Source organism: Rhinolophus sinicus, chromosome 14 (assembly GCF_057876585.1).
Source record: "Rhinolophus sinicus isolate RSI-liver-muscle chromosome 14, RSI-T2T, whole genome shotgun sequence".
NCBI classification, from domain to species: Eukaryota; Metazoa; Chordata; class Mammalia; order Chiroptera; family Rhinolophidae; genus Rhinolophus; species Rhinolophus sinicus.
Genome location: NC_142514.1, coordinates 99,289,009 through 99,525,382, shown reverse-complemented (window position 1 = coordinate 99,525,382; position 236,374 = coordinate 99,289,009). Strand labels below are relative to the sequence as shown.

Genomic DNA, 236,374 nt, shown 5'->3' with positions numbered 1-236,374 from the left:
AGACTTGAGACTTAAAAGAAATGAAAGAACTCTACAAGAACTTTCTGACTCCATCAGAAAGAGCAATATAAGAATAATGGGCATACCAGAAGGAGAAGAAAGAGAAAAGGGAACAGAGAATATATTCAAACAAATTGTCGATGAGAACTTCCCAAATTTGTGGACAGAACTGGACCCTCGAATCCAAGAAGCAAATAGAACACCTAATGACCTCAATCCCAACAGGCGTTCTCCAAGGCACATTGTATTGAAGCTGTCTAAAATTAACGACAAAGAAAGAATCCTCAAGGCAGCCAGGGAAAAGAAGACGGTAACCTACAAAGGAAAGCCCATTAGATTATCATCAGATTTTTCAGCAGAAACTCTACAAGCCAGGAGGGAGTGGAACCAAATATTTAAATTATTGAAAGAGAAATTATGAGCCAAGAATAATATATCCAGCGAAGATATCCTTTAGACATGAAGGAGGAATAAATACCTTTCCAGACATACAGAAGCTGAGGGAATTTTCTAATACACGACCTGCACTACAAGAAATACTAAAGGAAGCTATTTGACCACCATCAACAGGGACAATTTGTGGCAACAGAAACATAAAAAGGGAGAGAGTAAAGGCCTGAACCGGAATATGGGAATGGAGAAAGTAAGCGTGCTGAAGAAAATGGAATACTCTAAATATCAAACTTTATTCTGAAAAAAAAAGTTTACCCATAAACTTAAGGGTAACCACTCAAAAATAAAAAAATCCAGAACTGAAATATATACTGTAATAAAAGAAGAAACAGAGGGAAACATCATAGAATACCACCACACAGAAATAATAGACAACAACAAAAAGGCAAAGAAACAATAGAGACACAGCCCTACCAGAAAACTACATATAGAATGACAGGAAATACTCACATATCAATAAAAACCCTAAATGTAAATGGACTGAATTCACCAATAAAAAGGCACAGAGTAGCAGATTGGATAAAAAAAAACTAAACCCAACCATATGCTGTCTCCAAGAGACACATCTCAGCTACAAGGACATGCATAGACTCAAAGTGAAAGGGTGGAAATTGACACTCCAAGCAAATGGTACCCAGAGAAAAATCAGGTGTAGCCATAATGATATCAGATGAAACAGACTTCAGGGTGAAAAAGATAACAAGAGACAAAGATGGACATTTCATAATGGTGAAGGGGACTGTACAACAAGAAGACATAACAGTCATCAATATTTATACCCCCAACCAGGGAGCACCGAAATACACCAAGCAACTACTAACAGAACTAAAGGGAGAAATTGACCAAAACACAATTATATGACGGGACTCAAATACATCATTGACAGCTATGGATAGATCATCCAAACAGAAAATAAGTAACGAAATAGCCCTAAATGACACATTAGATGAAATGGACATAATTGACATTTATAGAGCACTTCATCCTAAAACATCAGACTATACATTCTTTTCCAGTGTACATGGAACATTCTCAAGGATAGACCATATATTGGGACATAAAATCAGCCTCAGCAAATATAAGAAGATTGAAATCATACCAAGCATATTCTCTGATCACAAGGCTTTGAAACTGGATACCAACTGCACAAAGAAAGCAGGAAACAACACAAATACATGGAGATTAAACAACATACTTTGAAAAGTGACCGGGGCAAAGAAGAAATTAGAGGAGAGATCAAAAGATACATAGAAACAAATGACAATGAAAATACATCCTACCAAATTTTTTTGCATGCAGCGAAAGCACTTTTAAGAGGGAAATTTATATCATTACAGGCCTATCTCAAGAAACAAGAAAAATCCCAAATAAATAACCTCATGTTACACCTTAAAGAACTAGAAAAAGAAGAACAAGTGAAACCCAAGGTCAGCAGAAAGGAAATAAAAAAAGGAAATAACAAAAATCAGAGCAGAACTAAATGAAATAGAGAACAAAAAGACAATAGAAAAAATTAATGTGACAAAGAGCTGGTTCTTTGAAAAGGTTAACAAAATTGACAACCCTTGGCTAGACTCACTAAGATAAAAAGAGAGAAGACACTAATTAACAAAATCAGAAATGAAAATGGGGAAGTTATCACAGACACCACAGAAACACAAAAGATCATCCAAGAATACTATGAAGGACTATATGCCACCAAATTCAATAACCTAGAAGAAATGGACAAGTTCTTAGAAACATATAGCCTTCCAAGGCTGAACAATGAAGAACTGGAAAATCTAAACAGACCGATCACCAGTAACGAAATTGAATCAGTCATCCAAAACCTTCCCAAAAGCAAAAGTCCGGGACCAGATGGCTTCACTAGTGAATTCTACCAAACCTTCAAAGAGGATCTAATACCAATCCTGCTCAAACTCTTCCAAAAAATTGAAGGAGAGACAGTAATCCCTAACTCATTTTATGAGGCCAACATTACCCTGATACCAAAACCTGGTAAGGACAGCACAAAAAAAGAAAACTACAGACCAATATCTCTGATGAATACCGATGCAAAAATCCTAAACAAAATTCTAGCAAATAGAATACAACAATGCATTAAAAAGATTATTCATCACAACCTAGTGGGGTTCATCCCCGGGGCACATGGATGGTTCAACATCCGCAAACCCATCAATGTGATACATCACATAAACAAAATAAAGGACAAAAATCATATGATTATATCAATTGATGCAGAAAAAGCATTTGACAAGATACAACATCCATTTATGATTAAAACACTTAATAAAATAGGTATAGAAGGAAAATAACTTAACATAATAAAGGCCATATATGACAAGCCCTCTGCTAATCTCATAATTAATGGGGAAAAACTGAAGCCCTTTGCTCTACGTTCAGTAACACGACAGGCTGTCCCCTATCACCTCTGCTTTGCAACATAGTGTTGGAAGTCCTTGCCAGAGCAATCAGGCAACAGAAGGAAATAAAAGGCATCCAAATTGGGAATGAAGAAGTTAAATTATTACTCTTTGCAGACAACATGATGCTGTATATAGAAAACCCTGAAGACTCCACCAAAAAGCTATTAGAAACAATCAACGAATACAGTAATGTGGCTGGCTACAAAATCAACGTACAAATGTCCATTGCATTCCTATATATTAACAATGAAGTCTCAGAAAAAGAAATACAAAAACAATTCCTTTTGCAATTGCAGCAAAAAGAATAAAATACCTAGGAATAAACGTAACCAAGGACGTGAAAGACCTATATGCTGAAAACTATAAGACATTTTTGAAAGAAATTGAAGAACACACAAAGAAATGGAAAGACATTCCGTGCTCATGGATTGGAAGAATCAACATAGTTAAAATGGCCATATTACCCAAAGCAATATACAGATTTAATGCAATCCCCATCAAAATCCCAATGGCATTTTTTAAAGAAATAGAACAAAAAATCATCAGATTTGTTTGGAACCACTAAAGACCCTGAATAGCCAAAGCAATCTTAAGAAAAAAAAATAATAATGGAGGTATCACACTTCCTGACTTTGGCTTGTACTACAAGGCTACAATTATCAAAACAGCATGGTATTGGCAGAAAACCAGACACATAGACCAATGGAATAGAATTGAGAACCCAGAAATAAAACCACATAAATATGGACAGATAATTTTTGACAAAGAAGCTAAAAACATACAATGGAGCAAAGACAGCCTCTTCAATAAATGGTGCTGGGAGAATTGGATAGCCACGTGCAAAAGAATGAAACTGGACTGCTATCTGTCACCATGTACCAAAATTAATTCAAAATGGATCAAAGACTTAAGCATAAGACCTGACACAATAAACTATATAGAAGAAAACATAGGTACTAAACTTATGGACCTTGGATTCAAAGAGCATTTTATGAATTTGACTCCAAAGGCAATGGAAGTAAAAGCTAAAATAAACGAATGGGACTGTATGAAACTTAAAACCTGCACAGCAAATGAAACCATTGACAAAATAAAGAGGCAACCAACTGAATGGGAGAAGATTTTTGCAAACAGCGCCTCTGATAAGGGGCTAATATCCAAAATGTACAAGGAACTCATGCAACTCAACAACAAAAAAACAAACAACCCAATTGAAAAATGGTCAGAGGACCTGCAGAGACATTTATCCAAAGAGGACATACAAATGGCAAATAGACATAGGAAAAAATGCTCAACATCACTAATCATCACAGAAATGCAAATAAAAACCACAATGCGCTATCGCCTCACCCCAGTCAGAATCGCTATCATCAACAAGACAAATAGTAACAAGTGTTGGAGAGGCTGTGGAGAAAAAGGAACCCTCATACACTGTTGGTGGGAATGCAGACTGGTGCAGCCGTTATGGAAGGCAGTGTGGAGGTTCCTCAAAAAATTACGAATAGAATTGCCATATGACCCAGCAATCCCTCTCCTGGGTATCTACCCAAAAAATCTGAAAACATTTATCCATAAAGACACGTGTATTCCAATGTTCATTGCAGCTTTGTTTACGGTGGCCAAGACATGGAAACAACCAAAATGTCCTTCGATAGATGAATGGATAAAGAAGTTGTGGTATATATACATAATGGAATACTATTCGGCGGTAAGAAAAGAAGATATAGGATCATTTCTTACAACATGGATGGATCTTGAGAGTATGATGCTAAGCGAAATAAGTCAGACAGAAAAAGCAGAGAAGCATATGATTTCACTGATATGTGGTATATAAACCAAAAACAACAAAAGGACAAGACAATCAAATGAGAAACAAAAACTCATAGACACAGACAATAGTTTAGTTGTTACCAGAGGGTAAGGGGGGTGGAGGGTGGGAGATGAGGGTAAGGGGGATCAAATATATGGTGATGGAAGGAGAACTGACTCTGGGTGGTGAACACACAACGGGATTTATAGATGATGTAATACAGAATTGTACACCTGAAATCTATGTAATTTCAGTAACAATTGTCACCCCAATAAATTAAATTAAAAAAAAAAGAGTATGATCCCTAGGAGTTCATAACCTACTAATCATGTTATCTTGGGCAAGCTCTGTGACTGCTTTGTGCCTCAGTTTTTCACTTGTAGAATGTGAGTAACAATAGAGGAACTCAGAGTTGTGAGAATTAAAAGAATTAATATATGTAAACTGCTTGGAAAATGCCTGGTATATTAATATGTATCATCTGTTACTGTGATTATTATGGTTATTGTCATTGTTATTCAAATAAATTGGTGGAGAATTCCTGTCTCCTGTTCTCCCTAGTAGCCCAGAGCTTTTCTGGGGGATGCTACATATTGACAAGGATCTGATTTGGTAGAACAAGAATTGTGCCCAAAGATATATACATTAATAAAACTTAATCCTAGGTAATGAAGCTTAAACCTAGAATCCCAATCACCTTAGGATAAAGGCCCAATAGAGTCCCCACTGGAAGAACTGGCACCTTTCTTTATTACCTCAGCCATTAGACTCCTGAAGACTTGAATACTCTGTTCTTTGGGAAATGGTTGCAGCAAGAAAAAAGTTCCATATTCAGGTACTAGAAGGAAAAAAAGTACTGCAACAAAACCAAATGGGGAAAAGGTTGAGATTTGCATACTATGCACTTAGTGAAATGGATCTTCTTGTGTTTTCTTCAGGCTATCATTACCTCTTATCTGGTCTATTTCAACCAACTTGTAACAGGTTGTCTTCTCCAATTCATCTTATACTAATTTCAGTTGAGTATTTGTATAGAAGGAATTCTCAACTTTGGTTGTACATTGGAATCACCTGGGAAGCTTTAAAAACGATTGCTACCCACACAAATTCTAATTTACTTTATCTGGGGTATGGCCTACGCATTGGGATTTTTTTTAAAGGTCCTCCAGTCATTTTATTGTGCTACCAAGATTGAGAATCACTGCCGAGATGTGCATACATATCACTGGGAACTTTATCAAAATGGAGATTCTGATTCAGTAGGTCTGGGGTTAGGGTCTGAGATTCTGTGCTTCTAACAAACTCTCGGGTGATGTAGATTTTGCTGGCTCATGCATCATACTTTGAGTAGCAAGGGTTTAGAGGACATGGTAAAATTACTCCCTTGCCAATAACATCATAGGTTTTCTGTTATCTGTATAATAAGATGACTCAGCCTAGCATCTTAGGCTGGCATCAGCTATTTAAGATCATCTAACAGTAGTGGTCAAATGTCACTAATGTCACTAATCATCTGAATGACCCCTTGGCAGGTTTTAAAAAAGAAAGATTCCTGGGCCCCACACCAGGCCTACTAAATCATAATCTTCAAGGTGCAGTCTGCACAAGGTATTTTAAATACACTTCCCAAGTGGTATACACAATAAGATTTAGGAGCCACAATATGCTTTCAATATACTTTTCCAGCTTTATTTCCTATGAATTCAACCAGCAAACATTTATTGCACCTGCTAATACCAAGTACTCAGGAAACAAAGATGAAAACAGTGTAATCCTTACTCTTGAAGGGTTGGCAAGACAGATGACCAAAATCACACAATTTACTGTCCTCTGGACCTAGCCTAAATGTTCACACCTCTGCTCGAGGTCTTCTGCTTTTATGATGGGGAGCCTTTCAGCACCCCATCATTGCTTGTGTCGATCAAACCAGATGCCTTCTTTCCCATATTTGAGTCTCTATAGTATGTTTAGTCATCTCTTCAAATTTACTTTCCTTGGTCTTAAAATAGATCCACAGAGGAGAAAGCATTTACCCAAAGTGACATAACCACAACAATAATTAATATTTATATAGTGACTTCCATGTGCCAGCCATTATTACGAACACTTTACACATGTTAAATGTCTGAAATTCTCACAAAAACCTTATGAGATAGCTATTATTACTATCCCTGTTCTATGGATGTGAAAATTGAGTCACAGAAAAGTTAGGTAATTTGACCAAATAAATACACATACTCAGTAATCAAACCAGGTTTACTCTTAAGTGTTATTATACTCTACTACCAAGTTGGTGACAGGGCTGAAAGGAGAAGAAATAACTTCTAATTTCCAGGCCTGAGCACTTTTCTGGAAATCAGTTTGTGTGCTTGTTGTACAACTTAGACTCAAGCACGAGGGCAGGGACTAGGTCTTGCATCTCCAGAGTGCCTAGTGAAGGGTGCAAGCACTTAGTAGGTGCTCAAGTACTGGTATTGGATGGGCTTTCCCATCGTGGGAGAGGTAGGGGAATGGATAATTATTGAAACGAACAAGCAAGAGCAACAGCCTGCAGGTCTCATGTCACCACTAGATCACCATCACTGCACCATCCCCACCGCCCCACCCCCGCCCCTTACTACCACATCCCCACTAGCTCTGCCTCGAGCGAAGGAAGACCCTTCACCCGCTTTCAGAACGTCCCTCGTCCAGCTCAGGCTCTGCGCTCCGTCCTCCCAGCCACCAGGTGCCCCCCGACCCCCGACTCCTGCCGTCAGAACTTCATCCTCTTCCCCTGCTCCCGCTGCTTCCTGCTCCCTGGATCCAGGCCCTGAGCTCCGGGTCCCAGGCGCCCAAAGTTCCCGTGTTTGCTCTGCCAGGTAACAGCGCGGCGCGAACCACCCAGCTACCGCGGCCAGGCTGGGCTCTGGACGCGGGTGGCACAGCCCGCCCGGGACGCTAGTGGGGAAAGACGCCGGCAGAGGGCCTGGCCACTGATGGGAGGAGCCTTCTCCTGCCTTTGGGAACCCGAGGCCTTTCCGCGCCGGGCTCGGGCGCCGGGGGATGCCGGGCGTGGCCGGCAGTCCGTAGGCCGGTCTCAGGGAGATGCGTGGCGGTGACTGCGAGGCGCCCAGGTCGCTGCTAGCCCCAGACACGCCTGCTCCCAGGCCAGGAGCCAGGTGAGCCCGCCCAAAGCTCCTTTACCCGAATCTGGGCCTGGAATGAACAGCAGGAGCCGTAAAATTCTGTGCTGGAACGGCCATGTAAATACCCTCCATTCTTTCACCCAAAAGTAAAAAGCCAAAACCCAGAGATGGAGTGACTTTCCCAAGGTCACAGAGTTGTGTCTGCCATTTACAAATGTCTGTTCTTTTATTTAAGGTTTTGTAAATGGGCTACTGTTTCCAGGGAATTAGAATTCAGGGAAGAGGACTCTAAAAATACTAATCGGCATATCCAAATGAGCTGATCAGCATTACTGGCGGGTGACCCTAGGCTTTAAAAGGAAATAATAGAGGATGGTTCTTTTTACTCTGTGTACTTTGTATTTCTGGCCTTTACTCTGAAAATTGGCCTAGATGTTTTACAAAATTGATCTCAGAACTTGACCAGATTATAGAATTTTTCTTATGTTAATTTTTAAAATTTTCAATTATAGTTGACATACAGTATTATTTTATATTAGTTTCAGGTGTACAGCATAGTAGTTTGACGTTAGTATAATTTTCAAAGTGATCCCCCTCCCATAAGTCTAGTACCCACCTGGCATCATACATAGTTATTACAATGTTATTGATTATTTATGCTATGCGGTACTGTACTTACATCCCTCTATTTTGTGACCTCCAACTTGTACTTAATCCCTTCAACTTTTTCACCCATCCCCACCCCCCAACCCCAATCTGGCAACTATCAGTTTATTCTCTGTTATCTATGAGTCTATTTCTGTTTTGTTTGTTCATTTATTTTGTTCTTTAGGTTTCACATATAAGTGAAATCATATGGTATTTCAGTCCTCATTTTTCTTTTCTCTGTCTTTTTTTTCTTTTTCTTAAAAACTGAGGCTCAAGAGGTTAAAGTGATTTGCCCATACTCTTATTGGCTAGTTAGGGGCAGAGACAGAATTGGAACCAAGATCTATGATTGATACCTACTGTTTTCTTGAATAGAAATCTGATTTCACATGAAAGCTGTACAGAACTTGACCTTCATAAAGCCCTCCCTGGATAGCATTCTTGGGAGTGACTTGTGTGTTGGTCCACAGATACTATTTCACTTGTTAGAGTAGGATTAAGCAATACTTGTAGCCATGCAGAAAATTCCTGCTGCGATGAGACAGATATCTGAAATGTTTTTCACTTTTTTCCTTGTACTTTCAACAGAGGAGCTAGTGAATATTAATAACAACATCATGGTTATTTTAGATTTTAGTCCTGTATGTCTAAATTGCCTAAGTTATAGTCCTGATATCTTTGTCACCAGTAAAAATTTCAAAGTATAGTTTTCTGACTTTGTTTAATTTTTAATTAAATAGTTACCTTAAAGATATTTTTATATCTCAATAAAAACTTTTCAATTATAACCTCAAAATCATGCTTCCTCCCTTGTCAGTCTTTGGGTTGCATTTCAGAACTGAATAGAACTAGAATTTATTATCCCTTCTAAAATACCTGTACTCTGTTAGATTCTGTATTTAGGTTTACCTCAAGTTTCGATTTTGACTGATAAAGCCGTGACCCAAATACAAACTTCAGTTGAGTTTACTATTAACTTAAAACCACATTAAACTGCCATGTGTCATATGATCTCTAGGAAAGACCACATGTGGTGGTGGTGCTTTTTCATGAGAGCTTCTTATTGGGATTTTGTAAATGTGAGCGCAGTATCTAATACATGTATTATTATATCACCACATATCATTGTCTGTCATCACTGGGATATTATTAATGCCATTTACTTATAGCAATGTGTTATACTAGACAGTCTACTAACTCTGAATGCAGTTCCTGGTTTTCAGTTTAGCTTTTACCAGTTTCTAACACGTTATCTTTAAGGAACATGGAGTCAGAAATACAGCCACACTTAAATAGAAGATTCTTGGCTATGTAGATAGCCAAGGAGGGCTTCAGTGAAGGCAATATTTTTGTACTATTCAATAGTAGAAATGAAGATTATACATAAATGGACCCAATGCTCTTTTCTTAGGTGCGTCATTTGTTTTACGGTTTCGGTCTTTTCATCATAGGATGGCATTAGCTCTGTGTCTGCAGGTGCTGTGCAGCCTGGGGGTCTGGCTCTCGCTCTACATTTCTTTCTGCCACCTGAATAAGCACCGAAGCTATGAGTGGAGCTGCCGGCTGGTTACATTCACCCATGGAGCCCTCTCTATAGGCCTCTCAGCTTATATTGGCTTCATTGATGGCCCTTGGCCTTTTACATACCCAGGTAGGTGGGAGACAGGATTTTCCCTAAGGGATTTACAATATGGGGGTAGTCTTAGAAGGATGGAACTTTTTCCACAGAATTTGTACAATATCAAAGAATACTGAAAAATAATTACCATTATAATTTGTATTGGGAGTTTTCATTCTTCATTGTTGATTCTGATATTTTATATGTCATTTGTTTCTACTTTTCATAACTGTACTTTTAAAACAAATTTTAAATGTTTTTTATAATGTAGTCCGTCAAAATGTACAAAAAAAACATAAAGCCAATATCAACATCTTCCACCCACCACTCCAAACAGACTGTATTATACATAGTTTGTGGTAACCTGCAATTTTTACTTGATTGTATATTCAGAGGACATCGTCTTCCCAAGTTTATGTATCTGTGTGTGTATATCTATATCTATAGCTATATATCTATATCTATATATCTTCCTTTTTCTTTTTAATTATTATAGAATATTGTGTTGTATGCATTCCATCGTTTATTTAACCAGTGCCTCAGTATTTGGGGCAGCTATATTCATTTTTAAGCTGCTAGATATTCAAGTGTTACTTTCTTAAAATACAAAAATTATATCCCCTTGTATAGTTTGCTGGGGCTGCTGTAACAAAATACTACAGATTGGATAGCTTAAGCAACAGAAATCTATTTTTTCACAATTCTGGAGGCTAGAAGTCCAAGATCAAGGTGTTGGCTGGTTTGGTTTCTTCTGAGGCTTTGCTCCTTTGCTTGCAGATGGCTGCCTTCTTGCTGTGTCCTCACATGGTCTTCCCTTTGTGTGTGTTTGTGTCCTCATCTCCTTGATTTATAAGGACACCAATTACATTGGATTAGGGCCCACCATAACAACCCTATTTTAACTTAGTTACCTCTTTGAAAGCCTTATCTCCAAATACTGTCATATTCTGAGGTACTGGGGGTTAGGGTTTCAACATATGAATTTTGGGGTGACACAATGCAGTCTATAAGTCCCCTAGAATAAGATTTAAAAAAAATAGCTTAGATTCTTTAAAAAAAAAATTCCTTAAGATACTGAACTTTTGAGTTTTCCCCCAAATTGTCAAATTGATATGAAAGCAACTGTTAAGCTTTGTGTTTTATGTGAAGGTTCTTAATGGAATTGGACATGCCAGATTCTTGCACCCTATGTTCTTGGACATGAGAACACATTAATTTCTGGGGTTCTTTCCAAAGTCCACTTTCAAGATGGGTTAGGGTCACCAGTGTCCAATAATCTAACCCAGTAAACTACAAAATTAATCTGATATTCAGGACAAGATAACTGAAAGTTCTGGAAACAAAACTTTAGCTGCTTAAAAAAATATAAAAGGAAAGAAAGAAACTGTAGGATTTTAATTGAAAGAACAACATAACTCAATTTTATGTTGCTGCATAGAACGAATACTGAGATCATTGCTGGTGCTCACATCACTTATTGAGATCTGATTCATCAGAACAACATTTCCTGGGGTCTATAACGTTAGTTTGATGAAGACCAAGGTTTTAGATTTTAGTCTTTCTTTGGTTGTCATTAAAAAGCATGTGCCTGCCATTGTTTTTGCTTTCAATGATTTTAAAAGGTTTGCGAGACAACAATGTAAGATGCCTGTGTAAGGCAGCATAATCCCCAGTCACTCAATTTGCTTATTTTGATTTATTTCAGGCTCACCCAATACACCTCTCCAAGTGCACATTCTGTGTCTCACCTTGGGCTACTTCATCTTCGACTTGGGTTGGTGTATCTACTTCCAGTCTGAGGGGGCCCTGATGCTGGCTCACCACACGCTGAGTATCTTGGGCATCATCGTAGCCCTGATGCTTGGAGAGTCAGGCACAGAGGTCAATGCAGTCCTCTTTGGAAGTGAGATTACTAATCCCTTGCTACAGATGCGCTGGTTTCTTCGTGAAACAGGGCACTACCACAGTTTCACTGGAGATGTGGTGGACTTCCTCTTTGTGGCTCTGTTCACTGGAGTGAGGATAGGCTTAGGAGCTCACCTCCTTTTCTGTGAAATGGTCTCACCCAAGCCCAAGTGGTTTATGAAGGCTGGGGGGATAGCCATGTATGCTGTGTCTTGGTGTTTCATGTTTAACATCTGGCACTTTGCATGGAGGAAAAGCATCAAAAAGTACCAGGCATGGAGAAGCAGGCGGAGTGAAGAGCAGCAACTAAAACATAATGGACATCTCAAAACGCACTAGCCAAGTTTTACTGCGGCTAATGGATTGAGTTAAATCATCCATGGGAACCAGGTTAGAAATATGGCTGTTATGGAATCATGCTTATATAACAAACTTCGGTTTCAAAAAGGGCTAAATTTATCAAACAGTTTTCAAGTGGAGCACATACCAGTATTATAACACTAACTTCTACAGTGGTACATAGTTGTAGAAAGGGAGACTAATCAGTGGTAGTTGTTGAGTAAGCCAGAACTGCATTCCTTTAGTTTGTGGTGATCTGGGTCCTTTTGTCCCATGGGAGGCTTGATGTTCAGTCAGCTTAGAAAAGAACTCTGAAAAAATTAATGCTATTTCCTCCTTACTCCTTTGAAAAGTGACTCTTTCAACAAACACTGTTCTGCTTTCTATGTAGCAATTTAAATAAATTCACCCCATTTACTATAAAATGAGGAACTTTTAGGAAGATACATGGCTTTGGCATTTTGAGCATTGGATCAAGGAACTAGATCTGCTTAAACAAGGGGAGGTGGAAGGATGAAAGAAGGATGGGGGTGAAACTGAGCCTCCCTATACAAACTGTACTGGGGTGTCCAAGACCACCCTTAGGTTTGGTACTTCGCCAAGAGGACTCCCAGGACTCAGCATGTAGTTGTACTCATAGGTTGTTTTTTTTTTTCTCTTTTACAGTGGAAAGATCAGCAAAAGGAAAAGGTGCGTAGGGCAGAATCCAGGGGAAACCCATTGGGATCATACAGGCTGTACTTAATTCCTGTAGCAATGATTTGTGACAATATGTGTGAAACGTCTACCAGGGAAGCTATTTAGAGACTCAGTGCCCAAGGTTTTCATTGGGGTCTGGTCATATAGGCAGCCTTTGCCAGGCATGTAGCAAAATTCCTGATTTCCAGAAGGAAAATAGGTGTTCAGCATAAACCATATTATTTGTACAGTTTAGGCAAGTAAGCCAGTCTTATCAGTTAATGGTTGGGGCCCTCCCAAAATCTGTGTTCCCAGATGCCAGACAAGGGTCAACCTTTCCAAGGACATCAGTTCAGGCCTGTTAACTCTTTTCTGCACAAAAACCATAGACCTGGGTCTTGGATGAGAGATGAATGAGGTGCGCACAGGTTTACCGAGTCTTATGTGGGTTTTGCTCTACCAGGGAAACCATGCCTGTTGTCAGGGTTTGTGCATTAATCTCCTAGGCATGAGAGGCTGTGACTAAATTCCATAGGGATTTATCATGTGGCTTCCACTGTGCTTGAAATGGCAGTTCAGGTTTCAGGTCTGCTATACATACTGCAAACTGGAACCAAAGACTAAAAGTGTGTACTGGCCTCAGGGTGATGAGGCTTTTTTCTCCCCCCCACCCCCCTTTTGGATACATACCCTTTTAGTCTTCTTACTATTTGTTTTCTCTGAAAAAAAAGTGCCACTATCTGTGGACAAAATACAAGGCCATTCTTGGAAGGAAAGAAAAATTCTTAGTGTGATACTCTCAAATCTCATCTAGGAGAAAAGCAGGAATGTAAGTTTAGAATAAGAGGTTTGGAATCAAGAATTCCTGGGTTCTTTTAAAGAATTTTGCTACTCACTTGCCAGATCATAGGGCAGTTCACTTGTTTACTCTTTGCCTGGATTAAATCCTGTTGTGAATGAATGAAATACCATTGTATATTTCACAGAGACATTATTTTAATAATGGAGGTCTTTAATGTAGGGCTTTTATGAAAAAATGAAGTATTATTTACTTATATATTATTTATTTGATTATGTTATTTAGATCAGTGGTTATGGGCCAGCAAGTGTATGGGGCTATTAAAGTTAAAGCTGAAGGTCAGTAGGAAATGTCAGTCCATTCTATGGTCACTGGTAATACTAACCTTATGAGTGGTCTTGAAAATGGGTGTCATTGGCCAGGCATGGCAGTGTGGTTGGAACCACATAAAGTTGTCATTGCTCCCAGCAAAGTAAGTTTAAAGGCATGTTAACAGTGGGTCTTTTAAAATGACTCAATATGGTTAAAGAGTTTTGGTGAACATGGAAATAATCTCACAGTAATATGTCCATCTCTTTTTTTCTATGATCAGTATCCCTAAAATGCTAGCTAGTTTCAACAAAATTGTGGTCCAAGTAGAAAATGCTGATTTTAGCAAAAGCCTAGTTAAAAAGTGTGGCTTGGCGCATGAGCTTAACAAGAAAAAGCTGGCTCTTGAATTTTGGCACAGTGCAACCTGTTCCATACTAGGCAAATGAATAGGCTTAGTTTGGTACCAATTCTTTTCTCCTTACTCTTCAGAAGTGAAGGAATTGCAAATATTGCTCTTTGGGGGTGCTCTCGTGGGACTGTATGAGGGTCTTTTGAGTTTTTAGAAACCTAAAGAATGATAAGGACAAGAGAATCCCTCATTTCAGCATTTCTTGATATTGTAGCTAATAACTATGAAGGAACCTCTCTGGGAGAAAAATGTGAAATGAAGATGACTTAGCAGTTAAGACACTGAGATTTTACATAACAAGTAAATGAAGGGCTAATTAACATCGTGGTATGTTCAGACAAAATGAAGTACTCATTTGCATTTGGGTTACTATGTAATAATGAACACTGCTCAAGAGGATTTATATTTCAATAGGATTTGTACTAAATTTTATAAAAATAAATAACTTTTTATTAACTCAGAGTCTGCCTTTATATCTTTGTTGTATTTTTGCTAAGAGGTTAAAAAAAACAAAAACCCCAGTCTTTTGGCCTGTAGAAATCTTACCCTGTGTTTATATTTATCAGTGAAATACCTCTTACTTGTTCCTTATAATCAACCATTCCTAATATTCTTTGCTTTTGGGAGAGGCAATCTACATACAATAAAAAGTGTGCCAAAGAGAGAGAAACAACTTAATTTCTTTCTTATTTTGCCCTGTTTGGGAAGTTGCCTTGAAAATGATGTTGAGTAGGCTCTATAGGACTTTCGGCTTTCTTCAGAACTGTACATCCAATGCCTAGAACAATGTTAGACACCTATTAGGTGCTCAGTAAGCATGTTGAAAGAATGGATAAAGGAATGTGAATGTGGTTTAGAATAAGCCGCCATTGGAAAACCTCAAAGAGCATGTACAGTGGATTAGGTCACCACTGTCATTTTTCTAGGTAAAGGACTAATGACCCTGAGGTGTGTGTTGTGACCCTTCTGAAGGCATACAGATGGAGGCTTTAGAATAATCTAGAGCTACCAACACCTGTAAATAAGCTTTCAGGGACATTTTTACCATTAGAGCTTTGTGGTTGAATAGAGATTTTCATCATTAAAAAACAGTTCAGGAATGAATAACGACTGGCTTAATTAAGTCCTTTGCTTACCATCTTCTGAAACTTTCCCACAACAAATGCCTTCTTTGCTCAAAGCTAGAACTTTGGATCTGTTTAACTTTGGAAAGATCTTGAAAACAGTCTGCCAAGAGGTTTTGTATGCAAGGAAGAAAAGGTGAATCAGGAAATTTCCCAGTTTGTTTTATTCCTGAAGCTCAAGTAGGGAAGCATTCTTGAAGGGAAGAGAGGAACTCATTTTTAAAATGCACAGTTGATGAGTCATTAGGTCCAATTAACTTGATACGTACACTGTAAAATTAGGATAGAGCAAAAATGATATTTAGGACGTTTAAGAAAGATATAAATTTGAGTATAACTTTTGCATTTTGGTCATTGTGTATAGATGGATGGAACTCTTTCTGGTTATATGAGGTCTGACAGTTAAGTTCCCAAACTTGTTGCAACGATGTTGCTAACCTCTTTTGGTATCAGAGGGATTATTCATTATGAATTTGTACCAACTGGATAGTTAACCAAGTTTACTATTTGGAAGTGCTGAAAAGGCCGAATGAAAAAGTTAGACGACCTGAACTTTTCACCAACAAATCATAGCTTCTGCATCACGACAATGCACCAACTCACACGGCAATATCTGTGAGGGAGTTTTTAGCCAGTAAACAAATAACTGTATTGGAACACCCTCCCTACTTACCTGATCTGGCTCCAGTGACTTCTTTCTTTACCCAGAGATAAAGGAAATATTGAAAGGAAGACATTTTGATGACATTCAGGACATCAAGGGTAATACGACGACAGTTCTGATGGCCATTCCAGAAAAAGAATTCCAAAATTGCTTTGAAAGGTGGACTAGGCACTGGCATGGGTGCATAACTTCCTAAGGGGAGTACTTCGAAGATGACTGTAGTGATATTCAGCAATGAAGTATGTAGCACTTTGTCTAGGATGAGTTCGCGCACTTAATTGTCATACCTTGTATGTAGAAAATTCGCAATTTAGTTTTCAGGATAGAATTGTCATGCCAGGGTACACCAGCAGGTGGCAATGTGTCCTGGTCTGATCATCAGGAAAGTGGCTTAGAACCCTCCTAATCTGCTTCTATTCTTTCCCAAAATAAACATTACAAAATTAGCTGTCTGTGCCCTGAACTTAAAAAAAAATAAAAAAAAATCAAGCGATAAAGAGTTTTCTTTGGCCTCTGTTTATCTTTTCCTTTTTTTACCCGTCTAACGTCAGTCTTAGCTCATACATCTATTCAGGGATAATGATCATTTCATGACCTGTTGGGGATTGACTTTTTAGAAACAGCATTGTTAAGAAGTAATTGTTTCCCCTCTCCACACCCACTGTTTACTAGATTTACATGGCCATTGATTTCCACAAAAAGGTTGAGGTCCTGTGCCCATCAGTACAGGTTTAATAGCAAAAGTCTGAAAGCATTTGGATAAAAGGATAGTCATTTCAGATGTTAGCAGGTGGAATTAAGGAATATGTTGTATGTGGTATTTAAATCACTACAATACCTAATTATGCAATCAAAAAACTAGATGGATATCTAACTCTACCCACTAGGGGAAAAATAAAAGGAATAATTTGGGGAACTCTTCAAAGAACCGTATCACTATCTACTTGATAAATATACTTTCTTTTCTACTCCCATTTCTTTCCACAGCAAGGTTAAGTCGCTGTGGAAAGCACCATGCTTTCCCAATTTGGCAAATAATGCATTTCATTTTGCCGAAGCAGAAGCAGTATTTTTACCAGGAAATCCTTACTCCAATTCCCAACCTTCTTTCTCCTCAGCCCTTCACACATCACTCACTCCTCCAACCCTCCTGGGGAAGGACGTGGGCGCCCAGGCCCTCGTCAGGAAATGAGGGCAGCTGGTGCCCCAGGTGAGCCGGCAAAGGCCAAAACCTCTTTACTGGGGTTTCCTTCGGGCACTTCGACTTCAAGTCGCTTCCAAGGGTTAAATGCACTCTGTACGTGTTACAGTAACGAGGAAAGTAAGGAGAACAAGTACATTCCCTTAAGGAATAAAAGTTTTTAGGACAAGAGGGCGGGTAATTTCCAAAGAGCCTCTCATCCTGCAATTCTCAGTACTTGGGAGAGTGCTCTTTGACGATCTCCGGTTAAAATAAAGCTAGACTCCAAAGTACAGGTCTCCAGCATTACCAGGGGCCTGGGGTCGACGGTGGGCTGGTGGGAGGGGCTCGTGGGCCGGACGATTCCCACCTCCCTCCGCACCCCGAGAACTTTTTCGCTCCCCCAAACAAGACTCCGGCGGAGGCGTCCGCGCCAGCGGGAGCCGCAGTGCAACCAAGACGCGGAGGCCCGGAGCGGCGGAGGGATCCCGGGCGAGGCGAGGCGGATCCCCAAAGTCAGAGCGGAGGAGGCCAAAAAAAGTAGGCGGGGGAGGGGATGAACTCGCTCTTACTGGACGCGGGTGAGAAGACAGAACCGGAACCGGAACCTTTGCACGCGCCGGCAACCGCCTCTTCGATTACCCACCCTTTCCCCCCGCCCCCACCGCTGCCGGAGGCCTCCACCGCCCAACGCGCGGGCTCCCGGGAGCGCCCTGGGATCTGGTGAGCTGGACCGGCTCCGCGAGTCACCGCTGCCGGCACCGCCCGCGGCTGGTGCTTCCAGGCCGGACTGGACGGGAACCTCCCGTCTCTCGCGGGAATCGCCCCCTACCGGCTCGACGGGGAAGAACCGCCGCCTCTGCAGACAGCGGAAGAGTCCGGGCCTCCGAGGGATGGGGAACAGCCCGCGGCATTGAGAGGCCAGGTTCCTGTCACTTCTGGCTGCGGGACTCTCAATCCTCCGCACTCCTGCTCGGCCTAGCTCCCAGAACCTGGTGGGGGCGGCGAGGAAGACGAGAGGGGTCTCCGGGCCCGGGGACATGGAGCCGCGAGTGCCTGGCGCGGAACGGCCCGAGACGCGGCAGAGGCTGCGGCCACAGGCGGCCGGCGGCCCCAGATAGACGAGAGGGCCCGGCTCTGCGGCGGCGGGGACTTGCAGGCCCCGGACACTTCGTAGGAGGATCCGACAGCCAGTCCCGAGCTGATCCCGCCTTACCCCTGGAGGGATTCCCGGGCCACCTTCCCTACGGCTCGCCGACTTCCCTCCGTGACGAAGTTTTCTCCCTGTGTTTTCTCTAGGATTGGTCTCTAGCTCTAGAAACTTGCCTTCTGGCAGGCTTTCTAGGTTTGTTTTGGGAGATAACTTGTTTTGCTCCAAGCCACATCCCCCTTTCTTGACCTTTTCCAGTCGGACGTGCTAGATGACTGAATGGAGTTTTGAGTTGGACTTTTTTGTCCCTTACGGAGTCGGGCCTGATACCACAGCAGTGGGGGTGGGGTGTAGGTATTACTGTAAAATGCAAGTTGGATAAAAGAAGATTTCTCGCCAAGGGCCCCAATGAGTGGCACACAGTCAACTATCACCGACAGGTTTGTATGAAGCTCCCCTTGGATTTGGCCCAACCTAGCAAGAGTCAGTGATTGCCTTTGACTAAGTGCAGTTGACAGGCAAAGGAGAGAGAGAGAGCGTTGTTTAGGAGCTTTACAATTAGTTTGGGATTGCTGCCAATTTACTTGCTTTATTGAATTTGAAAATGTAGTGTTTTTCTGGAGAGAAACTTCACTTCAGGTTCTCAGAAAAGAGGTAGGTAAAACCGTGATGTGGTTTTCTGTCTGTAGTATGGGTTAGGACTCTACTTGTCTTGGAACCAGAGGTAGGTCATTTTGGGTGAAGGTCGGTGCCCGACTTTGGCTGGGTATTGGTGCATCATCAGTTTAGCTTTACTCCTGTAGTTCTCTAGGGATTTCTGTTTGTGAACTTCACTCTGAGGCTGCTGTATGATGATATATGAACTTGATCTCTTTTAAGTATTGACGTGCATAGTGTTTATTATTTAATAATTTTCCAGAATGTTGAAGTTACCAGTAAATCACGGGCTCTTGCCAGGCGCAATATGAAGAAGCTTAAAGAAAGGGGGAGAAATCATGGGACTTGATTTTAATTATTGCATTTTCAGTATTTCATCGTGCAGAAACATATTTAAGGGATGCAAACCCGAAGCGAATCATACATATAATAGTACAAGCATGGCAGGTGGATTTGTTGAATTCTGTAAGTCCTTTGTAGTACTTACCTATTTTGCCTAGTGGTGGTTAGTGAATTGAGCTAGGCTCTTTGTGATTTAAGAGGAATTCTCTTGTTCTTAAAAATTATTCTTCTGAATTTTTAGATTAAGTGATAAAAACATATTAATTCTTTTACTACATTTTTTTCTCAATTTAGTTATGACATTGTGTCCTTGTCCCAGATTTCTGCTTGTTTTTTTGTTTGTTTTTGCTTTTTAGTCATCCTTTAAACTATTATCATTTAAAAAAAATCAAATAACTGAATTGGGGGGCAAAGAAAGCGTTTTGATGAAAAGTGCAACAATAGTGCTTCTGCAGAAAATAATTGAATTTTCTAATAAGTTTCACCTAATTGTAAGACTCATTTGTTGACTTTAAAAGGGTCAAATTCCATTATCATACCATAACAGCAACTCCAGAAACAGAACTTCCTCTTCCTGTTGATGCTCTCCAGTGTCACCTAATGTGAATGTTTACTTAAAAGATACCATTAAATATTTAAACTATTTATATTTATTTGAATATTTTAAAAAATATGTGTTGGTTTTCAGTGAAATAATTTTCAACTTTTTTTACGCTTAACATGAGTAGTAACAATGCTTATCTTGATTTTTTTCTAGTTGTCTTCATTCCTTTTCCTTTCAGGGTGTTTTGCTTCTGAGAAATCACTTTCACGGGTGTGTGGGTAATTGTTATCCGTGTTCATTCAGTTCTCTTCCACTCTGTTGAGCCTGTAAACAATATGTCTTATTAGGAACTGATGTAATGTTGGTAGTTTTCATTTTGGTAATAGGGGTGTTCAATTTTGTAGAAACAGAACTTAGGTTTGTTTGGTTTCGTGCACCAACTCATTGTGCACGAAAATCACCTACAAGCCCCCAAGTAATGACCTTTCTTCCTCATTGCATCTCAAAGATTTTCTTCCTCTTTCCATTATCTTGGAAATAAAATCTTGGGATTTGTGTCCTCTTTATAACTTGGGTGAGATATAAACATACAATAAGCATGCACTTAATGAATGCCTGTTCTTTGCCAGGCACTGTGCTTGGTTCCAAGGATTAAAAGATTAGGAATCTAAGATGAATCTGCAAATTGGTTTGGGTATTAATATCCTAGAATTGGTTCAGGTGCTGCCTGATTTTATATATTTTTTAAAAGAAAAAACAACCTTTAACAGGCACTGCTGAGACATTATGGATACCTGTTTCTTAGAAATTTACTAACAGTTTTTATTTTTTTTTAAAAATAAGAATTGTTCTTATGTGGCCGTTACCTTTTTTTAAACAGGAGAGTTGTCCCTGATTTAAGTATACAAGTATGTTGGGGTGAAATACTGTTTTAGTATTACTGCTGTGTCAGCGTGCCTTAACAAACTTGAGTAGTTCCTAGCTTCTCAGCTCTGCCTACCTCGTCCTCTTTTCTCACTAACTCCAATGTACTGTAGGTATATCTTGCTGATTCTAGAGCTGTTGGCAAATTTACAGTGTCAGTGTAGCTTTTTAAAGATCCTTTCAAGTTTGAAGTACTGTATGTGGTCTGGCTTTGTTTTGTAGAGTGTGCATATCCACCAGGCTAGCTGTATTAATTAGTTCTTTCATTGTGGTGCTTCTGACTACAGAGTCTGTCTCTCCTTAGCTGAAATCAAACTGGATCGTTTTGGGCGTTGTTGTTTTGCAGTTTGTGGCTTGTGGCCGGACACATGGCTGAACAAGATAAGAAAGTTTCATTTTTGTGTTAGGGACTTCTGGGACTGGGATGGAATTCAGCTATGTTTAGGCTCTGATTGGTCACTTTGGATACTCAGAACTCTGTTACATCCTGTTATTATTTTGCAGTTAAATTAACACATTTACTCTCTTTTCTTCCTCTTCATCTTCTACTCCCCAAACCTCCCACCCCCTTTTTAAAAGACATAGCCATCAATTTAAAACCCAAACTATGTTCATAGTAGCTATTGTTTTTATGTAGTACGTCTGAACAGCTTAAAAAAAAAAAATCTAAGCAACTTATGAATAACTTCCAGTCTCTTGCTTTGTAACTTCTGTGACCTGGAGAGTATAGTTTTCAACTTTTAGAATCAGCATTTAAAAATGGGTAGAAATATCTGATTGATGCTTTTCAGTTTGCATTGATCACCACATTCAGTCCTAAAATATATCTTAATTGTTTCCAATCTTCCAAGATGTCTTTTTTGTCCCTGAGAACTTAGGGGAATCTATGGCAATTGGAATTACTTCTGAGAAGTAGAAGAGAATGACTGGACTCAGTAAATGATTTCAGGCTAGATTCTAGAACAACGAATTTTCAGGGACAGTGTAGGTAGCATTTTGTTGCAAGGGTCTTCCTTGAAAGAAATGGACTTTTTTCTAGAACTTAACAGATTTTCTTGTTTTGATTTATACATAAACAAAGGTTTTTGATGTATTGGTATTTTCTTAGCACAGCTTTAAGCTTGTTTAAGTAAACTTTAAAAGTGAATGTGGAAATGTGTGACTTATTATGCGTATAGCCAGTAGTTAGCATTTTCATTCATGATACTTTTTCTGCCAACATTGCCATACAATGCTTTTGATTAAAAAACAAAATGAAAAACTCCTGTATGTGTGCTATTTTCAAGTTTGCTTAAATCATCTACAAGGTGAAATTATTTGTAATATTTACTTGTAAAGTCAGTCATTTGATAAATACAAAATTGAAATCGGAAATCAGTATCACAGTTGTCTTCTAGATCAGTATGAAATCCTGATTCATACAGGTATGCAAAAGTACATTCATTTATTCAGTTTTACATAAGAAAAATGCATAGTCTGAAGTAAATTTGTCGAAAAATACAGAGGTGTGGTCTTCTTGATAAGTGGCACATTTATAAGACGTTCATATTTATTCAATGGGATGAAAGAGAAGCTTTATTTGAATCAATGTAAAAATATGTTAACCTGGCAATACCGCTTAAAACTTTGGTGGTTTCCAATTGTTAAAATGTAGTATAGAACATTGAATTCACATGTAGGATTTTTTTAAAACTAAGTTTGAATTTTCAGTTTAAAAAATGAAATTTGTGGCACACATTGATGGAACCCATAAATGGTGGATTATACATATTTTTCTGTGGAGCTTTGTAATTTGAAGGAAAACAGTTGGAAAATCTTGCATAAACACATGTGGTTGCCTCTTCTAAAAGCCATTTAGAAAAGGGTATGACTTGCCTATCAAGCTGATACATACCTCACAGAAACAGCAGGATATTTTAATGGTTTTTCAGGAGGTAATTGGAGGCACTCTTTTACATTATGGTTGTCTGACAAAGTTACTAGAAACGTTTCTTGTATAATTTCTTATCTCCTAGAAATTGACCATGCCACATTTTAGGGAGCTGGGAGTTTAACTTAATGTGGCCTCAGGTGTTAAAACTTGGCTTTGATGATGTTTTAAAGTTTCATTTCCCTTTTGATAATTAAGTCTTCAAAATGGTGACATTTAAACTGAAATTTTAAAATCCTCAAAATTATAAATATTTTGTCTCCTTTTAAGTAAAATACCCTCATGTATATACTGGTGATATCCTATGGTAGTGTAATTCTTTAGCATTTACAGTGTTTTCGACTCAGCATCGGGCAGATCATCATTTACACTTTAGGCAACTCATAGAGTTTAAGTCAAGTTTATAAAACTGGAAAGAACAGACCCAAGATTTTAACCTAGATTTTCTGGCTCTCAGGTTTCCTAGTTTTTCACTTTAAATTGTTGTCTTTCTCTCTATATTGTTTTTTTCTGTCCTACTTTCCTTAAGTAACTTTCCAATCTGAGCAGGTCAGAGTGGGATATTTGCTCTTACAGGATGCTTTCTAGTACCTTATCCATTCTAATTTTAAGCATCTCTAGAGTAGATAGAGACTCATCATTTTCTCAGGAAACTGAACAAAAATGTGGTAGATCTTGTAGTCAGGAAGTTTTCCTGAGCTTTAGCTCAAAATATTAAATTGTCTTGTTTCTTTGATATATTTGCTGTACAAGGCTAAATAATGCTCTCCCCCCATTTTCTGTCTATGACTCTAAATGGTCCACCACCCTTCCCCTCCCCCAACCCTTATTCTTTCATTAACCAAGTTGTACATTTTCTGTTGATTCATTGTCTAAAAAATCATTCTTTTCATTTTAATATTTTATTAGCTTTTCCTGGGTTGCTCTCCTAATACAAAATGTTTTTTTCCTGTAGATGCTCTTCTAGTACAAAATGTTGATTCTCTGTATTTTATCTTTATCCATATTCTAGAACAACAAATTCCAAGTTTAGTTTTATTGTAATTCACAGGGTCTTCAGTTTTCTCCAAGCATAGCCCAAAATTACAAGTAAAAGGATTCTCAAGATCATTTTAATTTCCTTTTATCTTAGTTTTTAGAAAGGATGTGGGAGATGTCACAATCAAATTTATACAAACAGCATAATTACCAAATTGACTAATTAAGCAGTTATGTTATAAAAGTCTTCTTTTACAAAGTAATTCTTTCAAATATGAGTGCCCCTAATGTAACAAGTATTATCAATTATGTGACAAAAGCGTAGCAAACAGAAATAATAAGTGTCAGAGGCCATCCTTGGTTGAAAATCAATCAAAGAAAGATGAAACATCTCTGATTTTAACAAGTAAATGAAGAGATGTAATTTTAGCTTTAGAGTAAGTATCTGTTGCAGTGTGGTGAGATACATCTGGAGGTTGTTACTTTTTTTTCTTTTTGGCCGTGGTTTTTCAGTGTTACCTTAAGTTATATGACATTTTCCCCCGTTTTGTTTGTTTTACCTTATTTTTTTGTTATTCCGTTTGTTTTACCTTATTTTTTTGTTATTCCGACATATTAGTGGAAAGAAATAGACTTGCAATGCTTAGCAGTATTTTTCCAGTAAAGTGCACTACTGTTAAAATTGAAATAATATTTTACTTTCTTGCTACTGAATGTACAAGATTGTTACTAATAGACAAATACAGAAGGAAGAAGTCCGTATTTAAATTATAAAATATATAATATTATAGGAATCGTGAATTTTAGATCTATTTAATTGATACTAACTTAATTTAAAATTATTTAATTAGATGTCTTCGTAGTTTTGTATTTTGCTAGTGATTGCTTCTTTAAAGTTTAGAATTTTGGGGGACATGCCAAATTTAGGGCATTTTACTTTTTTTCAACTTAGAATATCTAGAGTACCAAGATAGCTGTAGATGAAAGGAATATGTAAAACAGCTTCTAACTTATGTTAGCTTCTAACATGGCTTCTAAGAAAAGCCCATGAAGCTAAGTGCCTAAAATAATTTTCAGCTGTTTGCTTCTGTAGAGGTACTACATACATGATGATGCTGAAGTTAAGAGGCCTTGTCGAAATTGCATAAGCATATGTTACTGACTTAATAAAAGGAGAAATACACTAAGTTTACCTTGTTGAATTAACATTCACCAGTGCATCTGACAGTTTAGATTAATACCAAAACAAAATCTTTTACTGATTTAAATGCTATATTTTGGCTTTTAAGATCATAGTCACATGACAGGTCTGGGTGACTTCCCAGTTTGAGAGATATGCAAATCTAATGGCCAGTGAAAAATTAGATTTCCTGTCTTGGGATTGTGAGTACTAATTCATGAAGAAACTGGAAATATATAAGAAAATCTGGTTTAGTTAATGCTTACAATTACCTACTTGTCACACTGCTTTTTCTTTTGATGTTGTAAAGCCTATTGTCATTTAAAGGTATTTCTCTGAGACTTCAGTTTTGGTTAAATTTTATATTAAAATGCTGATTTTATGCTCACACACAAGACATCAAAGAGGATTTTGTAGTTCTGTGGATTCAGAAAGTGTAGATTATTCTATTGTTGAAAAACTGGAGACTTCATTGGCGGAGAAATTCTGTGTGAAATTGATCATGTAATGCAGAAGGTGGCTAATCTTGCTCAGAAGAGTAACAAGTCCCCAAAATACACTTAAAAACATATAGGAAATCTTGTGAAGGTTCTTAGACATATGCTTCCATAGATTTTAGATATCTGCCTGTGTTCCAGACACAAGCTGATATGTTGTGGTTTGCCCCATACAGTTTCTGTGGTTTTCTCAGGAAGTGGTTCTTGTGGGTGAAGGTCTGATCTGTCTAGAGATTGTTGGTGGCACATGCATTGTCAGCTTATTTCCTGTTTTATTGGCTGTTTGGGCAAGATTTCAGAGCAAGTACTGCTGAAGAGGTGTTTGAATATTTTGTAGAAAGATAGATGACTATAATGTTGTATAATATATATTTCTCAGGTGATACGAGCGTTAATGTTTATAAAGTGCTTTGAGATGCTAGTCTGAAAAGTACAGATATGTTTCTAATCATATTTGCAAGATACTGCTATGTTAAAATATTGCTCAAATTTAAGTAAAATATGTTCGTGTAGTAAAGTCTTAACTCTACGGTGCTTGACTTCTATAGTCATTCAAGTGTTTAATCACTGCAAGAGTCATGGTTAGAATTTTTTCCTTTTTTCTTCTAATGTTTCTTTATAATTTTACCCTACGTAGGCTGACTTAGTAGAGTAGATACCTTGTCTGTAGTAGTACTAGTTAAACTGAGCCTTATTCACAAAACTTAACATCTAGAGCAAGCTTCTTCACCAGTTTAACAGGCATACTAAAATAATGTAATTGAGAGAATTTTCTTTGAGATCAATAGCTGTACCACCCATGTACAAAACCCTATATTTGCTTTGCTGAAACCTGAAGATGAATAAACTCATAGAATTGCATATGTCATACTCTTTTTTATGTCCCTTTAAAAAATTAACAATGAATGTTTTTGGGGAAGAGGCTTTTTTAAAGCTAAATTGTCAACTAATTTTTGAGTTCCTCAAGGGAAGCAGGATAATTCTTAATCACTTTTAAGTAATTATTATTTGCTTTATTATATTTTTATTTTTTAATACTAAAACCATAAGAAAAAGAGTAACCAAAATTACCCAGCAACCTAGATGATGATGTTCAGGTTAAGAATAATACACAAGAAAATTCAAATAATATATAATGGTATAAATAAGGTCTCTTTCTGATCTTATCCCTATCCCTACACATCCACTGGTCCTCAAACTGTCTACTCAGAGGTAACCATAGTTAAAAAAAAAATTGTACCTTCTAAAACATTCTTATAAATAGACCAGCCTATTTTAATATTCTCTGTACCTATCCCATGGTAGGTATATATCAGCTTTTGCTAGATTATGCTACCTTCAAATTTCAGTGGCTCACAAAACTGGTTTATTTCAGCTGTGGATTGGCTGCAGCATTTTTGGAATCCTGGCTGAACCAGCAGCCCCTGTTTAGGATATGCCATTATTGAGGCAGAGGGAAAGCGCAGGAAAACTAATGCAAATATGCGATGACTCTTAAAGCTTCTACTCAGTCATGGTATATGTTACATCAGCTCACACATGTCGTTGGCCAAAGTAGGTTGTATATAGTCAAGCTCATTGTCAGTGGTCCGGGGACGTATAGTCCTCCCATAAGTGGTATTGAAAGTCACATGATAATGGGTTAGGCTGTAAAATCCTCTTAAGGAAATAAAGGGAGTGAATAATTAGGAGTAATAATATAGCCTACCACGGGAAGTGCTCAATAAATGCTTGCTAAATGGGTTGTTTTAAATCTGTGAGGTTTTTTTTTTTTAATGGAATATTTCAAGCATATATAAAAGTACAGAGAATATGTATGATGAACCCCTATGTTCCCATCATAAGCTTTAGTAATTATCATTTCATGGACAATATTGGTTTATCTGTTTCCTTGCTGTACTTCTCCACTGAATTATCTTGAAGCAGTTTCTGGATATCATAATTTTACCCATAAATATTTCACTGTCTCTGAAAGGTAAGGTGTGAAAGTACGACTTCTTTTAGTAAAGTCTTACTGTCTAACACTTTGAGGTAATGGCACTATGGACTGATAGGTGTCAAGTAGGAGAGGATGTTCATGGAGTGTACCTAGAATTTGACAGCCAGCCAGAAACTTGTTTCATTTTGAGTCTTTTCAGAGGAGGCTTACAGCAGAATGTCATTTATTTTTCCAGCATCTCCTTTTCTCGTGTGTGTGAGAGTGTGTGTGTGAGTGTGTGTGTGAGTGTGTGTGTGTGTGTGTGTGTGTGTGTGAGTGTGTGTGTAGAAGCAGGTAATGAGCCTCTGGAAAAAAATAGTATTGCAACATTTGATTTGCAGGAGGTTTCATTTCTCACTGAGCCTCTTGAAATGATGCCATTTGAAAGGAATCCCAGCCCTTAATGGCTCTAAGTCTTCTGGGAGTTCCCAGTCAGTGATGTTATTGACTGGAGAAGAACATCAGAATCATTTGTGAAAATCCTGTATTCACCTATGCTATTTGCTGTGCATAGAGAGGCTCTATCAAATCTTTGAGGAGATCCCTAGGATGATATAAAAGTAAGAAAATGAGTCTGTCTAATTTTAGATTAGAAATAATTGAAACCACTTTTCAGATGCTCAGGTTAGTTCATTAAAGCCTCCATTTTGACACCAGACTTCACAGATTTTATTAGCATACAGTATAATACAGTAAGTTTATTTTCCATTTCGATGGTTATAGGGAGTAATATGCATTTCATTATGGATGTAGGAACATCAGTTTCACAGAACATTCTTTGGGGAGGAAGGTGTTACGTAATCAACAGTGGGAAGCAAATTAAACAGAATAATCCCTTCTTCAGAGATTGTAGATTGGTAGGAGACAATGAGGTGATCAAAGGGGATTTATACAGGCTGGTGAATAAATAAATTATTGTATATAACATGACAATAATTTGATAGCATGCTACAATCTAATTTTGTTTTCTTAACTGGCTTCTTTCACTGTGTATAGAGGCACTAAAATAGTCTTTCTAGATATCCGCATAGTTTTAATTTTCTTAAGTTGTGTTGTTAACCTCATTCAGAATCCATTGAAATGGACTCATTTCAGAATCCATTGAACTGCAGTAGAAAAAATGGCTGTAATTGGCTTTGTAAATAAAATTTTTACTTAATTTGAGTTTTTCTTGGCATTCAATTGATTTAGGCTTTAGTTGCTTGGAACAATTTAGGCTGTTTAAAATGTAAATAATTATTTTTCCATGGAGTGTAACTTTGTGACTTGCCGTTGTTCATGTTATTTTTCTGTTGTATCACGATTGAAAAAAATGTTCTTTTTCAGAAATAATAGTTTGTCAGAATAATATGCTTGTATTTTGTTTAGTTGCATTTGTTAATTGCACAATTTGGAGAAAGGTTTGTGGTTTCTAGTTACTCTATTTACCCAGAAGCTCTACATGATCAGAATTCTCAAGACAGTATTTAAAGGTAAATTGGGTGTGTTTCCTGGATGTGAATAGTTAAAAAAACAAAAGAAGCTTCCACCATGCACTTACTGCTTAATGGGATACAAGGTACAATTCTGTTTCCAAAAATAGGAATTAAGTAAAATATTATATGGATAAACATTAGTAATTATATTTTCACTCTCCTGGAAAAATTCATTTTGAGACTATTCTCTTTGTCAGAGATTTTTAAAAACAGCTTTTAAAGGAAAGGTTATTTCAGCTCTTAATTTTATATATTTTTATTTTTTAGCCTTTGTAAGGGAGGAGTAGTGGAAAGGAACTGAATGAGGATGATGTAAAGAAAAGAGTCTGGGTTTTGTTGTGTCAGACTTGCTCAGTTCCTTACTACCTGAGAGTCCATAGGCAGATTTACCTTTCTGAACAACAGTTTAGTTTTCGCATCTGTAAAAATGGGAATAATAATACTTACTTTGCACAGTTGTTGTGAACATTAAATGAGAATGTGTTTAAATACGTAGCACATAAGAGGTCAGTAAATTATAGTAGCTGTTATTGTTTAAACCTCAGAAATTGGTTTTCCAAAAGCTTTGATCTATGCATGTGAAATGATTTTGAATTCATATGTACTTGCTGCTGCTGTGACTGTTTTTTTCCTTGTGATAATATTCCTTAGCCTTTATATCTCAATTATAAGCTGTTTTTAGAATTAATATACATTTGGAAGTGACGCATACACTTAAGAGAGGCAGTTATTTCAATTCAGACTGTGAAACAATAGCATCTCTAGTTGCAGAATTGGTAAGATTTTCAGGATTAGCAATCAACTTTTAAATCTGCCTTCAATCACTCAGAATTTGTCCAGTTCTGTCTTACAACATTAGTTCATTTTTTAATTCACTTATTCAGTAAATATTAAATGTCTGTTCTGTGTAGGTTGTTGTGTTGGCAAAGTTATTTTGAGCTCTTGCTATCTGCTGATTTATATTTAAGAATTAAGAAATTTTCCTGTAAGAGTGATATTCATTGATTAGGGCTGAAGATTAAGGTGAGAAGTCATGTGTATTTTGGGTAAAGAGTGGTATGAAATCATAATTAATGATTAAATTTATCTTCTTTTTCAAATTAAAAGAAATGAATGTTACTTCCTATCACATACGAGTACTATTCTTTTTTGTGTTCTTTTTTCTTTTCATTATATTTTGGTGAGTTACCTAAACTGAAATGGAAAGGATGTGATGTAAGTTGAAATTTAAGAAACTTTAGATGTTTGTTGCTTTTGAATAGAAGAAATCGCATTTTGTTGATTAGGCATTGCGTTAGTCACTACTTGAAGGGGAACCTCTGTACTCATTAGCTACCTTTTTGAAGGTAGCAGTCCCTTAAACCAATTTGTGCATCCAGTGATGAATACAGTGATGCTTTGATCAGAGGAGGATTCTGGAAACTACAGTAGTTTGATTAGCAGGATAGTGCTTAAATCATGATAACTTGTTGCTCTAATATTGTGTATTTCAGAAAGGTGGCAAGATGAATGTAGCTGAAAATTATCATTTTAAAATAGATGAAACTTCATAAGATGAAGAAATTTAGAATGAGATAAAGGACTTTATATTTACCGAGTGCATACTACAGTGCTGGGCACTGTCCTAAGTACTTACTGTGCGTTATCTTTTTAAATCTCAGCTGTGTAAGTTAAATATTGTTGACCCTATTTTAAAACAGAAAAATCAAGCTTTAAAACATTCACTAACTTGCTCAAGATCACATAGTTTCTAAACAGAAGAGTTGGAATTATGACCCCAGCGCCCATTTTCTTTTGGCCTCCTGGTTTTGGGCTTGTACTGAAATTGGCTCATCTGGATTAGTCAGTTGATCTTTTGAATCATTTGAATGAAACTCAGAAAGTGGATTTTGTCTTCAACAACACTATTAAAGTGTTGTCTTCACATTTTAATTTCATACCTATATATATTTTTTCTTTCTATTCATCATTTATTTACCTATTCCCTTTTCCAGATTTCTGACAAGGGATTTTGCTTCATTTCCTCCAAAAGAATGGTTACATTGTGATTTGGTTTCTTATTCATTGCTTTAGATATGTACATATCTATGTCATTTTCTGTTATAACTATTCTAAATTTCTTACAAGTTTAAGGCCCATCTAATACAGGTTTTGTGGTTTTTGATTTTTGTTTTTTGGTGCTTTAGGCAACACAAAGCAGTAAGAAAGTGACTCAGAAATTGTTATATTGAGTATGTAAGAGGAAGGAAAGGCAACAAATGAATGATTTCAATAGTAAATGACCAGGTCTTCGTGAAATATAAGTGATTTAAGCAAATTGGATTTAATTTTTTTCTTAGCAAGAGTCTGTTTGGTTAAGTGGCAATGGGCATAGCATTTTCTTTTTAAAGATTTCTTGTTATAGTAGTGATCTTCCCTTCTTTATCATTTAGTGTATGTTTTCTACCACTTAAGAAAATAAGTAATTAAGCCTTTTATTCTAGTTCTAGATTCATCTTCTGCTCCATAAAACATTGTTGCCCTTAATCTTCATTTCTTCTTTGTAAATGATTCTTTTCTGTTACTGAAATTCTGTGGTGTGAATTATTTTAGTCTAGCCACTCTTTATGCCATAGCACTGGAAAGAAAATTTGCTTAAGAGATATTTAAGTGTGTTATTTTTTAACCTAATCCTTTTAACTATAAATTGTTTTCTTGCATTTTCTTGGTAACCCCAGAGTATCTACAACAGATGCAGGCAGATAGTTGGTTTAAAAAAGAAGCCCACAGACTAAATCTTTTATTGAATAACTACTGTTTCTAGGTAGAAAAAGACTAGAGAATTATAATTTGAGAATTTTACTAGGTTTAAGATGTGCAAAGAGGCTGCAGGCAACGAGGAAATGCCCTTTGAAGCATTTTTACGGATACAGAGTCTTTATAGCCCTTAGGGAGCTCTACAGACATCCGCTATGCTGAGTTCTGGAAAGCTACTTTTTCCCATGCTTGCAGTCTCCTTGTGGGGTAAAGTTCTGTTAATTTTGTGTAAATATTTACTATATCTCATTTTAGCTGGCATTGCTTCCTCACACTATTAGCAATAAGGAAACCTTTGCTTATTCAATTTGAAAAGTTTACTATTATTGATATGACTAGTCAGGAGAATGTTCTGTTATCTTTGAGAGTTGACGAATTTAAAAAGTCAGATTGGAAATAATGAGGAAGTCAATAACCAATTCGCATTCCATAAATAATCTGGTTATTACAGAAATATTTGCCCATGTTTGTATTTCCATATTTTAAAATGAGGTTATTGCACAAACAGTATAATTCACTTCAGTCTTGTCACATCTGACAAATGAAATTATTGTCACTTTTATATATTTATTTGTATACTAGTAGTAATTTACATTCACATTTACTATACTTTTGCAACTATTTCTTCATTTAGTAGCAATAATAAACAGCTTCCATTTACTGAGCATTATTCTAGGTACTTTACAGGAATATTTAATACATACAACAATACTGTAAGGCAGATGCTATTCCCATTTTACAGGTGAGAAAAACTTAGATTCAGAGACATTCATTGACTAGTCCAGTATTCCCCCAGCTAGTACATTTCTGGAACCAGGTCTAAAATCCGGGTCTTTTGACCTGTGGTTCATTGTATTTGCTATTGCCCACAAGTTTGGGTGGCTATCATTTCTGTGAAGTTAGAATCCAAATACAGAGTATAAAGTTGAAATTAGAAGATTCAGTCAAAAAAGGTTATTTTGTTTCTTGTCTTTTAATGTAAATTACAGAAACAATTTCTAAACTGTGTTCCAGAGAACATCCAAGGCACTTTAATAGGAATGTAATTTTTTGTTTTGCCTAATTGTCTTATGAGCCCTATTTATTATCTTAGGCACTAAAGGCAAAGGGTAGAATGTAAAACGAAATTAACATGCAACCCCTAAGCTTTTACTATTAAAAGGTCCAATTTATTATTTAAAAAATGGTCCAATGTATTTTATTAATCAAAAATGTCCAAATTTTGCAATGTCATATAATTTATCCTGGAGTTATCTATCAGTATGACTTTGAGGTCTGACTGCGACAGTGTTGCTAACCTGTTCTGATATCAGAGGGATTATTGGTTATGAATTGGTACCAGCTGGACAGTTAACCAAGTTTCCTATTTGGAAGTGCTGAAAAGGCTGCGTGAAAAAGTTAGACGACCTGAACTTTTCGCCAACAATTCATGGCTCTTGCATCACGACAATGCACCGGCTCACAGCACTGTCTGTGAGGGAGGTTTTAGCCATTAAACAAATAACTGTATTAGAACACCCTCTCTACTCACCTGATCTGGCCCCTGATTACTTATTTCTTTATGTGAAGATAAAGGAAATATTGAAAGGAAGACATTTTGATGACATTCAGGACATCAAGTGTAATACAAGGCCAGCTCTGATGGCCATTCCAGAAAGAGTTCCAAAATTACTTTAAAGGTGGACTAGGCACTGGCATCGGTGCATAGCTTCCCAAGGGGAGCACTTCAAAGGTGACCGTAGTGATATTCAGCCATGAGGTGTGTAGCACTTTTTCTAGGATGAGTTCGCGAACTTAATTGTCTGCCCTTGTAGATCTTACGTCTTGATTAGAAGGATTCTACTTTCAAATTACTGTTTTTCTCGCTTACCTCCTTCTCCTTCTCCCCCATACCTTTCTGCATGTACTCTTTGCCTTCATTGTCATCACCAGGCTTCTAAACTCTATCTGACCCCATCTAGAACCTCTGCTCTTCCTCAGCCTTTTATTTATGTCTGGTTGATTCCTTTTGCTATTCCCTGACCACATAGTAGATACCCAATACACTTCCTGGATTACTTATTATTTTTCTTTAGCCTAACAAAAAAGTTATTTTAAAGATGATACCTTTCTTTTTGTCCTTTCTCATCCTTTCTTTACCTACCTAGGAGGTGGTAACACAACCATTAATCTCTCCTTCCAAAATTCATTTATTGAGTAAAAGTTATGTAGTAGGCATGTTAACATTTTATACATATTATTTTACTTAGTTCTCACAATGACTCTTTGAGGTAATGGGTTTTATTATATAATCTCCATTTTACAGGTGAAGAAACAGAAGGTTACAAATTTTAAGTAGCATGCCTATTGAGTGGTAAAACTGGGATTTTATTTAGTCTGAGTTTTTCTGACTTCCCAGACTGTACACTCAAACATTTGCTGTACTGCTAGATATAGTCAGTATAATCAGGTACTGTTTCTGCCTTTTTAGGGACTTCTAGTCTAATAGAGGGAGACAAACATGTAGGCAGTTGAATACACAGGGTATAGTGGAGATTCAAAAGAGAAGAATCAGTACTTTCTGGATAGATTAAAACAGAGGAGATGAATATTTATTTCTGTTGCATCCTGAAAGATGGGATGTAGTTACCAGACAGGTGAGGGATAGAAGAACATTTCAGGTGGGATAGCAGTATGAACAAAGGCACAGGGGTGAGATAATTCACGTTTTCTAGGCATACGTATAGTTCAGTGTGACTAGAGCATGGAGGTTGATGATGGGCACAATAATTGGTAAAGCTGCAGTAATAAGAGCCACCAGGTTATTTTTATGTTTTTAGGGTTATGTCTTCTGGATTGTGGAGAGCCACTGAAGGCCTTTAGGTAGAGGGGTAATAAGATCAGTGTTATGTTATAGAAAGATGGTTCGGTAGCAGTGTGAATAATGGATTAGTCTTGAGAAACAGTTTTAGGAGCAGAGATACCAGTAAGGAGACAATTTTTAATAATCCAGATGAAAAATGATGAAGGCCTGAACTGAAGTTATAACAATACAGTTTGTTGTATTAATTTAAAATAGAGAAGACAAACAGAGCTATTAAGAAGATATTAAGAATACCAGTAGTATGAAAATGGCAGGTGGTGAAAGTGAAGGCCTTATTGGTCTGAGAGTTTGGTGTTGGTACCATTCACTAAGGGGAATAGTCACATGGAGGAACATGAAAGGGAGTAGGCAATGTTTAGTTTTGTTATTTCTGTTTGGTTGACTGACTAGATGAAAAACGAAGAATAGAATAGAATATATAGTGAGGGACACAGTTTAAGGTACTATACAAGGTCTGACAATTAAGTTCGCAAATCCATCCTAAAAAAATGCTGCATACCTCATTGCTGAATATCACTACGTTTACCTTCCATGTCCTCCCCTTGGGAAGCTGTGCATCAACGCCAGCGCCTGGTCCACCCTTCAGAGCAATTTTGGAACTCTTTCTGGAATGGCCATCGGAGCTGTTGTCATATTACCCCCAATGTCTTGAATATCATCAAAATGTCTTCCTTTCGATATTTCCTTTATCTTTGGGTAAAGAAAGAAGTCATTAGGGGCCAGATCAGGTGAGTAGGGAGGGTGTTCTAATAAAGTTGTTTGTTTACTGGCTAAAAACTACCTCACACACAGAGCCAGGTGAGTTGGTGCATTGTCGTGATGCAAGAGCTGTGAATTGTTGGCGAAAAGTTCAGGTTGGCCAACTTTTTCACGCAGCCTTTTCAGCACTTCCAAATAGTAAACTTGGTTAACTGTCCAGTTGGAACAAATTCATAATGAATAATTCCTCTGATATCAAAAAAGATTAACAACATTGTTTTAACTCTTGATTTGAACTGACGGAACTTTCTTTGGTTGTGGAGAATTGGCTGACTTCCATTCTGCACTTTGACACTTTGTTTCAGGGTTGTATTGGTACACCCATGTTTCATCACTAGTGGTAACATGGCCCCAAACATCGTCTTGCCTCTCCAAAAGGTCTTGGCAAACTTCGACTCCCCTTTGCTTTTGTTCATCGTAGAGGTCCTTCGTGACCATTTTTACGCACACCTTTCTCACGCAAAGATTTTCAGTTAAGATTTTCCTGTTTCTCTATTGATGTTTACTTGGTCTGCTATGCTTCTCACAACCGACGATTTTGACGCAAAATTTGACGAGTATTTGCAATGTTTTTGTCAATTCTGCTCGTTACTGGCCACCCTGATCTCTCTTCATCAGAGAAACGTACTCGCCCCTCAGAAAACCGTTTAATGCGTTTGTACACTGCCATTTTCTTCATGGCATTATCCGCATAAACTTGGACAAGCATGTCCCTGATTTCACTTCCACTCTTGCCAAGTTTAACAAGAAATTTAAAGTTAGTTCATTGCTCTAATTCAAGCTCAGACATTCTCGCAATGGCACACAAAAACACACAACTATAATGAATGCCACTCAGCAAGACACTGCCACACGTTAACAGAAACACAGCTGTGAGACACCGTTATACCAAGGTTATGAAACCTTACTGAGCTGTTTGTACAGTGCTGTCAGTGTAAGCACACAGTAGCAAGTTATTGGACTTAATTGTCAGGCCTTATATTAATTATCTATTACTGTATAATACATTATTCCAAAACAATAAATAAACTTGCACTATCCGACACAGAAGCCACGAGACATGTGACTATTTAAATTTAAATTGGTAAAATACAATTGAAAAATTAACTTCTCAGGCACATTAACCACATTTAAATGTTCAGTAGCCACATGTAGCTAGTGGCTATTGTATTGGACATTGGACATAGAACATTTAATTATTGCAGAAAGTACTTCTGGACAGTCCTGCTAAACATTTATTATCTCTTTACTGTGATCAGGAATCTGGGAGCAACTTAGCTGGGTGGTTATGGTTCAGAGTTTCTAATGAGGTTGCAGCCGACATGTCTGCTGCTAAAGCACGGGCTCCTTGCTGGAGTTGGTATGGATCCGCTTCCACGGTGACTCACATGCTGGGAAAATGAGTGCTGGTTGTTGGTCGGAGGCCTCCCTTCCTCACCTGGAAGTGAGGTGGACCTCTCCATATGGATGTTTGAGGCATCAGGCGTTACCCAGAGCAAGCGATCATAGAAAGCAAGGTAGAAGCCATACTAACTTTTGTGAGTTGACCTCAGAAGTCAAACTCATTTTTGTAATATTCTGTCTGTTATACAGATCAACTGTATTTAGTACGAGAGGGAACTACACAAAGGCATGAATTCCAGGAGGCAAGACTCACGGGGGGTTATTTTCGAGGCTGCCCAGCACAAGTACCTCTGGAATATCCAGGTGCAAATTGTCTTCATTCTAGTTGCTGAGGGTGCAGCTCGCTGTCCCATGTGGGTTTTGAACAGGCAGCCCAGTTGCCCAACTGAGGTGCTCTAACCAACTGAGCCACTCGTCCATCCCCAATATGTACTTCTTAATCCCTTCATCTTTTTCACCCATCCCCTTAATGCCCCTCCCACCTGGCAACTATCAATTTGTTATCAGTATCTGTGAGTTTATTTTTTTTAGATTCCACATATAAGTGAAATCATAGCGTCTTTTTCTGTCTGACTTATTTTACTTAGCTTAATATCCTGAGAGTTCATCCATATTGTCAAAAATGGCAAGATTTCATTCCTTTTTATGTCTGAGTAGTATTCTACTGTATGTTCCACATCTTCATTATCTATTCATGTATCAATGAACACTTAGGTTGCTTCCATATCTTAGTTAGCTATTATACATACTGAACATAGGGGTACATATAGCTTTTCAAATTAGTGTTTTGGATTTCTTCAGATAAATACCCAGAAGTGGGATTGCTGGGTCATGTGGTAGTTATAGTTTTAATTTTTTTGAGGAACCTCAATATTGTTTTCTATATGGTTACACCAATTTTCAACAGTGCATTAGGTTTCCCTTTTCTCCACATTCTCACCAACACTTGATTTATTGATGATAGCCATTCTGACAGGTATGATGTGATATACCTCATTGTGGTTTTAATTTGCATGTTCCTCATGATTGGTGATCTTAATCATATGTCTGTTGGCCATCTATGTCCTCTTTGAAGAAATGTCTATTCAGACCCTCTGCCCATTTTATTTTAATTCAAGTTTATTGGGGTGACAATTGTTAGTAAAGTTACATAGATTTCAGGTGCACCATTCTGTATTATATCATCTGTAAATCCCATTGTGTGTTCACCACCCAGAGTCAGTTCTCCTTCCATCACCATATATTTGATCCCCTTTACCCTCCTCCTTTCCCCCTTACCCTCATCTCCCACCCCTACCCCCCTTACCCTCTGGTAACCACTAAACTATTGTCTGTGTCTATGAGTTTTTCTCATTTGTTTCTCTTTTTCTTTTATTACTGTTTTTGGTTTATATACCACATATCAGTGAAATCATACGGTTCTCTGCTTTTCCTGTGTGACTTATTTCGCTTAGCATTATACTCTCAAGATCCATCCATGTTGTCACAAATTGTACTATTTCATCATTTGTTATAGCCGAATAGTATTCCATTGTGTATATATACCACAATTTCTTTATCCGTTCATCTATCGAAGGACATTTTGGTTGCTTCCATGTCTTAGCCATGGTAAATAAAGCTGCAATGAATATGGGAGCACACATGTCTTTATGTATAAATGTTTTCAGATGGTTTGGGTAGATACACAGGAGAGGGATTGCTGGGTCATATGGCAATTCTAGTCGTAATTCTTTGAGGAACCTCCACACTGCCTTCCATAATGGCTGCACCAGTCTGCATTCCCACCAACAGTGTATGAGAGTTCCTTTTTCTCCACAGCCTCTCCAACATTTGTTGTTATTTGTCTTGTTGATGATAGCCATTCTGACTGGGGTGAGGTGATATCTCATTGTGGTTTTTATTTGCATTTCTGTGATGATTAGTGATGTTGAGCATTTTTTCATATGTCTATTTGCCATTTGTATGTCCTCTTTGGAGAAATGTCTCTTCAAGTCCTCTGCCCATTTTTCAATTAGGTTGTTTGTTTTTTTGTTGTTGAGTTGCATGAGTTCCTTGTATATTCTGGATACTAGCCCCTTATCGGAGGCACTGTTTGCAAAAATCTTCTCCCATTCAGTTGGTGGCCTCTTTATTTTGTCAATGGTTTCTTTTGCTGTGCAGAAGCTTTTAAGTTTCATATAGTCCCATTCGTTTATTTTAGCTTTTACTTCCATTGCCTTTGGAGTCAAATTCATAAAATGCTCTTTGAACCCAAGGTCCACAAGTTTAGTACCTATGTTTTCTTCTATGCAGTTTATTGTGTCAGGTCTTATGCTTAAGTCTTTGATCCATTTTGAATTAACTTTGGTACATGGTGACAAATAGCAGTCCAGTTTCATTCTTTTGCACGTGGCTATCCAATTCTCCCAGCACCATTTATTGAAGAGGCTGTCTTTGCTCCATTGTATGTTTTTAGCTTCTTTGTCAAAAATTATCTGTCCATATTTATGTAGTTTTATTTCTGGGTTCTCAATTCTATTCCATTGGTCTATGTGTCTGTTTTTCTGCCAATAACATGCTGTTTTGATTATTGTAGCCCTGTAGTATAAGCTAAAGTCAGGGAGTGTGATACCTCCATTATTGTTCTTTTTTCTTAAGATTGCTTTGGCTATTCGGGGTCTTGTGGTTCCCAACAAATCTGATGATTTTTTGTTCTATTTCTTTAAAATATGCCATTGGGATTTTGATGGGGATTGCATTAAATCTGTATATTGCCTGGTAATATGGCCATTTTAACTATGTTGATTCTTCCAATACATGAGCACGGAATGTCTTTCCATTTCTTTGTGTCTTCTTCAATTTCTTTCAAAAATGTCTTATAGTTTTCAGCATATAGGTCTTTCACATCCTTGGTTAAGTTTATTCCTAGGTATTTTATTCTTTTTGCTACAATTGCAAAAGGAATTGTTTTTGTATTTCTTTTTCTGAGATTTCATTGTTAGTATATAGGAAGGCAATGGACTTTTGTGCGTTGATTTTGTAGCCGGCAACTTTACTGTATTCGTTGATTGTTTCTAATAGCTTTTTGGTGGAGTCTTTAGGGTTTTCTATATATAGCATCATGTCATCTGCAAAGAGTGATAATTTAACTTCTTCATTCCCAATTTGGATGCCTTTTATTTCTTTCTCTTGCCTGATTGCTCTGGCAAGGACTTCCAACACTATGTTGAAAAGCAGAGGTGATAGGGGACATCCCTGTCGTGTTCCTGAACGTAGAGCAAAGGGCTTCAGTTTTTCCCCATTAATTATGAGATTAGCAGAGGGCTTGTCATATATGGCCTTTATTATGTTAAGGTATTTTCCTTCTATACCCATTTTATTAAGTGTTTTAATCATAAATGGATGTTGTATCTTGTCAAATGCTTTTTCTGCATCAATTGATATAATCATATGATTTTTGTCCTTTATTTTGTTTATGTGATGTATCACATTGATGGATTTGCGTATGTTGAACCATCCTTGTGCCCCGGGGATGAACCCCACTTGGTCGTGATGAATAATCTTTTTAATGCATTGTTGTATTCTATTTGCTAGAATTTTGTTTAGGATTTTTGCATCGGTATTCATTAGAGATATTGGTCTGTAGTATTCTTTTTTTGTGCTGTCCTTACCTGGTTTTGGTATCAGGGTAATGTTGGCCTCATAAAATGAGTTAAGGAGTACTGTCTCTTCTTCAATTTTTTGGAAGAGTTTGTGCAGAATTGGTATTAGATCCTCTTTGAAGGTTTGGTAGAATTCACTAGTGAAGCCATCTGGTCCCGGACTTTTGCTTTTGGGAAGGTTTTGGATGACTGATTCAATTTCGTTACTGGTGATCGGTCTGTTTAGATTTTCCAGTTCTTCATGGTTCAGCCTTGGAAGGCTATATGTTTCTAAGAACTTGTCCATTTCTTCCAGGTTGTTGAATTTGGTGGCATATAGTCCTTCATAGTATTCTTGGATGATCCTTTGTATTTCTGTGGTGTCCGTGATAACTTCCCCTTTTACGTTTCTGATTTTGTTAATTAGTGTCTTCTCTCTTTTTATCTTAGTAAGTCTAGCCAAGGGTTTGTCAATTTTGTTAATCTTCTCAAAGAACCAGCTCTTTGTCACATTAATTTTTTCTATTGTCTTTCTGTTCTCTATTTCCTTTATTTCTGCTCTAATTTTTGTTATTTCCTTTCTTCTGCTGACCTTGGGTTTTACCTGTTCTTCTTTTTCTAGTTCTTTAAGGTGTAACATGAGGTTATTTATTTGGGAGTTTTCTTGTTTCTTGAGATAGGCCTGTAATGAGATAAATTTCCCTCTTAAAACTGCTTTTGCTGCATCCCAAAAATTTTGGTAGGATGTATTTTCATTGTCATTTGTTTCTATGTATCTTTTGATCTCTCCTCTAATTTCTTCTTTGACCCAGTCCTTCTTTAAAAGTATGTTGTTTAGTCTCCATGTATTTGTGTTTTTTCCCGCTTTCTTTTTACAGTTGATATCCAATTTCAAAGCCTTGTGATCAGAGAATATGCATGGTATGATTTCAATCTTTTTAAATTTGTTGAGTCTGATTTTATGTCCCAATATATGGTCTATCCTTGAGAATGTTCCATGTACACTAGAAAAGAATGTGTAGTCTGATGTTTTAGGATGAAGTGCTCTATAAATGTCAATTATGTCCATTTCATCTAATGTGTCATTTAGGGCTACTATTTCGTTATTTATTTTCTGTTTGGATGATCTATCCATAGCTGTCAATGATGTATTTAAGTCCCCTAGTATAATTGTGTTTTTGTCAATTTCTCCCTTTAGTTCTGTTAGTAGTTGCTTGGTGTATTTCGGTGCTCCCTGACTGGGGGCATAAATATTGATGACTGTTATGTCTTCTTGTTTTACAGTCCCCTTCACCATTATGAAATGTCCATCTTTGTCTCTTGTTATCTTTTTCACCTTGATGTCTGTTTCATCTGATATCATTATGGCTACACCTGATTTTCTCTGGGTACCATTTGCTTGGAGTGTCAATTTCCACCCTTTCACTTTGAGTCTATGCTTGTCCTTGTAGCTGAGATGTGTCTCTTGGAGACAGCATATGGTTGGGTTTAGTTTTTTGATCCAATCTGCTACTCTGTGCCTTTTTATTGGTGAGTTCAGTCCATTTACATTTAGGGTGATTATTGATATGCGAGGATTTCTTGTCATTCTATCTTTAGTTTTCTGGTAAGGCTGTGTCTCCATTGTTTCTTTGCCTTTTTGTTGTTGTCTATTATTTCTGTGTGGTGGTATTCTATGATGTTTCCCTCTGTTTCTTCTTTTATTTCAGTATATATTTCAGTTCTGGATTTTTTTTGAGTGGTTACCCTTAAGTTTATGTAAAAGTAAGTTTGATATTTAGAGTATTCCATTTTCTTCAGCACGCTTACTTTCTCCATTCCCATATTCCAGTTCAGGCCTTTACTCTCCCCCTTTTTGAGTTTTGGTTGCCACAAATTGTCCCTGTTGATGGTGGTCGAATAGCCTCCTTTAGTATTTCTTGTAGTGCAGGTCGTGTATTGGAAAATTCCCTCAGCTTATGTATGTCTGGAAAGGTCTTTATTCCTCCTTCATATCTAAAGGATATCTTTGCTGGATATATTATTCTTGGCTCATGATTTCTCTCTTTCAATAGTTTGAATATTTGGTTCCACTCCCTCCTGGCTTGTAGAGTTTCTGCTGAAAAATCTGATGATAATCTAATGGGCTTTCCTTTGTAAGTTACCGTCTTCTTTTCCCTGGCTGCCTTGAGGATTCTTTCTTTGTCGTTGATTTTAGACAGCTTCAGTACAATGTGCCTTGGAGAAGGCCTGTTGGGATTTAGGTAACTAGTTGTTCTATTTGCTTCTTGGATTCGAGGGTCCAGTTCTGTCCACAAATTTGGGAAGTTCTCATCGACGATTTGTTTGAATATATTCTCTGTTCCCTTCTCTCTTTCTTCTCCTTGTGGTATGCCCATTATTATATTGCTCTTTCTGATGGAGTCAGAAAGTTCTTGTAAAGTTCTTTCATTTCTTTTAAGTCTCAAGTCTCTTTCTTCTTCTATCTGTGTCATTTCCAAGTTTCTATCTTCGATGTCACTGATTCTTTCCTCCATCTGGTCAACTCTCCTACCTAAGCTGGTTATTTCATTCTTAATTTCTTCTATTGAGTTCTTAATCTCCAGAAATTCTATTTGGTTCTTTTTTAAAATTTCAATCTCTTTCGTAAAATGCTCATACTGTTCTTTAATTGAGTTTCTGAGTTCCTTTAACTGCCTATCTGTGTTTTCTTGTATCTCGTTGAGTTTTTTCAGAACTGCAGCCTTGAATTCTCTGTCATTTAAGTCACATATTTCTGTATCTTTAAGTGCCTTTTCTGGAGATTTTTCACTTTCTTTCTGAGCTATCTTGTTGCCTTGGTTACTCATGGCGATTACTGGTTTACTATTTCTCTTCCTAGACATCTACAGGAGTGACTTCTGCAACAAGTTGATAGGAAGAGGTCTTTCTTTTGTTTTCCAGTACTTGTTGGTAGAACGTTTTACTTTTTCTTTGACTGCAGGCTTTTTTTTTTTTTTTTTTCCTCTCTCACAAGGTAGTGCTATGTTTTCTCTGCACTATTCCAGCTTCTCACACACTGAGGGGATTCCCTGGGAGATGGGCTTCTCCTCTGTTAATAGTTCTCCTAGGTCACAGGGCGCAGTGTCCCGGTGGGTATGCGGAGAGCTTTTGATGTTCCAAAGCTCTTCCAGCTCCTGATTCAGAGCCCGTATGTTTCAGCAGTTCTGTTTACTCCTGCAGGGATCCGCCCAGATAGGTGGGGTCAGGGGCAGGGTGAGCTGTGAGAGGTGGCCCAGAGCAATGGCGGTGACCACCACCACAGCCGGTCCTGCTTCCATAGCTCTCTTCCCTTTGCCGGAACTAGTTGGGCTGTGGATTTGTGTTTGTGGGCCACAGTTCTCAAATATAGCAAATTTTCTGTTGTTTTTATCTGACACTGCTACTGTTTCGCTTCTAGCACCAGGCAGGTAGGGGCGGGGCGAGCTCTGGGAGGGGAGGGAAGGGGCGGCTAGTCTCAGTGCCTAAGGCTCCGTTCTCTGCTGGGCAGTGCGGGCTTAAACCACCGTTTTCAGCCTTTTTCCCTCAGTCTTTTCTCCGAGGTCTCTGCCGTGAGCGTTGGGTTCAGCCGTGTTATATGCTGTCCCCTCAGCCCTGTGGAGCCCTGGCGGAGCCCTAGCAGTCCGATCTCCCGCAGCTGCGGTAGTTCTGGGAAGCAGCGAGCTTGGCGCACTGAGCTAGGTCTGCGTCCTGCGCCCGCGGAGCTTCGTCTCCGCTCACTTCTCACTTTCCTCCTCCCCCCCGCTCGCGCACGCGAATCTCCCACCTGTAGGTGATTTCAGTCGGTAGTGGGCCTCTTCGTCTTGCCTGTCTGCTGTGCAGGGAGTCCTTTGTGGAGTTTTTGTTGTTCGATTCTTTGTATATTCCAGGGGAGCTTTACAGAGGCTCACCTCACTCCGCCATTTTTCCGGAAGTCTATCTCTCCATAAAGTTTAAATGATAGCCTTACTGGATAAAGCAATCTAGGTTGTAGGCCTTTGTTTTCCATCAGTTTGAGTATCTCCTGCCACTCCCTCCTGGCCTTCAATGTTTCTGCAGAAAAGTCATTTGATAGTCTTATGGGAGTTCCCTTGTATGTAACCCTCTGTCTTTCTCTTGCTGCTTTTAGGATTCTTTTTCTTTAACCTTTGCCATTTTAACTATAATGCGTGTTGGTGTGGATCTGTTTGGGTTTGTCCTGGTTGGAATTGTCTGCACTTCCTGGGCTTGTATGTTGGTTTCCTTCATCAGGTTAGCGAAGTTTTCGGACATTATTACTTCAAATATGTTCTCAATCCCTTGCTTCCTCTCTTCACCTTCTGGTATTTCTATGATGCGCATGTTCTTGCGCTTGATGTTATCCCACAGGTCTCTTAAACCATCTTCATTGTTTTTTATTCTTTTTTCTTTTTGTTGTTCTGTTTGGGTGATCTCTGCTAACTTGTCTTCTAAGTCGCTGATTCGATCCTCTGCTTCATCTAACGTGCTGTTAATTCCTTCAAGTGAGTTCTTTATTTCGGTAATTGTGTTCTTTAATTCTAATTGGTTGTTCGTTATGATTTCTACATCCTTCTTGATGTCGTCTCTAAGCACCTTAAACATTCTTATCATCAGTGTTCTGAACTCTGTCTCTGATGGGTTGGTTACCTCTGTTTCATTTGGCTCCATTTCTGGAGGTTTCTTCTGTTCTTTTATTTGGGACATGTTTCTTTGTTTCCCCATTCTGGCTGACTCTCTGTGTTTGCTTTGCTGTATTAGGTAGATGCCCTGGAGTTCTTAGTTCTTGCTGGGTTCTCATACGTAGTATGTGTCCTTTACATTTGACTTGCACTACTTCATTCTTCTCTGCATGTGCTCCAAAGGTGACTCTTGTGTTGTGTATATTGTCCTGTTAAAGAAAATCTTTAATTGCTTTTCACTTGTTAGTAGGTGGGGTTAACTCCTAGGCTGACTAGTTGTGAGACTTGGCTCTGCCCACTGCAGGGTGTTCTGCTGCGTGAGGGTTGACCACTTAAATGTGGTTTGGCCTCTATAAGCTCTTGTGCCTGTAGAGAATTCCCTCTGGGTGTGTCACTTGTAGGTCAAACCCGGTAGTACTCTGGTTTGGTCTGGAGTTGGCCTCTGGGTGTGTTGCATCTTGTGTCTCTTGGTCTTGGCCCTGGTGTAGGGCAATTTCATAACAAAGCAAATCACCAAGCACAACAACAACAACAACAAAGAAAAAATCAAATACATTCACATGTAAAAACAACCGACATCACCCTCTCAACACAGGCAAAGATATCAAAGATATAAAGACAAAACAAAACAAAACAAAGAGCAGCACCAGTCTTGGCTTAAGCCCACCAAGTAATCTCCAGGTTGTGCTCTGCTGTACCAAAGAGTCCCCTGTGTATTGTGCAGGCAGAGCCGGTCACCTGGTGCCCAGAGTGACGTTGGGACTGCAGATTTAGATGCGTGGGGCTGAGGGGTCTGGACGGTAGGTTTTACAAAGCCAGTGCAGTTTCTGCCCTTGCCTGCACATATGCATACTGAGAGTAGCACCACCAGCCCTGTGTCCAGTTCTCCCGAGTCTTAGGGCACTTCTTCCGTGTGTGTTTGGGGGGGGAGGGGGGGTGCGTGGGCGGGAGATATCTGAGCTGCTGAAAGCTGGGAGCTGCGTCTGCCGCTCACTGCTGATCCCTGGGAGTGCCTCCACAGATGTAATTGCCAGGCTCAAGGCAGACCAGAAAGGGTGGGGACTGCGGATGGAGGGGTCTTCTCTTTCCCAGCCCAGCTGTGTCACACTCTTTCCGCAGACCAGAAAAGGTGGTGGCTGCAGGCGGAGGAGTCCCCTGTCTCCTAGCCCAGCAAAACCCACACTCCTCCCAGCCTCTTCCCTGGGCCAGAGCCGCCCGCCAGTCTTCTCACAGCCGGAGCACTAAGGCTCGTCTGTAATCTGACACTACTCCTCAGTTCAGGGGCCAGTTGAAGTCTCTGGAAGGGCGGGGGTAGGATTGGAAGAGCGGGGGGTGGGGCCCAGTTATGGAGTTTGTGTCCTTTGTCCAGCCTAGGGCTTAACTTGAGGTATCAGTTGAGGTTATTGCCTCAAATGCTAGATATGCTGCCCCCTCAGCGGGAGAGATTAGCTGTGGGACACAGGGAAAGAGCCCACCTCCTGGCTTTTGTGTTCTCTGTTCCGTCCTGGGATCCCCTGCGTCTCTGCGCTGCGGATGTCAGCCGGATTTCCACCGTCGCAGATGCAGGTCGCGTCTCCACAGCCGGAAGTGCGGGCCGCATCTCCATTCTGCTCCCTTCCCTCTTCCCCTGCTCGCCCAGTTTGCCCACCTGCAAGTAATCCTTGCACGAGTCTCTTAGCTGTTCTGTGTGATGAGCAGAGAGTCCTTTGATGGGTTGTAAATGTCCCGTTAAGATCTGGAGGAGAACTCAAAAAGTGCGCCCCGCTGCCGCCATTCCTATGATGTCACTCTTCTATCCTTATGTCTTGATTACCTTAAATCTTTAAATAAGATAGAAGTCTCCAACTTTGTTGTGTGTTTTTTTTAAATTGTTTTGATGCTTTTAGATCCTTTGTATTTCCATATGAATTTTAGAAACAGAATTTCAATTTCTGTTTTTTAAAAGAACAGAAATTCTGAGTATGTTTTTGTTGATTTTGGGTATGTTTGTGTTGAATCTAGATCAAGTTAGAGAATCAGCATCTTAACAGTATGAGTCTTTTGATTCATGAACATAATCTCTCTATTTATTGAATTCTTTAATTTCTGTCAAACGATTCTATCATTTTCAGCATATGGGTTTTGCCTAGAGTTTAACTTCATCTCAATGTGTTTCTTGTGTTTTAAAGTTATCTTAAATGGTATTGCCAACTTTTAATTTGTTGCTACTATATAGAAATTCCATTGCTTTTTGTATATTGATCTTGTGTACTGTTGTCTTGAAAAATGATTAGTTCTAGTTTTTTTCTATATAGATTCCTTTGGCTTTTTTACATAGATAATCATGTTATCTGTGGTTAAAGACAATTTTACTTCTTTCTTTTCAGTCTGTAAGACTTTTTTATATTTATTTTCTTATACGTTTGGCTAACATGTTACATAGAATTTGCGAGAAGAGTCATGTAGACATCCTTGCCTTGTTCTCAATCTTAGAGGGAAAGCATTCAGTCTGTTACTATTAAGTATGGTATTTTGTGTTTGATTTTTATAGATGCTCTTTATTAGTTTAGGGAAGTTACCTTCTATCTTTTTGAGAAATTTTCTAATTAATGGTTATTGAATTTTGTAAAATGTTTCTGCATCTATTGAGATGGTTATATGGTTTTTCTTTTTCAGAGTGGTGATAATGGTGAATTATATTGAATTTTGAGTATTGAGCCAACCTTACATTCCTGGGATAAACCCTAATTAGTCATTAGGTATTCTTCCTTGTATATATTGATAAATTTGGTTTGCTAATATTTTAGCCCTAGTATCATGAGAACAGATCCTGCACTCTAAATGTTCCTCTGTGTGTCCCCTTTGTAGTCAATTACTATCCCCTCCCTATTCCCTAGTAACCACTAATCTGTTTTTTGTCTGTTTTAAATTTTGCATTTTCAGAGTATCATATGCATAGAATAATATGAATTTGGATTTTGCATCTGCCTTCTTTAACATAGCAAAATGCATTTAAGATTTATCTATATTGTTTTGTAAATTAATAGTTTATTCTTTTTAAATTGTTAAATACTATTCCATTGTATGGATGAATCGTAATTTAGTTTTTCATTCCCCTGATGAAAGACATCTTGGTTACTTCCAGTTCTTAGAAGTTATGAGTAAAGCTGCTATAAACATCCAAGGACAGGTTTTAGTGTGGACTTAGATTTTCACATCACTTTGGTAAATACCTAAAAGTGCAATTTATGGGTCATATGGTTGTTTGATAAGTTGTATCACTACTTCTCTATTAAGTACTTATAAACCATAAATATAGTACATTTGTTCTTTCATATTGCCCAAGAAGAATATTAAAGTCATTAGTCTCTAGTTAAGAAAATCTACTCATCTATCTGTCTTTTTGTTCTTTTATTTATTTATTTTTTACAAACTACATTTGCCAAATGTGTGGTTCCTTGGGACCTGATTCTTCATAAATCACTAACTGTGATTCTGAATTTATAAATGAATTCACAGAACCCTGGGCTGTAGTTTATGTGAGTAAAATGATTACTGGGTTTAAAATGAGATATATTCAGATGTTTTTTAGGGAATATGCTTTATAAAACAAATAATATGTTCTTCATCATTACTAAAATATTGACCCAGAAATTATGTGTGTGCAAATTGTCATGTTGGGTTGATGCTTCAGGAAAGGAGAGGCTAATGAATCTTCTTTATGTGGCAATGCATTTGTTAGAGAGCAGTGTTTGAGGCAAATTACTGTTTTAGCAAATTACATGGCTTCTAGGGGTTAGATTGAGTGAATATGTCTTTCTTGTCCCTCCCTTATTTTACTCTAAGTGGCAGGTATGCTAGTTAACAGAGTGCCAGACATCATGATGCCTCGGGCATAGTTAGATATGAGGGAAAATTTACAGTAATCAAACACAAACCAACAGAATAGCATGAAGAAATGTCAATCTTCCCAGCCTTTCTTACAAACTTAATTAGGGTTATTGGGGCCAAAAATGTTTTTCCTCCCATTTTTTATCTGTTTCTCCTCTGTCCTCACTTCCTGTCCCAGATTGTCTTTGAAGGGGTCATACTACCAACAAGAGGAGGCTTTTCTTGTAAGTATCAATTAATTTTATTTATTTGGCTTTAGGGAAAGGAGCATTAGCAACAACAAAATTTTAAGATTTTTGAGGCACTCCATTTATGATAGAGACACTGTTTTCATAAAAATCATACTTTATTCAGTAAGTTCTGACGAAAGTTAATATTTTGTGGCTCTATAATTGGATCATTAGCAAGTATTTTTAATTTTGTGGGCGCTGTTTGGCTTGCTTTCTTTAAAAAAAATTATTAGCTAAGTCTTGGCTTTCTTTATTATTTATGTATTTTTATGTGTAGTCTTCTAGAGCTGTGTACATGGATGCTGTTCTTTGCCGTTCCATTAGCAGTGCAGTGTCGGGCTTCAGTTGATGATAGTAGATAATTGGGGGTGGGAGGAGAGGTAGGGTTTCTTCATATCATCCCTGGTGGCCAGCAAAATCATCTGAGAAATGTCTTTCCAATGGTCTCAAATGTATATATAAAGGAAAAGCCTAAGATTGCTTTGGTGAGGATTTCATTCTCCTCTACTCCATGGAAACGAGCCTTTTGGCTTTTACTTGTCTGCTGATTTGCCCAGTGATCCAGGTAATCTATAGCAGTCTTTGTTTTCTCTGTGGTGTGTGAAATGTAGCAAAATGGTAGAAAAATAGCTTCAGTGAAAGGGGTATAGCTATGACACAGGAATAAAAATAAAAAAGGAAAAGGATATTTTTACATCATTCATTATTCTTACAATAGCTTTTAAGGTTTCTTCATGTTTTAAAAAGCCTTATTTTACCTTAACGAAGAAAATTCCTAGATTTGACAACCTGTGCTTTAATTGCTTAGCTTGAGAACAAAGGTTTTAATATCCAGCATGGCCGGGATATTTTTATTCAAAAGGAAAGGAAACAGCATCCAGTTTAGAACTGAATTAACATAACTTCTCTTGAATTTTAGCTAGGGACTTTGATTTATTATTCTGTAAATTGTGATTTAATTATCTGAAGCTTCAATATGGTTGTTTCCCTTTGATACCTAAGGGTCACTGGATAGGATATTGGGGATGGGGGCAGGGATTAATCTAATAGTGGGGGAGGGGAATGTTTTTACAGAGCAATCTTCATGATTGTTTTTTCATTTGAAAATAAATTGGAATATACAATCATTTGGAAAAGGCGACATCCATGGCATCAGACTCTCTTACCAATTTGAATTATTTTATCCTTTGTTCAGTTTTTGGTTATTTTTGCTGTTGACAGCTAAAATGCTGGTTATAAATATGAAGAAGCTGCTGGATTACTATGTGATGGCATTGGAATTGCATTCTGGTTTTTTTTTTCCATTCATATCTGTGAAACAGGAACAAAGGCATGAATGTGAAAAAGTCGATGTGGTGTAAAATGCTGTAGGATTTTTTTGTTATTTTCTAAGTTGATTTTCGTGGTGGAAGTTATTTTCTTGTGGACAGAAAGTGATAGTAAAAAGTGTGTGGTGCTATAGACTTCTCTGTTTCAAAAACGTAGACCAAAAATATTTTTAAGCATACTCAGAAGTTTTCAGTTAATGGTATTATCTCCATCTTAGTGGTATGAGTTATATAACCTTTGCAACATTTTGAAAGCTGGTTAATGAATGTTTGTTGAACATTTACATAGTGTTCAGACTTTACATATATACAAGGTTTATAGTCTAGTAGAGGATATAAAAAGTTCATGAATATGATATACCATTTTTGGTGCTAGGATACAAGTATTGGTTATATACTTATGTACTGACATGTAAAATACATAAACTACTGTATTTAACCTTCATAACAACCCAGTAACAAAATTAACATCATCCTTCTTTTATAGATGAGGAAATTTATATTTCGAGAGGTTAAATAATTTACTGTAAGTAACAATATCATAAGGTAATGAGGCCCAGGCCAAACTCCAAAATTCTTTCCGCTGTGCCCATATCAGCAGATTAAAACATTTTATCACAATTATTTGACATTACAAAGAGTGATACCAATAGAGTGAACAGGAGGTAGGGATCGTATCTCTGTCAAAAACTGAGTGATTTAACATCATTTGTAAAGTGTGAGGGTTGGACTAGGTCACTTAAAGTCATGATTCTGTTATGTGTAAGAGATTTTCATGTGTGACTTATGAAAACAAGTCTCATTACTTTGACATTTTTATTATAAATATGCTTGGTTTCCATACGTGATCCTTCATACCCTGCTTTATTGTCTCCCCACCCCTTGGTTGGGGGGATATACCTATAATGCATATGAGGATCACCTTTTAACATATTGTAGTGCACTTTTCTTTATTAAGATCATTATTTTTGTCTTCCTTTTCCCTTTCCCCCAGATGTATTGCAAGGACCTAGACTAGTGCCTGGCCACATAATATGTAGTTATAAATTTGTGAATAAATGAACGAATGAATAATAGACTTGTATAGTACATTGGTAAAATATATAAGTAACTTCATACTTTTTAATACCGTCAGGTTCTCTTGGGGCTAAAATTATTCACTGTACTGTTACAATAATCCTTTAAAGAGCATAGTGTGAGATTCTTGAAAACAAAACCTACACAATAATAAAGTTTAGGTAAGCAAACTTAAGTTTGCTGAAATTTCCCCATACAAAATTATTGATAGAATAAAACTTGGTAACCACGGGTTTACCCAATAGTCTATTTAAAACTAATTTACTAAAGATTATTATTAAATGCTTCTTCCCCATATACAAAGAAAATAATGGTAGCAAAATTCCTTTTTGGTTTATCTGTCAAATTATATATACTCTCAAATGCTAATTTACAATGGGTAGAAAATGCACAGGCCTTTACATCTTTTTTTATTTAACAGATATTTAATGAGGTATAACATATTGTTTACTAGGAGTTTTGGTTCATTAGACCATTTGGCTTTTTGAGATTTTTATCATCTTTACTGAGGTATATTTGGTATATAATAAACTGTGTATGTTGAAAGTATACAGTTTGATAGATCTTGATATATGTGTACAGGTTCAACACAATCAAGATAATAAATATATCCATCACGCCAAAACTTTCTTCTTGCCTTTTGTAATTCTACTCTCTCAACCTTACCCACATATCCCCAGGTACACACAATTAATTATTTTTGGTATTTATCCCTTTGCTTCATTGATATTGATACTGCACTCTTTTAGATCCTTATCATTTTAAAAAATCTGTGCTATTAAAATTTTCTAATTGGGTTTTCATCCCTCAGTTTTAACACCTTACCGGCCCATTTTTCCATGCTGTTTGCAAGGTGATAGTTCTAAAATACATATTGGTTCATATTACTGTCAGGCTTAAAAACTGTCAGTGTTCCTGTATTATCTCTAGCAGTGGTTCTTTGGAGGAGGAATGTTATGGACCTCTTTTTTTATTAAAATGTATTGGGGTGACAGTGGTCAAAAAAACTACATAGGTTTCAAGTGTACAGTTCTATAATACATTATCTGTATATCACATTATGTGTTCACCACCCAGAGTCAGTTCCTCTTCTATCACGATATATTTGATGTCTTTACCCTCTGCTAGTATCCCCACTCCTCCCTTACACTCTGGTAACCTCTAAACTGTATGTGTCTATGAGTTTTTATTTCTTTCTTTGTCTTGTTCCTTTGTTGCCTTCAGTTTTATGTTCCCCATATGAATGAAGTCATATGGTTCTCAACTTTGTCTGTCTGAATTATTTAAATTAGCATAATATTAAGATCCATCCATGTTGACGCAAATGGCAGTATTCCATCTTTTCTTGTGGCAGAGTAGTATTCCATTGTGTATGAGAGGTTGGACAATTAATTTCGCAAACTCATCCTAGAAAAAGTGCTACATACCTCATTGCTGAATATTACTACGGTCACCTTCGAACTACTCCCCTTGGGAAGCTATGCACCAACGCCAGCTCCTAGTCCACCCTTCAAAGCAATTTTGGAACTCTTTTTCTGGAATGGCCATCAGAGCTGTCATCGTATTGCCCTTGATGTCCCAAATGTCATCAAAATGTCTTCAGTATTTCCTTTATCTTCAGGTAAAGAAAAAAGTCATTGGGGGCCAGATCAGGTGAGTAGGGAGGGTGTTCAAATACAGTTGCTTGTTTACTGGCTAAAAACTCCCTCTTAGACAGTGCCGTGTGGACTGGTGCATTGTCATGATGCAAGAGGCATGAATTGTTGGCGAAAAGCTCAGGTTGTTTTCATCTAATGTTTTCATGCAGCCTTTTCAGCACTTCCAAATAGTAACTTTGTTCACTGTTTGTGCAGTTGGTGCAAATTCATAATGAATAATCCCTCTGATATCAAAGCAGGTTAGCAACACCCTTGCAACAAGTTCGCAAGCTTAATTGTCAGACCTCATATGTATGGGAAACCTCGAGCTCTTATCTACCCACTTTTGCTCTTCGAGGGACCTCTTTTGAACCCCTAAGATTCTATGTAGCACAGTTTAAAATCAGTGCTGTAGGGAAATATTTAATTGTATAAAATTATGTTGATATTTTATTAAGTTAAAAAATTACCAAATAATATGTCCAGTATGCTTTAATTTTGTAGGAAAATTTTTTATATATTTTTACTATATACAAATACAGAAATCTGTCTCTATCTTGAGGAAAGATGAGGGGGGGAATATTCATTAAAATGCTGGGTGTTGAGATTGTGGGAGCGTTTTGTGTTTTGTCTTTAATTTTTAAAATTTTGTACATGTGTTTCTTTGGGAATGAAGTGAAGACATTTCTTCGTATTAAAAAGTAGAGAACCACTGCTTTATAGGAAAATTTACATGTTGGGGAAGATGAAAATCTTATTTCTCAATCCATGAGAGGAGTGATCTTGAAAATGTTAGTGACATGTTTATTTTAGAATGGTTAGTAGTCTTATGTGTTAAGTATGTTAGGATAAGTCACATTTTTAGCATCTAAAGGAGAAAATAGAACTGAATGTGAGTGTATTTAAAATGAATTGAACTTTGTAGTGATTCCCAATTCCAGGATGATATAAGTGGAACGTCAAAATAATTAAAACCTCTTCCTTCCAACTTTCCAAACTTAGTGCTGTGGTTAGCCATTGTTCCTGATAAGAGTATACCCCAGCTCTAATTCCTTGCTTTTGGATCAAGAAAACTCTTGCAGAACAAAGTGCAAGGTAGCATGCATATAACTAATTTTATCACCTTTTCCCCATGAAATCAGAGATCTTTTCTCTTTGTGGTGGTTTGCAAGTTTGACGTATTCAAATTTGGCAGCAGAAAGCATAGTTTCCTGACAAACTAAATGGATAGCTAGGAAAAATTTTTAATACTTAGTGCCAGAACCAAACCATTTGTGAAGAGACATCTCTTTAGTTTAAAATTTAAAAATTCATTATTCATTATATATGCAGATAGTAAAAGTATTTCTAATGAAAAACAATTTCTTTTTCTTAAAATTTTTTAAAATTTATTTTTCAGACACAGTTGATATACAAGGTTCTATTAGTTTCAGGTATATTGTATAGTGATTAGATATTTATATACCTTACGAAGTGCTCACCCCAATAAGCCTAGTAACCATTTGCCACCATAGTTACAATATTATTGACTATATTCCCTGCATTTTCTATCCCTGTGACTATTTCTGTAGCCAGCAATTTGTACTTTTTAATCCTTTTCACTTTTTCACCTATCCTCCAACCCCCTCCCATCTGGTGATCATATGTTTGTTCCCTGCATCAGTTAATTGGTTTCTTTTGTTTGTTTATTTATTTTGTTCTTTAGATTCCACATGCAAGTGAAATCAAATGGCATTTCTCTTTCTCTGCCTGACTTATTTCACTTAGCATAATACTCTGTAGGTCCATCCGTGTTGTTGAAAATGGCAAAATTTCATTTTTTTTTTTTTAAATTGCTGAATAATATTCCATTGTCTATACATACCACGTCTCTATCCATTTGTATATCCATGGACACTTAGGTTGCTTCCATATCTTGGTTATTGTAAATAATGCTGCAGTAAACAAGGGGATGCATATATATATTTAAATTAGTGTTTTGGATTTCTTTTAATAAATACCCAGAAGTGGGATTGCTGGGTCATATTGTAGTTCTATTTTTAATTTTTGAGGAACCTTTGTGCTGTTTTCCATAGTGGCTGCACCAATTTCCAGTTCCACCAACAGTGCACGAGGGTTCCCTTTTCTCCCCTCCTAACACTTATTTTTTATTGATTTACTGATGATAGCCATTCTGACAGATGTGAGGTGATACTTCATTGTGGTTTTAATTTGCATATCCTTCATTATTAGTGATCTTTTCATGTGTCTGTTGGCCATCTGTATGTTCTCACTGGAGAAATATCTAGTAAGGTCTTCTGCCCATTTTTGAATCGGATCGTTTCCTTTTTATGGTATTAAGTTGTATGAATTCCTTCTATTTTGTATATTAACCCCCTTATCAGATACATCATTGACAAATATCAAATAAGAAAAATTAACATCATTAAAATGTTCATACTACCCAAAGCGATCTACATATTCAGTGCAATCCCTATCAAAATATCAGTGGCATTATTTACACAAAACTAGAACGTTTTGTCCATGAATTTCCTTTCATTTATTTATTCCTTCAATTTCTTTCTTTAATGTCTTTTAGTTTTCCAAGTAGAGGTCTTTGGCCTCCTTGACTAAATTTATTCCTAGGTATTTTATTCTTTTTGATACGATTATAAATGGGATTGTTTTCTTAAGTTCTCTAATAGTTCATTATTGGTATATAAAATTGCAACCGATTTCTGCAAATTAATTTTGTATCCTTCTACTTTATTATATTCATTTATTCCAATAGTTTTTTTTTTTTTTTTTTTGGTTTTTTCTTTTTTTTGGTGGCATCTGTAGGGTTCTGTCTATATAGCATTATTATTTTGTCATCTGCAAATAATGACAGATTTACTTCTTCCTAGTTTGTATGCCTTTAATTTATTTTTCTTACTTGATTGTGGCTAAAACTTCCAGTACAATTTTGAATAAAAGTGGTGAAAGTGAACATTCTTGTCTTGTTCCTGATCTTAAGGACAGTGCTGTTGGCTTTTCACCATTGAGTATGATGTTAGCTGTAGGTTTGTCATATATAGCCTTTATTATGTTGAAGTAAGTTCCCTGTAGCACACTTTGCTGAGAGTTTTCAATCATTAATGGATGTTGGATTTTGTCAAATGCTTTATCTGCATTTATCAATATGATCCTGTGGTTTTTATCCTTCATTTTTTTTAATGTAACCACTTTAATTGATTTGTGGATATTGAGCCAACCTTGCATCCCAGGAATAAATCCCACTTGATTGTGGTGTATTATCTTTTTGTACTGCTGAATTCGGTTTGGTAACATTTTGTTGAGGATTTTTGCATCTGTGTTCATCAGGGATATTGGCCTATAATTCTCTTTTTTGGTAGTGTCTCTGTCTCATCTTAATATCACAGTAATGCTAGCCTCATAAAATGAGTTTTGGGAGCCTTCCCTCCTCTTCAGTTTTTGAGAATACTTTGAGAAGGATAGGTATTAATTATTCTGTGAAAGTTAGTTGAAATCTGCCTGTGCAATTATCTGGATTTGGACTTTTGAGTGTTGAGAATTTTTTGATTACTGATGCGATTTCATTAATATTCATTGCTCTGTTCAGATTTTCTGTTTCTCTTGAGTCAGTCTTGAAAGATTGTGTATTCCTAAAAATTTATCCATTTCTTCCAGGGTGTCTAATTTGTTGGCATATAATTGTTCACAGTATTTTCTTATAATCCTTTGTATTTCTGTAGTGTCAGTTGTCACTACTTCTTAAGTTACGATTTTATTTTGGGGGGGCCCTCCATTTTTTTTCGTTATGAGTCTGACTAAAGGTTTGTCAGTTTCTTTAGGTTTTTAAGGAGTCAGATCTCAGTTCATTGATTCTTACCATTTTTTTTTTAAGACTATTTCACTTATTTTGCTGTGATCTTTATTATTTCCTTACTTCTACTTACTTTGGGCTTTGTTTGTTTTTCTTTTTCTAATTCCTATTCTTATAGTCTTTAGATTACTTATTTGAGATTTTTTTATTGTTTCTTGAACAAGAAACAAATATTACTATGAATTTCCCTTGTAGAACTGCTTTGGCTGTGTCCCATAGAGTTTGTGTTTTCATCATTTATCTCAAGGTATTTTTTGATTTCTTCCTTGATCTCATTTTTAACTCATTCTTTGTTTAGAAACATGTGCATCCATATGTTTGTGGGTTTTTCAGTTTTCCTTTTGTAATTGATTTCTAGTTTAATACCATGTGATCAAAGAAGATGATTGATGGGATTTTCCTCTTCTTAAATTTATTGGGACTTTATTGTGACCTAACATTTCTATCCTGGAAAATGTTCCATTTGCAATTGAAAAGAAAGTATATTCTGTGCTTTGGGTGTAAAGTCTGAAACCTGTCAATTAAGTCCATCATGCCTAATATGTTATTTAAAACCACAGTTTTCTTGTTGATTTTCTGTCTGGATGATGTCAATGGGGTGTTAAGGTTTTCTTACAAATGTCTTAATGCCAATCACTCCCTTTAGGTCCATTAATATTTATGTATTTTGTGGCTTCTTTGTCAGGTTCATAGATATTTACAAGAATTATATCCTTGCTGGATTGCTCCCTTTAATTATAAAATGTCCTTGTATCTTGTTACAGCTTTTGTTCTAAAACCTACTTTGTCTCATATAACAGACTTTTTTCAATGCCATTTGAATGAATTACTATTTTCCATGCTTTTCCCTTCATTTCTGTGTGCCTTTTGATCTGAAGTAGGTCTCTTGCAGGCAGCATTATGTATGGATATTCTTTTCTTATCCATTCAGCCATCCTAGGTCTTTTGATTGAAGCATTTAATCCATTTAAATTTAAGTTAGGTGAAATCAGGAACATGTTAGTCCAAGTTTATGGGAATAAGGTCATGAAGAAAATGGCAGCGTACAAATGGATTAAACGGTTTTCTGAGGGGCAAGAATGTGTCACTGATGAAGAGAGGTCAGGCCAGCCAGTAATGAGCAGAACAGACGAAAACATTGGAAATATTCATTGAATTGGGCATCAAAATTGTCAGCTGACTGTGAGGAGGATAGCAGACCAAGTAAACATTGATAGAGAATCAGTTAAGAAAATCTTAACTGAAAATCTTGACATGAGAAAGGTGTGTCCAAAAATGGTCCCGAATGAGCTCACTGATGAACAAAAGCAAAGGAGAGTCGAAGTTTGCCAAGACCTTTTGCAGAGGCAAGACCATATTTTCGGCTGTGTTATCACTGGTGATGAAACATGGGTATACCAATTTGACCCTGAAACAAAGTGTCAAAGTGCACAATGGAAGTCAGCCAATTCTCCAGGAAAAAGTAAGTTCCATCAGTCCAAATCAAGAGTGGAAACGATGTTGCTAACCTTTTTTGATATGAGAGGAATTACACCCTATGAATTTGTACCAACTGGACAGTTACCCAAGTTTACTATTTGGAAGTGCTGAAAAGGCTGCGTGAAAAAGTTAGATGAAAATGACCTCAACTTTTCACCAACAATTCATGGCTCTTGCATCAAGACAATGCAGTAGCTCATATGGCACTGTTTGTGAGGGAGGTTTTTCAGTTTTTTGTTTTTTTACTTTAATTAAAGTTTATTGGGGCAACAATTGTAAATAAAGTTACATAGATTTCAGCTGTCCAAGTCTGTAAGACATTATCTATATCTCACATTCACCACCCAGAGTCAGTTCTCTTTCCATCACTACATATTAGACCCTGTTTACATTCTTCTAGAGCCCCTCGCCCTCCTTTCCCTCTGGTAAACCTTAAACTATTGTCTATGAGTTTTTGTTCGTTCATATGTTTGTCTTGTTCCTTTGTTGTTTTCAGTTTTATATACCACATATCAGTGAAATCATATGGTTCTCTACTTTTTCTGTCTGACTTATTTCGCTTAGCATTATAATCTCAAGATCCCTCCATGTTGTCACAAATGGTACTATTTCATCTTTTCTTACCGCCGAATAGTATTCCATTGTATCTATATACCACAACTTCTTTATCCATTCATCTATCGAAGGACATTTTGGTTGTTTCCATGTATTGGCCACCGTAAACAAAGCTGCAATGAACATTGGAGCACACGTGTCTTTATCTCTAAATGTTTTCAGATTTTTTGGGTAGATACCCAGGAGAGGGATTGCTGGGTCATATGGTAATTCTATTCTTAATTTTTTGAGGAACCTCCACACTGCCTTCCATAATGGCTGCACCAATCTACATTCCCACCAACAGTGTATGAGGGTTCCTTTTTCTCCACAGCCCCTCCAACACTTGTTACTATTTGTCTTGTTAATGATAACCATTCTGACTGGGGTAAGGTGATATGTCATTGTGGTTTTGATTTGCATTTCTCTGATGATTAGTGATGTTGAGTATTTTTTCATGTCTATTTGCTCTCTTTGGAGAAATGTCTCTTCAGGTCCTCTGCCCATTTATCATTTGGATCGTTTGTTTTTTGTTGTTGAGTTGTATGCGTTCCTTGTGTATTTTGGATATTAGCCCCTTATCGGAGGTACTGTTTGCAAAAATCTTCTGCCATTCAATTGGTTGCCTCTTTATTTTGTCGATGGTTTCTTTGCTGTGCAGAAGCTTTTAAGTTTGATACAGTCCCAATCCTTTATTTTAGCTTTTACTTCCCTTGCCTTTGGAGTCAAATTCGAAAAATGCCCTTTGAACCTAAGGTCCCTAATTTTAGTACCTATGTTTTCTGCTATGCAGTTTACTGTTTCAGGTCTTATGCTTAGGTCTTTGATCCATTTTGAATTAATTTTGGTACATGGTGACAGATAGCAGTCCAGTTTCATTCGTTTGCAAGTGGCTTCCCAATTCTCCCAGCACCATTTATTGAAGAGGCTGTCTTTCCTCCATTGTATGTTTTTGGCTTCTTTGTCAAAAATTATCTGTCCATATTTATGTGGTTTTATTTCTGGGTTCTCAATTCTATTCCTTTGGATGTGTATCTGTTTTTCTGCCAATAATGTTTATCTGTTTTTCTGTTTTGATTATTGTTGTCCTGTAGTACAAGTTACGTCAGGGAGTGTGATACCTTCTGCATTCTTCTTTTTCCTTTGGATTGCTTTGACTATTTGGGGACTTTGGCGGTTCCATAAAAACTGATGATTTGTTGTTCTATTTCTTTAAAAAATGCCATTGGGATTTTGATGTGGATTGCATTAAATCTGTATATTGCTTTGGGTAATGGGGACATTTTAACTATGTTGATACTTCCAATCCATGAGCATGGAATGTCTTTCCATTTCTTTCTGTCTTTTTCAGTTTCTTTTAGAAATGTCTTATACTTTTCAGCTTATAGGTCTTTCACATCCTTTGTTAAGTTTATTGCTAGATATTTTATTTTTTGTTGTTGCAAATACAAAAGGAATTGTCTTTTTTTAAAATTTTTTTCTGAGATTTTATTTTTAGTATTTAGGAATGCAATGGGCTTTTGTATGGTGATTTTGTAACTGGCAACTTTACTGTATTTGTTTATTGTTTCTACTTGCTTTTTGGTGTAGTCTTTAGGGTTTTCTATATATAGCATCGTGTCATATACAAAGAGTGACAGTTTAACTTGTTCATTCCCAATTTGGAGGTCTCTTATTTCTTTCTCTTGCCTGATTGCTCTGGCAGGGACTTCCAACACTATGTTTAAAAGCAGAGGTGATAGGGGTCAGCCCTGTCGTGTTCCTGAATGAAGAGCCAAGGGCTTCAGTTTTTCATTGTGAATTACGATATTAGCTGAGGGGTTCTCATATTTGGGTATATTATGTTAAGGTATTTTCCTTCTATACCTGTTTTATTAAGTGTCTTAATTATAAATGGATGTTGGATCTTGTCAAATGCTTTTTCTGCATCAAATGATACAATCATACGATTTTTATCCTTTACGTATTTGATGTATCACACTGATGGATTTGCGTATGTTGAACCATCCTTGAGCCCCTGGGATGAACCCCACTTAGTTGTGATGAACAATCTTTTTAATGCATTGTTGCATTCGATTTGCTAGAGTTTTGTTTTGGATTTTTGCATCCGTATTCATCAGAGATATTGTTCTATAATTTTCTTCTTTTGTGTTTTCCTTACCAGGTTTTGGTTCAGGGTAATGTTAGCCTCATACAATGAGTTAGGAAGTATTGTCTCTTCTTCAGTTATTTGGAAGAGTTTGAGCAGGATTGGTGTTAGATCTCATTGAAGGTTTGGTAGAATTCACTAGTGAAGCCATCTGGTCCCGGACTTTTGCTTTTGGGAAGGTTTTGGATGACTGATTCAATTTCGTTACTGGTGATCAGTCTGTTGAGATTTTCCAGTTCTTCATGGTTCAGCCCAGGAAGGCTATATGTTTCTAAGAACTTGTCCATTTCTTCTAGGTTATTGAATTTGGTGGCATATAGTCCTTCATAGTATTCTTGGATGATCCTTTGTGTTTCTGTGGCATCCATAACTTCCCCTCTTTCGTTTCTGATTTTTTTTATTAGTGTCTTTTCTCTTTCTGATTTAGTGAGTCTCGCAATGGGTTTGTCAATTTCATTAATCTTCTCAAAGAACCAGCTCCTTGTCACCTTTGTTTTTTCTATTGTCTTTTTGTTCTCTATTTCATTTAATTCTGCTCTGATTTTTATTATTTCCTTTCCTCTGCTGACCTTGGGTTTCATTTATTCTACCTTTTCTAGTTCTTTAAGGTGTAACGTGAGGTTGTTTATTTGGGATTCTCCTTGTTTCTTGAATTAGGCCTGTATTGATATAAATTTCCCTCTTAAATCTGCTTTTGCTGCATCCCAAAAATTTTGGTAGGATGTATTTTCATTCTCATTTCTTTCTATGTGTCTTTTGATTACTCCTTTTATTTTTTCTTCGACCCGGTCATTCTTTAAATGTATGTTGTTTAATTTCCACATATTTGTTTTCCTGCTTTCTTTTTGCAGTTGATATCCAATTTCAAAGCCTTGTGATCAGAGAGTATGCTTGGTATGATTTCAGTCTTCTTATATTTGGTGAGGCTAGTTTTATGTCCCAATATATGGTCTATCCTTGAGAATGTTCCATGTACGCTAGACAAAAATGTATAGTTCTAGGATGAAGGGCTCTATAAATGTAAATTATGTCCATTTCATCTAATGTGTCATTTACGGCTGCTATTTATTTATTTTGTTTTTGAATGATCAATCCATAGCTGTCAATGATGCACTTAGGTCCCCTACTATAATTGTGTTTGATCAGTTTCTCCCTTTAGTTCTGTTAGTAGTTACTTGGTGTATTTCGGTGCTCCCTGATTGGGGGCATAATTATTGATGACTGTTATGTCTTCTTTTTGTATAATCCCCTTTACCATTATGAAATGTCCGTCTTTGTCTCTTGTTATCTTTTTTATCTTGAAGTCTGTTTCATCTGATATCAAGGGCTACATCTGATTTTCTCTAGATACCATTTGCTTGGAATGTCAATTTCCACCCTTTCCCTTTGTAGCTGAGATGTGTCTCTTGGAGGGAGTTCTGGTTGGGTTTCTTTTTTTGATCCAATTTGCTACTCTGTGCCTTTTTATTGGTGAATTCAGTTCATTTATATTTAGGGTGAATATTGACATGTGAGGATTTCCTTTCATTCTGTCTTTAGTTTTCTGGTAAGACTGTGTCTCCATTGTTTCTTTGCCTTTTTGTTCTTGTTTATTTCTGTGTGGCGGTATTCTATAATTTTTTCCTTGTTTCTTCTTTCATTACATTATATATTTCAGTTCTGGATTTTTTTTGAGTGGTTACCTTTAAGTTTATGTAAAAGAACGTTTGATATTTAGAGTATTCCATTTTCTTCAGCATGCCTACTTTCTGCATTCCCATATTCTGTTTCAGGCCTTTACTGTTCCCCCTTTTATGTTTTTGTTGTGACAGATTATCCCTATTTATGCTGGTTGAATAGCCTCCTTCGGTATTTCTTGTAGTGCAGGCTGTGTGTCACAAAAATCCCTCATCTTCAGTATGTCTGGAAAGGTCTTTATTCCTTCTTCAAATCTAAAGGATATCTTTGCTGGAAATATTATTCTTGGCTCATAATTTCTCTCTTTTAATAGTTTGAATATTTGATTCCATTCCCTCCTGGTTTGTAGAGTTTCTGATGAAAAATCTGATGATGATCTAATGGGTTTTCCTTTGTAGGTTTTCGTCTTCTATTTCCTGGCTGCCTTGAGGATTCTTTCTTTGTCGTTAATTTTTGACAGCTTCAGTACAATGTACCTTGGAGAAGGCCTGTTGGGGTTGAGGTAATTAGGTGTTCTATTTGCGTCTCGGATTTGAGAATCCAGTTCTTTCCACAAGTTTGGGAAGTTCTCATCGACAATTTGTTTGAATATACTCTCTGTTCCCTTCTCTCTTTCTTCTCCTGCTGGTATGTCCATTATTCTTATATTGTTCTTTCTGGTGGAGTCAGAAAGTTTTTGTAGAGTTCTTTCATTTCCTTTAAGTATCAAGTCTCTTTCTTCTTCCATCTGTGTCATTTCTAGATTTCTATCTTCGATGTCACTGATTCTTTCCTCTATCTGGTCAACTCTAGTACCTAAGCTGGCTATTTCATTCTTCATTTCTTTTGTTGAGTTCTTACTTTCCAAAATTCTATTTGGTTATTTTTTAAAATTTCAGTCTCTTTGGTAAAATGTTCATTTTGTTCTTTGATTGTGTTTCTGAGTTCATTAAACTGCCTGTCTGTGTAGTCTTGCGTCTCATTGAGATTTTTAAGAACTGCAATCTTGAGTTCTGTCATATTTCCATGTCTTTAAGTTCATTCTCTGGAGACTTTTTGTTTTCTTTCTGAGCTGTCTTCTTACGTTGGTTATTCATGGCAATTTATGATTTGTTATTTCTCTTCCTAGACATCTACAGTAGTGGGTTCTGCAACAGGTTGATTGAAAGAGGTCTTTCTTTTGTTTTCCAGTAAGTGTTGGTAGAATGTTTTATTTTTTTCTCCAACTGTAGTCTTTTATTCTCTCTGACACTGTGGTGTTATATTTTCTCTGTGGTGTTGTATTTTCTCACAACAAGGGGAGATTCCCTGGAAAGTGGACTTCTCCTCTGTGAACAGTTCGCCTGTGTCATAGCACGCCTCTTCCGTGGGGAAATGTGGAAAGCTTCTGAAGTTCCAAAGCTTCCTGCATCAATTTCAGAGCCCGTGTGTTTCAGCAGCTGTGTTTACTCCAGTACGGATCCACCTAGATAGGTGGGGATATGGGTGAGGTGGGTTGTGAGAGGTGGCCAGAGTAGTGGTGGCGACCACCACCACAGCCGGTCCTGCTTCCATAGGTCCATCCCATTTGCCGGAACTAGTTGGGCTGGGAGTCTGTGTCTGCGGACCACAGATCTCATAACTGCAAATATTCTGTTCTTTTACCTGACTGCTACTGTTCCGCTTGTAGCACTGGGATGGTAGGGATGGGGCTCGCCCTGGGAGGGTAAGGAGGGGGTAGCTAGGCTCAGTGCCAAAAGCTTCCATTCTCTGCTCAGCAGTGAGGGCTTAAACCTTCGTCTTCAGCCTTCTTCCCTCAGTCTTTGCTCCGAGGTCCCCTCTGTGAGCGTTGGGTTCAGCCGTGTTATATGCTGCCCCCTCAGCCCTGTGGGCCGTAAGCAGAGCCCTGGCAGTCCCAGTTCTTCCCTCTCCCTCAGCTGTGGTAGTTCTGGAATGCAGCACACTAAGAGCTCCAAGCTACGTCTGTGTCCTGAGCCAGTGTGTCCCCGTCTCCTCACTTCTCCCTTGTCTCCTCCCCTGCTTGTACAATTTTCCCACCTTTAGATGATTTCAGTAGTGTGCCTCTTAGTCTTTACTGTTTCCTGCACAGGGTTCCTTTGTGGAGTTATAGTTGTTCAATGTGTTGTAAATTCCAGGTAATGATTTTAATAGGTTCACCTAATGCTGCCATTTTTATGACGTCATTCCAGCTGCATTCTGGGCCCGATTCTTCTCCATACTGGCTTTTTCATGGTATTAAAATGGCTCCAGCAATTCCACGACTCAGGTACACATAAGATGTTCAACTCACCAGCGCATACCAGAGTGACAGTCTCCTTCTTCACTCCCCCACATACCTTCTTTGCAAACCTTACAGGTAGCGATATGATGATTATGCAGGCTGAGAAGTCTCACAATCTGCAGTCGGCATACAGGAGAACCAGGAAAGCCAGTGGGGTAATTCATTTTGAGTTTGAAGGGGTGAGACTGGGGGTGCCAGTGGTGTAAATCTCAGTCCGAAGGTCAGAACCAGGAGTAACTGTATTGGAGAGCAGGAGAAGATGGATATCACAGCTCGGGAACACAGGGTTGTGATGGAGTTTTTAGCCAGTAAACAAATAACTGTATTTGTTATTCACCCTCCCTGCTCACCTGATCTGGCCCCCAATGACTTTTTTCTTTTCCCGAAGATAAGGGAAATATTGAAAGGAAGATATTTTGATGACATTCAGTACATCAAGGGTAATATGATGGCAGCTCTGATACCTATTCCAAATAGAGTTCCAAAAGTGCTTTGAAGGGTGGACTGGGCATTGGTGTCAGTGCATAGCTTCCCAGCAGGAGTACTTCGAAGGTGACCGTAGTGATATTCAGCAGTTCGGTATGTAGAACTTTTTCTAGAATGAATTCATGAATGTAATTGTCAGACCTCATATGACCAATTTTGAGCCTTTAGACCTGCCTTTTGTAGCATTTGATAGTATTGAGTTTCTCTTCTTCCTTAGTCCCTAGGACAGCCCTTTCTCTTTTGTGATTTATCTTCTTAATCTCTTTCATTGGCTCTCACATCTATTTTCAATGGTTCAGAAGCTAGATCCCCTCTCCCCTGCCTTCCCCCAGAATTTAGTCCTTGATCTTTACATGCTTTTTTGAATTTTAGTGACCATTCATGGGTTGATGACTCAAATCTACAAACTCTAGTGCCTCACTTTCTTTGAGGTTGTAGCTTCCTATTTCCAGCTACCTGATTACATCTCTATCTCAGTATCAACCAGCTGGTAGGGATTTTACAAAACTGGGATTCTCTTGGTGATTTTCTTAGCTAGTGCTGAGGAAACAAGTGAAATAGCCAGGAAGGCCCTAGACATTGTTAGTTATGTATGAACATACATAATTTTTTGTTTTACTACATACTTCAAAGTGAAATTTAGTGATTAAAAAAGAAGTTCTGTGACTTAAAGTTTTTATTAGGGAAAAGTTGTTTATGTGTACTTTATGAATGTAGTAAGTAGACTATGATAAGGAAGTTATGCTCTCGGGTAGTTCTTGTTCTTCATCTTTACATTCCATTTTGTCTTTTTCTCCCCTTCTTTTCATTGCTTTGTAAGAGAAAATAGCTCAGAAAGTGTCTTACAATCAGTAGTCTGGGAACTTTGGGGCTTCTTTACCAGAATTTTCCTGGATGTTTTAGTCCCTGAGGTAAGCCTCAGTGTTTGGGGTAGGAATTTTCATAATGGCTATCAGGAGAGTGGCCAACGTGGGTAACTGCAAATATTACCCTTTGCAGAAACTCAGTTGGAAATTCTCTTCTGCTAACTCTTACTGTGTTTCCCCGAAAATAAGACCTAGCTGGACCATCAACTCTAATGCGTCTTTTTTAGTATATGTGCTGCCGAAGCGAGCACACTAATGCGTCTTTTGAAGCAAAAATTAATATAAGACCCGGTCTTATTTTAGTATAGTATAAGACCAGGTATAATATAACATAATGTAATATAATACCGAGTGTTACATAATAGAAGACCAGGTCTTATATAATATAATTTAACACAAAATCGGGTCTTATATTAATTTTTGCTACAACGGACGCATTAGAGCTCATGGTCCGGCTAGGTCTTCTTTTAGGGGAAACACAGTATATTCACCTATAAATTAAAAAAGAAAAACATATTCTCACAAGTAAGTTCGGGAACTCATCCAAGAAAAACTGCTATATATCTCACTGCTAAATATCACTACGGTCACCTTCGAGGTATTCCCCTTGGGAGGCTATGCACCAACACCAGCACCTAGTCCATCCTTCAAAGCAATTTTGGAACTCTTTTTCTGCAATGGCCATCAGAGCTGTCGTTGTATTTCCCGTGATGTCCTGAATGTCGTCAAAATGTGTTCCTTTCAGTATTTGCTTTATCTTCAGGCAAAGAAAGAAGTCATTGGGGACCAGGTCAGGTAACTAGGGAGGGTGTTCCAATACAGTTATTTGTTTACTGGCTAAAAACTCCCTCACAGACAGTGCCATATGAACTACTGCATTGTCATGATGCAAGAGCCATGAATTGTTGGCAAAAAGTTGAGGTCGTTTTCATCTAACTTTTTCACGCAACCTTTTCAGCATTTCCAAATAGTGAACTTGGTTAACTGTTTGTCCAGTTGGTATAAATTCATAGTGAATAATTCCTCTGATGTCAAAAAAAGTTAGTGACATCGTTTTGACTCTTGATTTGGATTGATGAAACTTTCTTGGTTGTGGAGAATTGACTGACTTCCATTGTGCACTTTGACACTTTGTTTCAGGGTCAAATTGGTACACCCATGTTTCATCACCAGTGATAACGTGGCCCAAAACATCATCTTGCCTCTCCGAAAGGTCTTGGCAAACTTCGACTCTCCTTTGCTTTTGTTCATCAGTGAGGTCCTTTGGGATCATTCTTGGACACACTTTTCTCATGCCAAGATTTTCAGTTAAGATTTTCCTAACTAAACGTTTCTCTATCGATGTTTACTTGGTCTGCTATGCTTCTCACAGACAGCTGACGATTTTGATGCCCAATTCAACGAATATTATTTGCAACGTTTTTGTCAGTTCTGCTTGTTACTGGTTGCCCTGACCTCTCTTCATCAGTGACACGTTCTCACCCCTTCAGAAAACCGTTTAATCCGTTTGTACACTGCCTTTTCTCCATGGCATTATCCCCGTAAACTTGGACTAACATGTCCCTGATTTCACTTCCACTCTTGCCAAGTTTAACAAGAAATTTAATGTTTGTTCGTTGCTCTTATTCAAGCTCAGACATTCTCGTGTTGGCACATGAAAACATGCAACAACAATAATGCACACCACTTAGGTAGACACTCTCCCCATGTCGACATGCACACAGCTGTGAGACTCTGATATACCAAGGTTATGAAATCTTACCGAGCTGTTTGTACAGTGCTGCCAGTGTAAGTGCACATAGTGGCAAGTTCGCAAACTTAAGGAGGTCATCAGTCCTCGTACTTATGAATTTTATTTTGGAAGATTTGGTAATCTTGTAATCCTTATATTCTCTAGAGCTGTGTTCTCTTATCCCAGAACCCGCTTTCCTGTTATTCCGAACTTTGTTGTGAGTTAAAATGCTATCAATTATTAGGGAAGTTCTTTGTTTCTTAGGCTCTTTTTGGATCAATTTTGATTTACATGGGAGTTAAAGGGAATTGTACTTAAACTTGTACTTTGGAGTGTTTTTTTTTAACGTAACTACACCCATGCCAAATAATCATTCAAGTATCTTTTTTTAAATGTGTATTTATTACTGTTTTTACTAACAGTCTTTTTTAAAAAACCCAGTTTTACTTATATTTGTGATAAACTTTGTACTTGTTGCTTAGACTAAATAACGGAACATAAAATACCACAGGTTAAGATAATTTCCAAAAAGGACAGAAATGAAAAGAGAAATGGGAGGAAATGTGAGAACATATTTTAGACTTGGATTAGCATTTTTGTATAACCTCAAATTGTTATTAAGCCTCCAGTAATATTGTTTTTAATAAAAGATAACCAGGAGTAAGTGCTGTAGTTCTTTTCACTTACAGAACCAAAACAAAACAAAAAAAAGACAAGAAAGTACCCTTTGCTTTCACTTTTGGAACATATTTTTAATAACTGATTAACTGATAGTACTCCAAGGTAACTTTTTCTAGGATCTGTTATTAAAGCTAAACAGAAAAACAGAAATAATTGAGGATCATGAGTTGATCATGATCAAAAGATAGACAGATCAATAGAGTAGTAATCAACGCCAGATATTTTCGGAGGTGAGGAGAGGTGATGGGAAAGAAGGAACTTTTTTTTGTTAGGGAAACTAAGTATAATATTTGAATGGTGAACTATTTCTCTTTGCCTTGTTACAGCACTAACCCGCCGCCTCCCCTCCCAGACCCCGAATCTGTAAAATAGAAATGATGTCTTCATGGTTGTTGTTTTTTTAGGATTAAATGAGATTATATGTGCAAACAGTTTCGAGTAGTGCTTAGCATCTAGTAAGCCCTCAATAAATTTAGCTGTTGCTATTATTATTTGGATTTTTAAAAAGAGAACCCATACTCAGGGACAGCTGATGATAAATGCACCTGCAATTTAAGATTTAAAAAAGTAATTAAGATATTAAAAATATTACCCAGCTTCTTACTCCACCTGTTTGTTGAATTGCTTTGGGAAAATTAGCATAAAATTTAAATCCCTGATTCTAGTTCAGTAGAATGAATGAATTTAATGACAGTCTTATAAGTGAAATAACTACATTTATCTGTTTTTCTTTGTTTTAGGTTTCCCCTCAAAAAACCTATAAGGTAAGTTGTTTAGTTGCACTTCACACATTTAGGTTAAATTTTAATTGGAAGCATTCCTTTGAAATTCTTGTGGATTTGATAGTTTTTGAAAACATTTATTTCAGTTTAATATTTCAAAATGTTTTACACATTTAAAATATAACAGGTGTTGCTTATTTTTTCTGGAAGATGGCATAGTTTTGATAATGTTTTTAATCTTGGCATTTGAAAAGTTTGTTCAAATTTATGCTTAAGGTCACTCCCTATGAAAATATTTAATTTTAAAATCTACTGTGACTGTTTTCTGTTTTGAATAGCTTGGGGAGTGTAAATGGATTGCCAGTTTTTTATGTGTTTTATCATCTGGAGTACTGTAATTGCCTTTAGTTAATGAATTTTGTCAAACTGGATTAGTCTTTTTTACTTGAAGACAGTAAAGGAAAAAAATCCATAGTGTTCAAATACGTGCCCATATCCATATCTCCATATTTATTAATTCCCCAGAATTAAATGCCTCTTCCTCAATACTTGTTATTCAACATCTCTTTTTTCTCTCATCTTAATTGTCATAAGTATTATTTAAAATGCTGGTAATATATCATTCTTAATTATTGTACATTAATCATTTTTAGTGACATAGTGCAGGATACCAATTTTAATCTTGGCAATTCAATTACTTAGTAATGTATGTATTATAGTTATGGTCTTATTTATTGCCCAGCCATTAGGCCATAGGAAAAATAATAATTCTAGTGTCGTTAGGGTCTGGCTAAGACTGCTGTGGCTAGAACTACAGGCATGCTTTAAGTGAGGCTTCCCTGAGATTTTCTTTTTTTAACTGCTGTCATCAGTGCTGTATTTACACAGAGATTTCGAATATGACCAAGGTAATGTAGGGTTGGGAAATGTATTTAATTACTTTTGACACTGTTTTCTTCTCTGTTAAATGGAAATAATAATGATTAACCTTTGAAAACCACTAAAAGGATTTAAGCAGTTATTTCTAAGAAAATAGACTTTAATACTAAATACTACTGTTATAATTTTTAAGCACTTTTTATAACCAAGTAAATAGACTCTATTACACATAGCATAGTCTGTTTTAAAACTTCTTGAAAAATATGAATTAGAGAAGTTTATGAGACTGCGTAAGATAAACTGATTTCTTGGTTTCTCTTTATAAGACACACTTGGGAGTTTTAAATTAAGTTTTTATTTTAATGAGTCTCGTAGTAAATATTTGATTGCTTTGATATAATTTAGGCATGGAAGTATTTTGAATCGAGAGTCACCAACAGATAAGAAGCAGAAAGTTGAACGCAGTGCGTCACATGATTTTGATCCCGCAGGTAAAACACTGTTTTTCTAAAGAATACTGACAGTAGTGAACTTCAGACTACTGTAACTTAAGCTACATAACTTCCCAAAACATCTGTTTTAGAAGTAGCTGTTCAATCTGTTTAGGACTCTCTTTCCTCTTCAGTTATATAATATAAAACTTTTGCCTTCAGGAGGAATGGAAACATTTTTAATTTTCAATACTATGAATGCATCATTGTAGAATGTATTATATTTAAAGATAGTGATGGTAATAGAAATATTCATTATATCATAATTGGATATTTTGGTAACACCAAGGACTTAGTATTAAGGCAAATCATAGGTATCAATGACATAGGTAGTATGTCATAAAATCAAGTCTATAACAACTACCAATTTCTGTAGCCATTTGAAAGTTCAGGTATGATCATGGTAAATTGAGTATTAAAATACACCTTCAAAAATTAATTATCTCATTTTAGAGTAAGCAAATGAAGAGATCCCTTTTTTCTTCAGTCAAAAACCATTCTAAATTCAGAGCTGTCTTTCAACTTCAGTAGTGTTGATCTTTCCTAGAGTTTTCATGTTAGTAGACTTCCGACTATTTATATTCTTAAATTTATACATATAGTTTGAACTCATCTTGTAAAATACAGGCTTTTGCTTTCTCCTTGTAAATTCACCCAGTATTTGATTTATAAAAATTGCTGGATAATTTTGCTTTCATCACTTGAAATTTGTATGTGGTCTTTGTGTACATACTATTTTATTCAGTCGTATGTTCCTGACAAAAGATAAAATAAGTATGCTAAGGTCCCAGATACATAAATACATATCTATTTTTAGATATTTTATTCAGAAATAAAATTTTTAATTTTTAATAGAGAGTAGGTATATTTTTTGTCTGATTAAGATGCTTCATGCTTTCGGTATTAACTGCTCTTTTATTTTGAAAAAAATATAAATATTTTTTAGGAAGGGAAGAATAGAAAGTGAATAGTTAATAATTTACGTGCATCTTAGTAGTGGGTGAAAATGAAACTACAGTCAATCAATTTAGAGGTTTTGGTGGTGGGAGTATGTAATGTGTAACTTCTGGGTATTCATTAAAAGGTAATTCTTTATTTCTGACACTTAATTTTGACATCATGGGGCACAGAGGCTTTCATTTATATGATTAGTATGATTAGTTATTGTCTTGCTAATGAGGGTCACAAGTTTCTGCCCTATGTTCATAAAAGTGTTATGGTCTTGTTAGATTGACTTATTCTGTATTGTTCATCTGTGATGTGATCATCTCCAAAGCATGAGATTATTATAGCTTTTAGCGCTTTTATCATCTCTACAATTGTTAGATGATTAGATGGTATATTTTGTAGAGTATTTATGTGTTGTTTTGTTGGAGCATATTTTTATTGTACTGTCTTTTCTTCAATAAATCTTTAAAATATGTCATTACCTGTGCTGTTCATGTTCAAGTGGTATCATCTGTGATATTCATACTTTGTGTTTGCACGATTTAACTTGATCATGATTCATTCTTTTTTCCCCCATGAATTTTTTCCCTTACATTGGTCTCCATATTTTCTATATCTCTCTCCTTTTCTCCCACTCTTGTGCAGATAGCTCCTCCAAGAAGACAAAGTCTAGTTCAGAGGAGAGTAGATCCGAGATATATGGTAAGCTAATGTAGCCAATCCAGCCTTGCACCTTCCTTCATGCTGTTTCCCTTTTTAAAAATAACTGCAGCCTTCCTCTGTCTGCTCTGCATGGCATGATCTATTGCAGGGAAGGGGAGCCTGGGGTTTTAATGTGGCTGTGATGTGGAAGCTTAAGGTTGCTAGAAACTAACTTTGTAGAGTAAGAATAGGCCACATTACCCATCTTCTCTTTCATCTTGTTTGTGTTCAGGAAAGTAATTATCTCTAATATGTTTGGGTCGGATTCCTCTAGATAACATGGTTGGGCGTTCAATTCTTGCTATCTTCTTCCCATGTCCTGTTTGCAGAGTTTGGATCATGTAGAATTTCATCAATGCTACCAGTCTTTGCCTCTAAGTAGAATGCTGGTATAATTTAATGTATTAGCAGTTTTTCTGGAATTTTTATTTTTTGTTTCTTTATTTTAACTGCTCAGTCTTCTTGAATTGCTGTTCTTGTATAATTTATCCACAATTGTAAACATACCTTAAGTGTTTTATTATTGTAACTTGAAGAGTGTGTCTGTGCCTTTCATAAGTTTTCCCCGAAGCTTATTCTGAATGGGAAATTTTCAAAATGGCACCTTTTAAAAATAATCTTTACAAAGAGCAGGTTTAACCTGAATGGTCAACTTTTGCAACACATGATTAGAACACTAATATTTCCCGATTGTGTCCTGTCATCTAAGTATAATATAAACCATATTTTTCAAGTTCATATTATTCGTTTTCCTTTGCACAGTTTTACCTTTCCTTTTTCCTTGTGTTAAAATCTAATTAGATTTTTGAAAAAAGTGAAAAAAGAAATACTGCTTGGAACTAAGAAAATAATCTCTGAAAGACTAAGAAGTTATTTCTTTCTTAGAAGATTCCAAATTTGCCCTCAAAGGAAAACCATGTCTTCTCTAATAGAGCCAAAAATCTCTCAAGTAGAAGTTGCCACAGGTGCAACTGTTTCCTAGCTTGACATATATGAAAGGGAAAAAAAGAAACTGCCCCGCCCCCTCTTAAGACATTTTGTAATTTGTATCTCCTGACACTTGAACCCATAATATTAGATACTTTTTAATATTATGAGGCCCAGTATTTGGTTATAAACCAGTTGATGCTTCTTTGCTAGATACCTACACATAGTTCTTTGCCTGGGTTTTTGTGACAAGTGCTTTTTCTATGTAGTTAAAAGTTTTTACAGTGATTTAACAGGAAATGTGTACCATGCTGAATGGCATGTCAAGTTTATGCTCTTTCTCCCAAAGTATTTGGCTCCATATAGGTAAAAAATATCTTCTGAATTTCTTGAGACTCTTTCCGTTCTATATAAAGAGCTTCCTACGGTTTATTCTCTCCTTAGGAATGGGGACACTATCTTTATAGCTCCATTCATTTCCAGTAACCTTTCCAGTATTGTATTTCATCTCCCCCACCATTTTTCTAGATCTGTGGTATGTATGCAAAAGCTCACTATATACTTAAGATGATAGGATGTTTGCTTTGGATGACAGGATGATAGGTATGTATGAAAGCTTGCTGTTTGATTTGGATGTTAATATTTCAATTATAGGAATATTAGCACTAGTGCAGAAATGCCATTGGCTTGGTAGTAATAGAAACATTTTAAGTGGTAATTAGAAGTAAGATGTAGCTTCTCTGTGTGTTTTGCATGAGAACACTTGAAATGCCTTTTTTGGAAGGAAAATGAGTCCTCAAAAAAGCACTTATCAGAGGGTTGAACAGAGCCAGCATGCTAAATTAAATCTCTTTGACATTACAAATATTTTATTACCTGTGTGAAGAGGCTTCTTCAGACTATGTAGTTAGCATGGGTAAAAAAAAAAAATCTCTAGTGAGGCAAAGAAAGCTTGGAAATACTGGAATTTGAGAGTAGAGTTATCACAATTGGTGACATTGCTTTAGTGTAAGGTCTGTCTCTTAAGAAGCCAACTTCTAACTTTTGAGATTATACATTGTCTTGGAGTAAAATTCATTAGCTGGATACTTAACACAAATGCTAGTTATTCACTTACAAATTATTTATTTAAACTTATTACCCATTTTTAGACCTCTTTTATCAGGTAGGTTTACTTTGTTCATTTTAAAAAGAAACCAAGCATTTGTTTTATATTGACTTCTTTTGTTAAGTTTCTGCCCGGTGAAGTAGGTCAATATTTATTTCATATCCCCTTGTTTTTCCCTCTGTACCTTTTTGGAGTCTGTTATTGATCATGTACAGATGTATTTTCTGATTTGCAATTTTAATGGTATACGATTTTCTATTTTTCTCAATATTGAAATGGAGGAATTTTGTGGAGTTTTTTTGTGTGTGTGTGATACAAGAGATTTAATGGGAGTTTTTTTTTTTTTTTTAAGATTTTATTGGGGAAGGGGAACAGGACTTTATTGGGGAACAGTGTGTACTTCCAGGCCTTTTTTCCAAGTCAAGTTGTCCTTTCAATCTTAGTTGTGGAGTGTGCCGTTCAGCTTCAAGTTGTTGTCCTTTCAGTCTTACTTGTGGAGGGTGCAGCTTAGCTCCAGGTCCAGTTGCCATTTTCTAGTTGCAGGGGACACAGCCCACCATCCCTTGTGGGAGTCGAACCGGCAACCTTGTGGTTGAGAGGATGCGCTCCAACCAACTGAGCCATCTGGGAGCTCAGCGGCAGCTCAGCTCAAGGTGCCATGTTCAATCTTAGTTGCAGGGGGCGCTGCCCACCATCCCTTGCGGGACTCGAGGAGTTGAACCAGCACCCTTGTGGTTGAGAGCCCACTGGCCCATGTGGGAATCGAACCGGCAGCCTTCGGCGTTAGGAGCATGGAGCTCTAACCGCCTGAGCCACTGGGCTGGCCCTTAATGGGAGTTTTTGACTAGAACACTTCTTCTAACTTCTGTCTTGGTTTCATGAAGAAATTCCAGCTGATTATATTTACATGAAAACAAGCCATGCCTTTTTGAAGCTCCTATGACAAAATATCAGAGATTTGGCTTAAACAACAGAAATTTATTTTCTCACAGTTTTGGAGGCTAGAAGTATGAGATCAGGATGCCAGCATGGTTGGGTTCTGGTGAGAGCTGTTCTGGCTAATAGATGGCCTCCTTGCTTTGTTCTCACATGATCTTTCCTTGTTGCACACCATGTAGAGAGAGAGAGAAAAGGGCACTCTGATGTCTCTTCTTATATGGACACTAATCCCTTCAGAAGATCCTACTTCATGACTTCATCTAACTATAATTACCCCCCAAAGGCACTATCTCCAAATATCACATTGTGGGTTAGGGCTCAACATAGGAATTTTGTGGGGGACACAACATTCAGTTCATAACAGAAACGAACTGTTAGTATTTGAAATATCCTAGTTTGGATACTTCAGAGTTTTTTTTGTTTGTTTGTTTGTTTTTTTAATTCATGTTTTTGTCTTATTCAAGCTCTGGTATCTGTAAAAAGAAGAGTTCTTGGTTTGATTCTTACTTTCACCAAGTTTTTATTTTCTGTTTTCTTCTTTAACATTGCAAAGAGCATTCCACAACATGAACATTCTATGTCCTTACAAATCATTCACTTATTGACCTCTTCTGGAAAGTAAACCAAAATGTCCTACTTGAAAATCTATGAACTTTTTCTCAGTTCTCACCTTCCCTCTGAACCATTTGGCAATGCTGATGCCTTTTCTTTGGTTTCTATAATGTCAACCTAGTTTTTTTCTCTTTGTAATTATTTTGTTTTTACTTGATTGCTTTTCCTCTTATAAATGTAGATGTCACAGGAGTTTCTGTCCCTGTGTATTTCTCCCTTTTTCCAGCTTTATACTTTTAACTATTTGCTGAATGCTTTCATCTAACTGTCCTTCAAATTCAGAATGACCAATACGGAATTCATTATTGTCCCCTATGGCTACAAATCAGTCTTCCTCTTGACTTTTTGGTTCTTTTAAAGGCACTTTGATTCTTCCGTTAAGGTAATCTTTTTTTTTTTTTAAATTGAGGAATATTGGGGAACAGTGTGTTTCTTCAGGACCCATCAGCTCCAAGTCGTTGTCCTTCCATCTAGTCATGGAGGGTGCTGCTCAGCTTCAAGTACAGTCGCTGTTTTCAATCTTTAGTTGCAGGGAGCGCAGCCCACCATCTGAACCAGCAACCTTGTTAAGAGCTCGCGGTCTAACCAGCTGAGCCATCCGGCGCCCCTCCGGAAGCTCAGCGGCAGCTCGTTGTCTTCAATCTAGTTGTGGAGGGTGCAGCTCACTGGCCCATGTGGGAATCGAACCGGCATCCCTGTTGTTCAGAGCTCGTGGTCTAACCAACTGTCCAGCCCCGTTAAGGTAGTCTTACTTCCTTAAAGTTATCTTTGACTTCTTCCTTTAACTGGTCGTCTCTAATTAACTATTTACAAGGTCCCATTGATTTTACCATCACATTATTTTTCATCCCTCACTCTTTGGTTCCATCCCCACTACTTTGTTCAGTTTTTCATCATTTCATTAGATAGACTCATAACTTTCTTTCACTTCAATTTCACATTGATTCACTTCATGTTTTCTATTTTTCTGTATTCTGTCACGTTAATATACTAAATTAAGAATTTGGACATTCAGTTGCTAAGAAATACAAATAGTTATTGAGATATGCCATAATTTGTTTCCAATTTATCATTCTAGCTCAGTTTACTACTATTCACCTAAATGTACCAGACTCTCCTTTAAATTTTTATTTCCCGAATATGGCCTGTATTCTTTCTTTGTTCATGCCATGCTCATTGTCTTGAAAGGTTTACCTCCTGTAACTCCTTTTTAGAATCCTCCCCATCCTTTCAGGCCCATTTCAAATACCGGCTTCTTTGTGGAGCTTTCCTAGATTTGCCCAGCTGCTTTTGTTTTCTGAACTTTGGCATCCTGCTTTGTATCTAGTTCTTTATACTTACAAATATATTCGTCTTTGCATCTCCCATAATGCTTGGCACACTGAAGGCACTCCTTGAGTTTTGAATCAGTGATTGTTGAGATTGGGATGGGTATTTTCATATAGAGAATTGATTAAATAAAATGTTGATTCATCTTAATTGGATTTTTCTTCTGAAAAAATTTAAGATAGAAGAGAATATAATTTAGAAAAGAGACTTATTGTTACTAATAGTCAAAAAAATGAAATCGGGGCGGCTGGGTGGCTCAGGCTGTTGGAACACTGTGCTCCTAATGCCGAGGTCATAGGTTCAATTCCCACATGGGCCAGGGAGCAGCATCTCCACAACTAGACTGAGAACAATGGCTTTGAATCGGAGTTGGCAGGGGGGATGGGGGGAAAAAAAAAAAAAGAATGAAATCAGCATACTTGGAAGTTAAGGCTCCTCTTGCCAGCAGCATTGTACATTTAGAATCAAGAAGCTTCTTTTGTTTTTTTAATTAATTAATTAATTAATTTTATTAGTTTCAGATGTACAAAACAATGTACTAGTTAGACATTTACACCCTTCACAGAGTGATAACCCTTCTCCCCCAATCTACTATCCCTTTGACATCATATTTAGCTATTAATCAAAGGATTATCTTAGGTCTTACTCATAAAACATGTATGTTTGGCTACAGTTTAAAAAATGAGCCCTTTTTATGAGGCTGTACGTGGTCTTTCTCCACACCCTTCCCTGAAGCTAATTCTTAAGAGATGAGACTTAGAGAAGCTTGATTGTGTAATAAAATCAAAGGTGAAGAAAGACTAATGTTCTTTCACTAAAGTAAATGCAGTGTGGAAGGTTTAGCATATTGCCTTGCATATTTAACACTCCATTTTCATTAATTTGCTATTTGGCAGTATAGTTGTTGCCTGTTTTCAGGAATGTATTATAGTGAAATTTTCTCACCTTTTTTAGAGTACCGTTTTATGACCTCTTCCCTTCTCCACTACAAAAGATTACAAAGACCTAATTTTTTTCACTTTCAAAATACAACTGTTGGTAATTATCTTTTGAGTGAAAAACAATCTCTTTTATATTGGTTTCAAATACAAAATCATTGTAACGGGGGAGAAAAGTCCTTTTTTAGAAAGAGAAAGTAAATTAAGGAAATGATAGTATTTATGTAAATTTGATAGAACATCTTTACTTAACTGATGAAATAAAGCCTGCTATCTGTTATGTTTCTAGGTGAAATATCATAATCCTTAAAAAAACAGAAAATAAAAGTGTGTTTGTAACTAGAGGACTTATTTTAGGGTAGATGGGAATCAGATTATTTTAGCCAGGGCAAAAGGTTAATGTTCTTATAGAAGTATTTCTCTACTTTGCATAGTATTCAGGGCTATGATTTTACTTAAAAAGTGATTGAATGTGATTCATTTAAAATTTATTTTATGTAAAATAAGTTCAAATTTAATTATTAAATATTCATTGAGCACCTATTATATGCCAGACACTATCTTAAGGGATAGGGATACAAAGATAATAGGAGACTATACCTGCTTTCTGGAAGTTCACAGTCTAGGACAAAAGAAAGAATTGTTATACATTTTGGTAAGTACAATAATAGAGATATACACTAGTTTACCAATACTCCATATCGACTTAAAAAATAGATAGTTGTGAAAAAATTTTCTATACGGCACTAAAAACAATGAGAATGAAGTATTACTATGACTAAATTTCAAGAAAGTTTAAACCTTATCATTATCTTCCTTGTTGAGTACTTTCTCTGCCTGTCTTCATACAAAGGATACAGCTCATATTTTTTTTTCATTTTTTAAAATTAGTTTCAGGTGTACAAAACAATGTAATAGACATTTATACCCCTGGCAAAGTGATAACAGTCCTCCCCCACCTACTACCCCTTTGACATTGTGTATAGCTATTACAGTTCCATTGACTGTATTCCTTATACTGTTCTCCACATCCCGTGACCATATATATATATAAAATTATAGTTGACATTCAGTATTATTCCGCTTCAGCTTCAGGTGTACCACACACTGGTCAGGCATTTATACCATCCATGAAGTGGTCTCCCTAATAAGACAAGTGCCCATCTGGCACCTTACAAAAGTTTTACAACATTATTGATTATATTCCCCAAACTGTCTTTCATATCCCTGTGGCAATATGTGGCTACCAATTTATGGTTTCTAATCCCTCACCTTCTCCCTCATCCCCATCCTCCTCCCCTGTAGCAACCATAAGTTTTTTCTCTATATCTCTGAGACTATTTATGATACAGCTCATATTAAAGTGATTTTTGTGACCTTATAAAAACTCATATGGAGAGAGAAACATTTGTATGATAATTATAATTAACAATATTTATACCAGATAATAAGAGATTTAGCAAAACCAACCATGGGCTATATGGTTGTAAAAACCAGAAAAAGTAAAACATTAAATTTGAAAATGGCTCCTTTGGAGTTAGGAGTCCACTTTTATCTTTCCCTTCTTTTATAACATACAGGGCCTGTTATCTGTACCATACTCTGATTCTTAATAGGACATTGTCATTGTTTCCCTGTTTGTTTCTATTGCCCTTCCCTGCCAAGATTTTAACTTCTTTGAGAGCAAAGACTTCTGGTAGTTTTATATTCTTCACATCTATAGACTACAGTGTTAAATAACTAGTAGACAGATTCAATACAAATTTGCTAAAACAAAATAGATTTTTTTTTTTTTGGTCAAAAAGGACATTTCAAAGATATGATAATTTAGTCAGTATTGATGATTTCAATGTTAAGGGTGCAATTTATCCTTTATAGTGGGTTAAAAACAGCTGCTGGTGTACAAAGAACATTACTCTCAAGAAAAACAAACGTTTTATTTGATTTTGAATGGGAAGGAATATAGTAGTAGGTCTAAACATTTGAGAGACTGGACTTCTGAATTTTGAATGGTATGACAGTTTAGTTTTCAGTTAATTATCTAAGTTTATGCAGATGGCATAAATTCATAAGACAGAATAATATTAACTTGAACTCCACAGATTCTGAACTGGCTGTATATGTAAGGTATGTTTTCATTTTGAATTGGTCTTGTTATTCTTATGTGTTAAGGTACACCAGCTTCTCAGTTTAGTAGATAGATTTAGACTAATAATAAATGGACAATATAGTGGGTTGGGGAGAAGAGAAAGATGAATGCGCTATGCACACAGCACTTCCTCCTTTGTTCCTCATCTTCTCCTTTTGTTGTAGAATTAGAAGGGAACGTTACCAGACTGAACAATTTTTAACTGGAGAAAACAGGTTTGCAGTATTTTGAGGGAATCCTAATATATTTACTCAATCCTTAGCTGTCTTTTAGGACCCTAGGCATATTTGTTAAAATTGACTGTGTGGTGGTATTTTTTTTTTTCCTCACATCACCTCCCTTTCTGAGATTCCATCCATCTCTAGACTTCTCTACTTTTCCAATTTTCATTAAATCATTAGCAATTTTTTAAAATAAGGTTCTTCTGTGCCTGAACCTATGCCGGGTCCTGAGATAAGATTATAAACAAGATCGAGCCCCAGTGCTATTAAAGCATACAATCTTATGAGAGGATAAAAGCAAATAAGAATCAAATGATACTATGGAGTAAATAGAGAATGCAGTGGGAGTCTATAAGGAAAAGCTTACAAGAGGAGATGATTTGTTTCTTGAGGCTTTCTTGTTGCTCATCTTCTAAAGTTACCTATCACAAGAAGCCCTGCTCTGTTAAGTTTTCCTTCTCTGTTCCTTCCCCATTTAAAACTAATTTGCTTGTCTGTTAAAACAAAACAATTTAGACAAAGACATAAATGAGGAGCATTTGCAAATATGTTAGGAGGTTGTTAACACAAAAGTGTTTTTAATTGATTTTTAATTGATGGCACTGATAAATGAGTAATATATTTCTGATCAGGAAAATCCAAGGGCAACCTATTCCCAATCATAATAAAATAATACTTAACATTTATGAGCCCTTAGTATTTGTCAGGCATTAAGCTAATTACTTTATGTTCGTTAAATTAAGATGAAATACACAAACATATCAAACTCTTAACCCTCAGTACTCTTTCCCCTTATTTTTTTACAAGCACCCTATTCTCTACAAGAACCTGAAAAAAAAAGTCTGCTTAAGAAGCCCAGTGGCTTAAGCACAACGAACGCCAAACTTAGAAACCTTTAATTCACTGATTTTCACCTCTTGTAAGAACTGGGAGGGATAGATAGCATATGAAAAAATGTATATTCATTTTTGCAGGTATCTTGATTTTTATTTTAAAGCCACAATATATAATTCATTTTGAAATTGTAAATAACTGTAAAAGAGGTTTATGTTTCCAAAATGGATTTTTAGAAGATTCCTGTAAAATATTTTGAGATTCTCTTATTCACGTATATATTGTATTATGTACTAGAAATTTATAAAGAATGCCTCTTTTCTTGATTTTGTGTATTCATAACCAGTCTGTTTAAAGTTTTTTCTAATTACTTGAAGGAAGCAACATTAAGCAAAGGAAAAAGGTTGAATTGTGATGGGTTATTTTTCCTCTGCCCACATTACAATTTACTGTTTTGTTAGAGTGGTGAATTCAAATGCTATTTAGTATTTAGTAGTCTCTTGAGTTGAGGGGGAACACCATTTCTTTTTCTCAGTTTCAATTATTTTATATTAGTTTCAGGTGTACAGTATAGTGGGTAGACATTTATATAATTTATACAGTGATCCCCCTGATTAGTCTAGTACCCACCTGGCACTATACATAGTTGTTGCAACATTATTGACTATATTCTCTATGCTGTACTTTACATCCCCGTGACTGTTTCTTAACTACCAATTTGTATTTCTTAATCCCTTCACCTTTTTTACCCAGTATCCCAACCTACCTCCTCTCTGGCACCATAAGTCTTTTTCTCTGTATCTGAGTGTGTTTCTGTTACTTTTTTTGTTTATTTTGTTCTTTAGATACCACATATAAGTGAGATCATATGGTGTTTGTCTTTCTCAGTCTGACTTTTTTCACTTAGCACAATATCCTCTGTGGTCCATCCACATTGCCGCAGATGGTAAGATTTCATTCTTTTTTATGGCCAAGTAATATTCCATTGTATATATGTACCGCATCTTCTTTATCCAGTTCTATTGATGAGCACTTGGGCTGCTTCCAGGTCTTGGCTATTGTAAATAGAGCTTCACTGAATATAGGGGTGCATGTGTCTTTTGGAATTAGTGTTTTGGAGTTCTTCAGATAAATACCCAGAAGTGAAATTGCTGGGTCATACGGTCGTTCTATTTTGAATTTTTTTAGGAACCTCCAAACCATTTTTCATTGTGGCTACACCAATTTGCAATCCCACCAGCAGTGTACCAGCGTTCTTATTTATCTGCATCCTCGTCAACACTTGTTGTTTGTTGATTTATTGATGATAGCCATCCTGACAAGACAAGGATGCCCACTTTCACCACCACCACAATACTTCAACGTAGTATTGGAAGTCGTAGCCACAGCAATCAGATTAAAAAAAAGAAAGAAAAGGCATCCAGATTGGAAATGAAGAAGTCATTTTCAGATGACATGATACTATATATAGAAAACCTGAAAGATTCCACCAAAAAACTATTAGAATTATAAATGAATTCAGTAAAGTAGCAGGATACAAAATTAATATGCAGAAATTGGTTGCATTTTTATACACCAATAACAAATTATCAGAAAGAGCAATCAAGAAAACAATCCCATTTACGATTGCATCCAAAAAAAAAAAAAAATAGGGGCAGATGGGTGGCTCAGTTGGTTGGAGCATGAGCTCTGGGCAACAGGGCTGCCAGTTCGATTCCCACATGAGCCAGCAAGCTGTGCCCTCTGCACCTAGAATGAAGCCAAAGAGCTGCAGCTGAGCTGCCGCTGAGCTCCCAGGCTGCCAAATGGTTCAGTTGGTTGGAGCATGTGCTCTGAACCATAAGGTTGCCCTTTTGACTCCCGCAAGAGATGGTGGGCTGCGCCCCTGCAACTACGATTGAACACAGCACCTTGAACTGAGCTGCCGCTGAGCTCCCAGGCAGCCTGATGGCTCAGTTGGTTGGAGCGTGTGCTCTCAACCACAAGGTTGCTAGTTCAACTCCCCCAAAGAATGGTGGGCTGCACCCCTGCAACTAACAACAGGCGACCAGACTTTGAGCTGAGCTGCGCCCTCCACAACTAAGATTGAAAGGACAACAACTTGACGTGGATGGAGCTGATGGGTCTTGGGAAAAACACACAGTTTCCCAATAAAAAGTCCTGGAAATACACACTGTTAACCAATAAAGTCCTGTTTCCCTTCCCCAATAAAATCTTTAAAAAAAGAAAAAGTGTTTTAAAAAAAACCACCTAGGAATAAATTTAACCATGGAGATAAAAGACCTGTACTTGGAAAACTATAAGACATTGAAGAAGATACAAATAAATGGAAGCATGTACCATGTTCATGGATAGGAAGAATTAGCATTGTTAAAATGTCCGTATATTACCCAAAGCAATCTATAGATTCAGTGCAATCCCTATCAAAATACAATGGCATTTTTTACAGAACTAGAACAAATCTTAAATGTTATATGGAACCACAAAAACACCAAATAGACCCAGCAATCTTGAGAAAGAACAAAATTGAAGGTATCAAGCTGCCTGATATCACACTATACTACAAGGCTATAGTAACCAAAATAACACATACTGGCATAAAAACAAACACATAGATCAATGGAACCAGAATAGAGAGCCCAGAAATAAACCCATACATATGTGGTCATTTAATCTATGACAAAGGAGGTAAGGACATACAGTTGGGTAAAGACAGCCGATTCAATAAATGGTGTTGGTAACACTTTTTTAAATGTTGAAAATCAACTTCTTGGAGCACAATTTACCTAAAATAGGATGCGTTCATTTTAAGTGTGCAGTTCAGTGATATTGACAATTGAATATACTCATGTAACCATTACCTTAATTAAGACATTTCCATCACCCCAGAAAGTTCCTTCATGTTTTTTTGCAGTCATTCTCCCCGCCCTGACCTTAGGCAACCACTAATCTGCTTTTTGTTACTATAGTTTAGTTTTTCTGTTTTACGTCGGAATCAAAGTGTATACTGTCTTTTCTACCTGTCATATTTTGCTTAACAATGTTTTTGTTATTCATCCATGTATGAGTAGTTCCTGCTTTTGTTTTTCTTGCTAAGTAGTATTTTACTGTAGTTGATAGAGCACCATTTGTTTATTCACTCATCTGTTGATGGAAATTTGGGTTGTTTCTAGTTTTTGGCTCTTATGAACAAGAATCTGCTATGAACATTTGTCTACCAATCTTTATGTGGACATGAGCTTTTCTCTTGGTAGTGAAATTGTTCAGTCCTATGTAACTGTACGATTAAGTTCTGACAATTAAAATCGAAAACTTCTTGCATCGATGTTGCTAAGTTGTTTTGATATCAGAGGGATTATTCATTATGAATTTGTACCAATTGGACAAACAGTTAACCATGTTTACTATTTGGAAGTGCTGAAAAGGCTGTGTGAAAAAGTTAGACGACCTGAACTTTTTGCCAACAATTCAAGGCTCCTGCATCACGACAATGCACCAGCTCACATGGCACTGTCTGTGAGGGAATTTTTAGCCAGCAAACAAATCACTGTATTGGAGCACCCTCCCTACTCACCTGAGCTGGCCCCGAGTGACTTCTTTCTTTACTCGAAGATAAAGGAAATATTGAAAGGAAGACATTTTGATGACATTCAGGACATCAAGGGTAATATGATGATAGCTCTGATGGCCATTCCAGAAAAAGAGTTCCAAAATTGCTTTGAAGGGTTGACTAGGTGCTGGTGTCGGTGCATAGCTCCCCAAGGAGAGTACTTCGAAGGTGACCATAGTGATGCTCAGCAGTGAGGTATGTAGCACTTTTTCTAGGATGAGTTTGCAAACTTAATTGTCAAGCCTCAGTATGCTCACCTTTCTAACAAGTTTCCAAATTGTTTTTCAAAGTGTACCACTTTACACTTCCACCAGCAATGTATGAACATTGCAGTTGCTCCACATCAGTGCCAACACGTGATATTTTCAGTCTTCTTTTAGCCATTCCCATTTGTGTAGGGTGGTATCTCATTGTGGTTTTAATTTGCATTTTTCGTAAGACTGCAAATGTTGAATACCTGTGCATGTCCTTATTGGCCATTGGTGTATCTTTCTTTGTGATGTGTTTATTCAAGTCTTTTGTCCCTTTTAAAATGTGTCTTCCATTTTTGAATTGTAGAGTTGTTTTATAAATAAATATATATATATATATATAATTTAGATATAAGTCGTTTATCAGATATTTATATTGTATTTTCTCCCTGTCTGTGGCTTGCCTTTTCATTTTCTTAGTTTCTTTTTGAAGAGCAGATGTTTTAAATTTTGAGTCCAATTACCAGTTTCTTTTTTATAGTTGGTGCATTTTGCATCCTAAATGATCTCTGCCTACCCTAAGGTCTTGAAGATTTTCTCCTGTGTTTTCTTATGAATAGTTTTAGCTTTATGTTTAGGTCCCTGATCTGCTTTAAGTTTGTTTTTGTGTAGGGTTATGAGTTAAAATTTAAGATTCATATTTTCCATGATGGGATCCAGTTAATCCAGTCTTTTATCTGTGGTAGGCTCACAGACTTGTGATATTTCATTAACAGCAGGAAATATATATATATATATATATATATATATATATATATATATATATACACATATCTGCAATGTTTAACATATTGTTTGATGTGTACATTAGACTTATTTAAAACATCATGGCTGTGTATTAAAATTTTTATTTTGAATAATTTTTATTTTTATTATCACTATACACATTATATATGTTATTTTGCATATTATTTATATATTGATTTTTGGTGAAATGCTTAGATTTTGCAAAGCTGAAAGTATATATTAAATCTTTGGTTAGCACAGAGTCCGGAATCTTCATAACTGATCCATAATAAAACAGCTGGATACTGATCAGGGTTGTGTTAAGGCACATGCCTATTCCTTTGATTGTGGTCCTCTTTGTCTCACCTTACCTTGACAATTTTCCTTTACTGTTAAACTAGAAGGAAAACAAATTTCTCCTGTAGGAATCAGGTCAGTATATGAAAGAGATAAAAGAATTGGTTTAGCTCACAGATTCTTTCTTTATCTTTTTTACTTTTTTCCATTCTGTTTATTTTTTCTGTGAGCCAAGGTCTTTTTTCCCTTTGAACTCTTTCCTTTTTGACTCCCTTTTTGGAGAAGAGATGTAGGTGCTCTGCAAACATCTCCTTTCTTTATATAGTCTGTTTCCTGCATATAATTTCCTGAGAATGAAATTGGATTTCTCTAGTTTACTGTGGGCGGCTTATAGCCTAATGTCCCAAAGTGTTTTAATTGGAGGGGGGAGTGTTAAACACCAGTTAGAACCGAAAACAGAGGGTGAGGGGGACTTCATATTATGAATAAATTGCATAAATGCAAATGTGCTTTCCTTTCGTCTCCTCTCTAATACTTCATCTTTTCCAGTTTATCTTAGCTATTTTTAATCTTGAAGCAATTCTAATCTACCTCTCCAGTGAGAAACCAATATATGTGACTTTTTGGTGTTCTTGTGTTTGTTTTGTTCGTGGGGTTAGTGCTGTCATTTTGTATATGGATTTCATGTGCTACCTTGTGTTTCTGCAGAAAGAATACAGTCCATTACTAATATGTAATTACTGTTTTTTTCTCTTCCTTGTCTCCTTACCCTGTGGTTCTTGTGCAGGTCTTGTTCAGCGTTGTGTGATCATCCAGAAGGATGACAATGGATTTGGGCTGACGGTCAGTGGAGACAATCCTGTCTTCGTACAGTCTGTCAAAGAAGGCAAGGCATTTTTTAAAACAGTCTTGTCACTGTTTTACAAACAGTAAGAATAGAAAAACCTAAATAATGTCTATAGACCAGAATAAAATAATAACATACACTGTGGGTTTTATGGCCTGATGTGCTAGATTTGTCTTTTATGTCATAGTTTTAGGCATGGATTTACCCCAGTTGATTTTCTTTGTACTTTATAGAAAGAAAACAGTTCTTACGTAGTTTTAGAAATCATAGGACTCTATGGTCATGATACTTTATGCATCATCACTTACAGAAGTTTGTGCAGTATTATTTCTTTATGGCACTAGAGATATTTTGGTAGAGACAGATTAATCAGAAAGGCTCAAAAATATCAATTATTTTCCCCAAACAACATCTGCTATTACTATGATTGAATGCTTCCTTTATGTTGGGTGGTGTAATTTGAGGTAGGTGTTTTTTATCCCCATTTTATAGGTGATATTAAGGCTTGGAGTAAAAAAACAAAACAAAACAAAAAAACATAAAATCAATCTAAGGTCACATAACCAGTGAGTGACAGGGGCAGCATTTGAACATAAAAGTGTCTGACTTTATAGCCCGTGTTCTTAACCACTTTGTTATGCTGCCTCGCTTTCAAGAAGATTATCAGTGAAAGCAAATTAATTACAGTTTAAGTAATTAATTTCTCTTACAGATGGAGCAGCCATGCGGGCTGGAGTACAGACAGGTGATAGAATCATCAAGGTAAGGAAAAGACTATCATAGAATTTATGGTAGAATTAAAAAACAGAGTATATTAGGCATATTTTGATTTTTTTCACTTGGAATTTTATAAAAAGCATCACATTACATATGATGGATTTGTGGATGATAAAAGCTTATTCCATTTATTTTACAATTAATATTATACTTTACTGAAAGGCATAATGAAAGGCTTGAATAAATGGAATCATATATGTTCTTGGATAGGAGAGTAACTCACTGTTGTGAGTATCATTTCTCTCCATATTAATTTGTTAGCAAGAAATTCTCATCAAAATATACTAATAGAATTGGAAGGTGTACCATTACTTGTCAAACTGATTTTTCTTCCACATGAACTTTACAAAGTTATAAGAATACCTAAAAAAAAAAAAAAAAAAAAAGTGTGTTATTTATATGGGTATGTTTGAGGTGAGATGGTGTGGATTAATTTTAAAGCAAGTCACTCTTGTCCACCTGTCAGTGGAGCACAATAGAGTCCAGAAACAGGCTTGAATTCTGATCAGTAAGGAAAGAATGGATTAGTCAGTAATTACTTTTGAGACAATTGACTAATCTGATTACTTAAAATCAAATTACTATACACTAAAAGACACCATGAACATATTCACAAGGAACAATCTGGAAAAATATATTTAAAATATATTACAGAGTATATCCTTAATTATAAAGAACACTTTTCAATTACTAAGAAAAGAATAAATAGTCAAATGGAAAAAATGGGCAAAGAATTTTATTAGGTAATTCCCCAAAGTAATTGAAATAAATAATATATTAATACAGGTATGTCCAACCTCACTGATAAAGATAAGTGAAAATATATTTGGTCATCAGAAATTTAAAGGTTGATAATACACATTAGGTATAGTTTGGGTATGGTGAAATGGCTACTCATAAGCTTGTTGGTGAGCATAAATTAGGTAAAATCTGTTTAGATGGAAATTTATAAATAGGAATCAAAAGTTATATACTCTAAGTATATAACCTTTGACCAGCAATTTTGCTTTTAGGAACATATCTAAGAAAATAAGTGTACTAGTGTGAAGTGATATGTGTACAGGGAAATTCATTTCAGCTTTATCATATTGAAAACTTGTAAACAACCTAAATATACATAAACTGAGAGCTAGAAAAAGAAATTGTATTTTATCTGCAGCTTTGAAAAAGAATAGATTAGGTCTGTATCTATAATAAAAGATATCCATAATACAATAAAAACTATTAATTTGCAGGAAAAAGCAGTTATAATGTATGTGCATATGTGTCTGTTTATGTGGTATGTATATGCTAGAACAGTGTCTCTAAGATTAAACACCATGGTTAACAGTGATCAACTCTGGTGGGCATGATGAGTATACTTTGACTTCTATTTTATACACTGATATATTTGAACTTGTAAATATTTGTATTACTTGTGTCAGAGAACAAAGAATGTGAAATCCATGTTTGATATTTTTACCTTAATTTTTTTTGTTTAGTGGAGATTCTGGATAACATTTAGCCAGTCTGAAAATCACTTTTTTTAATTAGTTTCTGGTGTACAAAGCAATGTAATAGTTAGACATTTACACCCCTCACAAAGTGATAACCTCCCCCAATCTACTACCCCTCTGACATCATCTATAGCTGTTACAATACCATTGACTGTATTCCCTATGCTATACTCCACATCCCATGACCGTACACACACACACACACACACACACACACACACACACACACACACACACTTACATACTTACATATATATGTATATATATTCTGGTTCACATTCAGTGTTACTCAACTTCAGCTTCAGGTATGTAGCTCAGTGGTCAGGCATCTACACAGTCTATGAAGTGATCTCTCTGATAAGTCCAGTGCCATCTGGCACCCTATATAATCTTTACAACATTATTGATTGTATTCCCCAAACTGTATCTCATATCCCCGTGACGATATTGTGAGTACTAATTTGTGCTTTCTAATCGCTTTACCTTCTACTCTGTCCCCAGCCTTTTACACTCTTTCTAGTAACCATCAGTTGTTGTTTTTTCCCCTGTATCTCTGAGTCTACTTCTGTTTTTTTGTTTTTTCGTTTATTCTGTTCTTTAGATAGCACATATAAGTGAGATCATCTGGTATCTGTCTTTCTCAGACTGACTTATTTCACTCAGCATAATGCTCTTTAGGTCCATCTACATTGTTGCAAATGGTAAGATTAGGTCATGATGGGAAACTAAAAGTAAGTTGAATATTACTTTGGAAATATTGCTTATTTTTTCGTCTTTTAAAAAATATATTATGATTTCGACAAATCAATGAATTTGTAATTAAAAGCAAAGAGATATTTTCTATTTGCGAGAGCCCTTCATTGTGAAGGATTTGTAAAATCTGTTTCATGGTATGTTTTGTCATCTGTCATCATGGGTGAATACATTGTAATGCCCTTTTAAATTGAGGCCTTTTTTTGTGTTCAAGTCTATGATGTTGCTCAGTATACCACATAGAACAGTGGAAAAAGTGAATATTGAACCAAATATATACATATTTTAATATATACATAGACCTGCTTAATATTACAATTGGTTATATTATGTATAGTAATTCCTGAAGTCAGTTTATCCATTGTCTCATTAGAATTTATCTGACATATACTATTTTCACTTTCTTGTAGGTGAATGGAACTTTGGTGACTCACTCAAACCATTTGGAGGTGGTGAAGCTAATTAAATGTAGGTGAATGTTACTTGTTTTAATTGTTTTCTGAAACCCTTAAATTGAAGATCAGCAAACATTTTCTGTAATAGACCAGATAGTAAATATTTAATGGGCCATATGGTTTATTACTTGACTTTGTTATTGTAGCACCAAAGCAGCCATAGACACTATGTAAATGAATGGGTGTGGCAGTGTTTCAATTAAACTTTAATTGCCAAAACAGTCTTTGGGCTAGGTTTAAGCCCCTTGGCTAGAGTCTACTTATCCCTACATTAAAGGTGAAAGTTCTTAACTAAATAACTATCTTCTGTCAATTTCATACATGTGGCTGATTATAATATTCTTGTCATTCTTGGTAATACTGAAAGCATATATTTGAAAGAAATGTATGAGTCACCTGAGAGGGAGGAGATTGAGAAATTGGACGCAATGGCCTGGATGAACTGAAATGGAACTTGAAAAATCATCTAGCATAATCACTTTTCCTTAGATAAGTAAATGATTAAATAATCTAGGGTAGTGTGACCTTCTCTTGGAAAGCTCCAGGGTTAAGAATTTATCATCTTCTGCATCAGACTATACCCAGTAAAGTAGACTTTAGAGATAGCTGTTTGTGACCAAGCAGAAACACTACAGTGTTATTTAATTCTATTTCTTGTCATTGAATGGACATCTTTAGAATAAATTCAATGAACTGAATTCCTTTTTAGACTTCTTATTATTTAAATAAAGCAATCCATGAATTCCTTTACCTTTTCATTGCAGTTTTAAATGGTCACTTTGATCATACTTCTTAATTTTAGTATATTTTAAAAGAAATGTGACGATCAAAATTAGATCCCCATACTTGAATACATTTAATATTTAATAAGATTGTAATTTATAAATTTTATGTACTACATAAACAGGAGGGTTTATGATAATATATGTATATGCCAAATAAACTAAGTGTTGCAGAGTATGAAAAGCAAGACTTTTTTAGCTTTTTAAGTTATATATTTCACTCATTCCAATATAATTATAATTTTTACTTAAAAAATTAAATCTTAGGACTAGAGCAATAGATTGCTTATCTATTAACGAGAGCCTAGCTAAAAACTTAAAGTAAGCATAAAGCACTCTGAGTATCCAAACAGATATAAATTTGAAATGCCTAAAACCTGTGTTCTATACTTACAATGTTACGGCTACCAGGACCGGAAAGAACCCAGGTGGCACTCAGAGAGATAGGAAGGTCAGCTTTATTATGCCGGCGGGCTCAGAGGGATCCTTCCCAAAATACTGAGCCCCTGGCAAGGTTTTCAGCAGGTTTTTATGAGTTGGGGACTTCCTGGAATTGGGCAAGGCATAGGTGTCTTCTGGTGATTGGCTCAGGGTGTGGCTTGGAGGGGGTTATGCGGAAGTGGGCTGGGGCTTAGGCTGGGGACTTCTCTCTTTGCTTGGGCCACCATTTTAGGTCAGTTTTTCCATCAATAATAGAGCTCTCTCAGATATTCTAGACATAATATAAGTGATCAAATTAAAGTAGTTTAAAACAACTTAAGAGAAGACGAGAAGAACTAGGAAGCTATTGGAGGCAAGCACGTGTTTAAGTAAATAAGATATGTAGATGACTTTCTTAGAAATAACATTGAAAACTCTTAAAAAGTGTATATAATAAAAATTCCCCCAAACATAGCATTGTTGATACCGGTAATTAAGTATAAAAAGAAAAAGGTTTTAGAACCTCAAACATAGTGAAATAACTGACATTGAGTTCCATGGTAGGGTTAAATTGGGGGAAAAGTGTGAAATACATGTGAAAATTCTATTGAAAAGTCTGAGAGAAAGATTTTTGTCATTTCAAGGTCAGTTATCTAAAGAAGTCCTTTATTTGGAAAGTCTCATTTCTTCTTGATGCTAGATAAATAATGAATGTCTTTTGTTGAGTCTTGCTGGTTATGGTTAATTTTTGCTTTCTATATTCCCCCCACCCCCCAATAATATACCCAGTGACTTTCTGTCTTCTCCAAATTTTTAAAATTAAAACTCACTATATTTACTGTGTCCACCACCCCCTCAGTTTTTATAGGGTATTTTCTGTCATATTTATTTTGTAAAGTTAATTTAAAAATGCATCATTATATTCCAGAAAATTAAACTCTGCCTAATTATTATATTCTTAAATTCTGATTTTTTAAAATTTGCATTTAAGAAACTAAACATAGCCATTAATAGATGGTTGATATTAACTCAGTCTTCTCTAATTAAAAAAATATTGGGGAGGTTATAAATTTTATTTGCTTTTAAGTAATATTTAATCTTATGAGTAGTACTTTGTTATCTGAAAATGGCATTGTTCTTTAGGTTCTGAGAGGCGTCACAAATTGGATTATTTTTATGTGGAGAAGTGGTTAGCAGATGATGAAACTTTCTCACATAACTAGATCTTTTAGACCTATCAAAGACTAAGTAGCGAAATGCTGTAAAAATTTTTTTTACAATTTTATTTTCCCTTCCCTCCCCTTTCTTCCATCTCTCCACCCCAAGCTGGTTCCTATGTAGCTCTCACTGTTCAGGGACGCCCACCTGGGTCGCCCCAGATTCCACTTGCCGATTCTGAAGTAGAGCCATCACTCGTTGGACACGTGTCTCCCATCATGACATCCCTTCATTCACCTGGACCATCTGGGAATATGGAGAGAATTACTAGTCCTGTGCTCATGGGGGTAAGAGTGGGAAAACATCTTTGTAAATGCTGAGTTGCGTAATGCCTTTGCTTTATATTATTAAGAGGTTTGCAGTAGATTCTAGAAAAGAACTTCCTAATATAAAAATTATATAATACAGTTGACCCTTGCACAACATGAATTTGAACTGCACAGGTCCGTCCATTATACACAGATTTTTTTTTTTAAATAAATACATACTGTACTGTAAATGTATTTTCTCTGCCTTAATAACATTTTCTTTTCTCTAGCTTACATTATTGTAAAAATACAGTATGTTATCAATAAGGCTTCCAGTCAACAGTAGACTATTCGTACTTTAAGTTTTGGGGGAGTCAAAAGTTATATGCAGATTTTTGACTGTGCATGGGGGTTAGCACCCCTAACCCCCACATTGGTCAACTGTAATTTGGAGTGATTACTGAATATTGGGATAGCAGATTTAATTGAACAAATAAACACCTACCTATACAAAACAGTTTGCCACTCATAAGATATCCTATGTTCAAGGTCCTTATTTATCTTAGAATATATACTTTATGAGGACAGGGTTTTTTTGTTTTGTTTATTGTTGAGACCCTAGTGTCTGAAATAAGTGCTTAGTACTTGGCATACTTAACAAACCTTTGTTGTTTGAGATTTAATCAAGAGTATACAAGTAATTGTAATACAAAGGCAGAATGTGACATAAGGTAAAAACTGTTAAGTTCTATAAGGACTCGAAGGAGAAAGCACATTCAGTTGTGATAAGGAAGGACTTTATGGAAAGCTATTATTTGAATTGAGCCTTGAAAAACAGGTACATTTAAGTAGTGGCAATGGAGCGGGAGGCAACCCAGGTAGAGGAAGTAGAGGTGAAGAGCCAAGAAAGCACCAAATATTTTGGGGAAGTAGCCAGGACTCTTGTTTGGCTGGTGCCTGTTAAGAATTTATGTAGTGAGAGTTGAGCTTGAAAAAAGTAAGACTATATATTTTGAAAAATCACAACTCCCAGGCTAATTTACATGTAACTACCCTGTTTCCCCAAAAATAAGACCTAGCTGGACAATCAGCTCTAATGCATCTTTTGGAGCAAAAATTAATATAAGACCCAGTATTATATTATGTATTATATTATATTAATATAATATTATATTATTATATTAGTCCTGGTCTTATAGTAAAATAAGACCGGGTCTTATATTAATTTTTGCTCCAAAAGACGCATTAGAACTGATTGTTCGGCTAGGTCTTCTTTTCGGGGAAACAGAGTAGATAGGCAGTAAGATCCATTACGTTTTTTTTTTTTTTTTTTGAGCAAAAGAGTGCTGTGATTATAACAGGATTTTAGGAAGATTAATTCGATAAAATAAAGGGTTGTGAAACAAGTGGAGACAGTGGGAAAATAAAGGGATGTGAAACAAATGGAGACAGTGGGAGATGAGGTTAGGGAGCTATGTTACTTCTATTTCAGGTAGGAAGTACTAGGAATTCATGGGGATTGATAATAAAGATCCAAAGAAGGGAAAGTATAAAATAGTATTCTTATACTTAAGGCAACTTCATTTCTCCAACTAATATCAATATTTACTGTTTTGTTCAATCTAATTTAGTAAAAGTGAAAAGGGCTGAAATTTCTCTGTAATCTTTAAGTGTCATGTCTAAAAGTCTGTCCTTGTAACTGCTGGAAATAAAGAAAATCTTAATAGGTATTGAAAATTGGAATTGGTGCCTAACCTTGTCTCATTTTCGCTGTTTATTTCAGCTTCAGTTTCCCTGTATTGCTTCTTTTTTCTTTATCTTTTTTCAGGAGGAGAACAATGTGGTTCATAACCAGAAAGTAGAAATTCTGAGAAAAATGTTACGGAAAGAACAGGAACGGCTACAGGTACTAATTTACAAAAGGGCTGCTTACATTAAAAATGTGAGTGTGCATAGTTGAGTTGGTATAATCATAATCAAGCAGTATTGTAATCAGTACTATCAGCTATTTGATTAAGAATGGACTTTTTCTATATTTTCTTGGCATAAGTAATTCTCAAAATATTTTTATAACTTTTCAGTTATTGCAGGAAGATTATAACCGAACACCTGCCCAAAGATTATTAAAAGAGATCCAAGAGACCAAGAAACACATTCCTCAACTCCAGGAACAGTTATCTAAAGCCACAGGCTCTGCTCAGGTAGCATCACCATTAAAAGTGTTGGCCAACTTTTTGCATGAATTCTGGGAATGTGTCAAAGAACGTTGCAGTTATCTTTTTTGAAGTTATTTTTCTAGTATAGACCAACATGATATCCTGTGTAGGACATTACAGAACTGATTAACTAAAAGAAATGTGGACTTCTGATTATTTGCTTATTCCTGATGTAATGTTTCTATGTTTCATAATAATTTTAAAGAATTCACTGCTTATGCTTTGATGTGACAAATTACAAAAATATATTTAGAAATACACATTTATATTTTTGAGGGTTGTTCTGTCAATGTAAAACAGAATGGCAGTTATGTTTTTAAGTTGGTATGTATGATTTTACAAATTGACAAACATTGTGCTAAGTCCACAGACAAGCATTTTATTTAGTCTGCATAACAATCCTGATATTAGATACTGTTGTTTTCCCCCATTATACATACATATTCAAAGAAATTCAGAGAGATAAATAACTTCTCTGAGATCATGTAGCTCAAAAATGATGAAACTGGAATTTTATTTATTTATTTATTGGGGTGACAATTGTTAGTAAAATTACATAGACTTCAGGTGTACAGTTCTATATTACATCATCTATAAATCCTGTTGTGTGTTCACCACCCAGAGTCAGTTCTCCGTCCATCACCATATATTTGATCCCCCTTGCCCTCATCTCCCACCCCCCACCCCCCTTACCCTCTGGTAACCACTAAACTATTGTGTCTATGAGGTTTTGTTTCTCATTTGTTTGTCTTGTTCTTTTGTTGTTTTTGGTTTATATACCACATATCAGTGAAATCATATGCTTCTCTGCTTTTTCTGTCTTGACCTATTTCACTTAACATACTCTCAAGATCCATCCATGTTGTCACAAATGTTCCTATATCATCTTTTCTTACCACTGAATAGTATTCCATGGTGTATATGTACCACAACTTCTTTATCCATTCATCTATCGAAGGACATTTTGGTTGTTTCCATGTCTTGGCCACTGTAAACAAAGCTGCAATGAACATTGGAGCACACATGCCTTTATGGATAAATGTTTTCAGATTTTTTGGGTAGATACCCAGGAGAGGGATTGCTGGGTCATGTGGTAATTCTATTCATAATTTTTGAGAAACCTCCACACTGCCTTCCATAGCGGCTGCACCAATCTGCATTCCCACCAACAGTGTATGAGGGTTCCTAGTTCTCCACAGCCTCTCCAACACTTGTTACTATTTGTCTTGTTGATGATAGCCATTCTGACTGGGGTGAGGTGATATCTCATTGAGGTTTTCCCTGGCTGCCTTGAGGATTCTTTCTTTGTCGTTGATTTTAGACAGCTTCAATACAATGTGCCTTGGAGAAGGCCTGTTGGGATTCAGGTAACTAGGTGTTCTATTTGCTTCTTGGATTCGAGGGTCCAGTCCTGTCCACAAATTTGGGAAGTTCTCATCGACAATTTGTTTGAATATATTCTCTGTTCCCTTCTCTCTTTCTTCTCCTTCTGCTATGCCCATTATTCTTATATTGCTCTTTCTGATGGAGTCAGAAAGTTCTTGTAGAGTTCTTTCATTTCTTTTAAGTCTGAAGTCTCTTACTTCTTCCATCCGTGTCATTTCCAGGTTTCTATCTTCGATGTCACTGATTCTTTCCTCCATCTGGTCAACTCTACTACCTAAGCTGAGTATTTCATTCTTAATTTCTTCTATTGTGTTCTTAATCTCCAGAAATTCTATTTGGTTCTTTTTAAAAATTTCAATCTCTTTTGTAAAATGTTCATATTGTTTGATTGTGTTTCTGAGTTCATTTAACTGCCTTTCTGTGTTTTCTTGCATCTCTTTGAGTTTTTTAAGAACTGCAATCTTGAAATCTGTGTCATTTAAGTCACATGTTTCCATATCTTTAAGTTCCTTTTCTGGAGACTTTTCACTTTCTTTCTGAGCTGTCTTGTTGCCTTGGTTATTCATGGCAATTACTGATTTATTCTCTTCCTAGACATCTACAGGAGTGGCTTCTGTAACAGGTTGATAGGAAGAGGTCTTCCTTTTTTTTCCAGTACTTCTCGGTAAAATGTTTTATTTTCTCTCCTACTACAGCCTTTTTTTCTCTCTCAAACTGTAGCGCTGTTTTCTCTGCACTATTCCAGTTTCTCACACAATGGGGGGATTCCCTGGGAGACAGGCTTCTCCTCTGTTAAGAGTTCACCTGGGTATGCAGAGAGCTTTTGAAGTTCCAAAACTCTTCCTGCACCAGATTCAGAGCCCATGTGTTTCAGCTGTTCTGTTTACTCCTTCAGGGATCCGCCCAGATAGGTGGGGACAGGGGCGGGGTGAGTTGTGAGAGGTGGCCCAGAGAAATGGCGGCGGCGACCACCACCACAGCCGGTCCTGCTTCCACAGCTCCCTCCCCTTTGCCGGAACTAGTTGGGCTGCGAATCTGTGTCTGCGGTCCACAGTTCTCAGAACAGCAAACATTCTGTTCTTTTGATCTGACACTGCTACTGTTCAGTTTCTAGCACCGGGCAGGTGGGGGCGGGGCGAGCTCTGGGAGGGGAGGGAGGGGGCGGCCAGTCTCAGTGCCTAAGGCTCCGTTCTCTGCTCGGCAGTGAGGGCCCAAACCACCGTTTTCAGCCTTCTTCCCTCAGTCTTTTCTCCGAGGTCTCTGCCGTGAGCGTTGGGTTCAGCCGTGTTATATGCTGCTAGCTCAGCCCTGTGGGCTATAAGCGGAGCCCTAGCAGTCCGAGTTCTTCCCTCTCCCGCAGCTGCAGTAGCTCCGGGAAGCAGCGAGCTCGGAGCACTGAGCTAGGTCTACGTCCTGTGCCCGCGCAGCTTCGTTTCTGCACTGCTCCCTTCCCTCCTCCCTTCCCTCCTCCCCTGCTGGTGCTATTCTCCCACCTGTAGGTGACTTCGGTTGTGGGTCTCTTCGTCTTGCCTGTCTGCTGTGCAGGGAGACCTTTATGTTGTTAGAGTTGTTCGATTAGTTGTAAATTCCAGGGGAGATTTACAGAGGCTCACCTCACGCCGCCATTTTGATGATCAACCTGGAATTTAAACCCAGTCTAATGAATTTAAAGCACATTCACATTTTTAATGACTACATTTTTATTGTAATTTTGAAATAGATTTCAACAGAATTTGCTACATAGATATAAGCATGGAGATAATTGTCTCATTAGATAAAAAACAGAACTCAGAGTTTGTATGTCAACCAGATTTTTGTTCTGTAATATTAAAATTTGGGATATAAAAAGCTCCTTTTGCTTCATGTTAAAGCAAAATGGATAAATTGCCTATGCTGTTTAAAATGAGGAATAGCCGTTTGTTTGCTGTTCTTGTTGGATTCATTAGAACTAAAAGGATTTTTTCACCTAGCCTGATCGGCTCATTTTAAAGTTAAAAAAATCGTGCTGTGGCTGTGAAAACTAGATTCTAATGACTTGCATCGGTTAAATCACTGACACAAAGCCACACAGTTGTTAGGTCTCCTGACTTACTAGTTTAGTGTTCTTTCTGTTATATGTTATTTATTTTTTTATTACTTTCAGCCCATTAACTATATGAAGGTTTGAGTATCATGCCTCAGTAATGTTGACAGTTTTATATTGTTATTATTGAGCAAGGACAACATGCTTACTCTATTCGAATAGTCGAAATGTGGTTCTTGATGCAAAAGCTTACAATATATGCTATAGCATTGTGTCCCAGTATTAGCAATTTATTGAAATTCTAAAGTGTTGGAAGGTAGTGAACCAGAAGTTATAGTGTAATAATCTTTACTAATTGGTAGGCAATATAAATGATATAATTTAACAAATTATTTTATCTTTATGCTCTTTTTGGAAGTTTTCTTTCTCTTTACTAAGTTAGCTGTCTTTAAGGTACTTGCCATTTTAGAACCAAAGAATTTGTAGTTTTATGTTTTTAACTTTTAGAGCTTTAAGCGTTCTTTTTTATATTAGTTTCAGGTGTACAGAACATTATAATTAGACATTTACACCTCTCACAAAGAGATAACCTCCAAAGTCTACTACCCTTCTGACATCGTATATAGCTGTTGCAATACCACTGACTATATTCTCTATTAAGCGTTCTTGATCACATCAAACTGGCCAACTTTTAGCAGTTTCCATTTAGATTGTGATTCAACTCTATTTCTTTATACAATCAATAATATCAATAATGAACGTGTTTTTTTAAAAGTGTTTGTGTGTTTAATCTGTTTTAGGATGGAGCTGTAGTTACATCTTCCAAGCCTTTAGGTGACACACTAACAGCCAGTGAGGTCGAAGCAGAGCCTGGTGATGAACTCTTCAGAACTGACTATGGCAGTGGAGATGCCTCTTGGCCCAGTAGTGACAGTGCAGATGTAAGTATTCTACATCTTTATCTTCTTGTGTTCTTTATAGCCACTCTCTAGATTTACTTTTAATTTATGTGACTTAGACGTGTTCTCTTATTACTTACTTTTAAATCATTGCCGTCTTTAATGTAGCAATTTGATAAGCAGAAATTCTGGATACTGTTGTGCGAGGTTGGACAATTAAGTTTGTGAACTCATCCTAGAAAAAGTGCTACATACCTCTTTGCTGAATATCACTACAGTCATCTTCTAAGTACTCCCCTTGGGAAACTATGCACTGATGTCAGCGCCTAGTCCACCCTTCAAAGCAATTTTGGAATTCTTTTTCTGAAATGGCCATCAGAGCTGTCGTCGTATTACCCTTGATGTCCTGAATGTCATCACAATGTCTTCCTTTCAATATTTCCTTTATCTTCGGGTAAAGAAAGAAGTCATTGGGGGCCAGATCAGGTGAGTAGGGAGGGTGTTCCAATACAGTTATTTGTTTACTGGCTAAAAACTCCCTCACAGACAGTTCCGTGTGAGGTGGCACATTGTCGTGATGTAAGAGCCATGAATTGTTGGACAGAAGTTCAGGTCATTTTTGTCTCACTTTTTATGCAGCCTTTTCAACACTTCCAAATAGTAAGCTTGGTTAATTGTTTGTCCAGTTGGTATAAATTCGTAATGAATAATCCCTCTGACATCAAAACAGGTTAGCAACATTGTTGCAACAAGTTCTCAAACTTAATTGTGAGACCTCGTATATGAGTTTTTAATTTTAGCGTTCACTTTTTCCCATGGACACCCATTGTCAAATGTTTCTTTTGAGGAGATGGATTTCCCAGCAGGCATGTTGTTGTAGGTAGAAGTTAATAATGCCAGTGCTTTCTTACTGGACTGAGAGGTCGAGTGTTGATATATCTTTAAGAGCATGTTATGGTATTGGCAGAAAAACAGACACACAAGCCAATGGAATAGAATTGAAAACCCAGAAATAAACCCACATCAATATAGACAGATAATTTTCGACGAAGAAGCCAAATACATACAATGAAGAAAAGAAAGCCTTTTCAATAAATGGTTCTGGAAAAATTGGAAAGCCACATGAAATAGAATGAAACTGGACTGTCATCATGTACCACAATTGACTCAAAATGGATCAAAGACCTAAACATAAGACCTGAAACAATAAAGTGCATAGAAAACATAGGTACTAAACTTACGGACCTTCGGTTAAAAGATTTAATGAATTTGACCTCAAAGGCAAGGGAAGTAAGAGCTAAAGTAAGTGAATGGGACTATATCAAACTTAAAAGCTTTTGCAGAGCAAAAACCATCAACAAAACAAAGAGGCAACGAACCAAATTGGAGAAGATATTTGCAAATATAGCCTCAGATAAGGGGCTAATGTCCAAAATATATAAGGAACTCATATAACTCAACAACAAAAAGACAAACATTCCAATTAAAAAATGGGCAGAGGAGGACAGAGACATGCGCGCACCAGAGCCAGCTGGGACTGGGGCCAACTGCCACCATCACCATTACCCTCCCACTCGTCCCTCAGCCGCTTCTCCTCGCCTTGGAGGTGAGGTTGCAGCTGCCTCTGGCCTGGTAGCGGCCTTGAGGATGTGTGGCGACCCAGAGGCTGCCGCAGAACCGAGGTCAAGGCCACCGTCCTTGTCCCCAGCGGTCCTGCCCAGTACCGGACTCGGTGACACAACTACAAAAAAGTATTTATGGAATTCTAATCAATAGAGATGGATGATGCAGTTCAAATAACTAAGGTCAGTATGGATTCCTGGTTCATTATTCTGCTTGGCTCTGATAACATGTCAATGCCAACAATGCAATCACAGTTTCACCTTCAGTAGATGTGACAAGATCTATTAAACCATGGACAATAAAAGAAGAGACTAGAACTTTAAATACTACTTCTACATAACTTTTTTCATGATACCAACATTCAGCCCAAATCTAACTCGGGGATCCACCTATGTAACCACTGTCAATTCTTCAGACTCTGACAATGGGACCACAAGAATAGCAAGCACCAATTCTGTGGTCACTACAATTTCACCAAATGGAACATGGCTTGCAGATAACCAGTTCACAGATGCCAGAACAGAACCTTAGGGAGGGTATTCTAGCACCACAGCAGCCACTGTAAAAACTTCCCCTCCTTAAGGTAATTCTGACTTGAAGGACAGAAAAGTACCTGTTACATACTAAAGATTCCAGAAAGAAAAAACCATTCCCTGTCTCATGGAAGAAACACATAAACACCAAGAATCAAAAGTCCACTCAGCTACGTGCTATTGGGTATACCACACACCGTGCTGTGAGAGAGCTTAAAAGACTCATTGTACCTGGGGTGTGGGAACAAGGCATGGAGGTAAGCTTTGGGCAGTTTACATTAATGTAATAATTGAGGAAAATGAGGATGTACCAAATCGGATAAAACAAGGAGACATGAAAGAGCAAGTCATGTGTTTGTGGAACTGTGCAGAGTTGACATGCATGAGGTAGGGAGTGGCCAGAGGTAGCCTCAGCAGAATGGGCCTGGTGGTGCATTGAGCTCAAGAGTCAGGGTGTCTCTTGGTGATGGTAAGGAAGGAAGTGACATGCTCAGATATTTGATTAGAAATATAACTCCAAAGGCCTTAGGGAAGATAGAGAGGCAGTAGAGATTAAGGTTTCTGCATTGTAATTTGGCCCAGGGCAACAGTGATTGGGTTCGTGAGGCAACCTGGTGACTTTTGCTGGTTTTAGAGCCAATAGGAAGCACTTAAAACATTACAGCTCTGCATTTGAGAGCTGATAAATACTTTTTTCAAAAAGTGTGGAGGCAAGGCAAATAAATGGGCATTAGGAATTGAGGCTAGAGGAGTATGGCGTTTACTTCACTGATTATTTTTGTAGTTGACCAAAGTGTAGCTAAGTCCTAAGGTGTTAACCTGTCTACATGTGAGCCCTTAGGATAATATGACCCTTTGTTTTTTTGGAAAGGGGGTGTAGCAAATAAACAATTGTCCCAAAACACCATTTTAGTATTTTTGAAATGCTGTTCCCTGACCTGAGTGTAGGAAGTGAAATTTTGCTGGAATGGGTTGCCAGGGGAGGCTGGGAGAGCAGGGAATGAACTGGTGTGCCTACCTTGCCTGCATCATGCAAGGCCACTTCTGCAACGTACCCAGTCCAGGACTAGCCTGAGCATGAAGAGCGGACAAGTCTGTCCAGTTCAGGAGGAGTCCCAAAAGAGTGACTTGATTCTGAGCCTATCTCCAAGTCTGAGACTTGATACAGGGAGCTGTTAAGTTCTTTGCTGTTTTTTTTAGTAGATCTGTTTCTTCTTCCCTCACAGAACCTTGGGGACATTTTCACTACCTGTATTGTCTTTAACTGTATCAAAAAACTTAATGTAATTCCAGGAGGTTAAAATCTGACTTTTATGATTGAAGACTGTTCTGGCCTGAAAGCTTGTAGTAAAGTGTTGGTACTTATGAAATCTAGAGAATAGTGTAACTTTGTGTTCTTGCTTTAGATTTATAGCTGTGTAATATGGGCAAGTTAATCTCTCTGCTCAGTTTCCTCATCCATAAAATAGGGCTAATAATGGTATCTATCTTAGGGGTGTTAGGATAAGTGAATGATACAGTATGTGAATGGTGCTTTGCTCTGTACCTGCTACATAAATGCTTAAACATTAACTGTAATAACTTTTATTAATTTCTGGGGAAAAAAATGGGCAGAGGACATGAACAGATACTTCTCCCAACAAGACATACAAATGGCCAACAGATATATGAAAAAATGTTCAACTTCACTTGCTATTAGGGAAGTGCAAATCAAAACCACAGTGAGGTATCAGCTCACACCTGTTAGAATGGCCATCAACAAGATAAATAATAACAAGTGTTGGAGAGGCTGTGGAGAAAAAGAACCCTCATATACTGTTGGTGGGAATGTGAAATGATACAGCCACTATGGAAAACAGTATGGAGGTTCCTTAAAAAATTCAGAATAGAATTACCGTATGACCCAGCAACCCCTCTCCTGGGTATCTACCCAAAAAATCTGAAAACATTTATCCGTAAAGATACATGTACTCCAATGTTCACTGCAGCTTTTTTTATGGTGGTCAAGACATGGAAACAACCAAAGTGCCCTTCAGTAGATAATTGGATAAAGAACATGTGGTACACATACTATACACAACGGAATACTGCTCTGCCATAAGAAAAAACGAAATAGTGCCATTTGTGACAACATGGATGGATCTTGAGATTATTATGTTAAGCGAAATAATTCAAACCAAAAAAGTCAAGAACCATATGATTTCACTGATATGTGGGATATAAAACTGAAAGCAGCACAGGAACAAGGAACAAGACAAGCAAATAAAGAAACAAAAACTCATAGACACAGACAATAGTTTAGTGGTTACCAGAGGGTAAGGGAGGGAGGAGGTGGTAGATGAGGGTAAACGGGATCAAATATATGGTGATGGAAGGAGAACTGACTCGGTGGTGAACACACAATATAATATATAGATGATGTATTATAGAATTGTACACTTGAAACCTATGTGTTTTGTTGACCATTGTCACTCCAATAAATTTTAATAAGAAAGATACACTATAATGCTTCCACACAGAGGCAGGCAACGTTAAAACAAACAAACAAAAAACAAGCATGTTAATATTCCATTTGTGGTCAGAGTGACTCAGTCTTGAATCACAGGTACTCTGCCATTGCAAAAAGGAAAAAACTTAGTCCTGTTAGATAGACATCAGTTAATAGCCCATGTTTAGTAGCATTTTCTTGATTAACCCAGAAATTGCCAGATGAACATGGATATTTGTTAAAAGATGAAATATTTTAAGTTGAATATGATGTAGCTCTCTCGTCCTATGAATGCTTAAAAGCTAAGTTCAGTGTTACTCAGCAATACTTGGTAAGTAGTATGCCATGATAGGAATAGTAACTTAAAAATAGATCACCCTTTTCAAAAATGAGGAGGAAAGTAGTCTAAACTAGTGTTTTTAAAACTGGTTCATGAAATCAATTTAGTGGGTTGGGACCAGCATTTTTAAAAAAAAGAATAGAATAGGAAATAAGAGTGCTTTAACTGAAGAAACTGTAAGTGTTGCTTCCTGTAACTTTTGTTGTATACATATGTGTGTCTGAGTATGTATTATATGTGCATGTGTGTGTGTACACAGACACATATGGTGATCAACAATGTGAAATTTTTATTTTATTGCAGGATGTGGTAAAACAAAATTGAAAGCAATTGGTCATTCAGGCCACCTTTTGAGGTGTTTATTAAATATTTGAATGAACAACAAAATGAGTGATTATAAAGAGTTGGGTTTTATTTTGCATGCAAAAGAGAGGCATAATCACAAACATCAGTGTGGAAAATGAAATGGAGTAAAAAGACAGGGAGAACTGTAAGAAAAGAAGACTGCTTACTTTAATAGGAACTTAACACTTAATAGGAACTTAATGTGGGTTGAATGGCTAATAAATAGTTGCCATTTAATAGCATTTACCCGCTTGCTTCAGCAGTTATACCAAATACTTTACAGATACTCTTTTTAACTCTCATAATAATCTTCAAGAAGCAATATCTCCATTTTATAGATAAAGAAACTGAATGAGACCAAATAAATAAATGGATATTTTGGTAATCCAGATGAAATATGGTACAGTGCAGACTAGGATGTTTTCTGAACATATAACAAACTAGCTGAATTCTTACATGTGTTTATCTCAAGCTAAGACAGGCTTCTTTTAGATGATGGATTTCTTATGTTTGTTTCAATTGTGCTCTATTAACATTGTAGGAACCAGTCTGTGTTTTCATCTTTTGCATCAATGCTTTTAATTTTTTTCAATTTTTCTGCTCATTTTTATAAAATAATCTCCTTGTGATGTTTGCAGTATCATTATCATTGTAAAATTCCCTTTTGTTTATCTCAAAGACAGCTTTAAAGAATACCCATGTACCTCGTTCTCAAAAGAAGAGCATACTTGATCACAAATACATCATCTAAAATTCAGAGCATCTGCCTCTGATTTTTACTTTGTAACTGATATTTTAAAATAACGTTTTGGAAAAAATTTAAACCTATTCAAAAGTAGAGAGACTAGCATAATGATCGCCTTCATGTATCTAATGGCTCAACCTTCATCAAACTTGTTTCGTTTGTACCCTCCATTCCTCACACTCTCCAAATAACTGGATTATTTTAAAGTAAAATCCAAGACGTTATTTCATTAATATGCATCTTTACGAGAAAAGAAGACTTAAAAATTTAGCCATATTACCATTATCAAATCTTTAGAATTAATATTTTAATATGCAGTTTGATTACCCTAATGGTCTTATCTTTTTTGCAGTTGGTTTATTTGAATCAGGATTTAGTCAAGGTCTTCTGCCTTTGTTTGATAAGTCTTTTAATTTATAATAGTTCCCTCTCTTTTTATTGCCTTTTTTTGTTGTTGTTAAAGAAACTGGGTCATATTCATATGTCCATTATAAGAATCTATATTTTAATTGTATTTTCATGGTGTTGTTTAACATGTACTTCAGTGTTTATTTCCTGAAAACTAATAGTGAGATCACATTAAAGTTTGAGAGTTGTTTGTCAAGAACAATTTACAGGTGGTACTGTGTATATATTCTGTTTCATCATATCAGGCGGTGAATGTCTGTCTGGGTTTTGTTTTTGTTTTTTTTGTGTGACCTTAAGTTTAAGGTGTTCATATGAAGTCATCGTGATTCCTTTATTATAAAGATCTCCAATATGCTCTTATCTTTTGTTTTCATTTTCCGTTGATGATCAAAATTCCTGCATCCACTATTCAATTAGTTGTTTTAAAATGATATTATAGTTTTGTCATTTCTTCTGTATTTATCAGATGAAATTATTTTATAAAGAATAATTTTCCTTTGTTAGTTTTCAGATTACCCTGAAATATAGCTTATATAGGAATAGTAGGATAAATGTTTGATTCTTTTCCTTTACGTGCATTTTCAGAAGAGTTGGTACCCTAACAAACTCAAAAGGTCACCAGTGTGGGGACGTATATGTACACAAGTACATGTGTGTGGTATTTTGAATTCATAGATTTTAACACACTTGCTTATTGTATTTCAGTCTTTTGCAATCATTATTCTTTTTGATGCTTATATTATCCTTTTTTTGGCCAGTAGAACCTCCTCAAAAGCCTTCTTTATTCTTTTGACATGACTCCCCAGTATCATTTTAGTTTTATCTTCTTTATCTCTTATCCAAGACCCAGAGTTACCCATTTCTCCAAGTCAGGGCTTATTTTTGAAACTACTGTTTTGTCTGTCTCATGGTATCTTGGTATATGTATAGATAGCATATATCTTGGCATTGATACAAAAATCTCTGTGCCTCATTTTCACTTGCACTGAAGAATGGCTCCCATTGCTTTGGGATATTTCTTTTTCTTTTTTTAATTAAAGTATACTGGGGTGACAATTGTTAGTAAAGTTACATAGATTTCAGGTGTACAATTCTGTATTACATCACCTGTAAATCCCATTGTGTGTTCACTACCCAGAGTCAGTTCTCCTTCCATCACCATATATTTGATCCCCCTTACCCTCTTCTCCCACCCCCCACCCCCCTTACCCTCTGGTAACCACTAAACTATTGTCTGTGTCTATGAGTTTTTGTTTCTCATTTGTTTGTCTTGTTCTTTTGTTGTTTTTGGTTTATATACCACATATCAGTGAAATCATATGGTTCTCTGCTTTTCCTGTCTGACTTGTTTCACTTAGCATTATAATCTCAAGATTCATCCATGTTGTCACAAATGGTCCTATTTCATCTATTCTAGCCGCCGAAGAGTATTCCATTTGTATATATACCACAACTTCTTTATCCATTCATCTATCGAAGGACATTTTGGTGGTTTCCATGTCTTAGCCACCGTAAACAAAGCTGCAATGAACATGGGATCACACTTGTCTTTATGTATAAATGTTTTCAGATATTTTGATAGATACCCAGGAGAGGGGTTGCTGGGTCATACGGTAATTCTATTTTTAATTTTTTGAGGAACCTCCGCACTGCCTTGCATAGCGGCTGCACCAATCTGCATTCCCACCAACAGTGTATGAGGGTTCCTTTTCCTCCACAGCCTCTCCAACACTTGTTACTATTTGTCTTGTTGATGATAGCCATTCTGACTGGGGTGAGGTGGTGTCTCATTGTGGTTTTGATTTGCATTTCTCTGTTGATTAGTGATGTTGAGCATTTTTTTATATGTCTATTTGCCATTTGTATGCCCTCTTTGGAGAAATGTCTCTTCAGGTCCTCTACCCATTTTTTAATTGGGTTGTTTGTTTTTTGGTTGTTGAGTTGCATGAGTTCCTTGTATATGTTGGATATTAGCCCCTAATCAGAGGCGCTGTTTGCGAAAATCTTCTCCCATTCAGTGTGTTGCCTCTTTATTTTGTGGATGGTTTCTTTTGTTATGCAGAAGCTTTTATGTTTGATGTAGTCCCATTCATTTATTTTAGTTTTTACTTCCCTTGCCTTTGGAGTCAAATTCATAAAATGCTCTTTGACCCAAGATCCATAAGTTTAGTACATATGTTTTCTTCTATGCAGTTTATTGTTTCAGGTCTTATGCTTAAGTCTTTGATCCATTTTGAATTAATTTTGGTACATGGTGACAGATAGCAGTCCAGTTTCATTCTTTTGCACGTGGCTTTCCAGTTCTCCCAGCACCATTTATTAAAGAGGCTGTCTTTTCCCATTGTATGTTTTTTGCTTCTTTGTCAAAAATTATCTGTCCATATTCATGTGGTTTTATTTCTGGGTTCTCAATTCTCTTCCATTGGTCTATGTGTCTGTTTTTCTGCCAATACCATGCTGTTTTGATTATTGTAGCCCTGTAGTATAAGCTAAAGTCAGGGAGTGTGATACCTCCATTATTGTTCTTTTTCTTAAGATTGCTTTGGCTGTTTGGGGTCTTTTGTGGTTCCAAACAAATCTGGTGATTTTTTTCTTCTGGTTCTATAAAAAAATGCCCTTGGGATTTTGATGCGGATTGCATTGAATCTGTATATTGCTTTGGGTAATATTGCCATTTTAACTATGTTGATTCTCCCAATCCATGAGCACGGAATGTCTTTCCATTTCTTTGTGTCTTCTTCAGTTTCTTTGAAAAATGTCTTAGAGTTTTCAGCACATAGGTCTTTCACACCCTTGGTTAAGTTTATTCCTAGGTATTTTATTCTTTTTGCTGCAATTGCAAAAGGAATTTTTTTTTTTTAATTTATTTTATTGAGATTTCATTATTAGTATATAGGAATGCAAAGGACTTTTCGACATTGACTTAGTAGCCGGCAAGTTTAGTGTATTCGTTGATTGTTTCTAATAGCTTTTTGGTGGAGTCTTTAGGGTTTTCTATATATAGCATCATGTCATCTGCAAAGAGTGATAATTTAACTTCTTCATTCCCAATTTGGATGCCTTTGATTTCTTTCTCTTGCCTGGTTGCTCTGGCAAGGACTTTCAACACTATGTTGAAAAACAGAAGAGATAGGGGACAGCTCGGTCGTGTTCCTGAACGTAGAGCAAAGGGCTTCTGTTTTTCACCGTGAATTATGATATTAGCTGAGAGTTTGTCATATATGGCCTTTATTATGTTACGGTATTTTCCTTCTATACCTGTTTTATTCAGTGTTTTAATCATAAATGGATGTTGTATCTTGTCAAATGCATTTCCTGCATCAATTGGTATAATCATATGATTTTTGTCCTTTATTTTGTTTATGTGATGTGTCACAGTGATGGATTTGCATATGTTGAACCATCCTTGTGCCCCTGGGATTGGTCGTGATGAATAATCTTTTTAATGTATTGTTGAATTCGTTTTGCAAGAATTTTGTTTAGGATTTTGTATCTGTATTCATCAGAGATATTGGTCTGTAGTTTTCTTTTTTTGTGTTATCCTTACCAGGTTTTGGTATCAGGGTAATGTTGGCCTCATAAAATTAGTTAGGGAGTATTGTGTCTTCTTCAATTTTTTGGAGTAGTTTGGGTAGAACAGGTATTAGGTTCTCTTTGAAGGTTTGGTAGAATTCACTAGTGAAGCCATCTGGTCCTGGACTTTGTCTTTTGAGAAGGTTTTGGATGACTGATTCAATTTCCTTATTGGTGATCAGTCTGTTTAGATTTTCCAATCCTTCAGATTCAGTCTAGGAAGTTTCTAAGTTGCTAAGAACTTGTCCATTTCTTCTAGGTTATTGGAATTGGTTGCATATACTCAGTCCTTCATAGTATTCTTGGATGATCGTTTGTATTTCTGTGGCATCCGCGATAACTTCCCTTTTTTCATTTCTGATTTTGTTTAATAGTGTGTTTTCTCTTTTTATCTTAGTGAGTCTAGCCAAGGGTTTGTCAATTTTGTTCATCTTTTCAAAGAACAAGCTCTTTGTCACATTAATTTTTTCTACTGTCTTTTTGTTCTCTATTTCATTTAGTTCTGCTCTGATTTTTATTATTTCCTTTCCTCTACTAACCTTGGGTTTCATTTGTTCTTTTTCTAGTTCTCTAAGGTGTGACATGAGGTGATTTATTTGGGATTTTTCTTATTTCTTGAGATAGGCCTGTAATGATATAAATGTCCCTCTTAAAACTGCTTTCACTGCATCACAAAAATTTTGGTCGGCTGTATTTTCAATCTTATTTGCTTCTATGTATCTTTTGATCTCTCCTCTTATTTTTTCTTTGATCTGGTCATTCTTTAAAAGTATGTTGTTTAATCTCCACAGATTTGAGGTTTTTCCTGCTTCTATTTTTAGTTGATATCCAGTTTCAAAGCCTTGTGATCAGAGAATATACTTGGTATTATTTCAATCTTCTTAAATTTGCTGAGGCTAGTTATATGTCCCAGTATATGATCTATTATTGAGAATGTTCCATGTACACCAGAAAAAAATGTATAGCCTGATGTTTTAGGATAGAGTGCACTATAAATATCAGTTATGTCCATTTCATCTAATGTGTCATTCAGGGCTGCTGTTTCTTTATTTTCTGATTTGATGATCTATCCATAGCTGTCAATGATGTATTTATGTCCCTTCGTATAATTGTGTTCTGGTCAATTTCTCCCTTTAGTTCTGTGAGTAGTTGCTTGGTATATTTCGGTGCTCCCTGATTGGGGGCATAAATATTGATGACTGTTATGTCTTCTTGTTGTATAGTCCCCTTTATTGTTATGAAATGTCCATCTTTGTGTCTTGTTACCTTTTTTACCCTGAAGTCTATTTCATCTGATACCAGTATGTCTATACCTAATTTTCCTTGATTATCATGTGCTTGGAGTGTCAATTTCCACCCTTTCACTTTGTGTCTATCTCGTCCTTGTAGCTGAGATATGTGTCATGGACACAGCATATGGTTGGGTTTAGTTTCTTGATCCAATCTGCTACTCTGTGCCTTTTGATTGGTGAGTTCAGTCCATTTACATTTGGAGTGATTTTTGATATGTGAGGATTTCCTATCATTCTATCTTTAGTTTTCTGGTAAAGCTGTGTCTCCATTGTTTCTTTGCTTTATGTTGTTTTCCATTATTTCTGTGTGGTGTTATTCTCTGATTTTTCCCTGTTTTTTCTTTCATTAACAGTAACAGTATATATATGTGTATCAGTTCAGGAGTTTTTTTTTTTTGAGTGGTTACCATTAAGTTTATTTAAAAGAATGTTTGATATTTAGATTATTCCATTTTCTTCAGCATACTTTCTCCATTCCTATATTCCGGTTCATGCCTTTACTCTCCCACTTTTTATGTTTTAGTTGCCACAAATTGTCCCTGTTGATGGTGGTTGAGTGGCCTCCTTTAGTATTTCTTGTAGTGCATGCCATGTATTAGAAAATTCCCTCAGTTCTGTATGTCTGGAAAGGTCTTTATTCCTCCTTTATATCTAAAGAATATCTTTGCTGGGTATATTATTCTTGGCTCATAATTTTTCTCTTTCAATAGTTTCAATATTTGGTTCAACTCCCTCCTGGCTTCTAGAGTTTCTGCTGAATAGTCAGATGATTTTTTCAATGGGCGTTACTTTGTAGGTTACCGTCTTCTTTTTCCTGGCTGCCTTGAGGATTCTTTCTTTGTCGTTGATTTTTGACAGCTTCAATACAATGTGCCTTGGAGAAGGCCTTTTGGTGTCGAGGTCATTAGATGTTCTATTTGCTTCTTGGATTCGAGGATCCAGTTTTTCCCACAAGTTTGGGAAGTTCTCATCGACTATTTGTTTGAATATACTCTTTGTACCCTTCTCCCTTTCTTCTCCTCCTGGTATTCTCATTATTCTTATATTGTTCTTTTTGATGGAGTCAGAAAGTTATTTCCTTTCTTTTAAGTCTCAAGTCTCTTTCTTCTTCCATCCGTTTCATTTCCAACTTTCTATCTTCGATGTCACTTATTCTTTCCTCCATCTGGCCAACTCTACTGTCTAAGCTAGCTAGTTCATTCTGTATGCCTTCTACTGAGTTCTTCATCTTCAGACATTCTATTTGGTTCTTTTTTAAAATTTCCATCTCTTTGGTAAAATGTTAATTGCGTTCTTTGATTGTGTTTCTGAATTCATTAAACTGCCTGTCTTTGTTTTCTTGCATCTCGTGGAGTTTTTCAGAACTGCAATCTTGAATTCTCTGTTATTTAAGTCACATATTTCCATGTCTTTAAGTTCCTTTTCTGGAGACTTTTCACTTTCTTTCTGAGCTGTCTTGTTGCCTTGGTTATTCATGGCAATTAATGATTTATTATTTCTCTTCCTAGACATCTACAAGAGTGGGTTCTGCATCAGGTTGATAGGAAGAAGTCTTTCTTTTGTTTTCTAAAATGTGTTGGTAGAATGTTTTATTTTCTCTATGACTGCAGCCTTTAATTCTCTCACACTGTAGTGTTATGTTTTCTCTGCACTTTTCCAGCTTCTTACACAATGGGGAGATTCTCTGGAAGGTGGGCTTCTTCTCTGTGTACAGTTTGCCTGGGTCATAGGGCGCCACGTCTGTGTGGGGATGAGGAGAGCTTTTGAAGTTCCAAAGCTCTTACTGCACCAGATTCAGAGCCTGTGTGTTTCAGCAGTTCTGTTTACTCCTTCAGGGATCTGCCCAGATAGGTGGGGACAGAGGTGGGGTGAGTTGCGAGAGGTGGCCCAGAGAAATGGCGGCGCCCACCACCACAGCCAGTCCTCCTTCCACAGCTCCCTCCCCTTTGCTGGAACTAGTTGGGCTGCGAACCTGTGTCTGCGGTCCACAGTTCTCAGAACTGCAAATACTCTGTTCTTTTGATCTGACATTGCTACTATTCAGCTTCTAGCACTGGGCTTGTGGGGGTCCGGTGAGTTCTGGGAGAGTAGGGAGGGGGTGGCTAGGCTCGGTGCCTAAGGCCTTCCTTCTCTGCTTGGTAGTGAGGGCTGAAACCACCGTTTTCAGCCTTCCTCCCTGAGTATTTCCTCCGAGGTCTCTGCCATGAGCATTGGGTTCAGCTGTGTTATATGCTGTCCGCTCAGCCCTGTGGGCCATAAACGGAGCCCTAGAAGTCTGAGATCTTTCCTCTCCTCAGCTGCGTTAGTTCCGGGATACAGCGAGCTCGGAGCACTGAGCTAGGTCTGCGTCCTGTGCCCGCGCGGCTCCGTCTCCACACTTTTCCCTTCCCACCTCCCCCATTCGCGCAATTTGCCCTCCTTTAGGTTATTTCTATAGTGTACCTCTTAGTCTTTCCTGTCTGCTGCACAGGGAGTTCTTTGTGCAGTTAGAGTTATTCAATTTGTTGTAAATTCCAAGGGAGATTTCAAGAGGCTCACCTCATGCCTCCGTTTTTATGACGTCAATTGCTTTGGGATATTTGTCATCCACAAGAATTGAAGTTCTTCTGCATATCATGTAGTTTATGTTTTATATTAAGTCATCACAAACATACCAAGTAAATTTTTATAAAAATTCTTGCATCAGTTTCATATAAAGTAGTGATAGAGAAATAGAAGCTTAATTTCATTCATATTAGTAGGTTAAAATGATTTTAACTTGGATAGATAGAATTGTTCGGTGCAGAAGAGTTTAGGTGAAATAAATAAAGATAAAGTTTGATTTTGACATGATGAGTTTGCGATATGTAATATGTCTGGTTTGAATTACTTGGTAGAAATTAGCCCTCAAGCCTGGAGATGAAGTAAAAGTATTCTATTGGTTTTGTATTTTTTTAGCAATGTAAAACTAAGAAGCTGAGAAAGTAAGTGATTTGCTGAAGTCAGGAAAAAGTAGCAGAGCCAGGTTTTATATGAAAGATATTTAGTAGTTTCAAATACATATATGAAATTCAGAACATTATTCTTCCATACCATTTTTTCTTATCTCCTTTTGGTAAGTCTATTGATATGAATGGAATATCTTTTTTAGAGTCCCAAGAGTGGCTTGAAAGAGATTTATCTAGAGGAAAACACGGAGAGAAATGAAGTAATTCAGGACACTGTGAGTATGAAACTCATGAAATTATAGTGCTTTCCTTATACTTGAGTGACAGATACATGATGTTGGACAATTAAGTTCGTGAACTTGTTCAAACGATATTGCTAACCTGTTTTGATGTCAGATGGATTATTCATTATGAATTTGTACCAACTGGACAAACATTTAACTAAGTTTACTATTTGGAAGTGGTGAAAAGGCTGCGTGAAAGTTAAACAACCTGAACTTTTCACCAACAATTCATGGCTCTTGCATCACAACAATGCACCAGCTCACACGGCTCTGTCCGTGAGGGAGTTTTTAGCCAGTAAATAAGTAACTGTATTGGAACACCCTCTCTACTCACCTGATCTGGCCCCCAATGACTTCTTTTTGTACCTGAAGAAAAAGGAAATATTGAAAGCAAGATATTTTGGTGACATTTAGGACATCAAGGGGTAATATGACGACAGCTCTGATGGCCACTCCAGAAAAAGATTTCCAAAATTGCTTTGAAGGGTGGACTGGGTGCTGACATTGGTGTATAGATTCCCAAGGGGAGTACTTCAAAGGTGACTGTAATGATACTCAGCAGTGAATATGGTTCCATGCGGGAATCGAATCGGCAACCCAGTTGTTCAGAGCTCGTTCTCTAACCAACTGAGTTATCTTGTCGCCCTTCCTTCTGTTCAAGGCTGAATAATACTCCATTGTATGTACAGACCACATTTTATTTATTCTTTTGTCAGTGAACTCAGCAGTGAGTATCGCTATGGTATGTAGCACTTTTTCTAGGATGAGTTTGCTAACTTAATTGTCCAGTCTCGTATCTACTATTTGTATATTCTTCAATATTTTTTAATTTCTGAGAGAAAACTTAAACTTTAAAGGAACTTAATAAGTTTTTGATAAATGGAGAGTTACTCCATAGTTAGTATTATTAGGTGATTTAATGTTTTCTTATTGGAGTAAAATATACATAAAATTTACAATTTTACTATTTTTAAATATATAGTTCATTGACATTGTTACATTCATGTTGTGCAACCATGAGAGCATTCATATCTAGAACTTTTTCATCATCCCTCAACTGAAATTCGGTACCTATTAAGCACTTACTCCCCATTATTGTCTCCCCCGAGCATCTGGCAACCACCATTCTGCTTCCTGTTTCTATGAATTTGACAGCTCTAGGAACCTCATATAAGTAGAGTCATACTTAGATTCTTATGTTCTTATGAATCATACTTATGATCTTTTGTGACCAGCCTATTTCACTTAGCATAATGTCTTCCAGGTTCTTCTATGTTGTGGCATGTGTCAGAATATCCTTCCTTTTTTTAAAATAAATTTTATTGGGGAATATTGGGAACAGTGTGTTCCTCCAGGGCCCAAAAGCTCCAACTTGTTGTCCTTTAATCTAGTTGTGGAGGTTGCAGCTCAGCTACAAGCCCAGTTGCCGTTTTCAATCTTTAGTTGCATGGGGCACAGCCCACCATCCCATGCGGGAAAATTGAACCGGCAACCTTGTTGCTGAGAGCTCGCGCTCTAACCAACTGAGCCATCCGGCTGCCCCTCCAGAAGCTCAGAGGCAGTCAGCAGCTGCTCATTGTCTTCAGTCTAGTTGTGGAGGGCGCAGCTCACTGGCCCATGTGGGAATCAAACTGGCAAACCCGTTGTTCAGAGCTCGTGCTCTAACCCACTGAGCCATCTGGCCGCCCTTCTTTCCTTTTTAAGGCTGAATAGTACTCCATTATATGTATAGATTACATTTTGTTTGTTCATTTGTCAGTGAACACTTGGATTGTTTCTATCTTTTGGCTATTGTGAATAATGCTGCTATGAACATGGCTGTGCAAATATGTATTCAAATTCTTTTAATTCTATTTGGTAAATACTCAAAAGAAGAAATGCTGAGTCTTACATATTCTTCATTGAATAGTTTTAGCATTCTAATTTTATTTTTTAATTACACTTGTATAGAATTTTATAGTAAAAGAGTTAACATCATGTTGTGATCATTGATTAGAAAAGACTTACATTGTGATGCAACATAAGGACTATTTTAAAAGCAGTAATCGCATCAGCTATAAAATCAAAAGTTGTCTGACTACTACAATAAACAAATTTCTATTGTTTCGCCTGATTTTTTTCTTACGTTATTAAAGCCTTGGGGTTTGAAAAACAAGTAGTAAAAAAGGTCGGATCAAGTCTAGGAGATGCAAATACATAGTGTTGGCACACACTTTAGGAAGAAAACCTACAGCCGCATATTATTTACTTAATTTATGATTTATTGGATCCATGTAGATAGTTTCAGCTAAAACTACTTTGCCGATGACTCCCAAATCATTATAGCCCCACTCACTTTGCTCAGCTACAGATCCTGTGTTCCAACTGCTGTCAGATTTAAGCCAAACTCATTGTGTTCTATTTCTTCCAAAATTTTTATTTATTTTAATACTCTGTGGTCTTTGATTTTAGTTTGTAGTCTTTAAACATCCCATATTTTTTACATTATACATTAATGCCCCTGCACTGCTTTATTCATGCAAAATCTAACTTTGTAAGAGAGTTGACAAGTGAATGATCCATTGCATGGAGTGAGATCTGTCATCCTACAATTTATTTTTCTAATTATTTTGTTATCTTTGTTTCTATAGCAGTGTTTTGTATGATTACTTTAATTTTTTTTTTTTTTTTGCATTATGCCAGTGATTTTCAACCTGGAGTTTTGTCCCTCAGGATATTTGGTTATGTCTGGAAATATTTTTTATTGTCATGACTGGGAGGCTGCTGCTGGCATCTAGTGGGTGTGTCACTGGAGGCTCACAGAGATGTCCAAGAGAGGACTCAACCCAGAGCCTTAGTAACTGGGTTCTTGTCTTGGTGCAAGAAAGAATTCAAGAGTAAGACAGATCCAGGAAAGTGAAAGTGATTTGTTGAAAATGAAAGTACACATTTGACAGGAAGTGCAGGCAAGCTCAGAGAACAAATCACGCTGAGGAAGTCACAGTCAGGGGTATTTATCCCTCCCAGAGCAGGAATTGGTAATGTTCCATTGTCGTGGTTCATTCATCTCCTCCCTGTGGACTGGACCCTCCATTTCCCATGTTTTCTTCCTTATTTGGTTCCTCAGGAACTGTCATGGCGTCAGGTGCATGATAGGAATCGTATAACCTATCTGTAAATGAGATTATAATGACATTATAATTAGCTAAAGGTCAGGTCCTGGTCATAGGGGTCAGCCAGGCTGGATGAAACTGGTTCTTATTTTTCTCCTGTTGCAGGTATTATAAATAGTCACTTGTTTCCAGTGAGGCACCTCTTGTACCCTGGAGAGGGATGTCAATTTCCTAAGCTGTCTATCCTGCCTCAGGTGGACAGAGGGCAAGGATGCTGCTAAACACCTTATAATGCACAGGACAGCCCCCACAACAAAGAATTACCTGGCCCAAAATATCAACAGTGCCAGAGATGAAAAACCCTGCATTGTGCACTTATGAAAAAGAATTTAAAATGAAAAAATGGGGTTCAGTGACACCTTTCATTTATGTGACATTTATAGAAATCTTTGTATTAACCTCTCTGCCAACTTGTCATTTAATTTCTACTCACAGTCTTTCTTTGTCCTGTTATCTTCACTCACTTTTTTAAAATACAACTTTTAAAAAATTTTAACTATTTATGTAAGCCAACTTTGTTTTTCTGTAACAAGGTCTAGATATGTATGAAATAATAAATGAAGTTTACATAAACTGATTAGAATCAGGTAACCCAGGGTGTAGCAAGCAAAGGGTGTTTATTATTTCCAGAGGAAATGTTCCAAGAAAAAAATACTGCTGTGGTTTGTTTTTTTTGTTTTTTTTTTTTTTTTTGCTAAAGTGTTTCATAGCCTTGAAAATTTCTTTGAAAATAAAGTACATAAAGGAAATAAATAAAAAGAAATCCCACTCATTTAGTGAACCATGTCTTTTTGATGGTTTGGCTTTATTCTTTCTCTGAATTTGATGATCAGATAATTTTTCTGTTTCTTTTCTCTGATTGTTACTAGGACACTCAATCAGTTATCGGGAGTCCCTCAACCCGTATAGCACCTCATATTATTGGAGCAGAAGATGATGATTTTGGTACTGAACATGAACAGGTGATGATATTTTTTCTGAAATACAAATCATTAGTTTTCTGAGATATTTGTTGCAAAAATTAATACTTTCTGGAGATTGACATTATATTTTGAAGAATTTGAAGCTAAATCTTAAAATTAAGATTAGTTATTTAATTTCATGGGTAATTGCCTATGTTAGCTTTAACAAATAGAAATGACTTTGCTTTTAAAACTGATATGAAGTCATTGGTTTATACCTAAGTACTTCATTTTGGAAGAGGGAGGTACTGTTGTAAAGGTTGTTTTTTCTGTTTGTTTAAATTTCAAATTCCAGTCATTTATTGATGGTATATAGAAATAGGACTGGCTTGATTCTTGTCCTTGGTCTTGCTAATAAATTCATATACTACTTCTAGGAGTGTTTCAAAATAACTTTTTGGGATTTCTACATAGACAACCATGTTGTCTATGACTAGAGACAATTTTTATTTCCTTGTATCCAATTTGTTTGTCTTTTATTTGTCATTAATTGCCTTTATTGCACTGATTAGGACTTCCAGTATGAGGTGGAATTGGATTAGTGGACAGGGTATCTTTGTCTTATTTCTAATCTTAAGGAGAAAGTATTCAGTGTTTTATCATAAAGTATGATGTTAGTTATAGGTATTTTTGTAGATACATTTTCTTATAGATTAAGGAAGTTTCCTTTTATTCCTAGATTGCTGAAAGTTTTCATCATGAATGGACGTTAAATTTTGTTAAATGATTGAGATGATTATATGTTTTTTGGGGACCTAGTCTCCTAATATGGTAGATTACATTGATATTAGCATGTTGTACCAGCTTTATAGTCCAGGGATAATTGGTCATAATGGATTTTCCTTTTTATATATTGCTAGATTCAGTTTTCTATTATTTTGCTGAGGATTTGTGTGTGTGTTAATGGGGTATATTGCATGTAGTTTTTTGTTTTGTTTTTAATTTCTTTGTCTGGTTTTGATAGTTGGGAAATGCTGGCCTCTTAGAACAAGTTAAGTGTTATCTCCTTTTATATTTTCTGAAAGAGATAGTTGAAAGAGATAGTGTAGAATTGGTATTGTGTGTTTAGATTAACTTTATTTTCATTTTAATTTATTTATATGTGAAAATTATATGGACATTTTGATTCTAGTGTGACTATTACTGTTTTCTGTGTTCAACATACTTAGAGAATATACAGGTATTCTAGGAGATGTCGTACTTAAAATCATACAACTCTATTTCCTACCACCATTTCTGCGATTAGCCTAAAAGAAAAGGAAAACAACTGTTTCATTATTAGGCAAAAGGCTTTCTATTACATTTTTAGAAGTGTTGTTAGATAATTTTCTGCATACTGATTTGTAGACATCTCAGCACCTTGATAATCATATTCTAAACTTGCATTCTCCCAAAGTGGTGCTTTTTGTAGCCTATCCCCAAGAGATTATTAATTTTCAGAGAGAGAGATTCTGTAGCCTATGTTGCTAATAAAGTCTAGTAAAATTTTTTAAATCTTGCATTTTTTTTACGGTAAATCAAAGTGAAATTTGGATCGTTATGTTTAATTGAGCTTACATTACATTTTGCATTTGTGTTGGAGTTACTGATGTATAATTATTTTTTTTTCTAGATCAATGGGCAGTGCAGCTGTTTCCAGAGCATTGAATTGCTAAAAGCTCGCCCTGCTCACTTGGCTGTTTTTTTACACCATGTAGTTTCACAGTTTGACCCTGCAACGTTGGTAATATATTTTACAATTCAACCAATTCAGAGTTCTTACATTGATCCATAAACCATAAAACCTTTCACTTCTGCAAGATAAGTGGACAGACTTCTATCAGTTTTTTTTTTTTTTTAATTATTAGTTTCAGGTGTACAAAGCCATATAATAGTTAGACATTTATACCCCTCACAAAGTGGTAACTTACTGGTAACCCTACTGCCCCCAATCTCTACTGCCCCTCTGACATCATATATAGCTATTACAGTTCCACTGACGCTTTTCCTTATGCTGTATTCCATATATATGTGTGTGTGTGTGTGTGTGTGTGTGTATATGTGTGTGTGTATATGTGTGTGTGTGTGTGTGTGTGTGTGTATATATATATAAAATTATAGTTGACGTTCATTATTATTCAGCTACAGGTGTACACTGCAATGGTCAGGCATCTACACTGTCCATGAAGTGGTCTCACTAATAAGACAAGTATCCATCAAATAATCTACAAAATCTTTACAACCTTATTGATTATATTCCCCAAACTATCTTTCGTATCCCCATGGCAATTTTGTGGTTACCGATTGTGCTTTCTAATCTCCTCACCTTCTCCCTCATCCCCACCCACTTTCCATCTAGCAATCAGTCTTCCATACATATAAGGATAGATATGAAAGATACTTAAAATATTATTAATTTATTTTTTAAAAACTTTGTTACATGGTAATAATTACATTTTTTATGGTGACTTACTGTTCCAAACATTCCTACTCTATGAAAATCTAACAGATTATATTTTTCAGGATTTTTCACTTTCTCTTTTCCATTTTTTTCTCTACTATAGCTCTGTTATCTCTACTCGGACCTTTATAAACAGACCAATTCCAAGGAGACTCGTCGCGTCTTCCTTGAGTTTCATCAATTCTTCCTGGATCGATCTGCAGTAAGTTACCAAGTTGATATTAAAATCTTAGTTCTAGTACATTGAATTATTGGCCTCCTGTGGTTTTGGTCTTTACTGTGCTTTGTGACATCTATATTATATCTCAATTGTTGATTACTTTTGGCTTATTTTTTATCATTTCTGTTTTTTAATTAAAGTTTATTGGAGTGACAGTGATAGGTTTCAACTGTACAATTCTGTATTACATCCTCTATATATCACATAGTGTGTTCACCACCTTGAGTCAATTCTCCTTCCATCACCATGTACTTGATCCTGTTTACCCTCATCTGCCACCCACCTCCCCCCTTACCCACTGGTAACCACTAAACTATTGTCTATGTCTATAAGTTTTTGTTTGTTTGTTTCTTTCTTTGTTTTGTTCCTTTGTTGCTTTCAGTTTTATATCCCACATATCAATGAAATCATATGGTTCACCACTTTTTCTGTCTGACTTATTTCACTTAACATAATACTTTCGAGATCCATCTACGTTGTCACAAATGACAGTATTTCATCTTTTCTTATGGCAGAATAGTATTCCATTGTGTTTATATACCACAACTTCTTTATCCAGTCATCTATGGAAGGACACTGGTTGTTTCCATGTTTTGGCCACTATAAATAAATCTGTAATGAATATCGGAACACATATATCTTTACGGATCAATGGTTTGAGACTTTTTTGGGTACACACCCAGGAGAGGGATTGCTGGGTCATATGGTAATTCTATTCTTAATTTTTTGAGGAACATCCACACTTCATTCCATAGCAGCTGCACCAATCTGCATTCCCACCAACAGTGTATGAGGGTTCCTTTTTCTCCACAGCCTCTCCAACACTTGTTATTATTTGTCTTGTTGATGATAGCCATTCTGACTGGGGTGAGGTTTTGATTTGCATTTCGCTGATGATTAGTGATGTTGAGCATTTTTTCATATGTCTATTGGCCATTTGTGTATCCTCTTTGGAGAAATGTCTATTCAGGTCCTCTGCCCATTTTTTAATTGGATTGTTTGTTTTTTTGTTGTTGAGTTGTGTGAGTTCCTTATATATTTTGGGTATTACCTTATCGGAGGCATTGTTTCCAAAAACCTTCCTCAATTAATTGGTTGTCTGTTTATTTTGTCAATGATTTCTTTTGCTCTGCAGAAGCTTTTTAGTTTGATATAGTCACATTCATTTATTTTAGGTTTTACTTCCTTTGAAGTCAAATTCATAAAATCTGCATTGAACCCAAGGTTCATAAGTTTAGTACCTATGTTTTCTTCTATGCAGTTTATTGTTTCAGGTCTTTAATCCATTTTGAGTTAATCTTGGTACATGTTGACAGATTGCAGTATAGTTCCATTGTTTTGCACGTGGCTTTCCAATTCTTCCATCACCAGTTACTGAAGAGGCCTTCTTTTCTCCGTTGTATGTTTTTGGCTTTGTCGAAAATTATCCATATTTATGTGGGTTTATCTGGGTTTTCAGTTGTATTCCATTGGTCTGTGTGTTTGTTTTTCTGCCAATATCATACTGTTTTGATTATTGTTGCCCTGTAGTACAAGCTGAAGTCAGGGAGTGTGATACCTCCAGCATTGTTCTTGTTTCTTAGGATTGCTTTGGCTATTCGGGGTCTTTAGTGGTTCCATACAAATCTTCATTCCCAGTTCTGATTCCTTTTATTTCTTTTGCTTGCTTGATTACTGTGATTAAGACTTCCAGTACTATGTTGAAAAGCAGTGGTGATGGGGACAGCCCTATCTTGTTCCTGAACTTAGAGCGAAGAGCTTCAGTTTTAGTTTTTCACCGTTAATTATATTAGCTGAGCATTTGTCATAAATGGCCTTTATTATGTTAAAGTTTTTTCTTTCTATATCTATTTTATTAAGTGTCTTAATTATAAATGGATGTTGAATTTTGTCAAATGCATCTATATATAATTTTCTGCGTCTATATAATTATATGATTTTTGTCCTTTATTTTGTTTATGTGGTGTCACATTGGTCGATTTGCATATGTTGATCCATCCTGTACACCTAGGATGAAACCCACTTGGTCATGATGTATAATCTTTTTACTGCATTGTTGCATTCGATTTGCTAGAATTTTGTTTAGGATTTCTGCATCTGTATTCATCAAAGATATTGGTCTGTAATTTTCTTTTTTGTGTGTTATCCTTACCAGGTTTTGGTATCAGGGTAATGTTGGCGTCAAAAAATGAGTTAGGGAGTACTGTCTCTTCCTCAATTTTTTGGAAGAGTTTGAGTAGAATTGGTATTAGATCCTCTTTGAAGGTTTGGTAGAATTCACTACTGAAGCCATCTGGTCCCGGACTTTTGCTTTTGGGAAGGTTTTGGATGACTGATTCAATTTCTTTACTGTTCATTGGTCTCGTTAGATTTTCCTGTTCTTCATGATTCAACCTAGGAAGGCTATAAGTTTCTAAGAACTTGTCCATTTCTTCCAGGTTATTGAATTTGGTAGTATAGTCCTTCATAGTATTCTTGGATGAACCTTTGTATTTCCGTGGCATCTGTGGTAACTTCCCCTCTTTCATTTCTGCTTTTGTTTGTGTCTTTTCTCTTTTTATCTTAAGTGAGTCTAGCCAAGGGTTTCTCAATTTTATTAATCCTTTTAAAGAACCAGCCTTTGTTGCATTAATTTTTTCTATTGTTTCTTTGTTGTCTATTTCATTTAGTTCTGCTCTGATTTTTATTTCCTTCCTTCTGCTAACTTTTGGTTTCATTTTGTTTTCTTTTTCTAGTTCTTTAAAGTGTAACATGAGGTAGTTTATCTGGGATTTTTCTTCTTTTTTGAGATAGGCCTGTCATGATATAAATTTCCCTCTTATTACTGCTTTCGCTGCATAACAATAATTTTGGTAGTATGTATTTTCATTCTCATTTGTTTCTATGTACCTTTTGATCTCTCCTCTTATTTCTTCTTTGACCCAGTCGTTCTTTAAAAGTATGTTATTTAATCTCCACATATTTCTGTTTTTTCCTGCTTTATTTTTTCAGTTGATATACAATTTCAAAGCCTTGTGATCAGAGAATATACTTGGTATGATTTCAGTCTTCTTAAATTGCCGAGGCTAGTTTTATGTCCCAACATGTGGTCCATCCTTTAGAATGTCCCATGTACACTAGAACTAATGTATTGTCTGATGTTCTAGGATGAAGTACTCTATAAATGTCAATTATGTCCATTTCATTTAATGTGTCATTTAGGGCCGATATTTATTTGTTTATTTTCTGTTTTGATGACCCATCCATAGCTGTCAATGATGTATTTACGTCCCCTACTATAATTGTGTTTTGGTCAATTTCTCCCTTTAGTTTTGTTAGTAGTTGCTTTGTATATTTCAATGCTCCCTCATTAAGGGCATAAATATTGATGACTGTTATGTCTTCTTGTTGTGTAGTCCCCTTTATCATCATGAAATGTCCATCTTTGTCTCTTGTTATCTTTTTTATCCTGAAGTCTGTAGGCATATGAATTCTCACAGTAGGTTTTAAGGTATATGTATATATGTTTGGATTTATACATGTGTATAATTAGGATGAGGGAGAAAAAAGAGATGCAGTGATATACATTTTTGTATTAGGACCCAATAGATAATACTTGCATAATTGAATTGTGATTGGCCTCTGGCATTTGGAGGTACAAGTTTAAAAAGTGGTGGAAAAGATCTTATTTACGTCAATGATAATAGGGTTTCATTTTGCCAATAAAATCTTAAGGTTTTCACAATGAGATATCACCTCACCCCAGTCAGAATGGCTATCATCAACAAGACAAATAGCAACAAATGTTGGAGAGGCTGTGGAGAAAAAGGAACCCTCATACACTGTTGGTGGGAATGCAGACTGGTACAGCCGTTATGGAAGGCAGTGTGGAGGTTTCTCAAAGAATTACGAATAGAATTGCCATATGACCCAGCAATCCCTCTTCTGGGTATCTACCCAAAAAATCTGAAAACATTTAGAGATAAAGACACGTGTGCTCCAATGTTCATTGCAGCTTTGTTTACGGTGGCCAAGACATGGAAACAACCAAAATGTCCTTCGATAGATGAATGGATAAAGAAGTTGTGGTATATATACACCATGGAATACTATTTGGCTGTAAGAAAAGATGATATAGGAACATTTGTGACAACATGGATGGATCTTGAGAGAGTAATGCTGAGCAAAACAAGTCAGACAGAAAAAGCAGAGAACCATGCGATTTCACTGATATGTGGTATATAAACCAAAAACAACAAAAGAACAAGACAAACAAATGAGAAACAGAAACTCATAGACACAGACAATAGTTCAGTGGTTGCCAGAGGGTAAGGGGGGCGGGGGGTGGGGGGTGGGAGATGAGGGTAAGGGGGATCGAATATATGGTGATGGAAGGAGAACTGACTCTGGGTGATGAACACACAATGGGATTTATAGATGATGTAATACAGAATTGTACACCTGAAATCTATGTAATTTTACTAACAATTGTCACCCCAATAAATTTAATTAAAAAAAAAAAAAAATCTTAAGGTTTTTAACCTGGAGTTTTATTATTGCCTAGCTATAGGGTAAAAGCGTTACCCCTTAATGCTTTGTGGATAATCATACTTCATGTCCCTAGTCCTTTCATATTTGTAGTACTCTTAGATGACTGTTCCATACCTTCTGTCTCCTAAAACCTCCATCACTTCGTCTCCTATCCTTTTTGATGACCTAGCTGTTTCTTATTTAAAGTAGTGTACAGAAAAGAACTTCTACCAGATAACATCACCTACCTTCATGTATATTGTGTTTCCTTATATTTACTCAAAAACATTATTCAAGCAAGTATCCTCCTTCTCTCCTACATCATGTTTTTTTTTTAATCATTCACATTAGCATGCAAACATTGTTAATTCTCCTATCGTAGCGCAAACACTCACAAACATTTTGGCTCTACTTCTTCCTCCTGCTCTTGCCCCATTTTCTTTGTATTCCTTTACAAAGTTGCCTACATATTGCTCAATACCTTCTCAGTGAGGCCTTTCTTTACCAACCTATTTAAAATTGAATCCCATTCACTTTGTCACCTTTCTTGTTATTTTCGTCCATGTAACTTTTATTTATTTGGTTTGTTTGTCTGTATTCCTACTCTGCTACCCTGAATGTAAGCTTCATCAGGGCAGACATTTTTCTTCTGTCTGTTGACTGCTATTTCCCCAACATCGAATAGATCCTAGAACAGAATGGTTACTCAGAATTTTATGGAATGAATTAGGGTTCTGATTTTACTGCCATTGTTTAAAATACCACACATTTTATATATTAAATAATTTGCTTCCATGAAGAAATAACATTATAGTAAAGTGTATTTGAATTTCATATTTCTTAAGAGAGCTCCATGCTCAGTTAAAACTTTATGTTTTGCTACTGATCTGTATAAGCTTATCAACATTAAAGTGTAATAACCCTGATTAATTTCCTAATTATTTTTATGCCACACGTGATAATTACTTCATATAAATACCCTCATACAAAAATGAACATTTATTTACTTATTTGCATTTGTGTTAGAAATACTTTTAGGAAAGTTGATTTGAGCCACAGTGTGGCAATTTCAGTTAGAGAAAACTTTGTAATGCATTTCCTATTCTTCAAATGAATAGTAGCGATCTCAATTTTAACAGTAATTTATTTTCAAATGTAAAATCTCAGATCTTATAGGAATTGTTTAAATTCTGAAAATATATGACTTAAGTAAATATACAATACGAAGTAACTATGAAAAAGTTAAGATATTTCCTGTAAACATGAAAAATAACTATTTTTTAAGACATTTCCCAAATTGATGGGAGGGAAAATACAACTATCTGGTAATGGGATCAGAAAGTGCAATTATTTTGGGGAAAATCCTAGCTAAGAAGAGCAAAATTATGACAGTGTCATTAATTAGTTCAGTACTAAATACTACAGATGGCTCCTAGAGTTTTAAGACTCCAACCCTTCCACATCAACATCCAATACCTTATCATTGGGTGTGTGACTATTGTGGGGGCTCTTTACATAGAAAAGTGACTGGGAATATCGTAGTCTGTAGTGGGAGTATCTCAAATACAGCAGATAAAATTCATGGTTATATATATGAGTAAATTTTTCATGTGATAGGTAGTTTAGGTTTTACCTATATTAATTCAAATAATGTATAACTGATTATATTAACGAATGATTCTAGAAAGCCAAAGCCAGTAGAAATAAGTAAAGCACAGAAGCATTTAGTTATCTAGTAAAATGATTGTAGATATTTTCTTTATAGCATGATGTTTAGGAAAAGAGCTTACTTTCAAGTTTAAATAATAGAGTGTTCCAGAGCTATGAAATTTGGATGGGTGGAACCCATTAAATGAGCTTACACATGAATATGCTTATAAAAATGGGTATCCAAGTTCTATCTCTTTACTTTATATAAGTACTTATACACATCTTGAAAAGTCCTTAGTGCTATCTCACTTTTTGTTTGCATTTTTGTTTTAGCACCTGAAAGTTTCTGTTCCTGATGAAATATCCATAGATCTTGGTAAGTTTGGAGTACCAATATCCTGGAGAATTACATCTTTGTAGCTTTGTAGCTCAGCTCATTTCTAAAGGTTTTATCTGTCATATGGTGACTAGCATGTCATCTGAATCACAACAGACAGTCTATAATACATTTAAGTGTAAATGAAATCTGAATTCTGAGATGAAATACATAAATTGAATTGAAGAACCTCTTTTTCTTACTCCAAGATAAGTTTGCACCAAATAGCACTGATATGTTGCCAGTTATAATGCACAGACTATACCTTTAGATCAAATAATTCCTTCCCTTTTCTTTTTGCAGAGAAAAGAAGGCCCGAGCTTATTCCTGAAGATCTGCATCGCCATTATATTCAAACCATGCAAGAAAGAGTCCACCCAGAAGTTCAGAGGCACTTGGAAGATTTTCGGTAAACTTGGTGATAAAGGCTCTTATGGTTATTCTGAATTAATTTTCTTTTTAGGTAGGAAAAGGTTACACATTAAATCTTTGGCTTATCATATGGTCTTTGTCACTGTTATTAAAACACAATGAACATCTAGAATCAAAGTGTTAGAGTAGTACTGAGAGTTCATATTTCCCATTCCATACGACTTCAGGATTTGAGCTCAGTACTATGTCTGTGCTAAGTGTGTTCCTTCAGGATATGTGTTCTGTTGAATGATTGTCTCTAGAATTTTTTTCCTCTGGTGTCCTAGGTGACATAGGCCCCAAAATAGTAAACTGGGACATTTTGTCTGTTGCTAGAAATTCATAGCGATGAAAACTCTGATGAAACATCTCCAAAGGGAGATCGTTTTTCTCTAGGCTGTCTCAGGAAATTTTTCTTTTTCCCTTTAGGCAGAAACGGAGCATGGGGCTGACCTTGGCTGAAAGTGAACTGACTAAACTTGATGTAGAACGAGACAAGGACCGGGTAACTTTGGAGAAGGAACGAGCATGTGCAGAACAGATTGTTGCCAAAATTGAAGAAGTGCTGTAAGTAATAGGAGTATATGTAGAAGAAATCCCCTCTCTACTGAGATGCTAATAATGCTGAAAGTACAGTCTGAATAAATTGTGTATGTGGAGGTACTTATTTTGTCATAATACTTGAGAAACCGGAATTGTTTATTTGTGATGATATTTTAAATAAAGCTTTTGAGTTTCTTTTTCTGGGTATTGGTAAAATGAGTAACTACAAAATTTATAACTGATCAAAAACAGATTGAATACTTTTTATTGGTTTCAATTCATAAGCTTTGGAAGTTTTTCTTGCTATAAAACATTTGTAGTTGATGACATGAGTATGAAAAGCATGTAGTTTCTTTGGGGATAAGACTTTTTTTTGTAATTTTATTCCATATGACAGAGATTTGGGTGGGTCCCAAAGCATTCAGCTCTGTTTTATTGTTTCATGTACATGAGTTTAATAGCAACTCTTTTATTAAACTTTAATATCTTGTTATTAAATGTTTTTGTATTTAGGGTGACTGCTCAGGCTGTAGAAGAAGATAAGAGGTAATATAACTTTTATCCTAGAATTTTAAGAAAAAAGAAAACTACTTTTTCTCCTGTCAGTCCTAAATTATGTTTTATTTCTTTAACTTAAAAGAAATAAGTGGCCTATATTTTATTTGACTAATATTCTAGTGTCTCAAGTAGAATCTTTTTCTGTTTGCAATGAATAGATAACTTCCTAATTTTTACTTGATGAATGAATTCTAAGAATTCCATCATTGAGGTTTTGGAAGTAATTTGCCATCTTTATTCTACCCACTTTCCTGTCTCAGTAGTCTTGTTTTACTTAATCCTTTCTCCTCCAGTTCGACAATACAGTATGTTATTTTCGTGTACATGAAGCATTTGGGAGTAAAAGTAAAAGAACCCCGAAATTTAGAGCACAAGCGGGGTCGGATTGGATTCCTTCCAAAAATCAAGGTAAGACTACAATGATAACAGTGTGTTCAGGTCGCTGTACTTCTTTACATTTGATTGCAGTGCTTTCCTTCTTAGTATTTACCTTTTCAGCAAATTAGTGCTAGACATACTAATAGGTATAAGATATGGTCCCTGTTCTCAAAGAACTCAGAATCTAGTGAGAAATCCAGACATTTGAACTAATTATTAGGCAATATGAAAAGTGAAAATGATTTACACAGAGGGCTATTCCCAACTATGTTGTGGCCTTATCCTTTTCTTTTATGGTACCTGTCACAGTTTGTAATTATTTGTGTTTTTGTTTAATTTTTGTTAGATCATAAAGCTCTCTGAGGGCAAAAATCTCTGTCATTGTATCCCCAGCTTTTAGCATAATGCCTTCACACATTATGAGCTTAGTAAATATTTGTTCACTGGATAAATGAATTGTTTGTTATAAAACTAGCTTTTTATTTTTCAAAATTATCAGCTCTAAAGTGTTTGAAAAGATATCTTAAGTTTGATGTGTATACAGTTCTGTTTGCCAACTTCTAGTGAGCGCTCTGTGTGTGTGTGTGTGTGTGTGTGTGTGTGTGTGTGTTTGTCTTTCATTTACATTTAACCAGTTTATTTCAAATGACCATTAGAATTGCATTTCTATGTTTGAAAGCAACAAAAGAAATCTATGTTATGTATCTCTTATCTCTTTGATTATACCTTGATACCAGCAAAGTATGAAGAAAGACAGGGAAGGCGAAGAAAAAGGGAAACGAAGAGGATTCCCCAGCATCTTGGGACCCCCAAGGAGGCCAAGCCGTCATGACAACAGTGCAAGTATGTTGAAGTTTGAAATGCTGCATTTCTACCATTCCATGCCACCTTTCATTACAGGCTCATTTAGCTAAAATGAATTGCTGGAGAAAGGTGTTCTAGACATGATTCCACTGAACTTCCAATGTGCCTTGCTTTCATTCAGTGATATTTCTGAACTAAATTCTCTCTTGTGGCTACATAATTGTCTTAAACATCTTCTTTAATGGCAGTAGAGCATTCCATCAATTATCCGTAACATAATTTATTTACCTATTATGATTTTGTTTGCATTCAAGTTCTGATTGTTAAACAAACAAACAAAAAACCACTGTGCATGGATCTTTTCACCATACTTTGTTTAATCTCTTTTAATATATATATTACTCATTCTTTCCATAATTGTACATTTCTTCACCTCTTTGTTGTTCTTTGTTTCCTCATCTTCCTCCACCCTAAGGCCTAGTGGAGAGAGATCAGCCTATAAGAGAAGGCTGCTGAAGAAATAGGGATGATGGTACTATGGGGAAGAAGCTAGGTCATGTAGTGGCCCACAACTCAGGCAGTACCACATTTGAATATATTGGCATGGTTGGCATGGCGATGGTGTTGTGATACAGTGATGCTGAATGTTCTACACAATGAGGAATTCTCCTTCAAATGCCATTAGTACCTTTGTTGAGAAACACTGAGAAAATGAAGGAAGTTTTTAGAGAAGTTGAGGAGATGTAGCATTTCACAGATGCTGACCTTGAATTCCAAGGCATACAGAAAAAGAATTTTTGGAATTTAAAAAGGAAGAACTTTAGGATTAGTAATGTACAAAGCCGTGTGAGGATGTGCAATACTATGGGGGATGTTGACCTGAGAGTTTTTAACTTCTTGTGGTGCCCGATGTGAATAGAGATAATGAGCAGGATAGGGATTAATCTGGATGGTCTCTGAGGCACATTGTGATGATGACAGTGTGAGTGTTAGGGAGAAGCGGGGAGCTTCTAAGCGCTCACAGAGCTAAAAGGCTTCTTCACTCTTACACATGAGTATAGCTCCGTATGTGTCTGTGTCTTAGCATTCCCTCTTCCCCCACCTGTCGTTGCTCCCCTCGTCTCCATTTCTCATGATTCATCTTCCTCTACTCTTCCCTCTCTCCCTTATCTTCCACCATCTCCCTCCTTTATCTTCTTTCCTCTTCCACCTTCCTCTACCTTTCTCCCTCCTTTCTGTTTCATTTTTCTATCTTTCTTCCTTCTCTTTCCTTTCCTTTTCCTTTCTTCCTCACTCTGTAATAATCAATCTTATATTTTTCTAGGGCCCAACATGTTTCAGACATTTTACCAAATCCTTTACATTATCTTTTTTTAGCTGTTTTACAGCACAAATTGTTGACCATTTCTTTCTGTTCAGTTGGCAGAGCCATGGAGCTACAGAAACAGCGCCACCCTAAGCACTTAACCACACCCTCATCTGTGAGTCCTGAACCTCAGGACTCTGCTAAGTTGCGCCAGAGTGGGTTAGCAAGTGAAGGAGCAGACATTGGATACCTGCCAGCCAATTCCATGTCCTCTATGGTTTTAGGGGCCACTCTTTCCCAGGAAGGAGGAAAAGAGAATGATATGGGTGAGCCGTAGTTCAACTTAACTATGTATCAAGGTTTTAAAACAATCACACTGAGCAATAGAGTGGCAGATTATTATAATCAAGACTGAATCCCAGTTAAATTTAGTTTTAACATTTTACTATTAAACCACTAATGACACATCTATGCTGAATGGTAACTTTAAGTTCTCATCCATTCAAAGACACTTGCTGCGCTTTCTGTTAGGCATTAGCTTCATACCAGACATCAGCATACAGTAATTATACATAGATTCTTGCCCCACGCCCCTTAGTCTCATGGAAAGAGAGTCACATACACTTACAAATTCAAATTGTGCTAAGTCCAATAGAAGAAATGTAAAGGAAGTTATTGAGGGGACTAGTCAGTTGGTAAGGGCAGATGTTGGGAGTCTAAAGAAGGCTTTAAAAATGAGAGATACTAGAGACGTTTTTTAAGTGCTAAGGGGAAACCAGTTATGAAGGAGAGGTTGAAGATGCAGGCCGATTAACTGTGTAACTAACAGAACAAAGTTTTGAGAAGGAGAGAGATAAGATGCAGAGTATACAAGGTCTGACAATTAAGTTTGCTAACTTGTCACTGCACTTAAATTGGCAGCATTGTGCAAACAGCTTGTAAGGTTTCATAACCTTGGTATATCAGTGTCTCACAGCTATGTTCGTGTTGACATGTGGCGGTGTCTTGCTGAGTGGCATTCCTTATTGTTGTTGCGTGTTTTTATGTGCTGTTGCGAGAATGTCTGAGCTTGAATTAGAGCAACGAAGAAACATTAAATTTCTTGTTAAACTTGGCAAGAGTGGAAGTGAAATCATGGACATGTTAGTCCAAGTTAATGTCATGAAGAAAACGGCAGTGTACAAATGGATTAAATGGTTTTCTGAGGGGAGGGAGCGCATCACTGTTGAAGAGAAGTCAGGGCAGCCAGTAACGAGCAGACCTAACGAAAACATTGCAAAAACTTGTTAAATTGTGCGTCAAAATAGTCTGCTGACTGTGAGAAGTAAACATCAATAGAGAAACAGGAAAATCTTAACTGATAATCTTGGCATGAGAAAGTTGTGTGCAAAAATGGTCCCGAAGGAGCTCACCAATAAACAAAAGCAAAGGAGAGTCGAAATTTGCCAAGACCTTTTGGAGAGGTAAGATGATGTTTTGGGCCATGTTATCACTGGTCATGAAACATGGGTGTAAAAATACGACCCTGAAACAAAGTGTCAAAGTGCACAATAGAAGTTCGCCAATTCTCCCCGACTGAAAAAGTTCTATCAATCCATATCAAGAGTCAAACGATGTTTTTAACCTTTTTTGATGTCAGAGGGATTATTCATTATGAATTTGTACCAACTGGACAAACAGTTAACCAAGCTTACTGTTTGGAAGTGATGAAAAGGCTGCATGAAAAAGTCAGATGAAAATGACCTGAACTTTTCGCCAACAATTCATGGCTCTTGCATCACGACAATTCACCAGCTCACCCGGCATTGTCTGTGAGGGAGTTTTAGCCAGTAAATAAATAATTGTATTGGAACACCCTCCCTATTCACCTGATCTGGCCCCCAGTGACTAATTTCTTTACCTGAAGATAAAGGAAATATTGAAAGGAAGACATTTTGATGACATTCAGGACATCAAGAGTAATGCGATGACAACTCTGATGGTCATTCCAGAAAAAGAGTTCCAAAATTGCTTTGAAGAATGGAATAGGTGCTCGCGTCAGTACATAGCTTCCCAAGGGGAGTACTTCAAAGGTGACCATAGTGATATTCAGCAATGAGGTATGTAGCACTTTTTCTAGGATGAGTTCGCAAACTTAATTGTCAGACCTCATATGTGAAAGACAAAGTTATTACCTAAGAGTGAGACTTTAATGAGAAGGACCAGGTGACCTAAACTGTAAAGGAAAACATGAAGTAGATAATTGAGAAAAGAGCTAATATTACCATATATCTTTATACTTGTTATAATGGGTTTCTTAAGCCAGTGAGCTGGGAGAATAGGTGGTTCTATTTGGAGAAGAGAATGCCTATCTATATTAGTGATTTCAGAAGCAGTTCAATTTCTGGTGATGACAAGATCAAGGATAAAGCTGTAGGAATGATCATTGAGGTGACATAGAAGAGATTCTAGAGATGTAAAAGGTAGGGAACCAAAGAGATAGGAGTTTGAATAGCCGTGTGTGTGTGTGTGTGTGTGTGTGTGTGTGTGTGTGTACACACAGACACAAATACATTCATACACATATGTACATATACATACATTTGTGTGTGTATATATACACACATATATATGTATATATATGATTTTTGAGGTCACCTTATGTGATATTAGCATGGAGAAGAAATCATTGAGCCAGCAGCCAAAGGTTCAGTGTTACTAGATGATTGTTGCAAGGAAGGAGAACATGTGATAATATCCAGAGCCTCAATGGAACAAGGGGATTGTTATAAGAAAGCATGATAATGGTATTGAGGAAGAAGGGTATCCATCTCACCTCTACCCAGAAGCATACCTCTACCCATTGCATGACAGAAACGTTAAGTCTCTCTTTGAGAGGTCTGTAGCAGAAGAGGTACTCCCCCTCCTCCCACCAGCTGTGGGATAGGGAGGTTTTTATTTAAGACAAATAAGTAGGGGTGACATTTGTAGAAAAGTCTGAAGATTTTGTTTAATACAGAATTCTGAAAATTTTGGAGTAAGTGCATGCATCGATTCATGGCTCCCATGTCTCATTGAAATAAACACATAGTAGGTAACAAACAAACACCATAAAGAGGAAGAAAGTAGAGGAAAACAAGATGTTATCAACAAATAAGAGATTTTAACAAATTTTGGGGAAATTCAAAGAGGACAAGAGTGGCTTGATGGATAAAACAACGTAAAGGAAACTGGAGCCCATAATTCATTTAAGGAGTCCAAGGTTCGAGTCAGTGCTCATTAGAACCCTGGAGAGACTTCTACTCAGAGTTGGCATATGTTACAGAGTACATGTAAAAGAAGTAAAGCTGAAAATGATGAATTAATTTAAGGTCTGTAATCAAAACAATTATGTCAGTAGCTTCTGATCGTTGCATTATAGAACATAAGCAGTCTGTCATTTATGTGCCAGAAGAAATTGACTCTACTTTTTTTAGGGACATTGAATGAATCATGTAGGGAGAGTTAAGTACTTCACAGTATTATGCCCTGGAGTTCTAACATTTGGGAGACAGTAGGCATGCCAGGGACTCACCTGCTCAGAGGGTTCCCAACCAAACGGAACTATTTCCATGTAGCAGGAAAATAAAACTAAATCATCTACCTCATCTTGAATTCTTAAATGTGAGCAGCATTACTCAATTTTGGCAAAATGTGCTTGTTAGAGTCAAGGTCTAAGATAATACATAATGCCAAGTGTACTAGTGGCATAAAAAAGAGAATACAAAATGGATAGAAAAACTGCCCCTAGCAGAAAATGGTAATTTTCATATAAACAAAAACTTCAAAAAATACCTTTTAAATTAGATCATATACTTGGGGAATATAAAGAAGTTACATGTATAAAACAAAAATAGAATGCTATGAAAAAGGAGCATTCAGAGACCATTAAAGTTTTAATATAACTACTACATGTACTATAATAACTGTTGTATTAGTTATCAGTTGTTGTGTGATAAATTACCCAAAAACTTAAAGCTTAATACAGAAAACATTTATTAGCTCTCATATTATTGGTGGGTGAGGAACTCGAGAGCTGCTTAGCTGGGCAGTTTTGGCTTAGGGTCTCTCATAAGGTTGCAGTCAAGATGTCAGCCAGTCATTTGAAAGCTTAGCTGGGCGCAGGAAACCTGCTTCCATGCTCACGCAGGTGGCTAGTGGCAGAAATGTCTGAGCTCCTTGTGCAAGCCTCAGTTCCTTACCACGTGGACTTTTCCATAGAATTGCTTGAGTGTTCCATGACATGGTAGCTGACTTTCCCCAGAGTGATCCAGAAGATTGAGCCAGAAAGAAGCCCTAATGTCTTCTATGACTTAGTCTCTGTGGATGCATACTTCAACAAGTTACAAACAAGTCACTAAATCTAGCCCACACTCAGGAGAGAAGAATTAGCCTCCACCCCTGAAAAGAGGAGTATCAAAGAATTTGTGGACATATTCTCAAACTATTATCAATGCCAATATTTAGAAAAAAAGAATAGTCCCTAAATATAAAGTCAAGCAAATACTGCAGAAAGACGTAATATGTAGAGAACCACTACAGAGGTCCGACATATTTCTCTTTCATAAAACATCAGCAGAGGAAATGGAGGAGAGACAGTTAGAGAAAAGACAGAAGAAAGTTTCCTAGAGTTGAAAAATAATACACATCTTTAGATAGAAAGAGTTCACTGGGAACCAACTACAGTGAATAATAATAAAAATAAAGGAACCATACCTAAAATATCTTTGGAAATTTCATTGTACCACAGATAAAGAAAAAGAATCCTGAAAACTTATTAGAGAGAGAAAATGGGGATGATGCTGCATCACATTTCTCATTATAACACTAGATGCTTGAATTCAAAGGAGGGATGGCTTCAACTTGCTGAAAGAAAATTAAACTTAGAATTCTGTTAGGTTAGTGCAAAAGTAATTGCAGTTTAAGAACTTAAAAATAATTGCGAAAACCGCAGTTACTTTTGCACCAACCTAATATATTCATCCAACCTATCCATCAAATGTGAAGAAAGATACAAAGATATTCCAGGTTCAGAGTTTAACTGAAATGTACCTTTTACTTGAAAATTATTTGAAGATACCACTCCAGCAAAATGAGAGAAAAATTAAGAAAGAAAATGTCATGGGATCCAGGAAACAGTTGTTCAACCCAGGAATGTGGTGAAGGGCAGTTCTAGGATGATAATTATGTTACAGGCCAAGGGAGCAGCTTTCCATACTGGAACACAAGAACATAGGGAATAAGCAAAAGGAGGGAAGGGGTTTAAGCAATTTTAAGCATATGATGTAGCAGATGAAAAAAATTGAGACTTGATAAAACTATATTACTTTGGCAGTAATAATAGGAAGACATTTAGAAATGCTAAGGTAAACAGAGTTGTTCAGAAAGTTAAGTCATGATTTTAAACATGAAGCAATCTAAAAAGTGGTATAATCTTAACACGTTGCATACGGCGGGGTTTAAATCCTCTGTGAAGTTTCTCGTGATCCGTACGCAACGTGTTAAAGTAATTCATTGATGGAGTATAATACTTTAATATAATAAACATTATGTTTCAGGTGGTCCAGGAATTGCGTCATTGGACCAGTAGAAAAGAAAATATAATCCTAACTATCATACCTTTTAACCTGGCAGAAATAATAGGCATATGTATGTTGTATATTGTGTACGACTATATATATTGTCATAATAATGTAAACACACTGTGTGGGTTTTCAGACTTTTAGAATCAGCCTATTAGGAAAAGCACAGAATATTTAATTATGGCTGCAGGTCAGAATGGAAATGGGAAAAAATCCTCTTAATGATACAGGTAAAAACGTAGTCGAAAGAAGTGAAGGTAGAGGGAAAGAAATATAACTAGAAGAAAAGATATGTACACTAAATACCTAATATGAGATGGAAGACAGTTAAGATACTAAAGAACTCCTCAATGAAACAGCACTATGGATGTTTAAACTTAGGTAATAACCAATAATCCAACTAGTAATAATAATACAATTATTAAACATTGAGAAGAAATGGGGGGAAGTGAAGGTGGGAGCACAAATAAGCAATATCCGTAGAGGAGGAAGACGTAGATATTACCTAAAGATAAATCAAGAAAAAAAAGTGTGAGGTTATTAATTTGTTGTTGGATCACCATAATAACTAAAATTTGAATGAAAAAGATTGGTGGCAAAAAAGGATAAAATGAGAGGATATTTTTTCTTAAATGCTGTTCTGAGTTGTCATGTTTTAAGTTGATTTTTAAAAATTATTTTCTTGTTTATTTTTTAGTGCATTTTAAAATTTTATATGTTAGAATTTTGGTTTTAGCTAACCCACAATTGTTTAAATATGAATGTGGCTATGGATTAGGTTGAAGCTCTTTTGGTATTAATTTTTTTTTGTAATAATAATAAAGTATTCACACTAATCAACTGTCTGACTTTTGTCTTTTCAGGATCAAAGCAAGTTGGAGAAACATCAGCATCTGGAGACTCCTTAGATGGCACACCTCGTACTTCCAATACTATATTTGATTTTCTACCTCCTCCATTAGATCAGGTGCAGGAGGAGGAATTGGAAGTAGAAAGGTAATTCAATGATAACTTAGATTTAAATTTATGACATTGCTTAAAGTTTTTTGATTGTACAGTATCCCTATATTTTGTAGCATTTTTTTTCCCCACATGTGTTTTTTTTGGGGAAGGAACTAGAGCTTATATTGGTAGTAAATATTAGATAGGTACTGAAATGTTTCTCAATTTATTTGCTATTAAATCTTACATTATCCAAAAGAATTATTTGTTAGCTACTGTAGTTTAGCCCAGTTTTGAGTATCATTAGCATAAATATCTTGATTACCATTTTGTTTTTATTTTTAACCTGATTCTTTATTCTCCATTGTTTTAGGATGACTGAGCATGGGACACCAAAGCCCTTTCGAACGTAAGTAATCCTAAAGTAGCTTTTAATAGAGACATATTTTTTTATAAGATTTTTATTAAAATAGCTAACATAAAATCTTACATTAGTTTCAGGTATACACCATAGTTATGCAACATTTATATACCTAAGGTAGTGATCACCATGATAAATCCAGCAACCATCTGACACCATACCACGCTATCACAATATTATTAACTATATTCCCTATGCTGTACATTACATCCCATGACTTATTTGTTTTATACCTGGAAATTTGAACTTCTTATTCCCCTTCACCTTTTTCCCCTCTTTTTTAATTTTTCAATTACAGTTAACATTCAGTATTATTTTATGTTAATTCCAGGCGTACAGCATATAGTGATTAGACATTTACATAATTTAAGCAGTGATCCCTCTGACTAGTCTAGTTCCCACCTGGCACTATACATAGGTGGTTATTACCATATTATTGACTATATTTCCTCTGCTTTACTTTATATCCCCATGATTGTTTTGTAACGGCTAATTTGTACATCTTAATGCCTTGGCCTTTTTCACCCTGCCCCCCAACTCCCCTCCCATCTATCTAGTACCTCCGATAAATCTAGTGCCCGTCTGACACCATACATAGTTATTACAATATTATTGACTGTATTCTTTATGCTATACCCTACATCCACATGACTACTATATGAAAACCAATTTCTCCTTCTTAACCCCTCCCTCTTTTCAACCAACTTTGGCAAGCATCAGAATGTTCTCTATATCTATGAGTTTCTTTCTGTTATGTTTGTTTATTTTGTTCTTTAGATTCCAATATGAGCAAAATCACATTGGATCTGTCTTTCTCTGTCTGACATGCTCCACTCAGCATAATACCCTCCAGGTCCACCCATGCCACTGCAGCTGGCAAGAACCCGTTCCCTTCCTTGGCCTAGCAATATTCCATTATATATATGTAACACCTCTTCTTTATCCATTCTTCCGTTGATAGACACCCAGGCTGCCTCCACATCTTGGCCATTGTAAATAATGCTGCAATGAACATACGGATGCACATGTCCCTTCAAAGTAGCATTTTGTTTTTCTTCCCTGAAGTGGGATTACTGGGTTCTTCTTTGTCTGTTGTTATAGCCATTGTTTTAAAGTCTGTTTTGTCTGATATAAGTATTCCTACCCCAGATTTTTTCATTTGTTTCCATTTTCATGAAATATCTTCATCCATTCCTTTCCTTTCGTCTGTGTGTGTCTTTCAATCTGAAGTGAGTCTCTCATAGGCTGCATATGTAAGGGTTTTGTTTTCTTATCCATTCAGCCACCCTATATTTTGATTGGAACATTTAATCCACTTACATGTAAAGTAATTGTCATAGATGTGTAGTTATTGCCATTTTATTCTTCATATTTTTGAACTTTTTTCTCCCCAAATCTTAAAGAAGTCCCTCTAATATTCCTTGTAATATTGGTTTGGTGGTGATGAACTCTTTTAGCTTTTTCTTGTGTGGGAAGCTCTTTATCTGTCCTTCAGTCTAAATGATAGCTTTGCTGGGTAGAGTAATCTTGCTTGTAGGTCCTGCTTTTCATAACTTTGAATATTTCGTGTCAATCCCTTCTGGACTGCAAAGTTTCTGTTTAGGAATAAGCTGACAGTCTTATGGGAGTTCCCTTGAAAGTAACTAACTGCTTTTGTCTTGCTGCTTTTAAAATTCACTCTTTGTCTTTAACCTTTGACATTTTAATTATGATACCTCTTGGTGTGGGCCTCTTTGGGTTCATCTTGTTTGGGACTATCTGTACTTCCTGAGCTTATGTGTCTGTTTCCTTTGCCAGGTTCGGGAAGTTTTCAGTCATTATTTTTTCAAATAGGTTTTCAATTCCTTGCTCTCTCTCCTCCTTCTAGTACCCGTATGATGCAAATGTTGATAAACTTGTTGTCCCAGAGATCCCTTAAACTATCCTCATTATTTTCTATTCTTTTTTCTTTTAGCTGTCTGATTGGGTGTTTTCTGCTACCTTGTCTTCTAAATCATCGATTTGATCTCTTTCATCACATCTCCTGTTGATTCCCTCTAATGTAGTCTTCATTTCAGTTTTTATATTCTATATTTCTGACTGAGTTTTTTTTTTTTTTAATATTTTCTATCCCCATTTTTGTGTTTCCTAGCTCTTTGTTGAAGTTTTCCCCTTATAACTAGTGTTTAGATCTCTGCATCTGGTTAATTGTGTATCTTCCTTTTGTTCTTTTTCTTGAGCTTTGTTCTGTTCTTTTATCTGGGAAATGTTTCTTTATCTCCCCATTTTGACTACCTCCCTATGTTTTTTTCTATGTATTAGGTAGGGCTGCTATGCCTCCTTAGTAGAGTGGTTTTTTAATAGTAAGTGTCCTGTGGGGCCCAGTGGTATAGTCTCCAGGGCGCCTGAGCTTGGTGAGGTGGAAGGCTGCTGGAGTCCCAGCGATTCTTCATGTGAGGCCCATGCACGGACTCTCTCATGAATTCATATAGTCCAGGCTTCAGCATAGGAGTAGCCAGTGGAAAAGTGCCAAGGACATGGGGAAGAACCAAATTAACCAGCTTTGGGGCTAGAGCTGGAGGGAAAGGGGTCAGAGCACTGCTCTCTGGGTACAAAAATGCTGCCAAGCACCACTGTTCGTTTGGTGACCCCTGCCTCCACCCAGCTAGCAGGTTCAGGTTGGCTCCAAATTTGTGGTCTCCATTAACCTAGCTAACACTGTTCTCCCTGCCCTGGTGATTCACTGAGCCCCCCTCCACCAAACTCCATGACTAGCCTGAGCCACTTCCAGTGGCTCTTCTATCAAATAGCCTGCCTCGGATCATACTACAGATTTTCCTAAAATCTCTGAAGTGCCGCCAAACCCAAAACAAGCAGAGGCTGGCCACGGCATTCCCTGTATGTCTTGTTATGCGTCCCCAAGTCCGGCACAAACAACTGTCAGTCTCAACTTTCATTGCAACTCCCTTTGGGTAGCCCAAAGTCTGGCATAAGCTGGGGCCAGCATTGGCTTGGAAATTAGCTTTAGCTAAATGGCTACAAGCCTGATACAAGTGGCAGCTGACCTCAGCTCGCATTATGGTGCCCAGCAAAGGGTCTTAAGCCTGGCACTATTGGCAGCTGGCCTCACATTGCAGCATAGCCTCTTCTAAGCGCCTCTAATTCCAGTACACATGGCAACCAACCACAGATCACTTTGTAGCTTTCACCAGCCAGCAAAAACCGGGCATTAAGAGTGGATTACCTTTTACTTGCACAAGAACCCCTCCCTAGAGGCTCCAGAAGCAGCACATACATTGACTGGATTTAGACCACACCAGACAACCACCCAAGCAGCTCCACAAATACCACACCCAAAGGTTGGACTCTGCTGCTAAAGTGACTGAGCCCTGCTAAAGTGACTCCTGCTCTGTGGAATCAGCCACTACAAAACAGTTCATCCTGTATATTATCAGTCATCCCTCATAGCCAGTTAGCCTGAGTGTCAATCCCCCCCATGACACATCAACAACAATCGAGGCTCAACCACAAGAGTAGAGCACCAACACAGGGGACACCCCTGGAGCACCCAGCTCCAGTGCCATGGGAGACTGCACAGCTAGACCTCATAGAATACCTACTACATAAGGCCACTCTGCCAAGAATGTGAGATGTAGCAGATCTACTTAATACACAGGAACAAGCACAGTGAGTCATCCAAAATGTAGAAACATGTCCCAAATGAACAACAGGACAAAACTCCAGAAAACAAACTAAAAAAATGGAGACAATCAATCTATCAGATAGAGTTCAAAACACTTGTTTAAAAAGGATGCTCAGTAAACATAGGGGAAGAATAGCTGAACCCAGTGAGAATTTCAGCAAAGAGATAGAAAAGGTGAATAAGGAGAGAGAAAAGGTGAATAAGGAGATAGAAATAGAAAACATAAAAAGAACCAGTTGGAACTAAAGAATGCAATAACTAAAATGAAGAAAACACAAGAGCAGATTAGGTGATGCAGAGGATCGAGTCAGCATTCTGGAAGACAAGGTTGCAGAAAATACCCAATTAGAACAGGAAAAATAAAAATGAAAAATAATGAGGATAGTTTAAGGAACCTCTAGGACAACAAGTGTACCAGCATTTGCATCACAGGGTTATCAGAAGGATAAGAGAGAGAACAAGGATTGAAAACCTATTTGAAGAAATAATGACTGAAAACTTCCAGAATCTGGCAAAGGAAATAGACATATAAGCCCAGGAAGTGCAGAGAGTCCCAAACAAGATGAACCCAAAGAGGCCCACACCAAGACATATCATAATTAAAATTCCAAATGTTAAAGACAAAGAGTGAATCTTAAAAGCAGCAAGACAAAAGCAGTTAGTTACTTTCAAGGGAGCTCCCATAAGACTGTCAGCTGATTTCTCAACAGAAACTTTGCAGGCCAGAAGGGATTGGCAAGAAATATTCAAAGTGATAAAATCCAAAAACCCACAACCAAGATTACTCATGAAGCTTATCATTTAGAATCAAAGAAGAGATAGTTTCCCAGACAAGAATAAGCTAAAAGACTTCATGACTACTAAACCAGCATTACAAGAAATGTTAAGGGGAATTCTTTAATTAGATAAGGAAAGATAAAAAATAGGCCTGTGAAAATATTGGAAAGAAAAAATTCTCACTGACAAAGGCAAACTCTTTGTAAAAGCAGTGAATCAACCAACTGGATTACTAGTACAAAGGTTAAAAGGCAAAAGTAGGAAGATCATGTGTAATTACAACAATTAATTAAGGGTTACACACAAACACACAAAAGAAGTGAAAAATAATGACAAAAATATAAATGTGGAGGGTGTGAGTAAAATTGTAGTGATTTTAGAATGTGTTTGAATTTGAGCAACCATCAGCCATAGCTTGGTATATATGAAGAACGTGGTAACCACAAACCAAAAATCTATAAGAGATATACAAGAAAGAAAGAGGAAGGAATCCAAACCTAACACTGTAGAGAGCCATCGACATATAAGTAAAGAGAACAAGAGAATAAGAAAGGAACAGAGAAGAACTACAAAAACAATCGGGAAATACTAAAGTTGAAATAACTGCATACCTATTGATAATTACTTTAAATGTAGCTGGCATAAATGTTCCAGTCAGAACATATAGGGTAGATTAATGGATTAGAAAATAAAAACTTGTGCATATACTGCTTACAACAGACCCACTTCAGATCTAGTGACACACAGAATGAAAGTAAAAGGATGATGCAAAGCATTTCTTGCAAGTGGAAACAAAAATATATACATACACGTGTGTGTGTATACGCATACATATGTATCTATATATACACATAGAGATACATATACATATAGCATGTAAGGACACGGTGGAAAGTTCACAAACTTAATTGTCCTACCTATATACACACACACTATCCGAGGGTGTCAAAAAAATGTATACAAGTGGATACTTTGGTCAGTGTTGCTTGGCATAATCAGAAGTGTCTGAATGTTGATCGTAACCATTTGAGTACCTCTTGTAATTGCAGAAGTCAAATGTGACTTGTATTCATCTTTTGTTATTGGCATATATTGAGTATTATAATTTTAATAGTTGTTTTTTTTTCCCTTCAAATGTGTATACATTTTTTTGGAGATAGATAGATAGATAGATAGATAGATAGATAGATAGATAGATATCTGAGAAAATAGAATGTAAAACAAGGTTGTGACAAAGAGACAAAGATGGCATTTCATAATGATACAGGGATCAATCAAACAAGAAGGGATAACTCTTATAAACATCTATACACCTAATGTAGGAGCGTCTAAATATATAAAACAAATATTGATGGACATGAAGGGAGAGATTGATAGGAAGACATAATAGTAGGGGACCTTAAAACTCCATTGACTTCAATGGATAGATCGTCCAGTCAACAAGAAAACAGTGGCCTTAAATGACACACTAGACCAGATGTATTTAATTGATATTTTTAGGACATTACAACACAAAGCAGCAGAATATACATTCCTTTCAAGTGCACATGGAACATATTCCAGGATAGACTACATGTTCTACCACAAAACAAATCTCAGTAACTTTAAGAAGGAAAGAGTATCAGTCACCTTCTCTGATCACAAGATATGAAATCAATTACAAGAAGAAAACTGAAAAACACACAACCATGTGGAGTCTAAATAACATTCTATTAAACAATTGATGTATTAACAATGACATCAAGGAAGAAATCAAGAGAAACCTTGAGACAAATGCTGATAAAAACCCAACCACCCCAAATCTGTGGAACACAGCAATAGCAGTCCTAAGGTGGATATATTCATTCATAGCAATACAGGCCTACCTCAAGAAACAAGAAAATCTCCAACAATTGTACACCTAAAAGAATTAGAAAAAGAATAGCCAACAAAACCCAGAGAATAAGGAAGGAAGTAAGAAAGATCAGAGTGGAAATAAATGAAATAGAGTCCAAAAGAAAATAAAAAAGATCAATGAAACCATGAGCTGTTTCTTTGAAAAGATAAACAAAGTTGATAAACCCTTAGCCAGACTCATCAAGAAAAAGAGAGCAGGGGCCCAAATAAATAAAACCAGAAATGAAAGAAGTGACAACTGATACTACAGAAATACAAACAATTGTAAGGAAAAACTACAGTCATATGCCAGCAAATTGGACAACCTGGAAGAAATGGATGAATTCGTAGAAACATACTATCTTCCAAGGCTGCATCAGGACGAAACAGAAAATCTGAACAGACTGATGACTAGAAATGAAATGAAATCAGTATTCAAAAAACTCCCAACAAAGAAAAGCCCTGGACCAGATAGTTTCACAGGCAAATTTTACCAAACATTCAACAAATAATGAATACTTGTTTTCTCAAACTATTCAAAAAAATTCAAGGAGGGAAGGCTCTGCAACTCATTTTATGAGGCGAGATTACCCTGATACCGAAACCAGACAAAGACATTACAACAAAAGAAAATTATAAGCCAGTATCCCTGATGGAGATAGATGTAAAACTCCTCAACAAAATATTAGCCAACTGAATTCAGCAGTACATTAAAAAGATCATACACCATAATTAAGTGGGATTCATTACTGGCATATGAAGTTGGTTCAATACCCACACATCAATTAATATGATATACCACGTATGCACAATGAAGGATAAAAATCATAATCATATCAAGAGATCCAGAAAAAGTGTTTGACAAAATCCAGCATTCATTTATGATAAAAACTCTCAGCAAAGTGCAGATAAGGGGAACATACCTCAACATGATAAAGACCATATGTGACAGACCCACAGCTAACAATGGTGAAAAGCTGAACGTTTTTTCGTTAAGGTCTAGAACAAAACAAGGATGTCCAGTTTTATCACTTTCATTCAAGATAATATTAGAAGTTGTAGCCACCAGTCAGACAACAAAAAGAAATGGAAGGCATCCCAATTGGAAAGGAAGAAGTAAAACTGTCAATATTTACAGATGACAAGATACTATATAGCGAAAATCCAAAAGAAAGAAGAAACAAATGGGACTGCATGAAACTAAAATGTTTTTGCACAGCAAAGGAAACCATCAACAAAACGAAAAGACAACCTACTGGATGGGAGAAGATATTTACCAATGATACATCTGATAAGGAGTTAATATCCAAAATTTATAAGGAAACCGTACAACTTCACACCAAAAAACAATTTGATTAAAAATGGGCAGAGGACCTGAATAAACATTTCTCCAAAGAGGGCATACAGATAGCCAACAGACATATGTAGAGATGCTCAACTTCACTAATCAACAGGTAAATGCAAATTAAAACCACAATGAGTTATCAACCTCATACCTGTGACAATGGCTATCATCAATAAAACAACAAACAAATGTTGGCGAGAATGTGGAAAAAAGGGAACCTTTGTGCACTGTTGGTGGGATTGTAAATTACTGCAGCCATTTTGGAAAATACTATGGAGGTTCCTCAAAACATTAAAAATAGAACTGTCATGTGACCCAGCAATCCCACTTTGGAGTATTTATCTGAAAAAATCCAAAACACTAATTTGAAAAGAGATGTGCACTCCTATGTTCATTGCAGTATTATTTACAAGCCAAGATATGGAAGCAACCTAAGCATCCATTGATATTTGAATTGATAAAGATCTAGAACATGTATACAATGAAATATTAGCCATAAAAAGAATGAAATCTTGCAGTTTCCGACAACATGATATTATGCTAAGTCATTCAGAGAAAGACATACGCCATATGATTTCACTTACATATGGAATCTGAAAAACAAAATAAATGAACAAACAAAACAGAAACAAACTCATAGATATGGAGAACAAATTGATGGGTGCTAGATGGGCGGGCGTTGTTTTCATGGGTGAAAACGGTGAAAGGATTACAAAGTACAAATTGGCAGTTATAAAAATTGTCACAAAAATATGAACTACAGGATAAGGGAATATAGTCAATAATATAATAACTACGTGTGTGTGGTTGTATAGGTACTAAACTTACTGGACGATTATTCGTAAGCCATAAAGGTCTAATCGCTAAGTTCTATACCTGAAACTCATATTATTGTACGTCAACTATAATTTTAAAAAAAAGAAAAGAAACCGTACACAAATATGTTGGATAGTATAAAAGAGAGTTTTTAATAAGCAGAAATCATTTAAAAGGTATTTACAGAGGTGAATATAACACATGTATTTTGTAAGGATGATGTCTTAGACTGTTTAAGCAATAATTCAGAAATTTGACTGACTCACTATAATGTATAAACTTGTACTACTGTCCACCTGATGTCCTCAAATATCATTTCTTTTTCAATAGGTTTGACAGCATAGCTTTTGGAGAAAGTCAAAGTGAGGATGAACAGTTTGAAAATGACTTAGAGACAGATCCACCCAACTGGCAACAGTTGGTTAGCAGAGAAGTGTTACTGGGACTAAAGCCTTGTGAGATCAAAAGACAGGAGGTAATTAATGGTGAGTTTAATTCATTTTTGTTGTTGTTTACATATATTGAGTTTTATTAAAGCAAAGGAAAAACCAAAAAACCCTACTCCTTGATGTTTCCTTCAAAGTTTCTGCTTACCTTTTGTTTTAAATGTGGAGGAAATTAAACTAGATAGAGGATCCTTGAACTTTCCAATTCAAAAGATGCTAATGACTGTGTGATGCTTATTGATAATTTCAAAGGAAATGGTGTTTAGCCTTTTAGATATTTGAAATTCATAGCATTATAGGTCTTAAACTTGAAAAGTCATTAAGACAACATTTGCCCAATCATTTTATTTTCAAGCTAAGTTAATTTTATGTATAGATTATATACTATTTTGCCGTGTATAATGCACTCCCACGTATAATGTGCACCCACAGTTTTGGCCCAAACTTCTTGGGAAAAAAATCTTTTAACTTTTTGTTCAAATTTTTATCTGTTTACACTTAGGTACCTGTTTTTTGTATTATAAATGAATTTTAGCATTTATATTTAAACATTATGGTAGAAGAAATTTTATGTAACAATTTCAAACCACAGGAACAGATACAAGGTACAAGAAATTGTATGTACCAGTAATATATTTATGATATTTATGCATCATAGAAGAGCTCTTGGTCACTGCAAGTTCGTCATAAGTTCAACAAAATTGATTATTATGTTGCAGGGTATTATTTTGCATACGGATATTATTATTGATTTCTAGAGTTACACTTTTAACTCATAAGCATAAATAAAATAATTAAAAACATATATATATATATACAGAATTAGTACTACCCACGTACAAGGTGTGACAATTAAGTTCGTGAACTTGCCACCCTGCACTTACATTGGCAGTCCTGTACAAACAGCTCGATAAGGTTTCATAACCTTGGTATATCAGTGTCTCACAGCTGTGTTCCTGTCAATGTGTGGCGGTGTCTTGCTGAGTGGCATTCATGGTTGTCACATGTTTTTGTGTGCCATTGCAAGAATGTTTGAGCTTGAATTAGAGCAATGAACAAACATGAACATTTAATTTCTTGTTAAACTTGGCAAGAGTGGAAGTGAAATCAGGGTCATGTTAGTCCAAGTTTGTGGGTAAAATGCCATGAAGAAATGGCAATGTAAAAATAGATTAAATGTTTTTCTGAGGGGAGAGAACACGTCACTGATGAAGAGAGGTCAGGGCAGCAAGTAACAAGCAGAACTGATGAAAACATTGTAAAAGTTCATCGAATTGTGCATCAAAATCTTCAGCTGACTGTGAGAAGCATAGCAGACCAAGTAAACATCGATAGAGATACAGTGAGGAAAATCTTAACTGAAAATCTTGGCATAAGAAAGGTGTGTGCAAAAATGGTCCCGAAGGAGTTCACTGATGAACAAAAGCAAAGGTGAGTCGAATTTTGCCAAGACCTTTTGGAGAGGCAAGACGATGTTTTGGGCTGTGTTATCACTGGTGATGAAACATGGGTGTACCTCTACGACCCTGAAACAAAGCATCAAAGTGTACAATGGAAGTCAGCCAATTCTCCACGACCAAAGAAGTTCCGTCAGTCCAACTCAAGAGTCGAAACGATGTTGCTAACAACCTTTTTTGATACCATAAAGATTATTCATTATGAATTTCTATCAACTGGACAAACAGTTAACCAAGTTCACTATCTGTAAGTGGTGAAAAGGCTGCATGAAAAAGACGAAAACAACTTGAACTTTTCTCCAATCCACATGGCTCTTGCATCACGACAATGCATCAGCTCTCCTGGCACTGTCTGTGAGGGAGTTGTTAGCCAGTAAACAAGTAACTGTATTGGAACAACCTCCATATTCACCTCATCTGGCCCCCAGTGACTTCTTTCTTTGCCTGAAGATAAAGGAAATCTTGAAAGGAAGACATTTTGATGACATTCAGGACATCAAGTGTAGTACGATGACAGCTCTGATAGCCATTCCAGAAAAAGAGTTCCAAAATTGCTTTGAAGGATGGACTAGGTGCTGGCATTGGTACATAGCTTCCCAATACCTTTGAATACCTCAAAGGTGACTGTAGTGATATTCAGCAATAAAGTATATAGCACTTTTTCTAGGATGAGTTCTCAAACTTAATTATCGGGCCTTGTATAATGTGCATCCTTATTTTTCCCTCACAAATTTGGACAAAAAAGTGCACATCATACACGGCAAAATACTGTAAATGAGAATGCAAAGTCTAAGGGTTATTACAATTAGTCAAGATCATACAGCTGATAAGTGATAGGATCCTGATCTTCCTTTATCCTAGTGTAGTGTTCTTTATTTTATCCAAGCATGTATGTGACAGATGAGACATGGATGCTTTATCCTCTGCTATCTTTAAGATGTGATTTGAATAAATATCCTTCTTACCTCAGAAGTGAGGGTTTATAGGCAAATTAGATAACCCAAAGTACTTTTATTTCTGATGAAGTCTCAATTTAAAGGCTATATGATGTTTGGGCTTACAGTTTTCTAATGTTGTAGTTTTGATTGGTGGGTACTATTTTAAAAAGATAGATGATTTTTGGAGTATACTCTTAACTTTAAATACAAAAGAGTTTTGAATGATATTTTTTCATTTGCCGGTATTAAACTCTTAGAGCCAGTAAGTAGGAGGTTTCTATGGAATCAAGAAAATGACTTCAGAGATACTACATCCTTTCTAAACTATAAATAATCATTACTTAATTTTTTTGTTATAATTCCAACTAAAGCCTATGTTTTGTGCAATGGAATTATTCTAGGTAAGTAATAGAAAACGTAGGCAACATTTTATATTTCCTCTTCTTCACCTTAGAATTGTTTTACACTGAAAGAGCTCATGTTCGAACACTGAAGGTTCTTGATCAGGTGTTCTATCAGCGAGTGTCCAGAGAAGGAATTCTGTCACCTTCAGAACTACGGAAAATTTTTTCAAACTTGGAAGATATCCTTCAACTTCACAGTAAGAGAAATTGACTCTGATCTTTCTCCCTAACATTTACAGTAGATAAAAAATTTTAAGTATGTTAAGGCGCTATAACAGTCAAATCTTGTAAATGTTAGCATTCCTGAAATTTTTTTTCTTTTTCTTTTTATTAGTGTCAGGTGTACAAAACAATGTAATAGTTAAACATTTATCATTTCTACCCCTCACAAAGTGATAACCCCCTTGCTCCAATCTACTACCCCTCTGACATCGCATAAAACTGTTACATTTCCACTGTCTCTATTCCTAATGTTGTACTCCACTTCTTGTGACTAAAATTATAGTTGACATTCATTATTATTCAGCTTCAGGTGTACAGTGCAGTGATCAGGCATCTACACCATCCCTGAAGTGGTCTCCCTGATAAGACAAGTGTCCATCGGATACCCTACAAAATTTTTACATTATTGATTACATTTCCCAAACTGACTTTCGTATCCCCGTGGCAAACTTGTGGTTTCCAACTGTGCTTTCTAATCCCCTCATCTTCTCCTTCATCCTCACCCCCTGCTCCCATCTAGCAACCCTCAGTTTTTCCTCTATGTCTCTGAGACTGTTTCTGATTAGTTCGTTCATTTATTCTTTTCTTTAGCTTCCACAAATAAGTGAGATCATATGGTATTTGTCTTTCTCTGTCTGACTTATTTCACTTAGCACAAAGGTCCATCCATATTGTTGCAAATGGTAAGATTTCATTCTTCGTTAGGGCTGCGTAATACTCCATTGTATAAATGTCCCACAGTTTCTTAATCTAGTCATTTACCAATGGGCATTTTGGTTGTTTCCATGTCTTGGCTGTTGTGTATAGTGCTGCAGTAAACATAGAAGTGCATAAATTTTTTCAAATTAGAGTTTTGGATTTCTCTGGATAGATACCTAGCAGTGGATTTGCTGGGTTATATGGTAGTTCCATTTCAGTGTTTTGAGATACCTCCATACTGATTTCCATAGTGGCTGCACCAATCTGCATTCCCACCAACAGTGCACAAGGGTTCCCTTTTCTCCACATCCTCGCCAAAACTTGTTGTTTGTTGATTTATTGATGATAGCCATTTTGACTGGGGTGAGGTGGTATTTTATTGTGGTTTTTATTTGCATTTCTCTACTGGTTAGTGAGGTTGAGCATTTTTTCATATGTCTGTTTGCCATCTATATGTCCTCTTTAGAGAAATGTCTCTTCATGTCCTCTGCCCATTTTTTAATTGGGTTGTTTGTTTTTTTGGAGTTGAGTTGAGTGATATTTTTTAATAAATTTTGGAAATTAACCCCTTATCAGATATGTCATTAACAAATGTCTTCTCCTATTCAGTAGGATCCCTTTGTGTTTTATTGATGATTTCTTTTGCTGTGAAAAACTTTTTAGTTTGACGTAATCCTGTATGTTTATTTTTTCTCTTACTTCCCCTACTCAAGGGGATATATCAGTAAAAATATACTGGGTGTTCCAGCTTCATTTTTTAGCATGCATCTGTCCAGATTTCCCAACACCACTTATAGAATAGACTGTCTTTACCCCACCGTAAATTCTTGCTTCCATTGTCGTAGATTAAATGACCACATAGGCTTGGGTTTATTTCTGGGCTCTCTATTCTGTTCCGTTGATCTATGTGTCATTTTTATGCCAGTACCTTGTTTTGATTACTGTAGCCTTGTAGTGTAATTTGATGTCAGGTATCACGATACATCACACTTTATTCTTATTCCTCAAGATTGCCAAGGCTATCCGGGGTCTTTTATGGTTCCATAGAAATCTTAGGATTATATGTTCTATTTCTGTGAAAAATGTCCTCTGTAGTTTGATAGGAATTCCGTTGAATCTGTGTATTGCCTTAGGCAGTATGGACATTTTAACGATGTTAATTCTTCCTATCCACGAGCATGGTATGTCTTTCCATCTATTTGTATCTTCTTTAATTTCTCTCTTCAGTTTCTTATACTTTTCTGAGTACAGGTCTTTTACTTCTTTGGTTAAATTTATTCCCAGGTATTTTATAGTCTTTGAAGCAATTGTAAATGGGACTGTTTTTTTAATTTCTCCTTCTGATATTTTATTATTGGTATATACAAATGCAACTGATTTCTGAATATTAATTTTGTATCCTGCTACTTTACTAAATTCATTTATCAGCTCTAATAGTTTTTTGGTGGAGTCTTTAGGTTCTCTATATATAGTATCATGTCATCTACGTATACTGACAATTTTCCTACCTCCTTAACAATTTGGATGCCTTTTATTTCTTCTTCTTGTCTGATTGCCTTGTTTATAACTTCCAGAACTATGTTGAATAGAAGTGGAGAAGGTGGGCAGCTTTGCCTTGTTCCCAATCTTAAGGGGAATGGTTTTAGCTTTTCCCCATTTAGTATGACGTTAGCTGTGCGTTTATGATATATGGCCTTTATTATGTTGAGATGTGGTCCCTTATTCCCACTTTCTTAAAGAGTTTTTATCGTAAATGGCTGCTGGATTTTATCAAATGCTTTTTCTGCATCTATTGATATGATCATATGATTTTTATTTTTCATTTTGTTAATGTGGTGTATCACATTAATTGATTTGCAGATGTGAACCACCCTTGCATACCAGGAATGCAATCCCACTTGATCATGGTGTATGATCTTTTTAATGTATTGCTGAATTCTGTTTGCTAATATTTTGTTGAGGATTTTTGCATCTATGTTCATTAGGGATATTGGGCTTTAGTTTTCTTTTTTTGTAATCTCTTTGTCTGATTTTGGGATCAGGGTGATAGTGACCTCCTAAAAGGTGTTTGGGAGCCTTTCCTCCTTCTGGATTTTTTGGAATAGCTTGAGGAGAATAGGTGGTAATTCTTTTTTAAATGGTTTGTAAAATTCACCTGTAAGGCCATCTGGTCCAGGGCTTTTGTTCGTTGGGAGTTTGTTGATTACTGGTTCAGTTTACCTGGTGGTAATTAGTCTATTCAGGTTCTCTGTTTCTTCTTGAGTGACCCTTGGATAGTTGTATGCTTCTAGAAAATTGTCCATTTCTTCCCGATTGTCTAATTTGTTGGCATATAGTTGCTAATACTAATTTCTTAAAATTTTTTGTATTTCTGTGTTGTCTGTTGTCACTTCTTCCTCTTTCATTTCTGATTTTATAAATTTGGGTCCTCTCTCTCTCTTTTTGATGATTCTGGCTAAAGGTTTGTCGATTTTGTTCATCTCGAAAAACCAGCTCTTATATTCATTGATCTTTTGTATTGTTTATTCTTTAGCTTATTCTTTTTTGGAAAGCTTTTTATCTCTCCTTCAGTTTTCAATGATAGCCTTGCTGTATTAAGCAGCCTAGGTTATAGATATTTGTTTTTCATCACTTTGAATACCTCCTGCCACTCCCTCCTGACCTGCAAAATTTCTGCAGAAAAGTCATTTGATAGTCTTATAGGAGTTCCGTTGCATGTAACCCTCTGTCTTTCTCTTGCTGCTTTTAGGATTCTCTCTTTGTCTTTAACCTTTGCCATTTTAACTATAATGTGTCTTGGCGTGGACCTGTTTGGGTTTATCCTGGTTGGAACTCTCTGTACTTCCTGGGCTTGTGTGTCAGTTTCCTTCACCAGGTTAGGGAAGTTTTCAGTCATTATTACTTCAAATATGTTCTCGATCCCTTGCTCCTTCTTTTCACCTTCTGGTATTCCTATTTTGCGTGTGTTGTTGCGCTTGATGTTATCCCACAGTTCTCTCAAACCATTTTCATTGTTGTTGTTTTTTTCTCTTTTTTCTTTTTGTTGTTCCACTTGGGTGATCTCTGCAAACTTGTTTTCTAAGTCACTGATTCGATCCTGTACTTCATCTGCCCTGCTGGCAATTACTTCAAGTGTGTTCTTTATTTCAGTAATTGTGTTCTTTAGTTCTAACTGGTTGTTCATTATAATTTCTCTATCCTTCTTTATATCGTCACTAAGCTCCTAAACATTCTTATCATCAGTGTTCTGAACTCTGTCTCTGATAGGTTGGTTACCTGTACTTCATTTGGTTCCAATTCTGGAGGTTTCTTCTGCTCTTTTATTTGGGACATATTTCTTTGTTTCCCCATTCTGGCTGACTCTCTGTGTTTGCTTCGATGTATTAGGTGGATTCCCTAAGGTTCTTTGTCTTTGCTGGGTGATCTTATATAGTATGTGTCCTTTATATTTGACTTGCACCACTTCCCTAGTCTCCTGTCCTCCAAAGGTGATCTTTGTGTTGTATATATTGTCCTGTTAAAGTTGAGCTTTAATTGCTTTTGGCTTGTCAGTAGATGAGATTGACTCTTAGGCTGACTAGTTGTGAGACTTGGCTCTGCCCACAGTGGATGATCTGCTGCATGAGGGTTGACCACTCAAATGAGGCTTGGCCTCTATGGGCTCTTGTGCCTATAGAGAATTCCCTCTGGGTGTGTCACTTGTGGGTCAAATCCGGTAATACTCTGGTTTGGTTTGGAGTTGGCCTCTGGTTGTGTTGAATCTTGTGCCTCTTCGGCTGGGCCCTTCAAGAAATCCTCCTATGAGTCTCTTAGCTGTTCTGTGTGATGAGCAGAGAGTCTTTTGATGGGTTATAGATGTTCAATTTGTGGTACATTCCGGAGGAGAACTGAAGAAGACCACCTCGTTGCCGCCATTCCTATAACATTACTCCCCTCCGTCTCTTTGGGACGGTGCGTTCTGGAGGCTGGAAGTTGAAGATCAAGGAGTTGGCAGGGTGGTTTCTCCTGAGTCCTCTCTCCTTGACTTGCAGATGGTCTCCTTCTTGCAGTGTCCTCACATGGACTTTCTTCTGTGGCAGCATTCCTGAAATTATTATGCTATATGTGAGCATATAACATAAATAAAGAAGTGATTGGTACTTTGAGTGTCGCTCCCAAACCCTGTACCAGCCTTTTATATACAAAGTGTTCACACAGGACTTAGGGTCTAATGTGTCAGTGTTGAAAACCATAAATAGTTAAAATTATCCTTAAAAACTTCCCATCAATTACAGTTTATATGTTTTTAAATATGTATATCCCATGTAATAATAATAATAATAAATGTATAAATGTATTTTGAAAATATTAATATGCAGTATATAATCCCATGATGGGGTTGTTTTCAGGAATTAAATTATTGGGGTTTTTGTGTGTTGTTTTGCTTGGAACGCTTGAGTAAATATATTAAAATTGTGCCTTATTGGCTCCTTGGTTGTATCTGTACTCATCTCGGACTTTGTAGACAACAGTATGGGTTCTTTATCGGTTACTGTTTCTCCATGACCTTTAATTTTTAATCTTTTTTTCATCAAGGATGCCATCACCACCTACCAGTACTTGCCCACCAAATTGATGCCTTTTACTTCTTTGGGGATTTTAGGTTTTACCCTCATGCATTGGCAAGTTCAGGCTTGATTATATTTATTGCCTGTGCCCATACATTTTCTGAGAGGAACGGTAGACTGAATCACCTGCACTATTTGAATTTAAGTTCTTTATGAGTATGGTTATAGACAGAGTCTTGAAGTGAAATGCGTATTTAATGTGCCTATCCTGTATGTAATGTGCTATTTTCCACATTGTTTTATGCTTTGTCACCTGTTTTTCTGATAGAGGACACAAATATCTAGATGTATAAGAATTGTGTCCAGATTTATATTTAAGGAGATTAAAAGCAGCTGTACTATTCTGGAAGTCCTTTTTTTGAAAATTTAAGTTCTTGGTACTACCAGTAACTCAGCCTGAAATGAGAATATGCTTAATTCTTTTCTCCGTTTTATTTTTACCCTGTAGTTGGGTTGAATGAGCAAATGAAGGCTGTTCGAAAAAGGAATGATACCTCTGTTATTGATCAAATTGGGGAAGATTTATTGACCTGGGTAAGGAAATTTGCTATTTTATTTTAATATTTTTATAGCTACTTGATCAGATTCAAGATTAACTAATTAATCTTTATAGACATGCAGACTCATCCATTTTACAAAGCAAATGTAAAATGAAAAGTCCAGCATATGTATTCTCTTGGTAATATCTTCTGGTAGTGCTCAAACTAAGTGCTCTTTTTCCATCAGAATAAAGATACTCGTTCTTTAGGTTTTAAAGAATATACAGTAAAATGGATCTTGATAGAAATAATTTAACTGACATAGAATTTTAGCTATGTTCTGTTGTCCAAGTATGAAAATTGTACTGTACAGCATTAGATAATTATAGATCCAGAACTACCATCACAAAAGTAGAAAAATAAAAATCACTTAATCTTATTTACATTTATAAGGAAAGAGTTCAGAGACTATAGTAGCTGTTTGTTAAATTCTGTTTATCTTTCTGTCTCTTTGTCAGTATATACCCCACAATATATACTTATGTGCTGAGCACTGTCGTAGGTGCTGGGATACAGTGGCAATCAAAACAGACATGGCACCTGCCCTAGTAAAGCTTATAATCAGTGAGAAAACTGTCATTAGTTATTTCAAGTGTGATGAGTGTTAGCAAAACGGGTTGTTATGGGAATATATAGCAGGAAGACCTAAACTAGAACATACAGAAAATCTTCCTAGGGGAAAGGGGGTTTGATTCAACTTTTAAAGAAAGTACTATAGTTAAGGTTCCTTTCACTGATGGTGAGATCATTGCCTCCGTGGAATCTACTAATCCAATAGTAGATCTCTTCTTAGCCACTTACCTCGTAGAATAGGATCAAGGAATCATAATCCAGTCTCATCTTGCATTTATTGAGCTTTCCAAAGCATTTTCTCCGTAGGCCCACTCTAGCATTGTTATTATTAAGAAGCTTTAACTTCCTTGAAAAATTCACCTTACTCTGTGGTAGTGTGATTCATTTTTTTCTTGATCTCAGTATAGCAGTGAAAGTTATAACTGAGTTCTGTTGGCTTGGCAGCACACTACCGAACTTGAAACAGAAAATTTGTAGTATGATGTGGTATAGCATCCATTTTCAAATGTGGATTATAAAGTTGTAAGTCATATGGACTTAAAATATCAATCTTGATTCCTAAGCAGTTTTATTTGCATAAATAGTGTTTAAACTGAGTCTCAAGTGAGGTTTGTCATTAATAAGGTACAGAAATGCAATTGATTCTCTTATCACACAGTCCGTTGGACTATGTAAATCTACTACATGGTAAAACAAAGTGGAGAAACATGTTAATAGAGTGGGGGAAAACAAATTTATTTTACTACATGTAAAATGAAGTGTATTCTCGACCAATATGATGTACCTATAAAAAATTGGAATGACTAACCAATGGGTTTAGTAATTATTAGGTACAAAAGGTTAATTTAGATCAAAGCTTTGGCCAGAAATGCAGAGGGTGCCAAAAAAATGTATACACATGACTTGTATTCATCTTTTGTTATTGGTATATATTGAGTATTACAATTTTAATAGTTTCTCCTTTTCTTAAAATGTATATACATTTTTGGCACCCCCAGTAGTAAAAGCAAAAATCATAAATAAACCTTTAGATTTACTCTATTTTTTAAGAGTTTTGGAGAATATTTTTCTGGTGTAGGTCCCTTAAGATTTCCTTATGGATATGTAAGCTACTTATAAAACTGCTTGAGGTTGGGAGTATTTTCTTTTGTAAACCCAGCTGCTGCTAGTAGTTGTATGGTACTTTTGACTGACTAACATTCCAAAATGCTGCCAGTCTCTTTTAATATGTTGAGTGTCATATTTATAATAGACAGAGAATACAGCATTGTAGCTACCTATTAAAATGTTGCTTTGTATGTCTCCTAGTTGAAAAAATACTCCAAATTTATCTACAAATGCACTACTAAAAGATTTTTTCACAAAATACCTTCATGTATAAACTTTTGGAAATATGGCTTTAAAGGGGAGATTATATGAAAAGTTTCTTTGTAAACCATAAGCACAATTATTATAAATATAGAGATGGTTAAAAAAATAATTTATTTGACCTATGCTTGTAAGAGTACCTGTTATGAGTGAAGCACTTGTTAGGTGTTTTAGCAGAAACTTTAAAATCATGGACTATACAAACTTAAATTTACAAATTAAAAATATTAGTAAAAAGTATAAGTTTTAGCAAAAAAGTTCATAGGCTCATGTATCATCCCCAAGAGAGTTTCAAGGCACAGATCTCTAGCCTCTGCACTGGCTAAGCAGTGATGATGTAATTTTATTGTGACTCAGAAAAGTTTTGACCTGGCCTGGGTTTCATGGTAAGAAAGCAAGCTAGATCCCAGGATTTTCTTCCTTGGGCAATAAGAGAGTAATTTCTGTGAAGGTGTTAGATACTAAGAAATGAAATTTTAATCTCAGTCTTGAAGTGTTTTATGTCTCATATTCCCCAAGTTTCCCCTTTCTATCTAATTTAGAAGTAGTATAGACTTGAAAAGGTAAGAAGTGTGGGAGGCTACGAGCAAGAAAACATTGGAATATAATCAAAAGGTCTGGATGTTTCAGGGTCAGATGTTATTAATGGAGAAACATTGATATTTCACATGTCATTTGAGAATACTCATTGGAATATTTAAAGGATTGTGGTTGTATCTCATTTTGCCTTGCCTCATTATCAGCCCAGTATCCCATTTTCTATTTGCATTCTTGGCACAGTTCAGTGGACCAGGGGAGGAGAAGTTGAAACATGCTGCTGCTACCTTTTGCAGTAACCAACCTTTTGCTCTGGAAATGATCAAATCTCGTCAGAAAAAGGATTCTCGATTCCAGACGTTTGTGCAAGTGAGTTGAGTGAGTCCTGTAAGAAGGGGGGAAAAAAGGCATTTTTAAAATCAATTATAGAATAAACTGAGGGAATTCTGACTAAGATTAAATCTTTTACTAGAATTATATCTATGTTAATATTTTCTAAAGCCATAAATTCTCTCTTAAATTACTGGAAGGTATAAAGATGATATTGGAATAGTAAAAACAAGAATATATATCATGATTAAAACACTTGACATAGAAGTCCACATTGCCATGGAGTTATTGTTCGGAAATGGCCCATGTACGCTATTAAAATAATATTGTAAAAGCATGAGAATAGGCTTATATCAAGCCCAGGGAAGAGTATAACAGCAGTCATACCTACTGAGATATATATTGGTATAGACTGAGGGTCAGTAAACTACAACCACAGGTCATATCCAGCCTCTTGCCTGTTTTTGTAAATAAAAGTTTTATTGGAGAACTATATTAGTTTCTTACTGCTGTATAGGAAATTACCACAATCATAGCAACTGAAAACAGTGCATACGTTCACTATGTCACAGTTTTTGTGGTTGAGGAGTACAGGTATAGTTTAGCTGGGTCCTCTCTTCATGATTTCTCCAAGCTGAAATCAAGGTGTCAGCTGGAGCTGCAATTCTCATTTGAGACTTGGGGGGTCATCTTTTAAGGTCACTGGTAGCAGAATTCATTTCCTTGTAAATGTACAACCGAGATTCTTGTCTCCTTGCTATAGTTGACTATGAACTGCTTTTGGTTCCTAGAAAATGCCCATATCTCTTTGCCACGTGGCCCCTATAGATGTTTACAGATGGATGTTTGCTTTCTTCCAGGACAGTAAGAATGCATCTCCCAGACAGCTTTCTTTTAAAGACTCCTCTGATTAAGTCAGACTCACCTAGGACACTCTCCTTTCTGATTAACTCAAAGTCAACTGATAGTAACCTATCATTGGAGTGATATCCCATCATATTCCAAGTTCTGTCCACACTCAAGGGAGGGGATTAGATAGGGTGGGTACACCAGAGAGTGGAAATTTTGGTGGCCATCTTAGAACTCTATCATACATAGCCATGTTCATTCATTTACGTATTATCTATGGCTGCTTTTATGCTAAAACAGCAGAGTTAAGTAGTCGTGACACAGACTATATAGCATGTAAAGCCTGAAATATTTACTCTGGCACTTGACTGAACAGCTTGCTGTCCCCTTTTATAGATGAGCGGGTATATTCAGACTGCTGATCCATTGTGCCTGCTTGGAATGGCAGCCAGCAAATTAGCTCACTTGCTTATGGTAGGAATGCCAATTATAGGAATGCCAAAAATGTAACTGGATTTTCTGAATATGTGAAAATAAATCTGTTTTATCACAAGAAAGCGATTCTTAGAGTTGCTTATGGATGTTCTCAGTCCTTGCTTAAACAGATAACAGGTCATTGGTTTAATAATAACGGCTCCCCTCCCGTTATGTGGTTAAAAGAGAAAGCAGAAGTATGGTGTGGCAATGTTATGTCTTGGCATGTTTAAGTGTTGATTTAATAACCAGAACTGTGATGCTGTGGAGACTTACATGACGAGTTATATGGTACATATTAGGTATAATCCTAATAATAATTACAAATTCATTTGTTTCACTTTTAGGATGCTGAGAGTAATCCACTGTGTCGTCGTTTGCAGCTGAAGGATATCATTCCCACCCAAATGCAGAGGCTTACTAAGTACCCTCTTCTATTGGATAATATTGCCAAATACACAGGTATAGCATTTTCACTTAAATTAAAAAGCTTAGGAACAAAAAAACAAAAGCCATGTTCTGCTAAATAATCTCTCACAGCATCTGATGCCTGGAGACTTACAAATAGTATAGTGAAATTTTCTAGTAAGATTCAATCTAGTCTTCTTCAAGATATTTGATTTGATGTACTCCATTAATAGGTCTAGCACAGAGATGGCAATCTATGGATCATGGGCCAAATCTAGCTAATCACCTATTTTTCTCAAGTGTATTAGAACATGGTCATGCTCATTTGTTGACATATTCTCTCTGACTGCTTTTTGCACTGCAGCCACAGTTCAGTAGTTGTGACAAATACCATTTGGCCTATAAAGTGTGAAATGTTTATTATCTGGCCATGTACAAAAAAAGTTTACTAATTCTTCCTCTATCTAGCATATATCATGTTTCCTTTGAAGAGGCTTATACTGGATTGAAGAGATGTTTTATATATATATATATATATATATATATATATATATATATATACACACACACACACACACACACACACACACACACACACACATATATGTTTTATTTATACATGTTATTTATTTATTTATTTATTTATTTCAACTGTCCTGTTTTAAAACATGTAGTAAATCTAAATTTCTCAATTGAGCTTTAGGCTCAATTAATAATTTAGTTCTCATTAGTTTTCATTAATAATTCTTTGCAATCAAACTCCTGTTTCTCATGCCTGAGAATTTGAAAACACTCATACACATAAATTTTTATATCTGTTCATTATAACTGGACTATGTTTGGAGGATTGTAATTTTGAATATTCTGATTTTGGTATTTTTTTACTCTGTAGACCTCAGTGTAACCTCACCACATTTTGGTGAATTTCATCTTCTTTTAATGGTACAAATGTTCTCATCTATTTTCTTTCTTTAAATATAATTTCAAATTCAAAGAAACTTATTTTGGAGTTATTTTGAATTGTGTTACCATTCAAAAAATATTGCTTAGCAGGTGCACTGGAGGCTGTGCACTGGAGCCTACTATAATCACGTAGGCTGTGCACTATGAAATTCTAGGGAGGAAAGTGCCCCATTTATATTGCTTACAATGTGAATGAGAATATAGTGGGCCTGATACTTGGTGTAAAGCATCTGTCCTTGAGTTTAGGGTTCTATACTATGGTTTCTTTTTAAATATTAGTATTTATGTTTTAAAGCACTGTCATCGAAGTTTCACCTGTCCCAAGACTACCTGAATTGAGATTCTGCCATAGGTTTTAGCCTGGTATAAAAATATTCAAGGTCTGAGTGTATTTTTGTAACTGTTCAAATAAAATGATATCTCGTATATATTATATATACATATTTGATGTTTATATATTTATATTTTCTGATTTCCTCCATTTTACATTTTATATTTCTCCCCCTTATTTAGAGTGGCCATTGGAAAGGGAGAAGGTGAAGAAAGCTGCAGATCACTGTCGTCAGATCTTAAATTATGTAAATCAGGCTGTCAAAGAGGCAGAAAACAAGCAGGTAAGAAGGGAAAAGCAAGAAGATACAGGATGACATAGTGAGAATATTAAATTAGCATTACCTGGAATCTGTGAAATAATAATTGAAACTATCATTACATAATTGAAGGGAGGGACATTTAACTATTCCTATAGTAAGTAGGTTCATATCAGTTTGTGATAGAACATCAGAGTTGTCTTTGACCTTTTTGAGCATCTCTAACTGCTTGTTTGCTCATTCATTCATCTATTCATTCAACAAATATTTATACAGCATCTACTGTATGCCAAGTGTAGGGTATAGAGTAGTTAAAACAATGAGTACAATAATTGTCCATACTGAGCTTGTTTTCCAGCAGGATAGAAAGGAATTGAACAGAGTATAGTGCAAGTATTTTATATATCAGTTGTGATAGCTGCTGTAAAGGAGAATTTCAGGGTGCTAGGACTGTAACTAGGAGTAGGTCGCCTAGTCTGGTTTGAGGATGTTAGGTGGTCGCCTCAGAGAAAGCTTGCTTGAGGAATTGACATTTAAGTCAAGCTCTGAAGGATGCCTGGGAATGAAACAAAATAATGTGGAAGTGGGCAACCTCACAGGTAGAGGAAAATCCATGGGTGAAAAAGAAGCATGGTCTGTTTGAGGAAATGAAAGATTAGATTACTGTGGGTCATGCCTAAATGCAAAGTCATAGTGGTATGAAATGAGATACAGTAGGCTAGGGTCAAATCATACAGGGCTTTATAGACCATGTTAAAGTTTTTGTGTTTTTTCTAAGAGCAATAGGAATTCATTATAGACATTTAAGAAGGAGAAGGGCATGTTCAGATTTTTCACTTTATAAGTATCACTCATCTACTGTATGGAAAACGGGTTGCAGCAGGCAGAGAGTAGATGAAAGAGCCCCATTAGTAGTCTCTCACAGCAGTCCAGGGTAGATGGTGATGGCTTAGAGAAGTGCAAGAATTGGAAAAGTATTTAGAAGGTAAAATTGGCAGGACTTGGTGACTGATTTAGAGAAGATTTGAAGAGAGGTGATGTCAGGAATAAGTCCCGGGTCTCTGGCTTGCACATTTGGATGAACTGGATGAATGGAGAAGCCCCAGATATGTGGGAAAGATGATGAGTTCAATTTGAGATATCAAGTGAAAATATACAGTAAGCAATTGGTTACATGGATCTACCTCTAAGAGAACTGTGCTAAAGATAAAAATATAAGTCTGTGAACAGGTAGAAGCAAATTGAATCCATGGACCTGGATGTTCCATACTCTTAGGAACTGAATATGATGACAACTCTTGGTGAGGCTATAGGAAAACAGGTACTCCCAAGTGTAATGTTTGGAGTATAAAATGGTAAAACCCAAGAGGGCAATTTGACAATATTTATCTAAATTAAAAATGCACATATTCATACATCTACCCTTGGACCCATAAATTCTTTTTCCAGTGATTTACCCAGAGACTTATTTAAGAATGTTTATAACATAAACCAAATGTGGTATAATTATAAACTGGAATAATACCAGCAATAAAAAGGAATGAATCCCTGAGATAAACAAATGAATGAATCTCACAAACATTATGCTGAGCAAAAGAAACCAGACACAAAAGAGTATATACATATAATTCTATTTATATAAACTTCTAGAATAGTCTAAACTAATATACAGTGGGAAAAAGTCAGAAGAGTAGTTGTCACTGGAGATGTGGAGACAGATAATTATTTTTAAAAAGTATGAGAGTGATGTTAATATTTTATATATTGATAGGAGTTTGATTATAAGCCTATGCATTTGTAAAAACTTGTGGGAAGGTACATTTAAAATGTGTGCATTTCACTGTATATAAATTTTACTTTATAAAATGAACTGTAAACAAATGTTGAACTGTTGTTAATTATACACATGCTATAACATGTTTAGAGTGAAGTATGCTTATGTCTGTAACTTATTTTGAAGTACATTCACAATGTAAGATGGATTGATGGATAGATAGAGGGACGACTAGGTGGATAGATACACGATAAAACATACAGCAAATGTTAATTGTAGAATGTAGGTTGTGGGTATATGGGTATTTACTATACACATTCAAACTTTGTATTTGGAAATTTTGATAAACTTGGGGGAAAATATATGTACCCTTTGATCTAATATTTCTTCTTTAGCAATTTATCTTACAAATATATCTACACATGTGTACGAAAGTGTATGTTTAAGGCCATTTTATTGCGGTGTCATTTGTTATAGAAGATTTGAAGTAACATACATGTCCATCAGTAAGGTGTAGTTAAATAAATTATAGTTCATTTACAGAGTGAATACCATGCAGCCATTAAAAAATGTGACAGCTATCTCTATATGTGCTCATGTGGAACAATCTCCGAGATATAATGATGAGCCATACACATATACAGAAAAATGTGTATATGAACATATTATGTTACCATTTGAGTAAGTAATACATACATGAATACATTAGGATATGCATACACAATATGCACAAAGACAAGCATACACATATTCTGTTTGCTTAGAATTTTTCTCATAGGCTACTCAAGAAATGGGTATTTTCCAGGCAGCTGGATGGCTCAGTTGGTTAGAGCGTGAGCTCTGAACAACAGGGTTGTGGTTCGATTCCCACATGAGCCAATGAGCTGCCCCTGAGCTTCTGGAGGGGTGGCCAGATAGCTCAGTTGGTTAGAACACATGCTCTCAACAACAAAGTTGCCGGTTCATCTCCCGCAAGGGATGGTGGGCTGCGTCCCCCACAACTAAAGATTGAAAACGACGACTGGACAACGACTTGGAGCTGATGGGCCCTAGAGAAACATACTGTTCCCGAGTACTCCCCAATAAAATTTATAAAAAGAAAAAAACGAATGGGTGTTTCTTTAGAGAAATTGGGGGTTAGAAGGCAGAACAGGTTTGGAGGGAGACTTACTTTTTATTGTACGCCTTGCATTACCTTCTGAATTTTGTACCATGTACATGATTTGCATATTCAGAAAATAAATACAAGCTAGTTAGAGGCCAGTGAGTTTGAAAAGATTGTGAAAGAACAGCCAAAGAGGTAAGACGAAAACTAGGAGAGTTTTCAAAGTCAAGAGAAGGGAGTATTTTAAGAGTGAATTGTCAGTTTTGTCTAATATTGCAGAGAGCTCAATAAAATGTAGGTAAAAAATGTCCATTTGATTTAGGAACAGGGAGGTCATTGATACCAAAGTAGTAACCTTGGCTCCATCCTGTCTTAATTTTCAGCGCTTAGAAGATTATCAGCGTCGCCTTGATACCTCCAATCTGAAGTTGTCAGAGTACCCAAATGTTGAAGAGCTCAGGGTGAGAGATGGTCTAATAATAATTTAAAAAATAAAATTGACCAAAGACCAGGCAGGTAATTAACATCTCAGTGGGGAATATACATCACCTGATGGATTTCATAGAGTGTGTATATTTATGATTCTATTCTTTGTTTTAAATGTTTCTTCTGTGTGAAGATTACTTTAGTTTTTCACGAGAGGACTATGTTGTGTGAGACTGTAACTTTTGTGACAAAAATTTGCGGGAGACTAAGGAACATTATTATTAAGATTAATTTTATTGTGTTGTATAGTTTGAATAAGAGTAGGGCTATACTATGAGAACTTGCCAGATTATTCGGTAAAACAAGGTAACAACTATTTTTCCGTGAATCTCTTCAGAAGCATAAAAATTGAAACCATTACAGAAATTATAGTACAGTAGTACCTCGGTTTTCGAATGTCTCCTTTGACGAACATTTCGGTTTACAAATGCCGTAAATTTTATGGATCTATGGTATCATTAGATAGTAAAATTCATGCCATATTTGCAGTTTTAGGGGTTGATTTTAAAGGTCTGGAATGGATTAGTCCATTTTGCATTGCTTTCTATGGGGAAACTGTGCCTCGGTTTTCGAACATTTCAAAACTCGAACGGTCTTCGAAAACCGAGCTACCACTGTAAAATATTGTTGTCACTTCTTGTACATGAGGCTTTCCTATTAAGTAACTGATTACGATTTTAAACCTTTCTTGTACTGTTTCACTAGGTGATTATTTTGGCTGATGTATTTGGTAGCTATTAAAATAGACTTTTATGTGATGTATAACAGATTATCAAAAAGCATGCTACTGTGCGTAGCCCTGTCCAGAGAATGAGGTTTTTCTAGAACTAGTTATACTAAAAGATGATTCTCTTACTAAGTTATTAATATTTAGAGCAAGCCTGAGTACTACCTGGATTTTTCATAAGTGCTATTGTTTAGAAGTTTCTTTGGAACTAGAGCCTGGAACTCAGGTCTCTTACAAATAAGCTATGCATTATCCTCATCAAGTTATTTATACAACAATGGGTTGAGATACTAGTAGCTGAAGGTTCACAATTTTATTTTCATAAGCTATTATCATCTATTAGAGTTAGATTTAGAAGACAGTACTCCTGAATGTTTTTCAAGATACCTTTTCATTTTCAGAAAATGTTATGCAGCTTACTTTAACATGGTCCTTATTCCATTTTCAGTAGTTGACAGGTATCAATAATAAAAGTGAATAAGAATTTCTTTAAAGGAGACTATATGGAATATTCTTACTAAGTAAGTGCTTGAAAATAATTTGTATATAATTCCTTTTGTTTTGGCAGAATTTGGATTTAACAAAAAGGAAGATGATTCATGAAGGACCATTGGTTTGGAAGGTGAATAGAGATAAAACTATTGGTAAGTCTAATGTCTGTTAATTTGGGGGCAAGTGGAGAAAGGAAAAGAATAGGAAAGTTTCTTAGAAGAAGAGATAACACTCATAATTTTCAATTACAGCAGATACAGTACTACTTTGTGTTATTTATGCATTTACAGAAGATATGCTTATGTGATTTTGTTATATGTGAAGTTTGTTAAATATTTATTTAGGGATGAAGCAGAAAATTCTCTCACAATTTAGTCCTATCCCCATCACACTTGTGTTCGAATGAGTCTAAGCTTTCTTTAGACTATTACATCTAAAACTATCTGTGGTGAGGAACCATTGGTTTTTATTTCTTCTTATTCAGAGATTCACACTTCATTGTAATACAATTTACAATTTATTTAAAATGACAATAACAAGCAACTTTTTCATTATGTTTAATTAAATTTAAAATTTTTTTCATTTAATGTTGAAATTCAATATTTATATTAGTTTCAGGTGTACAACATAGTAGTAAAACATTTATATAATTTACGATATGCTCCATCAATTACTCTAGTACCCAGCTAGTACTATACATAGTTATTACAATATTATTGACTATATTCCGGATGCTGTACTTTACATCCCCGTGACTATTTTGTAACTACCAAGTTGTACTTCTTAATTCCTTCACCTTTTTCACCTAATTCCCCCAATCCCCCTCCCACACGACAACTATCAGTTTGTGCTCTGTATCTGTGAGTCTCTTTTTGTTTTGTTTGTTCATTTTGTTCTTTAGATTCCACAATTAAGTGAGATCATATGGTATTTGTCTTTCTCTGAGTTATTTCACTTAGCATAATACCCTCTAAGTCCACCCATGTTGTCACAAATGGTACGATTTAATTATTTTTTCTGGCTGAGTAGTATTAAATTGTATATATGTGTGTACCACTTCTTTATCCAACCATCTACTGATGGGCACTTAGGTTGCTTCCATATCTTGACTATTGTAAATAATGCTGCAGTGAACATAGGGTTGATATGTTTTTTGAGTTAGTGTTTTGGATTTCTTTGGAGAAATACCCAGATATGGAATTGCTGGGTCATATGGTAGTGCTATTTTAAATTTTTTGAAGAACCTCCATACTGTTTTCCATAGTAGCTACACGAATTTGCAATTCCACCAACAGTGCACAAGGGTTCCCTTTCTTTTCTCCACGTTGTCACCAGCACTTGTTTGTTGATGATAGCCATTCTTACAGGTTTGAGTTGATAATCTCATTGTGATTTTAATTTGCATTTCTCTGATGATGAGTGATGTTGAGCATCTTTTCATATGTCTGTTGGCATATATGTCATCTATATGTCCTCTTTGAGAAATGTCTAGTTAGGTCCTCTGACCAGGTTTATTTGGATTTTATTTTTGTTTTGACTTGTATGAGTTCTCTATAAATTTTAGATATTAACACCTTATCAGATATATTTTTTGGTGACTATCTCCTCCCATTCAGTAGGTTGTCTTTTCATTTTGTTCATGGTTTCCTTTGCTTTGCAAAAACTTTTTAGTTTGCTGTAGTCTCATTTGTTTTTTTTCTCCTGTTGTTTCCCTTACCCGAGAAGATATATCAAAATAAGTATTACTAAGAGCAGTGCGAGAGAGTTTGTTGCCTGTGTTTTCTTCTAGGAGTTTTATGGTTTCTGGTCTTCTACTTAAGTCCTTAATCCATTTTGAGTTTTCTTGTATATGGTATAAGAAGATGGTCTAGTCTCATTTTATTGCATGTATCTGTCGAGTTTTCCCAATACCATTTATTGAATAGATTGTTTACCCCATCGTATAGTCTTGCCTCTTTTGTCATTGATTAACCAGATAGGATTGGGTTTCTTTCTGGGTTTTCTATTCTGTTCCATTGATTTATGTGTCTATTTTTATGTCAGTATCATTGCTGTTTTGATTACTACAGCCTAGTAGTACAGTTTGATATCAGGTAGCATAATACCTCCAACTTTGTTCTTCTTTCTCAAGATTGCTTTGGCTATTCGGGGTCTTTGTAGTTCCATATAAATTTTAGTTCTGTGAAAAATGCAATTGATATTTTGATACGGTTACATTTAATCCATAGATTGCTTTGGGTAGGATGAACATTTTAACGATGTTAATCTTTCCTATCTATGAGCACTTATTTTTATTTTCTTCCATTTCTTTCTTCAGTGTCTTATACTTTTCCTAGTACAGGTCTTTTACATCCTTGGTTAAATTTATTCCTAGCTATTTATTTATTTTTTGATGCAATTGTAAATGGGATGGTTTTCTTAATTTCTTTTTCTTATGGGTGTACAACATTTCCACCAATATTAATTTTGCATCCAGCTACTTTACTGAGTTCATTAGTTCTGATAGTTTCTTTGGCAGAATCCTTAGGGTTCTCGGTATGTAGTATCATGTCATCTGCAAATAATGACAATTTTTTCTTTCCTATTTGGATGCCTTTTATGTCTTTTTCTTGTCTGATTGCTGTGGCTAGGACTTCCAATACTATGTTGAATGAAAGTGGGCATCCCTATCTTGTTCCTGCTCTTAAGGGAAACGCTTTCAGTTTTTCCCCTTGGAGTATGGTGTTAGCTGTGAGTTTGTGGTATATGACCTTTATTACGTTGAGGTATGTTCTCTCTATTCCCACTTTGCTGAGGGTTTTTATCATAAATGGATGCTGGGTTTTTTGAACACTTTTTCTGCATCTATTGATATGATCATGTGATTTTTGTCCTTTATTTTGTTTAAGTGGTGTATCATGTTAATTGACTTGTGGATATTGAGCCAACCTTGCCTCCCAGGAATAATTCCCACTTGATTGTGGTGTATGATCTTTTTAATGTATTGCTGAATTCTGTTTGCTAATATTTTGTTGAGGACTTTTGCATCTATGTCCATCAGGGATATTGGCCTATAATTTTCTTTTGTTGTAATGTCTTTGTCTGGTTTTGGAGTCAGGGTAATAGTGGCCTCGTAAAGTGAACTGGGAGCCCTTCCTCCTCTTGAATTTTTTGGAATATTATGAGAGGGATGAGTGTTAATTCTTCTTTGACTGTTTGGTAAAATTCACCTGTGAATCCTTCTGGTCCAGGAATTTTGTTTGCTGGGAGTTTTTTGATTACTGATTAGTTTCTGTTTGTAGTGATCGGTCTTTTCTGATTTTTTGTTTCTTGTTGATTCAGTCTTGGAAGATTGTATGTTTCTAGAACTCATCCATTGCTTCCAGACTGTCCAGTTTGTTGGCATGTAATTGTTCATAGTTTTCTCTTATAATCCTTCGAATTTATGTTGTGTCAGTTGTCACTTCTCTGCTTGCATTTCTTCTCGTGTGTCCTTCACTTCAGTTATTGTATTCTTCACTTATGACTGGTTCTTTTTTTTTTTTTTTTAATGGTTTCTGTGTCCTTTATTATGCTTACTATCTATTTGTTGAAGTTCTCACTAAGTTCCCTGAGCATTCTGAAAACCAGTGTTTTGAACTCTGTGTCTGGTCTAATGCTTGCCTCCATTTCATTTAGTTCCTTCTGTGTAGTTTCATTCTTTTCTTTCAGTTGGGACATGTTTCTTTGTCTCCTCATTCGGGCTGCCTCTCTTTGTTTCTATGTAGATCTGCTATGTCTCCCACTCTTGGGAGGATGGCCTTCTGTAGTAGGTGCCCTGTGGGGCCCAGTGGCGCAGTCTCCCTGAGCACCTGAGCCACGTGCTCCAGTAGTAGCCCTTATGTGGGTTATGTGTGCCCACCTGTTGCAGTTGAACGTGGAATACTGTTGGCATGTCTTTGGGTGGGATTGGCCCTCAGGCTGACTGGTTGTGAGGATTGGCCATGAACACAGCATAAGAGCTGCTGTACATGGCCTGACCCTGCAGACAGACATTTGCCCCTCTGGGCTCTGATGCCTGCCAAGACCACCCTTCGTGTGTGACTCTTGTGGGGCTGAAGGGAGTTGGTTCTGGGGCCTCTTTGGAGGGGCTTCCATGCCAGACAATGTCAGTTGCTGTTTGTGACTGGCCCGGGGCTTACCTTTTAGGAGTTACAAAGAGATCATTGGTTGGTTGCTTCCTGTGCTGAAACTGGAGGCATGTGGGAGAGACCATGCTGTGAATCGAGGCCAGCCGCTCCAGTACCGGTGATGCCTGCTGGTGCCTTCAAGGGTCTCAGGCAGTATCCAAATTGGGTGAGGCAGGGTCTCTCAGTCACCATGGTGGGGCATGTGGTGCTCACCAGGTTAATGCTGATTCAGATTTGGCACAGTGGTGAGCCTGGAGCACTCAGCAAAAGGCTCAGGGCCCTCAGAGGCTAGCCATTTGCCTGTCTCGGGTCCGCGGACCTCCAAGAGTTATCCAAGAAAGACTGCAGCACAGCCCAAGTCTGGCTGCCCACTTTTGAGATTCTTGGAGGGTGTGCGAGTTGCATGTTTCAGGGTCTCAGGGAGTCACCTGGGTGGGATGAGTGATGTTCAGGCCAATGTAGATTCACATTTGGCTCTATGGATGGTGGGGCTCCACAGCAGGACAATGGGGGCCATCCCTGTGGCCCTTGCCCTGAAGCCACACAACTCAGTCTCTCCGTGTATGTCTGTGATGCCTCCCAAGCTGCCATCTCTTCCCTAGCCCAGAATCAGTGCCTGGAAATGAGAGAGTCTGTGTGGAGGCCACTGAAGAGCATTCCTGGATTCCCAGCAGCCTTTCATCTTACCCAGATGTTTGGGATCCTTGTTTTTTTCACAGCCAGTTGTTTGGGGGCTCTTCTTCCCAGCACTGGTGCTTCAACCTGCGGTGCCTGGTTTGGGGCTGGAACTCCTTGCTCCTCAGAGGGGACCCCTGGAGCTGTGATATCCTACTCCATTCTCAATCACCACACGTAGGTGTGGGGTCATCCTATTTTGCATGTTCTGTACCTCCTTCCACTCTCGATGTGGCTTCTTCTTTATATCCTTAGTTGTCGTCTGTTCAGCTAATCTTCAGATGTTTGTCCTGGTTGTTTGTTTTATAATTTAGTTGTAATTTTAATTGGGTCATAGGAAGAGGCAAGCCCAGCATTTACCTACTTTGTCATCTTCACTAGAACTCCCCAATTTCTGAAATTTACTGTGTTAAAAGCAACTTTCTCTGTCGAATTGTTATGAGGTGTATAAAACACATCTCAGTTTCTGTACTAATCATCTTTCCTATATTTTTGTTTCTAGATCTATACACATTGCTGCTGGAGGATATTCTTGTATTGTTACAAAAGCAGGATGATAGACTGGTGTTAAGGTGTCATAGTAAGATTCTGGCATCTACTGCTGATAGCAAACACACATTTAGCCCTGTCATTAAGTTAAATACAGTATTGGTTCGACAAGTGGCAACAGGTGAATATGTCTTCTGAATGATGCTAACCTCCAGGTTTATTGTAAAGTTACATAAGCTAATTCAGCGTTGTTTAAGTAGCACAAGTGGTATAAAGTTTTGTTCTTTTTATATTCTTAAACAAATTAAATTGCATTCATTTAGTGCTTACATATTGAATTAAGAGTTTATACTCCAAATTTAGTATGACTCACTGAGTAATTTTCTGCATTTGAAAATTTTCTGCATATTATTTTGATCTTTATTCCATGTTCAAATTATTGATAGACACCAATGAAGATAGTGAATTGAGAGGTAATCCCAATGAAACAGCTTTCATTAGAATGGTATAGTTTTTGATTTGGTGGAAAACAAAAAGCAAAAACTAAAGAGGTGGGTGTTGTTTGTGTTTTTGAAAGCAGTTTAAGTTAGCAAATTGTATATTAATTGGACTAACAATGAGGTACCTTTTAAAACCTGTTAGTTCCATGATGGCAGGATTAATTTATGATCTTTTTAACACCCACTGAATATTATTAACTAACTGTTTAACTAAAGGGCAATTCAAAAAAAATTCAAAAGAGTCATATCATAGTGTTTAGTTCAGTAATTTAGATATTTGGCAGCTTCTTGTTTCTAATAAACTGCTGTGGAATCAGTGCTAGTTTTTATAATCTTTATTTTATTGAAGTATAATAAAATAAAGTATAACACACAATATGTTTCAAAAATTTTAAGTGTATAGCTTGGTGAAGTTTTACCAAGTGAACACGTTTACAAAGTGAACACATGTAACCTTTACCTAGATTAACATGCAGAATAATCCCAGGACCCTAGAAATGGCCTCCATAGATCATATTGTGAGAGTAATTTTTGTCTTGTCTTTTCCAGATAACAAAGCTTTATTTGTCATCTCCATGTCAGACAATGGAGCCCAAATTTATGAACTGGTGGCACAGACAGTTTCTGAAAAGACTGTGTATGTATTAGATATAGCTACCTTGCTCTAATATTTTAATGTCCTGAATATAATCTTTCACATACTTAACTTTGTTTCTGTAATAGAATTTTGAAAACCAAAAACAAGCACTTTCTCTATATTCTTTTAGATATATTCTTCTAAGAACTTGTTCCTATTTAGACTGATGTCTCTCAATTTGATGCTGTTGTAATGAAAGTACCTTTTATAAAGGATTCAAAAAGGATCAAGTAAAATTTTTTAATGGGTAGTAAATCCATTATGATGTTAGGCTTTTCTTTAAGGCATAGAGTTTTTATAATCTCTACTTAATAATTTTTGCCAAAACAAAGATATTCTCTGGCAAGTAGAGCTTTTTATTTGTTGGTTTTGTGTGTTTTGGATTCTGGTTTGTTTTTATTTTGCCTTTACTTTTGCTTTCTCAGTGTATTTAAAGGACATTTCTTTTTCCTTTCCCTTTTGTATTTCGGATTCTTTTCGAACTTCCATAGCTGGCAGGACCTAATCTGTCGGATGGCTGCATCAGTGAAGGAGCAATCCACGAAGCCTATTCCATTGCCACAGTCACCACCTTGCGAGTGAGTGTGCCTTTGTGTTTTGGTCAGAAAAGGAATGGTTAATTCTTACATTTTGTTGCAATGATATTTAGTCACCTCATGAAGTTAAAGATCATTTTCTTCCTTCTATAGAGGAGACAATGATGAAGAAGAACCTCCAAAATTAAAAGTGGAACATCATGGCATTTCAGTCACTGGTTTGCAGAGTCCAGGTAAACTGATGTTAAGTTTACCTGGAAGAATTTAGTCTATATATTACTTATTGAATGCAGAGAAACTTTAAGTCTTTTGGTTTATGCAGTTTCTGTCATTAACTATTCATTGTAACAGACTTTGTTTATGAGCCTTAACATGCTCTAAGTGTATTTTACTTAACAGATGATCTCTGTAGTTCATGTGGTTGTTTTTTCCAAGTGTTTCCTGAATGCTTCTGGTTAAAAGTTAAAAGTTTTGTTTAAAATATATTCTGCTTTTTCTGTTCCATTGGACAGACAAAGATTTGGGGTTAGAGTCTCCCTTAATGTCATCAAAACATCAATCTCATTCCCTGGGTACCTCTGGGAAATCAGAGGTAGATGATCTCTTTGTGGCTGAGAGACAGTTTGCAAAGGAGCAGCGTGCAGATGGGACTCTAAAGGGAATTGGAGTAAATTATCAAAGCAAAATCCAAGATCCACACTTGCCTGTCTCAGAAGAACGGTGGGCATTGGATGCACTAAGAAATTGTAAGTTTTATTCATAAGTTAATACAGATACTTATTAAGTACCAGAGTTGTGTAATGTACTATGTAGTCATTTAGGGAGATTCCAAAGAAGAGTGAACTATGATTGACTTTTCCCTGCATGAGTTTTACAATCTAGTTGAGAAGATGATAGAAACTTTGCCCACCTTTTTAAGTTTGCAAGCAATACAGGTATGTTAAAAGTGATCTGTTTGGGGTGACCAGAGAATGAAGGCATTAAAAAATGAGATAGATGTGATTACTACCTTGAAAAATGGGTTTGTGATACTTATTTAGAAGACTACATGTCATTCAGACAAGAATAATAGTAGGACCAAAAGCACAGAGGTGGAAAACTCTGAAGGTGTTCAGACAGCAGTGGTAGTTGGCTTATTGTAGACCATGTAAGTTACAGGAGTCATGGGAGATAAGGTCGGAAAGGTAGCAGATGTACTGTTGAGCCCAACCTTAAATACCAGATTGGGTCTTCTGAACTTTAAGGATGGCACGTCACAGTCTTTTGAGGGCATTTTCAAACTACAAATTATTCTTCTAGTATTCTTGTGTATATTGTAGTATTCTCCACCAATGTCCATCTCTCTCTGTCTCTCTGTCTCTCTGTCTCTCTGTCTCTCTGTCTCTCTCACACACACACACACACACACACACACACACATTGTGTGTTTGTACACACCCCCATGATAGTGGGTGGTGCTTGCCACTGCCACTCTGTTAGCTACCCCTCTCCCTCTCCAGCCTGGTTGATAATCACTGTGTTGCAAATGGGAGTGTATCACATTTCTCAGGTGTATTTGGAGTTGGGCAAAAGGCTGAGAACCGTTGCTCTAGCTGTAGAGAACCATTTGAAGTTTTTAAGCTAGGTTATGACAAATAAAATAGATTAATTTGACTGAGAGCTGCAAAAGGCTTTAAATGGAAAGAGGTTTGGAGTTGTGCAGTTACTATTAAGCTTTTGTAGAAGCCTGGGCTTGAGGCGAAAGGGTTTGGACTAGAATGGTGTCAGAGGAGTCAACAAATACTTAAAACCATTGACTTGTTTGGATGTGGGGGCAAAGGAAAGGGGATAGTTAGAGATGATTTCAGTACTCGTGTCAGAAATAAAAGTCAAAAAGGACCACCACTGCAACACATGATTTTCTTCCTTTTTTTATTTGCCAGAGATTGTGGGCTCTGTTTTAAAACATGTTGAGCTTAAGATAATGGCAAGCCGTTTAAGAGGAAGTGACCAGCAGGAAGTTGGAGTTTAAGACTAGAACTTTGGAGAGAGGTTAGGGAGAGAGATGGATTTAAGTGATAAGCCACGAGATGTCAGAGCATCTCTCAGAAAGTGAATGTAAAACAGAAAGACAGAGGTCAAAAACTGATCTGTGTGGAGAAACAGAAGGTAGAAATTAAGCCAGAATTGAAAGTAGGGAATTGGTCAAGTTCTTTAAAACCTAATTAATTCTAAATTCTCCTGAATTAACAATCACAATGATTTCCTTTTTCAAAATTTTTATTATTTTTTTTTTTAATTACAGTTGACATTCACTAGTTTCAGGTGTACAACATAATGGTTACGCATTTATAAGTACAATTAAAATTTCTGATGGTTTGACTAACCTTGTCACAGTAACTCTATCATTGTGTGAGTGACCTCACAGCATACGCTTACCCATTCAAAATAAATTGGTTCTATTTTTAACAACCTAAGGAAGCTGTGCCATGAATAGGTCATTCATTAAAAACTAATAAATATTGTCTTTTAAAATTATACAAAATTATTATTATTTTTTATTAGTTTCAGGTGCACAAGACAAAGCAAAACTTAGACGTTTATCATTTATATCCCTCACACTGTGTGAACCCCCCTCCCCCCATCCACTATCCCTCTTATACAAAATTATTAGTATTAAATTTTATTACAAGGAAGTTTATTTTCTTCTTCACCATTTAAGGTGATTGTTTAGGTTGTTATAAATGATAAAATAAGTGTTCTGCTTGTCTAATAAAATTTGAAAAAAATAATGCCTGTGTATACAGTGTCTGTTTCTAGAAAAATAGAACTTTCAGGGTTTTTTTTGTCTAGCTTAACCCAGCTTTTCAACATCCTTTTAAGAAGTACCTTGTGGGTTTTCCAGTTATATGGAAGAAAAAATAGAGGGAGACATGGAATTGGTTATTTAGCAGTTCTAAATAGGAGTGCCTCCCCATTAATAATACCTAGTTCTTTTCAAGTCTAGTTTAATATTAAATCTTCTCTAAATGGTGCTTTATTTCGTTTTTCAAATAAAACAAAAACAATGATTATATGAAATTAATATATTGACTATATGTTACTTTAAAAGTACTTAATTTTAGAGATAATTGATAATTCCACTAATTTAGTTTTGGCATTCTGAGCATATAGTTGTAAATACGCATTTTTTTCTCCCTCCCTCCTAAATCTTTTAGTGGGTTTGTTGAAGCAGTTGCTGGTACAAAGGCTGGGTTTGATTGAGAAGATCACTCAGGAAGACTGCCCACATTTCTCAAGACATAGGACAGCCTCCCCTGGGATGCAGGCAGACAGTGGAACCCAGAACTTTGAAAGTATTGACATCTGTCATCCTGGTGAAGAACAGATGCCCTTTAGAACTGGAATTGATGTCATTTCCACTTGTTCCAGTCCACGGACTTCAACTGAATCTTACGCTCCACGGGATTCAGTGGTACTGGCATTCCAAGATAGCCAGGCAAGTAACATTTTAGTAATGGACCACATGCTTATGACCCCAGAGATTCTTCCTGCAGAGCCAGAAGGAGGTCTTGATGAGAGTGGAGAGCGCTTTTTTGATGCCCGTGAAGCACATAGTGATGATAATCCATCAGAAGGTAATGGAGCAGTTAAAAAGGAAGAGAAGGATGTTAATTTACACATCTCAGGCAAGTTCTTTCACATTTAAACTTTGATTTTAGTCATTGTTAACTGTCCTGTGTGCTGAAATGGACGTTTGGGTTTGTAAGCATTGTGTGTGAGCGTGTGTGTGTGTGTGTGTGTGTGTGTGTGTGTGTGTGTATTATTTATTCTTTCATGCACTAAATAATTATTGAATCCATGCCAGACCCCATCCTAGGTGCTGGGAGACAGAGCATTGAATAAACACATAAAAATCCACTATTCTCTTAAAGCTTAAGTGCTAGTAGTGGAAAGAGTAACCGTAAATAAGTAAACAAATAAATAGATGCCAGATAGTAAGAATTATTAGCAGGAAAAGTAAGTTAGACTAAGGGGCAGCAGAAAGTAATGGGGGCAGACAAAGTGATCAGGGAAGAGGGCCTTCGCTAAGGCAGCATTTGAGCAGAGACCCAAGGGAAGAAGCTATGTGTGGGTATCAGGAGGCAGAATAGTGCACGGGCTGTGAGGCAAGAGCAAGCTCTTTGTGGTTACGGAATACAGGGTGAGGGAGAAGATGGGAGAAGATGAGACAAGAGAGCTATTTGACAGGAGAAATGTTGGCAATATCATATAGGGACTTGTAGTTTTCATCTTTTAATTTTTAAAATGTTGACTAATGTGCAATTATTCAGAAATTAGCATGAAAGTTTGCTAAGTTTAACTGGAATCCAAAATGAGAAAATTCTGATGTGCTTAAAACTAAACGGGAATTTGGGAATTAACTGCTTTCCCCCCTCTTTAATAGCTTTTAAAGTTGTCAATATATTAACACATCTCTATTTTCTGATGTGCTGATAGCAGTACTAATCTCATCAAACTGTTCTGTCTCTATCAATAGGAAACTATTTGATCCTTGATGGCTATGAAACAGTACAGGAGAGCTCCACAGATGAGGAGGTTGCTTCCTCTCTTCCCCTGCAACCCATGACAGACCTCCGAGCCTCTGTGGACTCTACCCACCAGCAGCAACATTCTCCCCAGAATGCTCATTCTGATGGGGCAATTTCACCATTCACCCCAGAATTCCAGGCCCAGCAGCACTGGGGCATTATGGAGGATTCCTGTTTTGAGATCCAGAGTACCTCCACTTGTGCAGATTCACAAAGCCAGATCATGGAGTACATTCGTAAGATAGAGGCTGACCTTGAACACTTAAAGGTACCTCAGACTTCAGTGTTCTTAGGACTTGGTTATATGAAACACACTTAACAGAGAGGAAGTACAGAATGATAGAAATGATGATGTCAGTAAACTTGCTTATGTTCTAAATTTGTATGTTTTCATTGACCATTATCCATGAAAAGACCTGGATTTTAAAAAGCTGAGATCAGCATTGTTTATCTGGTTATAAATCGCAAGAACAGAAGAAGTTACAGCTCTATAAACTGTGTGTTTGTATGGATTTCTAAGTTTAAGAACCTGAATATATTCGGTGTGATTGGCTGGCCACAATGAGAAGATGCGAACAATAGCTGCGATAGGTGGGATTTGTGTAGTTATAAATCTAGGCTGGGAAGTGCTAAAACGTATTAAGTATCTGTTAATTATCAGATGATATTAGCAGTAGTTTTCCAGCTGCTGTGAAGATAGAAATTGGTTCCAGTGGCTCTCATAATTAAAAACCTGGGCACGAATGGTGGTTTTATAAATTGGTAATAGAAGATGTCACTGTACTAGCCTCTGTTTCAAAACTGACATATTTGGTAGTTTCCAAGAAAAGGACTTTATTTTAAAGTTTGCCATCAGTAGACATAGCTACTAGAGCCCAAATGTTTTTTTCATGACATCTTTCAGTTGGAGGCTTAGGGACAGTGTTAAAAGTGTTCTTAGCCTTTTAGCTAAAGATTGGTCTCCGTTAGTTTTTCTTTTAACTTCATATGATAGGTTTTCCCTTCTTTATTTGATTATATATTGTTGTATCCTGTGGCTGATGAGATGAGATATCCAAAAGGCCATTGTGGACAGATTGGTTTTAATATAGTTCATGCCAAATGTAGGACCATTTTAAGGGTGACTCCTAGGGGTGGGAGAATCACCTTTACCAGTTGCCCTTTCCTCTGTTTTATTTTTACATGGGAAAGTTTTAAGTTATTCATTCAAGGTAAAAACAAGTAAAAGGAATGAAATTTACTTTTCCCCCACTGACAAAATTTTAATGATGTTTATGTTGAAATTTGGAAGCATACCTATAATGTAAAAACAAAACAAAAAAAAAACCTCTTTCCTATTTTCAAAACATTTTTATGATGTTCAAATGAAAAACCTATGGGTTTTATTTTACAGAAGGTGGAGGAAAGTTACGCTCTTCTTTGCCAAAGGCTGACTGGATCAGCCCTCACAGACAAGCATTCAGGTATGTGAAAGTTGTGGATTCCAGACTCTACTAGCATCATCCTGCCTGAACAAGCAGATTGGTTGAAGTAATTTGTTATTTAAAGTGGAAACCTTATAAGATTCCTTTTCTTCTGTTTTTAAAAAACTGTTTCCAAATTTCATGCAGAAGCTCTTGTCTGCTGACTCAGCTCTTTCTTTTCTAAGAGGAACTATGGTTGTTAGTTCTCATGCCACCCCCTCTTTTCTATCTTCTTCATCTTTGCAAAACAAAAGGTAGAGTGGTGGTAAGCCTGGTAAATCCTAATTTCCCTATGAGATTTGCCAGTGCTGCTGTGACTCCTTAGTGGTAGAGGCTTGGTCTACCTCAGATCTTGCTATACTTTTGTGTCTCACTGTGACTGCAGTTAGATCTGTGTTCAATGAAACAATTTGTGTTCATTTGCTTACAGGCTCTGAGATGAGGCTGTTCTGATCCAGAAACAAAAACATAACCATGCCCACAGATTTCATAGATATTCTCTAAATGTTAATTTGTTCTTCTTAATTTGATCCCTACATATCTTTATTATTCCCAGATAAAAGTTAGAGCTACGTGTCCTGGAGGTGACTGAAGGTGGTTGGATTTTGAGCATCGGCCTTGTTAAAGCACATCCTGGCTCCAGTGTGGACGAAGAGAGAGTGTGTGACAGAGGATCTGCCTGTGAAGCCCCTGGGGTTAGCCATGTGTCAGGGGACCAGAGCAAGACTAGTTCTTCACAGTCTGGCAGCTGCACTATTCAGTGAGGGAATATCCATTCTCTCACTCTGCTCTCCTCACGATCTGAAATTCATTTTGATTCAGAACAAAAACCAAATGTGTAGAGCTTTGGGTTTAGGATATGAAATTTTACTTAGTCATAAAAAAAGAAGAAAATCGATATATTTATTTGACTTCATTCCATATTTGATAGCACATTTTAATTTTTATTTTGCCATGTTTTGTTTTAATTGACTAGTGAGAGTTTTTAGCCCTTTGTGTTTAGTACACCCAAGGATCAATTGCTCCTAAAGTAAAGAGTTTACGATGGGGTATTAGGAGGTTGGGTAGAAAGGTAAAGAGGAGAAGGAAGTGAGAAGGGGAGGGAGGAACATCTAATCTTCACTAAACTGTATCCCATATCCTCTGCTGTCTAGGAGGCTGCTTTTCTGATGGTCACCTCAAAGACATAGTATTCCTGTAGCTCCTATGTGCAGAGGGCTTGAGCTGTGTGCTATCCCAGTGGGCAGTGAGTAGGTGGGATTCCTCCCATCTGAGGCAGGCACCTCTTTTCTAGTTGGGATCAACCCCCAGTTAACAGGAATCCTCAGTGTACTAAATAGCAGGCACTTGAAAATGGGTATGTTTTCTTCTATTGTCTTCTTTTCTGTTGAGGGTTGGTATTTGGGAGGGAGATGACAGCAAATTTTATTTTCTTGACTATAAATTTGTTATTCTTGATACTGTTTCATTTTTATAATTACACATTAGACTTTGGCACTTGTGTAAAATTATTCCTGCAGATTGAGCAGGAAGTAAAAAGAAAAGAAATGGAGATGCTTCAGATGGTGGCAGGGTTGGGGTTTGCTGAGTAAGGGTGGGACGGGATCAGGTAAAAGTTTGGGAAGGTTATCTAACTGAATCACTACTGAGTTGAACAATGGCTATCATTCGCCATGGGTACTGCTGATTATAAGGCCAGTAAAACTTTAGTACCTGGAGATTTGACTCTAATTTTTGCACTGATGGTGCCAAAGGGCTCTTTGAGTTAAAAGGAGAGCCCATAGTGGAGTGGAGAAAGGTGTGGAGAAGGCAGAGCTGTTCAAACCAGCTCCAGAAGCACTTCCTCTGATTTCACTGCTGGAACTTTTTCCACACTGGTGCCTGACCTTAAAAATTGCAGACCAGAACATACACTGGATACTGCAGGCAAGGTATTGGTCACTGCCTGCTCTAGAATGAATGCTAGTATTGGCAGCACCCTACAGAGGATAAATGTTTCAGAATTGTAACTTGAGAACTCCTTCAATTTTTTTGGTTTTCTGTGGTTTTGTTTGTGCATCGAGTATATATGTTTTGAATTAGTTTTGCCAACTAAAACTAAATCGTTTGTCAAATCTTAAAATTCTGTTAATATGAAGGAGTTCATCCACTGCTCTTATCTTTCAGTAGTGCCCTCTGAACTCTGTGGGTAGTCAGCATGTAATTTTATTCTTCCTTGCAGTCGTGTGTGTGTGTGTGTGTGTGTGTGTGTGTGTGTATGTGTGTGTGTGTGTGTACAACTCGTCATAAATGGTAAGGATTCCCAGTTACTTGTACAAACACCACTACATCTTAACAAACTCAACTATGTCCAGATTCCTGTTTTTGTCTTTTCAAAAGTGATCTATGTTTTTACGTAGACTGATCAACTTGGATCGTTGGACCTCATCTGTAGAGTTATATTTTGGGTTGTAGACCAAGTATAAATTAAATCACAACGGGATTAAAAATTTTAGAAGCAGAAGCTAATATATAAGCGGAACTGGAACTTTGTGTATCTTTTAAGACAAGCAAGTAGAAACCAAAGGGTTACATTGTGCTGCTGGAAATAATGTAGTCACACTCTCAACTAAAAGAGTTTCATCTGTAGCCACTTGACACTAATACCATCAGTGGGCAGTTAATCAGGAAAAAGGTAAATATAAATAGAACTTTCATCTTAACTTCAGATACTACAGTGAAGTTACCTAATTCTCTAGCACTCACTCAGGAAGCTTTGTAGGTTAGCAGAGTTTTGGTTTCTCTTCTAGTTCAGTCAATATCTTGTCCTTAGCAACTATTTGCTTTTCTTTTCCTGAAGTTTAACCTCTACTTGGAACAATAACAGGGCTAACTGGAAAAATACTTTTACCATAGCTCTGGTAAATTTATCAAATAAATTTATATCTAGATTTTCAAACGAAGCCCCAAAATGAAGTCTAATTATGAAAACAACCCACAATTTTGAGTGTTCTTTTTTTATCTTACTCACTTAACATCTTCCCTCCTCCTTCCCAGCCTGGCCTCCCTGTTTTCCAATTTCATTTAGGCCATTATAATCACATCCATTTTATTTTAATACTATATCTGCCTTTCAGGATAATGGAATTAGATATTCATTCTGTCCTTGAGTGGAACTAGTTACCATCAAAGTCATTTTCTCAAAGTTAAGTGACAAGAAGTTGGAATCTACTTCCACACGGAAGAATCCAAAGGTAGTGGACAAAGCAACCTTCCCAGAGCAGGAGAGCTGGGATTTAGCTATTGAAGTGACCTGCCATGACCCTGTGCTCACTCCTTTGCCTAATGGCTCCTTTGCTATTAAGTGGCAGATTAATTTGGAGTATCTCCTTCCTTTTCAGTGAACAGATTTAATCAAGGCAAATTATTAAACACAGAAGTGCTATAATTTAAAATACTGATTATTGCCCTAGAAGCTTCATATTTTACATACTTTAAAATAAGCTAATTTGGACTGCTTAAGTTATTTTGGCTCTTAGATATTAAACTGTATTCTGTTACACTACATGGAAGGTATATTTCACAAGCTTTTTGGCTACCCCCAAGCCCCAGACAATTAACAACAGTTAGAAAGGATGAGTGTGTTTTAAATTTTTTTTTCTACTTTTTTTGGGGAGGGGCGGGCAGGGGGCTAATATGAGAGAGCAGAAAAGTCCTTTTTTTCTTATTTTTAAAAACTAAAGAAAATATGCTTCCTGGGTTGTCTTTTATTTACTTTTTTTTCTTTTTGGTGTTGGTAAATTTGATGTACTAAGATGGAGCTTCTATATTTCAAATGGAAAGCTGTCTTCTCTGAAGGTGGTATATGCTGTTATTTTGAGCTACTAGAGCTTTGGTCAATATTTTCTTCCCTGTATGTCACAGAAGTCACCATTGAGAACTGGGCACAGAGAACCTCAAATTAGACAGTTAGGAGACCCTCCAGTCATCTTTTTGCAGGCTGTTATTTACCCCTAGTATTACAATGTTTGTTTTGTAAATCATGTTTTTTCCCTCCCCCTTTGCAAAGTGATCTACAAAATTGTTCTTTCCTCAAGGAAAGAGTTCTTTTGCTTCATTCCTTATGTCTTCCCCAAAGGTACTGATGATCTTGATAATAAATTGGTAAGAAAAAAATGTAGTTCCTAAAAAGAAGCTCTTCCCGCCGTTTCCAGGTGCCAACAGCTATGTACTAAGCAGATGTACTGCAGAAATAGCTAAAGTGCACACTGTTGTTGTTTTTTTTAATAAGCCTCTTCCTACTAGAATATTTTGTGTACCTTGTTCACCATACAATCATGTATTCTTTAACATAGCTTACTTTTAAAAATCTGGAACTATCTTCAAAAACACTTGATTAATAATCATGTAGTTGTACTGCTCACATTTTGAAATACCTAAAAGACTTTGTGTCCAAATGTACCTTTGTAAAATAGATCTTATATGAATTAGCTGATAAGGCTGTATGTTTCTGGAACAAAATATTGGTCATCTAAAACTTTGTTTTCTGGGGTCTGGGAAAATAGAAAATGAGAGTTCAAATATTAAATATGCTAAAAGGAACCAAGTATGTGACTTTTTATTTGTATTCATGTTCATTTGTCTTATATAAGTTATATTAGAAAAGTTGAGGTGCCAAGGAGGCCTTAATTAATCTTACTGGCAGAGACTATCAAATGTCTTCCTGCTTATTTGAGCATCTTTACTAGTAAGACTAGCCAATTGATCTCTGTGATGTGTAAACTTCCATGAGAACACTAACAGCTGGGATTGCCCATCATCTGGGTCAGTTTTGTTGTTTTCTTAAAAAGCTTTATTGAGATATAATACACATTATACATTTCACTCATTTAAAATGTACAATTCAGTGATTTTTGGTATACTATTGATTTTTAAAAATTGTAGTAAAATATATATGAGGTCTGACAATTGAGTTCGTGACCTTGCCACTGTGCGCTTATATTGGCAGTACTGTACAAACACCTCAGTAAGGTTTCATAACCTTCGTATGTCAGTGTCTCACAGTTGTGTACATGTCAACATGTGGTGCTGTGTTGCTGAGTGGCGTTCATTGTTGCATGTTTTGGTTTGCCATGGTGAGACTGTCTGAGCTTGAATAGGACAATGAACAAACATTAAATTTCTTGTTAAACTTGGCAAGAGTGGAAGTGAAATCATGGACATGTTAGTACAAATTTATGGGGATAATGCCGTGGAGAAAAAGGCAGTAAAGAAATGCATTAAACGTTTTTCTGAAGGGAGAGAACGCGTCACTGATGAGGAGAGGTCAGGGTGGCCAGTAATTAGCAGAATTGATGAAAACTTTGCAAAAACTCATTAAGTCATGCATCAAAATTGTTGGCTGATTGTGAGAAACATAGCAGACCAAGTAAACATCGATAGAGAAACAGGAAAATCTTGGTATGAGAAAGGTGTGAGCAAAAATGGTCCTAAAGGAGCTCACCAATGAACAAAAGCGGAGTTGCAGTTGGCCAAGATTTTTGGAGAGGCAAGATGATGTTTTGAGCCATGCTATCACTGGTGATGAAACATGGGTGTACCAATACAATCCTGAAACAAAGTATCGAAGTGCACAATTGAAGTCAGCCAATTCTCCACAACCAAAAAAGTTCCATCAGTCCAACTGCAGAGTCAAAACTAGGGGCCGACCCGGTGGCTCAGATGGTTGGAGCTCCGTGTTCCTAACAATGAAGGCGGCCGGCTGGATTCCCACATGGGCCAGTGACCTCTCACCCACAAGGTTGCCATACCAGTTCGACTCCTTGACTCCCACAAGGGAGGGTGGGCTTTGTCCCCTACAACTAAGATTGAACACAGCACCTTGAGCTGAGCTGCCACTGAGCTCCCGGATGGTTCAGTTGTTTGGAGTGCATCCTCTCAACCCCAAGGTTGCCGGTTCGACTCCTGCAAGGGATGGTGGGCTGCACCCCCTGCAACTAACAATGGCAACTGGACCTGGAGCTGAGCTGCGCCCTCCACAGCTATGATTGAAAGAACAGCAACTTGACTTGGAAAAAATCCTGGAAGTACACACTGTTCCCCAATAAAGTCCTGTTCCCCTTACCCAATAAAATCTTAAAAAAAAAAAGTCAAAACGATGTTGCTAACCTTTTTTGATATCAGAGGGATTATTCGTTATGTGTTTGTACCAACTGGACAGTTAACCAAGTTTATTATTTGGAAGTGGTGAAAAGGCTGCATGAAAAAGTTAGATGAAAATGACCTGAACTTTTTGCCAACAATTCATGGCTCTTGCATCACGACAATGCACCAGCTCACACGGCACCGTCTGTGAGGGAGTTTTTAGCCAGTAAACAAGCAACTATATTGGAACACCCTTCGTACTCATCTGATCTGGCCCCCAATGACTTCTTTCTTTACCCTAAGAGAAAGGAAATACTGAAAGGAAGACATTTTGATGACATTCAGGACATCAAGGGTAATACCACGGGAGCTCTGATGGCCATTCCAGAAAAGAGTTCCACATTTACTTTGGAGGGTGGAGTAGGCGCTGGCATTGGTGCATAGCTTCCCAAGGGGAGTATTTCGAAGGTGACAGTAGTGATATTCAGCAATGAGGTATGTAGCACTTTTTGTAAGATGAGTTCACAAACTTAATTGGCAGACCTTTGTATAGCATAAAATTTGTCATTTTAATTATTTTTAAAGGTACAATTCAGTAGGATTAATGGAGCAGCTTTTATGGCTCATTTGAGGATAACTTTAGTTTAACGCTACACTAAGTGAAAATGTGTTTCTTACCATTTTTATCCCCAATGCTGGACTTCCTAAAGTGCCAACATTTCTATGCTTTTATGGACTTCATTTCATCTCAGAAGACTCACTGAATTCGGGGGTTTTGTATGTTGGTTTTGACAGAGAGGTGTAATTTGACTTATTCTTGGGATGACATTTTAAACTCGTAAGAACAGTTACTACACTTGATCTTAGCCAAAAGGCCAAGATGTGATCTTGGAATGATATTTTAAGTTTTTAGTCATTCAGGGGCACATTTGGCTGATAGATCTAATAAGCATAACAAAAAGTATTTTGTGTGATCTTTTAGTTTAACCTTTTAAAAATTAAGGATATTCACATGTACTTTCCAGAATTAATTGGTTTAATCTATAACTCTTAGCTATCTATGTTAATAAACATAACTGGTAGAACAAGTAAATACCTGTATCATTCCCACTTGTACCTAGATGGTCATGTTCTAGGAATGGAGAAAGTAAAACTCTGTCTTTGCATGTGAGCCGTTATTTCCACGTTTTGCTGTCCTGTTTCAAGCAAAATGACCAGTTCACCAAATGTTAATACTAACTAGAAAAATAAGACAACCTATCCTGAAGTTGCTTTTCAGTTGAATTTGATGTCTCCCTCCTATGACGAATGGCATAAAACATAGATAAATGGCTGTATATAGTTGTTTTCCATTTTTTCTGTTGTTTCAAGTATAATTCTTGTTACTAATTGAAAACACTTCCTCAATTTTAGCTGTCAGGAAGTAAGTTTGATTTGCCACCTGCCATTGCGTTACTAGTGAGTAATCATTTCCTGAGCATCAGCGGAGGCCTTTTTTAGAAATCATTTAAGGTAGGTAGAGCTCTTTTTGTATGCTAGTCTTTTCCCTTTGATTACGGTGTTTTGGGACCTACCTATAATTTAAGGCTTCCTTTACAGCATTTTATTTCAGGGGGTCCTCTTCTTTTTACATGTGACGACAAGGTTGCGGCTGCCTGAACACATTCTGATCGGTAACAATAATTAGGGTACATCTTGGTAATTTTTAAAAATTTTTTGGAGAAGTATCTGTATAGAGAATTTTTTTCTCCGTCTGTTATTATTTTAAATATTAAAGGCAGGTAGTATGATATAGTGGAGCAATTCTCAAGCTTTTTGTCTCAGGACTGCTTTGCATTCTTAAAAATTATTGAAAACGTTATGGAGGAGCTAATGTTCATATGGATTATATTTATCAATATTTATTTTAAAAATTAAAATGAGAAAATTTATTATGAGAATATTTATAAAAAGTTCTTTAAAATGATAAATCATTACAAATTTTTATGAAAATTACTATATTTTCCGCAATGAAAATATTTATTAGGAGAGTGTTTTATAGTTTTTCAAATCTCTTCAATGTCTCGCATACGACATGACGACTGGAATTTCATATCTACTTCTGTGTGCAGTCTGGGGTGACAATATTTTGGTTAAATTGTCTGAAGAAAATCCAGCTGCATATGAAATTTTACTTATTTTTTAAATCAAAGTTTACTGGGGTGACAATTGTTAATAAAGTTACATAGATTTCAGGTATACAATTCTGTATGACATTATCTATATCTCACATTGTGTGTTCACCACCCAGAGTCAGTTCTCTTGACATCACATATATTAGACCCCGTTTACCCTCTTCTACAGCCCCCCTCCTCCTTACCCTCTGGGAACCCATAAACTAATGTCTATGTCTGTGACTTTTTGTTCCTTCATTTGGTTGTCTTGTTCTTTTCTTGTTTTCAGTTTTATATACCACGTATCAGTGAAATCATATGGTTCTCTGCTTTTTCTGTCTGACTTATTTCGCTTAACATTATACTCTAAAGATCCATCCATGTTGTCACAAATGGTACTATTTCATCTTTTTACCGCCGAATAGTATTCCATTGTGTATATATACCACAGCTTCTTTATCCATTCATCTATCGAAGGACATTTTGGTTGTTTCCATGTCATGGCCACCGTAAATAAAGCTGCAATGAACATGGGATCACACTTGTCTTTATGTATAAATGTTTTCAGTTTTGGGGGTAGATACCCAGGAGAGGGATTGCTGGGTCATATGGTAATTCTATTCTTAATTTTTTAAGGAACCTCCACACTGCCTTCCATAGCTGCTGCACCAGTCTGCATTCCCACCAACAGTGTATGAGGGTTCCTTTTTCTCCACAGCCTCTCCAACATTTGTTACTATTTGTCTTGTTGATGATAGCCATTCTGACTGGGGTGAGGTGATATCTCATTGAGGTTTTTATTTGCATTTCTCTGATGCTTAGTGATGTTGAACATTTTTTCATATGTCTCTTTGCCATTTGTATGTCCTCTTTGGAGAAATGTCTCTTCAGGTCCTCTGCCCATTTTTCAACTGGGTTGTTTGTTTTGTTGTTGTTGAGTTGTATGAGTTCCTTGTATAATTTGGATATTAGCCCCTTATCAGAGGCGCTGTTTGCAAAAATCTTCTCCCGTTCAGTTTGTTGCCTCTTTATTTTGTCGATGGTTTCTTTTGCTCTTCAGAAGCTTTTTAAGTTTGTTATACTCCCATTCGTTTATTTTAGTTTTTACTTCCTTTGCCTTTGGGGTCAAATTCATAAAATGCTCTTTGAACCCAAGGTCCATAAGTTTAGTACCTATGTTTTCTTCTATGCAGTTTATTGTGTCAGGTCTTATGCTTAAGTCTTTGATCCATTTTGAATTAACTTTGGTACATGGTGACAAATAGCAGTCCAGTTTCATTCTTTTGCACGTGGCTATCCAATTCTCCCAGCACCATTTATTGAAGAGGCTGTCTTTTCTCCACTGTATGTTTTTGGCTTCTTTGTCAAAAATTATCTGTACATATTCATGTGGATTTATTTCTGGGTTCTCAATTCTATTCCATTGGTCTGTGTGTCTGTTTTGATTATTGTTACCAAGTAGTTTTGATTATTGTTGCCCTGTAGTACAAGCTAAAGTCAGGGAGTGTGGTGCCTCCAAAATTGTTCTTTTTTCTTAAGATTGCTTTGGCTGTTTGGGGTATTTTGTGGTTCCAAACATTCTAATGATTTTTTTGTTCTATTTCTTTAAAAATGTCATTTTGATTTTGAAGGGGATTGCATAAATCTAGATTTTGCTTTGGGTAATATGGCTGTTTTCCCTATGTTGATTCTTCCAATCCATGAGCATGGATGTCTTTCCATTTCTTTGTGCCTTCTTCAATTTCTTTTAAAAATGTCTGACAGTTTTCAGCATATAGGTCTTTCACATCCTTGGTTAAGTTTGTTCCTAGGTATTTTATTCTTTTTGTTGCAATTGCAAAAGGAATCTTTTATTACTATTATTATTATTATTATTATTTCTTTTTCTGAGATTCCATTGTTAGTATATAGGAATGCAATGGATTTTTGTACATTGATTTTGAAGCCAGTAACTTTACTGTATTCGTTTATTGTTTCTAATAGCTTTTTGGTGGAGTCTTTAGGGTTTTCTATATATAGCATCATGTCATCTGCAAAGAGTGATAATTTAACTTCTTCATTCCCAATTCGATGCCTTTTATTTCCTTCTCTTGCCTGATTGCTCAGGCCAGGACTTCCAAAACTGTGTTGAAAAGCAGAGGTGACAGGGAACAACCCTGTCGTGTTCCTGAACTTAGAGCAAAGGGCTTCAGTTTTTCACCCTTTATTGTGATATTACCTGAGGGTTTCTTATATGTGGCCTTTATTATGTTAAGGTATTTTCCTTCTATACCTATTCTATTAATTGTTTTAATCATAAATGGCTGTTGTGTCTTGTCAAACGCTTTTTCTGCATCAATTGATATAATCATATGTTTTTTGTCTTTTTTTCCCCTGATGTATCACATTGATGGATTTGCATATGTTGAACCATCCTTGTGCCTCTGGCATCCCAGTTAGTCGTGATGAATAATCTTTTTAATGTATTGTTGCATTCGATCTGCCAGAATTCTGTTTAGGATTTTTTCATCTCTATTCATCAGAGATACTGGTCTGTAGTTTTCTTTCTTTGTGTTATCCTTACCAGGTTTTGCTATCAGGGTAATGTTTGCCTCATAAAATGCATTAGGCAGTATTTTCTCTTCTTCAGTTTTTTGGAAGAGTTTGAGCAGTATTGGTATTAGATTCTCTTTGAAGGTTTGGTAGAATTCACTAGTGAAGCCATCTGGTCCAGGACTTTTGCTTTGGGGAAGGTTTTGGATGACTAATTCAATTTCGTTACTGGTGATCGGTCTGTTTAGATTTTCCAGTTCTTCATGGTTCAGCCTTGGAAGGCTATATGTTTCTAAGAACTTGTCCATTTCTCCTAGGTTATTGAATTTGGCGGCATATAGTCCTTCATAGTATTCTTGGATGATCCTTTGTATTTATGTGGTGTCCGTGATAACTTCCCCTTTTTCATTTCTGATTTTGTTAATCAGTGTCTTCTCTCTTTTTATCTTAGTGAGCCTAGCCAAGGGTTTCTCAGTTTTGTTAATCTTTTCAAAGAACCATCAATTTGTCATATTGTTTTTTTCTATTGTCTTTTTGTTCTCTATTTCATTTAGTTCTGCTCTGATTTTTATTACTTCCGTTCTTCTGCTGACCTTGGGTTTCATTTGTTCTTCTTTTTCTAGTTCTTTAAGGTGGAACGTGAGGTTATTTATTTGGGATTATTCTTGTTTCTTGAGATAGGCCTGTAATGATTTAAATTTCCCTCTTAAAACTGCTTTCGCTGCATCCCAAGAATTTTGGTAGGCTGTATTTTCGTTCTCATTTGTTTCTATGTTTCACTTGATCTCTCCTCTAACTTCTTCTTTGACCCAGTCGTTTTTTAAAAGTATGTTGTTTAATCTCCATGTATTTGTGTTTTTTCCTGCTTTCTTTTTGCAGTTGATACCCAATATCAAAGTCTTGTGATCAGAGAATATGCTTGGTATGATTTCAGTCTTCTTAAATTTACTGAGGCTAGTTTTATGTCCCAATATATGGTCTATCCTTGAAAATGTTCCATGTACACTAGAAAAAACACGTATATTCTGATGTTTTAGGATGAAGTGCTCTATAAATGTCAATAATGTCCATTTCATCTAATGTGTCATTTAGGGCTGCTATATCATTATTAATTTTCTGTTTGGATGATCTATCTATAGCTGTCAATGATGTATTTATGTCCCCTACTATAATTGTGTTTTGGTCAATTTCTCCCTTTAGTTCTGTTAGTAGTTGCTTGGTATATTTCGGTGCTCCCTGATAGGGGGCATAAATATTGATAATTGTTATGTCTTCTTGTTGTATAGTCCCCTTTACCATTATGAAATGTCCATCTTTGTCTCTTGTTACATTTTTCACCCTGAAATCTGTTTCATCTGATATCAGTATAGCTACACCTGATTTTCTATGGATACCATTAGCTTAGAGTGTCAATTTCCACCCTTCACTTTGAGTCTATGATTGTCCTTGTAGCTGAGATGTATCTCTTGGAGACAGCATATGGTTTGATTTAGTTTTTTGATCCAGTCTGCTACTCTGTGCCTTTTTATTGGTGAGTTCAGTATATTTACATTTAGGGTGATTATTGATATGTGAGGATTTCCTGTCATTCTATCTTTAGTTTTCTGGTAAGACTGTGTCTCCATTGTTTCTTTGCCTTTGTGTTTGCTGTTATTTTGGTTAGTGGTATTATATGATTTTTCCCTCTGTTTCTTCTTTTATTACAGTATATATTTCAGTTCTGGATTTTTTTTGAGTAGTTACCCTTAAGTTTATGTAAAAGAAAGTTTGATATTTAGAGTGTTCCATTTTCTTCAGCACGCTTACTTTCTCCATTCCCATGTTCCAGTTCAGGCCTTTCCTTTCCCCCTTTTTATGTTTTGGTTGCCACAGATTGTCCCTGTTGATGGTGGTCAAATAGCCTCCTTTAGTATTTCTTGTAGTGCAGGTCGTGTATTAGAAAATTCCCTCAGCTTCTGTATGTCTGGAAAGGTCTCTATTCCTCCTTCATAGCTAAAGGATATCTTTGCTGGGTATATTATTCTTGGCTCGTAATTTCTTTCAATAGTTTGAATATTTGGTTCCACTCCCTCGTGTTAGAGTTTCTGCTGAAAAATCTGATGATAATCTAATGGGCTTTCCTTTGTAAGTTACCGTCTTCTTTTCCCTGGCTGCCTTGAGGATTCTTTCCTTGTCGTTTATTTTAGAAAGCTTCAATACAATGTGCCTTGGAGAAGGCCTGTTGGGATTGAGGTAATTAGATGTTCTATTTGCTTCTTGCATTCGAGGATCCAGTTCTGTCCACAAGTCTGGGAAGTTCTCATCGACAATCTGTTTGAATATATTCTCTGTTCTTCTCTCTTTCTTCTCCTTTGGTATGCCCATTATTCTTATATTGCTCTTTCTGATGGAGTCAGAAAGTTCTTGTAGAGTTCTTTCATTTCTTTTAAGTCTCAAGTCTCTTTCTCCTTCTATCTGTATAATTTCCAGGTTTCTATCTTCGATGTCACTGATTCTTTCCTCCATCTGGTCAACTCTACTACCTAAGCTGATAATTTCATTCTTAATTTCTTCTACTGAGTTCTTAATCTCCTGAAATTCTATTTGGTTCTTTTTTAAGATTTCATTCTCTTTCTTTAAATGCTCATGTTGTTCTTTGATTGTGTTTCTGAGTTCATTAAACTGCCTTTCTGTGTTTTCTTTCTTCTCGTTGAGTTTTTTCAGAACTGCAATCTTGAATTCTCTATCATTTAAGTCACATATTTCCATATCTTTAAGTTACTTTTCTGGAGGCTTTTCACTTTCTTTTTGAGCTGTCTTGTTGCCTTGGTTATTCATGGCAATTACTGATTTATTATTTCTCTTCCTAGACATCTACAAGAGTGGCTTCTGCAATAGGTTGATAGGAAGTGGTCTTTCTTTTGTTTTCCAGTACTTGTTGGTAGAATGTTTCATTTTCTCTCCGACTGTAGCCTTTTTTTTCTCCCTCACACGGTCATGCTATGTTTTCTCTGCAGTATTCCAGCTTTTCACACACTGGGAGGATTCCCTGGAAGACGGGCTTCTCCTCTGTTAATAGTTCACCTGGGTCACAGGGCACAGTGTCCGTGCGGGTATGCGGATAGCTTTTGAAGTTCCAAAGCTCTTCCTGCACCAGATTCAGAGCCTGTATGTTTCAGCAGTTCTGTTTACTCCTGCAGGCTTCTGCCCAGATAGGTGGGGTCAGGGGTGGAGTGAGTTGTGAGAGGTGGTCCAGAGCAATGGTGGCGACCACCACCACAGCCGGTCCTGCTTCCATAGCTCCCCTTTGCCATAACTAGTTGGGCTGCAAATCTGTGTCTGCGGTCCACAGTTCTCAGAACAGCAAATATTCTATTCTTTTGATCTGACACTGCTACTGTTCAGCTTCTAGCACGGGGCAGGTGGGGGCGGGGCGAGCTCTGGGAGTGTAGGGAGGGGGCAGCTAGTCTCAGTGCCTAAGGCTTCCATTCTCTGCTCATCAGTGAGGGCTTAAACCACCGTTTTCAGCCTTCTTCTCTCAGGCTTTTCTCCAAGGTCTCTGCTGTGAGCGTTGGGTTTAGCCATGTTATATGCTGCCCCCTCAGCCCTGTGGGCCATAAGTGGAGCCCTAGCAGTCCGAGTTCTTACCTCTCCCACAGCTGTGGTAGTTCCGGGATGCAGCGAGCTCAGAGCACTGAGCTAGGTCTGCGCCCCGCACCCCCACGGCTCCATCTCTGCACTTCTCTCTTCCCTCCTCTTCTGCTCGTGCAATTTGCCCACCTATAGGTGAATTCAGTAGAGGGTCTCTTCGTCTTGCCTTTCTGCTGTGCAGGGAGTCCTTTGTGGAGTTATTGTTGTTTGATTAGTTGTAAATTCCAGGGGAGCTTTACAGAAGCTCACCTCATGCCGCCATTTTGTTGACGTCTCCCACCTCTGCTTTTCAATATAGTGTTGGAAGTCCTCGTAGAGAAATCAGGCAAGAGAAAGAAATAAAAGGCATCCAAATTGAGAATGAAGAACTTAAATTGTCACTCTTTGCAGATGGCATGATGCTATATATAGACAACCCTAAGACTCCACGAAAAATCTATTAGAAACAGTCAACGAATACAGTAAAGTTGCCAGCTACAAAAGTAACATGCAAAAGTCCATTGCATTCCTATATACTAACAATGAAATCTCAGAAAAAGAAATTAAAAAAAAAATTCCTTTCACAATTGCAGCAACAAAAGAATAAAACCCCTAGGAACAAACTTAACCAAGGACCTGAAAGACCTATATATTGAAAACTGTAAGACATTTTTAAAATAAATTGAAGAGGACACAAAGAAATGGAAAGATATTCCATGTTCATGGATTGGAAGAATCAACATAGTTAAAATGGCCATAGTTCCCAAAGCAATATATAGATTTAATGCAATCCCCATCAAAACTCCAATGGCATTTTTAAAAGAAATAGAATAAAAAAATCATCAGATTTGCATGGAAGCACAAAAGACTCTGAGTAGCCAAACAATCCTAAGAAAAAAGAACAATACCTGTGGTATCACACTCCCTGACTTCAGCTTGCAACACTAATCAAAACAGTGTGTTATTGGCAGAAAAACAGATACACAGACCAACAGAAGAGAATTGAGAACCCAGAAATAAACCCACATAAATATGGACAGACAATTTTTTACAAAAGAGCCAAAAACATACAATGGAAAAAAGACAGCCTCTTCAATAAATGGTGATAGGAGAATTGGATAGCCACGTGCAAAAGAATGAAACTAGACTGCTATCTGTCACTGTGAACCAAAATTAACTCAAAATGGATCAATGACCTAAACATAAAACCTGAAACAATAAACTACATAAAAGAAAGCATAGGTACTAAACTTAGGGGCTTGGGTTCAAAGAGAATTTTATGAATTTGACCTCAAAGGCAAGGGAAGTAAAAGCTAAAATAAATGAATGGGACTATATCAAACTAAAAAGCTGCACTGTGAAACAACCCATCAACAAAACAAAGAGACTAACCACCGAATGGGAGAAGATATTTGCAAACAACACGTCTCATAAAGGTCTAATATCAGAACTATATAAGGCACTCATACAACTCAACACCAAAAAAACAAACATTCCAATTAAAAAATGGGCTGAGGACCTGAACAGACATTTATCCAAAGAGGACATACAAATGGCCATTAGACACATGAAAAAATGCTCCACATCAGTAATCATGAAAGAAATGCAAATAAAAACCACAATGAGATATCACCTCACCCCAGTTAGAATGGCTGTCATCAACAAGACAAATAGTAACAAGTGTTGGAGAGGCTGTGGAGAAAAAGGAACCCTCATTCACAGCTGTGGGAATGCAGATTGTTGCAAGCGCTATGAGCAGTCTGGATGTTCCTCAGAAAATTAAGAATAGAATTATGGTATGACCCAGCAATCCCTCTCCCAGGGTCTACCCCAAAAAATCTGAGAATATTTATTTGTAAAGGTATATGTGCTCAGATGTTTAGTGCAGCTTTATTTATGGCGGCCAAAGACAAGGAAAGTACCAAAGTGTCCTTTGATAGATGATTGGATAAAGAAATGTGGTATATATACACAATGGAATGCTATTCTGCCATAAGAAAATAGTACCATTTGTGACAACATGGATGGATCTTGACATTATAATGCTCAGTGAAATAAATCAGGCAAAAAAGGTAGAGAACCCTATGATTTCATTGATATGTGGTATATAAAACTGAAAACAAGAAAGGAAGAAGACAAATAAAGGAACAAAAATTCATAGACACACAATAGTTTAGTGGTTACTGAAGTGTAAGAAGGGAGGAAGATAGTATATGAAAGTAAACAGGATCGAATGTGATGGAAGGAGAACTGACTAGGTGGTGAACACTGCATGTGATACAAAGATGATATATTACAGAATTGTACACCTAAAAATTATGTAACCTTACTAACTATTGTCACCTCAATAAACTTTTGAAAAAAGAAAAGAAGGGATGGGAGCCCCTATAAATTTCTCTTTAGAAAGAACTGTGGGCTTGACCACATAACCTGCCTGATAATTTCCTTGAGTTATTTCATCTAGTGCATTTCATGTCCCCAGCAATTGATTACTGTCACCTTCTTGGGCACGTGTATGGCCGCAAGGAGGGATAATATCTGAGACTTGAATTTTATAGGAGTGTCTCTGGTATATTTTCCAAATGTTCATACTGTTCATTATGAAGAATCAAATTCATTATCACCCTTAATCTTAAGTGTTGGGAGGAAGCTGAGGTTTACTGTCACAGATACAACTTTTCCTAAAATCTGCATTTCTTTTGAAAACACTTCTTTTTGTATTGAAGGAAAATACTGGCATTTGTATTTTTGGAATTGACAGTTTCACTTGGGTGATTTTTGACGAAGATTTCTGTCTCACAACATATTTACAATGAATCCTAGGTAGTAGTATATGTGGAGAGGAAAGTTCTACAAGTTTCATACTGAAATGTAAAGTTAGCATCCTTTGTCCACCAATCTGTTAAAAACTGTGTTGCATTTTAAGTACCTATACAGTGTTCATTCTTTATGCTGCTGTAACAAGTTACCATACAATGGCTTAAACAACACAAACGTTTTATTTTATATTTCTGTATGTCAAAAGTGGCGGTGGCTGGTGCTGATTCCATGAAGTACATTTTCACAGTATAGATCCCGACTCCGGCTCCAAAGTGACAGCAGTGTGGCCCTCGCTGCCACAGAGGTAATGTAGGCATGTGCCCACAGAACAGACTCTGCCTCGCTGCCTAAAAGACAGCAGAACTGAGGCAGTCACTCCCACTGATCTACCTTAGATCAAGTTTAATTAGAACAGACCTGTATTCCACTCCAAATTGCCATTATGGCAGCTGGTATATGATTGCCCTAAAGCAAATTCCCTCAGAACAAAGGCTGTCTCTGGCCCCGAAGCATGAGTAGTGTGGTTGCCGCTGCCACTGCTGTAAACCCAGCTCCCTTAGACAAGGAGTGGCATAAACCCCAGTGTGTCAATATCATGGTCATGGATCATGCCAAGAACCTCAACATTTGACTTGACCATGTAGGAGAATTCTTCCCTCTTGAAGCCACTGGGTGTTTTACCTCCACCCCTCACCAACACACAGGCTCGCAGAAGGGAGTGGGACTAGAATGTTTTGTACTGTTCAGCCACCTTGGAAATGGAGGGATTCAGCTCCTCCCTCAATCCCTGAATGGGCAGCAGGAGTTGAGAGAGATTGGCTGCCTCCATTTCACTTCCGGGTTCAGCAATCAGATCAACTCAGTCCTCACTCTTGATTATGAGGTGCCTGCCTCAAGTGCTTGCTTGGCAGCCCTGAGGAAGGACAAAACAGTCCACTCCAATTTAAGGGCACTGCTTTGGGTTTGGGACACTGGCTGCAGAACCAGGCTGGCTCCCCTGGGCCTGGCTGAGCTAATGGCAGAGATGGCAATGCATAGGACATGTGATTCAAGGGCAGGAAAAAACACAGCTCTCAGACTCCTCTGTGGTATTTCCTGCCTCGTGAAAAGACAGTAGGCAGTAGGAGTGGGCGTGCTGAAATCAGGACATTCAGCCTCTTCTGGCACAGCCCTTCCCCCAGCACTGTAGGCTTTAAATGGTATAGAGAATTAAAATAATTGACAGCAATAGCACACAGGCATGATAGGTACTTAGGTCTCTGCTTCATGGAAATGGTAAAAGTCCTAAAATACACTTTAATGATTCAAAAATTTATAACATATGAACATAAGTAACAATTTTAGAAAAATTAGTTTTCCCTGAAAATTAGAAGTAGAATTTGTACACTTTTTTTCTGGCTAACAGTGGAAACTTTGCAATGTCTGGCCTAGTAGGTAAGCTAGGTTCTCATATTTGCCTTTGACTTTATCTGCAGGTGTTGTATTAGTGGAACTATATAATGAAAAGCAGGCTACATGAAGATATACAATTGGAAAAGGACAGGGTATTTCAATATACTTAACAGGTAATACTTAACAAGGTGAACAAGGGATGACTTTGAGTTTCAGCGTACAACCTAAAATCATATAGATACTGACCTTAAAACAAAAAGTCCACTTGACATTTCTCCAGAAAAAACGTTTAGGAAAAAAGAATTTGCAGTCAATCCTACAGCCGCACAAAAGGAGAGCCACGATGCAAGTTCCCAGCAAAAAGTACAGGAAGTTCCTTTCTAGAAAGGAGTGTAGAGGGCTTTTGCAACCAAGGAGTTCTTTGCCATACATATAGCAGTGAGAGTCACCCTTACAGGTCCTCCATATACCAATTTTTTGAGGACTTTATTTACTTTTATATTTAATCATTTGTTATTACACAGCTAAATTCTTTTACTTTCACATTGATCTGTTTGCCCTTTAACTCGTTTCATCATGCATTTACTTACTTAGGCACATCTTCCAATTGTTGATACTTTTCATTATGAAGAATCATACTCATTAATAAAACCCTTAATCTCAACATCCATCCGTAATGTCGCAAACAGCACTATTTCATCTCTTTTTATGGCAGAATAGTATTCCATTGTGTATATGTACCACACTTCTGTACCCAATCATCTATTGAAGGGACACTTTGATTGCTTCCATGTCTTGGCCGCCATAAGTAAAGCTGCAATGAACATCAGACAAATATATCTTTACAGATAAATGGTTTCAGATTTTTGAGTAGATACCCAGGAGAAGGATTGCTGGGTCATGTGGTAATTCTATTCTTCATTTTTTGAGGAACTCCACACTGCCTGCCATAGCAGCTGCAAAAATCTGAATTCCCACCAACTGTATTAGGGTTCCTTTTTCTCCACAGCCTCTCCAACACTTGTTATTATTTGTCTTGTTGATGATAGCCATTCTAACTGGGGTGAGGTGATATCTCATTGTGGTTTTATTTGCACTTTTTTATGGATCTAGTGTGTTTATTATTTTTTTAAATAAAGTTTATTGGGGTGGCAATTGTTAGTAAAGTTACATAGATTTCAGGTGTACAATTCTGTGTTACATCATCTATAAATCCCATTGTGTGTTCACCACCCAGAGTCAGTTGTTTTTCCATCACCATATATTTGATCCCCTTTACCCTCATCTACCATCCCCCTCCCCCCTTACCCTCCGGTAACCACCAAACTATTGTGTGTGTCTATGAGTTTTTGTTTCTCATTTGTTTGTCTTGTTCTTTTGTTGTTTTTGGTCTATATGCCACATATCAGTGAAATCATACGGTTCTCTACTTTTTCTGTCTGACTTATTTCGCTCAGCATTACACTCTCAAGATCCATCTATGTTGTCACAAATGTTCCTATATCATCTTACAGCTGAATAGTATTCCATTGTGTATATATACCACAACTTCTTTATCCATTCATCTATCGAAGGACATTTTGGTTGTTGTTTCCATGTTTTGGCCACCGTAAATAAAGCTGCAATGAACATTGGAGCGTACGAGTCTTTATGGATAAATGTTTTCAGATATTTTGGGTAGATTCGCAGGAGTGGGATTGCTGGGTCATACCATAATTCTATTCTTAATTTTTTGAAGAACCTCCACACTATCTTCCATAGCGGCTGCACCAATCTGCATTCCCACCAACAGTGTATGAGGGTTTCTTTTTCTCCACAGCCTCTCCAACACTTGCTGCTATTTGTCTTGTTGATGATAGCCATTCTGACTGGGGTGAGGTGATATCTCATTGTGGTTTTGATTTGCATTTCTCTGATGATTAGTGATGTTCAGCATTTTTTCATATGTCTATTTGCCATTTGTATGTCCTTTTTGGAGAAATGTCTCTTCAGGTCGTCTGCCAATTTTTCAATTGGGTTGTTTATTTTTTTGTTGAGTTGCATGAGTTACTTGTATATTTTGGATTTTAGCCCCCTATCAGAGGCACTGTTTGTAAAAATCATCTCCCATTCATTTGGTTGCCTCTTTATTTTGATGGTTTCTTTTGCTGTGCTGAAGCTTTTAAGTTTGATATAATCCAATTCATTTGATTTAGCTTTTACTTCCCTTGCCTTTGGAGTCAAATCCATTGGTTTACTACTTGTGTTTTCTTCTATGCAGTTTATTGTTTCAGGTCTTATGCTTAAGTCTTTAATCCATTTTGAATTAACTTTGGTACATAGTGACAGATAGCAGTCCACTTTCATTCTTTTGCATGTGGCTTTCCAATTCTACCATCACCATTTATTGAAGAGGCTGTCTTTTCTCCATTGTATGTTTTTTGCTTCTTTGTCAAAAATCATCTGTCAAGATTTATGAGTTTTTATTTCTGAGTTCTCAATTCTATTCCATTGGTCTATGTGTCTGTTTTTCTGCCAATACCATGATGTTTTGATTATTGTTGCCCTGTAGTACAAGCTAAAGTCAGGGAGTGTGATACCTCCAGCATTGTTCTTTTTTCTTAAGATTGCTTTGGCTATACAGGGTCTTTTGTGGTTCCAAACAAATCTGATGATTTTTTGGTTCTATTTCTTTAAAAATGCCATGAGGATTTTGATGGGGATAGTATTAAATCTGTATATTGCTTTGGGCAATATGGCCATTTTAACTATGTTGATTCTTCCAATCCACGAGCACGGAATGTTTTTCCATTTCTTTGTGTCTTCAATTTCTTTTAAAAATGTCTTACAGTTTTCAGCATATAGGTCTTTCATAGAATAACACCATAGAGAAATAATAGACAACAACAAAAAGACAAAGAAACAATGGAGACACAGTCTTACAAGAAAACTAAAGATAGAATGATAGGCAATCCTCACATATCAATAATCACCCTAAATGTAAATGTACTGAACTCACCAATAAAAAGGCACAGAGTAGCAGATTGGATCAGAAAACTAAACCCAACCATGTGCTGTCTCCAAGAGACACATCTCAGCTACAAAGGCAAGCATCAACCCAAAGTGAAAGGGTGGAAATTGACACTCCAAGCAAATGGTAACCAGAGAAAATCAGTTGTAGCCATAATGATATCAGATGAAACAGACTTCTGTGTGAAAAAGGTAACAAGAGACAAAGATGGACATTTCATAATGGTAAAGGGGACTATACAACAAGAAGACGAAAGTCATCAATATTTATGCCCCCAATCAGGGAGCAGCGAAATATACCAAGTAATTACTAACAAAACTAAAGGGAGAAATTGACCAAAACACAATTATACTAGGGGACCTAAATACATCATTGACAGCTATGGATAGATCGTCCAAACAGGAAATAAATAATGAAATACCAGCCCTAAATGACACATTAGAGGAAATGGACATAATTGACATTTGTAGAGCACTTCATCCTAAAACATCAGACTATACATTCTTTTCTAGTGTACACGGAACATTCTCAAGAATAGACCATATATTGGGACATAAAACTAACCTCAGCAAATCTAAGAAGACTGAAATCATACCAAGCATATTATCTGATCACAAGGCTTTGAAAGTGGATATCAACTGCAAAAAGAAAGCAGAAAAAACACAAATACATGGAAATTAAACAACATGCTTTTAAAGAACGACTGGGTCAAAGAAGAAATTAGAGAAGCGATCAAAAGATACATAGAAACAAATGAGAATGAAAATAAATCCTACCAAAATTCTTGGGATGCAGCGAAAGCAGTTTTAAAGGGAAATTTATCTCATTACAGGCCTATCTCAAGAAACAAGAAAAATCCCAAATAAATAACCTCATGTTACACCTTAAAGAACCAGAAAAAGAAGAAAAAATGAGACCCAAGGTCAGCAGAAGAAAGGAAATAACAAAAATTAGAGCAGAACTAAATGAAATAGAGAACAAAAAGACAATAGAAAATATTACTGTGACAAAGAGCTGATTCTTTGAAAAGATTAACAAAATTAACAAACCCCTGGCTAGGCTTAAAAAGAGAGGAGACACTAATAAAATCAGAAATGAAAAAGGGAAAGTTATCACGGATGCCACAGAAATAAAAAGGATCATTCAAGAATACTGTGAAGGACTATATGCCTCCAAATTCAATAACCTAGATGAAATGGACAAGTACTTAGAAACATATTGCATTCCTAGGCTGAACCATGAAGAACTGGAAACTCTAAACAGACCGATCACCAGTAACGAAAACTGAATCAGTCATCCAAAACCTCCCTAAAACCAAAAGTCCGAGACCAGATGGCTTCACTAGTGAATTCTACCAAACCTTCAAAGAGGATCTAACACCAATCCTGCTCAAACTCTTCGAAAAATTGAAGAAGAGGCAGTACTCCCTAACTCATTTTATGAGGCCAACATTACCCTGAAAAGAGAACTACAGACCAATATCTCTGATGAATACAGATGCAAAAATCCTAAACAAAATTCTAGCAAATCGAATACAACAATGCATTAAAAAGATTATTCATCACGACCAAGTGGGGTTCATCCCCGGGGCACAAGAATGGTTCAACACACGCAAATCCATCAATGTGATACATCACATAAACAAAACAAAGGACAAAAATCATATGATTATATCAATTGATGCAGAAAAAGCATTTGACATGATACAGCATCCATTTATGATTAAAACACTTAATAAAATAGGTATAGAAGGAAAATACCTTAACATAATAAAAGCCATATATGACAAACCCTCAGCTATTCTCAGATTTAATGGTGAAAAACTGAAGCCCTTTGCTCTATGTTCAGGAACACGACAGGGCTCTCCCCTATCACCTCTGATTTTCAACATAGTGTTGGTAGTCCTTGCCAGAGCAATCAGGCAAGAGAAAGAAATAAAAGGCATCCAAATTGGGAATGAAGAAGTTAAATTATCACTCTTTGCAGATGACATGATGCTACATATAGAAATCCCTAAAGACCACAAAAAGCTATTAGAAACAATGAGTACTGTAAAGTTGCCAGCTACAAAATCAACATATAAAGAACTGGAATACTAACCATTGCATTCCGATATACTAACAATGAAATCTCAGAAAAAAATACAAAAAACAATTCCTTTTGCAATTACAACAAAAAGAATAAAATACCTAGGAATAAACTTAACCAAGGATGTGAAAGACCTATATGCTGAAAACTGTCAGACATTTTTAAAAGAAATTGAAGAAGGCACAAAGAAATGGAAAGACATCCATGCTCATGGATTGGAAGAATCAACATAGTTAAAATGGCCATATTATCCAAAGCAATATACATATTTAATGCAATCCGCATCAAAATCCCAAGGGTATTTTTTAAAGAAATAGAACAAAAAAAAAATCATCAGATTTGTTTGGAACCACAAAAGACCCCGAATAACCAAAGCAATCTTAAGAAAAAAGAACAATACTGGAGATACCACACTCCCTGACTTTAGCTTGTACTGAAGGGCAACCATAATCAAAACAGCATGGTATTGGCAGAAAAACAGAGACATAGACCAATGGAATAGAATTGAGAACTCAGAAATAAAACCACTTAAATATGGACAGATAATTTTTGACAAAGAAGCAAAAAAACATACAATGGAGCAAAGACAGCCTCTTCAATAAATGGTGCTGGGAGAATTGGATAGCCACGTGCAAAAGAATGAAACTGGACTGCTCTCTGTCACCATGTACCAAAATTAATTGAAAATGGATCAAAGTCTTAAGCATAAGAGCTGAAACAATAAACTGCATAGAAGAAAACATAGGTACTAAACTTATGGACCTTGGATTCAAAGTGTTTTATGAATTTGACTCCAAAGGCAAGGGAAGTAAAAGCTAAACTAAATGAATGGGTCTATATCAAACTTAAAAGCTTCTGCACAGCAAAAGAAACCGTCGACAAAATAAAGAGGCAACCAACTGAATGGGAGAATATTTTTGCAAACAGTGCCTCCGATAAAAGGTTAATACAAAAATATACAAGGAACTCATGCAACTCAACAACAAAAAAACAAACAATCCAATTGAAAAATGGGCAGAGGACCTGAAGAGACATTTCTCCAGAGGACATACAAATGGCAAATAGACATATGAAAAAATGCTCAACATCTCTAAACATCAGAGAAATGCAAATAAGATATTACCTCACAGTGAGATACCACCTCACCCCAGTCAGAATGGCTATCATCAACAAGACAAATAGTAACAAGTGTTGGAGAGGCTGTGGAGAAAAAGGAACCCTCATACACTGTTGGTGGGAATGCAGACTGGTGCAGCCGCTATGGAAGGCAGTATGGAGGTTCCTCAAAAAATTAAAAATAGAATTACCGTATGACCCAGCAAGCCCTCTCCTGGGAATCTACCCAAAATATCTGAAAACGTTTATCCGTAAAGACACGTGTGCTCCAATGTTCATTGCAGCTTTATTTTCAGTGGCCAAAACGTGGAAACAACCAAAATGTCCTTCAATAGACGAATGGATAAAGAAGTTGTGGTATATATACACCATGGAATACTATTCGGCGGTAAGAAGAGATGAAATAGGAGCACTTGTGACAACATGGATGGATCTTGAGAGTATAATGCTAAGCGAAATAAGTCAGAAAAAGCAGAGAACCATATGATTTCACTGATATGTTGTATATAAACAAAAAATAGCAACAAGACAAACAAATGAGAAACAGAAACTCAGAGACACAATAGTTTAGTGGTTACCGGAGGGTAAGGGGGATGGGGGGTGGGAGATGAGGGTAAAGGGGATCAAATATATGGTGATGGAAGGAGAACTGACTCTGGGTGGTGAACACACAGTGGGATTTATAGATGATGTAATACAGAATTGTACACCTGAAATCTTTGTAATTTTACTAACAATTGTCACCCCAGTAAACTTTCATTAAAAAAAAGAAGAAAGAAACTCCCTCTGTGTGGTGTTCAGATCACCACACATCCTTGTTCTTCCTCCTGCTTCACTGTCCACTGCTACTTGTTTGTCTTTCCTGGGTTCTCCTCCCTGCCCTATTGATATGCTCCAAATCTTGTCTTTGGACCTCTTCTCTTTGCTACAAGTACTCAGTCCCTTGTTCATCTGGTTATTGTCATGGCTTTAACTGTCATCTGATATGTGAGCAGGTCCCCATATTTATATTTCTGGCCAGATCCCTCTCCTGCCCTACCCAACAGCCCACAGATGTCTCACACTCCTGATATACCGTCCCAGACATGTCATACTTAATTTGAAGAAATCCCATTGTTCCAGTTTCCCAGGTCAAAGTCTTTAGATTCATCCTCGACTCATCTCTTTACCTCAAACTGGTCAGAGAAATAACCAGGAAATACTGTTTTCTCTGACTTTCAAAAGAATATCCAGTATCTATTTCTCGCCACCTCTACTACGTACTATGTCTGGTCCAAACCACCAGCACCCCCTGCTGGTCACTGCAAGTGGCCTCCTAACTGGTCTTGCTTTTGCCCTGGTTTGTTCCCAACACAGAACCAGAGAAATCAGTTCTTGTGGCAACTCTGTCCACCACCCTGTAAGGGTTCCCACTTCCTCAGTCAGACCCAGAGGCAAATCCCTTCAGATGGCTTCCCTCCACTACCGCTCTGACTTCCCTTCCTGCTCCTCTCCCCCTGTCTGCCTTGCTCCAGCTGCTCTGGCCACTTTGTTCTTCCTTGGACATTTTTACCTGAGGAACTTGGCTCTCTCTTACCTCTACCTATGGCTTGTGTAACCTTGTTAATTCATTCACGTCCTTCAAGTCTTTGATTCAATGTCAGCTTCTCACTGAGACTCTGCTTTGTCCCCCATTAATTACTGCAATCAGCCCTGTTCACACCCCGTCTTCCCAGTAACTGCCAGTTTTCCTTACTTTGCTGTTTTCTTCATCTCCCTAGTGGTTACTATACTATTGCTAAATGCATTCCATGCTCTATTTATATTCTGTCACCTGACTGTGAGTTTTTTGTTACTGGGGAAGTGGCATTCAGCCACCTCGGTTCTTGTCATAGGAGAGGCTTCAATCAAGAGACAGAATTTTTGCAGCATAAACAACAAAAGTTTATTTGTAAAAAAAAAAAAAAGCACACTTGGAGATGTAGAGTTGACCCAAGAGAGGGAAGCAGCCCTCTACCTTACATTGTGTGGAGGTTTTTATTTGAATTGCCTCCCCCCTTTCCCTTTTTTTTCATCTTTCTCCTTGTGAGGTGCGTGATCCTCTGGCACTTAGCAATGCATTTCTCTGATTTAGGGGCATGAGTAAACATACATCCTTTTTATTTGTGGGCTTGAGTAAACACATCCCCTTTATTTTGGGGGATACGTAAACACATTCTTAGAGGTGTGTGAAAATCTGGAATCCTGTTGGGCTAATGATGTACTAGTGACAAACAGGATGGGTTCCCCTTCTCTGACTTTTAACAACACATCTCTTTTATTTAGAAGTATGTGGCAGCCTGGAGTCCTGCTGGGCAGCTGCCAGGCGTCTTGACCCAAGTAGGAGCGGCAGCAAGTAGCTTTCTAATCGGGGCTAAAGTCCTCCTTCTCCTGCTCATTTATGTCTATCTGCCTACCCTATCATGATGAACACTAAGCAACACTCTTGAAGAAACAGTGATGGCTTTGTGAGCTCTGTGTTCACAGAGGAGATGGTTCTGCACTCAGAGAATGGAAGACAACACATGATTGTCTGAGATCTTATGTGTCTGTCTCAACTTCCTTCTTCTAGAGTATGGCTGCGGACCATGCAACTGCACACCATAGGATAATTATGCTGTCTTCACTTTGAGAATAAGTACAATAAGTAAATTAGTTAAGCATAAAACAGATCAATTTAGGTGAGAGTGTAACCAGAGGCCAAACGAGTCCAGGGCTCATGCTGCCTGTGCTGCTCAGCCAATAGATGGACACAGGAGTTGGGTCATAGAATAAGCATTTATTATCAGAGCACCTGTGTTCTGAGAAGGCAGCCAGTTAACACCTCCGAAAACTGCCTTAACATTCTCAGACCTGCTGGGGGTATTTAAGATAAAATCAGGGGACTATCACAGAGGTTGCCTGGTATCCCAGAGGTCTGTTCTCCTTTCATGGTACCCCTCTCTGTCATCATATCTCTTGTACCAGTGGTCTGGGAATAGTGTGGGAGTAACCTGGGAGAATGCTAGGTGAGAGAGTTTGTAATTAGCAAGCATCTACAAGGTGATCTTCTAAGATAAGCAGTCAGAACCGTGACAGGGCATCCTGGTGGCATTCTAAGTACAGGGAGTCCAGCTTTAAGAGTAGTTGGAATCCATTGTTTTAATTCACATGAATTTTGGAACGCTAAAAAGATATGCATCCACTAAACCACATGCCAATAAAGGGATATGGTGTTTGCAGCGTCTTCCCTGGGGAAATAACACCTGAAGTTCATATTTATGTACATATGTGCACCTCCCACAGATGAGAACTCTATCTGAGAGTGAAAAACTCAACATTATTGATGTACATTAGAGAATCACACTATCTAGGAATCACACCATGGATGCAGACTTGGTGCCCTGCAGACAGCAGCTGAGCTCTCAGGGCTTTGGGCCACAGGGAGGTGTGTGCACTGTGACCAGCAGGGTGCGCTGTGGACTGTCCTGTGGCCCCTACATAGCTCCTAAGTGAGGACCATTCACTCAAAGGAGCCTGGGCCTGGGGGTTGGGCCCAGTGCTCTCTGATGGGACTCAGCAGCTGTGTCCTCTCAGGCCTGACAGAGTCCCCTGAGCAGAGTCCTCAGACCTCCGCGTGGTCTCAGCTGATGCTTCCTCCCAGGGCTCCCAAGGGTGAAGCTGACTTCCATCCTCCCGAGCTCCAGCACCAGGGCTCGTGGAATGTCTGGGCAGTCACTGGATGGGCACACATTTGCATGGACAGTCTCTCCTCTAACAGAGGGTAGAGAAGAAGAGGAGGCCTGGGGCAGCCCACCCCACTGTGGGCTCAGGGGCTGTGTGCACCATGGCCTGCACTCCTGTCCTCCTTGTGCTCCTCTCTCACCGCACAGGTGGGACAGGCCATGGGGAATCAGGCCTTACTTCCTAATTTCAGTCTTTTCATGCTTAGTTTCCTAAGAAACTTTACCCTAGTTCCTGCCCCATGTTCCATTGTATTTTTGTTTACAGGTTCCCTCTCCCAGCTTGCGCTGGCTCAGCTGCCCTCCCTCTCTGCACGCCCGGGAGCATCAGCCAGACTCACCTGCACCCTGAGCGGTGGCTTCAGTGTTGGCAATCATGGCAAATGCTGGTACCAGTAGAAGCCTGGGAGCCCTCCCCAGTATCTCCTGTACTGCCACACACACTCGGATAAATACCAGGGCCCCAAGTTCCCCAGCTACTTCTGTGGATCCAAAGATACCTCAGCCAATGCAGGGCTTCTGCTCATCTCTGGACTCCAGCCTGAGGACGAGGCTGACTATTACTGTAATACATGGGACGGCAACTCTAACACTCACCCAGTGTTCCAGAAGCACAAGGAAGTAAAACAGAAAGCTCCTGCTCTCCAGGCCTGGTGCAGTCATCCTGCTGATAACTCTGACCAAGTCTGGCTCAGCTGTGACTTGTGTGGTCAGATCTTCTTCCAGTACCTGCTTTGCCTGGACCAGTAGTTCTGGCCATGTTACATCCTTGACTTCTGCTCTTCTTTTAGACTGATTTGTTGCTCATATATTCTCACTGCATTGATGTTTTCACAGGCAGAGTTATATAAATCTCCCAATGTCGACATTTGAAGAGGTCAAATCAGCTTGATTCAGGCCACATCCAACTCAGGGTGTAGGAGTGACTAAGATATGCTTCTAGTCTGAGCGTTTCAATCTGAATTCTGTGATACAAACCAACACTCTGGAATGAACTGTACTCTGTATACTAGCAATGAACTATCAAAATGTAAAAATAAAAACAATGTTACTTATAACAATATCAATGTAAAATATTTAAGGATAAATCTGAGAAAAAGTGAAAGTCTTATACACTAAAAAGTACAAAGCATTGCAAGGAAATTAAACGAAACTTACATAGATATAACTAGTTTGTGGGTTAAAATACCCAGTGAGGTTAATGTAATGATTTTTCCCAAATTGAATGAAAAACTCACTGAAAGGTCTTTGGGTAAAATGTCCTTGCAATGAAGAATGATGTAGGCAATTTCAGCAAAGAAATGGAAACTGTTACAAAACACCTAAATGACACAATAGACTATGAATGCTCCTTCTCTTGTTCCATGAGACCTGCCTGCACCTGCGGGAAGGGAGGGGAAAGAAGTAGATGTGAAGTCACAGGACCCAAATACAGATTAGGCGGGGACAGTGACTTTAGTCCAGGAAGAAGCAGAGACCGGGGCGGGGTGGGGGAACATGCTGTCCTGAGGGCTGATGGCCAGAGTGTGGGTACAGTGGGTCAAGGCTGCTTGCAACTGGGCGCTGATGCTGTGGTTGTCACCTGCAATGTACACCTGAGGCAACATGTTTGTGACTGTCACCCCAATGAAGGACCCAGTGACCTGCCCCTGTTGGAGGAGAATCAGAACCATAAAGACTCTGTATTGAAGAGGTCAACATGTGATTTCAGGAACTCTGCCTCTGCCTCTGTTTCCAAGGGTTCGAAATGGAACCTGCATCCATAATTTCTGGGAAGACAATCTGAAGACCTTTCCCACAAAATGGATCCCCTCCAATAGCTGCCTCACTACATCTCAGGAAGCATGGGGATGTCCTGCCCACACATGGTGTGTCGGTTGTCTCTTCCTGTGAATGTGGCTATAGTGTCAAGGCAGGCCTACTGGGGGAATCTTATATCCTTGGCATATACCTCATTGAAACTTGCATTCTTAGGGCCTTTGTAGGACCCAGGACACTGAATTCCCATCTTCCAACACCTACCTTAAGTTGTTGTACAGAACAGGACCCAGAAAGGTGCCAGAAAGACAAATAGGGTGATGTGGGTATGGAGTAGAGGAAGAGAAGGGAGGCATCTGGGCCTTAGCTCTTGGGCCTAAGGAACAGGGTTGCAGATTGTCTGCATCATGTCCTGGATTCCCAGCTTCCTCACCGCCCCTGACATGAAGCTGGTAAAGGATTCTGACACTCATGCTCCTGCCTCCCCAGTTCTGTCCCACTTCCTGTTGTGTGGACTCTGCCCTGTGCTCACATCTTGCTCTGCCGATCCAGCCTCCTTCAGGGACTGGCAATTGGGAAAGGAAGCCACTACCTACTGCCCCAGGAGAAGCAAAAACTGTGGCTAGAATGGCGTGATTCCCACCCATCAGCACCAGGCACATCTCATCAAAACTATGGACCCATTGAAATGACTACATACTCTAAAAATGTGGGCCCTCTTTATTGTCACCATGTCACTAGCAGCAGAAGTTGTTTCCAACCTGAGGGTGAAGCAGAACATCACTGACCAGCACAACCAAGGTCCCCATCCTCCTCCATGCACCAGGCCTAGGAGTCCAGCTCATTGAGCACCCAGAGCCAATGTCATCCCTCCAACAATGCCTATTTCACATAGTTTTTGTTGTTGTTGTTATTCTTTTCTTCTTAGACTGTTTCCTTATATGATCAAGTGAGGACATGAGAAATGATCTTGTTAGCTCATCTCCTTAGAGTTTTTCCACTTACACCTCACACAGAACAGCCAGGGCTGTCTTCTCAGTTCATATTCAGATTCTGGGGATCCCACACTTGCTGACTCTCTCCTTTTTGCAATTTCCCCCTCATTACCAACCTCTCTGGCAATCCCACATTTTGTGTTCTGGAACTTGAAGTGAACAAAGTCATCAAGAACCCCAAATCTCACCTCCCTCTACCTTTTAAGTCTTTTAGGTTCCAGCTTCCAGGCTGTGCTGACATATCCATCCACAGTATTAGGGTCAGGTCTCGGAAATAAAATCATCTATAGAAGAAAAAGCACCACAGAGATGAACAGTGTGGCCAGGCAACAAAAGCATACATGCAGGAGCCCTAGAAATGTGGACCTGGGAGTTCTGTCTCAGAGACATCTGAGATGGAAACTCAGCTCAGGTCTGACAAAGAATGCTTCCTTAAGGTCTTTTGGATCCTATCCTAAAGAAGCGGATCATTAGCACCAACATTCAATGACCTTGACACAATGTTCCAGACACGAGTTGGGGACTCAGCCTCCCCTTCCCCTGGGGGCCATTCACTTGCTAGTCACTTCCTGCGTCTAATGTCACATCAGGGATGACTCTGCTGTTCAATCTGCTACAAGCCCCTGAGGATCTGAAGACTTTCCAAGATTCTGTGGCTATGAAGACAGCTTAAATATTTATAATTGCATGTTCTCAGCCTGGTCACCACTCCACAGGCAGAAACATTATCCCCAGGAAACAGATTCCTTCAGGGTAATCAACGGAAGGGTCAACCGGAGGCTGATGCAAAAAAACACACACACACACACAAAAAAAAAAACACAACAAAAAACAGCTCTGGAGTTAAAAACCTGCCAGAATCTGATCAGAAGGGATCCATGTAATTTGACCTCAGGTCTTTGTCAGGAACAAAAATCTATGACTACCTTTTCCGTGTCTGTACCCAAACCCTGCCCGGTGGCCCTCTTCCTATCCTACTGAATCCAGGAGCAGTCACCATCCCTCCTGGTCTCCTGGGCATGACCCTCAGCTCTGGACAAACACGCTTCCTGTCAACTCCCTGCCCTCAGACACCAGGCTCCCTTGTAAAGACTGGCCTTCTTTCAGAGACAGGAAACCAGGGAGGCTGCTCTGAGAGTCACAGTGCTAAAGGGCAAGGACCGACAGTGATGCCTGTGGACCCACACCCTCAGGACTGTGGGAGCCCTGATTTCATGGCCGTGTCAGGGCTGAGTGCACGGCTCTTTATCCAGAGCAGGGGAAGTCTGCGACAGCTCATGAGGGCAAAGAGGAGACTACAGGTAAGGCACTGGCCTTCGGTCTGTCAGTTCCCTGGAACACTCTGGAAATGGAAGATCAAGTTTCCATAGTAAGCTCTGGGAATCAAACGTGAGAATGAGTGAAAGTAGAGGTTTATAATAAACCACAGACACATGCAAGTGGGGATCAGTCATGAGGGTGAAACAAGTGAATCAATTTCAAAACTTCTCTTGTGTGTGTGTGGCTCTTTTCTCATTGCAAAAGATTGCAACAGACAACCACACATGGGGATGATGTCATAGAAATGGCGGCATGATGTGAGCCTCTTGAAATCTCCCCTGGAATTTATAGCAAATTGAACAACTATAATTCCACAAAGGACTCCCTGCGCAGCAGACAGGCAAGACTAAGAGACATGCAACTGAAATCTAAAGATGTGCAAATTGGGCAAACGGGTGGGGGGGAGGGGAAAGTGCAGACACCGGCCAGGCTACAGCATGGGAGCACACCTAGCTCCGAGCTCCGAGCTCCTTGCATTCTGCAGCAACCACAGCCATGGGAGACAGAATAATTCGGACTGCTAGTGCTCCCCTTATGGCCCACAGTCCCTCATGAGGGATCAGCATATAACACGGCTGAACCCAGTGCTCACGGCAGAGACCTGTGAGGAAAGACTGATGGAAGAAGGGTGAACACGGCAGTTTAAGCCACCACTGCCAAGCAGAGAACGGAAGGCTTAAGCACATAGCCTGGCTGACCCCTCACAACCTCCCAGAGCTTGCCCCACTCCCACCTGCCAGTGCTAGAAGTGGAACCATAGCAGTGTCAGATCAAAAGAAAAGAATATTTGCAGTTCTGAGAACTGTGGCCCACAGACACAGACTGGCAGCCCAACTAGTTCTGGAGAAGGGAAGGGAGCTCTGGGGGCTGTGCTGGTGGTCGCTGCCATGACTCACAGCCACCTCTCACAGCACCCCCCACCCTCACCCCCACCAATCTGGGTGGATCCCTGCAAGGGTAAAGAGAACCTGTTGAAACACACAGGCCCTGAATCTGGTGCAGGAAAGAGCTTCGGAACTTCAGAAACTTTCCACATCGCCCAACATAGGTGGTACCCTGAGACCCAGACAACCTGTTCACAGAAGTGAAGCCCACCTTCCAGGGAATCCCCGCATTGTGTGAGAAGCCAGAACAGTGCAGAGAAAATACAACACTACAGCGTGAGAGAGAATTAAAGGCTGCAATTGGAAAGAAAAAACATTCTACCAACACGTACTGGAAAGCTAAGGAAAGACGTCTTCCTGCCAACCTGTTGCAGAATCCACTCCTGTAGATGCCTAAGAAGAGAAACAATAATTCATTAATAGCCATGAATAACCAAGGTAACAAGACAGCTCAGAAAGAAAATGAAAAGTCTCCAGAAAATGAACTTAAAGACATGGAAATGTGAAACTTAAATGACAGAGACTTCAAGATTGCAGTTTTGAAAAAACTCAACAAGATGCAAGAAAACACAGACAAGCAGTTTAATGAATTCCGAAACATAATCAAAGAACAAAATGAAGATTTTAGCAAAGAGATTGAAATTTTTAAAAAGAACAAAATAAAACTTCTGGAGATTAAGAACTCAATAAAAGAATGAAATAGTCAGCTTAGGTAATAGAGCTGACCAGATGGAGGAAAGAATCTGACATCAAAGACAGAAACCTGGACACCAGGAGGCGCATGTGCTGGGTGGGGTCCAGTGGCTCCACACACATGCTCTCCATTTCTCACCCAACCTTGAGCTGGGCACCGGTATTATCCCATTTCACTGGCACAGGAAACAGGCCCAGAGTGGTGAGCGTCCTGCTCAAGTTTGCGGCTAGGACTGAGCTCCACCTGGCTCCTTCAGTGCTCTGCTGCCTCGAGGTTCTGGCCCAAGGATGTCACACCAAGGGTTGGGTCAGTGACCTTGGGGTGTCCCTGTGCAGTGGGTACCATGCCTTTCTCTCCTTTACCCCCAAGTGGAGACCTTCCTCCTGCCCCATCTGTGGATGCTCTGAGCATGAAGAAAGGCTTCAGTTGCACCCGGCATGTATTTTGAAGTGTCAAGGACTGCAGGGAACAAGATACCTAAGGCTGACCCAGAGTCTGTGGCCCCTTGGACCCCTGGACTGCTGCAAGTCTGGTTATCTGGTTCTGAATTTGGCCTCTTTCAGCGCTTGCTTGTCTCCAGCTCCAGAAGTGACATGGCCTCTCTGCTCTGAACATCCTTTCTCTACTCCAGCTCAAGCTCTGTGCATCTACCTAGGCCCACCCTTCACCCCTGCGTCTTTCGATCTGGCTGTCCAGTGCTGTGGAATCTGTCTGGGAATGGGCACAGTGGCCCTGAGGCCCTGCAGGGTCAGCAGGGAATGTCTGAACAGCTGAGAGGCATTGACTCAAGATCTTCTCAGAGGAGGAAAGGGTAGTTTTTAGTTGTTTTGAATAAATTAGTAATAATGTAATTGTTAATTGAATGTCCATTGATTGCCTGCCTGAGGTTTGATTTAATCTGCCCTTCCCTCCTCAGTCTGCTTAACTAAGTTGCCTGCCTTGTCCTTGTTTTGCTTTCTCTAATGTGAATTTTCTCCCTCAACCCACCCCATCGCCCCCAACCTTGGTTTCATTTCACTGGCTTCATTCAGGATGAGCATTTTTTGTTTTGTTTTGTTTTCTGGCCTTGACCTCCCAGTGACCACTAGTTACTCCCAAGTGGATCCCCATGTCTCATTCCTCGGCGGGATTTTTCTGAAGTGTCGGAGACCCAGAAGGGAGCACCATGAACTTGAGGAGTGGGAGGACTCAGAAGTGGCTAGAGTGATGAGAGAAAGGAGAACAGTGGGGACAGAGCACCTAGTCCTTTTATAAAAGCAGGGGGAGAGGAGTGGGGAGGACTTGAAGAATATGGAAAGAAGAAGGTGGAGCTGAAATTGCTCACTTGTAAATTGCGCAGTCTTGGACAGGGATCCATCTTTACCTTCACAAGTAGCTGGTTTCAGTTTATTCATGATGGGGATGAAAATTACTCAACTGTCAGGATACACCATGTGAAAACAGGCACCATGGTAATCTGAGCTTTTCCAGGGCAGGCATCTTCTTTTTTCTGTGTCCCCATTGCCACCAAGGGAAAGCTGGAGACAGACAGGGTGGCCTCATGATTATTTCCTTAGTGAAATCCAGCCAGATCTATCCTGGCTCCTTCCTGGCTGGCTTCAGCTTCCCCTCCTTTTTGTTGTTCCCTCCACCCCTTAACTTTGTTTTGGTTCTCACAGAGAGCAGGGTCTGAGGACTGCCACTGAAGGAGCCCTCCACATTACTCCAAGTTGACAAGGGATTCAAAGTGACAAACTACCTTGATTTCCTGCCTCCAGTCTGGGGCTGGGAGGACTCTTAATGGGAGGGGAGAAGAGGGACTTCCAGGCAGGAGGATAGACCCCAGGAAGGATGCAGTCAGGATGAGAGGAAGCTGTTTTAGCTCTGAAGACTAAAGCTGGTTGAATGGCTGTCCTGGGGAGCCATCCTCACATCAGCTGGACTAGGCCTGTTTGGGAAGCTAAGCCTCCCAGTGCCTGGATGAGAGCTGAGGGCATAGGGGAAGTGGGTGGGACATGCTAAGAAGGTTGGAGGACAGGGAAACAACTGACATTACTACTGGTGACAATTATTACTGGTGGTTGCACTTGAACCCAGTGGTTCTTAATGAAGGTTCTTAATTTTGCCGCCCAGGTAGAGTCACCAAATACCATACATGTCATACAATTAAATTTGAATATCAGATAACGAATACTTTTTTAGTTTAAGTATGTATTGCCAAATCTGGCAGCCATACACCAGGGGACATTTTGCAATGTCTGGAGACAGTTTGGATTGTCACAACTGGGGTTGCTACTGGCATCTAGTGGGAAGAGGCCAGCGATGCTGCTCAACTACCTGTAGGCAGTCTGACCGGCACTATAAAGAAGTCGCCAACCTATAATGGTACTGCTGTAGAGGTTGAAAAGCCTCTGTGCTGGGCGCTGTCCCGAGTGCTCCCCAAGCATCTCCTCCTCCACTCTACAGTACAGCCCTAAGAGGGAGAGTCGTTACCTCCTTCACTTGATGGATGAGGAACCAGAAGCACGGGGACCTTACGCAGCTCCCTCTAAGGTCACAGAGGCAGCCATGGAGAAGCCGGGGTTCATATACCCCTCTGTCAGGATCTGCAGGGTGGCCTCAGGACCCAGATTCACAGAAGGCAGTGGTAAGGAGCCATGGGCTTCAGCAGAGTCCCTGGGAACATGACTTGTAGGGGAAGGAGATGAGGCAGGAAAATTCCTTTAGTTGTAGCTCATGCACGGCTGTGGACGCCAGGCTGCAGTGTTTGCTCCATCAGATAGTGGGGAGCTATAGACAATTTATGAGCTAGGAGGGTCTTCTTCGGAATTGTACTTCAGGAACTTTCAGTTGCTAGCAGGGGCCTTGATGGACCCTTTTGTCAGTTCTTAGAAGAAAATTTGCTTCCTTCTTTCCTTCCTTCCTCCTTTCTTCTCTTTCCTCTACTCTTCCTGTCCTGCCCTCTCTCCCTCCGTCCATTCCTTCCTTCCACAAATATTTATTGAGCATCTACTATGTGCCAGACATTGTTCCAGGAACTGCAGATTGAGAAGTGAACAAAGCAACATCCCTGTTTCCATGCTCTCATGAAGCATACAGTCTGGTTGGGCGACAGATAAGCAACAAACATATATTAGAAGTAACAAGTACTATGAGGGAAATAAAGGACGGGGTGGACAGTTATGGGAAGCGCTCTCTAGAGGAGGTGATCATGGATGGCTTCTCAGTTGGGGTAACATTTTAGCAGAGAGCTGAGGGAAAGGAGGGAGCTATGCAGACACCTGCAGGAAGGGTGTTCCTGATGGAGGAAATAGCATATGCAAAGGCCTTGAGTAGGGATCAGTAAATAGCCAGGAGGCCAGTGAGCTTGGAGGGAAGTGAATATGAATGGTGGAGGGAGGCTAATCATCCCTCTGGAGCTGTGGCATTTACTCTGAGCGACATGGGGACTGTGGGAGGGTTTTGAGCAAAGGGGAACATGAACTCATTTATTTTGTGGACTGCTCAGGCTGCAGGACGAGCAATAAATGTAGGTGACAAATTGGCGGGGGGTCATTAGGCAAGAGAGGAAACTTCTGTCTCATTCTTCTCTGAGCTTTCAATTCTTGGGCTGAATATCACAGTCCTCCACCCCTCATTTCCTCTCTGGGCCAGGTAGGGGTTCCAAAAATGTTTGCAGAATGAATCCAGATGTTCTGGCTGGAATATTTGGGGCTCTCTGATGCTGGCAGTATTGACTCCAACAGTTTCTTATGTGTGGTGTTTTCATGCTTAAGAGAGCAGAAATGCTCCTCATGAGTAGTGCACCTATATCCTTCAGTGCCTTTTGATGCTTTTTTCCAGGTCTCTGGCAATCTGGCTTCTGGCTTCTGGCTAATGATGGCTTGGGCTTCAGCTCCCTGGTTCCATGAGACAAGGGTGGCAGCAGGGGCCCTGGCTTTCCTGCCTGCTTAGTTGTGTCTCCTGTGCAGCTGGGTCTCCCCTGCAGTAACCTCATGAGGGGCTTCAGGACAGAGTGGTAGCATTTGTTTCTGGTTGGCAGGTAGGCAAGGGTTTTTGTAACCCAGTGGGCCCACCTGGGGCTGCAGACCCCAGGATGAGAAATGAGGACACCTGAGTCCTTGGCCCAGCACTGCCCTAAGTACCTGTGGCCTCCTAGCAGTGCCTTGTCCCTGTCTCATTCTGCTTTGTAAGTGGACAAGGTTGGGCAGCTCGAAGATTCTAAGAGCCTTGAGTCATCTAACTTGGATGGCATCACTCTCGGAGAGCCAAGTCTCTCCTGTGAATTTGCCAAGTTTGTATTTAAGACATTAAAATTCGATAGCTGATAAGTCTTTTGAGGTGCCTTCATTGCACTCAAGGAAAACAAGAGCTCAACTAAAGCCATTCTAATGGGATAAACTTTATTTTCTTTCTTTTTATTTATTTATTTTTATTTTATTTTATTTTATTTTTTTATTAGTTTCAGGTGCACAAGACAAAGCAAAACTTAGACGTTTATCATTTAGATCCCTCACACTGTGTGAACCCCCCTCCCCCCATCCACTATCCCTCTGTACGTTCCCCCAAATTAATTTTCAAACCCCCATGACCATCTTGTGGTTACCGACTATTTTTCAAAACCTCTCACCTTCCCCTTATCCCCACCCCCCCCGCCCCTCTAGCAACCCTCTGTATTTCCTCCATGTTTCCAAAACTGTCTCTGATTAGTTCATTCACTTATTCTTTTCTTTAGATTCCGCATATAAGTGAGATCATATGGTATTTGTCTTTCTCTTTCTGACTTATTTCACTTAACATAATGTTCTCTAGGTCCATCCATGTTGTTGCAAATGGTAAGATTTCTTTCTTCTTTATGGCTGCGTAATACTCCATTGTATAAATGTACCACAGTTTCTTAATCCAGTCATCTACTGACGGGCATTTCGGTTGTTTCCAGGTCTTGGCTATTGTGTATAGTGCTGCAATAAACATAGGAGTGCATAAAGATTTTTGAATTGGAGTTTTGGATTTCTCCGGATAGATACCTAGGAGTGGGATTGCTGGATCATAAGGTAGTTCCATTTTCAGATTTTTGAGATACCTCCAAACTGTTTTCCATAGTGGCTGCACCAATCGTATTCCCACCAACAGTGCACCAGCGTTCCCTTTTCTCCACATCCACGCCAGCACTTGTTGTTTGTTGATTTATTGATGATAGCCATCTTGACTGGGGTGAGGTGGTATCTCATTGTGGTTTTTATTTGCATTTCTCTGATGGTTAGTGAGGTTGAACATTTCTTCATATGTCTGTTTGCCATCTGTATGTCCTTTTTAGAAAAATGTCTCTTCATGTCCTCTGCCCATTTTTTAATTGGGTTGTTTGTTTTTTTGGAGTTGAGTTGAGTGAGTTTTTTATAAATTTGTGATATTAACCCCTTATCAGATACATCATTGGCAAATATATTTTCCCATTCAGTAGGATCCCTTTTTGTTTTATTGATGGTTTCCTTTGCTGTGAAAAAGCTTTTTAGTTTGATGTAATCCCACATGTTTATTTTTTCTCTTACTTCCCTCGCGCGAGGGGATATATCAGTAAAAATCTTACTCCGGGTAGTGTCTGTGAAGTTTCTTCCTATATTTTCTTCTAGGAATTTTATGGTTTCAGATCTTACATTTAAATCTTTAAGCCATTTTGAATTTATTTTTGTATGTGGTGTAAGGAGGTGATCCAGCTTCATCTTTTTGCATGTGTCTGTCCAAGTTTCCCAGCACATTTATTGAATAGACTGTCTTTACCCCACCGTACATTCTTGCTTCCATTGTCATAGATTAAATGGCCATATAGGCATGGATTTATTTCTGGACTCTCTCTTCTGTTCCATTGATCTATGGGTCTGTTTTTATGCCAGTACCATGCTGTTTTGATTACTGTAGCCTTGTAGTATAATTTGAAGTCAGGTATTGTTATACCTCCCACTTTTTTCTTATTTCTCAAGATTGTTGAGGATATCCGGGGTCTTTTGTTATCCTATATAAATTTTAGGATTATATGTTCTATTTCTGTGAAAAATGTCGTTGGTAGTTTGATAGGAATTGTGTTGAATATGTATATTGCCTTAGGCAGTATGGACATTTTAACTATATTAATTCTTCCTATCCATGAACATGGTATGTGTTTCCATCTATTTGTATCTTCTTTCATTTCTTTCTTCAGTGTCTTATAATTTTCTGAGTACAGATCTTTTACTTCTTTGGTTAAATTTATTCCCAGGTATTTTATAGTCTTTGGAGCAATTGTAAATGGAATTGCTTTTTTAATTTCTCCTTCTGATGTTTTATTATTGGTATATACAGATGCAACTGATTTCTGAATATTAATTTTGTATCCTGCTACTTTACTAAATTCATCTATCAGCTCTAACAGTTTCTTGGTGGAGTCTTTAGAGTTCTCTAAATATAGTATCATATCATCTGCATATAATGACAGTTTACCGATTTGGATGCCTTTTATTTCTTTTTCTTGTCTGATTGCTGTGGCTAGAACTTCCAGCACTATGTTGAATAGAAGTGGAGAAAGTGGGCAACCTTGCCTTGTTCCTGATTTTAAGGGGAATGGTTTTAACTTTTCCCCATTGAGTATGATGTTAGCTAGCTGTGGGTCTATCATATATGGCCTTTATTATGTTGAGATATGATCCCTCTATTCCCACTTTCTTAAGGGTTTTTTATCATGAATGGCTGCTGAATTTTATCAAATGCTTTTTCTGCGTCAATTGATATGATCATATGATTTTTATTTTTCATTTTGTCAATGTGGTGTATCACATTAATTGATTTGCGGATGTTGAACCACCCTTGCATACCAGGGATGAATCTCACTTGATCATGGTGTATGATCTTTTTAATGTATTGCTGAATTCTGTTCGCTAGTATTTTGTTGAGGATTTTTGCATCTATGTTCATTAGCGATATCGGCCTGTAGTTTTCTTTTTTTGTGGTGTCTTTGTCTGATTTTGGGATCAGGGTGATAGTGGCTTCATAAAAAGTGTTTGGGAGTCTTCCCTCCCTCTGGATTTTTTGGAAGAGTTTGAGGAGAATAGGTGACAGTTCTTTTTTGAACGTTCTGTAAAATTCGCCTGTAAATCCATCTGGTCCAGGGCTTTTATTTGTTGGGAGATTGTTGATTACTGATTCAATTTCCTTGGTGGTAATCAGTCGATTCAGGTTTTCTGTCTCTTCTTGAGTTAGCCTTGGAAGGTTGTATGCATCTAGGAAATTGTCCATTTCTTCCAGGTTGTCAAATTTGTTGGCATACAGTTGCTCATAGTAATTTCTTAAAAATTTTTGTATCTCTGCGGTGTCTGTTGTCACTTCTCCTCTTTCATTACTGATTTTATTAATTTGGGTCCTCTCTCTCTTTTTTTTAATGAGTCTGGCTAAAGGTTTGTCAATTTTGTTTATCTTCTCTAAGAACCAACTCTTGGATTCATTGATCTTTTGTATTGTTTTTCTGGTTTCTATTTCATTTATTTCCGCTCTGATCTTTATTATCTCCTTCCTTGTACTCCCTTTGGGCTTATTTTGTTGTTCTTTTTACAGATCCCTTAAGTGTGAAGATAAACTGTTGATAAGTGATGTTTCTTGTTTCTTTAGGTAGGCCTGCAGTGCTATGAACTTCCCTCTTAGGACTGCTTTCGCGGCATCCCATAGATTTTGGGTCGTTGTAATTTCATTTTCGTTTGTCTCGAGATATCTTTTGATTTCTTCCTTGATCTCCTGCTTGACCCATTCATTATTTAGTAACATATTATTCAGTCTCCATGAATTTATGTGTCTTCCAGTTTTTTTCTTGTAGTTCATTTCTAATTTCATAGCACTGTGGTCAGAGAAGACAATTGGTATGATTCCAATTTTCTTAAATTTATCCAGACTTGCTTTGTGGCCTAACATATGGTCTATCTTGGAGAATGTTCCATGTGCGCTTGAGAAGAACGTGTATTCTGCAGCATTGGGGTGGAATGCTCTGAAAATATCGATTAAATCCAAGTGGTCCAATGTGTCATTTAAGGCTGTTGTTTCCGTATTAATTTTCTGTCTGGAAGACCTGTCCCTTGTTGTCAGAGGTGTGTTGAAGTCCCCTACTATGATAGTGTTACTGTTGATCTCTGTCTTTATGTCAGTCAATATCTGTTTTATATATTTAGGTGCTCCTATGTTGGGTGCATAGATGTTTACTAGGGTTATGTCCTCTTGTCGGATCAATTCCTTTATTATTATATAGTGCCCATCTTTGTCTTTAAATAATTTCTTCATTTTAAAGTCTATTTTGTCAGAAATAAGTATTGCAACTCCAGCTTTTTTCTCATTTCCATTTGCATGGAATATCTTACTCCAACCCTTCACTTTCAGCCTGTGTGTGTCTTTTGATCTGAGGTGAGTCTCTTGTATACAGCATATACAAGGGTCTTGCTTTCTTATCCACTCAGCCACCCTATGTCTCTTGATTGGAGCATTTAAACCATTTACATTTAAAGTGATTATTGATAAGTACATAGTTATTGCCATTTTTAAATTTATGGTTAGATTGTTTTCATCTTTCTTCTATTTATAGAAGTCCTTTTAGTATTTCTTGCAATGCTGTCCTGGTGGTAATGAATTCCTTTAGCTTATTCTTTTCTGGGAAGCTCTTTATCTCTCCTTCAATTTTAAATGATAGCCTTGCTGGATAAAGCAATCTAGGTTGTAAGCCTTTGTTTTCCATCACTTTGAGTATCTCCTGCCACTCCCTCCTGGCCTTCAATGTTTCTGCAGAAAAGTCATTTGATAGTCTTATGGGAGTTCCCTTGTATGTAACCCTCTGTCTTTCTCTTGCTGCTTTTAGGATTCTCTCTTTGTCTTTAATCTTTGCCATTTTAACTATAATGTGTCTTGGAGTGGACCTGTTTGGGTTTATCCTGTTTGGAACTCTCTGCACTTCCTGGGCTTGTATGTTGGTTTCCTTCATCAGGTTAGGGAAGTTTTCAGACATTGTTACTTCAAATATGTTCTCGATCCCTTGCTGCCTCTCTTCACCTTCTGGTATTCCTATGATGCGCATGTTGTTGCACTTGATGTTATCCCATAGGTCTCTTAAACCATCTTCATTGTTTTTTATTCTTTTTTCTTTCTGTTGTTCTGTTTGGGTGATCTCTGCTGACTTGTCTTCTAAGTCACTGATTCGATCCTCTGCTTCATCTAACGTGCTGTTAATTCCTTCAAGTGAGTTCTTTATTTCGGTAATTGTGTTCTTTAGTTCTAACTGGTTGTTCGTTATGATTTCTACATCCTTCTTGATGTCCTCTTTAAGCTCCTTAAACATTCTTATCATCAGTATTCTGAACTCTGTCTCTGATAGTTTGGTTACCTCTGCTTCATTTAGTTCCATTTCTGGAGGTTTCTTCTGTTCTTTTATTTGGGATATGTTTCTTTGTTTCCTCATTCTGGCTGACTCTCTGTGTTTGCTTCGATGTATTAGGTAGATGCCCTGGAGTTCTTAGTTCTTGCTGGATTAGTATGTAATAAATGTCCTTTATATTTCACTTGCATTACTTCATTCTTCTCCCTTGCGTGTGCTCCAAAAGTGACTCTTGTGTTGTGTATATTGTCCTATTAAAGAAGGTCCTTAATTGCTTTTCGCTTGTGAGTAGGTGGGGTTAACTCCTAGGCTGACTAGTTGTGAGACTTGGCTCTGCCCACGCAGGGTGTTCTGCTGCGTGAGGGTTGACCGCTTAGATGTGGTTTGGCCTCTATGTGCCTGTAAAGAATCCCCTCTGGGTGTGTCACTTGTAGGTCAAACCCGGTAGTACTCTGGCTTGGTCTGGAGTTGGCCGCTGGGTATGTTGAATCTTGTGCCTCTTAAGCTGGGCCCTGGTAGGGCAATTACAGAACAAAGCAAATCACCAAACACAACAACAACAAGGAAAAAATCAAATACATTCACATGTAAAAAACAATCGACAACCCCCACTCGACACAGGCAAAGATGTCAAAGATATAAAGACAAATCAAAACAGAACAAAAAACAGCGCCAGTTGTGGCTTAAGCCCACCAAGTAATCTCTAGGTTGTTCTCTGCTGTAGCACAGAGTCCCCTGCGTATTGTGCAGGTAGAGCCGGTCACCTGGTGCCCAGAGTGACTCTGAGGCTGCAGCTTTAGATGCGTGGGGCTGAGGGTTCTGGACAGTAGTTTTTACAAAGCCAGTGCAGTTTCTGCCCTTGTCTGCACATATGCACACTGAGAGTAGCACCACCAGCCCTGTGTCCAGTTCTCCTGAGTCTTAGGGCACCTCTTCCCTGTGTGTGTGTGTGGCGGGCGGGAGATTCCTCAGCTGCTGAAAGCTGAGAGCTGCATCCGCCACTTACTGCTGATCCCTGGGAGTGCCTCCGCCGATGTAATTGCCCCACCCTAGGCAGGCCAGAAAGGGTGGGGGCTGGGGATGGAAAGAGGGGTCTTCTCTTTCCCAGCCCAGCTGTGTCACACCCCACCCGCAGGCCAGAAACAGTGGTGGCTGGGGATGGAGGAGTCTCCCGTCTCCTCTGCCAGTGCAAACCACACTCTTCTCAGCCTCCTCCCTGGGCCCGAGCCACCCGCCAGTCTTCCCAGGGCCCAAACACCAAGGCTCCTCTGTAATCTGACACTGCTCTTCAGATCAGGGGCCAGTTCAAGTCTCTGGAAGGGTGGGGGTAGGACTGGAAGAGCGGGGGGAGGGGCCCAGGTGTGGCGTTTGTGTCCTTTGTCTGGACTAAGGCCCAACTGTGGGTATCAGCTGAGGCTAATTGCCTCAAATGCTAGATATGCTGCCTCCGCAGGGGGAGAGGTCCGCTGTGGGACGCAGAGCAAAGAGTCCGTCACCTGGCTTTTGCGTTCTCTCTTTTGTCCTGGGAACCCCCGCGTCTCTGCAGCTGGGGATGTGGTTGCCCCGCCCTAGGCTGGCCAGAAAGGGTGGGGGCTGGGGATGGAAGGAGGGGTCTTCTCTTTCCCAGCCCCACTGTCTTACACTCTTCCCGCAGGCCAGAAAAGGCGGTGGCTGGGGACGGAAAACTCCCCACTCTCCCAGCCCAGCTCCTAGCCTCCTCCCTGGGCCAGAGCCGCCCTCTCCCCCTCCCGGAGCCTGGGCACCAAGGCTCCTCCGTAATCCGCCGCTGCTCCTTAGTGCAGGGGCTAGACCAAGTCTCTAGAAAGGCAGGGGTAGGGTCGGAAGAGCGGGGGGAGGCGCCCAGGCACGGAGTCTGTGTCCCTTGTCCGGCCCAAGGCCCAACTGAGGTTATTAGCTGAAGTTATTGCCTCAAATGCTGGATATGCTGCCCCTGCAGCGGGAGAAGGTCCGCCACGGGATGCAGGGCAAAGCGCCCACCTCCTGGCTTCCGCGCTCTCCTCCGTCCTGGGATATCCTGCGTATCTGTAGCTGTGGGTGTGGGCTGGATTTTCACAGGCACAGGTGCGGAGCAGATTTCCACAACCCAAGGGTGGGGGCCGAATTTCTGCCGCCACAGGTGTGGACCGCGATTCCAACCCGGGTCCCCACCGCCGCCGCAGGTGCGGCGTGTCTCCGCTCCGCTCCCTTCCTTCTTCCCCTGCTCGCCCAAATTTTTCCCACCTGCAAGTAATCCCTGCGCGAGTCTCTTCACTGTTCTGCGTGATGAGCAGAGAGTCCTTTGATGGGTTATAAGCTCCCCGTTTCTGATAAGATCGGACGGAGAACTCAAAAGGTGCGCCCCGCTGCCGCCATTCCTATGACGTCACTCCTTCTTTCTTTTTCTTAAATTAAAGTTTATTGGGGGTGACAATTGTTAGTAAAGTTACATAGATTTCAGGTGTACAATTCTGTATTACATTGTAATACAGATTTTCTTTTTTCAAACAGCATTTACTGAGCATTTTACATGGATGGCCTCATTTAATTCTCTCGCCTAAGGTCACAGAGGTTGTCAGTCGCACAGCTCTGGGTGTCTGGCTCCAGAACCCTGTTTTTTATTACTCTGGACCCCGAATCAGTGACCCACATGCAGTAACAAGCTATGCTGAAAGTGTGGAGTGGGGGAAAGGGCAACTGGACAGTCCTGAATTCAACTTGCAGCCCTGCCATTTAGCAGCTTCATGACCCTCTCTGGCTTCAGTTTCCTCATGTAGCTAACAGTGAGCACATCATCTACCACACAACAGTGCTGTTATGCCATCCCTGCCAGGCAGGCCTTCACCAGTATTTATGGAGAGACCAGGCACTGTGTTTGGCTCACCCAGTTACGACCAGGATATACTCAGTCTCAGAAGGACATGTTGCTGGCCGTTCTGGTCCAATCTGAACTTGAAGTTGCTCTCAGCATAGGATCTCGATCTCCCTGGGTCAACCCTAGGATAGGAGTGATACGGCCACAGGAGCAGTGCTCTAGACCGGGCACAGGTATTTATGGGGTCCAGAGGGACAAGCCCTTGAGTGGGAGTCCAGAGGGCTGAATCCTGACTGGCTGCATGGTCATCCTGGGTGGGAGGCTGGATCTACCCCTCTGGGTCTGGTTGTTCATTGGCTCCATGGTGGTAATCCCTCAGCCTCAAGAGATCAGAAACCATCGTGAGCCTGCTGGCCCTGCCACTTAGCCCCTAGGACCCCCTCGGTGGGGCGGCTAAGTGTGCTGAACTCCTGTGGGAAGCAGTGTGTTTGTCTTTCTTTTGGTCGTATAAGAATAAAGGCGATGAAGAGATTTTTATGCCTTTGATTTGCAAGATCTTGAAGAAATTCAGATTGTGGGTGTTCATAAAATACAGTGACAGGTCCTTGTACAGTAAGGCCCCATTGAAAAATCCGGTAACTGAAGTCCTAAGACTTCAAGATTTGGTGATACTTGGACACTGAATACATTCTTCTTAATTATTATTATTTAGTAAATTATGTTGAATTAGTAAGTTAGAATTATAGCAACTACCATTTATCAAACACTGCTCTAAGTGCTTTGCTTTATCTCCACAAAGCAGCCTTCCTAATGAGTAGGTACAAATAGCAACTCCTTTGTACTAATGAGGATAGAAGGTCAGAGAGGTTAGGAAACTGGACCAAGGTCACACAGCTCAGCAGCCGCAGAACAAGATATTTTAGCACGCTCCATCTATTTCAAGTGAGATAATCACTTTCTCAAAAAAGTAGCTAGAACAATGGGTAAATATATCAACATAAGGTGAAAAGGAAAAGGGAGACTGAAAGACGTTCAAGGGTTTGGGAAGTTTGGGGTGATGCTTGCTTCAGGTGCAGCTGTATGCAGGGATTTCAATGATGTCATTAGGACCCGGTCCCTCTCCATCTCTGTGTGCTGCCCTACTCTGTGTTGGCTTTAAGCTCTGTGTTGGCTTTAAGCTCTGTGGGGCGGTAGAGTATTGCCCAGCAGCTCTCATGGAGCAGTCTTCCAGCTTGGCATCACAACGGAAAGAGAGCTTCCCCTCCCCCAAGATACTAGCAAAAATCTTAGCATTAGGTCTCACCGGACCAGCTGGGGACATGTGCTTTTTTTGTGCTAGTCACTGTGGGATGGCATGCTCTGATTGGTCCAGCCTGGAGGGGTAAATGTGGAGTCAGTTCTATAAGAGCAAGGGAGGATCAAAGTGAAAGGACCTGACAGGGAGATGGAAACCAGGCAGGCAAGCCACAGATGTCCATCTCAAAGGAGTGAGAGTGCCTGCTTTTGGAGTTCAGCCTCTAACAGTGGAAGTGTCCACTTGTGTGTTCTGTGCCTGGCTGTGATCCCAGGTGTTTTCTGGGGACCTACTGTGTGCCAGGTATCTGCCGGATCAGAGATTTTTACTCTGGGCGTGTACAAAGCCCTGAAAATTTGCAGACCCTTTGTGCTTGCTATGTAGAGAGTATCCTCAGCAATCATCAATAACTCTAAATGGTCCACAACCCAAATATTCAAATGTGATTCAGAACCACCCTGTGAGATGCTGGGCTATACCAATCAATATAATACTGCACTATGCACAGAAATGAAATGATGCCTCCTAATTTCTAACCCAGTGAGTCCCTAATAATAAGAACCTCTAATAATAATCATAATTAGCATATATTGGAAACCTACTAGATTCCAGACCTGCACTGCCCAATGTGAGCTACTAGTCATATGTGACTACTTCCATTTAAACAAAATTAAATTAAATTAATTAAAATACAGTTCCTCAGTTGCGCTAGCCATGTTTTCAAGAGAGTTCAATAGGCACTTGGGGCTAATGATACTATATTGGATAAGACAGGGGTAGAGAATTCCCAGAAAATTCTATCATGTTGTAGACAGTGTGCTAAGTGTTTTACAGCCATTAATATATTTAATCTTAAAGAAAAATAACTGAGAGGGGTAGGTCCTAGTTATTATCCCATTTTACAGGTGAGTAGATAGAAGTAGAGGGGAAGTGAAGTAACTTGCCCAAGGTCACACTGTTTGGATGAGGTGGAGCCAGGATTCTAACCAGCCCTTAGACACAATATTCAACTGATTTTCCTCCTAAAGGTGGGTAGAGGTAGTTAGTCCATTTTCTGGTTCACCCTCTGTGCGTGTTAAGCAACCATCAGTGAATTCCATTTCTTACTTTCCTGCAAATGGAAAGTCTGGGCAGCCTTCCAGAGAATCTAGGTGCGAGAGAGAGAGAGAGAGAGAGAGAGAGAGAGAGAGAGAGAGCGAGCCTTCCTCATCCAGGAGGCCTGTGGGTCTGTGGAAGTGGAACAAGTTGCCAGGGGAGCTGCCACACATGGTGGGCAGTGCACCCAGGAGGAAGGTGAGCAGCCTCCAAGGTGTGGGCTGGGAGTGGGGCGTGGCTGGGGGATTGTCTCCATGGCTCCATTGTCTCCAGCGGTAACTGTGTGTGGGAATGTTGGCTGGAAGTACCTTTTGCCAATGTGTTCCTGGGTGAATGCTCCAGAATCAGGCACTGGGGAACCTCCTCATCAAGGGGTCTGTGAGGCACCTGTGCAGAGTGGTGACAGAAGGCCCATTTATGGGAGCCCCATTGTCAGCCCCAGAACTCCCCTCCTTCCAGGTCGTGGCAGGTGCCGGTCCTCATATTGTTAGGGCATGCCTGGCACCTATTGACAGCATGCCAGTAAACGATAAACTAGGGGTCAGGCCAGCAGTAGCCCAGTGAGAAGCATTCCCTTCTCCTATCAGCCCAAAGCCATGTTTAAGGCAGGTTAAGAGAGAGGAGCTGGAGGAGGATTTGTGTAACAGTGAAGACCGCCATGCCACTGCTTTGTCTTCGGTGTCTCTTCTCCTCCCTGCTCACTCCCATCTCAGGGATGTGACTGCAGAAGGACACTGGTGTGGCTTTGCTTTTTTACTGGTATGTGTGGAAGTGGACAGCACAGTGGAAGTGTGTGAGCGGGAAGGTTGGCCAAAGCATCCTGGAAATGCATTTGAGAGAGAGACAGTCCATGAAAGGAAGCTTTGGGTCATTTACCAGTGGTTGCTGAATTCGTCCCATGCACCAAATAACATCAGTCCCCTTCTCTGCAAAGGCCACAGAGCCCCTGGCAGGTCAGGACAGGCCAAGGGCATGGAGGGGCCCAACTAGAAAGAGGTCCGTAGCCTGTTTGCAGAGAGGTTGGGATCCCTGCTGACATCCTCCATTAGTGGCAGAGTGACAAAATGACACATATTTTTCCTTTATAATAAATTTTATTTTTTAGGGCAGTGTTAGGTTCACAGTAAAAATGAAGCAGAAGGTACAGAGATTTTCCCCTCTACCCTCTGCCCCCACATACATAGCCTCCGCCATTGTCAAGATCCTGCACCAGAGGGCTACATTTCTTATAATGGATGAACCCACACTGACACATCATTATCACCCAAAGTCCATAGTTACATTGGACATCAGTTTAGAATGGACATCAGGGTGTCCATTCTATGGGTTTTGACAAATGTGTAGTGACATATATTTCTCTGTGCCTCAGTTTCTCCATCAGTAAAATGGGAAACATTTGGGAACCTCCCTCATTAAGGTTGTGCTTAACAACAGTCTCCAGAACATAGAGAGTGCTAAAAAAAAAAAAAAAAAAAAAAAAAAAACAAAACAAAAAAAAAAAACAGAGAGAGAGAGAGAGAGAGAGAGAACAGTGGTTTTTAGCATCATAAACTCCTATGTGCTAGCCTGGCCTGGCCTTTCACAAATAGCAGCACATTTAATCCTCATCCCAACCCCACAGGGTGATAATTCCCACTTTACAGAAGAGAGAACTGAGGCACCAGCAGGGGTGCAACATGGCCGAGTTCACACAGGATATGAGTGGCCGAGCTAGGATGTAAATGCAGGCCTGTGAGGCTCCAAACTGCACCAGCCACAGCCAACACCTCTCCTACCTAATGGGGAGTGTTTCCTGGGCCAAAGCTTAGAAATTCACACAGGTTGCAAGGAGCCAGGAAGCCACATTGCCTCTGCCCCTGTTCACAGACCACCCCGAAGTCTCTCGAATCTTTTGGCATCAAAAGTGGACCAAGTTCAAGCACATGTCTTGGAGGCTGAAAGGGGAAAGATGGTTGGGTTGAATTTCAGAGGCCATCTTTGGTTGCCTGGCCCTTTACTTTGCCCACAAGTCTGGCCTGTCCCCGGGATGTGTCCCCCCGCTCTGCAGGAGTAGGCAGCAGCCTTTGTTCCTGCACCTACATAATGCAGTCTTCTGCAAAGCTCTCAGGGACCTTCTGGGGGAGGCTCTCATCCTCATTGCCTTTTTAATTTTGTCTCCTGACCTCGGGCTGTCAGCCTATTGTTTAACTTGTAGGGAGAAGTTCTAGCCCACAGCTGGGAACCAGCGGAGTTGGGGAGGGGTCCTCACTTGGTGCTACATTCCCACCTCCACCACAGATCCATGCACAGGACCAGAGGCCTGGAGCCAGAAAGCCACTGGCTCCTCACTGTAGCCGATTTACAGCCTGTGTGACCTTCTGAGAGCGGTTGCCCTTTCTGAGATTCGGGATCCACAACTAAACAGACAGTCTGCTCTGCAGAGTTTGGACTTGACACAAAGTATGTGTACAGTCAGGGTGCCAATCGGAAACAGACGGTTCCACCAAACACAGTACATTAGGTGGATTTAATGAAAGGATGCTGGGAGACCACAAGGAAGGGTGCAGCCCCCCCCAATGACTGGGGGGAGCAGGAACTGTTACCACCCCTAAGTGGACAGGGGTGGGAGGGAGAAGTTAGAAGAAGGGGCGAGCTGTGTGAGGAAGGTCTCTGGACAGGAGCTGTGACTACTATGTCCCTTCGTTAAGGATTTCAGGAGAGCAACTGGTTTTATATCCTCTCCCCTCCCTTCCCCACTCTCCCCTCTCCATTTCCTTTCCCTGAAATACTCTATTGCAATCTGAGTGTGTGCTTGAGATCGCCTGGAAGGATTGATAATCACCCCAAATATCTGATTCAGTAGGTCTGGGGTGAGGCCTGATTATTTATATTTGAAACCATTACCCAGGTGGTGGTGCTGCTGCTGGACAGCATATGGGGCAGCTCTGCTCTGCTAATCATACTTCCCCGGAACCTCTCTTCGCTTGTCCTGCCTTGTGGCTCAGTGGACTAGCAGCTACTCTGGGGCAGGACCGTGTGACCCCGTCTCTTTAGCTCTCCGCACTTTGCACTCAGTAGTATCTGAGGGCTGGTTAGAGAGAACCCTTCTCCTGCCCAGCTGATTTCTCCCCACTCGCACCATTTACTTGTGTCTGTTGCCTGCTGCCCAGACACGTCCTCACTACGGTGTGGCAGTCCTTGTCTTGAGGCTGATGCTGAGATGGAGGTCAGCACGCAGGTGGTTTATTAGGGTGTGCTCTTGGGACCAGCACCAGAGGAAACGACTTGAAGGAAGCAGGGGTGAGGAGAAAGAAGGAGTGAGGAAAGAAGGGGTGAGGAAAGGAGTGGGCCATGATGTGGTCTCCCTGGTCAGCTAGCACCCTCGAGAGTTCCGAGGGGATGGCCCTTCAGAGCTGTCCTGAGTTGGGGCAAGGATGCCGGATCTTCACATCCCACATGCATCAGTCACTGGATGTGACCACTCTGGGAAGGAGTGAGACCTTGTGGGAGGCTCTCTGTGCAGCTGAGGTGACCCCTGTCCCCTAAGGGACAGCAGCTCTCCCAGCAGTGGTGGCCTTCAGTCCTGATGGAATCTGAGTGGCACATTATAGTATCCATCGTATCATCAGAACCTGTCCAAAGAGCCAGGGAAGGGTCAGAGGCCTTCTTGTGGCCCTTACTGGCCTGTCCAGCCCATCCCTGTGTCCCATAGCCCCTCACCACAAACTCTCCTTTTCCCCACCCCCAAACCATAAAGTCGTCTTGCCATCCTACAACCACCCAGAACCCCAACAGAGACACCTACCAGTGGTTGTGCCAACCACTGACCTCTGAGTCTTCCTTGTGCTCAGCCAGGCCATACTGCAACACAGAAAAGTGAACCCCTCACCAGGCCCATGCTGGCTTGCCCTGAGATGAGGAATAAGCACATAATGTGGTTATGTGCCATGTAGAGTAGTTAGGGGACACTCCAGGCCTTGGGAGAGAGAGAGGAAGAGGAAGGGATTGCTGCTTCTCTGTCACTGAGGCCAGGGGCCTCATTAGCATATCTGACCCCTATTTCTGGATGGAGTGGTGGGAAGAGGCTCACCTTGCAGCCAGACTGACCTGAGCGTAACCTCAGCCGGGTGACCTTGAATTTGCTGATGTCCTTGGGCATGCAGTCATGGACATCTCTGAACTTTACAGTTTCCCTGTCTGTAAAATGGGTGATATTGCCTACCTGGAAGTCACATTGTGAGTACATGTGATTTAGGATCCAGACGTGTTCCCAGGATCGTGATCTCGCACTCGCCGAAGCATGGGAACGTGGATCAGAGAGGCAAGGTTTAAGCAGCAGCTTTATTGTGAGGCACAAGAGAACAGCTCTCCAAAGAGAGGGGGAATCCGGAAGTGGAATGCCCTAGAAGCTAAGCTACGCTGGGGACTATATGTCCTTGAGTCTGCAATCTTTCAGTTGTTTACCAGAAGCCCAGATTGACCCCCCTGTATCTGGGCTGTTGTCTTGGCTGACTCTGTAGTTTGATCTCCCACCCAGTTTCCTTCTCCACATTTTCCTGTCAGCTACTTTGAAACTGTTTTCTTTGGCCTTGATGTCTTCCACCGTGGTCCCGTCCCTGACTGTCCACAACCTTCCCATCTCACTTTGAAACTTCTTTTCTCAGCCTTAATGTCCTCCACCACAGTCCTCTCCCTGACTGCCTATGACTTTTTTATCTCATGTGGGGCTTGCCATGTGCCTTAGTTCAGGCTGCCACAACACAATACCATGGATGAGGTGGCTTAAACACATTTATTTTGCACAGTTTGGAGGCTGAGAAGACCAAGATCAGCGTCCTGGTCCATTAGGTTCCCAGTGAGAACTCCCTGGCTTGTAGACAGCTGCCTTCTCACTGTGCTCTGGTCTTTCCTCCTCTTACAAGGACATTACTCCCATCATGTGGTCCCTACCCTCATGACCTCATTGAAAACTAATTACCTCATATTGGGGGTTTGGGCTTCAATGTGTGAATTTTGTGGGGACCCACTCAGTCCCATCACACCATGTAAGCTTAGCACACTGCTGACACTTAGTGAATTAAAGTATTATTATTGTAATTATATTATTATTTTATATTATATAGTGATATGTATTATTATATTATATATTATATCATTTAATAATAATATATTATTTCGGAGACAATCGTTGGTCAAAAGTTCTAGATTAGCATTCAAGAGCATTGATTTAGATTCCATTTCTGCCTCCTATTCACTGTGTGACCTTGGGCTTGTTACTTAATCTCTCTGACTCTCAGTCTCATCATCTCAGAAATAGGTATAACAATGGAATATATCCTCACAGGACTGTGGAGAGCATATAATCAGTTAATATACAGATAAGCCTATAATTCATTCATTCATTCATTCATTCATTCATTCATTCATTCAACCTGCACATCAGAAGTGCTCAGTCAGATGGATGAGGATAAGGGGGATGATGCTGATGAAACTGATGGTGGATGTGTCTATTAGTCTGCTCCGGCTGCCATAACAAGGTGTCACACACTCGGTGGCCTAAGCAACAGAAATTTATTTTCTCCTAGTAGTCCTGCAGGTTGTTGTCCAAGGTCAAGTTGTTGGCAGGGTTGGTTCTTTCTGAGGACCATGAGACGAGGATCTGTTGCAGGCCTCTTTCTTTGGCTTGTAGATGACCATCTTCTCCCAGTGTCTCTTCACAAATCTTCCCTCTGTAACTACTAATAACTATTTGTGCTCACATGTCCTCTCCTCATGAGGACACAAGCCATATCAGATTAGGGCCCACTCTAATAACCTCATTTTAACTTAATCACCTCTGTGAAGATCTCATCTCCATGTACAATCACATTCTGAGGTACTGGGGTTTAGGATTTCAACCTATAAATTGGGGGCAGGGAGACACAAGTTAGCACATAACATTGAGGGAACTGACAGTTTGCAGGATTGGCAAGAAGGGAGGAAGAGGAGTGACAAGGGAAAGGAATGGAAGGAGATTGGGGTATCCTAGAAAGTGAGTACTAGGCAAGTCTTTGAGGCCAGGAAGGTAAATTGAGACTCTGAGGGGTGATGCCAGCCTGAGAGCACCTACTAGTTGGTACCAGAACTGGAAATGAAAGCTGGGGCATTTTTCCTGCATCACAGATTCCTTTTGTGGAAGGAGCAGCTGGGGGCTGGTGCTCTCTGTGCTCACAACGGAGAAGGACATGGGCAGGTGGAGTGGCTCGCTCCTGTGTCAGAGCCACTCTAGAGGGTGACAGGCAGATGGCCACCTCCAAGGAACAGGAGGATGTTGGCAGGAGGGCTACATCCTGTTGAAGAGAGTGCTGGCCACTGGAAGGAGCTGGCCCTGTGTGGGGTGGTCAGCCACATTAGCACTCACCCCTAGAACTGTCCCTACTCAGGATGAGGGCAGGGCAGTTCTGTCTGTAGGAGCTGCGAAGTAGACCAGGCTGGTGATGTCAGACTTTCTTGTGCAGCATCAGTGAGTTGGAACAACACTCCTGTGCATTTCTCCTTGATTCTCTTTTCTTTTTTTTTTTTAAATTTAATTTTATTAAATTTATTGGGGTGACAATTGTTAGTAAAATTACATAGATTTCAGGTGTACAATTCTGTATTACATCATCTATAAATGCCATTGTGTGTTCATCATTACTACCACACAGTACGAGTGACACCAGATGTGTAGGTTTTCAACACATCAAACAAACTTCCGACACCAGCTGGGTCTCTTACATTTTAACTCACTTCTGACAGTATCCACCTGGAGACTGTCTCAGATCCCACAGGTTAAGGGTTCAGTCCCACAAAACTGCTCCCACCCCCCTCTAGATGCCAATTGTAAACCTCACATTG

At 37.9% G+C, this 236,374-nt stretch overlaps 2 protein-coding genes, 1 long non-coding RNA gene and 1 pseudogene across 11 annotated transcripts; 3 read left to right on the top strand and 1 right to left on the bottom strand.

Moving 5' to 3' along the window:
• The first annotated feature begins 7,322 nt into the window (after positions 1 to 7,322).
• Positions 7,323 to 12,630, top strand: TLCD5 (TLC domain containing 5). Of its 2 annotated transcripts, none has more exons than XM_019718214.3 (3): positions 7,323 to 7,547; positions 9,914 to 10,113; positions 11,786 to 12,468. In XM_019718214.3, exons 2-3 carry the CDS (start codon positions 9,915 to 9,917, stop codon positions 12,322 to 12,324), a joined length of 738 nt encoding a protein of 245 aa, XP_019573773.2. In that variant the 5' UTR covers positions 7,323 to 7,547; position 9,914; the 3' UTR covers positions 12,325 to 12,468. The 2 variants fall into 2 exon arrangements, with proteins under 2 accessions (XP_019573773.2, XP_019573771.2); XM_019718212.3 differs by lacking the exon at positions 7,323 to 7,547 and adding an exon at positions 7,639 to 7,847 and having other exon boundaries at positions 11,786 to 12,630.
• Positions 12,631 to 18,910: 6,280 nt separating this feature from the next.
• ARHGEF12 (Rho guanine nucleotide exchange factor 12) lies at positions 18,911 to 185,310 on the top strand. Of its 8 annotated transcripts, none has more exons than XM_019718205.3 (41): positions 18,923 to 19,080; positions 69,935 to 69,958; positions 71,201 to 71,286; positions 72,880 to 72,936; positions 87,665 to 87,763; positions 88,437 to 88,486; positions 91,161 to 91,218; positions 93,734 to 93,912; positions 95,702 to 95,779; positions 95,955 to 96,074; positions 100,299 to 100,439; positions 114,875 to 114,946; positions 118,977 to 119,069; positions 120,682 to 120,792; positions 121,613 to 121,711; positions 128,222 to 128,264; positions 128,568 to 128,673; positions 129,105 to 129,242; positions 129,732 to 129,764; positions 130,070 to 130,184; positions 130,892 to 130,997; positions 132,378 to 132,590; positions 138,728 to 138,860; positions 139,180 to 139,215; positions 148,053 to 148,207; positions 151,018 to 151,164; positions 156,944 to 157,029; positions 159,756 to 159,881; positions 161,513 to 161,627; positions 163,050 to 163,150; positions 166,389 to 166,466; positions 167,787 to 167,862; positions 173,036 to 173,203; positions 174,072 to 174,159; positions 174,651 to 174,737; positions 174,849 to 174,928; positions 175,208 to 175,441; positions 177,893 to 178,363; positions 179,215 to 179,534; positions 180,660 to 180,729; positions 181,286 to 185,310. In XM_019718205.3, exons 1-41 carry the CDS (start codon positions 19,049 to 19,051, stop codon positions 181,294 to 181,296), a joined length of 4,635 nt encoding a protein of 1,544 aa, XP_019573764.2. In that variant the 5' UTR covers positions 18,923 to 19,048; the 3' UTR covers positions 181,297 to 185,310. The 8 variants fall into 8 exon arrangements, with proteins under 8 accessions (XP_074191427.1, XP_019573764.2, XP_019573765.2 ...); XM_074335327.1 differs by lacking the exon at positions 18,923 to 19,080 and adding an exon at positions 49,714 to 49,928; XM_074335326.1 differs by lacking the exon at positions 95,955 to 96,074 and having other exon boundaries at positions 18,911 to 19,080.
• Positions 185,311 to 187,646: 2,336 nt separating this feature from the next.
• Positions 187,647 to 187,739, bottom strand: LOC141572605 (U2 spliceosomal RNA; annotated as a pseudogene).
• Positions 187,740 to 188,240: 501 nt separating this feature from the next.
• LOC148755768 (uncharacterized) lies at positions 188,241 to 209,718 on the top strand. The gene is made up of 3 exons (XR_016018696.1): positions 188,241 to 188,364; positions 198,172 to 198,270; positions 209,581 to 209,718. It is a non-coding gene; the product is annotated as an uncharacterized LOC148755768 (long non-coding RNA).
• Positions 209,719 to 236,374: the final 26,656 nt, after the last annotated feature.

Excerpts from the sequence above, each read along its gene's own strand:
- TLCD5 (XM_019718212.3), top strand. The coding sequence starts at position 7,774 with ATGCGTGGCGGTGACTGCGAGGCGCCCAGGTCGCTGCTAGCCCCAGAC. Across the intron at positions 7,848-9,913 it reads GCTCCCAGGCCAGGAGCCAG|GATGGCATTAGCTCTGTGTC; the intron begins GTGAGCCCGCCC and ends TTTTCATCATAG. Across the intron at positions 10,114-11,785 it reads TTGGCCTTTTACATACCCAG|GCTCACCCAATACACCTCTC; the intron begins GTAGGTGGGAGA and ends GATTTATTTCAG.
- ARHGEF12 (XM_019718205.3), top strand. The coding sequence starts at position 19,049 with ATGAGTGGCACACAGTCAACTATCACCGACAG. Across the intron at positions 69,959-71,200 it reads CCCCTCAAAAAACCTATAAG|GCATGGAAGTATTTTGAATC; the intron begins GTAAGTTGTTTA and ends GATATAATTTAG. Across the intron at positions 120,793-121,612 it reads AGTTTGACCCTGCAACGTTG|CTCTGTTATCTCTACTCGGA; the intron begins GTAATATATTTT and ends TCTCTACTATAG.